This window comes from Leuresthes tenuis, unplaced genomic scaffold (assembly GCF_036924035.1).
Source record: "Leuresthes tenuis unplaced genomic scaffold, fLeuTen1.0.hap1 SCAF_10, whole genome shotgun sequence".
Taxonomy (NCBI): domain Eukaryota; kingdom Metazoa; phylum Chordata; class Actinopteri; order Atheriniformes; family Atherinopsidae; genus Leuresthes; species Leuresthes tenuis.
In genome coordinates this window covers 3,751,450-4,039,807 of record NW_027325364.1, presented here as the reverse complement: position 1 = coordinate 4,039,807, position 288,358 = coordinate 3,751,450, and the positions used below count along the sequence as shown (strand labels likewise).

General features: G+C 41.6%; 3 protein-coding genes across 8 annotated transcripts; 1 reads left to right on the top strand and 2 right to left on the bottom strand.

Moving 5' to 3' along the window:
* Window positions 1–111,235: 111,235 nt before the first annotated feature.
* Window positions 111,236–146,072, bottom strand: LOC140315971 (inactive phospholipase C-like protein 2). 4 transcript variants are annotated; one of them, XM_072393590.1, is made up of 7 exons: window positions 145,987–146,072; window positions 144,757–145,220; window positions 128,520–131,000; window positions 125,887–126,090; window positions 119,430–119,505; window positions 114,210–114,319; window positions 111,236–112,062 (listed from the first exon to the last, which is right to left on the bottom strand). In XM_072393590.1, the coding sequence occupies exons 2-7, from the start codon at window positions 145,006–145,008 to the stop codon at window positions 111,856–111,858; spliced, it is 3,330 nt and encodes a 1,109-aa protein (XP_072249691.1). In that variant the 5' UTR covers window positions 145,009–145,220; window positions 145,987–146,072; the 3' UTR covers window positions 111,236–111,855. The 4 variants fall into 4 exon arrangements, with proteins under 4 accessions (XP_072249691.1, XP_072249690.1, XP_072249692.1 ...); XM_072393589.1 differs by having other exon boundaries at window positions 145,636–146,038; XM_072393591.1 differs by having other exon boundaries at window positions 145,916–146,038.
* A 4,843-nt stretch (window positions 146,073–150,915) lies between these two features.
* On the bottom strand, window positions 150,916–157,783 carry LOC140315972 (cysteine-rich venom protein pseudecin). Of its 2 annotated transcripts, none has more exons than XM_072393594.1 (8): window positions 157,772–157,783; window positions 157,428–157,516; window positions 155,700–155,800; window positions 153,624–153,714; window positions 153,182–153,324; window positions 151,662–151,750; window positions 151,446–151,528; window positions 150,916–151,366 (listed from the first exon to the last, which is right to left on the bottom strand). In XM_072393594.1, the coding sequence occupies exons 2-8, from the start codon at window positions 157,489–157,491 to the stop codon at window positions 151,230–151,232; spliced, it is 708 nt and encodes a 235-aa protein (XP_072249695.1). In that variant the 5' UTR covers window positions 157,492–157,516; window positions 157,772–157,783; the 3' UTR covers window positions 150,916–151,229. The 2 variants fall into 2 exon arrangements, with proteins under 2 accessions (XP_072249695.1, XP_072249694.1); XM_072393593.1 differs by lacking the exon at window positions 157,772–157,783 and adding an exon at window positions 157,667–157,760.
* An 8,475-nt stretch (window positions 157,784–166,258) lies between these two features.
* LOC140315983 (raftlin) lies at window positions 166,259–286,336 on the top strand. 2 transcript variants are annotated; one of them, XM_072393621.1, is made up of 10 exons: window positions 166,259–166,850; window positions 183,995–184,177; window positions 220,375–220,552; window positions 232,011–232,119; window positions 238,618–239,089; window positions 248,347–248,544; window positions 262,827–262,945; window positions 276,756–276,859; window positions 280,881–280,956; window positions 281,648–286,336. In XM_072393621.1, exons 2-10 carry the CDS (start codon window positions 184,030–184,032, stop codon window positions 282,278–282,280), a joined length of 2,037 nt encoding a protein of 678 aa, XP_072249722.1. In that variant the 5' UTR covers window positions 166,259–166,850; window positions 183,995–184,029; the 3' UTR covers window positions 282,281–286,336. The 2 variants fall into 2 exon arrangements, with proteins under 2 accessions (XP_072249722.1, XP_072249721.1); XM_072393620.1 differs by having other exon boundaries at window positions 248,347–248,550.
* Window positions 286,337–288,358: the final 2,022 nt, after the last annotated feature.

Sequence of the window (288,358 nt, the reverse complement as noted above, 5' to 3'; positions counted from 1 at the left end):
GCCTTATGTGCCTAAACCTAATCAAACCATTTGACCATTCAGTTGTATTTAGCATTTCTAAGACACAAATGCCTTGCTGATGCAACACATTACAGCATTTGCAGATGCTGCTAATGTCCAGGCCTAAAGACATGAACCCCTTTCTCAAATTAGTGTCTGTACATGATTTGTAGGCAAAGAAAATTGAATAAAGAGTACAAAAAGCACCAAAAGAGATGAGCGAGCATCCTCTAGCTGACAGTCAAATGCAGAACTCCATCTCCAGCCCCCTGACGTGGCATTTATTTCTCTGTTAAAACGGTAAATCTGCCTTTTTTCACAGGTTGTTGTGTCCAAAGACATGCAGAGATTCTGTTTTTCGAGTCTGTTTTCCATAAATATATCTCCAGCTTTTCTAAAGATTAAAATGAAATATATAAAGAAGTTATAAAAAATGATAATTAAGCTAAACTCTTATATATATAAAATGTAACTTGAGCAGCATTTATAGTGATTACGCAAAGGAGAAACACATTGAACTTCACTAATTTAATCACTTCTCTCATCATATTAGTCTCTTTGTTAAAAAAAAAAAAAATAAGCCTAATACATTATTTACATTTGTCAAACAATCACATGACAGAACAATAGATTAGAACTCCACCAACATCTTTACTAATGACAGTGAATGACAGGCTGAAAATACTGAGCTGAACCCACAGAAAATCATCTCTAAGCAGCTCTTTGTCTTTCTCAGGCTTTTACACAAGCTGTATGTCTGAATGTCAATGCTCTTACTATCCACTTACATAAAAGCACACAGTGGGTGCACAGTGTGGGACCCTTTTAGGCATTTTTTATGCAAATAATTTTGGTATTTTGATTGTTTGGCACATGAAGGTCGGAAACCAGCAACTAAAACTTTGTTTCTTGGATCCCCCAAAACCACTTTGAGCCCTCAGTAGGTGGTGTTGAGTGGCCCGGTATGATTACAAAAGAGTGAAGTCAGTGCCCACGATCTTTAGAAAACAACTCCTCAGGATGATCTTATGATACTGTCCCGAACAGACTCCCCTCAATTGTAAGATCAAGATTTTGAGTATTTGCTGAAATACATTGAAATAAAAAAAATGATAAGACGCCAAAAGCCTAAAAATACCCCAAAACACAAATAAGTCCCTCAGACAAATTAAGGACTCATGTATATTTAACATTCATCTTTGGTATAGTTTAACCACTTACATCGCTCACAATTGTGAAGACGAAAGAAGCCTCTAAGAGCATCATGAATGCAGTTATCAATAAACAACACGTTTGAAAAGGCTACAAGGCAGTCAGCAAAAATCTTCCAACCCGAGTGCCAACGTTTTATAGTGCTGTCAAGCTTTTCTGCAGTTAGAAACTGTTCAGGAAGTAATTAAATGAGAGAGGTTTGTAAATGCTGGCAGGAAAAACTACACGGATGAAAGAGATTGTGCCTGAAATGAACTAAAGGGGCCGTTTCAGCACGCTGAACAAAGCAGGGCTCCAATGCACGAAGGCCAAAGAAGACGCCACTGATGAAAGACACAAAGGCAAGACTGATGTTTATAGATAAACCAAGGCCAAGGGCAGAGCTCTTTGGATTTTAAATCATTCTCTGTATTTATAGTCCATGAGAAAATGACCAACTTAGCTGCAGTAAAACATGGATCTATCGTGTTGCCTGAGTTTAACAGAGCGATGATAAAATCAGAATATAACCAAGACATTTCATAACTTCAGTGACTTGAAGGATCTTTGATAATTCAGGAGGAAAGCAAATCACAACCAGGAACATATTACCCATTTTAAAGTAGCCAGCAATTAACACACGTGATTCCCTTTAAAAACCTCTGCAGTCAGACTTTAAGTAAGTTGTTTCCGTGTAAATGGAAGTGCGCCAAAAACTACCAATAAACAGGTGAGAGAAGCTTTTAAATGACCACCGGAAAAACTTCAGCTTCCAAAAGCTTCTGCTGCAAACTTTAACCAAGCTTATGAGACAGGCTTTGTCTAAAATCATCTGTTCTGACTGAACAGAAACCTTTTTATTCTTAATTTGTACCACTTTCGTGTGTTTACCAAAGAGCTTTTCAGTTTTCAGGATACCTTGACTTTCCATTGCACAATGTGCACCTGCATAGTGCTTTATATTTCTCTGCAGTGTGACATAACGGTTTCACCAATGAAAATAGGGACAGAAAAATGCTGTTCACTGGTGATAGATTGTCAATAATGAACACATACCTCCTTAGATGTAAAATGTTGGAGGAAATCAGGAGGATAGATATCACACATCAAAGCACGAGAATCCTTTATCACTGTTTCTTTACCTGTTAAGTTCGAGACTCCTTTTTACTACCCAGTGCAACAGAAAGTGTTACAGTTTGAGTATTTTGAGGTATTTTGGGTTTCTATTCTGTTCTTTGGTTGAATGTTATGTAATGTTTCTGTCTCGGCTTCTCTAAAGCTCCTGTTTCAAGTTCAGTGTGTGTTTGCTCAGTTTCCTGTTTTATTTTGAAAGATCTCTTGTGCTTTCTGTTTATTTCTGCTTCCTGTCTGTGTCACACCTGCACAGCTGTAGTCATTACTGCCCAACATATACAATAAGGCTGGGCATATTAGCACGTTATTTTTGCGTTAACTAATGAATTAATTATCGCCGACAATTATTTATCTCCCATTAACGCAGTTTTTATTATTTATTATTTTTTATTGTAAACGTCTGTTGCTCGTCGGCTTTTATTTTGAAAAAGTCCATCGTGAGCGAGCCTAGAGTGTTGCTTACTGCTGCGGCGCTCACAGGAAACAGTCAGAAAAGAAAAGAATGGCGGATTAAGCGGGCTAAACAAACTTTTTCACGGCCATTTTCACTTCAAAGTTCTTCCAGACGGTGCAGTCGACAGAGCCAAAGTTATTTGTTAGCTCTGCAATGTTGAATTGTCCTATCAGCGGAGTAATTCGATCATATGACTGTGAAGTTCCGATAAAAGTGCGTCATATGCTACTCTTGAATTCAGTATTGGATTTTGCGTATAACAATGCGATTAATCGTGATTAATCACAGGAAATCATGCGATTAAAGAATTTAATATTTGCCTATATATATACTCCTGGACTTTTTTTCTTTGTCAGATCCTTTCTTAATCACTGTCCTGTTGCTGCTACTTCTGTGATTTTTTGGAGGGGTTTTCTTTTGTTTATGCCATGTTGAGATTGCTGTATTCCCTGCTGCTGGAGCATCTTTTCTCTGATTTAATTAGAGGTTTTCTGGTTTACTTACCTGTCTGACCCCTGCTTGTGCTCTATGAGAGCTTCTTTGATCACATGTCACGGTTCACAGCAACAGAATATAGAGCTGGCTTTTACCCCTCAACTGATGAAGAAATATTGCTGAGAAAAGCTCAAAGAGCTTTAATGAAAGCTAGCCATATTCATCAGATGACTGTTACCGTCTCATAGATGGTACAGAAAAATCATATCAAGAGCAGCAGCATTTGATTCATATCACCACGCTAAAGCTCTCCCTCCATATTTAATCCGCGTGTCTTCAGGCAGGACGGTGGGGCGCAGGCAGCTGAGGGATGGCGTGCAGAAAGTTTGACCACAGCACCAAGAAACAGTTTCCGACTGCTGGGTAGTTTCAGTGATCACAGCAGCGTGAGCGGAATAACAGCCAGTGAGTCGTGCATCCTTTCCATAACGATGCTCTGTCTCCTAACATGGCGACTGCGAGGCTGTAAGCAGCAAAATAAAAAAAACATCTATTAGGGTAGTAATTGCTGCACGATTAGCAGACGTGCTGTTTGGCATGGCTTTAGGTTTTTCAGCAGAGTTTGGAAGAAATACACCTACTGGAGCCTCCTGATACAATAGAACTGCCTGGGTGGCCATACATCCTGCATGTCTTTCTCCCTTTTCCCCTCTCTTTCCCTCTCTCCTCCCACCCCTGTGGGTCTCTCCCTCTATCAATCCTTCCCCCTCCTCTGTCTGTCTGGACTGGGACCAGCTGGCTTCATTAGAGGCCTCCTCCATTCCACATTGCCTGGTTTTGTCTGTTGCACATTTTTTGACTGTTTTATCTTAAGCACTGTCCATCCCCGGACCCTCATGCATATTTTCTTGGCATTTCTGCAGCCACACAACTGGCTTCTAATGAAACAATCCATGTGTCCATTGTACAGCTTTTCTTTTTTTAATTAATCTTTGTGTCTGCCACCTCCTTTTCTGCTTTTTTGGATCCTCATTGTTTGCAATCGCGAAGAGTGGATGAATTTTAATGGTCTGAGAGAGCTGCTGTTGGACTTTTGGGCAGCAGTTTGAAAGAACATCTAAAGTCAAACGCTACCTGTGCAGTTTTTCATCAACAAAGGATGGCGTTCTAATTCATTTTCACATTGTAATTATTTAAAAGACAATAAAAACTGTTTACAGTGGCCTTCTTTATCCACTAAGTTTTTTTTTAAATCCCCTCTAAATCCACATAATCTTTTAAAAGCCTCCATTATAACTGAAAAGTCAAACAGTATTTTCTGTCACTGTGTCTCTGTTTGATTGAGCTCTCTTGTTGGATGACATCCTTCCTTGATAGATGCACCAGTGACTTACTCACCCTGCTTTTTCCAGTTTGTCATTATTTGGTTTGGAGGGATAACAGGACTGGTGGCTAGACCGCAGATGGTTGTGTTGATTGTTTCTTGATAGGGTAAGGTTGATACACAGATGGCACAGTGAAAACTGATGTCTTCGATGGGCAGAAAGCTACTCAGGCTAAGAAGTCTTCACCATATAAGCTTTTTGTGTAATTTCACAGCATTTCTCACCGAGCTCCAGTTGACAAAGTAACAGACGTTAAGACCTTAGATGAACGCAGTTTTGCCCTTGTGCCCAAATAAGCTAAACACACTTTTCTGCAATATTACTGACAAGTAGAAGCTCTTATGACATCATTTAGTCCGCACTGTTGATATCGATGCAGCAAGGAGAGTAAAATGATAGACCTGACCGGGGACAAAGGCAGAGGAGCCCATCGGCACAGACGGCAGCCTCTGAGTATCTTATATTAAAGCAGTCTGCACTGGGTCTAATAGCTGCTATAATCAGCATTATCAATCACATGGTAGTTTGTGTATTAAAGGTGTTGCTAAAACATTATAACTAAACTCAAATTATCTTTCAGCTCTCTGGTTTCTCTCCAACATTTTGTCATTTTGATTCAAAGCTAGTGATTAACTATTGAATATAATAGATCATTTGGTACCAAAAAAACTCAAATACTTCTTTGAAGTCGATGGCAACAAGGGATGAAGGGATGTATTGGCCCGTATTCAGCTTGTTGACATCAATTAGCCCATCTGCAAATAGGACAACATCAACCACTGGCAGTGGCCGATATTTATCTGATGCGTCGTAGTTGGAGGTTTTTTTTGGGCACGTCCAACTGGGACTCTGGGGCTGACCCAAAATACTGGAGGGGTTGTGGTTATATACCCCAAAATGAACGGGTCGTCCTCAACCTTCTGCAGAGCTTAAAGACCTGACCCGTTCATTTGAATCAGGTGAGCTGGAGCAGGGAAACATGGAAATAATTTAGAGGTGGGGTGCCTTGAGGAACAGGGTTGGGAAGCACTGATATACTCCTTCTGGCTTGTAAGCACCGCCCCCAGGAGGAGATAGAGAGAGGGATGTCTGGGTTTCCTTTCTGGACCTTTTTTAGGATTGACTCGACCCTGAACAAGGGAGGAAAACGGATGGATGGATGGAAAACCTTTATTTTTAGGGTTCATCTACCTCCTTGCATTTCTAAGCAGCAGCTGTAGGTTCTGCAGCATCAACCGTTACTAACTCTTCCTCCACCTCACCACCACCCTCTTAAACGGGTAATATACGATCTTAGGAAACTTCTGTGTATGGTCTTTGAGCGGCGGAAACAAATAAAGCCAAAACTGATATGGAAACTTAGCTTCATCCTTTCAAAGAGCTCATAAGTCTCTCAATCTAAAATTAAAAACACCAATTTAGAGTCTGGTTTTATTCGTCTCTTTGTGGAGTGGAAGTGGAGGAAAAGCTGAAACTCTGGTCACCCTGATAAAGGCTTCTATGTCCCGTGTAAGTCCAGCTGAAATGGCCCAATTTTTCACCACACTTTCTTCACATTGGAAATAGCTCTCGTCTTCTGTAGCAGTGCATCGGTACATTTAGGCAACAGTTCGACATATTCATGAGATTAATGTTTGACAGAACTGGTGAAAATTTAACAAGTATTTCACAACACAGAGGATTTTATTTGTGATGTAAAATCAGTAAACAGCATGTAAAAGCAGAATATTTGTTGTGTATAAAAATTATTGAGGTTTGTTTTTAAAAAATCACAGTTTTGACATTAAGAGTCAACTTTTGCTAACTCATTCCAAACCTCAACCTCCTCCACTTCCTGTAGATTATTTATCACAAAATATAAAGAGAATTCTGCACAATTTTCCTAAAACCACAACCTTGTTGTGTGTCTTTAAACCTTTGTACTGTTTTTCCTTTAAAAAAAATCCTTTTAATGTCACTAAAGTGTGTAATGTTAGCATAAATACCAGAAGAAACCCCTCAGAATATCCCTGAGTTCTTTAGATCAAACAATCCTAAATGAAACATTTAAAATATACCTTGAAGACCAGCTTATTGTAGTCTTTGTTTGTGCTTCTCGCATGTGGCACCCTGGTGGAAGGATTTAATCTGATGCTTTATTTATGGTGCATCATTATTTATTTATTTGATTATTTTGTAAATTATTTATCTATTGAATTATTAATTCTTCTTCATGACTTTTCCCTACATTATTCATGACTTAATTTGAGATTATTGCATCAAGATGCTGCATTGTTGCAGTGTTGGATCGCCTTTTCACATCAAGTCAGACAAGGATATTAAATCTCCCTCTCAGGCTATTTTTCGTTGATGTGAAGGAAGTAGAAAAATGATTCTGAAAGCTTGCTATTAACATACAAACTGTCGTCACGCCAGAGAGGGGAAGGATGATTAGTCGCATGACAAACACTGAATTAGCCTTTGATTGATCGTCTTAAGACAAGAGTCGTATTAGAAATCGTCACTGAGTTTATGGGGGTTACAGTAATGGGCGAGCATTGAGAAAGATGCTCATTTTATTACAGGTTTGCTTATCCGGAGTCATAGTTCTTCACAAACTGCTGTTCTAATGTCACAATGTGGAGGAAAGTATTTAGTAGATCTTAATTTCTATAGTTATGCTCATTTCTACCTTCTGGGAATCTACTCTGCTGGAGATAAATTCTTTATTTTATGCCCTTTATGCACCAACCAAGTCACCAGCTGAGGACATTTCCATGTTATGTTTAGGACATCAAACATATATGCACTTTGTATGTTCTACATGTTATTTTATGTATGATATCTCATACTGTCGTATGACATATCAACTGATTTTCTTGGGTCACATGAGTAAAAGACTCTGTGCTTATATGCAAACATCAGCTTGATCTACCAACAAACAAGCAGATATTTTTGAGTTGGTTGAGGTGGCAGATGGCAACAAAACTCTCACCTGGCAGGAGTCAAGTTGAAGTCCAGCAGGGAACTGCTCTTGCTCTCGTTTTATCCTCATTATCAGTGTTTCACTTTGTGGTAAGTCCTGTCGTTGGCATTTCTTTCTTTCTTTTTTTCGTTGTGGTTCACTTTTACTTTTCTCTAGTTTCAGATGTGCACCAAAGCCACTTTGTTGCCATCACAAAATAAAAATACCCACTCAGGGAATGGAAATTAAGTACCCGGTTAAGGGTGGGTTGACATTTGAACAAAAGACACATGCTTAGGTTTTAGGGAAATTACACGGCATGGCAGTAAATGCCAGCTCTGTCGCCAGGAGATAAGACACGTACACACCATTCACATGCATTTTAAAAACATAAAATATGTAGATATGGAATGTTCCCAAATGTTTTAACGTTTGATAGCATGGTCTTTTCCTGCAGACTGGGCTGCATGCAGCCAGTATGAGATTCAGACTGTGGTGTTTGTGACCAGGCTAAATGTCCGGTTTTATTTTCAGGGACTGATCAGGTGCATCACACATGGTGGGGATGCATGATTGAATAAGCCACTAGTTCAACCTTTTGAGATAAAACTATCTAAAGAGCTTTTATTAGCAATGCTATAAGTAAAACGGTTAGTATAAAAAAATAATGTGTTGGCTTGAATGTTAATTTAGGTGGTGCTCATTTCTTTTTTTATCCGTCCTACAAAATAAATAAATAAATAAAAGGCTTTTTGAAGGTATTATAATCTCTATAACTAGGGGTGGACATAACTGGTGCACGTGAAAAACACACTCTTTTGTGCACCGATCATTTCACGCAGTTAATGTTCCTTAGTGAAAACTTTGGATTTTCATACATCACTGTTGAGATGCCATTAAAGCAAATGTGTTCATGTTAAAAGTTGTTAATCACCTAATATTAAGCTAACTTTTGGCCTTAGTTAAGTGGGTGCGTTAGCGGGTTACTAAGGTTAAATCTGCCAGCAAATACATTAGCTTAAGTTATGCTGCAGTGTCTTAAACTAACATTAGCTTAACGTAACGTTTGTTCTTTTTTTAAACCTTCGCCACATGTCAATATAATAAAAAGCAAGTACAGATCAAGCAGAGACAACAGATGACAACAGAGATTTTGGACCCAAAGTCAGCTGTTGACTAGTTGATCAACAGCTAAAGAGTTAATCACAGACTCAATAAAGGAGAAGGAAGTGGGCCTGCATCATCGCTGTTGTTTGAAAGAGAGAAAGATGTTGAAGAGAGCAGTGACGATGGCGGCTTATAAAATAATCACGCTGTTTAATGGTGCGCACCAAACAACACTTTCAGGTGCTCCCTCGAGACCCAGACCAAAAAAATGATGTGCACCCCGTCTAGCATTTCAAAATGTATGCAACCTCTGCTGGACATGGCAAGAAGTGCATGTGAAACGTCACCAGGGCAACCTCCAAAGTAACGTGGTTTAAGTGCCAAAACTTTGTGTGAAGGCCAAAACTGAGCAAAAAACAAAGAAAACAATGAGTGAAACCTGAAGAAAAGTGGAAAACACCTGCAGCATGGTGGCTTTACGTCACTCCGTCTTTTACTTGGCTGTTTCAGGCAGAATAGGAGGATGCTACTGATAAGTCAAGTTTATTTGTAGCACATTTCATGTACAAAACAATTCAAAGGGCTTCACATAAAATAAAAGCATTGCAGCAGGGAGCGGAAGAAGCATTAAAAATACATAAAAGAATATAACGAGAAAGAAATAAAATTATTAAAATAATAAAAAAAACAAGCAACAGTTTAGATAAATTAAAAGATATCCTGCAGATTTCATGCATACACACATGTGAAAAGAAACGTTTTTAACCTGGATTTAAAAATGTCTACATTTGGTGACAGTTTAATCTCCTCTGGCAGTTTGTTCCACTTGTTTGCAGCATTACAGCTAAATGCTGCTTCTCCATGTTTAGTCCTTGGATTTAAGGACTCGGGTCCTTAGATCACAAAGCTCTGTCACCATGCTGAACGCGGCACTCATGCAGGACCTGCCAAGCTTTCGATGCACTGAAAAATTGCAGCACGTTGTGACAAACATTCATAAATAACAACACGAGATTCATATTATTTGTGTTCACAAAACTGAATCTGATTTTTTTTATATATATATATATGTATTTGGCACTAATTATTGAGTAATTTTCCAAACCATCATCAACTTATCGAAGGTTGCAGGGAGGCCAGAGCCTATCCCAGCAGTGAGAGGCAGGTCTATCACAGGCCCAACACAGAGCCAGCAAACATGCCTGCTTCTAAAGTCCATTTAGAATCACAAATCAGCCCAACATGCATGTCTTCAGACTGTGAGAGAAAGCCAGAGTTCCCGCAGAGAACCCACACATGCAAACTCAACTCCAGCTTTCAATCAAATCAGGAACCTTGTTGCTGTGAGGCAACAGTGCTAACAGCCCCAGCACCACGCAGTCGGTGCTCATTTCACATAACTATATCAAGCTCCAGGCCTCAGTCATGATTTGAGACACTCTTGACTGTGGATTGAGACCAAATATATCATAAGTATGATGATTTTATCAGAAAGCCCCTGCAGTTATTTACTCTGAAATGTACATCCATTAATAGTTTGCTTCATGTGATTTAAATAAAACTCTAATCTGCATCCACCACAACAAAACAGCTGCAGTGTGGAGTCAATGCAGCAGATTTTTAATCCTAAACTGAATGATGAAGTAATCTGAATACATTATGTACGGTCCCGTTGGAGCACTATTATTACAGAAATTTGGAAACTTCTCATACCTGTCTCTTTTAGTTGCTTTTAATCCCAAGAATATAAAAGATTAATTCAGCGTTGCATCCACTGTAAGTCCCTGTCGATGAGAGCATCAGCTAAAGGACTTTGAATGTAAATCGGAGAATGTGTGCTGTTTAGAAAGCAAATCAATTTGCTTGCTTCTTATGTAAATGTAAATAATCAAACGTTGCAGGCTCTGCTTTATTATCAATCAGTTCTTGAATGCTCCGCTGTGTAGAAACCCTGAACACTGATAACATAATCTCTGTATCAAAGAATATATATAAATTCTGTGAGACTTTGCACATTTTAAAAGCCTGTTGTTCTCCAGTCTGCATTATTGACAGTTCAATTCATATCAGCCGACATCTCCTAAGCACTTCATGCCGGATCAGGACTGCAGTGTTATCTGAAATGGAAGTGGGAAACTAAAGGAACCTGTCATGTTGCATTCAGAGGGAAGAGGTGTGTGCAGCGGTGTCTGATGTATGTGCTGCAGAGATAACAGTCCCACGGCGGCACACTGGGGCAACAGGAATATTCCTCTTCATCACTCCGGCGCTGCCACTACTACTTTGACACAGATAATAACTATTTATATGCAGCACATCTCAAGCTCTCAAGAAGAGATCTGTTCTCTTGCTCTACAGAGCGAAGGGTGTTAACATGTCAGATATTGGCAAATATCGTCAACTTTTCTGAACACCGAAGTTTATGTTTAGTCATTTATAAACTATATAAAACAAACTATAATCCCAGAAAAACACAGTTTATAAATACCCTTCAAGCTTTATTCCCTCTTTGTAAAAGACTAAAACAAAGAAAGAAAAGAAAGCATCAGGTAGCATTTTCAGTTATAGTCCTACATACAGTACTATGAAAAAGTCTTGAGACACGACTAATTTCTTTATTTGTTGACAGGAAAGTAGAAAATAAGTGCAGCAATTTATTAAAACATGTTAAAAGATATAAGGCATGACAGTAGAGACATGTAAGTATTAAATTCACTTCACAGATGCTGCCTTTAAGTTACTTCAAACACCATTTAAGTCTAGATGAGCAAGACAAGTTCAAGTGCTTTACAGCTACAAAAAATCACAAGAAGGCAAATAAAACATAAAAATAATCATTGATTAAATAAAATAAAGGCGAAGGGTGCAGATGGATACTTTCAGTTGTCATATGCACAGCTAAATAAACTGTTTTCAGCCTGGATTTAAACAGAGTTGAGGCCTGTCTCACATCTTCTGGAGGACTGTTCCAGATTTTAGGAGCATAAACCTGAAAGGCAGCCTCACCTTGTTTAGTCCTGACTCTGGGCACCAGCAGGAGACCCCCCCCTGAGGTTCTCAGAGTCCCAGCTGGTTCATATGACTCTAACATGTCAGAGATGTGCACGAGCAGAACTGTTTTAAAGTCTATCCTCTGAGCGACAGGAAGCCAGCGCAGAGACCTGAGCGCTGGACTAATACGGTCGTATTTCCTGGCTCTAGTCAGGACTCGAGCAGCAGCGTTCTGGATGTCCTGCAGCTGTCTTACGGCCCGTTTAGAGCCCAGTGAGCAGCCGTTACAGTAGTCTGACCTGCTGGAGACAAACGCATGGATTAGTCTTTCTAAGTCTGGTTTAGACACTTTTCCTTTGATTCTGGCCATGTTTTTTAGACGGTAAAAAGCTGCTGCTGTTATTGATTTAATGTGGCTGTTAAAGTTCAGGTCTGAGTCCAATGTTACCCCCAGATTTCTAACTTCTTAGTTTTTAGAGAGAGAGTCTCAAGGTGACTGATGACACTTTCTCTTTGTTTCTTTGGGCCACAGACAATGATTTCAGTTTGGTCTGAGTTTAGCTGGAGAAAATTGTTTTGCATCCACACTCTGATCTGTTCGATGCAGCGACGCAGTGTATCTACAGGCCCGTGTTCTCCTGCCGTCGGTGACACGTAGATCTGAGTGTCATCTGCATAGTTGTGGTAGGACACATTATAGCTGCGTATTAGCTGGCCTAATGGAAGCATCTCTGAGCAGATACATGCAGGAGTTGTTTGATCCCCAGCTGCATTATCTGGGTTACAGTTATGAGAAGCTTATTTATTACTTTTGTATGATATAAACTAACATGCATTTTAAAAGTCTGGTTTTGGTCGACTTACACGATTTTTCTTTTTTTTCTAATGTCACGTAAATGGGCTGATTTTCAGTCCACTTCTTGTGTCATCTGGCATAGCTCAGCCTTTTCTCCCTGTTTCCCTTCCTGAAGAACGGCTTCTTGACAGCCACCCTTCCATGGAGACCATTTCTGATGAGGCTTGGGCCAACAGTAGATGGATCAACTAAAGGTCTTGTCTGTATTATTTATTTTGTCCCACTTTCTTAGGACACAAATTTCTGTTCTGATCTGCGGTTGAAAGAGTTTTTAGGCCTCCCATTTCTTAATTTGTTCCCTATTTTTCCAGTTTCTTCCACGTTTGATTGGATTTTTAAGGACATACTGCACACCATGCTGGAGATCTTAGCTAATAGCTCTTTGGGAATCTTCCTTTTGAAAAAAGAAACAACTCGCAAAGGTAAACTTGAAAGACTTTTGATGAATGCAAAGTTGTAGAGTCCAGCTGTTGTTACCACAGGGCCAGTCCAGCCCACACGTTTTATCTCTCTATTTTCTAAAACCTCCTGATAAATGCAACAGATGAAGGTTCCCTTATTGAGCTCTTTATGAGTGACAGGGGACTCTGCCTCTGAGGTCCAACCATCCCTCACACCCACTTCACACTGAAGCCTCATGTGCTTTGTATAAAAATCGTGTGATTTCACAAACATCTGCCTTAATGACTCTTCCCCGACAAGTCTCCCTCAAACTTGTGATTGACTTGACTATAAAAAGTAGATGAAACTGTAAATCATGAGACGTATTGTAAAATGTACTTCTGTCTCCCCCGTGCTCCGTAATGAAGCAGTCATTATGATTATTTTATAGGCCTGAAGTTTTTAAAAACTACAAGAATGCATTACTCTGCATAATGAACAGATGTTGTGGCAACAAGCACATACATTATGCATAAAAAATTATTTCAATTTTGATTGTAGACGCTGATTTATTGAGACAAGCCTAGCTTACAACAGTAATGGATTTAGGATGTGCTTTTGTTGTGTTATTTCCATAATTAATAATAGGAAGGCAGAGCATTATATATGCTTTGTATTCATAAAGATAAGAGGGTTTGAGTTATAACAGATAAAATACCGTTTGCTGAACTTTCAAACCATGCAGGATTAATTATACATAAAACTTAAACTCGTCTGAATGACAAATAAGACACAAATTCTTCTAATGCCTTATTGCTTGTTGTCTGCATTTTAATACACTGAAGAGAAGGAGTATAACAGATAAGATGAGATAAAATGAAGCAAAGGGAAGATAATTATCACAGCATGATGTACTATACAATAACAGGAAGTCTTCCTGATCCATTCACAACATTTATCTCTGTGATGCAGAAAGAAGACAAGCAGAGATACATTCAATCGAAAGGGAACAAGTTCTGTGATGGTCAAATTGAGTTTAATTTAGTCTTGTTTATATGGCAAATTGGAGATAAAGCACAACATATCACATCCTTGAAGCACATCTTTTCCTATGCTCAGCTGGTACATTTCAGACAAAAAGCTGTATGTTTATTCATCAGATGTTGCACCAATTAATTTTCTCAACTGTACATGGCAGCTGATTTAGCATTTTTAATGCAAGTGCTTTGCAATAAAGGATAATGTTAGAGATATTCTATGCTTATGTTTAATAAAAGAAAAATATAATATCATCTGTGTCCAAACCAAGGAAGGAAATTCTGCATAACCTGACCTGCGGCACTAAAATAACAGTTTTAATGCACAGCTTCAAAAGGTCTCTAACAAATGTACAATTATTATTCTGCATTAAAACAGAAAGAGGGCATTTTATGCCCCTAATATTGATCTTGTTTGAGTTTACCACCAGATATGAACTTTATCCTGTTCTAGTTTTTGGTTGCAACAAGTTGTAAAAACAAGATATTTCCCTATGTGGAAATATTTTGAAAAAGGATTAACTAATGAAGTTGCATTTGTACAATAAAAAAGGATGTGAGGCAGGCGGCTCAGATAATTACAGATAATTAATTTTGGGGTCTTGAATAACAGCTGAAACTTTATCTAATACTTTAGACGTTAAAATAAAAAGTGTAAACACTGGTGCACGACAGGTTAACCTACTCGAAACTCAAAGCTAATCAGCAGGTGGCGCTACAGAGCACTCAGCGCCCTGACAGATCAACCACTTTTCAACACAACTGGCTGAAAAGCTTCAGGAAGCTTCATCCAACTGTGACGCCGTTTAAAAAACACAGTTAACACTCATGGGTTGCGGCTCCTGTCACATGACGTGACAGGAGCTGTTAAAGTTGACCGGCTTCATATTTCTATCTAATTTTGTGTTTACGGTTTTTATCTGATTTGATATTTTATTGTTCTCAAAAGCTTTGAAATGTTTTTGTATGAGACTATGCTCCTCAAATAAACCCAAGATGCTTGATAGCAGACTAATATGAATATAAAAATGATTAAAAATATATGAAAACCCCTTCACAATCATAATTTAAATCACAGAATTAGCTGGTGCATCCATCACACCTGAGGAGACAACACCGACTGGCTATAAATCCAATTTTTAATGAAAGTATTGTTAATCTGATTAATTAATACTTGGCTGAATGTGATTATATGTTTTGTTTTGAAGCTTTTACTTTGAGCTGCACAAGTGTAGCATTTAAATAACCTGAATATTAAAGCTAAGGGCTTCTAATGGTGATGTGAATTTAAACGACAGAGCTGTTTCCTTTTCAAGCATTTCTAAACATCGTTGTCTGGCTCTTTGTCCTCGAAGGGCCGCAAGCAACCCAGTGTGACCCTGTTCGGGACAGACACATGTGACTGTGTCTCTGCTGGACGCCCCCATGCAGATGTCTGCCCGACAGAGTAGAACCTGGTGGAACAAGTCCAAGCTCTGGTACACGAGGAGCTACATGAAGTGGGACGGCGTTTGGCTCCACACAGTAGAATTAATGATTTGAAGACACATAGTTGGTGAATAATTGATTCCAGCCCCGAGGATGGTTAGGAGCTGAGTAAAAGACTAATAAATCATTTGTGGTGCTGCCAGTTGTCACTTTCAATTATTTCTGGGTTTGTGATAAACTGCTGCACCTGCCAGCTGCTGGTCCCACGATTCCTTGGAGCAGAAAGTGACAACTTTACCCAAACTTTGCTCTTGGCCATGCCAGGTACACACAGCTGCCCTCCAGCAGGTACAGAAAAGAAAAAACTCCATCATGAAATAAACTGTTTTACTCATCAGAACAGTTTTCACTTTACTGAAGCATTTTATTTATTATTTCTGGAAGATAAAAAAAAAATATGGTCAATTTATCCACAATAGCTTGACCTTAGGCTAAATTAGTGAACCCCAAATGATGGATCACTCCTCACTGCTTGCTGCATTGGAGCAACCTTCAGGAGTTCATTGGCCAATCACCGAATGTGTGCTCTGGAAAAGTAAAGCTCTCATTACTTTTATTTCGGTCACATCATCATTCCTGTTTTTCTCATTTCATCTGTCTTGACTGATTGACTACCTGACAAATGGATGCAGCTTGATTGATTGAGATGTTTTAAGAGGCTTCTAATAATAATGTGCAAAATAAATCCGCATAACTCCCACATCTGTCAAGTATAAATCAAACTGATTAATGCATTCTTATTTTTACTTCCTGATTATCTGAATATGACATCTTGCATATTGTGAGATTATGTGACTGTGTCTGTAGGTGTGAAGATGACTTTTTAATGCAGCAACACACTACAAGGACACACTGCAGTCGTTAACATATGTGAGACTTGTCAAAAATGCTTGTGTTTTGTCACGTGTTTAAATGAGCTTAATGCAACATGTACTAAAGAAAGACCTTGTCAAGTGAATAAGTACAGAGTTACGTATCACATGTTTCTGCAGGTCTTCTCTTGGGGGAAGCTTGTCGGGGTAAACTAGATGTGCTGTTCAACACAGTTCAGGGTGTTTTTTTTAAGGTTAATTCAATCAGTTCTGGTCCTTCTGGCTATTTTTCATCACTTCCAATAGTAATAGTGAAATCTGATTTATGAATCATTGTTTTTAAACGCATACAGTACGATATTCTGTCATTAAGGTTATTTAAACACGCCTAAAATGCTTGGTTGTGTTATTGTTGTAGAGGTTGAATTAAAGTCTGAGTAAAAGAGAAATAAACACAGAAAAAAGTAATTAACACTGCAAAATATATCAAATTAGATGTTGAAATAAGGAGAAAATTAGCTTTGTTATCTGCTCTGAGATGCTGTTGACATATCTGAAACCAGCTTAAGCACATAGCAGATTAGCTTTAACATAAACTGCATTCCAGGTCGTACATTTTTCAGGCAAGTTACCAACATTAGTACATTAGCTTCTTGCTCTTTCATGGTGGCCATGTCCAAACATGAAGACCGCAGAGGGAGAAAATTAATTAATCCTCAGCTCTTATTAATCAATACACAGAGTGTCCACTGACTGTATTTAGTCCTATAACTTTGTTTCACTGTGAACCAACTGAACTGTGCTGCCGGGGGTTTGCTGGTCGCTCAATCTGAAAAGCTCTGGCAGGGCTTGAAGTAACCGGAGCTGTCAAGAGGGGAGCCAATACGTTCCATCACTGAAGCCTCAGAAAAAGCCACACGATGGCTTTGGATGAAGAGGGCGAGCTGCTGCGATGCAATCCGGGACTTGATCAACCCTGGATGGGGCACCTGTGTGTGAGGGGGTCTGATGCTGAAAGACCCGAACCCCCGATGACCCCAGGAACATCACTGATGATGCATCCCAGCACATCCTAGAGATGTATCTAAATTCCTTAATACACTGTGTCTGACCCATGTAATGGTACATTTAATGTCTCATAACTAACTAACTCTCTAATCCACATTAACCATTTGCTTCACCCAGACACACTAATGATTTTAAACCATTTGTCTCTTGATTAACACCCAGACAAGATAATTGTTTTAACTACTTATCTCTTAATTATCAACAAGACCACATCCTGGATCTTGCTCCAAGGTGTGAGACATTCCCCCGGGGGGTATATTCAGGTATAAATGCTCTAGTTTCCTTTTCTTTGAGTCTTTTCCATACCATAACCGCTGAATGGTGTGGGCTGACCTTTTCCTTGCAACGAAAATAAAACTTAGCCGGCCGGCAGAAAAAGAAAAGTTGTCTATTTCATTTCTCATCAGAGGTATTAGGAAGGGATACTTCCATTACACCCATTAAGTATGTGCACATCGTTCCCGTGATGCCAGCAGTACTAGATTGTTTTCTCTTAGTTTGCCCTTGACTCCAGTTCAGTGTTATATTTTCTGCCTGGTAGGGTGAGAATCTCGGGATCTGATTCAGGATGAGATGTGATCGTGAGACAATTATCTTTGCATCTTGTATCGTTTTCCTTCACAGGGTCTGACTACATGGTATTTGTTTTAAATTAACACACATATCAGCATGTTCTGAATCATCGGCTCTTGTTCTCAGATGGCATCTGTACTCAAATCCTGGAGGTTATGGCGTCATAATATTCTGTGCAAGAGAGATTATCGACATGTAAGCGCTGTCCTACCTGCTTACTTCACTTATTCTGTATCGTTTTGGTCTTCTTGTAGACTGTGGGCATCACACAGTAAAACGTATTTGAGATGGGACGTTTTATCTCTGCTCCAAAGTGCACAAAATCGCTATTTTTTTACATTAAGCTGCGATAGTTTGTAATTTGTTTTGCCATTTCCGAGTTTTTTTACATGGCCAGCTTGATGGTCCCCCAGTTGGCAGCAGCTACTGTGTAACCAGGTGATTTTCTTCCTCCCTGTGGTGGAAAAATGTAAGATGGTGTCTCATATGTGTTGTGTTTCCAAGATATTTCTGTTCACTTATGCTTTAACAATCTAGCAAATGTTTTATCATAACTTCTAAGTGCACCCCTAAGGTTTAAGCAACAAAAGCAGCAGGATTTGGTGTAAAAAACACCCATTTTTTCACTAAGCATCATGTCAGGAGTTTGGATAGACAACAGGCTCTTTTGGCCCAGACATGCTATCAGTATAAATATTGGAAATGCAAAGTGACAATAGTTTTCCCAACTTTCAGCAGTAACTATCTTGCAAGTGGTAGCCATTTTTTTACACCCATGTAATGACCTTTGTGCAAAAAAGTCTTGGAATGGAAATTTTCTTAAATTTCACTCGTCTCTGCCAAACAAGGAGATTTTATCGAATTAGATTTAAAGTCACTGACTGTATCTTTTGTTTCTCACTGAACTCAAGTGTGCCTCTCTTGTGGTTTCCTCTTCTTTGACAAAAAAAAAGCCTACTTAAAGTATCACCTGTGTGTCAAAAGCCTGACATATTTCATTTCTTTGTGCCATAAAACCACATCATTGCACATTCCTTCATTACAATGAACACAGGCACCATTTATTTAAAGTCAATGCCGGCGCTGTTTTGCAGCTGAAATATTCTCTAGAGCATCAAAAGTGAGTTAATTCACAGATAGAAATAGTTCTCAAATTTACTAAGTGCTAATTTTTAAGAACATTTGTTAAAAATAAAACTGCAGTGCCCAGTTTTTGCCTTTATAAGATCCATTCAACTTCATCTTCAGAAGGAATGAATAGGCAGCATTGAGATTAGTTCATTTTAGAACTTTTTATTGATTTATTGACAGTAAGAAAATTACAGAGCAACTGAAACCTCCGTTTTAGTTTGCCTCTGAGAGCATTCGTTTGTAGGTTAGATATGTTTAGTGCTCGCTGTTTCTGTCAACAACAAAATGTTCTGTGTCATCAACATGTGGCAACAATAAGAGTGAAAACTGCCTAATCAGAAAGCAATCCTGTGCTGTGGCACATTCACACTGTTGCAAATAAGCCCCTTTCAGCTGTTTTGGCAAAGCCCATGCTAAGTAATAGCTATTTTGGTCGTACAGCAGAGTGATAACATTGAATTTGACAGCTGATAGAGAGCACGGGAACATTAAGTAGACAGCGGTGGAGTGTGGTCCATCTGTGAGGGGGAAGGCAGAGTGTGAGGCAGCCCCACAGGACCTCCAGGCAACTCAAACAGCATTAGCGAGAGGTGTCCCTGCCTTTACCGCAGCTTTCACGCCTCACTCCTCTTCCAACGCAGATCTGAGGCAACACAAGTTATCCATTTGAGATATTGAGTCGATATGGAGATAAAGTCTGCTCTTATGTGTCATGGTCATGAAAAGGATTAGCGAGGGACAAGTGGCCTATTTGTCTCCCACATTAGCGTGAAGCTGGCACTCCCTGCAGGTGGCATGAAATATTGAAATGATAACCTTGTTTTGCTCACTGACCCAGGCAAAGTTGTCCTACGTGTCCTCAGATCAGGTGAGGTTTCGCTGATCGCTTTGCTTTCTCCTGACCAGCTAAACACAGAACTGTAACTGTGCTGAAAGAGGTTCACAGAATGATGCATTAGAGGCTTGCAGTCCTCTCCTGAGTTGTGTAAGTTGAATTATAACTGGGACTTCAGCCTGAGGCATGACAGAGTCGACTCTATAAAGGTTTGCCACACTTCAAGTTTAGCAACACATTTATCTCAAGCATAAACTGAGGTCTAAAAATGACTCATTTTCTGCTGTTTTCTGGCAAGAACATGATGACGACAAAAGAGCTTTTTGAGTCGCTGTGAAGTCTCTGCCAAGCTGCCGTCATAGCAGTAGCAGCTTATAATAAAAGGGTGGAAATCATATGCTTAAATAATGCTTTACTAATGCATGACTCACGAGGATTTAATGCATGACATAAAGGATGTATCATGAAATCCTGTTGCTCCTCATTAGCTAATTATCAAGTCGGTATGAATGTGTGCGATTAGCTTTTATTTGATCAGAAATGTTAGTTCAGCTGAGGACAAACTGGGGTCAGGACTGGTCTGAAATAGTGAATTAATTCAAGTCATCCATTCACACCTTTAACTCTTATTAAGTGTGACTGTCATTTGGCTTCTTTTAAAAGAATTACAAAGCTGTTTTACAGAAATCTAGGTATTCATTTGAGTTACACCATTTTTTCAGTGGCTCCATCACAGCCAAAAGACGATTTTATTATATATTCATATAAATGTGTGCATTTTAACACAAATATCTGAACTATCTGTTCTTACATGTTCTTGTGAGGCTTTTTACTTGCTTTCATGTGTTTGATGACAGAGGTGTTCACAAGTCCAAGTCAAGTCTCAAGTCTTTGGTCAAGAGTCCAAGTCAAGTCTCAAGTCTCTCACCAACAATAAATCAAATTCAAATATTGACCTTCGAGCTGCAAAAGCCTCCATAAAGGACACTATAAAAATGTATCAATTATAGGTTCAGTAAACAGAATCTACTGCAATGTGATTTGAAGAAACACATATGCCTACAAAAAATTATTTCAATTTCATAACTGTATTTTCTTCAAATACAATAACTGTATTATCATTATTATTATTATAATCAGCTTGTCAATCAACTTGCTGTAAACCACTTTGAACCACACTGCTGTATGACAGGTGCTATATAAATAAAGCTTGATTATCACGTAGCTATGCTTTTACTAGTCTACATAGGCAATCTTTTTACAGATTGGGCAACACTATGGAGGCTGTAACTTAAGACAATTTCATAGACTAATCTTCTGAGGCATCCTAGATCTGGTGAAATGTTAAACCAAAGCAATCTGCCTGTTCACAGCATTAGCACACACAGTTCGTTGTGGCTAGTTTGATGGCTAATTGCTCATTTTAACATCTTTCACGTTAGCAAGTGACTAACTGGTTTGGGTGGGTTTTAAGATGCCAGATGAAGTTTGATGTAGTTGAACCACAATCTTTTTTTTGCCGCACTCTTTGCACACTGCTGTCTGTGTGAAGGCACTGTATCCATGCGTTATGATTCAAAGCACTCCTGGCGAACTTTTCGCACTCGCCATTGTCTGATACTGAAGATGTGTGCTTCACGCATCGCGCATGCGCGTGATGTTGGCGTTTACGTCCAGCTCAGAGCCAGAGATCATGCAAAAAGATGAATGGCAACAAATAATGAGACTAATAATAACAACATGAAATAAAGGTTGTTCGCGAGCCTCGAGTCCAAGTCATGTCTGAAGTCACAGTTTAGTGAGACTTAAGTGCAACTTGAGTCCGAGTCCCCAGCTCTGTCTGACGGGAATTATTGATTATTTCATCATTTGTCGCCAACATTGAGATAGATTTCAGCCTGTGAATATGGGTCAGGTACCTTTAAAGTATGCATATGTTTGTGTATCCATTGGCACATGACAGATGTAATAACATTACATAACAGACTACAGGAAGCTTAATTGTAATGCTGCATTTGATAAGAATTGGACACTTCAAATAAGAAAAATCCACTAGAAGTTGCATTCCTTGATTGGGTAAAGTTTGTCAACCTATTTCTGTATTTTATGTGATTCCCCAAAAACATTTTTAATTTGTTATTCTTGATCTAATAAAACATTTAACATATAACTGGTAGAAATGTATTGAATTATTTCTTTAAGTGAACCATAGCAGTGATTTGTTCTTGACAGGAAAAAGAAAAAAATGGAGACAGCCATGTTTCTTTTCCCAATTTGTACATCAAATGTGCCGAAATAGAAAATGGCTTCCCACTTCTGACGTACTTTGAATGCAGCATGATGTCCGTGACAAGAAAGGCCAGCAACCGCTGACATGGATGAAAGGAAACCGGACAGCATGGCAAACTGAGCAGAGTCAGAGCAGCAAGATATCACTAACTGAGGGTGATGTGCTGCCTTTATTGACCAGTTTGACTCGGTATCAAAGTTTTTCTGAGCAACTGAAGGATTCAGCGGGGAAAACATCTTTTAAGATTGTTTATTCGTTGACCTGGCTTAGAGTTGATGGTCCTGTAACATTAGGCTGACAGTGAATGTAGCATTTTTAACTGCCAGTCAGGCTTTTCGAAGGGCACTTTTTACTCTCCACAGAAGTTGGAGGCACATGATCTGATCCACAGCGTTCACTGTTGGCAGGAGATCAGCAGCACTGCGAGCTGCCAAAGCCGCCTGTGCCTCGTGATTGGCTGGGAAGAGTTGACAGAGCTGATGGTTTTGGAGTGAGTGGCAGCTGAGGTGGAGGGGTTGGTTAGGGCTGTGAGTGGAGGAAATATAGTGGAGGGTGGGGAGGGCTTTGGGATCTGTGAGGAACAACAGCGTTGCTCCTGTGCGTCTGCTCCCTGACACTTCCCTAATCTGATAACGGATGAGGACAGGTTGCCTTCGCTGTACCTGGCAAGGGCCTTCCCCAACCTGCACAGGCGGATTTCAGCGGATAAGGCCAGGCTTGGCAAATACTGGCATCCTCTGGAGAATAGTTAAAGGGTGATTAATCATTGTTTAGGCACAGAATGCTGCGGGAAGAATGGGAAAGCGGCGTTCCACACCTCTGAAGCAATTAATCCCTGTGATCTCCACCAGGTTTGTCTTGTAGATAAGTCAGGGTACAAAACTGTTCCTAATTTATCAACCCACTCATGCCATCCAGCATAAAACACACAATTTATTTCCAATCATTTATAGTCAAATTTTAAAAAGAGTGACTTTGCCACATCCAAGTGTGCCTTATATTAGCTTCATATAAACTAAGTACCCCAGATTACAATGGGAATCTTGTTTTATTGTGCACATCTGGTGGAGTCACAAAGCATTTTCACATTCGCTGTCTGAATTTTTGAGTGATTGTGGCATAAATCATTTTGCTAATCAGAAACATAAGTGACATGACTGCATCTCCCCTCTTGGAACAAAGAAGCAACATATGGCTCTAAAAACACTCAGGTCTTTTATTTCCAAGGTATATAACCTGTGCATAAACCAATATTGTTGGGCTCATTTGCATTTTTCCTTCATTCTGGGCTCTTTTTCAGATTTCATATCTTGCAGATGACTTCAATAATGGATAAAACAAGCATTTCTCCCTCGTTATATATTTGATTCCCAACTTGAGTGCAGTTAAGCAAAACATAAGAATCGGCTCAATGGTTTTGTTGCAAGGTGAATTATGCCGCTGTACTTTGCGTTTTGAAGAGAACACAGACAAGCACATGCATGTTAGATTTATGTAAATATGAGAGCCACCACAAAAAGTGTGCCCCCCCCCCCTTCTCTCCCATAATAAACTGCATGAACGGATCAACCAAAAGGGCATTGATATGACAAGATAAATTCCTTTATTACTAGTGGGTTCTCTCCGGATCTCGCTGTATTGCTTCCAAATCATATTTGCCTCCTAAAATGGGTGGGGGGGGGGGAAGGAACACACTTTCTTGCCAATAATAGTAAAATGGCTCCTGTTTTAATTGCATCATTACATACCCAATATCAGCATTGTGCCTGCCAATATCAATATTGCCATAACATGGGTGGAATATAGATGACCCAGGGTATGTGTGGGTCTTCCACGAGTGCTTCCATGCCAGACACATCCCACTGCCTGCTGTGCAGGGAGTGGGAATGTAGGCCGGATACCAGATCGTCTTTCTAATGTCCCCCCGTATTCCCTTAATTGCTGATGGATCTTGTTTGGGTTTTGATAGCGGCTTGGAATCTGTGTTTGCTCCACGTAGGAATTGATAGGTCTTTGGGGAAACATCATCCTACCCTCTATGTATGCATGTTTGTGAGTGTGCTCCTCTGTCTCTGTGTTCCACGAAAAACACCAGCTCTATTATAAAACCAAAAGAAAAGGCTCTGCTTAATGCATCCATACATTGATATGACATAACTAGTATGAATGAGGTCACAGGGGTCATGTAAGCAACACGGAGAAGCTGCTCAGCTGAGGCCAACACTCGGGTTACCCTCAATGTGGTTTTCAGAAACTAAAAAATACCAGAGAAACGCAAAAGTCTGGTTAAGGTAAAAGGCTGCTTTGCATTTTTCATCCAGAGAGGCTGCACATATGGCATGGCAACAAACTTAACAATTAGTTACTGCTTTGATGAAGGAAAATTACATCTTGTTGGTCCCACTTCGAATGCACTTCACATATTCATATTAATGCATTCAAGACTGCAGAGTGAAAGATAATTTTCCTGCTTAAATATTTCATTCTAGCTTAAAATTTTGCCCGTAATTATAGCTCCCTAATGGCAGGAGCATCTAGTTTGTCCGCTTTAATTAGATTGTTGTTTGAGTATTAATTATGTATCTTGGTGTCATATAGTTTTGATGCTAACAGATGGTGTAAGGGTTGGTGATGGGGTAAGATTGGGTTATGATTTATTTACCTGCACTCTGTTGGAAAGATCTATATACGACCACACTTACAATTCCTCTGCAGTCCTGGAATTATCGGGTTAACTTCATTGCGAACTACTGCAGCAATATAGCACAATTCAGGGAAATATGTGCAATATGCTGTTATATGTTATATGTTTGTAGCCATGATCTGGTTATTTACTGTGAATTAAAAAACTATTTCACTTGCATGAGAACAATTCTAAGATCTGGTATTGGTATCAAAACAACATTAGATGCATTTTAGACGTGTTGACAGTGTTGTTTCCAAGGTACATGGTGTTCAGTGTGGTTGAAATTGGCGACATGCTCTAAGTGCATCAAAGAGCTGTACGGCTGCACAGACCTAACAGTTGTGTACAATAAAGGATTAGATGCATGAAAGATAAGAACCAGACTGGAGAGTTCAAGTAAATTATGCAAGTGAATGCAATATGAATCAGTAGTAGATGGTTTTCTTCCTCTGTTTTAGTCTTTTTCAATTTAAATTAATTGGTATTGAAAAAGCAACGGTTCCCTTTAAACTTAAAATGTAAGTATCATACATTACAAGAAATAAGAAGCTATAATAAAGATAAACAAGAGCAGGAGCAGAAATGGTCAAAGGAGACACCATCTTTAGTTCTCCTCCAAACAAATACCTATATTATTTCCCACCAAAACACACTAAACAGCCAGAAATGCATCAGCAATCATGTTGGATGTGCTTTCTTCCTCATAAATCACTTGCGGAGGCAGTTCTTTATAGTTAAATCCCCCATTGTTGATATCCACACTTCGCAGTCTTGCTTTTTTGCCTGTTCCTTTGCTGGTTTTTGTTGCATGTTACCACAGTAACTGTATATCAGTGGAGTAACAGAAAACTGGGAGCAGAAAAGTGTATTTGATTACTCAGAAGTGCTCACATGAGTATTTGCCCACTCAGAATTTGGGGATTTCAGCCCAGAGACTTTTGCATTTCCACTCCGGTCGAAGGTTCGGGGTACATTGGGAACTTAAGTTCCCCGAGTGTGTCGCTCGCCAGAGTCTCTGCACTGCTGAGCCTACACAAAACCCAGGAAGTCCGCTTCGAAATGAGTGTCTGGGTTTGTAGTAACAAACATTCCTGTGGAGCAACAGATATATAAGCTAGCTGAGCCATCCAGCATGTTGAGAAACAAAGAGACAAAGTAATTAACTGATGCAAAAGTGGCCTGGTGTAAAATTCACTATTTTTCCCTATTTTTCACCCCACTGCTATGAAATTTTTGAGTTTTTCAGACTCTTCTGTGGCCCTGTTCTGGGTATCTGTTTGCTTACCTCCCCCTTATACCCCAGACTGAGAGCACTTTGCTGTATACTGCAGGTAAGATACTAAAATAAGAAAACTATCCCTGAGGCTGTTTTGCACTGCCGCTTATCTCAAACAAAAAATAAACACGAATAAACAAATAAATAATATCTTATTTGTGGAAGAAGAATTTGGGTCACACTTTTTTCATGGTTTACAGTTGCAGTATGAAAGGGCAAATGTGACTGAATGTCACATCCTGTTTACAATACCACACTTGTTCAACCAACCACTAACCTCAGCTTTTGTCACCATGATCTGTATGGCTGAACGAAAGCGTGACTCCATCGTTAAAACCCAAGTAAATCTCGGCTTCCACCATCAAGGAAACACCAAACCTGGGAACACCTGGAATGGTAAATGGACTGCATTTGTAACACACTTGTTTTGGTCTTCTTGACCACTCAAAGTCACATTCATCCATTCACACACAGTCATGCAGGAGTTCATGTCCATACATTTTCACAGGCTACGCAGGGCTTTTTCTCCTTTTAGCACACACACACTCACATGCCTACGAGTGCTTCCTCCTGAGCTACATCCGCCCCAAGAAGAGCTGCATCCTGAGAAACTCTTGTTGTTTGTTTTTCCTACAATTTGTCGGTATGTTCCGTATCCTGTATATAGAAGGGAAATATTGGCCAAGAAATCATTATTGGAATTGTTTGTCCCTACACATCGGTGTGGATTCTGGCCCCAAACATCCAGCCTCCATCTGGCTGTAACAGTAACCGATCCTCTGCAGGCTTTACGAGCAGTGACTACAGTTATTGTTGGTTTTCAGCACGGCTGACTTGAGTGAGTGTCGAACTCACAGCGTGGCAGTGTTGCTGTCACACTCTGCAGTGACCAGCACATAAACTTTATGCACTGCTGAACTTTTGACCTTTTCAGGAGTTAAAGACCCCTGTTTTCCCTCTGAAAATGAGTCATGCTTGCATTTGCATTTGGGCGTTTTGTTGCACCTGGTTTGAGTCTGGGCTGTACATTTGGCTGACTGTTATTTGTTTTGTCTCCTGATGATGGGGGCCTCTGATTGATGGACGGGTTCCAGGACATCTCCGATCGACAGCTGTTGATAGCTCTGAAATCGAGAGCAGCAGTCGGAGCGTAACAATGAGCTCATTGCGCTCTTGGCTTGGTCGCCAGCCCAGCAAACCTCGGCTCTGGGGGGATTTCATGAATTTCAACTGGGGCCACAAATGTGAGAGCACATGGAAATTGTGCCGGGGTGGAGGGAAAGGAACTAAACTCTGAATATAGCTCCAATAATATCAATAATTACAGCAAAAAGAAAGAAAGAAAGTGGGCAACAAACACTTTTCCTGGAGGGAAAAATTCAACAAATCTTTCCTGTTTCAATTTTAAGTGAACGATTTGCACTTAACCAGAACTTAGTGCTGTCAGGAAAGTGTCCAACTTAGAAACACATGCACTGATGTGTTGCATCCTCGTCATTTTCATCATCTTTCAGTGATAACTTTCTCCACGTGTGGGTGCAGCTTCCAGTTTATCATCGAGATATGGTCCCAAGACCAAGAAGGAAGAAGTTTTATTAAAAAAATCATTCAAGAACAGCCTCCTTCTCAGTCACCTGAAAACACTTGTTTTTATCTCCCAGCAGTAAGCAAGAAGACCTGGCATACAACCATTTATTAACCTGCTGCTTTTAAGATGAATAGTCACCCAGAGAACAGCTGCTAATGACGGAGTCACCGGACAGTTAACCCTTGGGCCGCTCACAGTGAAGTGTCGTGTGCTCTGCCGGTTAAAAAGTCAGAATTAAATATGTCTCCATATTGTTTTTAGTCCTAAAACGGTCCTTATTTCAGCTTTAATTGGACAGCATCATGCTGTAATAAGCTGTGGTTGCACGGCTTTGATGCCCGAACCCTCCGAGGTTACCAAAGCACCGGCACCACATCTGAGCTCAAATTAGCATTCTGGGCAAGCACAACTCCCCAAGCTTAATTAAGGTAAATTCAACATTCTAGTTCATCACTGGGTTTTATATAATCTTAAAACCAGTAGCGCTTGTTTGGCAGCTGTTTATTTCTTATATTAAAAAAGAAAACATTACGCTGTAGATGATTTGGCATCCCTGGATTTTGAATTTGAGCCCCCTATTATGGGAAATCTGGATTTTGCGCAATGATTAAATGCTTAATAAAAAATTCATTGTTGTTGCCAACATCTGTATTGTACAGGCTAACGGCTCACTGGAGTGTGTGAGACTTGTAAAGTTTCCAAACGTGGCGCTAAGAACCCTGGAAAGTTCGCCTAAGAGTTTGCCCTCCTCATTACCAAGCTACTTCTGTGTGTGCGATTAGACTGAGAACATCTTTAATTGCTTTAAAATCTGAATGCATGATAAGAATGGATTAATTTGATTTTTCTGTTCCTACAAGTAGCAGATGGTTTATGTCTTCAGAATGCTCATGTTGTAAAATGAGATCCCCAGCTTGTCTCTGATTGGTCACTGTTAATGAAGCATGCTGGGCTGATTATTGATTTAGAAAATGAGGACAACACAAGTATTGTGTGCTGCTGTGATGAATTAAAGACAAGCTTTGTCTCATAGTTGACAGAATCTAACTCAAATAACACAAAAAAAAAATCATTTTCCATTCAGGTGGCCCGTCAAAGTAATTTTATTGTTTATTTAAAAACAGGCACTTTTATAGTTGCCTCTAACAAGCAGATGGTCGACTTGACTTATTTGTGTTTTGTGTTTCTGAATGACCGATCAGATGCATGATGGGAAAAGCAATGAGCTGCTTGTCAGGGAAGAGACAATTCACGGGAGAGGGCCCGCGAAAGCTGCATACATTCCCAATTTACTCCCATCTCTGCTTTTTAAGGTTAGTAATTTTTTTTTTTTTTGCATTATTATTGGCTGTTGCGAGAGCAGCTGTTCCCCAGCCTCCTTCTCTTCTGAATTACCATCCTCACACTGACAGACAGGCAGCTGATGGGGAAACTCGCTGCGTGCAAGAAGAGATCCAATTCGGCGATGAAACTAATGTGCTGCATCGACGGGGGGTGTGTGGGGGGGGCAGGTGGAGGTCCAGGTTCACACAGAGTCTGGGAGCAGTTCTGGCTCAGTCTGGCAGAGAATGGCCGCCAGTTTGTCTGTGACGGGGAGTCAGATCCTTCTTGTATTTATTTATTTATTTACCTAATTATTTATTCATTTATTTATTCAGTTCCCCAGATATTCCAGTCTTGCTTTTGGCTGCAGATTCCAAACTGGCAGCTCTCCACTCCATGAAATGAAAGCACTCACAAACCACAGATACATTTTTCATATCTGAAGCCGAGTACCGGGGGTGGACACAATAATAGAAACACCTGTGCGATATAATATATTCCACAGTGAACATCATAACCACAAATACTCCCTGGAACTGACTATCTTTCTAAAAGTACAGATAGCAAAGTAAATATTTATCATTTTATACGTTTTATTTAGAGCTTTTGCCTTGGAAAAAGGTTTCTGCACAAATATCATTTTAGTATTTGAGTATTTATTTTGAATTGCTGCTTCGGAGGTAGTGATTATATTCATCGGTTCAACGACTTATCATATGAATAATAATAATAATAATAATAAACCTTTTCTTTTCATTTTTCCTATTTCCTTGAACCAGAAGCTAAGTAATGTGATAACAGACTTTATTTCAGTATTAATTTGTTCTAAACTTTTGCTCTAAAAATTAAATGAAAATTAATATTGGTCTATTTTACCATCATATAGACAAAATATTGGTAAACTCGTCCTGTCTTTGTTTGTATCTTAATCTCATGTATGACAGGCTAATATCTTTTGTGCCGTACTTTGCGCACTATAAGGCTCACCTGATTATAAGGCGCACGTATTACATAATGTTCTCTGATTGGTTTATCGCTGCCAGCGCACATAGTGCATGTATTACCTCCTTGTGTCATCGGGAAATGGTCGAACGGTCAAGGACAACATCATCACTTATAAACTTACAAACTGCACATCGGTCTGCATTACCCATCTCAGACTGAATCTCATCTCAGACACGGAGGGGGAATAATGCCCCGATGAATGCTCGGTGCTCCCCGCGGTAAATTCAAAATGGCGGTATCAGTGAGAGATTTTGGAATCTGGTACACACATAAAGCGCACCGGATTATATGGCGCACAGCGTTTTTTTTTTTAAATGTAAGGCTTTTAGGTGCGTCTAATGGTGCGGAAAATATGGTACTTTATGGAAACCCCTTCAAAGAAGGAAGTAATCAAAGTGATCATCATGATGCTTCAGTTTCTTGTTTTCTCTTTGTAATCAGTAACTATGCAGAAGAAAAGACGTCATCATTATTTCTGTGTTTTAGTCACAGACAGCTGTCGAGCCAGGTGCAGGAAAATATATTCCTTAATGTCTTCATAAAGGGGAACTCCGGTATTTTTAAACATAGACTTTATTTCTGGCATGAAATACGTTCAACTACTCACCAAGAACAGTTTGGCGAAAGTCGGCATCCTTTGGAAGATATTTAGAAAACTCGCGATCGGCGTATATCCATATAACGGAGTTAATGGGGCAGGGACGATGCAGCCTCTAAATAAGGCATTATCTGTCTTTATTTCACCAATACTTCAAGAAGAATGAATGAACGAGTGCTATAGCTCTGTTAGCTCATAGCTGCTGTTATGTGGCTACTTGCAGCTATAGGAGAGCTAACGGAGGGAATTCTACACAGGCACTCTACTGGGACCACTTCATCCACACACCCCCCTGCAGCACAGCTCATTCACTCCTAGTAGTTAGCTCATCTTTTTCTAAGGTTTACTGTATAAGTGCTGATGGGAGTTTCCAGTTCATAGCAAAGTAAAAAAAAAAAAAAAGGTGGGCTAAAGTGTTTTGATCTCCCACTTTTGGGGTAAAGTGAATGCGGCATGATTTGAACTTGAAGTTGGGTAAAGGTAAGGATGAAAACGCTGCATCTGTTATTTTTTAGGTGGTAGTGACCTCAGATACCCAAATATATCTTCCCAATGACTTTTTTCATAATATGTCGCCTTTAAAAGTTGCTGAATCTGCAGTTATTGTTATATTTCCACTGTTACAGGCCAGTTCCTATATTAACATGACAGTGAATATTTTCACATTTAGGCTTCTACACCTTCTTAAAGAAGAAGCGAGGACCTCTTATGTTTGATTTGGAACTTAACATGCACACACTGACATGAATTACACGACTGATCAGAATCGTGCATGATACTGATCAAAGAGGTAATTTAAAAGCTTAGTTGAACTGAGGACTGTGGATGATTTTAGCACTTGCATTATTCAAAGAGTAGCGGTGGTGGACTCCATTCAAAGTCCCCCACTGTGCTCCATTTGCAGACATTCAGGCTTGCAGTGTCCAACGCAGTGAGCGCCTTTGAGCATAACAACAAAGTACTCACTGCTTATTTGCTTTCCCGAGGTCTTATGTTCATGTCTACTTATATTGACATGCAGTGCAAACATTTATAATTACCTTTAGCTCTGTGGTATCAGCCTCCCTTGAATAACCTGCTGTGGCGTTTTACCACCTGTTACTAATCGCTCTGTGAATTTGTCACGACACCAGCAATGATTCAAAGTAACACTGGGTGCCCCACAAGACCCTCCAGGAAACGCAGGAACCGGCAGCAGCACGGTGATCAGAGAGCCAAGGGAGCGACTTCATGGATTTTTTGCATCATTAACTATTTATAAGTTGCCACTTCATGTTATTTACACTGGACTGATGGTTATGCTGTTCAGAGCTCAAACGCCATGCAGGGACCCGCTGGGATGGCGGGGCGGGGGGAGACGAAGGCATGTGTGAATCTGTTAAATATTGTAAGGAAACGCCACCTGCAGCTGCGAACGTGTTGCGGGGTAAAAGGGACGAGTGGGGAGCAACTCTGAGGGGACGAGGAAATGCAGCAGACTGTAGTGCATGCAGACAGGGGCTTGCATTGTAGGCAGGGCACACTGTGACTATTTAATGTATAAGACAAAGCCTAACCACAAGCCACAAGAAATATTCAGTTGACCTGGTTTATCTTTAGCTTAAACCACAAGAGCCGATTGCGTCACCATTTGCAGTAAATGTGTCAAAGTGCTGTGCATCGACTTCTTCTGCTCTTAAGATTAAAGTGTCTATCTATCTATCTATCTATCTATCTATCTATCTATCTATCTATCTATCTATCTATCTATCTATCATCTATCTATCTATCTATCTATCTATCTATCTATCTATCTATCTATCTATCTATCTATCTATCTATCTATCTATCTATCTATCTATCTATCTATCTATCTATCTATCTATCTATCTATCTATCTATCTGTCTATCTATCTATCTATCTATCTATCTATCCATCTGTCTGTCTGTCTGTCTGTCTGTCTGTCTGTCTGTCTATCTATCTATCTATCTATCTGTCTATCTATCTATCTGTCTGTCTGTCTGTCTGTCTGTCTGTCTGTCTGTCTGTCTGTCTGTCTATCTATCTATCTATCTATCTATCTGTCTATCTATCTGGTCACACAGAAAGTATGTGATTTAGCTAATTTAACTGAGCAATGTTAATATTGATGCTAACAACAGATCTCTCATTTTTGTCTGAGTCACCAGCTCTTTTCCCTAAAACTGGAAAGTAAATAAACAATATGTGCACTTAACTATAAATGTATCAACACGGAGAGGTGTCAAAATTCATTTCAAAACATGGCATGCAAACTGTAAATGAAACACTTGAAATGTCCAATCAAACAAACAGCTGTCACACACTTTCTCAGTGCAGATGCTCTGAGAAACCGGAGGACCTGTCAACAATAAACGCTGGAAGTGAAGCAGAGTTATTCTCGAAATGCCTCAAAGAAAAGTCAAGCTGCAGAGATAAGCAAAAAAAAACCCAAATTTTTGCTTGATATGACGACCAAAAGCATCCTTGAAGTTCCTCCACACACTTGCTTTTGAACACCAGGGGACTTCTTGTTGCCAAGAAACATTCGATATGAGTTTTTATTTTGGTGAGAACTGCTGGGAGCGTTGCCCGTCCGCACTGTTTCAGTTTATCAGCACCTCAGGGCTTCCGGATATGTTTGCCAGGAGGGACGGCAACTTTTTGATATTCCCTGTTTGCTGTTGCCTGACACGGTCCAGTTTTTGTTCAGTGGAACTTAGGGGATACCTGCTCATATTGCTACACATGAGAAGCATTTCTCTAATTATCAGTCTGTGTGTTTTTTTTTGTTATTTCTTGTTGATGGTTTGATTGAAGCTACTCATAGCATTTGCTAATGTTTAGTTTCTGCAGCTGTGACTGGTGAGTTTTCCATGTTTTATTTGGGTGTTTCTCTGGTCATTGATTTTCAGACATTCAGCAGATGATTTTTAGCATTTAAGAACAATAATTGTTGTGATTTAACACAAATATAGAGCCGACACCAACCATCACAAATGATAATCTCATTGTAATCTGTTTTGTTTGTCTGATTTTTGTCTTTTGAGCTTTGGAAATTAAAGTTTCCTGAACCCTGCAGATAAATCCCACATGACACAACTTAGTATGTTGTATATATATCTTCATGGACAGGAAGAGATTGAAGGATTCTTGCACAGGCTGTTATTTTTCCTCTTTTTAACATCCTAAATAGTTTCCAAATAGCAGAGAATATATTTATGATGTACTGCATTTTAACTGGTAAAAGTGCTAATTTTAATCTAGCAACTATTCTTCATGTGTGGATGTATGACTGTTCTTCAATTCAGTTTTATTTATATAGCGCCAAATTACAGCAAATTCCATCTCAAAGCACTTCAATAATATAGTCAAATTCAAGCCAAGTGGAGTTCAATTCATTGCAATTATAATCCAATTAATTAATTTCAAAATTAATCCAATTTATTAATAATAAACCAATTCAAAAACAATATCCTAGCTAAGGAAACCAACAGATTGCACCGAAACTTGTCTTCAGTCCGATCTCCCGTCCTGAGCCTGAGGGACTGTGGAAAGAAACGACTCCCTTTTAACAGGAAGAATCCTCTGGCAGAACCAGAACCAGGAAGGGTGGCCATCTGTCTCGACCAACCGGAGTTTAAGAGGACAGAAAAGAGGGGACAACAAACAGCGTAACACCATTCAAAGGACACCTGTTGGAACAGGGAAACACAAGTTAATAACCACAATAATGTCACATGTACATAATATCCTTTGAGGAATTAAACGGGAAAAAGAGAGCAAAGTAAGCAAAGGTGTGACAGATGAGGTCCCCCAGCAGTTTAAGCCTATAGCAGCTTAACTATGGGATGTTTCAGGATCACCTGAGCCATCCCTAACTCTGAGCTTTATCAAAAAGGAAAGTTTTAAGCCTAATCTTACAGGTAGAGAGGGCGTCTGCTTCCCCAACATTTACTGTCAGCTTGTTCCACAAGAGAGGAGTCTGATAACTGAAGGCCCTTCCTCCCATTCTACTTTTAGAATATGTACCCTTTTTATTCAGACACACGTCAAATCGTCCTATAGAAGAGGGACAAATACTGAAAGAATACCAACAGTTAACTCACTTTACTGAAAATAAACCCAGCAAAAATATAGAGAATAGACCAAAACATTCAAGATAGAAATAACACACAGAGAGCAACAACGCGCAGCCGTAGTTTGCTCAAATCGTGGATGCAAAGTTCTTGTGTGTAATATTAAAGCGGTTGATGATATAACCATATAATAATATAACTGTGCAGCAATGCGTGATATAGAGGAGGGACAAATACTGAAAGAATACCAACAGTTTACTCACTTTACTGAAAATCAACCCACCAACTTTGTGTAGCAATGCGTGATTCTAAGAATTGTTGAGTTTTGGTTGCTTTGCCTCCAAAGACTCGGCAGAAAGCACCTCTTAGCGCTCCATCGTGTCATCACAGGAGCTCAGAGGGGACAGTCCAAACAACAGCTGTAAAGTGGATCTTTATTTTCACCTTGGTGCACCCACACACAGAGTGTGAGCTGTGTGGAATTCACTCTATATTTTAACGTGTTGCAGAGGAATTTACGTCACCAGTCAATGTTTTTTCTGGTTCAGCTAAGAGAGGAATTTGCACCCAACATACATTTACTGCTTAATACCAGCATTGCAATGATAGGTCTGAGTCATTTCTCATCAAATATGTAGAGAAACATGTGGAAGATGGCGTTTTCTATCTTGAGCTTGCATCCACTTGCACTCACCTGCATCCTCTTGATAATGCTGACTTCACTGCCTGTGAGGGCCTCGATGTTGGCTCACTGAATCCTCCTTGTTGCCAGTTATTTTGGCTCTGTTACCTCACAGTTTTAAGCCACGCATTTCGCCTCAGATTTGTTCATGATCCCCTAATTTCTCCATTACGTCAATCTAAATGACATGAAGACCGCTGGGATCTGTTACTTTGCAGCATGAGTTCAGCCCTCGTTCTGTAATGTGAACAGTCCAATCCACTGCCTGGAATTCCCTTTCAACTTGCCTGATTGGGCGACTAATTTTATTTTTAAGGGCACACATTATTTGTGGTTGTCACGAGGCTTCAAAGTGCTGTTGTGACAATCTGATCCAATGAGCTTAAACTCTCTCCATAAACACAGCTATTACATGCCAAAAATGAGCAAGAAATGTTAACAATAATTAAAATTTCAATGCATTTGTTGTGCTTGTCAAGGTTGAATTAAGCATTTAGTCTTTTTCTCACTGACTGCAGATACAGGGTGATCATGAAATCCATCATTACTGATTATTAGACGGCTTAGATCAATGATTTTGCTGACCAGCGTCTACAAATGTTCAATGAGAGATGTTTGAAAAGAAAAGTAGATTGTTGATGGAACATCTGTGGTGTATGAAGGATGGTCGCCTTCAAACAGCCGATGTGGAGATGGTGCAGGAAGAACTCTGCTGACAACCAGGTCAAATCAATGCATCATTAGCCGGCTTGTGCAGAACTTAATAATCTTTTGAAGAGCTCCATTTAATCTGAATCAGGTGTGTTGAAGCAGGGGATCTAAAACCTGCAGGACAGCGGCCCTCGAGGACCGGCTTTGGACATCCCTGCCTTAACACTTAAGCCAGAGGCTGAAAGGTAATTTGGGGTTTTGCTGAGCGTGAAAGGGGCTGAAGATGACAAAATTATACAATCCCAGTTCCAAAAAAGTTGGGAAAATGTGTAGAATGTGAATTAAAAACAGAATTCAATGATTAACAAACACATAAACCAGCATTTTACTCAAAATAAAACATAGAAAACATTTTTTTTCTATGTTTTCCAGGAAAAATGTGTGAAAAGTAAGTGATACCATGAAAAAAGCAGCTCGGGGAACATGTTGCAACTACATAGGTTAATTGACAACAGCTCAGTAACATTGCTGGGTACGAAGAGAGCACCTTTGAGAGACAGAGTCTCTCAGAAGTAAAGATGGGCATAGATCAGCAATAGTTCCTTAATGTGATGTTGCAAACACTGATCATTCCTTAAAAGGTGAAAAATTAACACTGGATGCTCACGGTATTTGGGCCAGAGACATGATTCTGTCATGAAAATCACTGCATGGGCTCAGGAGCACTTAAAGAATTCACTGTCTGTGAACCCAGTTCATCCACAAATGCAGGTTAAAGCTCTATAATGCATAGAAGAAGCCACATGTGAACATGATCCAGAAACACAGCCGTCCTCTCTGGATTAAAGCTCATTTAAGATGGACTGAGGCAAACTGGAAAGCTGGTCAGATGAATCTAAGTCATGGACAATCATGTGCCCTCTGAATTAAAGAGAAGAGGAACCTGCTCAGTCCAAAACCCGTCATCGCTGATGGTATTGGGGTGCATTGGTGCATGTGGAACTGGCAACCAGCACATTTGGAGAGGAACCATGAAAAATGAACGAGTTTTAGAGCTACATATGCTCCCATTATTCCAACAGCATGTCTTTGTAATAGAAGATTCTGCCTGCAGATATACGTCTATATGAGACGAGAACGGGACAACATTCCTCTCCCAAAGGTCCAGCAGCTGGTCTCCTCAGTTCCCAGATGTTTACAGATGTTGTTAAAAGGAGAGGGGATGCTACACAGAGGTAAACATGGACCCGTCCCAACTTCTTTGAGCTGGGTTGCTGCCATCAAATTTATGAATAGCTAATATTTCTCATGAAATAGGGAAATTTCTCACTTCTATATTCTATTCTGATTTGCAAACCATTGGTATCTGTTCAAATTATTACAAAAAGGCCTCAAAAAGATCAAGTTATTCGGCTAGTTTGATTATCATCAACCTGCAAAACGAGTTCACAGAGAGAGAAACAGCGACTGAGATTAGTGCCGTCACACATCAAGAGCAGCAGTGCAGTGAGCTAACAGACAAATGCACTCCACAGTGGAACAGTCGTGGTTTTCTGCTGGTTTTTTGTTGTTGTTTATGGCAAAAATGATTCACGATGAGTAATACGAGCAAACTGTGAAAGCCAAAAGTATTGATAGCAGATGAATTAATCAAAGATGACACCATTTTGGAGCCTCACCATTTATTAACACAGTATTGACCTGAGGCAATGAGGTAATCTGTTGTTGTTTTTTTTTTGCACTAAATTCAGACTCTGTGTTAAATCCATTTTTTTTTAAAAACACGAGGAGGGGGAGAAAACAGCGCCGGGGATTCTAATGCGGCTAGATTGACGTACAGATAAAGAGGATACAGTAACACAATGACAGCATGACAATCTCGCCACGCATTTTATGGTGACGAATAATCAAAAATCCTTTTATCAGTGACACATCAAGGAGCATTTAGTTTATGCTTCCGTTAATCCTATTGACTATTTTGTGATTTTTTTCTTCCCTACTTGTTCCATCGTGCTATATTTGTCTCATAAATACTGGTTATTTTGGCTTGACAAATTGCTCTGCAGGCACAATCCTATTAAGGGTTACAGTTTTGTGTTCCCTGCCAGTGACATTCTGTTTGGGTGTTGCATTATAGACTATGACTACTGCACTGTGTTGTCATTAATGGATAATGAGAGTATTTTGTATTTTTAGACACTTCCTATAGCCCTTAACAATCCAGACTTACCACTTTTGTTATTCTAATGTACCAGAAGATCCCTTTCATCTATCAATCAATTAATTAATCCTTCTTCATCCAACACTTTATGGAAATGCCATTTAAGACAAGGCAAAGCTCTTTAAAGGAGACAAGTAAGCTGCTAAAAATGCACATTTGAAATCGCGGTCGATTCAAACAATCAGTCTCGCAGAATGAAGGTTTTAATTTATTAACTTATTTTGAATTGTACAGAAATACAGTCAGCTAGACATTACATTTATATCCAACACTGGGTTTGCCTGTTTTCTAATACGTAATTTTATTAAATCTGGAAATTAAAGGGTAACTCCAGTATTTTTAAACCTAGACCTTATATCTGGCATGAAATACGTTCATCTGCTCACTGAGAACAGTTTGGTGAAAGTCGACGTCCTTCGGAAGATATTTAGATAACTCGAGATCCATATAACGGAGAGAACGGGGCTTAGAGGATGCAGCCTCTAAATAAGGCATTATCTGTCTTTATTTCACCAATACTTTAAGAAGAATGAATGAATGAACGTGTGCTATAGCTCTGTTAGCTCATAGCTCTGTTAGCTCATAGCTGCTGTGTTGTTGTTATTGGCGGCTATCGGGGGGGCTTATAGAGGGCTTTCTACACACTTGTTTACTGGGATGACCATCGTTCTCAAAGTTGTCGTCAAAATCTGATAAATATCCTGCCATGTTTCACAAAACTATCATCAGCAAACTATGTGTGAAGTTAGCCGACTGTCACAGAGCACGGAGTGAATAAACTGTGCTGCAGCAGCGCGGATCTCGAGTTATCTAAATATCTTCTGAAGGACGCCGACTTTCACCAAACTGTTCTCGATGAGTAGATTAACGTATTTAATGCCAGAAATAAGGTTTAAAAATACCGGAGTTCCCCTTTAAGGATAAAAGTTCGTCTGACTTGACTCAGAATTGGTTAAATGTTAAAGGATATCTCTCAAATATGGGGCAGTTTGCTGTGTGAGCCAGGCACACAATGCCTCTTTAAGTTTCTTCTTGTCAGACTTTTAAACAATCTAAATAATATGGGAAGGAAAGTGTTGTGTAGCATATGCACAATAACCCCAGAAGAAGAGAGCACAGAGACACACACAGAGTCTGGAGCCAAAGTGACATCAGCCACTGTGTGATTTGAACTGCTATCTTTTAAGCCTCAAGTTTGGTATTTGGCCATCCTCATCTTGGGCTTTTTGGAGCCAGAAGTGAATTCCACATCAGCTTCACTTTTGACAGCGAGTCTATCTTTTATAATGTCACATGATGTAGTTAGCAAAGAGAGAGACAACAGCCAAAATGGCAAATGAAAACTTCCTGTGTATAGTATGGATGTCGCAGCCGAGTCTTCATAAGTTCATAAGTTTTCTTATTTGTAGCAACAAATGAGGCTTATTAGGGGAAAGTAGCTGGAGTGACGACTGAATATAACAAATGAGCTTCAGTTCAACTCCAACAAGGAACTGTGCTTCTCCTATTTTATCATCTATTTCACTTTTTCTATTTATGGTAACTGTCAAATAAACTATAAAGCTACTTTCTTGAATTCAGAAAATAAAATACCTGATAGATTTAACATATAAAACACCTGGTTAAGGTTGGGAAACAAAATACTTCTTGCGCAGTTGCCGATATATAAGTGACGTAGATGCTTGAAAAATAAAATCCATCACTTAAAAGTAAGATGGTGCCATATATTCCTGCAGGCTGCATTAAAATGAAGCCTCACAGCTCACACTGCAGCGTAGCCTATTGGCTGCTCCATCAGACATGCTCCTCCACAGTAATAAAACCAGGATGGCACAGCTTTTATTGATGATCCACCTGACCTGACATATTCTCACATGCCAAATGTTATTTATGGGATCCAGAGAAAGTGCCTTGTCTCACACATAACAATACAGTCAGTGAGATCCCCTTGAATTTCTAAAAATTTGAGCACAAGTGGCCAAAAATCTGAATTATCAGCAGTTTTTATGCAAATAATGTAAGTACCAAAGATGAAGAATTGAATAGTATATGTGGACCTAACAGAATACTCAGAGCATTAAGGCCATTTGTCTATTATAAGGCCTGCTTCTCCAACAAAATACAAGAATATATCGAATCAAAAACTCAGTAAAAAACAGTGAAATTAGGATGAAATCATTTACAAAGAGGGGAGTCTCTGCAGAGAAATAACGTGCATTCATCTCGTGTTTTATGAGATTTAATTGAGGGAAATTACTTTAATATTTTTTGTCTTTAAGATTACTCAGTTTTACTCACTTTTAATATGTTCCTCTGCTTCTCTCCATCAAGTTTTAATGAAATTTTCGTGTTTTTTTGTCATGTTAAAGGACAAACAGACAGCTGTCACACACCTTAATCTTTTCTCTCACGGATAAAAGAAAAACATATGCTTGGTTCTGCATTGTAGCTTTAATTCTGATGCTTCTATGCAAATAATTATTGTGAGTGTGACAGTTGTGTGAATATAGAGGCTGTAGAAAATACAATTTAACTGTCCAGGACACATTTTCTGCGTGGAAATCAAGCCTAAACTTAAATAATGTAGCATTACTTTCATTATAAGCCTTGCTTTTGTTAATTAGTCTATTATTTTGTATTTCCTGGCTTTGTACAAGTGAGACAACACCTTTGAAAAAACCTCTTTAAATTGATTCCTGAAGAATAAATGACCGAAAGCTGTGGTGATGTGGCCTCAAATAAAAGGGCTGAAAGCACATCACAGACTGTAAAAACTACATCAGCCCACTTTGCCACCTGCATTTCACTTCGAGCTCTCATATCACATCCGTCACAGAAAGTGAAAGGATGCAGGTGCAGGTGGTTTTTAAGCTGTGGTGGGTAGAAATAAACATCTTGACAGCTTGAAAACCACCCTTGTTGTCTTTGTTATCGTGAATCTGCTCTTTTAAAAGACTTTTTGGACTCGTGTCTTCGTCGTGTTTAAATATGGATTTCTCTGGATAGGCTTTTCTTTGAGAGTGAAAAGAAATATTCTTAATTACGTTGGGTTTGTTTTGTCTGATGCCAGTTTGTCTGTGCTGTGTGCACAATTTAAATGAGATATTCTGCAACACGGTATGCATTTTACGTCGACCCGTGTCGTCTTTATGAGGACGCTGACCTTCTCATCACTTTGACAGAACAAAATGTCTGTCTGGGTCACCAGCAGGATGGGTCCCGATGTCCTGGAGAGCGTTATTGAGTTTTCAGTGACATGAATTATGATAAATTATTGGTCAATAATTCAACATGTGTGTCAAATAGAGTATATTTACGGGACCACCTGGTGTAGCCTGAATAGTGGTTACACTATAGGGAGTAAATGAATAATACAGCTTTTTTTTTTACGCTGCGCTTTTAATTCCATTAAGTATTCAGCTATTTGGGTGATCAAATTTGCTGTGAAATTACAGCTTCCCTGTTGATAGGCCTGGGAGGAGAGGTGGCCAACGGGTGCTGCGGTGGGAGCTCAGCCAGGAAGAGAAACAACACGGACACACATATACTACACTATCGGATACGCAGAGGCACGTCTGCACGAGCTATAATGACACAGAGAGGCACACAAATACATAAGAAAGCTGCATATACACACACTCACACCCTTGTACACAGAGTTATACATAAACAGACACAACAAGCCCAGGTGGCACATGCTGGCATACACTGCCTCACCTGATAATGTATGTTTCAATGAGCACATCCAAAATAATATTTACTAGAAGAGGGCTGGTTGGAGTTCTCTCTGAATAACACATAGGAAAACAGAGGATTGCTAGATGAATATTATATGTGTGAAAATGTCTTGAGCCATGCCCTTATTTCTTTATCCATGTCCAGAAAAACCATTACCACTGAAACATGTGCCAGCATAGTTTAAATTAGGGTTTATTAGGCAAAAACAGAGTTTGTTCAGTTCTAAGCAGCTTTAAAGTGAATATCTGGTCTGAGCTCCTTTATTCTCCAACACAGCCTGAACCCTCTGAGACAAGCTTTCTGTCATTTCTTTAAGGAGTCTTCAGGAATAGTTCTCCAGGCTTCTTGAAGGACATCCCAAAGCTCTTCTTTGGATGTGGGCTGCCTTTTGTTCCGTTCTCTGTCAGATGATCCCACACTGCTTCAATAATGTTGAGGTCCGGGCTCTGGGGAGGATTCATCCCTCCATAAGACCTGTTGCCACTGATTTTCAGTCCACTTCTTGTGTCATTTGGCACAGCTCAGCCTTTTCTCCCTGTTTCCCTTCCTTAAGAAGGGCTTCTTGACAGCCACCCTTCCACGGAGACCATTTCTGATGAGGCTTGGGCCAACAGTAGATGGATCAGCTGAAGGTCCAGATGCATCTCTCAGGTCCTGTCAGGTCACAGCTGGATTTTTTCCTCTTTCTTAAGGACATCACTTTCAGATCCTGTTCATCTGCTGTAGATAGTTTTTTAGGCCTGACACTTCTTCTTTTGTCCTCCACTTGTCCAGTTTCCTCAAATGTTTTAAGGACACACTGCACACCATGCTGAGATATGCCAAGTTTTCAGCTAATAGCTCTTTGGGAATCACCTTGTTGCTACAGAAATCCTATTTTCTGTCTGTCAAACTGTGTTTTCTTTGCTGTTTTTCATAGATGCAGCTAAAGAAATGGGAACAAATGATGTGTCTCTGATCCATCCCTTGAGTTTGGTGCTTTCTTATGCTTTAAAGATATATACGTCACTGATAAGCAGCTTAGCAAAAACCAAATGAAAATGGTCAGGTACAAGGACTGGACTGAAAATGAGTGAAAAAGCAGCTGATGCCCCCCAACAAACTTTGAGAGCCTGAAGAACTACCTTTGAATATTACAAGAAAGTCTGGCCTCTTTAAAATGAAATATAAATCAGTGGTGGGGGGCTCAAGACTTTTGCCCATTGCTCTAAATTCTTTCCTCTATTGTACAAAATAACACAATGCCTCAAGAAGCTTAATTTTCTCAGAATCTAGCCTTTAACAGACTGGTGCAGTTATTACTATTAAACAGAGTTTGAATCATGAAGAGGGAAAAAAGAAAAAAAATTGGCATCCCTGACTATGATATGAGAATTGGTAAGCAAAATGAGAAATGAAGCAATTAGAGAGGTTCACATACATTATTTAGCTCTCATTAGCTTCCTGTGACACTGCAGGCTCCAGACCAATGAAAAGTGTTGGCCACGCTCAGACAATTAGTAACATTAGTGGCAGAGGATTTGGCTGAGATTCAGGCCACATGGCCCAGAAGATACCAGACTGTTGTCAGTCGTGTAATATATAACTTCGCACATGAAATAATAGGTTTGAAAAATCACTGGAGCTACCAGTGTGTCAACCTGTGTTATCCAGGCGGTATCCAGGGTTGTCCGTTGGACGGAGGGAACGGCGGCGGGTTGCTCTGATTTTGTGCACGGTGCTGTGCGGTCGGCCATTTTGTGTCTCTCTCTCTGTGAGAGAAGCAGGGGACAGAGGTCCAAGCGGATGGTAATTAGCAGTCTGGGTTGTGTTTGTTTTCATTTTGCGCATGTTTGTGCTGATAAAGTTTGACTTGCCAAAAATCCCAGTCCCGTGCTGGATTCCGCTCAAGCTGTTCTCCGGCATCCTTCAGGAATGATGGGAAATCTTGTACACTGCCACTGGTCACAGCACAAACAGACGGTGGTAATCAGTGATTAGTGGACATGTTACAGTATACAGAGATAAGCCCTCCCCCCTCAACCCGTCAATGTTAGGCAATATCAGTGCATTGAATTATATATAAAGATGTACTTGTTAGTAGCAGATATCCTACAATACAAAGGGCTGGTAGAAATCTGTTTGTGCAACTCACATTTTTAGAGAAGAATTAACATAAACTTCAAAAGGAATATAAAAGAAACACAAAGCTGTTTGTCAAAACTGGCACAGTTTTGATCCCTTTTGGTTTTGAGCTTAAGGGTCTGTGGCCAGCTGCAAATGACTGTAGGTCCACATCCAACAGCAAGCGGAGCTAAACAACATTTTTCAGCCTCTTTATCATTACAGAGGAAAAAAATAAATAAAAGGAAGGCAGAGAACAAGCAAACCAAATAAACAGGTGTTGTGTGCTTTAGAAAAAGCTAATGCTAACGTGTTCTGGAATAGAGAGGCATAATTATACTGTGCTGGATTATGGAAAACATTGTGCATGTTAATTACACCAGGTATGCTCATTGATTTTCTGTTATAATACTTAAATGTGTCATTAATAATTCATTTTCCTGCCAGCTCGTTCCATTTTTCATGCACCTGTGTTGTTGATGTGAATGACGCTGTGTCATTGCTGATGATGTCTACGTAGTTCATCATAGAAAGTAATTTCTGCAGTGACACCTACTTATTTGTCTTTTATGAGCCACTGACAATGTCCACAGAGAAAGGAGCGACTCTGCACGCGCAGGCTGACCGAGAGCTGACAGAAAAAGCTTTTATTTGCTGCATTTACGGTGCACCTAAAGCTTTAATAGGGTAGCTGTCACAAATGAGACGGTTAGTGTGTGAGTGGGCTGGTTTAACTCACTGTCACAATGCCTAAAAAATTCACTTTTTTAGGCCAAAAGCTATTAATGATGCATTTGATTCTCCTAAGCTGCTGCTTCCCCAACTCAGCTGAAATCAGATCAACACACGATGAAGACTAAGTTTCTTCCTTCGAGGGAACTCGTCCCTCATTTTAAAGGACCTCATTCCTGAAGGAGAGAATCTGTCAAACAATGGTGCGGTGACAAGCAAACAACCCCCAGAAACAACGAGAGCCGCCGGGGGCGCAATCAAGTTTGTCCTTGAGTTTCCACACCTGCGAGCAGTGAACGTGGCAGGGCCATTTGTGAATTGGAGGGAACGCAACATCTTTGTCCAGCATCAACTCGGCAGCATGTTTATCCCGTCCTTTTTCCAGCATTGTTTGTCTTTTCTTTGAGGCTCTGAAATGCTCAAATTGCATTTCTCAGATGCTGGTTCCCTGGAGGAGTGCGCTTGGCGGCAGGTGTCTGTGGAAAAAGCGACGGGGGAGTGGAAGAGGGACTGGAAGAAAGATAAAGAGAAAAAAGACAGAAAGGGTGGAGAGATCTCCCTCTCATTTTCTGACGTGGTACTGAATTTGTGCCATCCTGCGTATATGCTCTTTAGCAATGTAAATGCATGCTGATGAACCTGAATCTTGCAACAATATGGCACATGCGTCTCACACCGCAGAAACTTTTTCACAGTTAATTGTTTGGCAGAGGATGATAAACTCCGGAGAACTCCTGTGAGCAGCATCCAAGTTATGGAAGTTTACAACAAACATTTATTTCTCCCTGCGGTGGGACAACCCGACGAGCGAAATCCTGCTGAAAAGCATGAACTATGGCGCTGCTTCCTTGCAATAATAATTCAGCCCTCCTTATTTTATTTCTAAATCAATTAACTAACCTTGAGATGAGCTTTGCTGCTGGTAAGTGCTTCACAGTGCAGCTCAATCCCCTCTCTGCTTTGAAAAAAGCTTCCTCTCCAGGCGCCGAACAGCATATAATAGATATTGAACTGTAAATTTGAATTGAAAGCTTGGGTCATTGTGCCTCATTGACTTTCGACCACAAAAACCAAATGATGTCTTAGTTGAGAGAAATATATCAAAGGATATCAACAATTACGAGTCATAAACACGCCTGGAGACGTGCCTGGCGGGCGTATAGCAGCGGGAATTAGCATGTTGAGCTGATAAATATGCATGTAAAGACGCTCCCAGGGGAATAACACGCTTGTGATTGATAGCTTTGGAATTGAAGGATGTGTAAATTCCTTTTATTCTGGGGGTTGTGCTGTTGTACCAGTGAAATACATAGCACTTGTTAAAAGTTTTACCAACTTTATAATCCTTAATGCCACATCTGTTTGCTGTCTTTATAGCGCCTGTAAAACGTCATTAAATTATTACCACCAGCTGGCCTCATTGCACAATAACCTCACTTATCTGTTATTCTCTGGGAATACTTTTGATTTATAGACCCTCTTAGAATAAATGATATTTTATACATATGTATATATAAATAAACAAGGGGAAATGTGTTCCTGTAAATAATTCATGAGTTGTACTTTGAATAAGTTACTTAGTAGAAGTTTAATTTCTTTTTTCAAGCAAATGTGAAAGAGTTGTTTGTGGTAGATAGAGACTGAAAGACATTTGATTCCAGTTTGGACGAGTTTTTCTGCTGGAATTCTTCCAAAACCCAAATATGAAGCATGTTATTTCCTTTTTTACCAATAAAACCTCACGGCATCACTGGGTCTCAACACATAGGAATGATAGATGTGGTTTGAAGGTTTTAAAAGTTTGGTTTCTCATCATCGCCTAACATCAACTCAATGTAAAAACAGTTTGAAAAATTCAATTAAACAGCCTGTTTTAAGTTGTTGAATCTATATAAAACTCGAGGCGTTTCAAAGAGTGTCGTTTACTGTAGTCAGTTATCAGCTGCTTCATGTTCCAGACCTCATCCCTCAACGCCAAAGAATTCCAGCACCCCCTAATGCCAGCGTGGAGGTATTGAAATGAAACAGCAGAGATGGACACACCGACAGACGTCATTTCAGCACTTTGAGAAAAGGAGAAAAAAGTAAAATAACCTGCAAATAAAAAAAAAAAAAGAAACTCATGCAGCTCAGGTAGGGGAGGCTATGCTGGTGCTTATAAATAACACTCACCCTGGAGTGGTAATAAAAGCTGTTTGCATAGCTGCTATATGTTTAGTATGTAATGATATATTATTGCTCTAGGTAGTGGGAGCATGTCCTATGTGCTCAGTCCTCTTGGGTATAATTGCTTCAGAGGAGATAAAGTGGAGAGGGAGAAAAGGCAAGAGAGGTGGAAAGAAGGAGAGAGAAAGCAAAGATATTAAAGATTAATAAGGTGTGTGTGTGTGTGTGTGTGTAAAGCTGTAACTCTCAAGAGTGATTCTTTTCATTTAGCTATAATCTTTTATTTCCCATTGAGCTTATTTTTTGCTCACTTTGAAATTCAGACTATTTGGAGAGACCCTCAAAGGCCTCAGTGGCGCCGCTCTGTACTGCAGAACGGAGCATTTTCAAGCTGTTTTAAACCTATTAATCACTGACACAATGTCACACACAGAGTTGCCTTTTTGTTCCTTATTTGTTCAGTTATTTAATATGATATTAGACTAATTTGAAGAAACTCCCGAAATTATTTTCACAAACTTTAATGTCTCAGCTCCTGTGGCAAACTGTGACTTTCTCTGTTTAGATGTAAAATTAATGATCCAGAACCACAATAAAAGAAATACTCCCATAACCTAATGTGGACGAGCTGCAGTGTTTATTTTCTAAAGCAGATTTAAGTCTGACTTTTAAAAAGCGGGATGTACATATTTACAAATTTGACTGTTTTTAAGGCAAGCAAAATGGATGAATGTGTGGATGGGTATTATGGTAGATTACTGCTTTAAATTCCAATTAAAAAAAGTAAAGAATGTGCACCGCAAATTCACACACACACACAGACGCAGACACACAAACAGCTACAATATCAGTGTGAAGCTGAGAATAAAGCAGCCTGTGAATTTGGCCAGGTTTCCGTGTCAGAAGCAGCCTGTATGTACGTTTGCATTTGCAGGCTTTAGAAGGCTCTTTTTTCACACCCTGCTGTTTTCCCCTGATAATTTAATGTCCATATTCTTCTCTTCAGGCATTAAAACCCTCTGAACTTCATTTTCTGCCTTTGTACTCTATGAGGCTGCACAGTGGGGCTGGGAAACACACACCACACTCCGTAGTTTCTCTGTTGTAATGCCTACAGTGTCCAACCAATTACCAAGTTCAAATACACAGCTATCACACTGTTTCTGCTGCTATCCTTTGATTTGGTCAGTGTTTGGAATGGGCTTTTTTTTCTCCCCGTTCAAACTGAGCCTCTAATAGTGATGGATGTTGATCACGGCGTGTTAAGCGTCCTCACATGACGACGCAGATATGTTAAATTAAACATGCAGAATGTGATGCCACCTGCGGCTGAGAAGTTTGGTAAAAACAGGCTGTTTGTGCCGGGTCAGCTGACAAGTTAACGAAGCACCTGAACTCACGGCATCTCTAGATGTTAGAAGTTTTAAACACACTAAAAGAAAACGTAAAGGTGTACTATAACATCAACGTTTTAATGGATTCCTATAATAGTAATAGTTAAGATACACTGTAGAATACATCTTAAGTCTTCTCTGGTGGTTTCACTAAGATCTATCAATCATTTTGTGAAGCTGGTTGAAATGACAACATAATTGGGTTTAATGTGTAAATTAATTGCTTGTTTCTTTAACTAACTGTCTTATCATTTAAATTTAAAACACCTGCTCTGCTGACAATAACTTATAATTATCTGTCAGCATGGATTGTGCAGTATCTCATGAGGAAAATTAAATTTGGGGGTCAGTTTTTCAACCTCAGCATCGAAGTCGGAGTTTATCGTAGGTAGAAAGAAGCTGAAAGCAGAGTGGACTCAGAGTGGACTTAGTATTAATCAGATTCTGCATCACGTTTGTGTCCAAGTGACTTCGCTTCCAGAAAACCTGCTGAAATCTGTAGATCGGCATCTTGGAACATAGATTTCTCTTATGTTTGTGGACATAAAATAGCTGTATAAAGGACCTTAATTTTAAGGATTATTTACCAGTTTTAACAGGTGAAAAAGTCTTTCTTTTTCCGTTTTCTCTCCCAGTTTGGTTGGATCAAAGTACCGAGGATGGCTGCAGCTGAGGTAGAAGAGCAGCCATTCTTCCATCAGAAAGTGATCCCCACTTTGGGTGAAACCATCTGCAAAATCAATGCAATATTACTAAATGTAAACCTCAGGTTAGGGTTTATGCATCGATCGGTTATGGTTTGGAAAGTTTTAGGAGTTGCCTTGATACAGAGTCTCCCACAACATGTTAGATGTTATAAATCTGCTTTTTCAAACGTACTAACGCAGAGATTCAAAATATACAAACATGGTTCAGAGTCGAAAGACTGAAATACAACAATTTTAAAGTCGTGTTGGGTGTCACAAACAAAAAATGCTCAATTTATCTGTGTGCTGTGCTATTTCAAGGTACCACCAGGTGATTTAGCTGCCTAAATGTTCGGTTGATCCCATTAAATACAATCCACAGGGACATCCCCTAAACTAGTGCCCCCCACAGGCAGCAGGAGGTATTACACACCTCAGAATTAAACGACCACAGGAGCAATGTCTTCTGTGGGGAGACAATATCCGTTTGATATGGAGTTTGGCCAACTGCAGGCCTTAAACATGCACAGGAAAGCTCCATCGCCCAAAACCCAGAAACGGCCAACTGCTCAACAGAAAGTAGAGCCTCAGATAAGCCCCTCCATTGTCCTCCATCAGCATGCTCCAGGTAACAGGCCTCATCAGCGGGTTTTTTTTAATTCTTCCTCTGCAGTAAACACGTTGATTTTGTGAGGAAGGCGGCTCATGATTTCCCCCGAGAGGCTCATATGGCCTGCAGAGATCTACCTGTCAGCACACCTGAGCACCTCGGCACAGCCTGGCCTTTATCGCTGACTCTCCCATCCCTGTTTGCAAAGGTGAGACGTGAAAAAGTAACGGAGGTTCTCATCATTTGGCGTCTTTGGGTCCAGGGAAATCACCTGAGCCAAGATGGTGTGGTGCCAGCATTTATGAAACGCCGTAAAACTTTTCACTGCGTCTGCAGTACAAGAGCTTTGTCAGCAAAAACTGTGGGATTTTTACTGTTTTTGTGGAGGATTTTCAACAGTATTAGTTTATGTTATATAATCATTGTGACACTGCCCTTGAATTTCACTTCTCTCTAATCTAAAGTAACTGTTAATACCAACTAATAACAGCATTTTACTGTAGTTTAATAGCATAAAACTGTATTTTATGGCAAAGAAACATGACCCACTCTGACTCACCAACGCACTTTCATGGCAGGAAAACACAGAAGTCACGTAAATCTTTTTCACCTCCCAACTTCAGCTTCTAATCACGCTGCATTTAATGCACCTATGAGCTCGGAAGTTCAAACTTTTGCTTTAGCTTTTGCTTTAGCTTAGTTCAGGGCTGTGGTGGTTTGCACCGTCGCCTCACAGCAACAGGGATCCAGGTTTAATTCCCGGCTGCGGCCTTTCTATGGGGAGTTTGCATGTTCTCCCCGGGTTCCTCCCAAAAGCATGCAATTTGGTTAATTGGTGACTCTAAATTGTTCCTAGGAGTGAGTGTGTGCTCGTTTGTCTCTATATGGCGCTGTGATGGACTGGCGACCTGTCCAGGGTGCACCCCGCCTCTCGCCCAATGATGGCTGGGATGGGCTCCAGCCCCCCAACAGTTGGACTAAGCCGGTATAGAAAATGGACGGATGGATGGATGCTCTACCAGTGCTTCGTTTAATGTTCTATATCCAGACTAGAAAGTCCGACTTCTGAAATGTGTTCATTGATTATTGTTTTCAGTCAGAAATTTGTCACTAAGTGCATCGTCCTCCACCTGTAGAAACTGTTAAAAAGAGTCCTTATAAGCAACATTTCTAAACATTAATTATATTACAGAATGCTGGTGAGAGTGAAAGTTTATGAGGCTGATGTGTGGCGAAGGATTTATGGCATTACTTTATTAACCTGCCTGACAGTCCTTCCTTCCTAAGCTTTAACGACGTGGGCCGGTTCAACACCGACTGTGTCTAAAAGTGAGATAAGCGGACTTACCTCTTTATGCCATGATGCTGTGCATCTATTTAGTTATTTTAGTGTGCAGTAGCACATAAAGATTGCAAAGATCATGTATGTAATGTAAAATAAAATGCTGGTATCTTGGTAGATTACAGATATGCTGCAGTGTAACTCCAGTATGAAATACTCTGATCTCTGCTGCAATATTGTACCGTTAAGTTACAGTGGAATTATCTACAGTATGTCTCTTGTATTCAGTGATTATTAAAGAATGTAGCAATAGATTTAAATAAAAAAAAATAAAACAACAAACTGCAAATGCAAACGTTTCCCAGAAAATACAAAAAGCTCAGTTTGAGCTTCTTTTCTTTCCAAAAAGCCAAACTGTTTTCCGTAAAGTTGACAAAAGATGTCTGTAAATGGTAAATTTCTCTTCAAGAGCGCTGGAGTTTGCCGTCATCATGTGACAGAAACGCAGCAGAATACGGTTCAGAAAGCGCAAAAGATGGATTACGGGAGAATCAGGCAGCACTGAACAGACCATTAATTTGATCAAGCCAAGTTTGAACGCTTATAAAACTATGTTGACAGCCTCAGGGAGTGCGACAGCTTCTTCAATTAACAATTGATGCTTATATAAGACAATCCGTCGGTGGGTTATTCATGATTCCTTATGCCAGTTGTTGTCATAAATCCATATGTATGCAGGTGTATAGGTTTCTGCTGAATGTAGACTTTCCTCCTCCGTCTGACCCTGCCATATGCCATACGACGTCTCTTTTGTCCGTATTTACTGTCTAATTAAAGACAGCTTGTTTTGTTTGTTGTTTTTTAAATACACCTTAAAGAAAAATGGCCAGAATGTAAACTGAATTATTAATGCTCAGCTTTAGCTTTTACTTTAATGATAACAATGTCTTTCGTGCATCTGAAGTGTTGTTATTTTATGAAGCCTTTTTAATATCTGCTGCATGCTGAAGACTTTCATTTAGCATCAACAGCTGGGATATATTTATACTTTATACGTCCTTTTTTTCCAGTTATCTTTCCTCGCTGGGCGTGTTTTTGTCATTAATGTGAATTGCAGAGGAGCAGTGTGTAATTGGCCATAAAGCTTTCAATCAGATTTCTGCCGAAGTTTGTCTCGAATAATCAGAATTTAAAATAGGATGGATTCAGATTCTCTTGTCATCCTCCATAATGAGCATCTATCATGTATAACGCACTGTTTGTTGTTCAGTTGTGACTTAAAAGTTACCAGGTGACTGAGTAACATAGAAGATGAGATCAAATATCTATTTATGTGAATTATATGTCCTCAGAGTTTACTTTGCTTCTGTGAACTGAGTTAAATACTCAGATCAGGATAATTGAAATCAATTAAGGTTTTGTTTACAGTGTGGAAAACATAATATTTCTCTCAGAAGGCTTCAGAAAACATCCATAGCCTTGCTTTAGTTGTTTTTATGTGTGAGTTTTTGCACAAAAATACCAAATAGTGAATTTGTGAGTGACAGCACATCCCGGTCTTATCTTTTTCTTTTCCTTTTAGTTTTGGATGTTTAATTTATAGATTGTCCCTTCAACATGTGTTCCTGCTGGCTGCGAGACCTTTAAGTGGCTTAAACACACGTCTTAAATGATATAAAACAGCTTATTTTCGCTGCCATGCTGAACATACCCTGTTGGACTCTGAGGAGAGAAAAGAGCTGAACAAAGTGAGACCCAACTGTTGTATTTAGCAGGTTCATGCGATGACAGAAGGGTGGATGCCTTCGATACCTCTACACCCACCCAGCCTTATACTGAAGATACTTCCTTCTACTGCCAACATATAGATTTTCCATCCACCCCCAACCCCTACCTCTTTTCTCTATTCTTAGGGATATAATGTCACAACACAAGCATTTTACTGTTTGGTGTGACAGAACTGCGATGTCACCTCAAACCTTATTAAAGCATCAACCTCACTAATTGCTGGTTACACCAGAAAACTGTCAATGAACTTTATTAACTTGAAATGTGAGGCTGAGGAGTGCGATAAGTGGTGGACAGGTGAGAAAATTTAAAATAGAGGGAGGGAGGGAGGGCAAAGTAGTCGGATGTGTTGCTTTGTTGTCATACATTACTGAATGCTAATAAGCCATTAACCCATGAAGCAGAAGCACAATAAAACTAAAGATATGACGGATCAGTCACCAGAGGCAAACTCCGGCCTGACCAATAGTTACACCTTGTCAGGATTTAAAGGGCGTTTCTTATGCCAAACAAATGTCTTTTACAAACCCAAAGCAACTTTACCAATTTGATCTCATTCTTATTCTTATATTATACGACCAGACTTACGTTGTTCAGTATATTTCTGTTGTATTTCTAGCTTTTTATTTCTTCTTGTTTTATTGTTAAAACCCATTTTTAATCTATTTTTATCTAAGGAGTGACTCAGGGTTACATTTCACACATTTGCATCTATCTCTTTGTATTCATTTGTATCTTTAAACCAAGGAGTTTGTTGCCTAAACCTAAATTGTGAGTAAGAATGAATAAAAAAAAGACTAATTTAACAACCTGTTCTCACTCCTAGCTCATCACTTACTGACACGTGTTAGGAGCCTGAAACATCTTTTTTTTTACATGCAGGTTACCCCAGAGATGCATGATGGTGTGTTGGTGCGCGCTGAAACCTCACGGCAACAGGGTTTGTGGTTAAAATCAGAGCTGGGACCCCTCATGGTCTCCCTGTGCCTGCACTGGTTCTGTCCAGCTTCGTCCTACTATCAAAAACAGGGAATTTTTCTGATTCAAAGCTGACACAAGGAGTGTTAATGGGTGTTTTAGTTTGGACTGGCGACCTGCTCAGGGTGCTAATGGCAGCTGGGATAGGTTCTGGTAATCTCATAGCCATAGCAGTGTCACCATGGTAACATGGAAAATATCAGCAAAGCTTTCCCCTTTGAAATGTTGTTTCTGTTACGCTTTTTAACTTCTAACGAGAATCTTTAGCCAACAAAGTTGTTTTACTGTGTAATGCTCTGTTTATGGCAGCATGGAGATAAGCACCTGCGTCACTCACAGCGCACGTGAAGGATGGAGAGAAGGATTTCAGATATTCACCCACTGCAGACTAATCCTAAAACCTCACAGCGGGAAGCCTGGAGAACTGGGTCTTTGTCCACCCTGACCTCCTGTGTTTCCCACAGCAGAGCAAAGCTAAAGGATGAACACCAAAATGCTTTAGCTTGTAGATGTGCATTTATAACGCATCGACGAGAGGTTTAGGAATCATGTTCAGGCCCCAATCTTAATCAAGTGCTTTTAATGATTTACGAAGCAGCACAGAGGGATAATAGGAGGTCAAAATAAAGACCGGAAGTCCAAATATAGGTTTGAAGAAAGAAAATGACTCGTAAATTAGTTAGTTTTTGTGACACGTTGGTAAACCAGCATGAAGTTTTTCAGTTTCTGTTTGCTTTTGGTGCAGCTGGTGTGTCTCAAACCACCACAGAGGGATAACTGGCGATATGCAGCTGTGGAGTTGTTCGTCTCCAGTCAGAAAATGATGGGAATGAGAATGTGTTGAGCCTCAACTTCCAGGACAAAAGCTTAGCGCCTTTACCGCCCATTACGTGCCACATGGACACATGTTCGAATCCAGAAGAGGAAGGAGGATGCAACGCTTAATAACAGTTACTGAGACTGGCGGCAAAGCTTGAAGAGTTACTAAAAGGTTGAAGCTTATTGAAAGGTGACTTTTAAGGGAAAAAGTTCCTCAGAGAGACAGTTTGTTCATCTTAAAATAATGCGTGGGTTGAGTTTCACTTTGAAAGCCTCGCAGCATGCAGCTGGCATTAGATGACAGGTCGATGCCGTTTGGTTACTTCCATCGGATCATATAGACCTCAGACACTTAAGAGCTTTTTCTTTCTTACATCAACAACCACCTCAGCTGCATTCATCCTCTGAAATTTATATATCACAGTGATTGTGACATGCCATTGTCACAATAGAGTCAAGTATTTGGAGCAAATTAGTTTCCAGAGTGACTTATTATCAGAAAAAGATTCAACCGACTGAGATAATTTCACAGTTAAGTCATTTCATAGTATTCATTTGGGAGTTGTCTGGTGGTTTTACTGCACTAAAACAGATGCTTTTTTTGTCCCTAAAAGAAGCACCACCAACTTTCCAAACCAAGACTGAAAAGTAGAGCGTGACAGCTGCATTTGAATATGAAATGGCTGCAGATTTGGTTTCAGACACCTTGTACTGTGTGCAAACAAAGCCAGCGTTTCCACCAGAGAAAAGAGAATGCATTTAAAGCGCCTCTTTGTCGTTGTTCAGAACTGTGTTTCCTTTGTTTCCGTTTGTCTCTTTTTTTAGGGGGAAAGAATAGGATGAAATATTTTTAAACGGTAATTACCTGGCTGGGATCCTACATGTGCAGGGATTAATGGGTGACTGTGGAGCACCAGGTTCGGCAGTGTGTTGGAAGGTAAGGGAGTGTGTGGGTGTGTGTGATGGAGTGGTGGTGGGGGGTGGAGACGTCGAACACAGAGAACCAAAGACTGGCAGAATTCTGCTGCAAATGTCTTTTCTTTATCCAAGCTCAAGTCACTGCTTCACGCCAAGTCCGTCACAAATGAACAAGACAGATTTAGCCCTCTCGCCTCATCCCACTCGTTCCAAATCCATTTGCAAAATGTCTGTTTTCATGCCTCCTGAAACAATATTGTTACATGTTTGGGGTTATTTTTACCTTCTTCGCTCTGGCCTGCTCTCTCCCAGAAGTTTAGTTCTTACCGCAGAGTTAAGCAAATCTGTAATTGTGCTTTGTTCAGAACCCTGTTTTGCATGTAATTGAAAATCACAAGCAACTTCCGATGAATCCAAATCTCAAAAGCGCATGCTCGACCAAGCTCGCGTCAGTGCAGCCGAAGAATGCTGCAGTGCACTTTGAGCTCAGAACTCAATTAACCACGTCCTTGGAGTACAATATCTCTGGATTCTTGAAGTCGTTTGGATAGTGCAGGGAGGTGAGCTGCATTTACAGATGGCGTCTGACTCTGACTGTAATTAGAGAGATCAGTTTCTAATACACAGTCTTATATCCAGCAGGCGTGAAGCTGAATCTCTGTGGGAAGAACTTCCTGAGCTTCTACAGTTTTTGCTGCTGATGATGATATAAAATGTTCTGACTTTGCTGTTTCTAGTGTTTTTCTCTGTTTTCAGGGCCTTTGTTACTACAGCGGTGAATTGTGCTGAAGGTTTGTGTTTCTGACCGCTCAAATAGAAAAAAAACTCATGTATGTTTGATTAGTCAAGAATAAGATTCGTCTTGTTAGACAAGAAGCTTCTTTTTCAGTTCCTGTCTTAACAAATAACTTATGATACCAAACCACACAGGTTTGAGAAATACAACATTCCTTGAAAACAGGATTTTGCCTCCTTGCCTCCTTAACTTATGATTGTATTGTTATGTCTGTTGAGCCTCTCTCTCTATATATAAAACATACCTTAAGATTACATATTTGGTGTGAACATGCCGGTTCAGTGGAGAGGAGAGAGAGGAGAGTTTTAGGATTTTCTGAAATAAATAAGTCCAGGGACTTTGTTTGACAAGCTAGCTTATCAGCAGTACTGCTGAGGTTATCTTCTGTGAACCTTTAAGCAGAAATACATGAATAAAATGTGGAATAACCACCCGCTCATACATAATTTCCCTTTAAACAGCAGTACACTAGTGCCTAAAGTCACTGAAATCAAAGGGAAATTTCAGCAAAGGGGTTGTCACACTTTATATACTCTGCTGGATTCCTCAGCCCGTTCAAAGACCCTTGAATACACTTCAAGCTGCACCTAAAACTTTCACTGTGTCTGAAATTCCACACAGACACATGTCTGTTGGACACATTTTAAAGTGAACAGTAGTGTGCCGCTGTAGATGTGCTGTTACTTTATCAGTTCCTGAGAGCCTCATATAGCAGGTGTCGGATGGTCAATTGTGTCAACATACAAGTACACTGATTTGACGAAAATGTTAAACACATTCAAGAGTCCAGCTCATCGGACGTGGCGACATCGAACTACTCGAACCGCAAACTATTATAATACCATGACAGACAACGTAATCTTACAGTAAATCCAGTGAAAGTACTGATTTGTTGCTTTTCTATTGCTCAAATTACACGAGGAGCATTCCCACTGCAGGAACCTTTTGCAGTTCCTAGAACCTTTTCAGGAATAGTTTTTCATGCATTCGGACATACAGGAACTAGGGACCACGGCCCTCAGTTCCTAGAACCATTTTAGCTCCTTCTCCGAGGTCTTTTCTGGGTTCCATAGCAACACATGATGTAGGTGTTTGGTGGCTGGTAGCTCCGCCCCTTGTCTGAAATGTTTACTCATACGACACGGACACAACCGGCGCCTGTTTAATAAGTTAAACTCAGACGTCGTCTCCTTTGTCTGCGGCGCTCTGCTCTCCTTCTTTCCTCCATGAAACGAAGAAGTATCGCCCGCTGCTGGATTCTCCGTCTCCTGACTCTCGCTGTGCGCTCTTCCAGCCTCCATCTTAGACGCCTGATGTGATCGTCCATGATTAATATCACCGCCATGCAGACCATGAACACGGTGGCCTCCTCGCTCTCCATGTTAGCTTCTTGGTGCTGTTGTTTTCTTCTCTCCTTACTTTTCGCGGGTTTTGTTCTGTTGCTGAGTGGCACTAAAGTAACACGTCTGTCGCAGACGGCTGCGTCACATCAGTCCCTGTCCAGGTCCCCGACTCATGTGCGAATGCAAAATGAAACGGTTCCCCTGGGGAAGGGCAGGTCTTAGAACGTCTTCTTATGGCTCACATATTTCCAATACTCATGGGTCTCAGTTCCCATCACTTGATGCTGACACTGTGCTGTACAAAACAACAGCCTGGCTTCACATAGCTTCATGTCACACAGTTTTTAACCCTAATTACGGTTCCATTTATGCCAAAAAGCTGTTCACATGAGCAATGCTTCTGTCCACTGAACATGTGACAAAACATTTGATCACGTAACTCTGAACAGAACCTCAGCGGTGGTTTCAGCGCTTTGTCTATGCAGATTGTGTTTAATACATATACTTAACCGAGTACTTTGCAATGTGTGAAACAGCAAAGGAAAACTGAAAAAATACAAATACAAACATGACATTTCAATGTAGTTTCTTGAAGGCAATCGTGGTCTGAATGGATCCTCCAGCCTCTGTGACCTTTGACCTCACGATGTGGACTTTTGCATCACCTTTAACGAGTGAAACAGTCAATATGTGACAATTTCATGAAATGCTGCAACTCTATGAACACAAATCTATGACTAGATTGATGTGATTATTTAATGTTTTGCCGGGAGAGTGGGTTGAACGTATGTATCTCAAGACACGGCACTAAGAAAGGTCAAAACCTTGTAGCATTAAAAAGATGAACCCGACAATTTCCCCTTGTGCAAGCACTTGGCAACAGCTTTACAATAACTCTTGAAACAAAGACTGACAAACACCTTGAGGTGTCTGAATTCAATTAGTGACATAAAAAGCTTTACCTGTCATGTTTCTGATGTAGGGTGCAACAAAACAGTTGAAAGCATCCTTTCTTCGCTCGTGGAGTATACCCACGAGTGAAGCATTTAGAAAATTCAAGGTTAAAACTTAATGTCTTTTTCATCGGTAATTCAAAGCTAATGAATCACAGTCATTAATCATTTTAGGGTGTGAGATTTGATGTGTTACATTTTTATCAGGTTTTACCGTCTTGGCAGGGTTTGAGAAGACGAACAGAGAAAAATCAAAGCACATATGCTTGGACCGCTCAGGCTTATGAAACTGTCTCGTCTGTCATTTGAACAGAACCAAGGAAGGAGATTCAAGGCTGCTGAATGCAGCAGCTCAATAGAAGTTGCTCTCCACTCCAGAAGAAACTCACATGATTATTTTGATTAAAGAAATGTCAGATGACATTTAGCATGTCGAGCACCTTTTCCTTTAGAGTTTGGCATTACAGAAAGTCCCTTTTCAGTGTATTATCACCATCAGCAGGAAAAGCCAGGCTGTAGTTGTTAAAAGTACTTTGGTTCAAAGTTTTCTTTTATGATCCCCGTCAATAAAAACTACACTTGTTCACCACAGAAGCAGCATAAATATTCTGCATTTACATCAGGTGATAAAACAGCAAGTCTCATAACATGCTCCAATAATCTACCTGCTCTAATTACTACACCAATCATAAAGCGTCAGAATAAAAGGCAATATAAACAAAGCATAACATTCAAGATGACAATATTGCACTGATTAATATAGCAATAATGATTCTCCTAGACTAAAAATAACAAACAGCAATGCCAAAACTTGCACATCGAGACTCAGTAGTGATTTTACATCTTGTGTCAATTGATAATCCTTTAAAAGAGACTCTTTGTTAACGACAGTAAACAAAAAGTGACAAAGTGGTTTATTAAGACAATGTAGATGTTCGTGTCTGATCACAAAAGAGGAGGCAGATATTTCTGTGGGCTGTTATCTGACGATGTTTCTGTTAAGATCAGAGGGAAGCCTTAAGAAATAACCCATCTTAGATATCAAAATGAGCCTTAATGTGATCTGTATGTGCACCGTATGCCAGAGTGAATCTAATAGACTGATAATCTCGCATGTCTCTGCTGGCAGAACCAATCTGCGCGTGATAAGGAGCCGATCAGCGTCACATCGGACCCGAACGTGAAAATATCTCCCATTAAGATCTGAAAACAACCAGGAGACGCCGGCAAAGCGGAGCGAACACAGAAGATGAGCAGATAGGCTGCGGAGCGATAGCATCTACGTCTGCTTTGAGCTGTAGACTTACCTTCTTCACGTCTCAGTGTCAACATGATATTTTCTTCTTCATCTACTTCATCTACTTTTAAAAAAGATGTTCTGGGTAAAAGTAGTTTACTCAAAAATCCTGTGAAATAAACGATTTGCATCCAGTAAACAATCAGGTTTTCTCCATTTATTAAAACCCTCAGGTTTGCTGCCATCTTCGGTGTGTTTACATTGCTGACCCTTATTTGACATTTTCTTTGATATGATTAGAGCAGTTTCCTCCTTCCCTCTCTCCTTCTCCATTATGGAAAAATTATTAACATCTGCTACACAGACATCAGGAGAAGTCATGCATGCCTTAATGGCTCCTTGTTTAGTCATTTATGGGTAAGCATGTCATTATTTCAGGATTTATGATCAGCCAGACAGAGAATGTCTTCTCCCTGAGTTTCACCTAGCAATTATTTATTTTGATTTTTATAGCAACAAAGTTTCCTATCCTCCCTCACTTTCCAATTAATGCTGATGATCAAGCATGTCTCAGTGCGTCATCCTTCTTCTGTTTTTTAAACTGCGTTTATGTCCTTTGTTGGAATTTGAAACCTTTTGTGATCAGCCTATTTTAGAAAGACAGAGAGTGAACTGTTCATTATTACCAAGGACAGACAAAAGACCAAAGCTTCCTAATGGCAGTTTAAGTCGAGATATTTAACAGAACTCTATCTGCAGCATATGAGGCATTGTTGTCTCTCCTCCTTTTAAAGTTTTCTCATGTTTCTGATAAAAACACAGAGAATCCATAATGATCAGAAGGTCAAAAAGACTGAAAACAGAAGAAATCCAGTTCACCTGCACTGGATTTTGGTGGAAGCACAAAAGTTGTGTCTCTCAACACTTAAAAGTGAACTTGCAGATTTTTGTATTGATTCCAAAGACCCGGTGAGGACAGAAGTGTTCCTCCGAGCTTCATTTCGGGTGAAAAACTGACACCTGAACTGAAAAGATGCAGAGCTTTGTCCCTTCAAAGCTGTGCTTCAAATCAAACTGGAACAGAAACAACATTAACCATCTTTCTGAAATACTACCCTCTGAAAGATTATTTGAAAGAATAGTGTTTTAAGACACTTAAACTTCTTATTGTCATGAGGACAAAGGCTGGACACAACCTGGTAAAATCTGAGAGCGTGAGGTTGAGCTCAGGTAATCAGTCCACGCAGCAGACAAAAGATAGGCTGCAAAAGCAGAGCAAGTGTCGTAAAATCTAAGAGAGAACACTACAGGCAAAGACCAGGAACAGGCTGAGGTTATACAAAGAAACAATCAGGATTAACGGCCAGAAGCTTGTCGAGATGGAGCTCGGGCAATCTCAGGAGGGGAAGAGAAACTGGGGAGTATAAATACAAAGTGAGTAATGCCTAAGTACAACTGAGGGTGGATGGCAGGATCAGAACGGTGGGGTTATCCGCAGGTGAAGAGCAAAAGCTGCAAACACAGGAGGCAAAAGTAACAGAAATGAACAGTAAAATAGGACACTTATTCCATTTCTTGTAATAACTAACCTATAAAGTATGATTTCCTTATTGGGAGTCCAGGCAGCCATGCTCCTGGACTCCTTATGTGTTTGGTCCCATTCGTCTCCCCTGAAACAACATGACCCCAAATCCCTCTCACCTCCAAAAGCCACTGCTCGACCCACATGTTGCTCGGACTACAGTGAGACTTCTTTCATGAAGTTTCACTCGTCTTTATTCTGACATCTTGGTAAAAACCGTTGGACCTACAGTAAATATCGTGGTATATATCCGCAGTGCCGTCCAGCGTCTGGCTCTGATTAATATGGATGCATTTTGTTTGGCCAAATGTTTGATCAAACTTCTGTGAAGGAATTCAACAACACATGCAGAACAGCCTAAATGATGCGTGATATTTCTCCAAAGATTTAAACACACTGACCAAACATTGTGAAATCGGTGCGACGGAATCTGAGAAGTGAGCAGCATTTTCATCCATAACCTGCTCCCAGTAGCCATAGATAGTGATTTGGCTCTGTGGAAGTACATGAACTTTTCCCCTTTAATGTAACTTACAGACTAAACAATGAGGTTCTACAAAGGTTTTTCCCCCTTGTCAGTTCTACTTATTAACAATAACTGGGCGCTAAAAGTGACTTGAGCGACCGCGGCGACCAGCTGCCATTCATTTTCAATGTATGCCGGCGACGATGAACGACCAGAGCGACCGACAGGGTGAGCAACACGACCAGAAGTTAACAGAGAGGCTCGACTTTATGCAAATGATCGGTGGCGACAGCCAATTGTGGGCCAATCTGGATTCTGAAGGCAGAAAAGAGGCAGAAAAGACAAGAAAAAGGCAGAAAAGAAAGGAAAACAATGGAGGAGTGTCAGGGAACGTGGTTTATTATTATTAATATTAAAACTTTATTTACAAAAACAAAAGGCAAGAACAAAAAGCGCGGCTGAGCCGGATATCATTCATTCTAAAACTATGGAATAAATAAACAAGACAAGACTATGACTGTGACAACAGGTTTCTGAGGCAAAAACCTGAACAAACGTGAGCTTGAACCATGGGGAAAGGTGAGGTAAGGATTCTGCATTGTACTGAGGGAAACCTGGAGACTAAATACTGTGGGGAGGTGATGACGTGCCGCTGTGAAACAAGAACATGTGACTTGAGCGAACCTAACGCGACAAGAAATGAACCTAAAACCTGAAAACAAGACAAAAACAAAACTCAAAGCGTGACACGACAAGGAGAAATTAATTATTGCAGTCTCCAGTTTCCCAGAGCTTTATGATGCAAGCCTGTTTGTCCACAGAGACGACCAAAAAAAAAAGAAAAAACGATGCTTGGAGGAAGGTTTCAGACCTTGTTGGAGTATCTGGTGAGTTGCAGGTTACTATGGCTACATGTAAATACATGCAAACCATAGGCCCTGCGTTTCCATCGCAAATATGCAGATGCAGCACAAAGCAGGCAGCTCAGAGTGTGAGCCATGATGAAGGGGGGAACCGATGTATAGATGGATTATTATATATGCCTGCTGTTTGAGAGACCCGCTGCCTGCCAGGCCAGTAAAGCTTAGAGCTTTGCTCTGTGCGTTCATATGAAGTCGACCAATGTTTGTGGCTCAAATGCTCATAATTTGCTTGGACCCTTATTACTTCAGGAAGAAATATTGATTACAACAACAAAATGACATATTGCACGATTAAAAATGTTTATATGGAGTCTGTTCATACCCAGTTACTAGTTTATAAATGTACAAAGTGCCCAGTTTAGTCACATTGGAGTATTTGTGGGTTTTGTTGCTATAATTCAGTCAAATCCTTCTGCCCTCTTCAGCCAATAATGTTCAAAGGTGCCGAGCACATCTCTGAAAGTGATTAAATATACAACATGAAGACAGGTCCACGAGGAGGTGACACGAGCAAGCAAGAGCCATGCAGTTCAGGTTATTAATATGTACCTTTCCTCTGGCACGCACAAACATTTATGTACACATGTGCTCTCAGAGACCGGTGCACATTCTTGCAGTAAGGGCGTCTTGCACAAACCTTTCGTGACATTCTGTCCCTCCGCCCTGGAGCTGCCCTGAGGACGCTGCCTCAGATCAAGGCCATCACATCACATCGCTCAGTCCCTGAAGCTGCAGCTTCAACAGACGATGAATTTTGTAGGGCCTGACAACAGCAGTCGCATCTAAAGATGATGAGATTTGCAACAAAATGAGATTTGACATGAAGTGCACCTGCTGCTCCAAAATGACTAATAGCGCAAAAGATGAGACAAATGACTCTCTTGATGGTCTCAGCTCGCAAGATGAGCCCGTTTTCACATAGTCTGCCTAGAGTGCAGTAAGATGAGAGGTGATGGGTTTTACTCTTTGAAATGAACAGAGAATTAATTCCTCAAATCACCTTTGGCAAGTTGAGGAGGAGAGACGAGGCCTCTCGTCGACTTGAACCAAAATCAAGATGCACAGAGGGTGTGTGGGGGGTTTCATCGCAACAGCCACCATCTGTTGTCAGCACGTGGTGATGCTCACCATGACCAATTGTGTCATTAGATTATTGAATAATTAGAGGAGGGATCATGTCTACTCAGAGAACATGCCTTTCAAATGTATTAGAGTGTGTGACTAATTTCTTCATCACAGAGAGTTGCATGATGTCTGCAGGAGGATTGTTGGCAGAAAAGCCTGAAAATCACAACTGAGAAAAGTTTGAGACAAACAAGCCCTGCTTTTATTCACTCAAACTCACGATGAAATTGTTGGTTTGAGTGTGAAAATATATGTTTAGAGTATTCCTAATATGAACATAGAGCCTCTGCAATCAGATGCTCCCTGTTGAGTAGAAGTAGGACTTTAAATGAGCCTTATGTTGCTCTAGGCAGTAAAGAATCTTTTATTTATGAACATTGCACTTTGTCTTAGGTAAAACTGTCTCTAAAACGACGAGGGATGTCACCAACTGCTACCACAGCAAGCTGAGTGGGGTCTCTTCTACTGTCGAGGACTCCAGGAAACTGAGAGTAAGGAGCTTTCCTTGGAGCCTGGTGCAAAAATGACAATAATAATACGTTTAGTGTGATATTTCAGATTTTTAAAGAAAAGAAAATTAGAAAAAGGAAGTGAAAATCAAATGTGAGTCTAAAATAACCCAAAATCTTTCATGAAAGATTCTGAAATGTTTTAGAGTCATCATCAAGTCATCTTCTGGCTATTAATTCCCACATACAGCCTAGATACATTGATCTTTATTGATCCCATCAGGAGAATCAAGTGAAAAGAAAGTACACCCTCTTACAGCTCTTGTGTTTTATGTAGTGTGCTGCTGGTTAGTCGCCTCACAGCAAGAAGGTTCCCACTTTGAATATTAGGTTGATTGGTGATTCATTGTGTGCCTGTATGATTTTTTGTCTCTGTTTTGGCGCCACGATGCAATGCTAACCAGTTCAGGATGTAGCTCGCCTCTCGCTCTGTGGCAGCTGGGATAGATCCAGCCCTCTGCGACCCTGAATATGATGAAGTCAGTGCAGAAAATAGTAAAAGGACGTGATAAAAATCCTTTTTTGTTGGTAGATACAACCGCAGATTAACAACAACACATAATATATGTCAGTTTTAGCTTAACTAAAAGCTAAAAGTTTTACTAAAACTAAGCGGTAAGTAGCAGCCATGTGCTGCTAATAAAATGCAGTTGATTCATTGATCATCAGTAAGTGTGAGCATCTCTACAAAAGCAGAAGTTTTGGCAGTTTCAGGTGTGATCCTGAGGCCTAAATGTGTCAAGTTCGATGGAGCAGAGGGAGGACCCAGATGCAGACTTCAAAAACAAGGTTTATTAACAAAAAGGCACAAGGCAAGAACCAAAGTAAATAAATAAGGGTAAATAACAAGACTTAACTGTGGACACGCGACAAGGCAAGAACCTGACCTGACCTGACTGTGAGACACGTTCTTCTGTGAAAGGTAAGGTGAGGATTTCGCCATGACTGATGGAAACTAAATACTGTGGGGAGGTGCAGCTGTGGAACAGCAACAGGTGACTTGAGTGAAACTCAACGTGACGGGAAAAAACTTGACAGAAATTAACCTAAAACCTGAAAACATAACAAAACAAAAACTCAAAACGTGACAAAATGTCACTTATCCAAATCACTTGTTTGTATGTGTCGTACTTTATTGAGGGATGTTGCACAGGGATGTTTATTTATACCCTCAGTCAACACCTACCTACAAAACTGTAATTTTGTTAATTTGTTGTATTCTGTTATTTATTTTAGCTGTATTTTATTTTTTATTTCATCACTTTCCCACTTTGTATTGTAAGTGTTTCACAGCAGTTTCCCTGGGGATAAATAAAGCTTCTTGAATCTAATCTTCCCAGGAGTGGACGTCCCAGCAAGTTCACCCCAAGGTCAAAAACCCAAGAGCTACATCTCAGACTCTACAGGCCTCAGTTAGCATGTTAAAGGTTAAAGGTCATGACAGCACAGTTGGAAAACGACTGAACAAGGATGGCTTGTTTGGAAGGGCTGCAGGAGAAAGAGTTAAAGTTGTGCATAAACCAGCAGTCAGTGCGGTTACATGAGCGCCATCGGATCAGATTAATGGCTAAATTACAATAAGTAACAAGCTTAATCTGACAAGAAATCGGATTAAGACCCTGAGATAACTCGATCCAAATGTGCACTGAACGTGCACGTAGACGACAGTGGATAGGATCGAGCGTTCTGCGAATTCTCGAGATTTTTTCCCGCGATCGTCACCTAGAAGTGGAAGGAGACGATATTACTGTTGTTGTCACCGCCGTCAGAAAGAAAGAAACAACGCGATGGAGAATGCGCCGTTGTGCATCTCTGTGCCATAACCAGCTCATCACAGATGGAGAGGGACGCAGCTTCATCTCGCTCTGCGTTCGCCATCTTTCTGAATGCCTGAGTTTGTTGTTGTTGGTGGTGAAGACGTCAACAGGAAGTGGCTCTGTTAGCGATAGCTGAAATGGGGACAGCGCCACCTATCGTACCGGGGTATGACATGCTTTGTGCCAGTGATTCCATTCATTCACCGCCATATATCCAAGGATAATTACCCTCAGATAAGGACCCAACTATAGCTATAATCCAGTTAATCTCACCATGTAGACCCACTGAGTGCAAACCTCAATGAACTGAAGCACCGCTGTGAAGGAGAGTGGCACAAAACTGCTCCACAATTATGTGAGAGATTGATGACGTCATACAGAAAACTCTGAAGTTATTGCTGCTGAAAGTGGCTCTACAAGCTGTTGAATCTTTGAATGAACTTTATCGCTCAACCCCAAACGCACAGTCTCACAATTTAGATTCTGTTTTCCCTCCTTTTTCTTTTTCAACTGTGTTTCAGTTAAAGAAAAGTCCTGGCAAACTCTGCTGACCTAAAGAAATCATCAGTCCTCACAAGTTTTTAATCATGTTTGTCTTGCTGTGAATAGAACAAAAGCAGATCTGTCACATGCAAAACTCAGATTCAGGAAAGTAAACCGAGTTAAGGTTGGTGTCTCATCTAAATATCACATATTCAATTTGGACAATTGACAAAGAGGGGGGTGCAAAAAGAGACAAAGCTGTCAGCTAATTCAATTAAGAGAGTGTAAAAAAAAAACAATACTGCGCCAGCGCATATTAAAGTCTAATCCCATCACAGTATATTTAACACAGTTAACCCCAGGCCCTGTTTACACTTGGTTGACTGAGCACATCGAGCTAAAATAATGCAATATATGGCAATGAGCAATTCATATCTCCATGCCACTTTGTGTCAGTCATTTAGTTTCTTCTTCATGATTATAATGAAACTGTATCATAAAATATGCTGCTCTGCAAGAACTGTTTCTGCTTCATACTGAATATTAAGTACTTTGAATATTCTCAACTGATGTAAATGAGGTGGATATAATATTAGCAACATCACTTAGCATTTGTTGATTGAATGCTAAACGCAAATGTTGGTTTTTCAGCTATTTAACCACCACTTTATCGTTCATTTTAACACGGCAGCTCTAAACATTTGTTACTAAAATCAGTATAAGGTCAAATATTTGATGTCAGAGATCATGTCTGCATGGAGTGGGAACATAACAGATCTGTTACTAGCTCCAGGTTTGCTTTGACCCTGACAATTTGCTGCACACGTCGTCCATCTTTGTAGAGCTCTTGAACAAAAAAGAGAAACTTAAACTAAAGGAGAGAAAGAAAGTTGAACAAAAGGAGAAAAATCTAAGAAGAAGTCTGCAAATTGGCTACATGATTAACAGGAAAGCATCATCAACAGTGTTTGTCTCATCAACAAAGGCAGAGGCAATGATAGGGAACTCTAAGAACAATAGAATAATGCAAACACTGTTTCCATCCTGGCTCTAAATAGCCCCGAGGAGTGAGTGTGAGCGTGGATGGTGGGAGTTGTATGGATTTACACCCATGTTTTTTACTGAAATACAACTTTCTATGAGTGCAGAGACATGGCGATGTGAAGAAGAGGTGAAGCTGACTGGCTAGCTAGCAGATGTTTGGATGCATTCAAGGCACACAGGTATGTATCTACAACAGTTCAACATCTGTCAGCAGTCATTTTCACCAGATATTTTTGGGTGGGCTTTAATAGCAAAAGGTAAAAGAAACACTGTGAGCAGAAAAAAATAAGTTACCAATATCTCAAAAGCATCTATACAATGCTACTTGTGCTACAGGTGTTATTATCAGGAAAGATGCTGAGTGATTAAGTGATGTATGCATCTGTTAATGTTGGTACTGCGACAGATTACACCAAAATGTGATGTCAGCTTTGGTCTGTGTGAGGGTTTTCTAGGGTTTGAAGTGCACTGTAATGTCATGTTTGGAGAAGATCCTTCTCAGTTTCTCTGAGACTCCTGCCACATATTGAATTACAGCGTGTTTGCGGCTGTTCTGACGGCTGATTTGACAAAGGCCCAGTTTGGGTATCCACAGGTTCGAAGAGCTTTCTTGGAGTGCTGATGTTCCTTTTGTTCTCCCTCAGCCTTGTTGGGTACAATCTCCGCCGGGTGGCGTAGCGTTCTGATGGCAGTCAGTTTGTGTTCTAGTGGATGATGTGAGTTGAAAAGCAGGTACTGGTCTGTATGTGTGGGCTTCCTGTAAACCTCAGTGTTAAGACTTCCGTCTTCTTCAATGTGCAGAGCACAGTCCAAATAAGGCAGCTTGTGGTCTTTTACATCCTGCCTCTGAACCTGATGTTGCTGTCCACTAAGCTGATGTGAAATCCTCCACTTCTTGACCCAGGTGTCGTCCACATATCTATTTATATTTGTATGAGCTCAGTGCTTTGCTTTCCACTTCCTCCATATAAAGATTAGCCACACTGTGGCACACTGGAGATCCCACGTTACAGCCGTGCTTCTGCCTGTGGAAGCGGTCGTTGTATTTGAAATAGGTGGTGGGGAGGCAAAGGTTCAATGGGACACAGATCTGATCAGGAGTGAGGTTGGTTCTCCACTGCAGCTGGAGTCGGTATGCAGGTAAAAAGTGAGCTCACATCAAAGGACACAATGGTTTCACTTGGGGACATTTTCAGATGTTGGATCTTCTTCACAAAGTCTGTGGAGTTCTGTTTGTGTGATAGTGTTTCCCACTTGGAGTGCTAAGATGAAGACGAGGGCCGTTTCTCAATATGAGTGCTTGTCTGTACTTGTGAAATGTCATCACTCAAGGACCTAGTACTGTTCCAATTCAAAGTACGTAATACACGGATGTGTACTTGCTCTGCCCATTTTATTGAGGATGTTTCTGTGGTGACTTGTGTGGACTCCAGACAGTTTGCTATCCCAGAAAGCAGTGCGGCACAAGCGAAGATGGCAGAGGAGAAAGCACATGACTAAGTTCTGTTTGGAAAAAAACTTACCGAAAGTTGACAGGTATGCTATTAGCCTCCTGCTCCTCCTCATCCTGGCTCTTCGCTCCCGTATCTCCCTCCTCAGCCTCACCGCTTCCTCTTCAGCTTTAAAATAAAGCATTCCAACTGCAAATGCAATCACAGCTCGGTCCATTTTTGATTTTGATTTTACTTTGCTGTACAAGTACAAGTACACTTCCGTTCCAAATGCACAATGAGCGTACTTGCATACTCACGTCCTCAGAAGTCTGTACCTCCGACAAGTCCATACTAGCAAGTACACGAGTCCGTACTTGGTGTACTTGGTGTACTTGGTGTACTTGGTATTGAGAAACGGCCAAGCTGTTTGGGAATGCTACAGGTAATGAGTGGGACTCCCTCCATGTTTATTTTGAGGACTCATATTTGCACGGTGTGGCCTCCCCTGGATGAAGTCTGTGGTAGAAATTGCGGTCAATGACTTGGTCCTTTTTCAGGTCCTTTGACTTTCCTCTGACAGCTGTTTTTTGGGGTCCCTCTTCAGGGCCTCGGAGGCGGTGTTTTCACTCAGCAATGCTGTAATTTTCCTGTGAAATCATAAGCATTTCTCTGGTCTGCTGGCACAGTGGTGATGTTTTGGTCCCTGCTGAGGGATGTCTCTGCCTTCCTTTCCTGTGGCGTGAGATTGGAGGGAGGATTTTTAGCTGCTGTTAGCTTCATACGTAGCTTTTCTGCTTCTGCCTCAGGGATTTTGTTATTCCTTACTGCAGATTCAGTCGCTGTTATGAGGTCCACCACTGGCAGTTGTTGTGGGGAAATGGCAAAGTTTGGCTCACACATCCTTTTCTGGTTGGGTGATAAGTTCTTCACCCAGTGAACGTCCATGAAGCACCAGAAGCTTTGTTCTGAGAAGCATTGGCTCTTCGCTGTATGGTTTGAAATTTCCGCCTTTTGCTCTTGTGCTGACTGGTTTTGGCCAGTCAGATCCATCCTGTGACTAAGTGCGTCAGTGGTAAAATGGACCCGTCTTATTCTGTCGTTAAGAAGCTGGTTTTGAGCCTCGGACAGCATCTGTTCTGCTCTGTGACCTCTGATATCAGAGCTAAGCCGTCACCGAAGGGGATCACTCTGTTGTCTGAATCTTAAATTAAGAAGATATGAGGAGTGGCTCAAGACTGCTGTCGTGTCGGCCCTTTATGTTGCTAAACAATGTCCATGTAATAAAAGTGTTTTGAATAAATTAAATCCCAAAAAAGGAGAAGAAGCCGTTTCATTGAGTTTTAATCTGACAGTTCAGAGCACTGTCCCTTAATAGCAGAGATGCTCCAGCTCACTCTGCTGCTTTAAAACTTTTCCACACTGTCTGCTTTCACTCTTGACTCAGATTTGACAGTTTGTGGTTTATGTTGTAATCACTGGTGTTTTGTTGCACCTGCAAACAAGGAAATAATGCAGACAGAACAGTGACCTTTGCGCTTTCTTTTGATTTGGTTTTGGTGGAGGCAGACTACGTGACACTGTTGATGCTTTGATGCAGGATTTTAGCCACCTGCTTTTCACTGGCTACTAAGTCTCACAGGAGATCATCTGCTTTTGTTTCCTTTTGTTCCAGTTAAAAGTCGTGACCTTTTCAATGTGTGTCCCTCAAGCTGTGACACGTACAACAGCATTCATTGCAAATTACTCCCCGAGGGTGTAAAATATAACAAAACTGACTTTTGACACATGTACTGGATTTCATTTAGCTCTGAAAGCCCCGTACAGACACATTCTGGTCATGTCTTCTTTATCCCAATTCATATAAAATGGCGAATTAAAGTGTCAGTCCTAATGCCTCTTATCTTGTCATCCCTGCTGCCCTGAGATGCATTTGACAGGCTCTCCTAGTCGCACAGGTTTTACAACATTTCAAGCCCCTTGTTGAAATGATTTATGTGGTTGGCACAGATGTTGCTCAGATCCTGATTTTTCATTCAATTACCGAATCTATCTTGCTGTTTTAATTATGGCTATGAAAGGTGGCGTATCCCTCTTCTTCAGCTGTGCTCCTCAGCCCACATTAAGGCCCTGAGATAATGTGGCCATCCATGCTGCTGTCTCCTTCCTCATTCTCCTTTCTTCTGTCTCTTGTTGAGTAAGCAGTTTCAAGTTTTAGGTTCGTGTTGCATCTCAGAAAAGACACCAAGCAGTTTTAGAGTTAGACCCAGAATGACTTTTCTTGAACTTTTCTTGCTTGACCAGCAGTCGCAATTTAAGGCAAGGTAAGTTTATTTGTGTAGAACAATTCAACGACAAGGTGATTCAAAGTGCTTTACAGAGACATTAAAACAGAAGAAATAAAAAGCATGATTTAAAATTTAAACAAAAGAAAGAAATAAGAACAATAGATAAACTCAGAAAAGATTATATATATGAAAGATAAAATCAATAGTTAAAATATGATTCCGTTTTGAAACTCAAGCTTATTCAATTTAAAGCAAATAAGCGACCAAAGAGCAAAGTTGATGTCATCAGTCGTTGTTTTTCGGATGCCATGTTGTATTCTCACTTGTTTTCAGGCTGTTTTCTCCCTTAGAGATGATGTTTCTACACTTAAACGACAGAATCGGCCCCTAAAATTGCATCTAAATCCATTCTGAAATCCTCATTTCCTCAGTTTTTAAGTGTAAATAATATATACATACATCTAGTTTTTGTCAGCTGTTCACCTTGCTTTCTCAGCTCCAACTGCAGCTGATCTGTTTGTGTACACTTTCACAATTACTCATATGCTTTGAACACCAGCCCATTCATGTAAAGTGCTCGTACTCGGATAAGAAACTTTTTAATGACTGTTTAACAGGATTGCATTCGTTTGACTTAGTGAATCCAAACCCTGGGCGTCCAAGCCTCTGAGCAATCCACAAGTAGATATTCAAACAAATTACTGTCAGTTTTATGTCTAAACTTTATATAGTTTAGAGTTTTTTTCTCTCATTTTGTTTCAATTAAAGATGCCGCTGTGTACAAGCAGAGGCTAACTTGTTTAGAGGCAGATCTCATTCACTTCCTTCCAAAGTTTGTAACACCGCACCCTGCTCATCTGTCACTGCTTTGAAATGTAAGTCAACATGCACAGAGCGTTACTCTTCACAGCCAAATGGCAGCTTGTGCGGCATGAGAAAATGACACATTTTTAGTTGATCAGGTAGATAACAAGATGCACATCCTCGGTTCTCAGAAGTGCACGCCAGCAGCCGTAGTGGCGCTGCACACATCTGAAGCCCCCTCCTCAGTCCTTGGAGTATCATTTTAGCCCCGCTCACTACCTGCTTTTCTCTCTCTGAGGTTTTGTTTTTTTGCCCTTAAGAAGATGAGTTTTTCTCCCTGCTTCCAGCAGACCTCATGCATTTTTATTTCCATCTGGAGAATTCTGACAGGTTGCAAGAGGGGGGCTTTCATGGTACAAACCGCTAACTGTGAAGACTCCCTCGGAGTCAACTTTGACTGACCATGACCTGGCGAGCGTTTTCAGCCTTGATGGGCTTGTGCACGTGTTTCTGTTTGAGGGAAGTGTACAGACACAGCAGATGGGAAGAGAAGATAAATGCATCGCTACATTTTGTGTATGTTTGAATAACGCACGAGCACAAAATAAGTCTTCTTGTCTTGTACCTCCTCCCTGCCCCTCTTCTCTCCCTCTCCCAGGAGCAGCAGAGTTTGATGGGCCATCCCAGACGCCAGTTGACATTTTGTCCCCAGTCCAACCGGATGCCACATAAAATATTCACCCAGGCGAGAAACCGGGAGGAATACCCGGCTCCCCCCCCTCCCCCAGCGTGCACCTCTCAGTGGGGAGTGCAAGGTGAGCAGAACTCGAGCTTGTCATGGCTGCACGCCTCTGACAAACATAAGTAGATGCTAATGGCAAAATCGTGACAGAGCAGAGTCCCACCACCATATGGCTAATTGCCACAACAATATCCTCTGTGTTATTAATCACGTTTTCATAGTGTGCCATGATAATTGGAATAATTAGGAGGGGAGCAGGCTCTGGGATGCCTCTGCTGCAGCCCTGGCTTGGAAAAAATAGATGTCACTTTCTCTTCCCCGTCTCCACATGCTTGGTTCCCCGTTCAGCCCAAAAAGAGTTCCCATTCCTTTCTTTCTTCTGCCTCATTCTTCTTATTCCTCTGTCCCTCAGTCTCCTTTGCTTTGCTAATCGCTCTCTCGCTCCTCATTTACCCATCTTGTTGATATTTTTGCAGTGGAAAATGGAGCTGATAATTACCGAGCATGTCGGGGAGACGTGGGCTGGGAGTTGTCCCGGGGCGTGGTCGGGGCATTTCAGGTAGCTGAATGAGGCTAAATGCCCCGCTGAGTCTGAACAATGAGAGTCCGTCAGGTTATAAAGCAGTTTGTTATAATGTGGTGGCAGAACTGCTTCTAAACAAAAGGAGAGGGCAAATAAGCAGCTTGAAGCACTTCTGTTTATAGCGTCCTGGCTATGACTTAATATTCAGCAATCTGCTCTGCTGTTTGTCCAGAAGCAACGTTTATGTCTGTGTGATATTGAAAAACTAGACTTCATTGATTCCAAGAGTGCATCAGTCAATCTGACATCTATAGCATTACAACATCATTCCATTTGTTCTGGCTCACGCTGCCAAAACGGTACCAAAGACGTACAACTTTCACGGTCAAGGCCTAATGAAGACGTCTTTCTTTGAGCTACGTGACCTCCATAAAAATAATGAGTGGATTCAGGGAGATACATGGCTGGAGAGCATCTCTTAGATGAGTAAAGAGGATAAATAGGCTGGACATACACATTGCTAGTTATAGCGGTGATATATGAGAAGAGGAAGCCCCTGTTTCAGATTAATGGAAAAGCATGGCTCAGGTCCTCGAGGCCGGCTTTCCATCCCCATTTTTATTGTAATTTCTTTTAATGACTTCCTCTGGCTCCTGAACTCTTCTTCTTCCACGTGGAGGATGAACACGTCAGTTTATTAATGCAGTTAAAAGGACATGAAATCGATACATACACCTATGAAAAAGCCATCACTTACATGTCATCTGTGAGTATTTTTGACACTCAGAGGGGATTCTTACGTCCTACTTTCTGCCGGTTTCTTTATTTTTCTGTGAATGCTGCTGAGCAGCGTCTTGAGGAATTCTTTTGAAAAGTTGAATGAGGTTCGCAGAATCACTTGTTGTAGCATTTCACTGTTTTCTCTAATTGCTCAGAGGGTCTCCATAATGACTAAACTCTCTATTTAAGCAATTAGCCTCTCTTGGACACCCTGTTAACACCATTCACACCTCCCTCAGTATGGCTTATCAACACTTCGGATGACACAACCAAAGACCAAGCTATTTTTTTTTCCTCCCCACTTCCCACTCATTCACTTCACTTTTTCACAACTCTCTCTCTCTCCGTCATCCTCTCACTCTGTCATCCGCAGACATGTAGCCTACACAGATCCCCACACCTCACCACACTTAGAGTTTTAACAAAAAGCCGATAAGCTGAGTTCAATCTGAAGATGCTCGCTAGCTTTGTTGCATGGCTGGATGTTTGCTTAACCCTCCACATCGATCATTATCCATTAACTTTAATCCAGGTGTTTAGTCACGACTCTGCTGCTGCTCTGCTGGGCAAAGCAGATGAGATATGGACAGCTTTGCAGTGATAAAATGCATGTTCAGCTTCCATATGAACCAAGAAGTAATGAAGTAATGAAGTTACTTTGCCCCGATGTCATGATTAAGTTTCCATGTTTTGTTGGGCAGTAATTTGGCTCCGATCTCACAGCTCAGGATCTGTGGGCTTATCTGGTTTTAGAGATCTAAACTCTGGGTTTCAGCAGCTGTTTACACCTTCCTGCAGCCTTATAGAAACAGTGAAGCTCGTCAGGTAGCCTTTGCATATGGACTTCTGTAGTGTGACATACAACATTGCTCATACATGCTGGGGTGGGCTTCACTTCAGGGCCTTAAACTCCAAGCTGACAATTAACCGTCTGCCTTTTTCAGCCGATTCAACTTTATTTTAGGGGGAGGATGGTTATGACTCAGAGTTAATGAGTTGCTTAACATGTCACACAATCTATTCTCATTTGTCTGGTTAATTTCCCCCAAAACGAGCAACACTCGTGTGTTTTTGAATAAATCAGGTTATTTTCAAAAGAGCCACATTTGCCTCCTCTCCCACCAAATAAAAGAAGTTAGTAGATTTTTACACATAATTACAGTCTGTATACAACAGCTATTGTTTGTGATGACACAATACAGGCCTTCTTTGAAGTGAGTTAAACACACAGGCCTTCCCATAGTTGAGGAATACGAATAAAATGAAAAGTTGTCCACTTTGCTGACTAATAAAAAGAATAAACATGAAAATAGTCCGGTTTGTAAGACATTTAATGAACTATTCAGTGTGATGTCATCCCAGTTCAGCTTTTTGAAAAACAATAGATGAATAAATGAAAGTATTCTTCCGTGTTTATTGTGTTTTTTTTATTGCTGAACTTAGCTGGAGAGTCTCTTCCCGCCTCTTCTGCCAGGCCGGAGCGATACTTGCATTTTATGCAGTTCATGCTTGAGAAAACCTGCTCGCAGACTCCAAATGTGCACTTCTTTATGTTTAAATGTGTGTCAGGAATGGCGCTTCTTGTTTCAGGTTTGGTGAAGTTTTTCAGACACCCATCAGGCCATTCATCATATTCATTCATCTTATCTGTCCACGCAGAATTAAACGCTGTATTTTCCTGACCTGCGGGGAAAAGCGCGCCTTCACAGGATGTGACACGCGCTACAATGGATGAAACATTCAGACATTTCCGTTTCTGAAGAAATTCGGACGTGTTCCTTCATGAAAAGATTAAACTCTGCACAACAACAATGAATAAATGTTTCCGTGTTGTCTTTGGTCAAAGCCACAGAGAGCTGTCGAAGATGAACAAATGTAAGCCAAACACATGCATTTGTCCTAAAATTTGCTGAGTATGGTAATGTGCACGGTGAGCTCGGGCCAAAATGCAGTGTACCAGCTGCAGACTTTGTAATCCTGGCTTTTGTAGTGTGGATAATTCAGGAAAACGATCAGGCTTCTCACACATGAGCCACCAACCACTTGTCTCTTTGGGCTTTATTGTGGCTTTACCTGGTTCTCTGTGTCTTTTCATTTGTTTGAACCTGTTGCCTCTCCTCTGGACCGTGGTCTGTTAGAAGGAATTATGGCTCCTCAGCGCCACCCACTCAGGTTAACTGAACCATCCTAATTATTTGGTCCTGCTCAGCATCTGCCTGCAAGAAATGTTTATGGCCCTCCTTCAGCTCCAGTCTGTCACAGAGACATCAAATACTCTGATGTTGGGTGTTTATAGTTGTCTTAGAGACGTGTGTGATATATGCTGAATAGACTGAAAAGAATTATGGTTCCTGCATAAAATTAGGAGGGGCCCATGATGCTTTTCTACCCCCAATGTTGTCATTTCAGACAGTTATGGACCCAGGAATGGCAAAAAGCAGCTGCTCCTCTGACCATAAAGCCCTGTGCCGAGCCCTTAATTGTTGCTCTGAAGAGGGGGAATTATTTCCACCCAGGCCCACTCTGGGGGCTAGAATATGAGGAAAGAGGAGGCGGTAAGAAGGGGCAGGAGGGGATGTGCGGATGGACAGAATGGCAGTATGGATGGCAAGGTGTGGGCAGATTTTGGCACCGCTATCTGAGAACGTGGGTGGCAGGTTGAGAAGTCTCCCTCGTTCACAGCTCCTGTGAAAGCTTAAGACTTGAGACTGAAACTGGGTCACGACTGAAATTAGGGTGCCGTGCATGGATGTTGACTGCGGCTCTTTACAGGTTTATGTTTTAAAAACGTAGTTTATTTATGATAGTGTCGTTCGGATTAAGATTATCCACGTTAACTGGAAGTATTCCACGCATGCCATAGAAATGACGAGCTCTCATTGGGCTGCAGGCGGCATAACGTCTGCAAGCTTTGGTTAAAAGGTTGATCAGTTTACTTTCAAAGGTGTAGCCGATCTTGTTTGAGTTTTTTCTTTCCAGGTTTGTCTTGATACAGGACGAAACTGCTGTTTTTATGTCCAAATCATCATCCCTGCTCTCTGTACTGACTGTGATGAAGCAACACATTTTACTCAATAGCACCCAGATATCAGAATTATTTGATATTTAGTTTTAAAATGTTGAAACATCTTCTCACTACCAACCCATATGTTCATAGTCTCTGAGGGGTGAGTCAGAGCTGGTCTCCGACAGGATTTTTAATGTATTTGTAATTCAGAGCAGTAAATTTCAGTATAGCGTGAATTCAAACTGGAGAGGTTCGGTTCACTTTTGCTTGACCTGATTCTGAAAAAACCCTGAAGGACGCACTGGTTGCTGTTAGGAGAGATGCTTGTGCTTTTCTGACATTAAATAGCAGCTTTGACACCGTTAAAATGGAGTAATAATTGTTGGAAAGCTCTGGTCTTCCCGCAGAACGTGCATGCAGCAAGTTCAGTGCTGCAGCAACCACTGCTCCGTCATCTTTATCAACAAGGTTCAAGCTCTTTCCTCAAAAGCCTCCTCCAGACTCCCAGTCTGAGTGTGTGCGTCTGTGTGCTCATCTCTTTCGGTGCCTGCCCTCCCTCACTCATCTCTAGAGGTGAGCTCTAGGTTGCTCCCCATATTAGTTTGCTTTCCACTTAATGAAGCGTTGGAGCATGAAGGTCCAAGCACTCCTAAACACCGCGTTCATTAAACCAATGGTGCTTAATGATGACTGCAAAGGCACCGGCGACCCGCCGGCTCCAACTGAGGGCGGCCATTAGCGTCAGAGCCAGCCAGCTGGGGGAGAGACGGAGGGAGGGAGCTGTCAACTGTCAACAACACCGTCACAAGGACGTGTAGCCCTCTGTAAATGACTGCGGCTGAGCCACAGAGATAACAGGTTTTTATATGAAACTACATAAAATCAGATGCAGTGATGTGCACAGCCAGAGAGCTCAAAGTGTGCCGTACAGTGTTCTTAACTCGAATCTGTAGCAACAGTGTCCCACAGGCTGCCAGTAACACTCGGTTTGATGAGGGCATGATGTGTTTGACACGAGTAACGACCCTGGACCAGTAAAAACATCCCAGGCAAGTTGGAGTTTGTTGTGCCTTGAATTGGCTCCAGAAATATTTATCAATTGAGTGATGATCAGTATTTTTCCCAGCTGTCGGGTTGAAGATGTTCTGCACATAGGCCGTATTCAACCGGCCTACAAACACTCATCGAGCTGCGAAAAGGGTTTTATTGATTCATTTCTTCTCAGTTTTGACTGTTTTTGGCATGTTATTTTATTTTTAGACCCTTCAATTTGATTGAATTCTCAGCAGGCCCATCTTACTATGTGACAATAACTTCAAAGCTGCATATGTTAACTGTTCTTTATGCATATTTTCGTCTCTGGGGTTGTTTCAAGAAGCTCAGAAGAAACTGAAAGTTCACCAAATTCTAAGTAAGATGAAAATGAATGTTTTAGGCGCTCTGCTTTGGGGAAAAATGAATCATTAAAAGCTAAGTAGTGCCCTAACATTCACGTTGGGACATTATTTTGCTGCCTTTACAGTTATCATGCTGACAAACCACTGAAACAGTGATTGGACTAGATTAGAGGTCAATAATTCAGCATTTCAGAGGTTTTTAATTCATAATATCCCTTCATTTTTACAGTGAAACAGTGAAGTTTGTGGCTGAGACCTTGTTTTAATTGACAGATTAGTTTAAATGTGTTGAGCTCGTGTATTTACATGTTCTGGGAACCGGTGAATCCTCCGTTAACTCGCATCCTCTTGTTTTGGTTCATTATAGCATTTGCCCTCTTTTTATTTCCCAGATAGAAGTTTGCAGCTAAGCGTCTGCGTCCTGTATTCAACGTGTCCGCTCTGCTGCTCTGAATTGTGCTGGAATCTGTTTCCTGGCCACTTCAGAGCATTAAAGAGACGAGCAGGCGCACACAAACGTGCGCGCATTCTTCCAAACACGCACACACGGCCTGTGATTTCCATGTGGCCCTCAGAGGACACACTAATGTATCCAAATATATTTACAACAGATGTTGCATTTTATTTTTCATGATAAAAACCCATTTCAGAAAATTTACTTCATAATGGGAACAGCAAGTTTTTCCTCCCTTGTTTGTCTTCTCTTGGCGTCCCTCCTTCATACAGTGTGAGAAGTGCACCACCTAATGGCTGCAAACGTCTCCTTTGCTGAACTTCTATTTTGCTGCGTATAGACTGTAATGATTAATTGATCATGGAAATGTTTTCATTTGCAGAACAGAACTAATTTTATATTTCCACGAGGCAGTTACAGGAATTAAAGAACAGTATGCGTTAATGTGAACAGACGGTTCTTGTTGAGCTCTAAAAAGTTTGATTTCCTTGTTTTTTAACGCTCAAAGTGATTATATTTTCCCCTGTTGAATACATTTCTATTAATCAATTCAAAGTTTAGTTTCTGCGCCTACACTTTTTGCATTAAATGTTCTGTGCGTCCTTCCGATTACAGTGAATTGAAAGCTCGTAAGATTGGACTCTTGCCGTCAGCTGCGCCACTTCACAGCTTGTTTATCTTGCATTAGAGTGGGAGGGTGATGGGAGACGACAGAGGTCTAGAGGAAGAGCAAAGGGTGCAACTGCTAGGTTCTCTTTGGAAAAAAATCTAAAGGAGCCTGATTAGAAGAAGGGGAGGATTAGGTGAGGAAGAGGACAAGAGGCGATCTCCCTCAGCCAGCCGGATGGGTGTAAGAAGAGGAGATGAGGGCGTAGCAAAAGAGCTGAAGAGACAGTAAGTGTGTGTGTGAGGGCTAAGTGAGGCCTTTATAAATGAAAGCAGATGCCTGGCATTATGAACTTGTCGGGTCGCAGATGGGGATGGTGGTGATGGAGCACTTGACTCCCCGGATGGTTATCACTCACTCTCCTCCTCTTGCCTCTCGACTGCTGAGGGTAGGGGGGGGGGGAGAAAAGTGGAGAAACGGAGCCGATATACAGGAAAAGATGCAGCACATAATATCCAGAGTGCAAAAAATATAATGGCAAGAATGTGGACTTTTGATTGAGCGATTAGCAGCCCAGTTTGGATTAACACCATGCAAAAGAGAGAAACTCCAACCCTTTTTCTTCCTTTTCCTATTTCCTCGTTTGATTGATCTTCGTGTCGGTGTGCGGTGATTGATTGGATTGCCTGCGGAACATCATCCCGCTAACTAGTCTCTCTGAGAAGGGTGTTTGTCACTGCCATTGATCTTCTTGTAAATGAAATGTTCCATTTCCAGTGCATTTTATTGTTAAATGCAGTTCATTAGCTACTCTGAGATTTATGGCCTCGTCTCTCCTCTTGGGCTCAAAAAAAAGAAGAGAGGAGCTTTGAAGAGACGGAAGTAGAAGGGGAGCAGGGTAGTAGAGGCAAGTGTTGGTGCTATAGAGCTGCTGCAGACTTGATAGATACAGCTCAAGTTTGCCAAGAGATAATGATAGTGAAGAAGAAAGGAAGTGAGTGTGGTTACACTTGTTGTCGTCGCTGTGGGAACTTCCACGCTAGCCTTCAAGAATAGTTTTAGCCTTAACTCATTAACTTTGATGGTTTTTGGGGGACATGCTACACATTTCCTGATATCTTCACATTGTTTGGCTGTATGCATGAAAGAAAGATGGGAAAGAATGTGAGAAAGTGGGCTCTGGTGCTTTGCTTTAACCCCTTTGCTGGACTGCCGATGAGGCATGATTTGCCATTATAAGTCACACGATGATGTACCAAAGCAAGAGAAAAGGCAACTGTGTTCTTCTCTTGAGTAATTATCGCACATGTGTGCTTGATCAAGGCAGTTACTGAAAGGTTTGAGCCTGAGGAGTCGAGTGGCCTGCAGCAGAGGACTGAGGTTGCGCCTCCCGTGTAAGAAACGCATCATCAAGCCTTAGCTGATGCATACTGGTCCAAAAATGGTAAATGTGCTAAAAGAAACCCGCCCAATTCCATACAGCAAATCAAAAGTCACAGTCAAGTCATTTTAAATCATTTCAGGCTCATTTAAAGTTTAAACTTGAGTTGAATATTGATTAATTTCAAATCCATGTTGTAAAGGAGTAAAACAAACACCTGTTTGACTACTTTTAAATCAAATGTGTTACCAGCAGCCTCTGAAAATAATTGTATTTATTTAAGAAAATGTTTTCTGTCACAGCTCGGTGCTTGTGGACTTATTTTGAATAAGTCAAACAGCTGCCCTGAATCATTGATAATGATGAGTCCAGGACAAAAAAGTGACAAAAAGATAAATAAGAGAATACATAAAGATGTTCTCACAACAATAATGAACCTCTGCACGTTCTGAACTAACAACATAAACATCTGCCCTCATTCAGAAGTGAATAATAAAGACTCTAAGGTCTCTCACTTCAGCAAAATGAGTAAATTAAAGAGAAAACTCTGTACCAACAGACTTCTGCGCACTCTGAACAACTAACGAAACAAGCAGCTGTCCTTATTCACACTTAAATCAACAGCGAACACTTCAAACTAGACCAGGAGCGTTGGAATCGCAGTGAAACATCTCAGAGATGGGATGGGTTGTATCTTGGCTCCAAAGCCTGAATACGGTCGCAAATCCTTCGCACTAAAAGTTGAAGCTGACATTGCTCGCTCCGCGGTCATCTGGTTGGCCATGACGGGTACCATCGGCTGGTTTCTAATGTCTCCAAGAAAATTTTAGTCCAAAGTATTTGGCTCTTTATAGGAGTCATTTTTCCCTTTAAATTCATCGAAGCCAAAGTCCAAAACGCTGGCCTTTAGTGCAGAGGGTGCTGGTCGTCTCTGGTATGTGTTCGCCATCAGCTGTCCACGTTCCTCATAATTAGGTTATGAATTAACATTAAGAAAGTCGAGTTTTACAGTCCTGATCCCTTCAGCCGTCCATATCCGCATTGTGATGCATCTAAAAATGGATTTTACCCCCCTGACCCCTAAAAAACCCTGTTTGTGGACTAAAACCTGACTAAATCTGCATTTCAAGCTAAAGTAGCCTATACTTCCAACCCAGGAACTAAAGGTAATTAGTCACTGTACGATCTATGGTGTGCAGGTGAGTAAAAGTGAGTATTTTTGTTTGTTCTTTAAAATTTATTAAATGACCAGAATCATCGCTCCCTCTCATTAAGACCAGCTGACCACTGGAGCTTGTGTTGCTCTCCTTGAATGTTACAGCAAAGATGAGCCATGATATGATGGGAATAAGCAGGAAAACATGCCTTCTTGTGTCCATACCGGTAACTTTATATGGACAAAACAGCCAGGTGTTGGATCGGAGAGGATTCATTCTTCTGCATTTAGGCTCGAAAAAAACCACGAGGATCACAGTCAGTCCAATCCTGTGTTGTTTTTTCCAGTTTTTTAATATATAGTTTACTGGTATTTACAAGATATTTTGCCATTGCAGATCAGAGTTTTACTTTATTTCAAACTTACTCCAGCAGTCATAACTTATGGGTGTCAAAAATGTTCCTTATAATGTTGCACAGCATGTTTACTACTTGAGAAATAAAAACAGTTTGTGTGTTAGTTTTAAAATGCATGTGAGTCGGACCGAAAACAAACCCAGATTTTGCTGTTAAATGGGCCGAGGTGCTCCTTAGTGCTCCGCTCTCCTCACAGCTTTTTATAATTACTGTATATATTAACACAGCCAAATCCCCAATAAGGCTGCTCTTTGACAAATGTGCTTATTGTGTAAAAGATATCCAGGTCAGGGCCAGTTTTAGCAGTGGACTTCTATACAAACATTAATCAAAAATGTCCGATTACAGCGATACTGGTAGCAAAAGCAGCTTTTTTTTTTCAATCTTTTAACTGTTTGTTGGAGTCAGAAAAACGGCCAAAAAAAAAACAGTACAGGAGAATTTCTTCAGGAAAAAGGAATAAACCCGAGCACTTTACAGAAAAAGACTGATTTTACAGTCTCACCGGACGGCTTTTATTCACTCAATTTAACTCTTCTGCCCGGCAACAATTAGATCACACCCAGTGCTTCTCCCCTATTGGTTTAGCTTCCCGCCTGAAGTAACGGTGTTTCCTCAGCCGGACCAAACCGGTTCCAACCTGTACAGGGTTGTTCTAAAACTTGTTCTTCACCATTATTTTTTTTTAGCTAAAACCTACTGTATTTTTAAAAGGTTTACTTCCTATGTGTATATTTTTATAATCCACTCTGTGACGTACATTTCTATAATGCCTGAGTTAGTTAAATGCAGTGCTTCACTTCATAAAAACAATGAAACAAGTTACTTACGTCAGAAAGTTGTGGTGTACATTAGCTACATCTTTCAGGCTAGTATTGAGTACACGATAATAACGACTTATCAAGTGATCTCATTATTTTTTCAGATGGATAACGTTGTGGAAATCAGCTCATTAAGGCCACATGTTATCTCTTGGTCACTTAAACCATTTTCAGGCTGTCGCTCTGCTCTAATAAAATCCTGATTTATATATCTACATATATATATATATATACATAATAACAACTTCTCTCCTCTCCGTGCATGTCACATTTGACTGTAACCATAGCTCGAGTAAACTGGAGCTTGGTGGACCTCCTGCTGTCCTGCCTTTTGCATTCGTGCTTTCTTTAATCCACAGTGCATGGCATATTTTCCATCTGCTCTAAATGCACACAGCTGGATTAAAGTTGTTTTCTATCTACCTGTCGCATGTAAGAGAGCTGTTGACAAATACTTTCCATGAGGGATGTCAAACTCCGGTCCTCGAGGGCCGCTGCCCCGCAGCTTTTAGATGTTTCCTGATTCAGATTAAATGGATCTCTTCTAAAGATGGTTAAATTCTGCAACGAGAACTTTCACATCCTAATAACCCTCAGCAAGCCCTTAAGAACAGTTTGGTTCAGAGGCCTCAAGTGAAACACTGCTGGGTAGTGTCACTAATGCACAGAATCTGGTCACATTTTGGTGCACTTTGGGTTTTTGAACTGTATAAGATCAAAATGCCGCTGTGTCACCTGTTCTTAATAGACTCCAAACGAATGTTAAACATGTTGTTTTTCTGTCTTTAGATGGGTTCTTCGCACAGCTTCTTACCGTAAACCAATACCTTTAAGGTAGACCTGTTATTTTCACTTGAGTTTGTGGATTTTTGATGGTTGCTGAGAAAAAACAGCTGGAGCAAGAGATCCAAATAGCAACAACATCTGAGGAAATAGTTTCTACAAATGGAGGGAAACTCCCTTAAAAGGGCGACATACTACATACGATACTTGCATTATGCAGATTAGTTTAAGTACTCCGTATAAAACAATGTCTTAGGAATTGCCATTAAACCCGGGGGACATTTTAGTTCATATGCTTACATTTTCTAAAGCATTACTGCCAACAAGCCCATGAATTAATGCCTTAATTAATACCTTTTTGTATTACCTGAGGAAAAGGAAACACTATCTACATCTGCTGGAGAAGGTCTTTATCTTGTCATAGTAGGTTTTTACTGCCTATCTTAATTCATCTGTCCTCCTGTTAACTATAATTAACGTATCCTGGGACTGCCTTCATGATTCACTGTCTGTAAAACAAAGAGAACACTGAATATTAGAAAAAATGTTGTTACACCTTGTTAACACCTCGTTATAAACTTGAAGTTGTAACTCGCTGGAGTCGTGTTTTGTTTTGGCGTGTACGGCAACATGTTTGGTGCTGGGTGTTGATTGCTATCATATGTCTGCACGCCGCCTCCCCAGAGATAACTTGTCAATCAGATAGTGAGCCGTGCTTTTTGACTTGTGCTGCTGTGCTCTGGTATCTTTTTTACTCTGATTATGCTTCAAGAATGTTTAAAAACTGCAACAAAAAAAAAGCTCACATGGTGTGACTTCAGCACTGAGCAACAGAAGAAAAATGTATGTCATAATGCGGCCTCCTTAGAGCAGTAGAGGTGCATGTAACCCAGTTTTTCCACTATTACACAGCTGTATGCAGCTAAATCTGGATCCAGCTCACCTGTCTGTCTCATATCTACTGATCAATACGCTTTTCCTGAGGCGTTTTGATCAAGCGTTTTTGTAGCTAAATATCACCCTCTATAGCCATGCTAACTGAAGTTAACAAACTGTCATAGTTTCTTATATCTGAGTCCAGCTTCTGGCCTTTATTTCTTTATTGACAATTCTGGAAAGCAACTTTACCAGCAGGATTTTCTGCCTTCAGTCAGGTTTGTCCTCCATAAAAGCAGCTCAGGCCAGATGTTCTAAAACCCCGAAAAGATGCAAAGTGGAGGTACAGAAATCTGTCATTTCTAAAAGCGTAGTTATTTATTTATAAAGTTATTTGGGTTCCCTTTAGTTAGCCCGATTAACCCCCAGTCCTTATCCGTCTATGTTGCCCGTTTGCCTCAGGCAACTAAAATCTGTGTTTTGGGAGGTGAAAAGACTAATGTGATGCCATCATCTTTTTCCCAAATTTAAAATGTTTTAAAGGTTGCTGTTGTTGTTCGCTGTCTGCTTGCCCTCTATGAAGCTTCACTTTTAGTCTCTACCAATCACAGGCCGCATTTACCGTTCTCCAATCAATCTCCAACTTTTCTCCAGTCTTTCTCCAACTTTTCTCCAACTTTTCTCCAGTCGTTCTCCAGTCTTTCTCCAACTTTTCTCCAACTGTTCTCCAGTCTTTCTCCAACTTTTCTCCAATCGTTCTCCAGTCGTTCTCCAATCGTTCTCCAGTCTTTCTCCAGTCTTTCTCCAACTTTTCTCCAATAGTTCTCCAGTATTTCTCCAACTTTTCTCCAACTGTTCTCCAATCTTTCTCCAACTTTTCTCCAATCGTTCTCCAGTCGTTCTCCAATCGTTCTCCAGTCTTTCTCCAGTCTTTCTCCAACTTTTCTCCTACTGTTCTCCAGTCACTCTCTAATCATTCTCCAGTCGTTCTTCAATCGTTCTTCAATTGTTCTCCAACTGTCTCCAGCCGTTCTCCAACTTTTCTTCAACCGTTCTCCAGTCGATATTCAATCGTTCCTCAATTGTTCTCCAACCGTTCTCCAGTCATTTTCTAATTGTTCTCCAGTCGTTCTCCAACTGTTCTCCACCCTTTCTCTTATTAATGGAGACTGCCAGCCTACCTGTTGGCTGCCTTAACCTGTAACTACAAATCAAGACTCACCTGACTAACGAACGCAGTTTTATCTCATGGAACCATGTGAAATATGAACATCTTAATGCATTATCTGATGGTGTCGTGTCATTTGTTGATGCTGCGTATTACCACCGTGGAAACTATGCTAATGAACAATCAATTAAGACATTTGCTGTGGTGGACACACTAATTCCAAATTGAGGAAGTATAAAGACCCTTAAAAAATCAATTTTATGGAAGGAGGGGATGATTATGCAGAAAACTTTGATTTGATTTATTTAATTGATGTATCTGAGTTCTGGGAGGCGAGATGGACCGCCCCGAGTGGTCACGCTTCGGCTTTAATACGCCCCAAACAGCACAGAAGGAGGTTTGATGTAAATACTGCCAGAGAAACTGAACTTTGTTGGAGAATCTTCCAGAGTGCGCGTCCCAAGAAAAGTGGTCCGGAGTGTGTGTTGTTCGTATGTTTAGCAATAAAATTATGTGTTTTATTTGTGATTTTGTTGGTGTAACAGAAGAGGTGAGACAACCATGTTTGTTTTCATTTCAGTAAATGGATGTAAACCTGCAAATGGCAAAGATTTTATCTCCAGGTGCACATTTTGATACAGAACAAAAAGAACTAAATCCAGTTTTTCCTAATTTTTCTTGCAGATTTATCCTTTTTGTTGATATTATCCACTACACCTGCCTGTACTACGCTGGGTGAAACATGAGGCTCAGTTTTATCTTCATTTCAGGAGATCTTTTTTGCAGCTCGTGTCCACAGCTCCACTTCCTGCCTGATACAAACCCCATCAGAGTGTAAACCTGCTACCACTGGTGACGCCAGGACCCCGTGTTGTTTCTCATCCATATTCAATCCCTCTGAATTGGGGATGGTACCATATGGTTGGTACTCGCGCTACATCTCCCCCTCCTCTGTACAAGAGAAACAAATTCAGAATTGGATTTAACACTTCAATTCCCCACTGACCAACAAGCCTGACACAATTACTATGCTGGAGATGCCACACACACAGACAGACACACATTTGGTGTAATCCAATTAGAACACAGCCAGTGTTCATGCTGATGTATGTGCTGCAGGATGTGCTTCAGAGAGGCAGTTTACTGGAAATTCATAATGCAAAAGTTTTCCGGATGTCTTTGTTTGGAATAGAATATCATTCAAATGAGACTTGATAATAATGAATTGAATTCTTGAAAGCTGTAGATTTCAGGGGCTGCTTGGTTGTGTGGTGATTAGCTTTGTTGCCTCACAGTAAGAAGGTTCCTGGTTTGAATCTCGGCCGATGTTTTTCTGTGTGGTGTTTGCATGTTCTCTGGGGAAACTCCAGCTTCCACCTCAAAAGCATGCATGTTAGGTTTATATGGGGATTATAATGCGAGTGTGCATGTTTGTTTGCCGTGTGACAGACTGGCGACCTGTGCAGGGTGTTCCCTGCCTCTCGCCCAATGACTGCTGAGATAGGTCCAGGCCTCCCCTGTGACCCTGAATTAGATGAGGTGTGTATGGAAAAAAAATGTATGGATTTACGTCGATTTTAGCTTTTGATCTGGCGACCATCTGCCTTGCTGAAGTGTCACCGAATGAGAGTCTGTCGGCTCCAGATTCAGTTATCGGTAGTCATTAAACTGTGAGGCAAAGATAAAAAACTAAAGTTATGTAGCATTTACTCTTGCCTTTTGTTATCCTAGTTTGATGAAATCCATTAAAGTTGCAGGAGATTTTTCTCCTTCAGCATTCTTAAAGAGAAGACTACCGGACTTTAACGGCTCAACAGCCAAGTTTCCAAAGGTTTTAAGAGATGTCAATAAGACGAGGTGAATGGAAATGTTAAAAATCTAAGTAAACACTTTCTACAAGGTGGCTTTTGGCCATTTCAAACAGGATGTGTCAATTGCATCTGACCTAAACATAGAATTGTATCGATATAACTCACCTGCTGTTTCTAAAATAATTCTTATAGAATAGCGTTCTCCATTTTCTTCTTGTGGATGTCCACCACAGATGTTGTTGTTTAATTCCTCCTTTAAGGTTTATTTCCGCTTAGAACAAGCTCTCCTTGTACTTAATAACAACCCCGGCTCATTTATGCACTTCAATCCAAATGAAAACCCCTGATTCACATTTCTTCTTCTTAAAGGATTGCTTCAGATTTGCTTTACTCGAGAACAGAAACCCAACAAACGTGTAATTTAACGTCTGAAACTCACCAGCAGTGAGTTTTTTGATCTGCATTAGAAAAGTTTTGATGGAAAACACCAAGATCTGAAGAAACTGATGAGACACACCGTTTGGCAACGAGTTTCTGTGAAGCAACACTAAGCTTTTGCTTTAGAGACGACTCCCAAGAACAAGCCTTTAAATCTAAGGTGATAATATGAGATACTTTTACACTAAGATGTGCATGTCTTAGCTTTTAATGATGCACACAGTTTAATTTATTAAGGGACTTTAGGGAAAACCCACAAATGGTGTCCAGAGATGGCATAGAAGTCTAAGAGTCAGTAGGAGAGTTGATGTCCATTAGGTCATTTTAAACAGTCTCCTTGGAAACGTTATTGCCCGTGCTGTTTATATATTAGCTGATCTTCTGTTAATCCTCACAGTGGCAGTTGTTATATGAAGGCATAGAGCACCAAATCTTGCATTAAAGTTCGTATTCCCACTGCACACACTGTTAAATAGCTGCTGCTGTTTGATCAGTGTGCTGCTCATTCAACCACAGAGTTCAGTTCCCTGCTGGGTGATAAAAATCCCTCCTAATTCCTGCCCTAAAAGTCACTGTTGAGCAGCGGGAAGGACTTTGTTAGGAAAATTTGCCACCGAGTCATCAGCTTAGGTTTCACAACATTACATCACCTGTCTAATTGATCCGCTTGTTTGGGCTCATTTCATACCTGCATGGAAGTGCTGATGAAAGGGTTCTGGTTTCCTCCCCCCTGGCTGTGTGTGTGCGCAGGGAGGCAGGTATTAGCCCTGACAGATCGCACTGTTAATTGCTAATTGTGTTTCTCATTAGGTGCAGGGGTGACAGGTGTTGTTAGAGTGTTGTGAGTTCTTTCGGCGCTCTCCCATGAATTGCGCTTGCTCCCTGCGCACCGCATTGACGATCCGTTCACTAATGGTTCCCTGGAGAACTCCCATCAGCCCCTGGGCTCGGTGCAGCGAGGGTTCGGCTTTAGATACTGTGTAGCAGCAACTGCCGCATTGGGAGGTCTCCTAACAGAGAGCTTTGTCAAATAACACTTCTTTTTTAATCAGTCCGTGCAGCACCGCGTCTGTATAGTATATTCAGCGTATTTGTTCTGAATTGAACAAAGCTTTGAATTAAATAAACACCCAGAAAGAGTCTCAATTCTTGACATTTTACAGATGCTAATGCGGACATCTTTGTTTGGTTTGAGGCGAGGCCAAAAAGCTCAGATGAATTGCAGAATGTTCTCTGGCACCAAAACATAACCATTTAAGGCCTCCAAATGTACTTAGGAATAAGATTTATCTTTGATTTCCGTTTCTCCTCGCTCGCTTCTTCGATGTAACGTGTACTCGATGATGTCATTTACATTAATCTCAGCATGGGGGGTGAAATCAGAGCTTTAAAGCTTCTTTTCTGGGTTAAACCACATCACACTTGATTCCTCACCCTGTTTATGTAAGTTTAAGGAGTGTTCGATGTCCCTACGTTTATATTTGCCTCCATGTTACAAGACAGAGAATATTCCAATGTGATGCTCCTAAATGTGTGGCATTTATATTTAAAAGTACACTCAGCCAGTAGAGCTTAGCGGGTCAGAAACGCCACAACTTGGTTGCTTTTTCCCTCGAGACGATGAAATCTCCGTGTTGAAGACCTGATATGCATTTTCAGAAAGGATAATGGGCTTCTGCCTCATTTTTGCTTCGATTTCCCTGACTAATTTTTATTTTTTACACTCATTACTAGGTGTTGTTGTAAAATGAACCATTTTTTTTTTGTAATTCTGTTTTGTTTTGTTTTTTATTTCAGCATTTTTATCACAGTTGGCAGATTTCTGCGTCTCTTTCTCCCTCTTCATACAAAGCATTATTGTAGGGACAAGTGATTCATTGCTATTGTGAATATAGTCATAAGAAATAAGGAAAGCAGAGTATTAGAGCTTCCAAACCACATCATTTCTACCTCAAACATCAGCTGCTGCTGCTCTGAACTCCCATAAAACGACAGACAATGCAAAAATTGTAATATACTTATTTAATTTGGGCATGTTTGGGAGTATGCATGTTTAACTTATTAGGTTACTTGATGTGTTTAGAGGTACATGTAGTACAAGATGATACATTTTCAAACAGAGCAATGATTGATTTGATGTAATTGGCTGAAGTTCTTCACATTTCTTTAACATATTGACTTATTAAAACCAGCTATTCTACTAAAGGGGATCAGGAGTATTCTTTGTACTTCAAAGCACAAAAGAAGGACTTTGCTGGTTCTTGTTTGACTTTGTTCCTTGTTTAGATAAACAAATCTTGCACACAGATGTTGGTGATATAATCAATCTGGTGTCTTTTAACTCGATTGGAATCCTTACATATGAAATCGGACAGTAGATGCTGACCTTCTGCTTTGTGGTTAACTTGTAGAGAAAAGTCTTCAGTGTCTTTATCTTTTTCTTTGTGTTATTAACTGTTATAGCTGTGTTAGCATCCAGGAATTCATCGTGATGCTTTTTTGTAAAATACAAAGTATTTCCAGACATTTCAAGACTTCAGTCTTACGAACGTCGAGGTCTGCTGGGCTTAGAAGATCAAAAGCTTAAACACTTGGATTTGCATGACTCTCTACATCATGTTCACAAACTTCCCGGAAACTGTGGATTTTCTAAAACCAAAAATGGAAATATATCTTTCCCCAAAGTCTGAAAGTCAAACGTTTCGTGGTAAAGCCATGAACCGATGAGCCAAAGCTGTCAACGCCGTAGGAACAGCAAAGGCTGAAGGCTAAACCCTGTGAAGGGGTCAGAAAGGTCCCTCAATGTACCAACAAGCTTGCTAATTGAATAGAATAAAAGTATATTGTTAGGGATGTAATGTATAGATAAAGTTACAACCTACCCAACAAATGAATATCTGGTCAGTAGAGTATTTGAATCCAGGCCTATGAGGTTTATATTATGAGACTTTTGAATTACGGACGAGACGGTTAACTATGTATCCCGAAACACAGTTTACTGTCCCTACCAGGAGTAGGGATGGTGCATCGCCTCGTTGTTTGGGGCAGGAGGAGACTCGAGTTTCACTACGCAGAGACCTGGAACTAATGTTTACGAGGCTGTTTCTGTCGGCAACAGACCGAAGGGAAGCACGGCAGCATTTCACTCAACTGGGCAACAAAGCAGAATGCACATTATACGGGATGAAGCTGGCTCACCGCGGCTCTACCAGCATGATGAGGACTCAAAAACAACGAGAAATAACTAATATCGTTGTAGCTAGACGCTCATGTGACCGAAAACGAGCGATTAATATTAGCTTAATGATGACGTCGCGACCAATCAACTGTGATCGGCTTGATTAGTCTACGTCAAACTTAAAATGCGTCCGTGCTGCACACGGCGTTTCTTAGAGTAACAAGTTCAACTTTCGAGTGTTGTTCCAATATCACGTATGATCACGTGAGCTTTTTTGTGTCACATTTAGTTGTTTTTAACATCACTAACAAACTTAAGACAGCCTGAATGTAATAGAATATTGAGCGCTGGGGGTTGATTGTTTTGGTGACTGGTAATTATTACTACACACACCCTTGTGTACCTGCTTGGCATGCTTTGTCTCCTTTGTTGTCACCGGCTACTAATTACAGCCTGAGGACTAGGCCTCTGGATGGCCAAGTGTGAGTGACACGTGTCCCCGTGGTTTGAAGCGCCTGTCCCCCATCGCTGTGATTAGCTCGGCGTTGGCTCCACTTGGCAGCCGTTATTAGCCTGGGTATTAACGTCAGGCTGACTCACTGTGATACCCAGATAAGTGCCTGTCGTAGCACCCATGTGGATGTTCATTGTTGGAAGCCTCATGGGATTTACTGCAGCTCAGAGTGCTAATAATAATAATTACCCCTCGATGGGCGGCTGGGTCCCTGTTGATGCAGCCATGTTTACAGTCAACGCCGCCTGGGTCCCAAGGCGCTGATGGGGCTTCGCTCAAGGGAAGGTTGACATTTAGTGTGGAGTCAGATCCAGATGGTTGTACCATTTTTATATGACTACGTTTTAGTACTTTGCAAAAGTTTAAGGCACTTTAGTGCTGCGATGTACCATCCGGGGGGTGTCCAGTGCTTCCCAAATTCAGTGCATGAGAGCAGCCCAGCTGGTGCGACTGGATGGAGTTTTGGTAAGATTGCTGCCCTTCATGTGGTGATTGGAGTTCAAATCCTGCATTAAAGGTACCACCTCCTGTAGAGGTCCATCGGCAAGACCCCCTTATGCTAGCTGCCTGAGATATGAGTCGCTTTGGATAAAATCCATCTGCCAAATGCAGTTTTAGCCAAAGTAAGTGTTTTTATGTAGAGTGCAGTTCAAAAACCTTTAGAAAAACCATAAAATGTACTTAAAAAGCATAAGACAAAGTAAAAGGTTAAGCTGTTGATCAAAGTCCTTCCTTTTAATTCTAGTAGTTTAACACAGTGAAAGGCGGCAAAGTCTCAAGAGTTTATGTAAAAGTAGCAGATCTGCAGTTCTTTAGGCTTTAACTTCAGGGGTAGAAAATAATTTCTGTGTAATTTCATGACAAAAACACCTGGTTGAATTAACTTTTACTCAAAATTTGGAACCTCTGAAACACATTAAAATGACAAAAAAGACTCAAATAGGAAACAAATTCAAGTTTAATGTTGTTTTTTCCATTTTTTTGTGAGAAAGATTTTAGTAATATGAGATAAAGCGACTGAATATGAGCGACTGACGGTGTCAGTCCCACATTCTCCTTCGGCTCGAAGCCTCACACATTAACTCGATATCTTCCTCTCACTTCTTCAACATTCACCCTTCCCTTTGACTGTTGTTAATAACGTGTTTGTTCCATGTTTCCTCCGTTACATTAGCTACAACACCACTGAGAGCGCATCACACACACACGCCGTCGACCAACTCCCAGCTGGAGGCGAGTTGGTGTCTCCGGGGATCTTTTTATTTTCCAGCACACACAGCAGAACTGTCCGGTGCCAATTAGCTGATTATCTATGCTAACAGCTTCACTAACAACCTTTACTCTGGATGAGTGACTGAGTGACACAACACCAGCCTCTGGTTTTACTCTGAATCCAAGCTGAAGACGAGGGAAACCTCCCAGAGGACTAAGTGGCTTCTTTTGTCCTTGGCTTTATTAATGATTACCTGCCAGCCCTCCGTCCTTTTGCTCATATCAGCCAATTAATTTGTCGGCCCAACTGCTATATAAGCCTTTCAGTTCCACATTGAGTTATGAGGCACTGAGTTAAATAAAATCCTGTGGAGTAGGGTTGTAAAGGTTAAAAGATGGATTTTGGAAAGTTCGTATGTGTTTGTTTTACGCTGTTTTCTGCTGGAGAGAGTTAGCAGATGCACCATATTTATACCTGGTTGGCAGGCTGGTGACCGGTTAGAAATGTGCTCAGCAACACAGAAAGTCTTTGAGGTGGAAGTTTATCAACGTGAGTAAAGGAAGCCAAAAGTTTAACTCTGAAAACAACAATCCTGCTGAACGTGCTTCAATTTGAAGAAGCTAAATAACTCAAAACCTTCATAGATGAAGGATGTCCCTGATACTGATCCGGGCCCTTTAAAAGTAGACTGTTAACCAACACAGAGTCGAAATCCAGTACCTGGAAGCGTGTTAAAGAGATTAAAATCAGTGGCGTGTATACGCAGTGCACAAAGAAAAACCTTTGGTCAGGTTCAAGGTACAAAAAAGTGGTGCGTTATTCTTTTTTTTATCAGCAAATCCACATCACTGGTAGTCATTTTATTCTTAAAGGAAAAGAATTATAGCTTAAATAAACTAATCTTTATCATCATCATCAACATTAACGCTACCCAAGGCTTCCCCCTGTGCTTTGGCTGAGTTCAAAGTCTCAAAGTGGTGTCTTCTTCTATATTTCCATGTAGAAAACTTTATCAAAGTTGTTAGCTGTCCCTGATACTTTAGCTGAGTCCGTCCACCAATTACAGACAAAATTCACAAGTCGTGCACCAATCAGATGCTTTTCTCCTCGTTTAGTGAGTTTTTTAAACAAAAGAAGAAGAAATCCTCACCCAGTTGGTTGGAAATGTTTCCCTCAGTTTGCTTCAACCACGATAAAAACACAACATTGTCCACATGTTATCAGAAGTTTAACTATCAGCTAAATGATGAATGTTAAAGTTACGTTAAAATACAAAGTTAGCCCTGGAAACCATGAGATCAGAGGCGCCCATCGTGCAACATTAACATGATATTCATCCAGGTTGAGTTTATTAGTGTGGTTAACTTTTAACTGAAGAAGAATGTACATATTGTGTAAAAATCCTCTCCATGTAGCTGAAATTCTGTGTAGATGGAACCAAATTACCATAATTTTCTTTTTATAGTATAGAACAGGTGAAATAGAAGTTAATATATGTTTAGTTTATATACAAATAGATTATAAAGGAAGTGGTGCTAGCATGAAATAACACAAATAAGTCTATGATCTGACCCGTCTTTTACATTTATTTTTATTTATTGGTGTCAAAGTTCTGAAAATGATGATGAAAGTACCTCCTCAGCTGCTCTCTGCCTGCCTGTGAATAAGCAAACAGTTTTAATTCTCAGGCTGGTAGAAGATGCTGTATTTTTCATCTTTTTTTTTACTTTAGCAGAGCCTGTAGCAGTGACTCTGACACTGATCTTTACATGATCTCCACTGTCGAACCGTAGAAGATTCACCACCCACTTAGTGAGCCGTCCTGGAGCAGCGGCTGGTGTGGATGCACCGCTCAGATGATGGGATGTGACAGCGAGTCCCTGAGCAAAGCTGAAATGTCCACACACATCTTTGTCTCTGTCACACACACCACAGTTCAGTCACACCGTGCACCTTCAGTCAGCCGGGCTTCAGCTTTTAAATCAAAGCAGCTTGACAAACATATTAAACACACTAATTCCACATTAATCCAGAAATGGGACACGAGGCAACTTTCCAAGTTTGTTAATCATTTACTGGATGTGATTGTAATTTTTTTGTGTTGCATTAGTAGAAAAGCAGTTTGAAGATGTTTTGTTGGCATCTATTACTGTGGGTTTATCAGGGGACTCAGGCCACAGATGCAGGGTCGTGTGGGTTCCAAGAGGGTTTTTATTATTTAAAGGCAGCGCAAAAGAAAAAGGCTGTGAAAAAAAACCTAAGCGCTCTCCTCAGTAACTAAGCGGAGGAAGAGCGCAGCTATGAAAGTTACAAACATAAAACTCTCCAACTGGGAGGAAAACAGAAAAGCTATGAACATTAAATACAACAAAAGACTCACTCTTAACCAAACAGAGGCTCTATGAACTTTAACGATAACTCAAAACTCTCCTTTAACGGAGGTGACGATGAAAAGTTACAACAAAATCACTCCTTGCAAACGGAGGAAAAACAAAGCTATGAAACTTACCGTGTTAATAAGTAAACTAAGACTATGGGTAAGAATAACTTACAACACAGGATAGCACTGCAGGAGGATCGCTCACTGCAGGCTGGTGGAAACTATGGCTCAAAGAACTGGAGGAAGGGCTGGTAATGATGCTCATGGACAGAGACAACATACTGGCACAAGACAAGAGAAACGCAGACTATTTGAACACATGGGGGACCAAGGGGAACAGGGGAGGAAGGGCAAGATGCCTGAAACGAGAGGAGACAGTCAGTCCTTTCAAAATAAAACAGGAAACGACGACACGGGACATGGAACAGAACATAAACCGTGACAATTACCAATCGCTCCTTATTATTTGGTCATTTTTCAGGCGAACCAGATTCACTGAATCAGTATTTATGGCAACATTTTAAACGGCGAGGCTTGTGCTTTGCTGACCTGCGGCTGCATGTTTGGATTCGCACCGACAACCTTTGGTGAAGACCATGAATGCAGAGTTTTGTGCCATCAGTGGTTTATGTGATTAAATGAAAGCTGAGCAGCTTCAGCCGTGTGCAGCTGCTGGAATTAACAGAAAATAGTTCATTATCGTCACAGATCAGCTGAGTTTTAACGTCTCTGAATGAAACTGAGAACTGCTTCCCTGACGCTGACTTGAAAAACAGGCAGCAATCTGGAGCTTTAGAAAACTTAAAGCAGCCGGTGTGGACACCGGACATCTATTTCCATGCTGAGCCCTGCCACCCTCCGAAGGAAACCCATTTGAGCCGCTTGGATCCACGGTCTCCTTCTTTCGGTCATGTGATCATAGGTGAGGATTTGAATGAAGATGGAGCAGTAAACTGAAAGCTCCACCTTCCGGCTCAGCTCCTTCTTCACCACGACAGACCGGCGCTGATCCGTCTGTCCGTGTTTTTCTCCAACCTGCCATCACTCCAGAACAACATCCTGAGATACTTCAGCTCCTCCACCTGAGGCAGGGACTCCTCCCCAACCTGGAGAGAGCACTCCAGCTGCAGGTCTGCACAGAAGAAGCCAACAGAACCACATCATCTGCAAAAAGCAGAGATTGGAACCCCCAAAGCGCCACTTTTGGATGTTCTCGGTCTCCTGAGCTGAGTTCTTCCAACTCATAGGAGGAACGTCCAGAGGAACCGACCTCCTTACTTGGTCCATGTTTCTCGCTGATAAGCCAACACGACTGCAGACGTTTTCCTGTCTGCAAACATAAATGGACTTCAGCTTCACTCACAGCCATGTGCTGAACATGAAGCACCTGTGATGGTGTCGGTTTCCTTCTTCTTTGAAGACCCCACAGCTGCTTGGACCTTGTTGTATGTAACACTTCTACATGGGCCTGAAATCCCTGCCAGCCATTTTAAAGCCTGGAACAATTCCACGAAATACCCACAAAATTACGGCTTGACGTGGTGGAGTAGATTTGGTTTCTAATGTATCCCCTGCCTGGTTTTTACCTGGCTTCATGCGCCATTTATCACACCGTCTGCACCTAGCTGAGGACTCCCTCCTCCTCATTCTGCCAACAAACGGCAGTCCATCTCGCTTCCACCCTCTTTCCTTGCAGCTAACACTGTTTAAACAACCTGGTAAACATGTCTGTCTTCATTCATTACCCTGCTTCTCATCATGATCAAGCCTCCCGATTTAATGAGGCAAATAGATATTTCTGCGGTGATTGTCTCGCTCTCCCACAAAGTATTAAGACTATTAAATGGACACATCTGTTTTTAATTAGGAGCTAAAGTCACCTCGACGCTGCCTTCCATGTTAATGGACTTTGATTCCATCAAGGCTTCTTCAGCCTGACAAACAATGCAGTGCAGCAGTAAACAAAGGAAAATAAGCAAGGAAAGACAGGGGACGGATACTCTCTTCAGTCCAAACAAAGATAATCTGCGCCTCCTTAAAGGATGCCATTACTTAGAGTATCTGTAAGTAATATTTATCACAATGAAGCATAGTTAGGATGGTTGTCACCTCTCAGTGTGTTGAATATAAAGTGGAGCTGTCGCCTCACAGTTCAGAGTTGTTGCCTTCCTACCTGTTTATGAAGGCTTTGCTTTGTTCGTTTCATGCATGTAGCTGAGACACAGTTGTCTGGGGAAACATCTCTTATTTCCTGCTTTAATCAGATGAATTCTGATTATAAACAAGTTTTAATGAATTTGGAGTTATATCGATGGACCTCGGAGGACTTTTACTTTTGTTGCCGTTGCAGCGGAAAGTTTCCAGTCCCAGTTGATGCCTCTTTGCATATGAAAACAAGCTCCATCAATATCCTCAAACGGGAAACTTTTAAAGGATTAAAAAAATGTGTCACGAATGTGTCGCTGACTTCGACATCCCTCACTCCCCGTCTGCATTTACATACAACATGTCGTAGCAAAGGCTCATTTCTGAGTCATTTTGTTGTTTTTAAGGAAGCGCCATATGCTCACAGTGCCACACCAGTGTCTCCTAAAGGAGGGGAGCTGCAGTGCATTGTGGGAGCAGGTTACTGCACTCCCCTGGCACGGAGGCAGAAAAGGAAGAGGGCAGGTGTGATACTCTGGGAAGCCGTCCCCAACAGAGCAGGACGTGAATAGATGGAAACTCAGGGAAGAGCTGGAGGCAGATTGTGTCTGAGCTTAACCTGCCATCTGGTGGATGTCGCATTCATGTGCACCTTTAGATTTCAGTTATTTTCTGTTCGTTATCGCAGCAAAAATACACAACATAGCATCTGTGAACAGGATGCTAAGCCACCTCTTTCCTGTAGCTGAAATCTGCCCTCGCTGGACTTTGCTCCCCTGGAAACAGCAAATATGAAGCATTATGTAGAATAGAAAGTGCCGTGTGGACAGGGTGCAGGAGATATGAGCAGCTGTGTGTGAGGGTTTTATTCCCCTGTCTGTGCTGCTATTGCAGTACTCCTCTTTATCCACCAGATGGCAGCAAAATACCATTTAACAGTCTTTTCCCTCCAAAATCTCACTATTCCCTTAAAGCTTGCAACACGGGAGGCATTTCATGCAGTTTATTGATTGTTTTACACTAAATCTTAAGTTTATTTTTATTTCTAATTTAACTTACTGTATAAAAAAATGTGTCTGAAGCTCATTTAGACTGAAGTAACATGTTCCAGCTATAAGATAGAACTCAGATCAGTATTTTATTTTATATTATGTCAGTTTCCCTGATAATATAAAATAAAATTCTGATCTGACAAAGTGGTTTAGTAACTCTAAATGTTTCACTGTATTTTTCATAAAGAATAACTCAAGAAATGTTTACTTGTTCAGTGCTTCACTTGATTTAGTTACATTTAAAGGGGAACTCCGGTATTTTTAAACCTTATTTCTGGCATGAAATACGTTAATCTACTCACTGAGAACAGTTTGGTGAAAGTCGGCGTCCTTCTGAAGCTATTTAGATAACTCGAGATCCATATAACGGAGTGAACGGGGCTTAGACGATGCAGCCTCTAAATAAGGCATTATCTGTCTTTATTTCACCAATACTTTAAGAAGAATGAATGAATGAACGTGTGCTATAGCTCTGTTAGCTCATAGCTCTGTTAGCTCATAGCTCTGTTAGCTCATAGCTCTGTTAGCTCATAGCTGCTGTTATGTGGCTACTTGCAGCTATAGGAGAGCTAACGGAGGGATCTCTACACAGGCACTCTACTGGGACCACTTCATCGACACGCCCCCCTGCAGCACAGTTTATTCACTCCGTGCTCTGTGACAGTCGGCTAACTTCACACAGAGTTTGCTGCTGATAGTTTTGTGCAACATGGCAGGATATTTATCAGATTTTGACAACATGAACAACGACTTTGAGTAAGATGGACGTTCTTACCGGAGTGAATGAGCTGAGCTGCAGGGGGGCGTGTGGATGAAGTGGTCCCAGTAGAGTGCCTGTGTAGAAATCCCTCCGTTAGCTCTCCTATAGCTGCAAGTAGCCACATAACAGCAGCTATGAGCTAACAGAGCTATAGCACACGTTCATTCATTCATTCTTCTTAGAGTATTGGTGAAATAAAGACAGATAATGCCTTATTTAGAGGCTGCATCCTCTAAGCCCCGTTCACTCCGTTATATGGATCTCCAGTTATCTAAATATCTTCCGAAGGACGTCGACTTTCACCAAACTGTTCTCTGTGAGTAGATGAACGTATTTCATGCCAGAAATAAGGTCCAGGTTTAAAAAAAATAAATACCGGAGTTCCCCTTTAAGAGGCCACGAAGACGCTTTCAAAGATCCACGAAAACGACAAACCAGCACAAAACAAAGGGGTGTCGTGCGGAACTGTAAACTCAGTTAAAAATGAGCCAGAAGCTCATAGTTTTGTTAAACTGTTGTTTAATGACTTCATTCTTTTGAGCATTTAGGAAAGGCTCAAAAAAGGTCTGCTTACTGTCCAAAGTTCAAGAAGGCAGCAGGTGGGTACCGACAGCTTCTGTTCCAGGTGTCTGATCTGCAGGATATGAATTAATCAGTTTCTAAAGTAGTGTTAGAGTTATCAAACATTGTGTAAAGTCATGGATTTCCTGCTGTTACCATAATGTAGAGACAGCATAAACCCTTTGTCCAGGACACACTTCCTGTGACCTAGTTGTGTTAAATGTAATCGGTCACGTTTCCCTCTCGGGTTCGGGGAACTTTTTTTAAGTTATGCCACAAGTTAAGACTGTTGGCTGTCTGACAGGGATTGGTTGTTTGTTGGAGGCAGCTCCAGAGCATTAACTGGCTGACTGCCCGTGTGACTGAATCAATTTATTGAATATTCTTTATTTGGGTCACTTACAAAGTCATAATGTTGACTAATCCATTGGTTGTATGAACTGCTCAGCTCAACTGTTACATTTAAGTTTCTGGACATGATTTTTCAGGCTGATTAGCGGCCATATGGTGTATTTGAAGCCTTTGATGAATAATGTAGCATTTTTTACTAAAATATGTGCTGTTTTGAATAACATTTTTCTAATAAGGGATGAGGAGGTGTCATGATTTGACAGCAGCTAATTTATCAGTTGGTAAAAGTCAGATTTTTAAACCACAGCAGCCAGTTCCAGGTCATTGGGAACAGTTTAGGGCTTAAAAACACGGTTTTCTTCTGTTAAAAGTCAGATTTTTAAACCACAGCAGCCAGTTCCAGGTCATTGGGAACAGCTTATGGCTTAAAAACACGGTTTTCTTCTGTTAAAAGTCAGATTTTTAAACCACAGCAGCCTGTTCCAGGTCATTGGGAATAGTTTACGGCTTAAAAACATGGTTTCCTTCTGTTAAAAGTCAGATTTTTAAACCACAGCAGCCAGTTCCAAGTCATTGGGAACAGTTTAGGGCTTAAAAACACGGTTTTCTTCTGTTAAAAGTCAGATTTTTAAACCACAGCAACCAGTTCCAGGTCATTGGGAACAGCTTATGGCTTAAAAACATGGTTTTCTTCTGGTAAAAGTCAGATTTTTTAACCACAGCAGCCAGTTCCAGGTCATTGGGAACAGTTTAGGGCTTAAAAACATGGTTTTCTTCTGGTAAAAGTCAGATTTTTAAACCACGGCAGCCAGTTCCAGGTCATTGGGAACAGTTTAAGGCTTAAAAACATGGTTTTCTTCTGGTAAAAGTCAGATTTTTAAACCACAGCAGCCTGTTCCAGGTCATTGGGAAATAGTTTAAGGCTTAAAAACACGGTTTTCTTCTGGTAAAAGTCAGATTTTTAAACCACGGCAGCCTGTTCCAGGCTTTCGGAAACAGTTTAAGGCTTAAAAACATGGTTTTCTTCTGTTAAAAGTCAGATTTTTAAACCACAGCAGCCAGTTCCAGGTCATTGGGAACAGCTTAGTGCTTAAAAACATGGTTTTCTTCTGGTAAAAGTCAGATTTTTAAACCACAGCAGCCAGTTCCAGGTCATTGGGAACAGCTTAGGGCTTAAAAACATGGTTTTCTTCTGGTAAAAGTCATATTTTCTGAGATATAAATTAGAGAACCTGAGGATCTGATATCCAGGGATAATAATACTCATAGTTAGTCGGTTCCTTTTCGTACTGAGATGTTATCGCTCACAGTTTTTAGCATCGCAGCTTGAACAAAATGCTTTTACTTGTACGAGTCTGAGCTTTGGTGTCAATTGATTTCTGTGAGCTACAACACCTCAGGCTGCGGTATTCTGACAATTACTCTGAAAAATAATGACCTCCTTAGTCAGAGTGGAACACAAGTGTTGCTAATTAGATTTCAAAGCTATAAAAGCATTTAAATCGTATATTTAAGCGGCAGCTGTGGCTCTGGAGGTGGTGTGTTGTCGATTCGATTCTCGATGTTGAACCAAAACGCTGTGAAATGATAATTAAACAAAGCAAGACGCAGTGAAACCCAGCCGGTGAAAAAGAAGTAAAACAACGATCTGAAACGGATGAATGAGACTGGATGGAAGCCTCAGAACCAACCGAAGACAGTTTCATGAAAAAGTCGTGTCACTTCCAGAGGATCAGTGCACGGACAGTTGTTCAAGGCTCGGCTTTGAGGGGGCTGAGGTATGATGTGGTCTCACTGATGGCCAGACAGCCGTATTTATGGAGCCATGAAAGCAGTTTTAGAATAAGCTTGATGGGCCTTCACTCTGGGCTCTCTGTTTATGTCTGCTGTGCAAACACAGTTCTCTGGACTTCCTCTTTTGCTCTGTCGTAACAAATGCTTATTGTACCGCACTGTTTCCCCTCTCTCGCCGATTTTCTCTCCTATCTGGTTTTCCCCCTCAAACAATGGATCATAACTCAGACAGGAACCATCTGCCTCTGCAATTGCATTAATATCTGTCCCAGAGTTTATTGGCTCGCCTGCCCCTCTAATCAAGTCAAAGGAAGCGAAGCCGTCCCTCTTCCTAACAGAGAGCTCAGGCTCAATCTGCTTTGATTGAGAATGGATGTCATTCCTCCACCATTAGTGCTGCAGCGTGCATTGTCCTTCTTAATCACTACATACAGGCAGACGAGCGTGAGTTATGGTGGCCTCGGAGGAGAAGCCACGTGCTCGCCTCTGTCCCTGCCAGTGTGCCTCTGAGCCAATCAGACGAAACGCAGATCTCCACTGACCGCAGCGTGACTTCAGCCGCTGTCACTCCGCATGCTTTGGTTCCTGCATTGTGCGAGAAGAAGGCGCCATTATGCGGCGGAGTATAGGCAGAGTTTGTTTGGAGAGCTGGCGAGAGGAAGCGGCATTCTGACAGCGCCGTTAGGGCATCGGTCCAAGCAGAGCCACAATGTTCAATGGCGAGAACAAGTCGTTATTGTGTCACACTCTGAGAAATGCTGCGGGCTGCAGCGCGACATTGTCCCGAACAGCAGGTCATTCAACTCCACTTCCTTCCCCAAACCTCTGCCAGTTCGACAGCTTTCCCCTAAAAGTCACGAGAGGAGTCGACTGGAGGTGAGGATACAGTTAGGGAAGCTTTGATAACTTCCTCCAGCTTTTACCACCTTTAAACCACAAAGTAAACGATAGGAGCTGATCAGAATGTATTGATTCCAGTGCTATTACAGATGCTTCGGTTCTTTAAATGAGGAAACCAGCGCACCACAAAGATCTTCAGTCCATTATCTGTTGGCTATATGTTTAAATGTGCGTTTCACAGTCACATTTAGTTTTAAGTCAGGGTTTTTAGCTCCGTGTGACTGAATAATCAGCACCGAACTGAGGCTTTACTTTGGATTAAAAGGCCGTTGTTGGCCTTTGTGTTAGCCGCTGTTCATAAACGTGAAAGCGCACTTTGTTGATTTGATTTTTTGTCATTTTTCGCTCAGACGGATTCTGTTCAGTGTCAGAAATAAACAGGACTCTCTGTGTCTCTGTGTAAGGACATAAAACACTTCATGGTTTTACAAGGCAACTTGTGGAGCAGAGTGCCCTGATGGCTCATGGTGATAAATTAAACATCTGCAGAGATAAGCGTGCACCAAATCTCATCGTTCCGGCTGAGGAAGATGAGGATGTTGGCTCCAGGTTGCAGGATGTTTCCATGAAGAAAAAGCCTGTCCATGAGCGCTGAGACTCTGCATTTAACGCGGCTTGGAACTGCCTCTCAGATGGTCCTTTAACTGCGCCGTGGGGCTCATGCTGGATCTGTGGCACTAAGTGCTGCTGAAGACCAACCACTTGCTTCTCACAAAGAGAAACAAGCCGGCGCTCCGGGGCTGCTGCCTGCGTCTCAAGCAGAGCGTGAAATCCAAAGAAAAGATAAGATCCGATAAAAGGTGGCCGCGGTGCGCATTGTTCATGTGTGCCGGGCCGAAATGCCTCGAGGTGGGGAGATGCGCCGGCTGAAGAGCACGTGGTGATAGTGAGGATAAATCTGCTTCAGACTTCAGTCGTTATTAATACTGTATCTATTTAATTTAGATATTTATCTGAAGCTCCTTTAAAAGTGTTGATGGAGCTCTTCAGAAGAGCTGAATAAACGGAGGTTGATCAGTTTATTGATTATTCAAGAGAAGAAGCCTCACAGGGTGTTTGATGAGGAAACATTTTACCCGCTTTCATCAGTATTTGAAGGTCAAAGGTCTTCTTTCTCCAGGCAGTTGATATCACACACGTGGAGTGTTTGTGACATTTCCAGGAACCCCAAACTTTATTGGATTCACTCCACTTTTTCGCCTTATTTGGTGTTTTTGGATCTGATAATGGACAGATTTACTCTCTGCACCAATTGATTCTTTTTTTCCTGGACGCGGCAGAAAATGACTCGTTGTGAGCTCGGCTAAGGATGATAAGTGATTTTCCATCGGATCGAAGGGAGGATCGTGATCTTTTTTTCAAATGCCGATCTTTAAGGCGATCTTGACTTAATTTAATGCCATAAGATGTTAAAGAAAAAAGTCTCTCGAACCTGCGCTTTACTGTGTTAAAGATGTTTCTCATGGAGCAAACAGGACATCTTCCCACAGCTGTTGTACTCTGGGCCCATCTTTCGCCGCTTGTATTTGGTTTATTTAGCTAAAGCTGCGCTGCTGAGATGCATTTGTGCTCAATCCGGCCGCAGCACCTGATCTGCGGCGGAGGTTGGGGGGGGGGTATTTGCGGCCTCGAATAAATTTGTAGCACTTTTTTTTTTTGCATATTGTGCAAATAGGTTGCGTTTGGTCTTTAGGCTCATCGGGAAAAACCTGAAATATGCCCAAATAGCCGATTTCGTGCTGCACGATTCTGCTGAGAATGTTGTCTGTCGAAGACTTTCTACAATGAAACAAAAGTAGATAACTTAAAATATGTAGAGCATAAGTAATAAAATGTTGATTAAATTCAGTTCAGTTCAGTGACAAAGTGTCAAAACACAAGAAATGTCATCTTAAGGCACTTAAGGCACAATCCAATTAAAAGCAGTTCCAACTGGAGGAAACAGATTGCTTCTGAGCTTGTTTTCGATGCAATTTGTCCTGAACGTGCACGAGGCGACTGTGGAGAGAAAAAACTCCCCTTTAACAGGAAGTGGCGTAACTATGGGATGTTTCAGGGTCACGCGAGCCATCCCCAACTATTAGCTTTATCAGAAAGGAAAGTTTCAGCCTGATCTTAAAGGTAGAGGGTGTCTGCTTCCTGAAGCCAAACTGGCAGCTGGTTCCACAGAGAGGGGCCTGATAACTGAAGGCTCTGCCTCCCATTCTGCTTTTAGGGGCCTGATAACTGAAGGCTCTGCCTCCCATTCAGCTTTTAGGGGCCTGATAACTGAAGGCTCTGCCTCCCATTCTGCTTTTAGGGGCCTGATAACTGAAGGCTCTGCCTCCCATTCTGCTTTTAGGGGCCTGATAACTGAAGGCTCTGCCTCCCATTCTGCTTTTAGGGGCCTGATAACTGAAGGCTCTGCCTCCCATTCTGCTTTTAGGGGCCTGATAACTGAAGGCTCTGCCTCCCATTCTGCTTTTAGGGGCCTGATAACTGAAGGCTCTGCCTCCCATTCTGCTTTTAGGGGCCTGATAACTGAAGGCTCTGCCTCCCATTCTGCTTTTAGAAACTCTGGGAACAACAAGGAAACCTGCAGCCTGAGAGCAAAGTGCTCTGTTAGGAAAATATCCAACTGTGAGATCTTTAAGATATGATGGAGCTCGGTCATTAACAGCTTTATATGTGAGGAGAAGAATCTTAAATTCTATTCTGAATCTAACATGGAGCCAATGAAGAGAAGCTAAAACTGGAGAAACATGATCTCTGCTGTTAGATCTCATCAGAACTCTGGCTGCAGCATTTTTGGATCAGCTGGAGGCTTTTCAGAGAGTTTATTCTGCCCAATAATAAAGAATCGCAGGACGTTCCTAATTTTAGCAATATTACAGTGAAAGAAGGCAGTCCTAGAAACCTGTTTTAAGTACAGATACTGGTCAAAATAACTCCAAAGTTCCTCTCCGTAGTACTAGAAGCCAAGGAAATACCATCTAAGGCAGGGATGTCAAACTAGGGCCGCTGTCCTGCAGGTTTTAGACGTTTCCCTGCTTCACCTGAATCAGTTCAATGCATCATTAGCAGGCTTGTGCAGAACTAAACAATCTTTTGAAGAGATCTTTTAATCTGAATCAGGTGTGTTGAAGCAGGGAAGCATCTAAAACCTGCAGGACGGCGGCCCTCGAGGGCCGGAGTTTAGTATACCATCAAAGGTGGCAGATGTACCGTTGTTCCGACCCTCATCGGTGGTCACGGATCTGGGTAGTGACCAAAGAAAGAGGTCATGGATACAAGTGGCTGAAATGAGTTTCCTTCAGAGGGGGGCGGGGCTTAGAGATAGGGGAGGAGCTCGGAGTAGAGCCGCTGCTCATCGAAAGGCGTGAGCTGAGGTGGTTTTCGGGGCATATCCAAGTGGGAGGAGACTCTGGGGCGGACCCAGAACTCTCCGGGGGGATTATATGTCCCTTCTAGCTTGGGAGCGCCTCAGGATCCCCCAGAAGGAGCTGGAGAGTGTCACTGGGGAAGGGGATGTCTGGGTTTATCTCCTGGGCCTGTTACCCTGGCGACCCGACCTCAGATAAGCCAATGCACATATTTAAGATATCCAAAGATATCCATTTCCCCTCTGAATGTAACACCAAATCTTCCAGTAACCGGTGAGTTTGAGTCTGACATCTGAGCTACATGAAGTGTGGAGTCTACAGATGATATCCAGCAGGAGTGATGTATCTGGCTCAAACCTGATGAAACATCACTCCCACCCCAGATGCTTTTTCTTCCGTTGCCCCCCCCCCCCCCCCCCCCCCCCCCCCCCTCCTTCTGAAGTATTCCAGTAGCTCCACAACCTTCTCACCATGGGGCAGCAAAGCCAGTGTTCTCACACCACAGACCCAGAGCATCGCTGAGCACTTTCTCACTTTCTCACAAACCTGCAGCTGGGCTTAAATGTCACCCCCCCCCCCCCCCCCCCGAATATCGAGGCCAAATGCATCTGAGATGAGAACTGTGCTCTGATGTGGGGATCGTGGACGGATCAGTGACTTGAGGGAGTGACTAAGGCAGAAAACGATGAGTGAGAAGGTGGCGGTGTCTGAGTCTGGATGAGTCGACTGACCTTTACCCCCGTGTGAGTCGTCACCCGGAGGCTGCCGTGTCACGGCTGCAGAGGCCTCCTCCATCTCCATCAGTGATGATACACAGTAATCTGCCGAAGGCCACTGGGTCCACTGAAGTCTACTCGGGTTATCTCAGCAGATTATCTGAACTGAGCCTTGTTCTTTCGCACCAGACCCATCCATCCTTTCATCTTAACCACTGTTGTTTACATGCCTCGTGATGGTAACCAGGCATCATCTTATTCCAGATGTTTGTTTACTGTCAAAACCCTCAGCAGTGACTCTGGTGTTGTTTGATAGCTCATCTCGACCTCAAACCTTTTAGATGTCGACGATGCTTTGGACTCATTGATTCATGTCAAACGTCAGGGGATGCAGTTGTGAAACAAACACCTTTCACAGAAGGTTTGCTGAAGGAAACCTGCGCTTATTTTTGCAGAAAGAACCAGGAGATTAAGTCAAAATCATAGCTTGAAAAGTGCAAACATGTACCCATAATTTGATCTCTTATGGCTAATAAAACCCATTTCATGGTATGAACATTCACCGACACGCTAAGTATTGTTAAAAGCTCTTTAAAGAGCGCATTAGAAGCCCATTCTGCTCAGTTTATGTTCTTTACACACATTTAGCTGATTGTGGATGCATGGATGGAGGCAGTGGAGCAGCAGCAACAGACCCGTGTGCAGTCATTTACTGGTCTTATTGGTCAGAGATGCGACAGCTGGGCTTTAAAGTCCAGATAAGAGGCGAGATCATTAAGTTTAACTCACATTTACGGAGAATTTCCAGACTGCACGCTGTCATGTGAGAAAGGCTTTTAAATCCAAGCTTTTCTGTAACAGGACTCGACAAACAAAAACCTGACCTGATCCTGGTGTGTCTGACACACGGAGGCTGGAGGTCCAGGTCTGAGCGGCGCCACTGAAACTGCGTTTCTGAACAAAAACGAAGCCAAAATTCTGCATCTGTGTGAAAACTAATCCCACAGGAATTAAGTCAAATTAACCTGAAGTTGTTCAACACGGCAGCGGTTTACAGGCAGTCTGAGCTCGACATGCGGGACATGGCGAGGGAACCCTGCTTAGAGCAAACTGGAGAAGTTTATGCACCTTAAAACGGTGCTTCGGACTGGTTTTGAAGTGTGCCTGAAACTCCCCTGGAGCGCCTGAGATACAGCAGCTCATGGCTTTGGTCTCCAGCCTCGCACCCAGCTGTTTCACTCTACAGTCACCTGGCGTGTTTGTGGGCTTTTGGTGACGACTTTGCGGCTTCCTCAACATGACGACAAATTCATGCAGCTCTGCTTTTATGACACAGCTGTAGGGGGAGCCAAAGAGAAGAAGAAAGGGAGCCGAAATTCCTCCACAAAGATGTGAGAGACTGTTAACGTCAATCACCTCAACTTACTGCTGAAGGTGCCCCAGCGATGATGAACAATGGCATGATGTAACATGTCCTGTTGCATGTACCTCGTTTTAAGAGCCAGAACTATCCTTGAAAGAGGGGGGAACTCTCTTTTTCCTCATGATTTTAGAATAAAAGATGCCTGAATTAGGTCATAAAAAGATGGTTGTTACAGTTTTAATGCACCCACAGAGGAATCCCAAACTGTTGAAAGATGATGTGATATCTGCAGTCTGGGGCCTTTAACGCGGTGTTACGACACGTCTGGTGTGTGGGTGAAACGGCTGCCTCTGCATGTGTGTGCATGCTGGCAGAGGTCCATCTGAAACGAGCTGTAGCTCTGCTTCCCCGGGCCCTAATCGATACGATGTGATGTGCTTTTGAGCGCTGGAGAGAGTCTGGACCGGGCGTTTCTGTCCTCTCGTGTGCGGCTGTGCACAGAAACATGAAAAAAAACAGTATTTTTGCATTAAATGAGACAAAGTTTAGTGTTTTTCCTGCATTTTCAGTGAGCGTGATGGAAACGGGGAAATACTCCTTTAAATCAGAGCAAGTAGAGAGGAGTGAGACGATGTGGAATGAATTATTGTCCTTTGGATGGTTGCCCGCTGTGGTGGAATATGTTGCAATAGCATCGGAGCAGAAGGGTCAGCTCGACATGACAGGATGAGAGGTGAAAGGTCGAGGTCGGCTGAAGCATCGACTGGTTGTTCCCAGCCGGGGAGAAAGGATGAAAACCCACAACAGATCAGACCAACGCACTTTATTCACATGTCGTCTTTTTTAATTTGACAGATGAAATACAGTTGAAACGCTTCTTTTTGTCATCTTCAACAACATTTATTAATATGTTGACTGGCACAGCACTGAAAGTCGGAGACGGCTCGTTGTGAAGTGCCGACAGCTGTTTGAAAGCAAAGAGCACGACACTGTAGCACGGAGGAGGAAAACAAAGCTACTGCCAACAAAACAGACATTTGGGGGCTTCCCTCTGCCGATTGCACCGAGATGAGGACACGTTTCCCTCATCTGAAGCCTAAATGTTTACCCCGAAGTCGGCTCAGAAAGCCGAGCAGCACTTAAAATGTGGAATAAATCTGAAGTGGCGCTTATATGCTGAAGTAAGGTTGATGCAGTTCAATAAGGAACTGGATGCTTGTGTTTGCTATAAATGAGAGACGTTGCAGACGTTGTTGCCGGCGTTTTCGCTTTGGTTTCTGATCTCAGCAACTCGTCTCTTGCCGCAGAATTGGAGCGGCGGCATCCGTGTGACCCACTTAAACTCGACACCCGTTGCTCAGGACGACGGCCTGATAAAATGCAATTTACTCAGTGGTTCTGGGCTTTTTTTAAGGGGGAAATGCAGGAGAGGTGAGGTTCTGACCCGCCTCCTCCGGCTTATTTAAGAGGATGCTGCTGTTTAGCTGTGAGGCTCCACCTCTCAGCGATGTTGGGTCAGGTGCACGTTAAAGTATGAAGTAAAAGATTTCTGCAGGTGCACCACCTTAAAAATCCCTGTTCTTTTCTTTTTAAACGCGTTAAACTCACAGCTTCTTCCAGGATCCTTCAGCGCTTTCGGTTTATTGAACCACATCAACACCATCAGGTGTTTATTTCGTGTTGGCTGAACTCAAACTGGAAATCCTTTAAACAGTCTCATAAGTAGCTCAGCGACAGTCACACTTTAAAATTTCATTTTTTCCTTTTGACCTGAGCGGCTGCCTGTCTTGGATTATTGTAATGATCGGTTTTATTTCCTGGTTAAACCAATTAGATTTAACAGAGGAAACAAATAAAAATGTTAATACCGACCTGCTTTCATTGCTCCGACATTAAAGTGAATTTAATGTTGGTAAATTGGGTTTTATTGAGCAGCAGCAGCCCTAACTGCTCATTTCAGGTGTCTGGTTATGACATGAAGCCAACCGCGGGCCCATGGCAGCACCAGGAGTGGTTCTGAAGCCCAGATCGTTCTGCACTTTGCATCGAACTGCAGCTGAAAGGTGGAGAACAGGAGGGAGCGTTGCCTGTGGGCCGCTCCACCCGCTCAAAGGAAGAAGGTCTTTTTAAAGAACTGCTTCTGAAAAGAAACCTGAAGACGAACAGCTTGAACACAGTATGGACTTTGGTAGAACGGCGCCGTGCCCACAGATGAGCGCAGATTCGTGCAGATGCCGGTTCGGAGCGAATACATTCTCTCGCTCGGGTCCTTCGGTGTCGACGGGTCGGAGATCGCTGCTGGAACGAACCTCGTTGGCAGATATTCACACAAATAAAACTTTGTATCCCCACAGACGTGTTCATATATCTTTTATAAAATAAATCTTATATTTATAGAAGTATATAATAAAATGATTCACTCTGCAGAAAAGGTAACAGGAAACTCCATATATACACATAGTTTTCTACTATTTTGGCAGACAAGAACATGGACGAGTTCAGTATTGTAAACAGCTCTTTACTCTCTTTCATCCTCTTTATTCCTGCTTTTCCTTCCAACTTCTCCTCAGTCCCGTTACATTCAGAGCTCCAGAAAATTGTGCTTTAAAAATGGATTTCAACAGTCCACGGCGGCCTTTTTGGATCCTCTGCTAACGCCCGGTCAGCTCGGCGAGCTGCGCTCATCCCGGAGACACGGATCCGAGTTGTGTGATTGCAAAAGTTGCAAATGTGGAATATTTCTGAACAGTATCAGGAGCTTTTCTTCTGAGCTGAGCTGGTGGCGTTTTAGTGGCGGTGGCGGAGTCTGAGAGGCTCGAACTGTGCTTTGCGTACAGGATGGAATGTGTGGCGCGGCGTCGGGGTGAAGACGGACTGGTGATGGACTACGTGAGCGACAGCTTTGGGTTTTGAGGTCAGCAGGCAGGAACAGAGTGACGATCTGTGCCAGGAGAGCACCGGGAGCTGGACTCTTTAGTTCTCCTCGTCGGTGAGCTCCTCCTCCCCGGTGGCCTTCTCTGGGATGGCCTCCAGGCTTCGTCGACCTTTGGAGTCCGTGGAGCCGGCCGAACCGCCAGCTGCTGCGCCTTTACTCAGGTTGCAGGTGAGCGCGGCGTAGTGGATCTGCTTGAGGTTTTCCTGAACTTCACTTCGGGCGTGTTTAAGTAGGTCCGCCTGGCCCTGGGGAGTAAAGACAAATCAAAGGGTTAGTGATGGCGCCGCAGTTTGGAGGACGAGGAGGTAAAATGCTTCCATCTGCTTCCACAATGGATGGGGAGGGGCAGATATGCTGCCTGAATCTGACATTTCTGTTCCTGCTACACCCTCATAGAGGGCTTAACACTGTTCCCTGAGGGACTCTGGTAGATGGGGTGCCGGACTCGCTGTAGTGAGCCGTTTGGTCCCTGTATGACATAATGGAGGGACTCCTCCAGTGATTTTATGGACAGGATCTGGAGGCGTAGCCGTAAAGAGGCGAAAGGTGTCGATGCTTTGTCAGTAAACGTGTTTCTATAAAGAAAAAGTCCTCAGTGGAAATCTACAAAACAAACCTTCAGGTTCCAGTAAACAGTCGTTTGTTTTCGATGGAAACTTTATTCACTTTAAAAAGTCTTAAAAGCGTCCAGATTTTCATCCAAAGTCTTAAAGTCTTATTCTTTTTTTAAATTCTAACTTTTGTTCATTCCTGAGAAGCGTCGGCCACATAAAATACAGTAAAACGCTGCAATCAGAAGTTGATTCTGTGGCGTCTGTCTTTCCGAGCGGCTCTGACAGATGCTGGCATCGGTTAAACTACAAATCCTGATAACTGCAGGCAACAAATGGCTCGGTTTGTGGCGGTCCCCATTAATCGATACGAAGCTCGCAGTAAACTTTGTCAGAGGAACATCCCGTTAGGGCTGGAGTCTCACTCAAAGGTGGAGGAACACCAGCTTGCCACAAAAAGCCTTCAGCGGGCTCAAGCCATCACCCAGTTTTGTTCGCCGCCCCCGACGTCTTCGCCAGCGCCCGGTCCCTCCGGCGCAGTGTCACCACCGCTTTGGACTGAGATTGGTGCTAAAAGGGATGAGCTCAGACAGGTTGTATAGAGAGACATTAGTGTTGTTTTGGGAAGGTTACTTGGGTTAAGAAAGGAACTGTTTTTAGGGATATATCGATACGGTTATCGATAACCGTATCGATGTCGATACAATGTGCGTTAACTCGTACCCATTAAAGTGTTCCGATACTACAGAACCGGTACCAGTGTGACAGGAGCTTAATTTTCCTGCAATGTGTTTGTAAAAGTTAAAATGTTAAAACAATATGTTGCACTAAGAGCAGTTTTATATTAGTAAAAGTGCAGTTGTATTTGGGCCTAAAGAACAAAAATGTGTTTAACTGTAATGGCCTTGGTTTTAAAAAAATGTGGTATCAGTGCATTTTGACTGTTTTGATTATTTGTTTTAATACTAATTTAATTTAAAATATATATATATATTTTTTTTTTATTTAATAAAATGTAATCTTCAATAATTAAATGGATAAAAATAAAATGTTTTGAATTTCTGGGATCATTTGAATGTTTCTGGTCATGAGTCGTGTTGCTCTAAAATTTCATTCATAATATTCTTTAAAAAGGTCTTAAATTTAACCTGCTGGAACCTGAAAGAACCCTGTTTATTGTTCGAGAGGCTGGCCTCATCCCCAGAAAGCCAGTCTGCTCTGCCCGGTGAGCTCCTGTGGCCTCACGATGCATCACAAGCTTTAGAAAAGCTGCAAAACCCACTGGACTACTTTTTTGTTCTTATTGCCGGACCACACTCTGAGTTTTTGAGCAGCTTTGAAAAGAGGCAGAACGAGTTGAGGTGGTTTGGTTACGCTTCTTGCACTCAGGACCTGGCTTTAGATGGCTGCATATCTCACATACTGAACAGGAACTAGTTTCACTGTAAACTGAAACTGTATCAGGTGATTTATTCAAGGAACATTCTGCCTGCTGACTGTGATAACTCAGGACTGACAGCAGAATAAGTCTTAAAAACCTCCTGATGTGTCAGTGAGATGAATTCCTTCGAGCTCTGTGATTCAGTTTCTCTTTTGTTGATTAATATGCTAAATATCATGCGAGTCGAACAGTTACTCAGTGGATACTTTTGTCTGAATGCCAGAATTACATGCAAGCATCCTTGAGCAGCTACTGGAAAAAGACCCAGCAGCCTGACTGGTTTGGATTGTGGGTTTATGAGAAATAGCATTTTAAATGATAGTTTAACAAGACAACTGCAGCTCCTCAAAGACCACATGGAAAGCTGAACAGTCCCAGGTGTACAGCCTGAGCATCTCACCTTCAGTATGGTGATGTTCCACGTGAAGCTCTCCACCGCCTTGTGCAGCTTTCTTCCCTTTAGCCCTTCCTTCACAGCCAGGTCATGCAGGTTCTCATGAAATTCCATCGCTGAGAGAGGGAAGAATGAGTGTCAAGTCAGGCTTTGTGGCTGGAATTCATGGTGGTTTGTTAAACAGCAGAGCGGCTGCTAGGTGACTGGAGTCTGGGATCTGTGACTGGGTGCTAGACTTGTCACTGTGAGGAAACGTCTTAGAGCAAAGCTCCTGGCATGTTCTGTCAACATTTCACATTGTCCTGCAGCAGAGGAGGGGAGTGCTGTGGGAAGTATTCACATGCTGAAAACAGGTTGTCATGCATGTCAGAAGGTGTAAGAACCTCTTCTCTTTTTCATTTTTCTTTGTTAGTGGCATTATTTTTTCACCCCTCTGGATCTTAACTAGCAAAGCTGCAAACATCTCGATGTGTAAACGCCTGCTCTGAAAGGACCCTGAAAGTCTGTCACACCACCAGACTCCAAACTGGTCAGAGACAAAGCTGTGGAGAGGGCAGTTCACCAAAACTGAACCCCGAAGGAGCTGCAAAGCCCCACAGAGCAGCCTGGTGTATCTGTCCATCGGATGGAAAAGCTTCGAAGCCAACGCCTCCCATCACGCTGTGGGGATGCTTTTCATCAGCAGCGACTGGGAAACTGGTCAGAGTCGAGGTTTGAGCAGGACAATGACCCTCAGCTAGGGCTGCAACTAACGACTATTTCAACAGTCGACTAGTCACCGACTATTGAAACGATTCGTCAACTAATCGGATAATTATTAATTCTTTCTTAAATTTAGCATGAAGTTGCTTTAATTATGTGGCAAATGATAAAAAGCACAAGAAAGATGGGTACTTCGATGAAAAATGCATCTTTTATTCAACTTTGCTGCAGATTCATACAAAAAGTAAATAAAAATGTCCGATCTAAAACCAGTTATTACACTGACTCAGTGGGGGTGCACATCTGCTTCTTCTGCAGAAAGGGTCCATGCTGGCTCTCTTCTTCAGACTGCATGCATTTAATTAGAAAATATTTGTCAGGCGTGACGTTAAAGCTCTCTTTTAAAGCGAAAAAACGCTAATAAAATGTACAATGTGCATCAAAACAAAACGTATTGGCTTGAATGTTGCTTGAATCTTGAGTCTGCTTTACAAACCTTGTAAGTCATCTTTTTATTCTTTAATAAAGTATAGAATAAAGTAATCTTTTTATTCGCCGTATCCAGGCTGAAATGCTCCCGAACTGTAGAAGTATGCGTAGCTAATGTGTTGGACGCCGACATTTCTGTGTACGTTACTGCGAGACGCTATTTTGCATGTGCGACTCTCGGCAGAGATTGTAATTAAATGAGATGCCTCACTCTGTTGGAAAAACACGAAAAACAGTAGTCGACAATGGAATTCATTGTTGACTTCCAACAATGAACAATCACTGTCCAGATTGAAGGAGCTGGAGTAGTTTTACTTTGAAGAAAGAGAAAAAAATCCCAGTGGCCAGATGTGTAACTGCAGCTGCTGCAAAAGGCCTGACTTTGAGGCCGGGAGTCGTTATTGATTGCTTAAGATTGCTTAAGTTAAGCAATCTTCAAGGTTGTTCATGTTGCGTTAAATGAAGAAAAAAAACCCCCACCAAGGGTGCTGAACACGTTTGTGAGGCGCCGTATGCGCCTTCCTTCCGTTTCATCAACTGGAAATCTACCTCCTGGAGTGAAATGGAAGTAAATGCTGTTAAACCACAGGAGCACATCCCAGCGAGGTGTTGATGGGAGACGGCACAGAGGCTATATAAAGAAAACTGAGGAGCAGAAACATGAAGCAGAGCTGAGGGCAGCTGTGAAGCTGTGAGGGGGGGGAGAGAGGAGTCCCGGAAAAAAGCGGCGTAGGCAGACAGACATGACGCTCTGTCACTGTGGATTAGCATCAAGGCATGGAACAGAAGAGGGATTTGTCTCCTGAGGAGCTTTCCCACCTCCTCTCCTCTCTTCCCTCCCCGGCCTTTTTTCCCTTTGCATGACCGAGTTTGACGGAGGACGTGTTTAATGTGGAGTTTTCCTTACAGTGCACCAGGAGCCCGGCCTCTGAGCAGAGAACGCAGGGTCCACGCCACGCACAAATCACACAGCCCTCTGCCCGGAAACGCCTTCGGAGAGCACGCACAGTTCCGCTTGAAGCGCTTGATATCTGCCAGAGCGGGTCAAAGCCCCTGTCAAAGCCGTTGCCATGGAAACATGCATGCACACACATATGGCAAAGAGGGAGAGAGACGGACCCCCTTTCTCTTTAGCCGTCAAGGTGTGGGGGTTTCGGCTGTTTTACACTGAAACACGACCCGCGACATCTCAAAGAAACTTGAGGCTGCGGCTCCCTTGTCCCGCGGCCATTTCCTGTTCCAACCACGTTCTGTCTTCTGTTCCTACTCTGACTGCAGAGCCGCCGCCGCGCACTGTGCCGAGGAAGGTGCACAGCTTCCTCTACCTCTCTTTCACTTCACTCACACTGGGGGTTGCCTAGCAACACTGTACGGAGTCTGGCAGGCAAGAAAGGGGAAGCTCTGTGTTAGTGAAGCGTTTCTGTGAAGTAATGCTGCCAGATGACAGCAGTACAGTAAAGGCTTCCCTCTGCTACAGTACGAGCGTGTTTTTAGTTTAAGGAATGAGGAAAATGCTGCTGCCAAATAAAAGCAATAAATAAAGATCAACTGAGGATTCTCACAGTCCAACAATGAAATTTACTATCAGATAACAGCAAGAAAGTCAGGACCTCCTGGCATGTTTGGCACTTTGTTGGGCGTGGAGCGACTGAATCTAACCACAAATTCAGTGACGAGACGTTTCCTCCTGCAGTTAACTGCTTAATGCGAGTTTCACTTCAGCATACGGTGGCAGAGGAGCTGACAGAACGATCACACACTCCACGATCAAACCTCTGGATCTCTGAGCTGCTTTCACTCGTTTCCTCCCAGTGTGTGTGTGCAGAGTGCAGCACACACTCATTTTGCACATTGCATTAAAGGACAGCTTCTTGGGACCTGAGCTGCCCCCCCCCCCGTCAGGGCTGCCCACACCTGTGTGTGTTCTCCTGTGAGGAAGGTGGGACGGCTGGTGAGCTGACATCATGGTTTAATAGTTGGTGCTGAAACGGCGCATCAGGTTGGACTGACCCAGCTTTTAAGGAAGCACAGACTAGAACACACGGACGTGCACGAGTACGTGCACGAGCACAGATGCATGCAATCAACACTGTGCTGGGATGGAAATGATCAGCGTTTAGGTGCAGCAGCTGTTGTGTCCCACTTTGCATCTTCTCAGGCTGATCATCACGTTGAATCCAAAAAGGTTCGGTTTGCTTTTCTGGGGATTTGCCGCCGTCTCCACTTCACTTCCGGCGTTTATCCACAACGAAATGTGCTCCATCAAAGACGGTCTTATCAGATCGTCCGAAACCCGTGAAATGAGTTTGGTCTGCCCAGGAACACAACCTCACATAACTGATAATGACAGGTCATTTTGTTAAGATGACTACGTAATGGAGCAGAAAAAGATCTGGCATATCATCGCCGGGAGTGATTTATAGCCTCAGAAGTCCTTTGGAGGATGAGAAACACTGACTTTACTCTGAGTATATAAACCACGGGCAAAACGACAGACAGTTTGCACAAATAAGGGCACAAATAAGGGCATTTTGACCAAAGAACACAGAAAAGTCATTCAAAAGACATCTGAACACAACAGAAAATGGCCTGAAAAACATAACAGCAAGTTAAAGCCCAACAGACGGGCAACTTCAGCACCAGAACCTGTGGTTGGCAACCTTAGAACTACGAGCATTAGATTCACTCTGAAGTAGCCTCTGCTATCCACAACTTTGCTTCACAGTCGGATGTAACGCTGCAGCAAGTCGACACTTTCCCTAAAAAAACCTTCAAACGGCCCCAGCTTCGATCTGCAGTAACCACGGTGAGGAGAAGCTGACGGTCACCCCTTCAGGGAGAGGGGAGCCTCCCCCACTCCTCACCCCTGAAACGGGCTGAGGAGCAGCGTCTCAATAGGTGTGAAAAGATAAAGCATGTCCCGTACATTTCAAGAAATTCTGCCAACCTCATTACGCCTCCTTTAAATATGTGAATGACAGCAGCCTTACTGAGAATCCATCTGTATTAATATGACAAAAAAAGCAAAGTTTGGAGCAGGTGCAGAGCGCCTCGGCACTTCTGAGTCCAGCCAATAAAGGCAGGAATCCACAGCTGGATTATCTGGCTGCTTTAGTCCAGGTTTCTCTAACGTGTTGGACTTTAATGTGAAGGTCAAAGGGATTACTGAGAGACGTGCATGAAGCTACGAACCAGCACTTTCTGTGCTGCAGGCACATTTTACACCTGAAATGATCAGGAATGCACTCCAAATTTAGGAGCTAATTAAACCTGATGTGGCGACTGACTCCGTCTGTTCCGTTCGTGCTAAAGAGGACACTGAGGATCATTCAGCGGCATCCAGTTAAAGAACATATAATATAAATATGAATCCAGACGGAGGTTAGCATTTAACTGGGCTCTGCTATCTGTTGCATCAGTATCAGCACATCTCCAGTTGCACTTTTCCTCCTCTTGGAAAGACAACAGAATGAATATTTTACAGTTCATCCATCAGGAAACCAATAAAGCTGAGCTGTGGTAGGGATCGTCCATCTTTACCCTCCTCCACGCTCACTGAGCTCTTCAAACAGGCTCATTCAGGGACAAATTAACCTTTTATGCCAGAAAGTTCTGCATTATGAATCAAATTAATGTCGGAATTAAGAGCTTTTATCCACATTTCTGTTAGACAGCAACACTTCTAAAGACCGACTTTTCCAACCATGATTACTGACTGTACTCCATCCAACAATCTCCCTCGCGCACGTCTGTGTGCACGTACTTGAACCCGGCGACCTTCGCTGACATGCTGCCATTTAAACTGAGAAAAACTGAATTAAATAACTTCGCCACAGCCTCACCAAGTCGGTGCGTTTTCACAGGCTGAAACACACATCTCTCAGTTGTGAAACACTGCTTGATTTGAGGAAACGGCGACTGGATCACATTCATGAAAATCAGTCCACTAAACTCTTCGTTTTGTGGCTGACTAATGGTGTCAGGAACCGAAGCCTCGAACAGCTCTTCCTCCTTTGCCGTCTGACCGCGTCTTACCTGCTTTTTGGGTTTGGAGAATCCTCTCTGACGCAACATCGGAGTTCTCCAGCAGTGTCTTGCTGGTCTGGATCACCTGAAAAGACCCAAAAAAATATGTAAATATGGGATTTTGTGTTCAGAAACATTAAAACTTGCATTTCACAATAAAACAGGAAGTGGTGTCCATCTGGTGACGGGGTGTTTTTATCCGGGGAGAGCTAAGAAAAACATGCCGTTATTGCAGGGATGTCCGTGGGCGCGGTCCCTGAATTGCATTTTTGAAAACCAAAATTAGAGGGAAGCAGCCAGAAGCAATTAGGGGGTTTATTAGAGGTTCTGTTCTTCTTCTTCTGGCAGTGTCTCTGCCTCCTGAGGAGGAGAAAAGTATAAATGGCAATCCCTCCATTTGGCTGAGAAGAAACCAGTGACAACCAAGGTCACCTGATGAAACCACAGTGATAGATGTGATCCATTTCCATATTAAACACATATCACACCCCCCTATAAAGAAAAGCCTCTCCTTACTGCAAGAATAAGACTTCAGGAGGTTAATGATGCGCATGTGGGCTGCGACAGAGAGGTAAACAAACAGACCTCTCCTATAAATGTCTCACACATGGCATGTGAGATGATATTTAAACCCAAATGTAGCTCTGCTCTGGTGCGGGGGGGCAGGGGTCCTCGTGTTTAAAGCAGTTAGAAATGACTCCTGAAGTGATCCTGGCACATTAAAGCCAGGCTGATGCTGGTCTTGGATAGCAGAAAGAGGAGGAAAAGACTCCCAAAAACAATACTGTGGCCCCATGATTGTTGGAGGAGGAGAGGAGCAGGGCAGGGTGGCATGGAGGGACATTTCACATGTGCATCCAAAACAGGTTCTAATTAAAAACCTGATTTACATCAGAAATAATCCCTATTTCTCCAAACAGGGAAACACTAAATGCACAATTTCCTCCTGACTGAGTAACACTGAAGATGCATAAACATTAATGCATTTATAAAGGAAGAATGTGCTTCCTCAGGCTCATTTTCAGAGCAATCTAACCCTGATCTGAGCTGGAAATAAGAAGGCGACGTATTATTTAGCATAAAACAAACGGTTTCACGGAGCTCGTCCAGTGTGATGGGGATTCTTTTCCTGATTCAGTTTCTCCTCGTCAGTTCTCAGGGTATAATCTTATTTATGGTAAGTGTGGGTGCTGTTGGTGTCAGAGGCTTCCTCGGGGCAGACATCATGATCCATCTGCGTCTCCTCCACACAGCGAGCTGTCCAACCTCCGCTGTGGCCCTGCCATGACGTGCCAGCTGATCTGCGTTTTGGCTGCTGGTTTATAATCGACTGTTTCTTCATACCTCGGCAGGTCTGTTTGATTACAGATCTGAGATCAGTCTCTGTTATTCTGTGCTGTACGGTAGTTATGGTGCAAACCAACATGTCCATTGGAAATTAGGCGTGTGCAGTTTCACAGCGATTACATTTTATAGAAGAGAACATGGCTTTACAAATCTGGCTTTAATAGTGCACATGCACATCTCTGCCTTCATGTGCACAGTTTTAGCCGCGAATCTCCAGTTTTATGCCTCTGGCTGCGGATGTGTAAAGACATGTTTAACAAGCCCTGATGACTCGGGCTTATGAGTTTATATCACAGACAGGTTTAAAAGAGGCCATATTGTGCTTTATGATTTTTTTTACAGTGCGTTATACAATTTTTTGTGCATAAAGATACAAAGTCCACGGCAAGTGGAGTTATTGCTGCTCCTCAGCTCATGACATCAACATAAAACTCATTTGATAATGTCCGTTTAGTAGCTTCTTCGGCACAATAATCCCATCAAGCTGAAAAAAAAACTCAAACTGGGAATTTCTTGTGTTTGAGCAGAATAAAAAAAAAAAGACGCGAATGCACTGAAAATAGTTCTGTGTGCAAAACTGAACAGACGGCAGAAATCATGAATTATAAAACTTATTTCCAGGCTTTTCAAATGAATGTTAAAGACAAAAGACTTAAACTGACAGACGGGTAAAGATGGGTAAGTTCAGAGGAAAAAATATATAATTCAATAAAAGAGAGAAAACAAACCAGGATGCAGGAACAACAGCTGGAAAATATGGAATCTGCACACGTGGCTGAATAAAATAAAATAAATTATATATTTATTGTTTTAACTGATTGTTTTAAATCTGCTATTTTTTTTTTTAGATGAAGTAGAGGAAAAAACTATAGAATTAGCTTTAAATTTGTAAAACAAATACCTTCCTAAGTCTAAATATGCACATAAGTGCAGTTCAAAGATGCTTTCTAATGAGCTGTTGCAGCTCTCTGATTGACAGGAAACAGCGCCCCAGTTAAAGAGCTGTCAGTGGAAACAATGGGATGGATTATAAAACTCCTCTAACTCAGATGTGTTACTTCAACCCAGCAGCAAAACATGTTGGCTGTTCCCAGTCAGCCGTGTCTCAAATGTGGAGCGAGTGCAAAGAAAATGGGAAGGTTGTAACAGGGGAAACATGCAGGTCCACCAAAGGAAATGTGAAAATAATAATAATAACAAATGGGCAGAGACAATGTTTTGTGAGTGAGCTGTAAGAAACCAGCTGAAAGAAGGGAGATATGTCCAGAAAAGTAAACCATCACTAACACCTGAGGAGAAGAAAACCAGGTTACAGGCTGAAGAGAAAGTCGTGGACTGAGGAGAAGTCGTGGACTGAGGAGCATTTACCAGTAAACACTCAGTTGGACACTGAAACGTTGGAGACTGAAACGTTGGAGACTGAAACGTTGGAGACTGAAACGTTGGAGACTGAAACGTTGGACACTGAAACGTTGGAGACTGAAACGTTGGACACTGATCTTACTCCACCAATCACAAGGTGGAGGCTGATAATCCATCTTTCTGAGAGCAAAGATTGTTCCAACTTTTCTGCAGGAAAGACAATAACTCAGCGAACGATCTGGATCTAAATCCGGTTCATTTTTTATTATTATTTTCTTTAAAGGTTCATGTCGAGGCTCTCAGCTGAAATATCACCTGCTTTACACTTAAGCTGGAACCTGCCTCAAAGAGCTGAACCCGTCATAAAAGCAGAGGAGGTGCTGCTTTTTATCTTTATTTTAATGCCATTACTCCCTCTGTTTCATCTGGTTTCACAAAGCCAGACTGATAAATACGACTGTTAGTGTCATATCTGTGTTTTTCTTCACTAAATAAAGCTGAATGAATATCTGTGGGATGATTTCATCCTTCCTGTCAGGTGCTGAACATGAAGCTTCTCCACTTTTAAAAATATTCTAAAATCTATTGTTTTTATATTATTATTATTTATATTATATTTCTGGCTTTTCAGTGAAATGGGAAATGTTTAATCTGCATCCAGCCCTGCTTCAAATCTTTATCAGGCTCAGCTGCAGTCAGTAGTTACCCGTCTATAAATTACCCAGCAGCCCACTCTCTGTTTCTGACATCCACGGTCCAGTCAAAAATAAAAACAGCACATTTATCTCAAAGTTTTTGGGTTTGTGGAGGGTAGTTTCTGGAGCGGTTCTGAATACATTGTAGCCCCCGTTAAATCCCCCTTATATGAAGTGGGTAACGGTTTTGAATAAAATAATATGGGATCCGAACAGTGAGGACCCTTAATTACATTATGAACCTTTTAATGAACACGATGTGGGTACTTTCAGATAATTAACTGAAACACTGCAAATAAAAACTTTTTTAATCATATTTCTACAGCCCTTTGGCTGATGTTGTGCACTGTATGCAGGAGGGACAGTTGCACAAACCCTGTTATTGTGAAAGCAGTAATGACTAAGTTGTTTGGCTGTTTGTGCTACTCTGCAGCTGCAGTTGCAGCACTTAAAGCCGTCTCACACGCTGTGATTACCTTCCTGATGGCTGAAGAAATTACTGTCTTGGCAGCAGACGCATTTCAGATTCCCATTTAAAGGAGCAGACGTGGCCCTGTCTGCACTCTAAGAACTACCTCCCAAAATGCCACGGTTAGTTGTATCATCATAATTACCTGCATATGATAAAAAGTCAAATGCTGTTATTTTCTGGTGGACGTTTGATTAGTGATGGGATTCTGTGTGTAAACAGTGAAGAAAGATGGATGCCACACTTCAGTCTGTTCGACTGGCACAATCAGAGTTATTTCCAAATGAATAAATCACTAACATACTGGATGTGAAGTCTTTTCCAGCTACAGATAATCTGAAAATCAGACCACTTTATCGAAGACATGAGCTGGTATCACACTGAGCCTCTCCACCCATTTTATTTCCCTTTTTCCTCGTCAGCACATAAATGGGCAGGGACCGAGACCCAGATTCTATTTTTGCCATTTGGGAGTGAAAGCCTGCCTACTCCCTGTGGTGGATTTTGACGTAGCGCCTAAATTTCCGATCGTACTTACATTTCCTTAAGGTTGCCCTTGCTTGCTTCCTTTATGTGTGTGCAGTGGCCGGCTTCGTGCCTCCCCGCTCTCTGCTGATGGCCTGCAGCTTCGCACCAGTTAAACTCTTATTCTTGTCGTTTCTTCCCCTCTAACTTAATTTTCCAGGAGCTCCCTTCACCGGAGACAATTACCTCATCCTCCACTCAAGCAGAAGGGTCACCTTAATCAGTCCGCACCAAAGTTTTTATTTTATTTTCCTTCTCTAACATCATCACCCTTAATAGTGCCGTAAAAATACAAGTTACATTACACATGAGATTCCTGACCACACACCTTGTATCTAACAGCTGGAGGAAAACCACGGTAAAGCCAACCTGATGACCTCACAGCGTGGTCTCCCTCTACAGGTGATGCTCTGCAGCAAGGCTCAGACACTGATGCTTAACAAGGAACATCTTTGGCCACAAAGATTGCTTTTTAAACGGCTCCATCATTGGGTTCTGATCTGATTTAGATACCTGAATATAGATAATAAAAGAAGCATTTGGCTGCATAGACTTGGTGGTACGAGGCTGCAGTGAAGAGCACATCACGGTTTTCTCCTATAGTTGTATTGTTATATTAATATTTCCTCTCTAGCATCCTTCTCGGTGCCAGAGCCCCCCGTCCTGCCTCCTCCTCTAACAGACAGAGATCACATCAAATGCTCCATCATTTAGCTACTCTCAGCCAGAATGCAGCCATTTCATCTCCATTCTTGATGTGAAGCTCATTCGGATACAACGGTCTGTGTCTATTTCCTGGATGTTAAGTGAAGCCTGCACATTGGCTCAGATTTTTTGTTGGATTTTCAGTGACTAACACTGGTTGATCATTCAGTTCCTTTGAAAAGGATCGTTGAGTTTCTGCTGCATGCAGCTGCTTCATTTTTTATTATCATTTTCTTTAAAGGTTCATGTCGAGGCTCTCAGCTGAAATATCACCTGCTTTACACTAAAGCTGGAACCTGCCTCAAAGAGCTGAACCCGTCATAAAAGCAGAGGAGGTGCTGCTTTTTATCTTTATTTTAATGCCATTACTCCCTCTGTTTCATCTGGTTTCACAAAGCCAGGCTGATAAATACGACTGTTAGTGTCATATCTGTGTTTTTCTTCACTAAATAAAGCTGAAAGAACATCTGTGGGATGATTTCATCCTTCCTGTCAGGTGTTGAACATGAAGCTTCTCCACTTTTAAAAATATTCTAAAATCTATTGTTTCATTTCCAAATAAATAAAAGATAAAGACAAATCAAAAAGGGGTGCAGTTTTCTTCCTGGTTGTTAAACACACAACTTCCAACCCTTGGCATATTTTTCTTGCACAAGTTCTCTGGTTCTGCACTGAAACATCTGCAAAGAAGGACAAGTCTGGCGTGTTGACTGCTGACTGGCTGCGGGTTTATGGTAGCAGCCTCCTGTACAGCGTCTGAACTCAAATCAAAGTATGCCTGAAGACAAATGTGTGTTTAAATGTGACTGAAGTTCAGTTCGGGGCCTCGGTCCATTATCTGATCTGTGAATGATGTCAGTATCAGAGCCTGGGTCAGATTCGGTAAAATAAGCTCTCCTTTCTGGATCCAAAAACCCGCTTCACACGTTTGCTGCACTTCCTGCCTGAAATAAAGATGGAAAGCCTGTCCTCTGGGTTCATAAAGATGAACCCAGAGGACAGGATGCACCAGCAGTAATGGTGCTGCTGTGGAATAGCGTCTGTGGCATGTTGCATAACTTGTGAACATTGATTTTATTACTTAACACAGTTCCGGCACGATTACCCAACCACCTCTGCATGTTCTCATTATATTAAGCAAAGTCAAGGTATTGATCGGACTGGACTTTGAGCCCGTTTGCTGGGGGTGAATATGGTCTATTGATTGGTAAATTCATGCATGAATGAACAGCAGCTCTAATGAGATTTTCTTCTGTGCACCCATGAACCATGAAATTGGACAAAAGCACAGAGAAGTTCAATCAGATCTGATGCTTAGTTTTTCAGTAGATTTTCTTTTTCTTTGATGTTGTGCACAACTCACCATGTCGTATGTGCTGATGACTTTCTTGAGGACCTCTGGCAGCAGGCCTTGGAGTTCCAAGTTAGGGTACTGATCATTGAGGTTGAACACCAGAAGGGGGCTGTTGTCAGGCCCCGTTAGCCGAGGGGCAAGAGCCAAGATGCACTGCTTCAGGTTAGCCACTGCTGAAAGGCCACACAGCTCTTTAAAGGACACTATGGCATTCTGCAGAGGAGAGAAAAGGGACGTGAACTCGAGGTGATTCATCGAATATCAGGCAAAATGGTGTGGAAGCAACTTAGTGGCAGATTAGTCGGGTATATGGACAGTACAGCGCACAGGAGTCTCCTCATTCACAGCTGTTACAGAGGAAAAAAAGGGTAAATGTTTCAGTCACAGTTGGGCTGGTTTCTGTGATCATTTACCTGCACAGGTGTGAGTTACAGTTATTGGCTGAAGTTCGTCTGAAGCTGCTGCTGCTAACGCTCTCTGTGGGAGATCATCACACGTAAGTATAGCTGTGTTGTCTTTAAGCCAACTGAACAGGGATTTTGTCAGATGATGCGGCAGCTATAAACTCAGGATTTTCGGGAAAAAACGTGACGATCTGGAAATGCTTAAAGCGACGGAAAGTCGGCGCAATCTTAGCCTGCTGAAGATCGGTCACAGACGAATGTTTCTGTCAGACAAAAGAAGCTGAAAAATGTGTGAATCGGGGCAACTTTGCTGGAAATTTGGCTGCTTTGGTAGATGTTAGACGTTAGGAAACAACCGGAGGGACGATCATCTTACTTTAACAAAGTAATTAGTTACAGTTACAAATGACTTCTCCCAAAAAGTAATTGAGTTAGTAACTCAGTTACCTCATTGTAAGAGTAATTAGTTACTCAGCAAAGCAACTCGTGGCGTTATTTTTCATGTTCTATAACATCTTTAACATCAAAGATGATTGAAGAATAAAAACACTAAATACAGTATTTTAGAACATTTGGTGTTTATTTGAACTCAATAGACTGCAGACTGCCGTGTGACACGCATAAATAAAAATATACAAAAAATTCATATTAAAACATTAAAATTCAAGTGCAAAATGAAGAACCAAAGGAAAATCTGCCCATTAACTACTGAAAATCTCTGTAACTGTATTTTAGGCCAACGCTATATTCATATATTTGGGCTCGGGTCGGGTTAGCAGCAGCAGCAAGTGTCATGTTAGCATGTGTTGCTGCTCCATAAGATTGGAGATGCTTGAGGCAGACGTGGATAAAGTCTTTTTTCCCGGGCGTAGCTGCATGTCACAGAAACATTCTTGCCTTTAATTAAAATGAGCGATAAGTACCGCCGGTCCTTTCAGTTTGAGGACGCTACCTTTGAGTTTCCCTGGCTCGGCGCCATTGTCCTGTCTCGCTGTGTTTGGCAGTCAGAGCTGCAGTGAGACACAGCGAGCAGGGCGTGATCCGCCCACCCAGCCAATCATCAACGGCGTCATCAGCCCCACGCCTGCTCTCTCCAGGCAGCTGATGTGCAGCCAAAAACTGACACTTTGCGCTTCATTCAGCCAACTTGTAGTAACGCTCCACTTCACATTCTCAGTACCGGTGGGAAAAGTACTTAATTAGATTACTCGTTACTGGAAAAAGTAACGCCGTTATTACCAACACTGGAGCTGTGTCACAGTCAAGGCCGGCGGCTTGTTATCTATGCCAAATCTCACCACGACTGCTATATAAACAGGGCGACCAAAATAAAACCCGATACAATGCCTGAGGAGTGTTGTGACCTCTGTGCCGCTTTTCTCACACTTTTCATTCATTTCTGCATAGATTTCAAACAGGAAAATCCTCAGTTTCGCTGTGATGGTTACAACGGAGCAAACTGGAAGGAAATTCACACATCAGAGCTTCATTTAACCGGAGTCTCATCGTAATGTTCCTCAGACTGTCCAACACATACGGATAAGATCAAATAAATTCAGCCACGGCTGGTGGTCTCTTTCCACAGAGGAGTTATTTCAGATGCTTGTGTTTCTTTGAAGCAAATCTGGTTAAAATCTGCTTGAATTGGGTACGAGAGGTTTTTCTTTTTTTTTAAAAGATAAAAGACAAGAAAGATGTCTTGTACTCTGTGGTAGGAGCACCGTGTAAAGGAGACATTTTACTTTTACTGTAGCTCCAAACAAGGGACTTTGCTTTAAAAAATATTAAATCTGTGTTGATTTGAATGTCAAACAGGAAAATTAAGGAAAAAAAGCAACGATCGTTGTTCATTAATGTTGAGAAAAAGCATTTGATCACTACTTTTTGACTAATTCTATCTGTTTTAATGGTTTAACTCAACACCAACGTCGACATTTCGAGTTTGCTTCAAATTTTCTTTGCTAGACAGTTTTTTGTTGTTTTTTTTTTAAAATCAGAATTCAAAGCCACTCCACTGAAAAAAGTATGTGAAACCATTAAATTAAGTCCTTTCTTTTCTATTAAGTCTTTAGAGCTCGATAGCGAGCTCTAAAGGGACTCGTGAGCTCCAGCTTGGTCAGCAAGTCCCCAAATCCCCTAACTGTAGGAGTCAAGTGTCCACACATCTGTATCCGTGACAGCATTACTGACTCAACGGTTCACACACATCAGAGCTGGAGAAGTAGTTTAATGTCTTACCTGCATGTTTTCTCTGAGGTCTGTTGCCTCCCTCAGCGGCTGCAGGGCCGTTTTAAAGACATCGTCCACAGCCTTGATCAGCAGCACTCTCATGCTGGCGTACTCTCGACTCCTCTTGCCCTTTCGCACGGACAGTCCCCGTTTGTGTGGTTTGCCACCTCCTCTCCGATTAGTTATGGCCACATGGACAAACAAGAAGGTGTGCGACAGAACTTCCCCCGTCAGAGACTGAAGGGGAACGTGGCGGAAGCCCGGCTGCAGACACTCGAAGGGGATCGTATACTGGCCGATGAACTCATCACCAATGTAGTCATCGTCCAGTACCACAAAGCGCACCATGGCAAGCTCCGGGAGGTTTATCTGGAACTCAAAGCTCTCGTCAAACAGAGGATTGTCCCCATTCTGGTTGACCGTTTTAGTCCTTTGCTCAGCACAGTCAGCAGGGATGCCGTGTATTTCCACATATACATAAGGATCTACCACATCTCCTTTGGCACCTGAACCTTTGGGTTTGGGAAAGTTCTGTCCACTGATTATCTTGATGTGCAAGAGCTGTGGAGAAACTCCAGGCACTGAATCTTTTGTGTTGGCACTGAAATAAGAAACCTGCTCCCTCATGATGGCTGGACGGAGCACATAGCCACAGTTCCCATTCTGGCGGAACCAGCCAATGTTTAAATCCATCATCAGGCCAGGAGTCTGGTAGTTCATCGCTACAATCTGGCAGCCACACTTCCAAAAATCCTGCGGATTCATGTTGCTGGAGTCGATCCGCATAGGGCTTGGGTAAACTCTTGCTAGGAACTTCTTGTTGTAGTTAACAAAGTCCCCCGGGAAGTCACAGGCACAGCGACTGGCAAAGACCTCGTTGAAGGAGCAAAGCTCCCAGTGCCTCTGGTTCTGGAAAGACGTCGGGAAGTCTTTGAACTCCGTAGACTTGCACAATGTTACCAGATCTGAGAGGTCCTTAGACAGCTGGAACTTTTTGGGTGCGATAGTCTGCTGTTCTGCAGACTCTATGCTCATCCTTTGGGACATCTCTGCACCCTCGTCCTCGTCGGTCACCTCGCCTTCGGAAGCGGTGCAGTTTGTGCCCAGTTTCTTACCCTTCAGCAGGAACTTTCCCTTCAGTTCAGAGGGAGAGGGAAGGTAACAGTCCTCGGGCTTTGGAGGATCCATGTGCATCTTGTCTCCAAGGATCTTCTTCAGGTGCTGAAACATGACTCTCTGCTGCTTTAAGGAGCAATGGTTTTCTAAACACAGTATCAGTGGAAACTCAGAGGCAACAAAGGCATACTTGTTGATGACGTCGATGACGCTTCGAAAAACGATCTGCGAGGTCATTGTGTGACCAGTGTAAATAACGGGTTCGTTATCAGACCCGTCCCACACATCCAGCTCCACACAGCGGCAGCCCATCTTCAGGGCGCGGATGTATCCCGTCACATCCGAGGGACCTCTGAACTGATCCTCTATCAGGTATGTGTTGTGGGATGCATTAATGTAGTAGTGAGATAAAGGCTGGTTCATGTCTTGGCAAACGGATTTGTGCTCAGGGTCAAATATGTGGCACTCAGAAGACATTAGATAGTTGGAGAATCCATCGATGGAAAGCCAACCCTTGAGCCGGCCCTCTTTGGACGGCTCGTATTTCTGAATGACCTCCACGCTGGTCTCTTCACTGACTTGAGCCATTCCCTGCTCTGCCTCCAGAAATATCATCAAGTCCTTGGTATCAAGAAATTCTTTGTTACTGGAGAACTGAACGAAGAGAAAATAAATTTCTGGTCTGGTGCAAAGATCATGAAACACTTCAATGAACTCATCTTTTGTCACATCAGAACCGGTTTTGTCCTTGGCTTTGTGAAGCTCCTTGAACTTAAGTTCTATTTTCACATTTTTAACTCCCGGATTCAGCTTTTTGATTAGCTGCACAGCAGCACATATTGTTATTTGTTTGCCTTTGATAATGTCTTCCTCATCAAAGAGGTCACTTAGCCATGATGAGCGCATGTTGTTCTGACTGCTCTCAATCATGTTTAAGGTATGTTTCCCATAGGAGATCAGATACCTCAGCCCAGTTACCCATATGTTGGCTACATCTGCTGTGTTTGCTACCAGGTCCAGGGACTCATAATTCTCCCCAAAGATGATTGAGAAAGCACAGTCCTCTGATATCTGATCATAGGTGCCGTTAGTTCTAAAAGTGTCTGTATTTTTGCCCGTCCGAACCTCCTTGATGGACTTGACGTCGATTTTGGCTTTTTCAGATTCCTTCTTTGTGGGTTCCCATCTCAGAGACTGCATGTCAGCATCCAGGAGGAAGTACCGGTGGTAAATACGTGAATTGGATCGAACTTTCTTCAGCTCTGAGCCATCAACCATTGCGCTGATGCAGTCGCTGGCGCTGCTTATCTTCTTCTCAGTGGGCATGCTGCTGAACGATACAGTCTTCTTCCTTTCTTTACGCTGTCTTCCATCCTGCAAACAAACACAATAACATTGTGCATAAATAAAAATCCTGACATGCATAGTAACCGATAAAGTCATGGTACAGTTCCCACTTTAAAGGGCTTCACTTTGTGTTTTAACAAGCTGAGCAGAGCAGCCTGACTGAACCTTTCATATGATCTTTCTTTTAAATTTTCTGAAACACTGGGACTGGATAGTGTAGTGGTAAGATTGCCACCTTTCATGTGGGTGACAATAGTTCAAATCCCCTGCATGATAGGTACTACCTCCAGTAGGAGTCCTTAGGCAAGACCCTCTTACCTTAACTGCCTCCATGTGTAAGTCGCTTTGGATAAAAGCGTCTGCTAAATACTTAAAAAACTAAACAAACCTGAGCGTAAGAACACACACGTTTTATACGCTGGTTAAAGAAAAACATAATCCTGGTGTACAAGAACTCATTTTTAATAAATTATGGTTTGTTTTCACCCAATTTTAATCAGAATTAGGGCACTTCTCATAAATACTGCATCTCTCTTCTCGATGGCTCTCAGTAGGATTGAAGATTAAATAAATCTTCTCGCCTTGAAGCAGTCAGAACAGAACAACCAAATGAAGGCAGATCTCTTCCAGAACAATCAAACGCAACATGCCCGATGGACAGCTCTGCGTGTTGCATCTTCCTCCCTCATCCCTTTCGGTTGTTGCTGAACATTTTCTGGGCAGAATCGCAGCAGAAACTCTGTTGGGTGACTTAAGCTAGCTGTCGCTGCTTATTATGGAGACGCAACAGGGAACATCCCCGAGGAGAGGATCGCCCACACAAATCCAGTAATCAACAGCAGCCACATTCTGACATTTACAATGAACCCCCGTCCCTCCACTGCAGCAGGTTCACACCGACACAGCCGGCTGTTAAAGCTTACTTACCAATCATCACGAGGCAGGACCACATCGTGGCTTTACTCTAAAGGAATTCATCATCTAGGAGTAAGAATACCTCGAGCTGAACTCCTGCATAATGCAAGAACATTATCCAGTTAAGGTTGCGTGATATTTTTCTGCTGACAATATCTGGAATGATAAATTTGACTACTCTGCTAACCGCCCCCCCCCCCCCCCGGTCACAGCACACTAACCCTTACTCAGCAGTTCCTGTTGGAGGCCCACAGCGACGCTGTGTCATGTCATGAGTGTTCTCGTTTGTTAAATACTAAGAAAAATAAGGCTTAAACAAAGTCTTTGCCTAAAATACACAAATAATACAGATGAAAGAGGGAAACTGTTGAAAATAAACAGCCCAAAACAGTTATGTAACGTTTTCACCGGTTTAATTCATGGCTGGAGACATCTCGGCCCCTCGGAGCCAGTGAGGAGGATGTCAGAACAAATGTTAACATGTTAATCTCATTCTTTTACGCCGTCTGCTGCTGAAGGTTAGTGCGTTACATAAAAGAGGAGCTTAGACCTAAATGCATGACTAAAGATAATCCTTATTATGTCAAAAAGAATGTGCACATTTTGTTCTTCATGTTAGCGCTGAATTATGGTCACTACTTAAAGACGGCATGTCTGGTTCCTGCTATATTCCCAGGCTGCCGTACCAGGATTTCCGTCCTTGAACAAACCTGGAAAACAATGCCGCACACACCCAGCTCTGTCTTAGCATTTAATGTCTGTTGTTATGCAACAGCCTCCTTTTGGTCAGGAGTGTTTTGATTTGCAAGTGGAGTTTCTTCTGTCCTTAAATGGTGTTTAAAATAAAAGACTGGCTCAATTAGATGGTCCATTTATAGTTCTAACAGATATTCCCTCCAGACACGCATCACTTATCTCACATCCACTCCATTTCTTGAGTTGTACTAGTAACTATCTCCAAAGTAAACTGGAGATTTTATTTATTTGTCACAGCACTACGCCAATGCAAGCTTTAAATGGGAAAGTCAGCACACCGTTCCAATAAAGACTTTGATCTATCCTCAGACTGATCCTCAGACTCTCAGAGCAAACTGTGCAATTAGCTGGTGTCATTTTATTGGGCTGTATGAGTGCAGTTTGTCATGAGTTTGAGCTGAACAGAACATTTCAGAAGCCAGAAACGGGCTTCGTCACCAGCCGTGTTTTCAGAGGTAAACAACCAAGCATGCGGTTACTGATCAAACTATTTTTACATCAGTCTTTCACCATCTATACTCATTATCCTTCAGAGAAGAAACCCAGAAACAGATGTTTTGTTAATGCAGAGATGATAACAAAGGCAATCCCATCAGGCTCACCCCGACAGAAATGACTTTTATGGCTTTACATACTCTTTCACTGTATGTCTGGAGTACGTCTTTGTCGAGTGAGAGAGAGAGGAGGCGAAGAAACTGACATTAGATAGCAACACAGAAGGAGAGCGTCCAACTGCTCACAGATCCTACAGGACTCTCAATTCCCAAATGGAGCAAAAACCACACTTTTTCTGGCTCAGTGAGCAGTTATGAACCGTCTGTGCGACTGGGAACATCACATGAGACCCATTACTCTTTGTTCTGGTGTTCTACCTATGATGTCGACAAGGAGAATCGACTGAATCGCACTGCAGTATAAATCAGCTTTCCACTGCAGGCCTGGCTTTAATATAAAGCAACTTAAATCAAAGGATAAAAATTCAAGCAGAAAAATAAGTTAAAGCTCTTTCTAATGCTTTTGTAGTGAGCTCTAAATGAGATTAATAAGGCTGTTGGAAGAGTCACGTTCCAGCTCCAGCTAACCCGGGCAGCAACACATTCTCCTGCTTTATCGACTGACCGAGCAGGCCGAGGCAACAAAGTGGTTACTTAAGAAGCTTGCATGCATCCCACAGCTTTAACAGTGGGATATGCAGCCATTTTAATAATGCAACCTGACAGGGAACAAGAAGGAGGACTAATGAAGCTGCCCAGCGCTAAATATCACACAGCAGAAGGGATTGTGTTGGAAGTCTTAAAAGATGACCTGAAGCAACATAAAATGACAACATATCTGTGTGCTGTAGTCTAAAATATGTAGGCGAGGCGTAAAATGTAAAATAAGTTGGGTCTTTCTTTTGTAAAAGGCTCAACTAGTTCATGGCCTTGATGTTTTCGTCTGTTGTACAGTGGTGTGATGTGACACCCGTTTCCACAAATCACTGGTTCAAGTGTCATTATATAACAGTCTTCTTATTGCACTACGTCACTGCTGAAAAACACGAGGAAAGGTGGAGGCAGACGGGCCAAACAAAAGGTTTTGGGCCAAGCATAGACGACAAATCACAGAGTTATTTGATAGGGAGTAAAACGCAGCCAGAATCTTTCTGTAGGCTTAAAGAAAAATGTACCATCAAACATGCTGGTGTAGACTCATTTGCAATAGATTTACTCATGTTGTGCATTCAAATAATGGCTTTTGTGAGATCAGTGTGACCTTTGACCACTAATATTCTGATGAGTTGGTCCAAATTTGAAGAAACTCCCTTAATATCGCACAAGAATATGACACTTGGCCATAAAATCACGAATTGCACGTGTGAAATTAAGGAAAAGAGAAGGAAACTAATCCAAGAGCCAGTGCGGTTAAATCATAGTGACGCCAACTTCATTACACAGATAATAAATAATCACAATACCATCAAGCCACGAGACCATGATGGCTCTCCTCAACCACATCTGACCATTAAGAGTCTGTGGGTGTGTCTCAATGGTAAATGAACAACATTTATATGGAGCTTTTCTCGTTTTATCGACCACTAAAAGCTCCATGTCACATGAGGCCATTCACACACTCTCATACGGAGCTTTATTCACACGTGCACATGGCTGTACCAAATAAAAATGTCTTTACAGAAACTATAAATGCTGAAAACGTGCGATTTAACCTGAACTTCAACAGAAAAATTCAGTGTGGCCAATCATTTTTATCTAACACAACATGCGAGTACAGCGCCGTCAGAGCAGCTTCTCCTCTATTTTTCTGGTTACCAGGGCGACGAGGTGTGCTCACGTGATTGGTTTCCTGGTAATGAGCAACAGAGAGGACGACAGAGGGTATGTATATAAAAATGTTATGATTTTAATCAAGAGAGTAGAAGTTTATTAGACATGAACTGACGTTAAAGTGCGACACATGCAAACAGCCTCCCAGAAAAGAGCTCCTTGTTTGATTAAAATGAACATATGAAGACTTTTTCCCCTCCAGCTGCACTGCAGTCAAAGCCCACAGGAGTTTGGACCCAGTAAAGGCCCAGCTGCTGCTCTGTGCCATGTTAGAAGAGTCTTGGGTCGAATCAAGTGTGAAAAAGGGTAAATACCATGAAAGCTCCACCATTTCCTGAAGAAGTATAAATGAAAACACTCGGCCGTTGCAGGATGTATGATTTGCACTGATTTTAACAGTTTAACTGTGGCTGCAGCATCAAATTAATTGCAACCTTGGGTCACTTTGCTGTCTGAGTCTATTGCATAAACTTGGGTGGATACACATGAGTGAGCAAGCTGTGGCACAAAATCAGCACAATTCTTTAAATAAGTTATTCTAGGACAACAATGTCAGCGCTGAAAAAGAAAAACCATTAGCAGCAAGGTAAATTCTCCTTACGAGGTGCGAGTTAATTGCTCGCCCCCAGTTTTCACCAGATTGCTCTCTGTGGAGCTGTTCCAGGTCTAACATCATCAGCTCTTAATATTTCTGGCTAAGCTTTGGGACGCAGCCTCTCATGGTCTCAAATATTGAGAGCAGTAATCACAGTAACAATGATGCATGTGTTCGTTCCTGAATGTGTACTCCTACAGAGGATTGTCACTTTTTACATGAAATGTGGGGGATTAGGAAAATAACTCAACTGTAATGGCCGGTTAAAATTCAATATTTATGGTCTATAAACACATTTTATCTCTCCAGCGCAGTCCGTTGCACATAAACTCAGTGTACTTTACTGTCTCTTCTCCTCTAAGTGTTAACTGCAGCATAAGCAGGGTTTTAACAACATACAGACTGCACTGGACATCAGTGGCAGACTGTTTATATTACATGGGGAGAGATGTATATTTCTTCCTCCTGTTTGGCATCCCATCAGCTGAAGGATGTGTACCACAGTAAACGTTGTGCAGACTGAAGAAGAAGAACGTATGCACCGACATCTGTACGCCGCACTGCACCGATGAGAAGCTGATCGAGGATGAAGCTGCTTCACATGCAGCATGATTACGGATCCTTAAACTCAGTGTTTGAACATGGATTTTCTGTTGTTTATTACAGTAAAACAGGGTAATCACTAGTATTCCTTCTGAGCTACTGCTGAAATAACCACGTGAGGCGTGCAGCATTGTAGGTCAGTCACCCCTGAGCTGAGGAATGAATCGTCGTCCTAAACGTGAACCTTTAGTGAATATGAAGCTGTCAGAAAAACTCTGGATCAAACATCGAGCTTTATCTGAATTAAATGAGACGGCAGCGTCGTCTCCTACGGTGTCATGAACTGAGGCTGCTGTCCAAGACATAAACCGACACCATCAGGATCAACCGAAGTCACCGAGGAAAAAGCCTTCAGTTGCTCCTCTTCATCGCCTCTGACAAACGTAAACAGCAGCACAATGAAAACTCCAATAAGAGAAGATTTATGAGGCGCTCGGCTGAGCTGGAATTTGTATGCAAAGGCTTGAATGTGTCCCTCACTTCAGCTTTAAAACCACCACAGCTTAATGTCACCACAGTACAGCAGGAGTAGGACCGTTTTGAAGTTTGTGGTCTCACGACGAACCGAAGCAGTAAACAGAAGGAGCAGCTTGCTGCTGCATGCTGTGTACAAGCAGACTCATTCTCTGCATGCAGCTTCTGCCTTTTATTCGCTCAGTGAAGAACACAAAGTCGTTTCAATGACAGTGTTTCATGCTTCAGAACTGGATGTTGCTGCCGAGGAGCTAAAACATGGACGCTTCACACACATCTTCAACCCAGCAGCACAGAAATTAGTCACAATCAACGTTCTTCGGTTTCTGAAAGAGCTGCTGACACACCAAAATATCCTCCGACCTTTCGGATGTAAAATGTCATCACTTTATCACTTCATCCCGTTTCTGTGAGTCGGCTCATTTCAGAGCTCTGAACATCAACTTCTCAGCAGTTCAAAGAATGTTTGAGAGCTGACAAAAATCCCTCAAAGGCATTGGAAAGACGTGGTGTTGATGAGAGCAGGAGAGGCAGCGGGACCATCTGAAAACAACATGCTCCGGCTACAGGATTTTAATTTCACGTTTAGCATTCTTTGACGTGCCCTGACCTGAGTGAGTAATTATACACAATATGCTTGGGCCTGTGAGGACTCTAAGCACTGCAGATCCACCATAATTAGCAACACGTTGTTATCACAGCCCGTTTACATCCCAACCAGAGCTGGGAAAAATTCATTAATACAGTTCTGGAACGAGCAATGCAGGGATCCAGTTTATTTGACAGGATCTGAGGTGTGAAGAAAACTGTAACCACTGGATCATCACTGCTCCTTTCACTGGACACCCACAGGGTTAAAACTCATCGATCAGCAGGCTTTTATAGTCACAAAGCTGTGGTTGAGCGCCTCAGAGTAAGCAAAGCAAGAACATTCATAGATCTAATTTGCAGTAGGTTTAAGTGTGATTTGATTATTTTCTTTGTTAGATTTGTAGACACTGTGCGAACCTTAAACCTGGGGAGGGGTTCAGTGGTTTGGGCGATGCAGCAGCCCCTCAAGGTTTCATTTCTCTTAACTGTAGCTGCACAACTTCAAAGCCTCGAGCCTCTGCCGGCTTCAAACCGACCGAGTGACAGGACACGAGCTCACAATACACACACAAGCAAGCAGTTCCCAGTACCAGCAGGCAGTCAACCAGTCAACACATGTATGAGAAGATAAATATGAATAATAGTCTGAATACTTTCCGAGGTCTGACTTAGGCCGGACATTTAAAGTGCATGTGAACATGTTAGTTTCATGAACACACCCAGAAAATACTTGAACTCAATCTGGCCTCAGCAGCCTGTGCACGCTCATCATTTTTCAGCTGTAAACCAAAGGTAACAGAGGAAGTCCCTGGAAAGAAGAACAAGAAGCTGATAGCAACAGCATAGAAACGAAGGAGCTCATCTGTACAATAAGTTAAATGCACTGCACTGGAAATCACTCTTTTACGTAATATCAACCGATGATACCGGTCCAAATACAGTCCAGTTAAAGGGCATAGCTGAGCTATAAGCATGTAAATGTACTTAGTCCTTCCCCTGACAGCATCCGTGCTCGCGTCAACACGCTCATCAATAAGACCACTTAATCAATAGACCGTTTGATCTCTGCAATGCACTAATAGCTAAATAGATTGTTTGTTTCATGAGTGTGCAGACAGGGAGAAAACCAGGGAAGAAGAAACTACTATGAACAACCACAGAAGCCAGAATCTGCAACAAATGCAAATGCAAATGAAAGATTGATATTTTGACATGTAAAGTCATGTCAGAGTCTAACTACCAAAGAAGTGTAATTTAAAAGATAACCAAAGGCGCTATTTTGTCAGCCAAGAACTGAGGCAGTGATTTTTGATATTTAGAATAGTCTTTCAATCATGGGAAGTCGAACAGTTTGCACGACTATCTTGTATTTAAGTGGCAGTGCACATAATACCACCACACAGTGGCAGTAATGCCAACTGCCATGATGTAGCCTATTACTGGATAAATGGTCAAATCCCCCCCCCCCCTCGTACATTTATTTGAATCCTACCAAGAACCACTGGCTGGACATTCGAGTGAGCTTGTGCTTCCTTAGCAAACAAATGAACGCACACCAACAGAAACGTTGACAATACTCGGGTCGTCGTTAACTGGAACAGCTGTTACTATGAGAGTGTGGTTGGTGTCGTCCCAACCACATCCTCCCATCAGTTCAGAGAAGAAGTTTAACAAGAACTCAGAGCTCTGACACAGTGCAGCACATTGGTAACACTGGTCCACCACCTCAGCGCTTTATGCAATCACACGTAGGTGTCAGGAACGGAAAAAAAAGCTGTCGTCAAGAAAAATAAATAAATCTGAATGCGGACGAGGGCATGGACGCCATGTTTGATTTGCTTCATGAGATTCTCAGTTCCACAGGTGTGAAAAATCACTGACTTATTCGTCCTACTTATTGACTTCTGCTTTAGCATTAGCTTTAGCATTTTGTGATCAAATAACGAGGTCAGTCCATTCATAAAATGTATTTCTCTTTTTAGGTTTGTTGGTGTACCAGTGGCATTTGTTATGGATGATATTTATTGATGCTTCAATCCTCATACTTTAGTGTGTGTACTTTCAATTAAAATTGTTTTTGTGTAATTACTTAAAAAGGCAGAGAAAATAAGATCCCTTCAACTTCTTTCAGCTGTGCTGAACACACCAACTTTGTTTGGTGCAGTGAGAACTACTAAAAAAAGAAGTTATGTAGTTGTCTCTTGTGCTAACAAACAGGCTAACTAGTTAGATTAAATCAGATAATCAGTGATAAGAAATGTAGTAATCGCCAAATCGCTGAGAAGCCTTTTGCACACCCACAGGTTCTTCAAAGAGTGATAAGACGAGAACAATGTCAGCTGCAAAGGCTTTGGAGATGCTTTAGATCCTTGACAGCGATGATTCTGATGTAGGGGAACTGTCTGGGGTGGAAAGCAACAGCAGCCATTACTGAGAGGATGAAACCATTTTATCCTCATCAAAGAGTGAATAAGAGTCCAAGCAAAAGGGAAAAGAAGCATCTAATTCAATCAGAGAGTCCTCCAGATGTCCTCCAAGGATTGTGAAAAAGGGGTAAAGATGGGATGGGATGGACTGACCCTCAGCTAATGGAGCACCCAGACCCGACCAAAGCCACAAAGCAGAACACCGAAGATGTCCTCATGGCCTTGACTGGCCAATGACTGCATTTGATAACTTTTTTGACCTGGCTGGGATCAATGCAGACGATTAGCACACCAGCAGCACAATCTCCCAGACAAAGTTCATGCTACCGCTGGCAAAAGAGCTCAGATGCAACAAAGCAGTTTGCAGCAGGTCACAGACAGCCACAGAAGCCACAGAAATGCATCCAAAGGAAGGCTGAGTCTATCAAAAATGCCCGACAGCTGCTGCAGGCGCCGTGGACTGCGAGTGGAAACTGTGTAACGGTGACGTTCAAATGATTCTTTATTTGCTCCTTTTTTGTTCAGTTTGTTAAATCCTTTTTGTTGTTGTTGTTATGCATATTTAATGACTGTGAAATATGTTCAATTATCAACTACAACCTTTTTAGTTTATTAATAACACTGAATGCAAAAAGTATTGCATATAAAACCAGTTGGAGTAAAACACTCTGGAAATCTGGCACTTCTAGTGTTAAAAACCCTGCCTGTACATCAGCTTCTATTAACGGTGACTTAATGTGACATGCATTTTAGCTTCAAGTTATTCCAAGTCATCTCCGCCGTGACTCACTGGACACTCACCCATCTGTGTGCTGCGTTGCTAAGCAAATGCCTTGAAAATCATTCAAAGTGACCTACGTAAGCTTCGGTTATTCCTTATTCCTCATCGTGATGTCTTTCGTCACGTCGCTTCACATGACAGTTGAGCATTTTTTTAGTGATTCCTCTTTCGCACTGATTCCTCTGAACACTGAACAGCAATGATAGGTTTTTATCTAAGAAACGCTTACTCTGCCTCTCCTTTAAGTTTGACATCCCACTAACATAAAGCACACTCAAACAGCCTGAGAACTGAGGTAAGTCCTTGTGTGGTGAGAGATTGCTCGGAGCTTTACGAGGCAGAAAGGTCAATAATGGGCCCATCAATATCCAGACAGAGGTTACGGCAAAGTTCAACCTGCATATTGTGTCAAGAATGTCGTCCTTGTAAAACCTGCCGGCAAAAAATGTGAGCAATCGAACGCGGTCCGCTGCCAAAGAATGTAAACAAAGCTGAGAAAAGTCACCAAGGTGTCAGAACCGTCAGCTCAAACAATTACACTAAAATTCACTCAAACATACCAGACACTTTCATCTTCCCATAGATTTACCAGCGATAGTAAGATTTACTTTAAAGCTCACTGAGCACAGACAGAATTAAATCTGTGGCTCCAACTAATTCACCAATCTCTACAAGTCAAATATAAAATCCTGTGTCAGGAGTCATTATGCTTTGGCTATGCTCTGCAGACAAAGAGAGCAAAGACTGAAAAGAAAAATGACAGCAGTAATATTTGCTGACAACACACTGAATAAAATGCACCGGTGTGTGTTTGATAGGAGCGTAGCTGAGACCAGTTCACGTTAAATGAGTTGATGAAAAACTGCAAATACAATAAAAAGCTCCCCAATGCGCATTAATCTGTTAGAAACCCGAGAAACCCGGAGTCCAAATGCCTGAAGGTGAGGCCGAACCTACCCTACGGTCCCTAAGTGTTGAGAACTTCCAGTGTGAATAAGACATGTGGGCAGCTGCTGATCTTGGTTTGAAAAGGACCCCCCCCACACACACACACACACACATGCACACTCCTCCAGATGTGCAACAGTTGCACAGTGTACAAGGTAAAAAATATTCAGCTCAGGCTCACCAGAAGATGTGTTGTGCACATGTTTTTCCACTTTCCACAACGCACAGTAGCTGTAGCACTTTAGGTAGCAGCCCTGCCACTAAAGAAACGCCGTGCACGCCATCCGCCAGTGTTGTGGCCCAATATTTGTTGGAAATGGCAAACTTAGCCACAAACATTTACCATGAACCACTCAACAAGTGTGATGCAGCAACTATGATGGGACAGATGCAACTGCAGCACATCTGCCAGAAGCTTTTTAAATGCAGGATGCTGCTAATCAATAAAACTTAGTGCATCCAACCACACTGTAGGCCTAAAAGAAGAGCTAAAAGCTGCCATGCTTTACATTCTAAAGTCGTATTGATTGAAAAGGGATTGTTCAACTGAATCCGATTCTCAGAAACGACATGTTTGCAGCCCATCGGATGTGACACAGTTCATTAGTTTAAATACATCTCAGCACATGGATTGACATTAAGTGACTGACTTCTGGCAAAAAGGAGTTTACCACCTCATCTCACACACTTTTACTTTGAAATGAAACAAACGGCAGGTGTTTTCCGTTTATTACCTAATCATTTATTTATCAGTAATGCAGTGAAGATGGAAGGCATCAGACAGTCTTCCAGTGAAGTCGATATAAGCAGTGCTCCTGAATGCTGTGCTGGTGCTCGTTACATTTTCAGTCAGGAGCATCAGTGCTTTGAGAGGAAACAGCTACTCTGGAGCCCTGGAAACTATTTAACCACGAGACTCAATCAGTACACACATGCTGTCGTCTAAACAGACAGTTAAGCCGAGTATTTTCACCACAAAGCACTCGTAACTTATCATCAAATGGGGAGTTATAAAAAGTAAAACAAATGATCTCAAAATGCCGCCACATGTGTCCAGCTCTTCCCGATGCTGCTTTGAGTCTGTGCCTGAAAATATTTCCTTAAAAGACTGAAGACTTTGGTTAATGCACACAGCTACCGCCTGCTTAGCATTCTCTAATTCGCCTTTATAATCCGATGCTGCGACAGCCACAGCAGCGCTGGAAGCTTTACTGAACAGACTGCTGACATTAGCAGCAGAAAGTGTTTGCAACAAACTGCTAACTTATGCACTGTGAGGAAGTGTCCTCATCTTAGATACCCTTGAGCAATTCTCTGAGTGTCTACACTTATGAAATAAGTCAACTAAAATGCAAAGCTTTGGGCTGGAGGCTAAATATCACACGTGCACAGTGGAGCAGTTTGGAAACCTTTGGACAGAAGTTCACATCTCCTTAAAACATGTATGAATTACAGCAGCGAGCCTAGTTAAGGTTGAGTGTCCTTACCACAGGTTTTCTGTGATTAAACATGTTTTTATTGTAATAATATCATTTGCTAACAGCCAATGGACTGCTGTTAGCAAATGTCTGCAACAACCGCTCTGGACCGCTCGTCAAATCTCTGAAACATCAGCGGCAGAGACCATGTCTGAATGTTTCAGCAGATATTTCAGAGCATTTGCAGCAGCTGTGCGTAAGACAGACAAATTCAACATTTCTACAGCATCCTTTTTGCATCTCCAGGAGAAAGCCTCCCGCTGCGATGTGCTAACGTGGACAGCAGCGCCGGACAAAGTCCAGACCAAACTGTCTGCACTTTCTCCAGAAAATCTCCGGTGTTCATGTGTGAAAAGGCCTGATTCAGTGGTGGGAGCACATGTGAATAATGCTCCTTTAGCCCTGCATACTTGTCATTTAAGTCTTTACCATATCAAATGTCTGCAATTATACACACAGATGGGTGACAAATCAAAGGAATCTAATTTAGAGGCAGAGTTAGAGGCACCGACTGTGTTCACGAGCACACGTGTAGATTTTTTAATATCCCAGAATGCTCTGCACACATATATATATACATACATGGGATACATGCTACCTGGAGAGTTCTGATGGAAACCAGGATACTGTGGCATGTAAACACCTCATCCAGGTTTCTGAACATTGTCTGCTGGTGAAAATCCGGCTGAAAGGATACGAATTTACACGCAACTGAACAAATATCATCAGAAGCCTGGACACTGAGATAACAGATTGTCCCATTCAGTGTAAACACCACATCATGAATAGGTTTGACACCTGGATAAGACACGGGGATATGCACATCCATAAAAATGAGCGGTTTGTCTTTCATTTAGGGATCTTAAATAACATTTACAGCTCCAACTGTTTATGCTATAATCTTAACATCAATCTCAGTGTCCCAAAGGTTTAACCTTTTTAACTTTGACCCGTCGTGTTCTACGGATGGGAGCCAGGAGACCACTTCCATCAGGATGGAAAGGTTTCATCGCAGGAGAACAGACAACTTCTGTGTTGTCACCTTGGTCTCTAAGAGTCACGACACACGAAACCAACATCAAGAACCAGCTGTGATAGGTGACCCCCCGCTGGGCCTCATTGAAAGCACAAAGAAGAGGAAGAAAAGTGTTGGACAGTAAAAAGTGAACCGACGATGATCTGACTTTGTACAAACGAAGCTTTGTTTACATTTTTCACCACACTGAGTAATGTACTGACTAATGCTCCTTTCTGCACGGCAAAGTTATGTCCTCTGGCACGGATCGTACATCCTGGCTGGCAGTATCATGTTGTCTTTGCGGTGTGTTCAAGAGCTGTATTTTTTTGTCCAGATGTTGCTGACACGAGGAAAAACAGCGTGGGCTCCTTCATCACATAGGTTTTCGAAAAAGTAGCATGTGAGCATAAACTACAGCTGCAGACCGCCCTCACCAGCACTCACTGGATCCCTGAGGTGTCGGGGTTCAGGGGGTGAGCCTCTTCTTTTCATTTGTCATACATCTGCCTAAGCTTCTGTATCAACACAAACCCCATTGTACATTCAGTCACACGCCTCTCGTGAACATCCGTTTTCCACACTTGGATTCATATCCTGCCTCTTCAGACATACATATTATGGCCACATTACAAGCCCAGATCTGCTGTTCGAATGCTATTAGAAAACATAGTACAGGATGTGCTTCTGGTGACCTCATTAGCAGCCTGTGTTGTAGGAAACACCTGTCTCAGGATGAGCACGAGCTACACAACCTTATAGGACGTGTGTAGGAGACACAGCTTCAGAGGTTTAGGCTCAGGCTTTGCGTTGTGACTTCAAACCCCCTGTTTTCAGTGGAAATGTGCAGAATGTATGTCATAACTTCAATGATTACCTTAATAATGCTGCTCCTGCGTGGTATTTCTGATTTGGCATCCTCTCCGACGGGGCTGTTGGTGTTTTCCACCTCGGTTTGGCTGCCAGGTGAGACGAGGGATCTAGAACCGACCATTTTTTCTAATATCCCACAGTCTCCATTCAGAACCGACACTTCGCAATGCGTCTTCCCCGCTGCCTGGTCGCCGGGCACGGCCGTATCCCCGAGATTCAATGGAGGCAGACTGCCGTCCTCCCCAAACTCCGCCATAGGCACTTCGAGCACACAAACACACTCTCTCTCTCTCTCTGTTTCTCACATACACACAAGCCGCTGGGTAGCAAAGCCTTATGTTTCAGCTTTACTCCAATTTCCTGCCTGGTCTATTGCCTCGTTGCCTCAAATCTGCCATATCACCTCTTGGCGCACATATCCAGCAGGTTCCTACAGAATGAGGGGCTTCTTCCTCTGCGCATTGTGCTCTGTGAAGAGATACCACAGCCATTAGCATAATTGAGCAACCTGACAGTATTAGGAGCAGTGGTGTTAAATAGAAAACTGAACGTACAGCCCTGAAAAGAAAGCGTGACGCCGGGGCGTTCAGCGCACTCATAAAGCGGATGTTAACTGAATCCGTATCGGCTGTTAACGTTAAAGCAGCACAAGGAAACGCATACCGAGTGTTTCCCCGTGTGCGGGGTTCGCAGTATTCATCCCACAGACCACCCCAGATTCCCCCTCCACACTGTCCCCATCCTAATAAACCAGCCGCTTTATTACGCCAACGGTCGTTTGGAACGTTAAAAAAAACGTTAAGAACGCGTCAACGGATCAATTAACCCTCTCTCAAAAGTCCTCATTAGCTTCATGTGTCGCATGCTGGCTTTGTGTACTTGCCTTCAAAGCCGCCTGCTCTCTTCATGGGTTCTCCTTTTAAGTTGTTGCAGCGACAGACGGAGAGCCAGACTGCCTCTGTGCTACTGCGAGCTCAGCTCAGCTCGGCTCAGCTCAGCTCAGCTAGTTAGCTTGCTAGCAAAGCTCAGTCACTCGCTAGCTGGTAGAAGTTAGTTTTCACAGCCAACAGAGTCAAAGTCCAACCAGCAACCGCAAACTCTGGTTGCTTAATTAACAAATCTGTTCCCCTCCACGGCCACAAATCAAGGCAATAAGCGCTTACTCTGTTATGTTCTGAAACTAAAGAAACCGGGATTTGCTGTTAAACGAACGTCTTGATAACCCGTCACTCACTGAAGTCGTTTCCAAGGAACGAAGTTGTATATGTCTCGTGAGCGCGCAAAAGGCAAAACAAGACGTGCTGTCAGTCAAAACCAAATCATTCTGTTCACCCACACAAGGACCGCCCCGTTTTCACTCATCAGACCTGCAGACACGCAGGTCGAAACCTTTTCATGAAACATGCACACTGAAGTACTCAAGTACTGCGAAAACAAAATAAAAGTGAAATGTTTACGAGTTAGAAAGAAACTACAGAAAAATAACAGATTAAACATGAACGCGCGCAAACGTCACGACACTTTAAACAGCAAGACTACATGTAAAAAGGCAGAAGAATAAGAAAGAAAGCGCACAGAAAACAGCACAGAAGTCAACAATAAATTACAGACAGATTTACTCAAAAACAACATAAAAACCACAGATGACAACAAATGTAATACTTACAAATTAGGAATGAAAGAGAGTACTACATGCTAAAGTAGGCAAAAAATCATCAAGATGACGCACATTATCTAAAACAGAGTAAAGTTTCACAAGAAAATCCACAAAACAACACAAAAGCCACTGAAGAATATTAACAAATTGGTATAAAACTCAGCAGAAAAAAAAAATCTTGCAGAAACCACACAAGGAGCACAAGACTAAGACAAATAGCACAAAACTCAAGAAAACACATGCTAACACCACAAGATCCATTAGAAAAATACACGGAAATCAGTGTGAATTTGAAAAACAGAACAACAATTAAAGGGAGGTCAGAGAAAATATGAAAAATAGAAAATATATCTACAAAATATCTAGAAAACTTAAATAACAAAATGAAAAAACATCACAAAGTCAATAAAAATACACAAAATGGAGCAAATATTCACCATTTCACTATTTCTGTTAGACAGAAACAGAGAAATCAATAAGAAAGAATCAAAAAGTTATCAAGATTTATTCAACAATGTAAATATTCCACATTTCTAAAGCAGCCAGTTGAAAATACAACACAATATCATGAGGGAAATACAACAGAAAGGTCAAAGAGGAACTGTATAAGATACAGAAAAAAGAAAGAAAGAAGGAAAGTCAGCAGAAATACACAAATTAGAACAAACATCAGAAAATAGAAGACATACATCACAGAGGAATAAAACACAGACATTTTTGAGTCAGTTTCAGTTAGTCTACAAAACCTCAGGCACTCATAAAGACATAAGACTCTGACCACGGAAACACAAGGGACTTTTCAGGCGATTTTAGCAAGAAGACCAGTTTTATTCAGTCTGTCATGAGTGGGAGATCGTATTTTCCAACAGTGTCTTCAGCTGGTGGGAAAAGAAAGGCTGGAAATCAGTGTAGCAGTGGAACATCTTCCACAGTTTTACTGATGAACCTAAATGACATTATATTCCAGAGAAAGGCTCACGTGACACTTGTTTATCTGTTGGTGTCACATTGTGTGCCCGATCTTCCTCCTTATGTGGTCAGTGAATGCAGACAAACTGACTAATGACAGTGGCTGCAGTAACAGCTTTGACTTGGTAACGGCGTTTTGTGCTGTTGTGTTAGGCTTCTTGTGAAAAGACACTTAAAAGTTGTTATGAATTGTTGTCGATGAGTCACGGTCATGCAGTATTAGTCAGATATAGTACCACCGAAACCTTATATCTAATTCATAAATTCAAACCTCTGAGCCTCCCATAAAACAGACACAGACAGCCAGAGATGAGGCATACCAGTGTTTAGTCCTTTTTAATCATTGGCAAGCGGGTCAAAGAAGGCAGGTGCAACAGCGCCATCTGCTGGTCAGCGTCGGGCATATCGCTGTGTCCACTTGTGTCTTGAGTTGAGCACCTTTCTTAGCCATCAGGGATAAAGATATCCAATGATATTATTGGGGGAAAAGGGGTATTATTCTTCACCAGATCTAGAGAGATAAACAGTTTTTTAAAGTCAAGTGAAGTTCACAGATCAGACCACTCATTTAAATATTTTAATGTGTGAACATGTTGGTGTTTTCTTGGCTTGTGAAAGTCTTGGTTAATCTTTTGTTGTTGCAGAGGAGTTGGCACAGACGTTCTTGTTGCAAATGTTATGCAAGTTCTTGCACTATAACAGCCTCCATCTAAATTTGTACTCTGGAGGATGGTTTGACACACACACACACATACTTTGTGTTGCACTATGCGCCTTGCGAGAGAGAAATAGAGATGACAGCTTATGTGAGGGTGCCTTTTGTTGAGATTATGTTAGATGTCTCTGTGTTTGATCACAACTCTCTGTGGGTCCCGCAGCACCACAGTCATGCTTAGTCATTCTGCACATTCAAATGAGAGAGAGTTTAACAATAAAAACAGAATTCAGCAGCCTTTTTGCCTCACATCTGCCTGTGCAATGAGCTTAAAGTGTTGTTTAAAGGCAGATTTTATAGAAAGCCTGTGACAGCTCCTCTGCTGAGCCAGTCATCCACGCCTCATAATTCTAAATATCAGTTTGTCAGAGGTAGATTAAAGGTACAAATACAACACTGTACAAATAATGCTTTACAAGTAAAAGTCGTGCAAAGAAAGCAGTACTTAAGAATATACCTTCAATCTAATTAAAGCTTTTTAAGGAACGTTGAGAGCTGAAAAGAGCTCCTCTTGTTGTATTAATATCACTGCATAATGCTCATCCGTTCATCCCTCCATCATCCATCCATCCGTACTACATCCATCCATCCATCCATCCATCCATCCATCATCCATCCATCCATCCATCCATCCATCCATCCATCCATCCATCCTTCCACCCATCCATTCTTCCATCCATCCACCCTTACTACATCCATCCATCCATCCATCCATTTTTATCTGCTTATTCAAGGTCAGGTTGCAGACAGCAGGTCCAGAAGGGAAACCCTGACTTCCCTCTCCACAGTGACACTCTCCAGCTCCTCCTGGGGGATCCTGAAGTGTTCTGGCTTGGTGTTCTCAGCCTCCTCCCAGCTGGAAGTGCCTGAAACACTTCCAAAAGGAGGTGACCAGGAGGCTTCCTAATCAGATGCCCGGACCACCTCAGCAGACTCATTTCGACGAGGAGAAGCAGCGGCTGTGCTCTCCTCTGAGCTCCACACCTGGTCTCTAAGGTTGAGCCCAGCCACCATCCAAAGGAAGCTCAGCTGTTAGTCTCATTCTTTAGGTGAGGACCACAACAGACCAGAGCAATGCCCTCATTACAGCTGACAAAGACTTGGGTGTCATGATTGATGACCAACTAACCTTCAAAGATCACGTTACCTCGGTTGCTCGTTCGTGCCGCTTTGCATTACTAAACATAAGAAAGATCAGACCATACCTAACCCAACATAAGAAAGATCAGACCATACCTAACCCAACATAAGAAAGATCAGACCATACCAAACCCAACATAAGAAAGATCAGACCATACCTAACCCAACATAAGAAAGATCAGACCATCTCTAACCCAACATGCCCCCCAGCTCCTGGTGCAGGCCATGGTCATCTCCCACCTTGACTACTGCAACGCCCTCCTAACCTGTGCTGTGAAACCTCTGCAGATGCTCCAGAACGCGGCGGCGCGTCTGGTCTTGGATCAGCCTAAAAGAACACGTCCCCCCCTCTGTTCATTGAGCTCCTCTGGCTGCCCTTAGCCGCCCGCATCAGATCCAAGTCCCTGATGTTAGCTACAAAGAGCTTAATGGAACGGCTCCATCTACTTGAATGCTCTTGCAAAGGCTTCTGTCCCAACTGGGTCCCTCCGTTGGTCCCAGGATTGTCGTCTAGCAGCTCCTACACCACGCCTAAGACAATCCAAACTCTGTTCATGTGTCGTCCCACGATGGTGGAATGACCTACCGAGCGCTACCAGAACAGGGGCGTCCCTGAATATCTCCAAGAAGCTCCTGAAAACCCAGCTCTTCAGAGAGCATCTCCTATCCCAGCACTTACCTTGTACTTCCCTACCCCCTCTATCTCTGCACTTTATCTTTCTGCACTTCCTTCTATGCCTGCACCCTATCTCTACTCTGTCACCTCTGACAGAGTCGGACTCCTGGGTTCCTTCTATGTAGCTTATTGTTAGCTTTTTTTATAGCTTGTTTTATCTTCATTTGTAAGTCGCTTTGGATAAAAGCGTCTGATAAATGCAGAAACACAAACAAAGCTATGATCAATCTGTCTATTTCTAATGTTATCTTACAGTCACTCATGGACAAGATCCCAAGATTTCGACTCCTCTGCTTGAGACAATGACCCACCCATGGCCTCAGACTTGAAGTTGCTGTGAAGCCATTGAGCACTGAAGGTCATGACTTGAAGAGACCAACAGAGCCACATCAGAGCAGAGATGGAAGAAAAAAATAAAATTCCTTGAGTGATACAGTCACAAGCCTTCCACAAAGCACATGTGGACTGGATGGTCACACTCCCATGACCTCCTCAGTAACTCTGCGAGGGTAAGATCTGGTCCTCTGTTCCACGGCCTGAACAAAACCACACAGCTCCCCCCGAACATGAGGTTCAACAATCAGTCGAAGCCTCCTTTCCAACAGCTTGGAGGCTGAGTAGCATGATCCCCGATCTCTGGTGCACCTTTTTAGAAGCATATCATGCTGTGAAATCAGTATTTTATTGTTGTAATGAATGACTCTGGCTCAATTTGATGTTTATTTTATCAAATACTTTATTTATTACAGGTAAACCATGCAAAAGAAGTCCCTTTATTCCACTGTCCAAGCAGAAAGTCATTAAAAAGAGAAGCATCACATTCAAAATTATCTTTTACATGTAAAAAATACTATAAGGGTTACCAAAAAGATCATTTCAACTCCTCTTTTAAGTCTTCGTCCACTTTGTGTGTTCACATGTGCATTCCCAGATAAAACAAATAGAGGAGAATATGCAATAATCCTCCGAAATGAGGAGGATTATCCAAAACTGGAAACACTGGGTGCAAAAGCAGTTAGTTTACATTCCACCTCTGTAGTTTGTAGATTTGGTTTCCCATGAGTCACTATAAGTCTCAGTGTAAAGGCTTTGTGTAAACTCCATGAAGAGTAAGCTTAACTTTGATAAACATCCTCAAAGGGCTTAGAAAAGAGGTCCCAGAACACCCGTCAACATAAGACAAACCAGACTTTTATTATTGTCTTTCATGGTATTTTCATGTGTCACCACAAGTATCTTGTCATAAGCTCATGTGTCTTTCAGCACAGCTTACTCTGCAGACAGAGAAGTACACGTGTGAAAACGTAGCAGTACTTCAGTCTAATAGATTGGGATGATTTCAGTGGTGCATTTGCATGAAGCAGGGCACCATTCAGACACCAGAGAGTTTCTGCATCCAAACATGGCTTTTAAGGATGGACAGTTGATGAAGCTGTTTATGTACGGACATGGGTTGGCTGGAAAAAAAGAAAAGTAATGAGGAGAGATTATGTCATCCGCTCAAATGTCTCCGCTTCATGTGAGTTTGTTACTTACTGCAGAGTTTGTCCACACAGTCGTTGGGACAGGAAGCACACGGGGTCCCACGCTTGTAAGGTGGCCATCCCTTAAAGTTTCCACTATTAGAAGAAAACGAGAGTTAATTGTCTCATTAAATGATTGATTTTCTTTGCTCTTCTCATCTTTTCTTGTTGCACTTTCATGAATCACATGCAAAACAAAAGGTATTGTGGGTGTGAGGTGGTCACGTACGCTCGATAATAATGGCAGGCGTAGAGATAGATGTTGTTGGGGCACAGTGCGACTCCGCAGCCGACCTTGTATGAGCTGTTCCACACCACCTGACAACAAAAGCAAAAATATGTTATTTGGTGGTTTCCTGATTAGAAAGAGTTGTGTTTGTATCATTTCATGTTATTTCCACACCATTTTCTACATATGCATTCACTGAGCACTGTATCAGGAACACTGTGCGCTCCGTTAATCAAACTTTCCCTGTTCAGATACAGCTCAGGAGCATCGTGCAGCAGGATCATTGGTGCCAGATGAGACGCTTTGAATGTCTCTAACATTGCATATCTCTTGGATTAATATCACAACATCTGTGGTTCACTCACAATGATACAAGAAGACATAGAACTAGAAAATCCCTGTTTATATCCTTTTGTAATGGCTTCTTGACAATGCACAAGGTGTTATTTAGCGTTATAATGAACAGATTCACTGCTTTTCGGAAGCAGTAGAATCGGAGAGCTATGAACAAAAAAACCCAGAAATCATCTGATATTGTCTCCTTATTGTGGACCAGAATGTTAAAGTAGTGTTTACAGCATGAACAGATACAAGCACCTATCACACACGTAATGTTTTTGGTTTAATCAACCTGTTAAAGTGATGGCATTCAGTCATTCAGACACTTTTATGTTGATGCTCCTCACCGCTTGATTCAGACATGCCTGGAAAAGTGACAGAGAGCCACAGTGTGTAGGCAATATTTGCTGTTCGCACAAGATTAGACGGTAAATCGAGTGAGGTATATCGAGTCCCCGTTGAATCCGTTTTCTCACAACATGGCACATCGTCATAACAGTTCATATTCTCATACCAAATGGTGTAAAATGCACCAGTGGTGGAGGGAAGCTGTTCGAGCTGTGAGGGCTAGATTGCATTATATTAACAGTACGTCACCCGAGGTCACTTCTTTGTGAGATGAAAAGCCGCAGAAGCACAAAAAAGACCATAAAAATGTTAATGAAGCTAACAAAGACATTGAGAAATCCATCAATTCATTTTCTATAACTTCTTAAACCAGTTCAGGGTTGTGGGACAGCTGAAAAAATGTTTATACTCCTGGGATAGCAGAGGCTTAAGCTTTGTGTGTCTAAGTATGACTCAGTAATTAGTATGTGCAAAACCACAGAAGAGGAGAGTTAACAGAGCTTTTATTTATCTAATTTAACTTATCAGTTTAGTCAGAGCGGTTCTGAAACTTTAAAACAGGCAAACAGAAAGAGGAATACGTTTGAAAGAGTATTTCACATGTTGTTCCTAATAAAGAGCTCAGCGAAGAAATCCTGCAAATAGTCACGTGTTAACTTGGAGTTAAAGCTACGAAAGCTCCGGAAATCCCACAACAGTGAGGTTACAGGATGGAAAATGAAAAATCAGCTGAAAGGCACTAAAACAGCAGACTCAGGTGCACCCTGCTGTTTTAGTTTGAAAAAGAGACCTTCGTCGTAGCCTGGCAACAATGCAGTATGGGCTGTTGTTACCTGCGTGTAGTGGCCGGTGGGTTTTCCATTAGTGGATCCGTTGGGATAAAAGTATTGTGACACCTCACTGTGCCAGGCATCGACAACGGTCGTCCACGGGAACGGAGAGGATGAATAGAACAGATTCTCACCTAAGTCATAACCTGGTTTAATGGAGAGAAACACGTGTCAGCTCTGTTTTGGAGAAATCTCCTGTTGATGGTTCTGTTTAGACGAAACAGGGTTTTGATGATAATCTCCTTTATGATAATGCATTTTGCTCCGTGAGTTTTTGTTATTAGAGTAAAGCATTAGGACTGACGATAAGATAATGTTCATGGTGATCATCAATCAAAGGGAAAAGTTGGAAGGGAAGTGAGGTGATGTTTGAGCTCGAGGCAGATGCAGCACAAAGCAAAGAGGAGATGGAGAAACAACAGGAATAAAGAAAAGACTAATGTACCATTGAGCAGGCGGGAGGCGGGTGGTCCATGAGCAAGAATGCATTTGTCAACCCAGGCTTGAGCAGTGACGGCTAACTCCTCACTATAAATCTGAGACAGAAACAGAAACAAACAATGGTTTAATTTCAGACTGACGTTCATATTTCAGAAAAACCAAACCCATCAAAGGATCTTTTATCCAAAAAATTATCAAAGCTTATTCTAAAAGGCCTTTTCTTTTCACTTTAACCCTTAAAAGATGACGTGGCTTTTGTACAGTGAAAGCAGCTCAAAGTGAAATTGAGTTTTCATTGTAATGGTGTTTAACATCTAACTTCTGCAGGCATTCATCCTTCCATTTACTGACAGATTTCACAGTGCATCCGTGGTGGAGGGCTTCGTTCAGTGCACGCCACACAGAGAACGCCACAGCTTGGTGTAAGGGAAGATCATGATTTAACTAAAAGAACTGACAGCTCTCAGCTGCGATAAATATAGATATCATTATATTTGTGAGACTAATTTCAGACGGCATTCATGCAGTTCTGGTTGTTTCTGGAGATTTAGATTCACCCATTATGGACACTAATGTCATGCAAAATTAGGCCTTCCATAATTTCTTTGAAGTGTTCTTTTTCTGGGGCAGAACAATTGTACGACATTCATCTTTAATGCACCCACTGAGATTATTAATTCAAAAGTCCTCTTTCCTTCCTGTTGGAGATCATGATGGACTGCGGCCGGCGGCTTCTCTGTGGGTTTGGGGATGTCAGTGCAGATTGTAGCTTTACACAACACAGGAGCATCTTAGAGTTTATGTAAGTACAGGTTACAACATTTGGAAGAACTGTGACCCTAAACTGTAAAGAAATTGGTTCACGGGCACCAAGATCAACTCAGGAAACACCAAGGAACAAATCTGCCGTGAAATGAAAGAAGATAGAAAAAATTAATCCAATAACCAACTAAATTAACTGGATTAAACATGGATGTAAACCTGCTAATCTGACCGAAAACTTTAAAAAAAAGCTTCTCAAAACCAGATTAGGGTGATACTGTAGTTGCTCAGCTGATCTTAAACTGAGCGATTTGAGTGTATATCAGAGCAGCCGATTTCCCACTAAAGTTGCTCTCATTCATTGGTTTCTTTTGTCTGAGAAACTCGTGGTCACTTTTTGACAAAAGAAACAGAGAAATATGTGAATAACAGCAGCTTTACTGATAATTCAGCTGTAAAAATACACTTTTGGAGCATTTACATCAGGTTGAGTGGATACATGGAGAGTGATTTGATCCACAACTGATAAACCTTTTATTTTAGTTGGATTAACATGTTTCCATGCATCTTTTTTCTAGCATCACATAAACATAAATGTGCTGTCAAATGAGAGAAAAATTTGTCCGTTTTTGCCACAATGACAGCGTGAGTCATTCAACTCCAAGAACTCTGTACCACCTAATAATTATGGAGGCAGTATCATCTTCTGTAGCTGCTTTGCTGCTGGCTGAACTGGTAGACTCCATAAAAAATGGATGGAATAACATATGAGGAAGTCTTTGGCAGAGTTCAAACCATCAGCTGAAACGAGGTTATTTTGGGTGCTTCGACAGTAACGTTAAACAAAAACCAGGGATAAGTAAAGCAGACCAGCAAAAAGCTTTTGGAATAGTCGAAGACGGAAATATGAAGACAGAGGAATGGTCAAATATCCAGGATATCAGGAAACTTGCTAACTTTCTTTCAACCTGTGTTTATTTCAGAAAACCCAAAGCAAATGAAAACTTCTTGGGTTGGTTTTTCCATGATTAGTGTGCGTTTATTCCAAATGTTTTACTCACTTTTATACGTATAATTTACCATCGAGCCCGTCTGTCCTTGTAGAACAGTTAATTTGTAAGATGTTTACATGAATTAGCATAAGTTTAAAGCATCAGAACTTTTAATTAGTTTAAAGGTGGAATCAGTTCATTTTCACCAAACTATACATCCCTGATTTTGGAAAAACTGCCACCTTTAGGGGGAAGCCAGGTGCAGGATACCTCGTTCGCTTTGTTTAAGAGAAAAGTGAAGAGAATGTTAAGGAAGCAGGACTGACCATCATCAACATGTCTGCAGCAGAAGGCTCAACGGCTCTCCTGAAGGCGTTGTGCACGTCTACGATCTCAGCCTGCACTGATGTGTTCTGCGGACAAATGTCTGCAGAAACACAGACGAATGCACACATTAAAAACCGATGCTTCAATACCAGATTAAAGAAATAACAACAGATGAAATGAATTCTGCTGCTTACGACATGACTCACAAACACATCCTGGTTTAATTGCTCTGAAATGACTTCACATAACAAAAGAACCCACAGACGGGACTGAGTCTGATCCCACAGGTTTAATGGGAACCTCGCTGGCATGGCTTCAGCTATACTGAAGCTATGCTATAAATAAAAGACTCCTGTGGAGTTAAACATGTCGGATGCATTTGACACGGTGCTTACCTCGCTGTGGACACATCATGGCGTGCAGAGTTGTGCATGTGAGAATAACAGAGAAATTCAGGTTAATTTTCGATTTACTGTACACGGTTTATTCAGAATTATGGGATTTTAGTTCTACTTTAATCCAGGTGAGAGTATGACACTTGTTTAACTTTCTCTTACAACAGAGTCGTGTGACTAAAGTCAACAACATCTGTTTCCAATCATACAATTTTCCATGATACAGCAAATATTATGATACCATTAAATCAGAGCAAGGCTCAACCATAAAGAATCAATGAGAAATAAGGCTGAAGTGCAATATTAGTGCATCCAAATTGTCAGTGCAAAGCACTTTCAGCTAATAAACAGCAGATTCCAGCCTTCAGAATAACTCCCTGAGAGTAAATGCTAACTCAGTTTGGCTACATGTGTGTGAGCACTGATCGTACTGTGAGTCAGAGTCTAAAAAACTCTGTTTTTTCTGTCTTTGGACACAAATGAATCACATGTGAAGGTACGGCGCGCCAGGTTGGAAGTCAGGGCGGGATGCCATCCTGCGAGGAATATTCCTCTGTTATCTGCACCTTCCATTGATGTTTCCCTTTGGCTTAGTTTGGCTAAAATGTTGCTCACGTTTAGTGGAGAAGGGGAATGATGGAGATGTGCAAAGACAGGAAATCGAGCTTTCAAAGAGAAATTGAACAAAACAAACACTGGACTGAATTACTGATGCTTTCCTTTTACTCTGATTTATTATAAACTACGGTTTTTCACACATCCAGAGAAGTCCAATTACAGCTGACTGTGTGTAAAATCTGCAAATTAACAAGTTGTTGTGCCGAAAAGCTGATTTTGTGCAAAAATAGACCCTTTTTTTTGGTCTATTAAACTAAATTAACCAGTTCTATCACCTTTAAATACATTAATTTCAGGAAGTAATTATACTGATATTAAATATTTAGCAGAATTTTACTTTTAGTGGACAGATATGATCATTTTGTTATAATGAGAAGAAATAAGAGTGTTTGTTCAAGTGAACTGACACACCTACTCAGGATGCCACTTTATTGCTTTACAGTTACCAAAAAACACACCACTTGTTCCCCTTGTTTTAGATTTAAGTGCAGGCAGCTACATTTTCGGATAATCGAGGACCGGTTTGAAAGTCATCAACTTCAGGAGTTAAGAGTTTGGAAAATCCACTCCTTGAACTCCGAAAACATCATTCAGTCCAGGTGAATTTATGAACACAAACTGTGGTTAAAGGTGAAAAATCTAATCTTTTTTACTCTCCTAAATGTTTAAAACCCAGAAATTTACAGTGTAACATGTATGAATTACAACAATTACTCACCACAACACAGGAAGTGTGCACGCTGTGCAGTGCCAGGGCGCAAATCAGGACTCCAAGCATTTTCCCAACAACAAGGGAGCTTCCTCTGCAGATGAAGCAGCATCAGATGTTTTTAGTGCATGGTTGCAGTCTTATTACCAGAATAAAGCTCATTTGAGGTATAACTACTAATCTTAAATGTATTTCCCTTTGAATGGAGAAGAAGAAAATAAGTAGTAAATAAAAGATTACGTACATTTTTATGTTACAGTGAAAATCACACGGGGTTCTCGCTCCTGACTGCTGGATATTCTCTTCAGATAAATCTTTTTGCTTCATCAAAACACTCACATTAACATACCTACTCAAGTCTTCTGGGGGACTCGGAGGTGACCTGGATCTTTCCTCTTCTCCCTTTTATAGATCCAGCTCAGGCGCTCACTGTTCTCACAAATAGAGCGCAATCACCTGATAATGATGCAGCGTAATCCATGGCTTTGCACAGTGAATACTGGACAAAAATAAATCTATCAATTGCACAAAAGAGTCTTTGTCTTCTGCAAAGTGCTTCTGACAGGGAGTAAATAGGAAATTGCTAAGCTCTAGGGTGTAGTGACAACCTGATATATTAACCCGTGTTTATACAGTATAGAATGAAAAGGCTATTGAGTTCAAGGTAAATAAAAGAAAATAAGAAAATGTAGAAAACGTTATTGTACTGAATGTCATGTGTGTAGATGGATACAGCTCTTGTAGACTGAAGACTTTCACTCATTATTCACTAGAAGCTATAAGATTCAGTGGAAGTTTGATAACTCTGGATCATTTAACCCTGTGCGGTCTTTTATCATGAAAAAAGGGATATTTTTGCAGCTGCAGTCTGTTGCTTTGATAAAACAATAAAGGTTTGTGATGCAAAAGTAGAATATTTCATGTTTTTAACTTTGGGAAAATATTAGAAAGAGATAATAAAAATTACACAATATGCCTCTTGCATCATTTACAGACAATTAATGTCTGAATATGTGAGTAAAGTTTGCACATTTTAGTCATAAGCATTATGCTTTTTTATCAAAAATGCCAAATAAGGGAACAAGATTTAATTTAGTTATTTAGATGAAAGAGAAAACGCAGTAACATACACGTACAAACACATATATTCTATAATCTTTTATTGTGCAGTTTATACTATGGATCAACTGCCCTGTGATGCAAAATGCTGCATGTTACAATATTTAAAGGCAGATGTAAGTAATAATTCTGGAGCCCAGAAATTGAAGTCATTTAAAGATTTTCTAATTTTTTATGGTGTTCCTCAAGGTTCTGTTCTGGGCCCATTGCTGTTTGCACTATACATGCTTCGTTTTGGTCTTCTAAGTTAATTTAAAGGCGTATCCCATCACTGTAATGCAGATAATATTCAGTTATATATTTATTTTAAGCTTGGTGATGTTTCAAAGATCATCCTGGCTAACAACTTTCTTCAGCTAAACATAGAAAAATCTACTTGTTTCTGCTGGTTTTAGGTCAAAGGTGATAAAGAATCTTTATTTTCTGTTATCTTTAGTAAAAACCATCTTTGTGTTTCTATGAGCCTGGGTTTGAGCCTTAATTACTTTAGTTCGCTCCTGTTTTTACCATTTTAGGAAAATGGCTAAAATCAGACCTGCTGTATCCTTCGTGGATGGAAAACGATTCAACCTGCTTCTGTTTAATCTCGTCTCGATTACTGTAATTCCCTTTTCTCTTGCCTCAGCAATCCACTGCAGCACCGCCTACAGTTTGTCCAGAATGCAGCAGCCAGGCTGCTGACAAACATCCAGAAGGTCCCATATGAGACCGATCTCCCCACCAGGTTATTTCATCACTGTGAAGCATTTCGTTATTACCTCTGCTCTCCTTTTACTTTTTGCCTTTGTAAAGCCCTTCATTGCAAGTGTAATATAAATAAATTTGATTTACTTACACATTGAGGTGTTTGACCTGTAGAACAGTCTACCAACCAGATGTTGACAATAATAGAGTATAAGTATATAAGAGGCATGTTAACTGAAAAAGGATGTGTAATATAATCTAAGATACCATGATATAGTGAGATTATTTATACAATGTGCTCTTAGTTGGCAAAACTGCTGTTTTTGATGACTAAAACATAAACTTTTTGTCATCAATTCTTAAACGACTGCAATTCTGCTTCCTTTGAGATAAACATCTAACATACTAATGTGCTTTAATGGACTTTATATCTGAAGCAGCTTTCATTGGAATTTATCAAACAGTTGCCAAGATGTTTCACTGGAAATTAATGTTGCTTCCCGAAGCTCAAGTAGTGCACCTTAAATCAAAAATCTTCATCATCCGGGAACATTTTTTGAATAAGTCACTCTTTTGTTTACATGCCACATGCTCTCAGGTTGTCTTTTGTACGGGGACCAGGGAAGTCACGTTTTTTCTTTGAACTTTGAACATTTTGCCTCATAACGTCTCTCTAACGTCAGCTTAACCTAATGCATTCCCAGGAAACTGCAGTTAAAATAATGTTTTCTGATTTGCTGCAAAATTGGAGGAAACTGGTGAGCAAAGCTGTCCAAAGAGGGAAATAACAACACCAAATTTTCTGAGATGTGCGTCAGAAATATATTGGATCTTAGATAGTAAATGATATCAAAACAAACAAAAGTCATTTGTCTTGGAAGGCTAGAATGGTAACAACAATGTGGACTGGATTACTACCTAAATGAGGCAGTCTTAGATGCTTCTTCAACAATGTTATTAATGAAGAAACTGTCAGACACATGACTTTTTGTGCTTAGCTTTGAGTTAAAATGAAAAAACAAACAACAAACTGTTAGATTGGCAGCTAATCAAACCCACTGCCAACGACTGAAAGAAAGAAAAGAACAAGTTGCTGGATTTTTTCAGTCATTTTATGTTTATCAGCAGATCTATAATTAAACCATTGAGATTTGGGGGATTTGGATCTTTTACACTGACATGAAGTTGGTCTAAAACATATTTCACAATGTGCAGGAACGGGAGAAGAGCTACTGCATTGGTCTTAGTTATTCAATACATTGTAGGGACCTGTTTGTTTACTCTCTCCTTTGGTGTTCATATATCCCTTCTCGATAAGATCTGACAGGGCGTGACTTATCTTCACATCAGTCCAGCAGTTTGATGGAAGTCCAAGCAGCATCATTCTGAATTATGAGGTATCTGATGAGTGGAAACGTAACTGTAAAGTGTTGCTCTGAAAAGAAATGCAAACTTAAGTTAGTGCTGTCAGTGGTAATAAATACGAAATGCAATGAAGCATATCATGGGTGCAGCTCTTTATGTACTGATGGCGTTTTTTTACAGCAGTGTGCTTCTCTCTGCACAGAAACTTTTTCCATGGAGTCACAATGAAGGCACATGAATCAAAGTAATACCATCCAAGGAAGAACAGAATGCAAATCAGCTCTGAGTGCAGCCGCAGGCGTAAAACCCAGGGCAGAAAACTGACAGCTTAATGAGGTGTTTTTCTCTGAATATTATGCAAGAAAGGTCTGAACTGTGTGAAAAAAAACCGTTGCTGAAATCACACATTTCAAATGGAGAGAAGAGAAATGCTACCTACTACATGTGCAATGGAAAAAAGTTGTCAAGAAACTACACTGAGTGAGTGTGAGCGTGCATGGCTGTTTGTCTTATTGGACTCTTCATTAGATTAGCAGCCAGAGTGTTTGGAAAATGGACGGCTGGATGAATGACGACATACACCAATCAGACGTAACATTATGACCACCTGCCTCATATTGTGTTGCTTCCTCTGTTGCTACCAAAGCCCTGATCTGTCGAGGCTCCGCTCCACGACTGAAGGTGTGCTGTAGTATCTGGCACCGAGGCGTTAGCAGCAGATACTTTAAGTCCTGTAAGTTACGAGATGGGCCTCCAAGGATCGGGTTTGTTTGTCCTGCACATCCCACAGATGCTCGATTGGATTGAGATCTGGGATATTTGGAGGCCAAGTTGCTGTTCTCCTCAAACCAATTCCTGAGCCATTTTTGCTGTGTGGCAGGGTGCATTATCCTGCTGAAAGAAGCCACGACCATGAGGGAATACTTTTTCATGAAAGGGTGTTCCTCGTATGTTTAAAAGTAACATATTCTTGTGTCTTTCTGATGATACCAAAGGGCTTTGTCTGTTGTAATAAAAGATAATTTCCACCCCACAATTCTTTGGTAATGGAAACATTCCTCACTGCAGAAATTAAGAAAAGCCTTAGATGGTGCTAGACTTTTATTTTTAGCTAGCAGAAACCTTCAGCTAAGACCGGAAATGTAATGTTATGATAGCAAGGCCAATCATATGACATATGGTTGACGATCAGTAAATATAAAATTTCGTTTGACATGAAGAATAATGAACTAGATTATCAATATCAGGCTCAATAACAGACTCTTATATACTTCTGGAAGTGATGAGTATAATATCATAGTGTTCGCAGCTTCCTGTTGTCAACAATGAAAACTCCTGTGCATTAACTTTAAAGGTGAACAGGCGGTTTATCTGGATCTAAAGAGTAAATGAAAACGGCTCCTGTGCATTAACTTTAAAGGTGAACAGGCGGTTTATCTGGATCTAAAGAGTAAATATCCTTGTCAGGTGTTTATGGAGTGTTTGCCAAGGCCATAGAATGAATATGAGTCATTTTATTATAGAACTGAAAGAAAATAAACCGAAAGCAGTCACTGAAACTCTATGAAAGCACAGGAAGCAATACAGATATGTTATGAATAATTAGCAGTATTCTGTTAAAAATCTACCTACTTAATTGAAATGTTCAGCGTAGGTGAAATGTTTCATACGCTGAAAAAGAGTCTATAGCAGTTTAATAAAGGCCAGTTTGTTACTTTGAACACTTGGGGGCGCTGTAACATCTTCAGTCACAGAGAAGCTGGTAGGGAAGCTGAGGTCCAAAGGAAGAACACAACTGAATGAAACCTTGAATAATAAAAATGATAATAACAGACCCGGTGACTGAACACTCTTATTATTCTTCTGAAAATTACACATTCAGAGATATGTTTTGTTCCACTCATTCTCAGGTCCAATCATCTGTCTGTCATGTAAGAGGGAGGCTTCAACAAACACAGCCTGCATAAACACCATGCCTGGCTGCACATCTTTATAACCTGTTTCACTCCATTTGTCACATTTCACTTCTCCGGTGGGAAATGCCATTCGAGAGCATGACCTGTGAGGCGGTTTCAGGCAGCAAGGTGGGCTTTTTCACCAGGTTACACAACATTAAACACACCTCATTTGCACATCAACAATAAACCCACCAAAGTGTAAGAACTGAGAATGACATTCTGTGAATATTATCTCACTCACTGTGTTGGTTTTCTTTTCCGAGTAAGTTAAATGACGTTGACAGGTACACTGTGGGTGGTCATTAATGCCTTTCCATTCTCAGTGCCAGCAGCATCTTTTTGACTTTATTCACTTTATACAAATAGAAGACTAATCACCCAACTTTAACAGTTTAATTTCAGCTGCAGCGTTCCAACTATACGATTTGCCGGAATGACCCTTTAACCTTTTACACGTGAAGGTTGGCTAATGATTAGGAGTGTCCTTCCAAATTTGGACTCACACCACCCAAATCCAGATATGTGTTGGCAGTTTCTGCTTATAAGAAGGGTGATTAAAGTCTAATGGGGCTCCAGATGTAGGAAATATCCATCTTTAAAAGAGATTTATCGTTAATTTGAACCTTTCAGCAAGACTGTTCTAGCTCTCCTGTAGGGTAGACTCTGAGAGGAGCCCGGAGTCACTTGACTGGTACGTCTAATCACAGTGTGTCCAGCTCATCATTAGTAATTATGGCAACTACTCAAAGAGCAAGTGATTGTGTTTGATTTTCCTCTCTACTTGTACAGAAGTCACTTCCACTGAATATCCTTTTGCCATTGACTGATTTACACTTTACAATGGCTTGAAAGTCTGAGAGCCAGTCGTCATTTGAACAGATTATGAGCAATAACATCATGTAATTCAGAGCTCTAAGTCCTCCTGTAGTTGACCCCAGCTTCTAGTTGATGCTAAGTTTGCATTATTGACGAGCTGCTGTTCAGGCACATTTTTGATCGCTTATTCAGTTTTTATGGTGCAGCAGGCTTCAGCCACCTCCTTGTTGAACTGAAGCCAGTCACAACAATTGAAAAATGTCAATAGTGACTTTGATGAGGTCTGCACAGGTCGATGTAGCGGAGGATAAAGGACAGGTTAGTACTTAGAAAGCTTTTCATCCAACACACACTGATATTACGGGGGAAAACGAATGGTGTCAAGGAGGGATTACCGGCTTCACTGAGAGCCGTATGTCTCATGACTGAGGAAAGGAAATGGCTAAATGTACCGCGATATCTGTAGGAATGCAAACATGAGCAATGGGTTTGTTCGAAGGTGTGTGCCGATGCAAAATAAGGCAATAAAACAAGTGAAATCAGTGCAAAACAAATCAATAAATGAAATAAAGTGAATTAAAATGATGAATACTTATAAATACTGATTATATTTTTATAAGCCTGACAGGAAGAATCAAGTGTAACCTCCTGCTGAAAGAATTTTAGTTTATCAGACAGAAAGGGAAGTATTGTAAGATATAAAAAAAAGCTGTGCTCTGCAAAGTAAAAAGCATTCTTTCTGCATAACCTTCTCAGCATCCTTGAGCAAACCGTGCAAAAACTTCATGAAAAAGAAAATGTCCTCGTGAAAGATCCCAATTCAATGCAAAACCAGTAAGGAAAAGCTAAAAAATGTGGACCTTTTCTCGTAGTTGCTGCCTGAAACCTGAACAAGGTGAACAAACAACGGCCAATTTTCAGATTATGCTTCACTTTGCTCACTTTATTACTGTAAGACAAGTAAGCAGCAATGATAAAAACTAAAATATCTTATATGCTTTACACCCAATTAGTAGAACAGCATCCACATGATATGCTATGAGATTCAAATAAAATGTGCACCATAAAGATTCATTTTGCACCTAGAATTTGAGATATTTCTGCATAATTATGACCTAAAAACGGACAAGTTTAAAACCATTAGACAAAATATTCAACATGTGTCACTTATGTGGTTAAGAGTTGTTGCTTTGCCGTATGATCCACTGTCCCTTGAGATAAAGGTCACAGTAAATCAGGCCCAAACTATGATGGAGCCACGGCCGGTCGGTATCGGCCAAAATCAGAATTGGCAGATCGGGCTTTTTAAAGATCGGTGATCGGCCAAAAAACTGCCACTGGTGCCCCCCAACATATATATCTATATATATCTATATCTATATTATCTCTTTTGTCTTTCTGGGTTCTCTAAGTTTTCCTAAGTTCTTTTTTAGGTGATATTGATAGAAAAATACTTAGTAACCAGATATTTAGGAACCAGATGTTGAACAACGCTTATATTAAAAACAAAGACAAGAAGAAGCTGATGATATTTGATCTTTTAAAAATGAAATCCTACTTTCTGCTGTGCTTCATTCACCCACCTGGGCTGAATCTAATTTTCCTTCCTCTTTTGAAACAGGGAGGTCAATGTGAGACATCTAATCTCTTTGTTTTTATCAGACATGAAAGAGTGAATAATCAAACGCTGCCTGCTGATATCTCATTACTATCTCGCTGTTATGCGTGTCCATTTGCATTGAACATGAAACCTGCAATAACAGATTCTTTGTGGTCCAATTGGGGGCAGCAGAAACAAGCTGTGAACACAACACTGACATAAGATCTGACACTATCATAACTACTTTGTCTATTTGCACTTCCAGCAGATAAGGGGAGACCTCAGGGCTTGTTTGAAGTTGTCTTTCCATCCGTTTGATGTATTAAACCTTCTTGTCACTGTTTCAGCCTCCCCTTGAAGGGATTATCTGTCTGTTTAGCAATTAAATGCTCCTCCAAAGTGTTTTTATCACTCTGTCAGGTGCTGAGAAGTTACTCTGGATGGGTTTGTTAGAGCTGATGCTTGCAGCAGTGCTGTGAGAGCAGTGAGAGGGAACCAAGTCGTTAAAGCTGCCGTCCAGAAAACAGTTACCGAAATTACATTACGATGGTAAATAGGCTTTTAAAGAAACCGCAGTTATTTAATCATCCAAGTCTGAGAAATCTCAAATACATCACAATAAGATGTTCAAGTAGTGGGAAAACACTCAGTTGCTGTGTACGACGGTGCAGTTTAATCTCCCTCCTTCGGCAGTGATGCAGATTTTGTGTTGAGCTACAGCGAGGACGCTCCGTACCCCTCATGACTTCATGCTGCTGCTGCTGAAGTATCGAAGCAATCGTCCTCTTGGAAATGACAGTTTATGTATCAGAGAGCTGCTGCCTCTCCAGTTCAGTGGTCCCCGGCACAATCTGGCTTAAATAATAAATATTGAGCCATAGGGGGTCCTGACCCCGACAGATTAAATATGCATACCCAGTGCAGAGGAGAGAAATGCTGAGAATCACACATGCGCACTCATTTACATCCATATTCAGTGAACTAATCTTTTCAGTCAAACTTATCGCCAGCTTCAGCCACAGAGCTCGAGCGGAGGCATCTATCAGCTATGTGGCGCTGCATTCAGCCTTCTTCTCTCTTCCTGTCTGCCCATCTTTAAGTCTTTAGTCACCCTAAACAACACCCGCTGCCCCAACTCCTCTTCCTCCACCCTCTCTTCCCTTCCTCTAACTCTGGTATTTCCCAATAAAGCCCCCACTCCCTCCGGCCACCCTCCTCCTCCTCCTCCTTCTCCTTTCCTCTCCCTCCCCTCGTCTCTTCCCCCCGTCCTCTCCTCAGATGGATTCTTCAGTCAGTCGTGTGGAACTGGTGCGGCTGCCGGAGAGACAGACACAGAGGAAGAGAGGCTGTTCTGAGCAGACGCTGGGTCAGAGCGCTCAGTTGCTTCAGACAATCAAAGGGCAGCGAGAGAAAGACACAGGAAAAGAGGCATTTACAGAGAGAGAAAAAACCCCACACAGAAAGATAGGTTCAAAAAGGAGGGAGAGACAGGGGCGGGAGGTAAATATGTGACAGGATGTGGTTTCCCTGAGCTTGCAGAACATACTTTGAGCATGACCTAAACGCATCGAGCGTACAAGTGTGTTTGAGCTCCGTTAGGTGGTGAGGGGAAAGACGAAGCAAACCGCTGGAGCTGCTGCTGAGCCAACAGACTTGTTTCTCTGCTGCCTGCCTGCCTGTCTGCCTGAGAGAGGATTTTGTTTCCTTTAAGGAAGCCAGCTCCTCTGTAACCTGAATCAGCTTGTCAAAAAGGATTTGAGCCGGTCCTCCATCCCCTCTTTCCGCTCTTCTCCCTCCATCTAGAATGCGATTTTCTGCAGGAAGCTCTGGTCCAGTTGCTGGATTCGTCTCCAAGCAGTGAACTTTTCAACCAAATTCTGAAACAAGTAAGTTTGCTTCCTGTTTCTGTGAAAGCTTCTCAGCATGTGGATTTCTTGAACTTCCAAACAGATGTGTTACTTACTGCACTCACGCCTACTTTGGATGGCAGCCACTGTAAACTTGGGCTGCGTGGTGGTAAATGTTTACCACAGAGAGTTGATTCATTAGACGATGCCGCAAGCCATACGCTGAGCTTTTGAGAAGCATATTCGACAACAAGCTTTAAACCCACTTCTACCGCACACAGATATTCGTTCATTCACGCGGCTGATGAACACACACTCATTGGTCACCGCTCAGTGTGATGGATGGTGCAGATTTGGGCTGAGATGGCTAATCATTTCTAACTGGATCCACTCTAAAACCAGAGCCAGACGAAGAGATGCAAGGTGATTTGTGAGCTGTGCTGTGTGCATGAAGGGTACAAACGCTGGTTTTCCTGCTATCGTAGGCAGCATGCGTGCTGGAATATCGGTGTCTGTCTGTGGATGTTTACACCATGTTCCCAGAGACTCGAGTTCATCCAAGTGTGCGTGCTTGAATGAGAGGAGACGGTTTAAAGGGAAAACAAGTTGAAGGATGGTGGGAGGTGGAGAAGGGGGAGATGTCAGGGAGATGAGGGCACGAGAGGGAGAGGAAAAGCTGAGGGGGGAAGAAGAAAAATGAGTGTGTGTGTGAGAGAAAGTGAGTTGGAGAGCTCAATCTCACTGAACTGCTGTTAATTAGTTCCAGCTGGTGAGATGTGGAGCACCGGGCAGAGTTAACTCTGCAGTGTTGGAGGGTCAGGAGTTCTTTCTGTCTCATACAGATGCACACATCTGTAGTTTGGCTGCTCCTTGACTTAAACGGCCCTTGTTGTTCTCATTTACAGTCCACTGCTGCTGCACTTCTCGTCACCTTTTGATTGAAACGCTTCAGTTTAGCTCCTGTCTCTTTAAGCCCCTCCTCCACGGAGGCTCAGCTTTCTCAGACTGATCAGCTGATTACGCCCAAAATAGCAAGATGAAAAACAAGCGTTATGCAAATGTGTTTCAATGTTAAGTCATTAAGTAAAGGAAGAGAAGCCGGGACATTGAATAAGGTGTTTCAGGTGTATTCTGTCTAAAAAACGTTACTTTCTTGGGTGTCAGCTTTAGGTTTTGTAACTATGCAGATTTTATAAAGCTGTGAAACTCACCAAAGGAACTGAAAAGCAAAGGAAAACAAAACAATATATGTGCAATCTTCCCCCAGAGGGTCATATTAAGTAATCAGTTAAAGCCACAGTTGGAAAATTAACTAAAACATGGCCACAGTAAGCATTTAAAATCATAGGAAATAATTAAAAATCATGAAAAGGAAAAATAGCTTACATGGCAATCCATGGATGGTTGACTTCTTTGTTAAAGTAAATAATGCCTGGTAATTAACTTGGACAAATTAATCAATTCATCTCCAGGCTTTTTTTCCTCTTTTCCCAACATGACAAAAGCTTAAAAGTTTAAAAAAGCTTTATCTTTACACGGTTCTGTATGGTAGGGCCCCTTTGTTGGTACCATCTCAGCTGAGGTTTGAAACAAACTGAACTGATACTCTATGATGGCGAGGGAACACAGCCGACTGGGCAGAGATAATCATCACCTATGGGTGTAGCAGCATCTTTACAGCAGCCCAGCCACACACACTCATGCACACACTGTTCAGTGAAGCTGTTGGAAAGTTTAGTGCAGAACTTACAACATAAATCACAGACTAAAGAAAAGACAAGCATGTTTATTAATCATGAGTATGGATATACTTTTGTTTATCCCCCCCACAAGATATTCCCAGCTAAAAGCCTGTTGCAAAATCTTTCAGTAACCACTCTCTTCTCGTTGGAAGTCGCTTTAGATTGAAGCCTCTGATAAATCAGAGTAACGTTTAGGACACAAAGCAACGTTGTGCGTCTCGTTTGTGTCGCCGCAGCTTCATACGTGCTGTGATGATGTTTTATCTGGAATGGAAAACAAACTAAGGGCCGTACTGTACCGAAAACTGTTGAAATCAGCCATATTCACAGCAAACCTACTGCCTTTCAACCATCACCTGTGGCACAATATTCAGAATACTTGGTTAAAATGCTGACATTTGGAGTCAACTCTTCTCCTTTTTAAGTATTTATCTGTCTGGTTCTGCCGTCACTTATATACGAGCAGCGTGTTTTCAGGCAAGCTCAGGGAATAGTGACCGATCCGTCACATATAATCCACAAAGATGATATGTGAGATCCGCCCTCCGGCAGACGGTTTAGATTCCCCCACTGCAAACCGAACCCCTTCCAAACTCATTTGTGCCCTCTTCCATCAGACCTAAACAGGCCACTTGAGGTCATAGAGCTGAATAATGTCTTATGGTGGTGGTGGTGGGATGTATGTGCAAAACATAGGGTGTGTGCAATATGTGTGATGTGCATTTTCATAGTGCAGCACTTTGAATCCAAGACAAATTTACCCAAAAGGGCAAAAAAGTAAATAGTGATCTCGATCACAACTGCAAGACATCATCGGACCTATTAATCAAATCTATATGTGGCCATGGTGTCATGCTCGGCAGGACACCAAAGTTCTTAGGTGTGGTTAGTGTACTTAAAAAGAGGGTCATATTAACTTAAAGTAATCTTAAAGTAATCAAAGAGCCACAGTTTACTGTTTAGGACCGACAGCAAAGTTGAAAAGTGAAAATCGCTGGATAATATTGGATGGAGCTCAAACAGACTCCTCTGTCAGATCACACCATCTTTCATTCACTTTCTACTTCCCTCTAAATGTTTTAGTTGTGCAACTTTGCTGTGTGCTGCAATAAGAAACAGGCCTGCTACAGTCTGCAGAGGAAAAATAGCATTTTTAAAGGCTTGAAAATGATGCATTAATAAAATGTAACGCAGAATGCAGGCATGCAACATTTCTTAAACCATCATTTTACAATTTATGAGCCTTTATTGTGAATCTGCAACAGTTTGCGCTGTTGACTAATGCTGTACATCCATTTTTATATTCCATTATTCTAATGGTATGTGCCCCAAATTCAGTGACCCTTCACCCTCAAGCAGCTCTGTGAAACCACCTTCATACAGTAAAACCATGAACACATTAGATATCATCCAACAGGACACATTACTGAGAAAGATCGTGCAGACACTGAAACACATGAGGAAAAACACACGTGCAAACACAAAAAGACCCAAACGTGTTTCCACTTACCGCAGCTTCAATGTAAAAACCAAGACAACATTAAATATACATCAAAAATGACATTTTCTACATGTGTACAACACATGCCCATATCTAAGCATGCATAAATGCAGCATATGCACATGCCATGAGCATGTAAACACAGCAGCACACACACTAAGACACACACATGCACACGAGGGAACATCTACCCATAGAAACCTCATATGGCCGCCTCAGTGGCCGCCTCAGTCCTGCTGTTGGAAATGTGGCAGTGATTGTGGTTTGGGCTTCACTCTGCTTCAGTGTCACACTGAAAATAGAATCATTACTCAAGGCAAAGGTAAAATTCTGGTAATCCCAAAACTGCAAAGATAATCTCTCACATACCAGCAATGACACAACGGACATGCAGACACAGCTTAGGTTTTATTGGTAGAGCTTCTGATATCTGCCACTAAAGTAAAAAGTTTTACTCTGTGGATGTCTGAAAAGACACCAATTAAAAGGGCTTATGACTGATTACTTATTCATGAGCAGAATAATATACATAGTAGATCAGCTGCTATCTTATGTTTTTTAACAAGAACAATGCAAATATATCATGTTTATGACTTCATAAAGGAAACAATGTGGATAAAAGGAATAATTACTGTGGCCAATGAACTTCGGAAGGTTTCTAACTATTAGCAACTTCTTGATTAATCTCTATAGGTGCAGAATCATTACCTTTAAAGATGATTTAATATGACTTAAACATTGGGCACGTTGTTCTTAATCTAACAGCTCAGTACCAGTAGGTGTAATGAGAAATTTGGGGTAGTTTGACCAAACAAATGCTTTAAAAATCACATTAAGTTTCATCATATACACATTAGGGATGTAACGATAAGGAAATTCTGATATCTCGATTATAGTGACCAATATTCTGACCGCAATATTCTCAATTGCTTTACAAATGTCCAAAAAACACATATATTGAAATAATTTCACAAAATCTTGTGATTTTCTTGTCACACTAAAAACATTAGAAGCCAAAATCTTATCAAGTTTTGTCAGCTCCGCTCAGTGGAGCTGACAGTAGACTGGGTGCCTTCAGTTCCGTTTCATTTGGAGACACTTAGCTGCTAACACAGCTAGTAGCTGCTAACACGGCTAGTAGCTGCTCAGCTTGTAGCTGCTAACACGGCAAGTAGCTCCTCAGCTAGTAGCTGCTCAGCTAGTAGCTGCTGACAAGGCTAGTAGCTCCTCAGCTAGTAGCTGCTAACATGGCTAGTAGCTGCTCAGCTTGTAGCTGCTAACACGGCTAGTAGCTGCTAAGTGTCTCAAAACGAAAATGGAAAACGTCATTGCATTTCAGGTGGATATATACCGCTCGAAACTATACATCACTGAGAAGTTATCAACAAGTTACACAACCTTCCTAAAGCCAATGTCCCTCACATGACGTATTTGAACTGACGTTCGCTTACCTTGCATTGGCTGTAAAGCTGTGGATGATGCTCACGGAGATGGGCCGGTAGATTTGTAGCGTTGCTGCCTTTCGCAGCAACTTTTTTCTTGCATGTTCTGCAGACAGGATAATTGTCCTCCACCAGTTGTCCCTCTGCATTCTTAAAAAACCCAAAACATGCCCAGACCTCGGATTTTGTCCTTTTTGGTGGGGTGGAAAATGTCCCTGTCAGCGCTTTCCACCATGCTTTTATAACATATCCCAATAATCCACCGAGATAATGAGATTAATTCAAACATAAACGGTAATCTTTATCGCGATTTACTGTAATACCGGTAACCGTTACATCCCTACTACACATGTGTTACACACACATCTATGGATGTTTCTCATCTGTTTTCTAGTTTGTGTATTTTCTGAAACTGTATTGACTTTCTTCTGCTTCAGCAAACATGTATTTTAATCACCTTATGTTTGCTATCTGATCTGGGCTCGGTGAATTCCTCTGTGGGGTGTTAAATTTGATTAAGGTAATTCTCCCGCATGGCTTGACGTAAACCATAATGTGTCCTCGTCTTTACTCAGTAAATAAAGACACAAAAGACAGACACAACCAAACATCCTAATTATTCAATCACAGAAATATTCAGGGTGGATTTAATTGAAAGGTAGATGTTTTTACTCAATCTTAAATGAACTCTTCTTTAATTTTATGCTGCACTTGACTGACACCAAAGAAACGAAAGCGAGCTTCATATTCTTAACATATATTCATATTAGAAGTTTAGTTCCAGCTGGTGCCAACCTGTCCAGGTGGTGCACCAATCTCAGCTCCAGCCCTCTGTGACCCTTTAGGATAAAATAGGTTTTGCTAATGGATGGCTGGATGGATTTGATCCCCAAGAGGATGACTTCTACCCATAAAAACATCAAGGAGGGAGCAGCAATTAGATAACTGGTCTGGAAAAATATCTATATTAGCCAGATATTGGATGTCACGGGTTTCACTTCAGCTCTAAGCTGTAAACATAGCTGAAGACTCACATATTTCCTTTATGAAATGTTTGATTACAGATTTAATTTTTCACTTCACGGCTTTTTAAAAGATATAAAAGTCATTCAAGCCTGTAGGTTTGACACGATCAATATAAGCACATTTGAATTAACCCAAGAGCAAAATGAGAAGCACAAGAGCCAATATTCAGCCACTTGTGTAGCTCAGCCTCAGACCAAAAGGGTGAAAAAAGAGAAAAGAAACGATCCCTTGATATTTCTATAAGGCAAATTGACTCTGTTGTAATGGGTGGTCCAGAAAATTGCAGTTGTATTGATTGGATAATGTCCAACATGGACATGTCGATAGGGTGCATGAAAATCTAAGAACTTTGCTCTGGCTGGCTTTAATAAAAAATGACCTGCCTGGAGCAGCTTCACAGAAAGCAAAGAGTCACTCACGGGAAATCTCCTCAAACCCCTTTGTGTTCTGGGGGGATCATAGAAAAGAGGGGCAACAAAAGAAATTTCTATTTTTATCAGGTATTTTTCTCTCTTCGTTCTTGAAATGACAAACCAATCCTTCTTTCTTTGGCTTCAGCTCGAAAACAACCTTTTGGTGCAGGCTGAGCTGAGATAATGTTTTGCTTTTTACTTGTGAGGAATGTACAAATCCCGGCGTGGATAGATAATGCATAACAAATCAACCCCGTGACTGTCAAAGACTTGCAGGGAGGAGAGGAGGAGAACAGGAGGAGTGTTTGTTACTGGCACACGGTGGAAAGAGGAAGGGGGAAAACAAGGAACTAGCCCTGGAGATGAGGAGGGATGAGAGCTTATGGTGCTCAGGAAAAGACAAGAAAGGGAGAATCTGACAATGAAAGAGGGACAGGTTGAGAAGGATTGGAGCCTATTCTTCTCCAGAAAGGGGAACAGTCATAGAGGGGATGGTTCCCATGGCAATAGCTTCCTCGATCAGGGAGTATATGTGGGTATTTTTGTGTGTGTGTGTGTGTGTGAGGACGGACCGGGCCTTGAGACTGTTAGGAGACGAGGTGGACCAAGGCTGTCGCACACCATAGAGACACTCCTCAAATAGACACTATTGTTTATTCACCTGTTCTCTCTGCCTCACTCATCATCCTTCATTCTTTTTCACCATCATCCTCTGCAATATGCATCGTCCTTGAACATTCAAAGCAAAAATAACTGATTCTCTGAGCTGAAAAAGCAATTCCACCTTTGGCACCGATGGCCTTCTTTTTGGTAGCTGGTAGAGGTTCAGGGTGGAGAAGGCTCCATTTTAAAGGTTTTTTGGAATCATTATGCAGCACAAAAAGACTTTTCATCATACAGGCGCTCACTAAAGTTCAATTAGCGTTTTACACAATAACTTATTAATTGATTTTTTTGCTTTTAATCAGTGTGCAGTGAAGCGCTGAAGTCATGATGTCAAAGCTAGGTTAGCCTTTGTTCCTCCAGCTTCTCTAACTCGAGTGCAATCTTTCATTTAGGCATTCCTTTCATCATCTCTCTGAAAAAATTAAGCAAGTCATTTTCCATTTTTTTTTGGCTACAGTCTCTGATTCCTAAAAAGTTACATTTAAAAAAAACTCAGTCTCATCCCGATTCTTCTTAACTACAAACTCTCGACTACAAAAGTCTTGCCCCTCAATAGAAAAGTCTTTCCTGTAAACTTAAAACTCTTAAAATCAGTGTTTGTCACTCTTAATATGTTTTTCAAGTCATCATACATGCGAGCGAGTCAACAGCTGTCGGTATATTTATCACTTTAGGAGAGATTATTCACCAAACACTGTATTTTGAATGTCAGCTTTTGACCCGTCACCTGCATAAACAGCACAGTCTCTCCAGATTTAATGTAATATGGACATTTGTCCACGCTGTCCAACACATAGGAATGTCACCGTCCATGGCTGCAATCTGTGGGGGGGGTCATGTAACCAGCCTTCATGTGACATATAAAACCAGCTGTAACCTCATAGTTTTTCTGCTGTTCTAACCGTGTATGCTGTAGCATTTGGACCAAACCAATGAGAGTTTAGGAGAAAAGGGAAGTAAGAAATTGATCTTGGCTGACGAATGGAAACCAAATCTGTGCAGGGAACAGTGAGGAAAACACAGTTTTGCTGCGGAGCAGTCATAGCACAATCTGTGGTGAAATCTGGTTGGTTGTTGTGAACATTTTGTTATCACTCAGTGGGTTTACATGATGAGATTAACTGGATTATAGCTACAGTTGGGTCCTTGTCTGAGGGTAATTATCCTTGGATATATGGCGGTGAATGAATGGAATCACTGGCACAAAGCATGTCATACCCCGGTACGATAGGTGGCGCTGTCCCCATTTCAGCTATCGCTAATAGAGCCACTTCCTGTTGACGTCTTCACCACCAACAACAACAAACTCAGGCATTCAGAAAGATGGCGAACGCAGAGCGAGATGAAGCTGCGTCCCTCTCCATCTGTGATGAGCTGGTTATGGCACAGACGATGCACAACGGAGCATTCTCCATCGCGCTGTTTCTTTCTTTCTGACGGCGGCGACAACAACAGTAATATCGTCTCCTTCGGCTTCCGGGTGACGATCGCGGGAACAAATCTGGAGCAGAACGCTCGATCCGATCCACTGTCGTCTACATGCACGTTAAGTGTGTTTGGATCGAGTTATCTTGGGGTCTTAATCCGATTTGATCCGTTTATTGTCAGATTAAGGTGTCTACATGAGCTGAATAACTCAGTCTTATTGTAATTTAGCCATTAATCCGATCCGATGGCCCGGATCTAACTGTACTGAATGAACACAACCACCTCGTATTTGGTCATCAAAATGGATTCCAGTGAGCACCGACTGGGTAAAAACCGTGAGTTTGGAGCATTCATAGGACCACTTCCACCTTTTTTCAACCAGCCAAAACAAGCTTACACAAAACATAAATGTGTAAAAGCATGTTTAATACTGTGATGAACATCGACTTCTCCTGTGATACAAGGATATATGTAGTGTTGTTCAGTCGACTAAGTTAAAGGGAATGCTCATACGAATACGTTAATAGGTTCAGAAATGGGTTCATTATTTTTCCAACAAGCTGATCATATGAAATGTTTTCAGGAAGACATTCTCAAAATGCCTTTTCACTGACTATCTGCTCAGTTTTGCAGTGAAAACGAGTCTAATCGATCAGCAGAAATACTCACTGTCTTTTCTGGTTATTCACTGGTTCTGGTGCCTGTGGTGCAGTGATAATCACAATCCCAGAGAGCACAACAACTGCCTGAAAATGATTCACGGTTCGTTTGAAAGTTTCCATCAGCTTTTCGAGGACGTTGATTAAATGTTTACGTCCCTTATCTAAACGGGGTTTGATGTAACGGAGGAGCAGCTGGGACTCAAATCTAAAACACTCACAGCGGTCCACCTCAGCGATATGTTGCTGATGCTGACGCTCTGCTGTTGCTCTTTATGTGCAGTTTCTTATACAACCATCACCATACAATGTCTTGGTGTTTCCACGCTCCTCCATCCATCCATTTTCTACACCCGCTTAATCCATCGGTCGGGTCGCTGGAGCCTTTCCCAGCAGTCTTTCCATATTCCTGACATTATTTTAAACATTAAATGCATTTATACCATGTAAACACATGGACCACATTTGACCTTCTTGTTCAATTAGGATAAACAAAGCCACACCTGAATAAATCATAAAGACGTTAACTCAAAGGACCCCTGGAGCTTATCTTAGAGTACAGCACAACAGCACAATTTGACGCCTTGGGAAAGAATAAGCCAATGATATCCCTGTGCAGTTCGTTACTGGAGAGCTAAATGGATGTTTTTATCTGTGACGCTCAAGACGAGCGTGAGCTGGTGCTCTCTTTGTAATCAGCTAACCATGAGAAACCTTTCAAGCTTTTGTGTTTTATGTTATGGGAACAGTTTGAATTAAAAGGACAGTTTAACAGCATCTATGAAGTAACTGTACGTTTACGACATTCACACTTTCACTTGAATTCTGAGGTTAAAGTTGGCTTTTTCCTGTGGGAGGATTTCTTAACTGGTGTGAACAGGACACATGGTTTGTGTCTGCATATTTTCTCCGTTATACACACTCATGTCTTGTTAGATCAAAGGTGAGGGACAAGGAAAGAGTGGGTGGACGGATGGAAAGATCATGACTCAGTGTGATCTACTCATAATCTTAAATCAGCTGGCCACCTTTCAAAGGAGCCTCAAAGTCGTAATAAGTTATTTACTGCTGAACATTTGAGGTTTGGTCTGTTTGTCCTTCTGTCTTCCTGTTTCTTACCTCACATGTTTCAACACTGACACACAGAAAAAAACAACCAGCTTCTTCAGCGCATGTGCGTTTTGACGACCCACGTCACCTGATCTCTCCGTCCAACTTGAAGTGCATGTAAATGGACTCACTGACTGTGACTTCACCAAAGGTCAGAGCATTAATATCCTGCCTGAGTGTCCATTGTCTTTTTTTCTCTTTTCTTTTCCATCCTCTCGGTTGAGAATTCAAGATGGCAAGACTGGAAGGAAGAAAGGGAAGACCGGGTGGGGGGGTTTCCATGTGTAGTATGGCAACCTTTTCAGTTATTCAGAAGCACAGAGGATTAGAGTTTTTTCAAAACTTGCTCGGTTCAGTTCATTTAAACTGGCGTCTAAACGCAGACCAAAAAAACTCGACCCATACCACTTACAAACAGCAGACCTGGTCTAAGCTGCCGTCATTTGGAGGGTCATGGCGGTGTGAAAGTTACGAATAACCTAAACCAGTCTTTGTGGTTGTTGTTTACGGTCAAGCCGGTTAAACTGTAAACAAATAAATTTACATAGTATTTTATAGCATTCCAATAAACACATCCTTTAAACCATACATCTTAAAACTTCACAGTAAACATATGAGCATATCAACATACATACATATATATACAACATTATAAGACGCGTATAATTTACTCTGAACACATCATTGTACAATCTGTTTGGTGCAATAAACAGTGCTAGCATATGGCTAACTAGCCGCTAATGTACAGAACTCATGGAAACTGCTGGTATGTTTCAGTAGCTTAATGCTAATCTGCCAAACAACCTATGTAGGAAAAACACATTTCCCGAATGTTTACAATGTTCAAAATAAACTTACCACGGGCAATATCTCAGAAGGTAAGTGAACGTATTCTTTAGTTTTATGTAGCCGGTATGCTTCTTTTAATGACGGCGAACAAGTTCCCGTTTTTTCCCGTTTTTTCCCGTTTCTTCTCGTTTTTTTCCTAACAAAATCACTTCCGGTTTTCGTCAAAACCCAAATCGACGTCATATAAACAAAATATATAGACCCTCCCTGAAGGAGTGGAAAGAGTGAACGCAACAGTGAAAGAAGTGCAGACTGACTCCAGGTAAAATGGTTTCAAAACTGCTGATGGTCGTACGGTTCATTTTCAGGGATTTTCCCTCATACATCATAAACCAAACCAAAAATGGTTTGAACCAGAAGTGGTTCTACATCAGCTCCCCGGTACAAAAAACATCCTGTACTATAAGAACCTTTCTTTATGATACTTTTTACATAGATTATCATGCACATACTTTCAAAGCCCAGTCGTAATCTGAGCTAAAAATGCACAAACAGAAGCTCTTTGTATGTAAAAGGTGTAAACTGGAAACCTCAATTAAAGAGTTTTTCTCCCCTAATTTAACGTTAATGAACCTGTCTACAGGTGAAAAAGCACTCCAAAACCACCTGTCGGCATGAGAAAAACTTCAGGAATCCAAGAGGTCATACTATAAGTGGACTTTTTGGACTTTCTGCTGTTGTTGGTCTTCTTTTCGTGACGTTCTCTTCTTTACGGAGCCATTGGCTGTACTTGTCCCTATCAATCCTGGATGATATCTGAACCAGAAGTGTCCAGAAGTGTCTCCACTTTTCTTGTGAGATTAAAAAAAGAGCACAAGTCATAACAAGACAAAAAGCATGAAGAAGATAAAGCATATGAAAGAGAGAGGGAGTGAGCAGGATTAAAAAGGAGACTATATGGAGAAGAACACAAGAACAGTGTGTCCTAATTAATGTCTTTCTACATTAATCCACTCTGAAGCTTGCCAAGCTGCTGGGTTTGATCTCTGAAATGTTACTATCAAAGCCTTGTAACAAGGTCCTGTAATGTGGGGAAGATCTCAGTCAGAAAGTATTAAGTTCTGTCGCAAATGCTGAAACATCTGTATGCTTAAGATGGGACTTTTGTTTGATCATCCATACTGATGTACAGTTTACTAATTAGAATAAGAGCAGTTTAAAGCCCCAGCAGCCAATATTTTCACATGAATAGTGGATCGAATGACATAATCTGAAGGCTGTCGCTTCCTCTAAAAGATTCACAAAGACTGGCCATGAAAGTCTGCAGTTCTGCGAGGCTTCAAGCCAAATTTAACCCATTGTTTCATTGTTTTAGTTTTGCAGCCTGAAGACTTTGCTGTCATCCAAAAATGGTATTATTTGTCAAACGTTTTGCAGTCTGCCGAGTACCAAACGCAACACAAGGTTGGCGACAAAAAGGGGATATTCACAAGGGGAATGAAAAACTAAGATGGAGACCAATTAAGAAAAGAATGGGACTAAAACTCCAACTTTATGGGGTCACCCTTGCAGCACCACTAAGCTGGAGCCCCAACTGCAGAGTGATTTGACCCAACACTCAATGGGGATTGTACCCTTTCCCACTGAAGACAAGAGCCAGATGTTAGTTTTTGTTTGTGTTTTCATTTTATACTTTTGGTTAAACAATCTAAACGGCAAAAAAATCTATCCACTAAAGGTTTAGTCTGTCCAGGCAAGGAACAGCTCACAACTCTTTGGTCACACTTTGGTCTTTCAGCATCAACAGAGCAGAATATTGTGAAAAGATTCAGGAAGTCTGGGGAAATCTCAGTGTGGAAAGGCCAAGGACGGAAACCTCTGTTGGATGACCCTGTAGCCCTCAGGCAGCACTGCGTGAGAAACCGTCAGGCCACCATGATCAATACAGCCACATGGGCTCAGGAGGAGCTCAGAAACAACACAGTCCTGCATCCAGAAATGTGAGCTGAAGCTGGATCACACAAGCAGGAAGCCATATATCAGCTCTGAGCAGAACCACGGCCCAGTTCTCTGGACTCCAGCTCATCTCAGATGGACAGAAAGACAGTGGACACGTGTTCTGTGGGCAGATGAGTCCACGTTTCAGCGGCTTCTGGGAAAAACTGCTGAGAAAGAGCATCCAGGCTGTTATCAGAGAAAGGTTTAAAGCCAGCGTCTGTGATGGTCTGGGGCTGCATCAGAGTCCATGGCATGGAGGGCTTCATCTGGGTGAAGGTACCACTGATGCACAGCTGGATGTTGGAGTTCTGGAGAGACAGATGCTGCCATCAAGGTGACGTCTTTTCCCGGGAGGTCCGTGGTTATTTCAGCAGGACGATGCCAGACCTCATTCTGCAGGACTTCCAGCAGCTTCATACACACAGAGTGTGTGAGCTCGGCTGCCTGCCTGCAGTCCACATCTGTCTCCTGCTGCTGATGTTGGAGCATCATGAAGAGGAGAACCAGACAACAACAACCAACGACCTGTTGAGCAGCTGAAATCAGCAGGAATGGACAGATTCCTCTGAAAAACTGCAACAATCAGTATCCTCAGTTCCCAAAGCATTAAAACGTATCAATAAAAGGAAGATGATGAAACAAAATGGGAAACATGTTACTATCTCAAATATTTTATCAATTAATTTCTTCTCGTTAGTCAGCAGAGACATGTAAAATCCCTTCTTTGGACTTGTGTCTGTTAATCAAATCTTCATCTTCATGACTGACTAACAAGCAATTATTTAAGATTAGAGCAATATCAGATGCGTGAGGTGATAATGGCAGTAGGGTTCTTTTAAGTATCTGTAAAAAAATCAATCAATTCAGCTTTAATAGTGTGCCAACTCCTCCGGAGAAGTAACCGTCTTTGACTCCAGTGATCAATGTGAGCACAGAAAGCAAAGCAAAGCTCAGACTGATGTTGACGCACTCACAGCAGAGATGTTGTCTGTCACATTCAGCACAATGCATGAGATGTTTTGATTTAAAAAAAGCAAAATCTATGTCCATGAAAGCAACTTTGCATCAATTTCAGCTGTGAGATGGGATTCTTATCGAATAAAACCTCAAAATGCCATTAGCAGGAGACTAAAGATGGAAAACGATGGCAAGAGGATCGTTGCTAATTCAGCAAAAGAAATCAATGGCCTTCTTTACTTTTCTTTTTCTTTTTTTTCTTTATCTACACAGCGTCTGTCTTCCATGAAAAGCTTCCCTAAGTCCCCGCCTGTCAATCTCCAGAAGCGCTGCTGCGAGGAGGAGGTGAGGCGGGGCGGGTGGAGGCTGTCACTGCCCGGAGCTCCAACCTCAGAGGAGTGGTTCAGGGCAAGAAAGTGTCTCAGAAACATCTCACATTTCCTCTGTCGCTACAACTAAAAATACTCCTGTGCGCCTTCACTTCACATCACCTCCTTGCTGATCTGAAGAAGCTATTCAAATATGAGCCTCTCCATTTTTTCCCCATCCACTTTGTTTTCCTTTCACACCACTCCCACGACCCCCTCTTCCTCCCAATCCTATTGTTCTGACGAGCTCCTCTGCACCTCTGGTAGACTACATGACAGAGCCTCACCCTCCCTGTTGTTGTGCCCTCTGTCCCCTGGGTTGGGGGAGAAATGATAAAAGCTATTTACAAGTAACTGTTGGCAACAAAGGAAACCGAAGACCTGGAAAAATTCAAGCTCTTTCTGTTCTGTGCTCTTTGATGGCAGATTGTTTGTGATGCTGCGCGGTGAACTGCAGCACAGCGTTCTGAGTATTAATTTGGGTAAAGAGCTTTCAAGGACTACGACTATGCCAGCTTCTACAGGCTATCTTTTTGTTCTTGAAACAGATTCAAAACACCTTCCCTGGTTGGCAAGTGCTGAGAGGCAACACCTCTGAGTATCTCCAACACGGGGAAAGCATTTAACACTGCCGAAGCTTTGTTCACACAAACCGAGCGGCTGGCTGCGTGCACGTGTTCTGTCACAGTCCACCAGCCTGCAGTCCATTTATGAAGCTTGCAGAGATATGATTGTGATTAATACAGCCCAACAAAGACATTCGTGTTAGTGCCACAGGAAACACTGCCTTTCATGACAACCATAATGAATCTCCTGCTTCATCTCTCCCTCTTTTTCTTCTCCCGGCACCTTTATATGCTGATCGCCCATTTTCTATTCAAACTCTAATTACACGGCCTTTTTTCCTCTGGACTCTACTTACCATGCATTACCTGCTGCCCACACCCCCATTTTCAGTAGAACAATCTCCAACCCCCATTTCCTCTCCCTCCTTTGATTGAATCTCACCTTTTCCATTCTTGCAGTTCACCTCATTAACAGAGCCCCGTCTGCTCGTTTCCTCTTTCGCCTCCCACTCCTTCCTACATCTGACCCACGCCCCTCCTCACTTCCTGTCCTGCCGTCTCTCGAGCGACGGCCCACTCTGAATCTGCCAAGACCCCGCAACATTCTGTAATTAGAAGGGAGCATAATAAAGTAACAAAGGGTTGCTCATCAGCCGAGGTGGAGGGAGAGGGCATCGCTGCCACCCATCCATCCATCCCTGGGTTTAATCAGCAGCACACAATAGGATGTCCATGCAGCCTCCAGAAAGAGGCAGTCATGCTGTCGCAAACCATTTGAGCGAGGCCGCGTTCACGGTACCCGCTCTTTAAGGTCTCCTCTTCCTCCACGGTTGTCTCTGTTAATTTGGTCTGTGAGGGAACAAACAAGGGAGAAAGAACACACGCTTCTTTACCTGTTTGTGACTTTATCCACAGACATCCATCTAGGAACTTCTTCTTGATTGGTTTTCCTTCTGAAATCCTGGAGGAATCGTATCAAATCCAAGTGTTTGCTTTTATGTGGGTGAGTGTACATATGTTGCTATGTCACAAAACATCAGTTATAGTGAGTTATGAGTCTGCTTATGTTGCTTGAAGTACTTCAGAATGACCATTTCAGGCAGTTTTCTTCTTCCATTCCTCATCACAAGTGGACATATTACACTTCTTCTTTTATTTGCTGTTTGTTATGACACTGCGACTCATTTATTTTGAGTGATATGTTTTTTTTAACACATGCATTCAGATAATCATCCAAAAATGAATGACCTAAAGGAGCATAACGCATTTTATTACTCAGTCTGTGCACATAATAAAACCAGCATTCAAAACCATGAAAAGAGTTCTGATCTATAGCTGATGTAAAGTACTTTTTCATGTGAGTTATTTAGTTTTCTGCTTCACTGATTGCTGTGTAATTTTATGGATTCAATCAATTTGAAAATTGCACTTTGTCCTGTAGGATAAACTCAAATAATTTTGCTTGTTTTCAACCAAAGCGACCAATACGAGTTTTTTTTTTTCTGTGTATACCATCAGGTCGACTTTTGTAACTTTGTACAATACCTGATGTCTCCTCTCCTTTGTTCGGTCGGTGTAAACTCAAGCTGATATTATGCATCATTAAAAAATACCTCCCAGTGAAGCTACAGGTTCCCTTTAGCCATGTTTGGCAAAACCTGGGGACATCAATGCAGTCTCAAGCACAGGACACAAAAGCAGGAAGCAGTAACACGAAGGACATAAAAATAAACCTTCATAACATGTAGAATCCAAAAACAGAAACCCCAATGCCCAAAAAGCGAGGGACAAGGGTCTGGCAAAGAACAAAGCAAACCAATGAGAATAAATGCAGAGGGAAGGGATGACTAATAAAAGGCAGAGGCAGCAATCAGTAACCAAAACCAGGTGTGAAACAAAGTCTGGCAGCAGAACAAGAAAGAAAACACAACGAGGTACGCTGCACAAAATAAAACAGGAAGTAATGCTGGGGTGCAAATGGAAAACTGGTAACAAAATAAAGCTGAACACAATGAAAAACATCCATTGTCTATACTCGCTTTGTCCAGTTCAGGGTGGCGGTGGAGCTGGAGCCTATCCCAGCTGCATCTGAGCATAAAGCAGGGTTCACCCCATCACAGGGCCAGCACAGAGATAAACAAGTAGAGATGCTCATTCAGTCCCAGGGTTCATTTTGAATCAGCAGTTAGCCTGATGTGCATGTTTTTGTACTGTGGGAGGAAGCCGGAATACCCTGAGAGAACCCAAGCATGCACGAGAACATGCAAACTCCACACAGAAACCACACTGGGGCCCAATGCAAAACACGAAAATCCAGAAAAGGAGCTCAGCATAAAGACAGAAGAACAAGGAATGCACTGAAATACAGAAAATCTTAGAAGATGGAGATTTCTTTGTGTTAGTTGCAGATAGGGTGGGAATTGTCGACTGCATAAACTCCACAAAGACATGTTTGTTTCACCTGTTTCATCCGTATACCATGAAAACCTTATTTCTGTTCTGTTTCGCTCTGTTCCAGGGTCTGTGCTCCAGTGTCTGGCGAGCTGTGGAGCCATGGGCTGCGGTCTGCGTAAGATGAAGCCGGTATCGGAGGAGAACAGTCCGGGGAAGATTTACTCCACCCTAAAGAGACCACAGGTGGAGACCAAGATGGGCTTGGCCTACACATACCGCTACTTAGACTTCCTGATTGGAAAAGATGGTAAGATGGACTCTTATCTATTTTTTTGTCATTGTGTGCATAATGCAGTCCTTTTTTAACATTCCTCCTTTTATTTTTAGTACAGTATCTGCATAGCTATCGCTGCTATAGATCCCCACAACCTCGTTTAACAGCTATGTCATGGACATTTTCTTCCACTGGCTCATAAAATGTGAATCACTGCCCCTTTCACATGCACAGCTGAGATGATGTGCATAGCTCAAGGCTTTTGCTGCACTGGGTTTCTGCATGATACGGCGTCAGCAAGCCTCACAAGTTTAACGGGCTGATTTCCAGCACAATATACGTCTCTGTGCTACGTGTAGTCGCCTATTTTTCTGAATAACGCTACCTCCAGTGCGATCAATCTGCCCGCCCCCCCCTCTGAAAACGCCATTGCACTTTATTTATCCCCAGGAAAAGAACGTTAAGGACTGGGAAGCTGAAGAGATCTATCAGTGATGGAATAAGAGCACGCTGGCTGTAATTTTCATCACAATTTTCTCTTAATGACAGAGTGTTAATTAGTGCTTGTTGTCTGTAAAGCGGCATCTATTATAATTTATTTTCTGACAGTCAGTCAAGCTTTGTGCTAATGATACAGAACTTTCAGACCGATCCATGTCAAACATCCTGCTGGCGGTCATAAATTATGTATGGCCGAGTCCATCCAATGAGCAGGAGATGCAAACTAAGTAAAAGGGTTCTTAAAAGGGGTAGAGAGTCTGTTTTCTCCAAGGTTACAAGTCTGATCCTGGTTGGTTTCGGTCTGTTTCAGCTGTTGAGACACCGGCTGCGTGCACTGACCCACCTGGTGAGCTGTTAACGAGTGTTAACTATGGATGGAGATGCTGCTGACAGACAAAGAGAGTCTGAGGCTGTCTTTGCTGTGCATGGAAATATGGAAATTAATCAGTTCCCTTTACAAAGATAGCACCCGCCCACATTAAGACACACAGAACAGGCCGGTGGAGTCTCCTCCACTCCTTCCTCTCCTCTATCTGTGGTGTTTATGAGACGGAAGGTGGGCGTTGCTTCCTGAGAAGCAAAGACCTGACTGTGTGGCTCTGGGACGCCTCTGTGTCTTTGTTATTGTCTAAAGAGGAGCGTTCATGTGTTTGTGATGCACTCTAAACTTAAAATGAGCTCAGCTTCCCAAAATATAATCTGGCCAGAAAGCTCTGGGGTTTTAAGGTAAATGTTGTGTCATTTTAGACCGCATAAAGTTTGATTATATCACATTAAGTTATCCTTAAGAGATTTTCTGGCTGCAGCATTCAGCTGTTTTCAGTGAAAAGTTGTTTTTCTCAGAAGTTGGTAGAGACAAAAAACTAAAGATGCTAAAAGAATGATTAGAATTGTCCAGACATGGAAGAAGTGAGTTCATAGAGATTTAAAACTAAAACTATAGGATATTTATTGGATTTTATCTGGACATACCCTGCTAAACACATACAACAGAAACCAAAGAATTGAATGATTTGCAAGCATTTACGACCTATAATTTTGAAATAGTTTTAATTATGCACATTTGTGCATCTCTTCCTGTTTTTTGTACAGTTCTTATCGCCGCTAAACTATAAAAAATTGTTGCCATCTGCCCAAAACAATCCACTGACAAAAAATGACCACAAATATTTCGACCCGCAGTCGCACATTTGTGATAGCTGGTTGGACTTCTGTCTTTTCTAGCACCCTGCTCTGTGAAAAGGATCCCACCTAAAGCTACCATCAGTCCATATATATATACAACAAATGGACCATATTTATAAAGCAGTGAATCCTAAAACTTCCAAAATGCAGTATTTGTGCACATAAAGCATTTGAGCTGTTTTGCTCATCTGATGAGATGAGACAAAATATATTTAAATGCACACAAATAATCTTTTTGTGCTCTAAATCTAAAAAAGATCCACAAATTCATCCTGATAGTCATGTGGTCACTGCCCTCCTCTCATTTGTCAGACATACTGCTTTGCTTCCACTTCACTCCTGTGACATTTTGCAGACCGCCCACAGAATCCAAACAAAGATAGAAAGACTAGAGCCATTTTAAGTCCTCTGCTTCATCTCAAAATGACACAGAACCTGGAGGATGTGTTCAAATCACAGGTGAAACGTCAGATTATCAGACGGTATGCAAACACGCTGACATCCTCTCTCTGTCTGATCGATTCAGAAAGTAGGAAGTAATCTCCTAATGATGGGCACTGCCGGGGTAAAGGTGTAAGTTAATTTAAGATTAGGATGAGATTAGGGTTAAACAGTAATGGGTGTCATTAAGACTAAGGTGAGTTAATGGGAAACTAATTTGGGAATGTGTATTAACCAGCAAGGGAGGGGCAAGAGTGCTATATGAAACCATCACTCAGTTATTTCTGCCTCTGACAATTACAGCTGAAATGGCGGAGGGAGGAGGGTAGCTGATAGTTGTGGGGGTGTTGCAGGGGAGGAGGGGGGATGCTACGGGAAGCAGGGAGATGTAGTGGGCACCGTGTTCACTCTGACAGTTGATTAGTCTCCATTAGTTTGTCAGGCAGACTGGGCTGGATGGATGAAGCAGCCGAGCGGCGTCAAGGGACCGCGCAGGCTTCTCTGCCCACCATCCTCTGGGGCCTGACAGGAGGGTGGGGCAGGGAGGGAGGTGGGAGGTGGCACCTCCCTTTTGAACTGTGTGTGTTTGGCCCATCGCCATATTTCTATCATTATCTTTGAGTATGCCTTATATTGGTGGGGGTTGGTACTTACTGTAATCATTTTCCTCTTGCCTTGTCTCTCCATCACTGTCAGGAAGCCTCTGGTTTATGCTTCTTTTCTTAAAATGTGTGCGCCCTGGTCTGTTTCCCATAGGAACACATTAAGTGTGAGGATTCAGTTTGTATGTGTGGCCCCAGAATATGAATTATTTCCCTGCATCAGCACATTTTCAGGTTGAAGGGGTTAGTGTGTTACTCATGGCTGTAATTACCTTGTACCAAGTATGTAAGTGAAGGTAATGATTCATGCGCCTGGTCCTTTTCTACAGGAAACTTGTAAAATATTCAAACGGAGTCAAAGATTATTAATAAGAAAACAGTCTGTGGTACTGTAGAGCTGTAGGGCACGGTCATAAATACGGACACTTAGCACTGTTAGCTTCAACAGAAATCTGTGATCATTTTTGATTCAACATTTTGGGTAATTACATGCAATTTTCGAAGGTTATGAGTTGTGTTACGTGACAAATAACTCTGTAGAGTTTTCTAGCGTTTATATTCAGAGCTGTTTGCTTTGTGGTCACAGATTTGAGACTCTTACTTTTTGAATGCCAGTCCTCCATCATAAAACCTTTACGGTTTACAAACAATACAGTTAAATATTTCAAACTTTCTTTGTTTCTGTGCCGGTAGCCTTGCTCTGACATTCCAACCCAATAAAAAACCAAAATAAAAGTTACTGAATTTGTGCCGATGGACACAAATTTAGCTTTTTCTTGTTCTTCCATCATGTTTGCAGAAGACGAGGCACTGATCAGCAAGCTATCCAGAAAAAGGAGATTTGTAGCAGGTTTTTATTTTCTTTAGGCGAGCCATGATGGTTTCCTAAACCTAACCATTTAGTTTTTAATGCCTAAACTCAACCTGAAGAAAACTGAAGTGTAAAACTAACACAAGTCTGATCTGTGACGCTTTTAACTCCAGCTCACCAGTGGAAAAAGGGGCCATAATGCATTCATTATACAATAAGGAAAACCAGAAGCAAAAAGGAAAACATATAATCATAATAAATGTTAAACAGAGCTGGTCTCGCTTGAGTCACGATGATCGATGATCCCTTAGTTTCTTCACCTCCTGACATGTTCTAGTGAAAGTGTTGCTTCTGGAAATTAGCCAGCTCTCTTCTCCTGCACTCATTCACCACGAAAGACGTCAACAGAGTCCGACAAAGGCGACAAGGCGCGCTCGCCAAAATATAAAGCAAGAGAGACAGATGTTCACCAATTCTCCAGTTGTGTCTGAGGCCCCTTTGAGCAAAGAAGTACCATATTTTTCGGGCTATAAAGTGCATTAAATTAAACAAAACTCAGATAAGTCAAACTTTATTCAACTTACTTCTTGTACTGTGAATGATTGCGTTGAGTTTGAAATCCGCTTCTAAAGGAATGAATGAATGCACCTTAATGTTGAAGCACAGATCGTATTACTCCGCGAGGTTCGTGACTACGGTGGCCCGTAATGCTCAATCCATAAAGCAGTGCAGCTTCGTAGCTTTCCAAGGCCGTGCTAAAACATTTTGACAGATTTTTGAGCACCATGTACCACATAAAATCGGTTCTAGGTCAGAAAGCACAACCAGAATTAATTCATACATTAGGCGCACTGTCAGTTTTTGAGAAAATTAAAGGATTTTAAGTGCGCCTTGTGGTCCGAAAAATACGGTATGTGTCAAAGCACACGATTCTCAATCCAACAGAGCACCTTTGGGATGTGGTGGAACGGGAGATTCGCATCATAGATGTGCAGCAGCTGCGTGATGCTCATATCAATAAGGACCAAAATCTCTGAGGAATGTTTCCAACACCTTGTTGAAAGTATGCCACGAGGAATTAAGGCGGTTCTGAAGGTGTCCAAGGTGTCCCTAATCAAGTGGCCGGTGGGTGTACATCTCGTTCTGTTAGTGTTAGGATTACATAAATGAATTACTTTGTTGTTCTTTTTGCCAACAGGCAACATTAAATAACCTACTGCACAGTGAAAATCAACTTACTGTATCACTGGTTTTGTTTTGTAACAAATTTCTGCTTAATAAGAGAAAAAACGAAACAGCAGAATTCTGCCTCAGCATATTTATTTAGCATATTGGGGGGGAAATGAAAGGCTGACTGTTTCCTCCTCACTTTTCTCTTCTGAGGCGATACAGCATGCTCCCGTAATGCTGAGTTCCCTTCACTGCTGCACCGTGAATAATGTTTGCAATAATTTCGAGCCACAGTGTTAGATCATAGCTCTGCGGCGGCTGCTGCTGTCGCCTCAATGTCCCTGCAGGTTACTCACCAGCCACACAACTCCTTTCAATGCAGAAACACTGATAAAAGGAGGAGTAAATAAGCGGAAAGCTTTATGTAGAAGACCCCCTCTAACTATCAGCCTGAGCCCACCAATGAGTTGCTGATGCATCGTGTTTCTCCATCACATTTGGAGCCATTTGGCTGACATTTATTTACCTTTAATGGGAGGAAAAACAAGAGAAACTTTGCTATTGAGATCATGACCCCACAGGGATCTGAGAAAGTGCTCGGCTGTTGTTGCTGTCAGAAAGAAATCGTTTTGTTGTAAATACAAGCACAGCAAACTGAGGAATGTTCAGATCCAAAATCTGATTTTGAAATGTTAAAGAAGCCAGGAGGACTGAAACATCGCAGACTTGTTCAAGATGTTGTGTCTCAGCAGCATGTGAGCAGGGAGCTGGAAAATAAAGTTGTCCCCCTTGACATCAAAGCCGGTTAGCAGGCATGTGAGGCCCACACACACACACATGGGGGGGGGGGGGGGGGCAGGATCACACTGTCTGATATGATCTAAGGTACCAGGCACATCATTTATATGCAAAGCCCCCAGAGCCTCAAGTCCCCTTGTTAATATGAGCTGTAGAAGTGACGGCAGGTGAGTGACACACAGGAGAAGCCTCCCACTGTCATTCCTCTCAGATATAAGACGGAGCTGCAGGAGAGGTCAGAGATTAGTCCATGGATGGCAAGGGAGCTGGGATTCATCCCCTGGCTCCTCAGCTTCAGAGGTGGAATCGAATCGCAATTATTGAGGAGGAGAATGACATTGAAGACTGAATTCATGGTCATCTGGTTTTTACATTATATTTCCATCGAACCCATGATGCCCAAGATGAAAGATCAAAATATGATTTGTAAGTTAGATGCTATGCAAAGAGAGGAGAGGGATAAAGGTGTGTCTGCTGGTCTGAGGAATCAAACCAGGCAAGCGATGGTTATGTATTGGAAAATGCTGAACTAATAGTTCAGACCTCTCCTGGAACCGGCCCGTCGCTGCTCCCTGAGATCGCCTTGATAAAGGTATTCAAAGTGATAACAGTTAGATTGTGGAATCCTCCAGACACGTGCATGAAATATGCATGAACTGCTGTCGAAGCCGACAGTGCAAATTCAAACTGGTGTCACTGCTTTTTGTTACTGCCTCCATCCGAACTAAGCGGCCTGCTAAGAGATGCGTTTTGTTTCGAATCACTCAGGCAGCAAAATGCCAAGTCGCTGTTAGCTGAGACAGAGATGTCAGAGCAACGCTTTAGGTGTGAGACAGAGTCGGAGCTCAGCAGCTTCCATTCGTTACGCTTAAAACGGCTGCAACTGCTGACAAAGTTTTCAGCAACAGGAAGCGCAGATGTCTGCCTGGTTCCTTCCTCTTTCTCCCCCCTCCCTCCCTCCCTGCTCGGTAATAGGTTTAAGATTAGCTTTCCTCATGAAGCTACGCTTTCTGTGCAGAACTCACTCTCAGGTATGTGGTGTGTGCATCAAATGGAGTTTGATTCAGGTTGTTCAGGTCTGAGTGTGTTACTGCTTTCTGAGCTGGGTGGCAGTTCTTATCAGAAACAAGATGAAGGGTCAGAGGAGCAGGGAATAAAAGTGGGACAGCAGGGCAGTGGAGAGATGGGGATTTTCACAAAAATCCTTCAAGATTTTCGAGATTCCAGTCATAGCTGTGATTTATCAATGGCCTTGTTTTCAATCACCAACAGCACATCTTGAGGTGCACTTCTGCACATGGTGGGGAACCTGCGTCATTAGATGAGTCTGTAAGTGACTATCTTGAAGAGAGAGGAAATGAGCGGAGAGCTAGAAACCGAGATAGGGAGTGAGGTGTTTGTGTACACATGTTATCGTGGCGACAGCCGCAGAGCCTCCTTGTCTGGGCCCATGTTGGTTTGTCTTGTGCTTAGGTTTATTTGCACGCTGCTGCGTTTCATCCAGCCTTTCTGCTTATTGCATCTTCTAACGTGGCCACTGCTGTTTTCCTGACTGCCCGACAGACAATACGCCTGAGCGCCCCCTCAAAGCTTTATTGGCTCTTATTGCCCTCTCACTCAGATCCAATATGCCAGTATTGATTGTGTTGAAATGCAATCAGGGTCTCCACAGCAGAGAAGCAAACAATCTAAATTTAAGAAAACACCTCCGCTGGTCGTCAGCTTTCCCCTGGTAGCACCGACCACAGAGGAACAAATGTATTTATGTGTGTGTGGTGAGAAAAAGAGGATCTCTCACAGCTATTGTTAGACGCTAAGAAGCCTGTGAGGCAGAATGTACAGGAAGTGACCTCAGCCTTCACCTCACTTCCTGCCTAGTGGGCAAACCAAAATATGCTTTTGGGTTCAACATGGGATCCCAGATGTCAGTTTATGGGCAAATCTTTAAGTATATTTAGAGGAACTGACAGCTGACTTCATCTGAGGAAAGCAATTATGTTGCCAGTGGTTGGTGACCTGAAATATAAAGAGGCTTGATTCAGGAAAATGCATGCTTGACATTCCTCCAGGGTTTGGGAAATCATTTTATGAGCTCAAGAGGTTGGACAATTTTCTCATCTTATAAAGGAGCCATGTGGCGTCTCAGCTGAAGTGAAAACAAACAGTCATCAAAACCTAACTTATTAGATTTCTCCCAACATCCAGTGTTTGCACAGTGACATTACAGAGCACACTCTGCCTTTCCGTAAAATGTCTCGAGAAGAGAAAACTACGTGAACGCTGACTAGCTATGACTCGTCAGGTTAATAATGAAATTCTCAGACGTCTCCCTGCTGAGACCAGAGCAGTTTCCATACTGGTTGCATGACTTCATGTTGGGAAACAAGTTGAAAACAGCACTGATGAAGACTGAAATCTTTCTTCTTAAAGATGACTTACAGCTCTTAGACTAGTTTCTTTTTCAGTCATTTCATGATAAAATGTGTCATCTGAATGAGAAATGAGAACCTTCAGTTTCAGTTGTTTAGGTCAGTTTAGTGCTCCACGGGGGCTTTTCCATTAAGACTGTCGATAGCACATCGCGGCGTATGTCATGGGACGTAATGTGTTGAAACGGTCATATTTTCGGCCATCATCTATGGCATAATTCCAAAGACTTTTGTCCTTCATCAGGGATTTTTCCATCTTGGAAAAACTACTCGAGTGTTTCTTGTCTTCTGTCTTTAACTATCCCAAATTCATTGTGCCTACTCATGTTTTCCCTCTCTTTGATGTTGTCTCTTCTTGCATTATGCAAAAAGTATAACCCTCCATTTCTCAGGTTTTTCATGCACAGCCACCCATCGCTCTGACTTCTTCTTCATCACCCTCTGAAGTACTCTCTCTCTTCGTGCCTTTCATGGCCAAAACATGGCCGATCTCCCATGTGGAAGGACCTGCTGCACAAACATAATCTAATCTTTTCTTCTTATATATAAGACATCCACACGGGTAAAGCTGCAGCACTCGTGTCATGACTTCATGTTGGGAAACAAGTTGAAAACAGCACCGATGAAAGATGACTTACAGCTCTTTGACTAGTTTCTTTTTCAGTCATTTCATTATAAAATGTGTAATCTGAATGAGAAATGAGAGCCTTCAGTTTCACACTGACCACAAAGCAAATGCTTGTTTAGGTCAGTTTAGTGCTCCACGGGGCCTTTTCCATTAAGACTGTCGATAGCACAACACGGCGTATGTGTGGTATTGGATTTGCATGCTGTGTCCTCAGTGGAGACAAAACTACGGCAATTAAGAGACAAAGGCTTTCGTCTCTACATCTTCAAAAGATACACTGAATTACAAATACAACCAACAAAAGATCCTTGCATTGCTCACTTTAGCTAAATCTAGAACACACAACATTTAAAACGTTTGGTAAATTCAAGATTTTACAGCAGAGGAGTTCACACAGTGCTGATGTCATGTGTGGTTTGACATTTCCACACCAGCTGTTAGTCATTTGTCACCCAGAAATTAGCGTAGAGGTCAAGAGGGAAGCTGCACTCATGTGCAGACAAATGCCCAAATCCCCTTCATTTCAATTGTCCCTTTGCCCCTTGAACCAGAGTTACTAGAACTAGTAACTAGTTACTTACTAACTAGAGTTACCTGAGATTTAAGAGGACAGTTATCTAATGTAAACAGACTGTTGGGATCTTTGATATGTACCAAAAAGAGTATTTAAATGCATGTTTTTAACGTGTCTGTTCCCTGCTGCTCATTGGCAGATTGAATCCTATCCCACGTCTTTGTCTTCTTAGATTTCCTTGACTTGACTTAAAAGTGTATCTGTGTCAACAGATGACGTAGATGTTCAGTTTTATTGGGGAATATTTTAAAAATAAGAAATGGAATTGGGCCTTATTCTACTTAAATATTGGGGAGCTTATCATCTGGTAACCATGGACCCCTCCAGTGTCGGTGTAATGTAGAAACAAACATCTCTGAAGTCTTAATTTGTAAATTAATAAATAACTTTGACTGTCTGGCTGACCGTTTGCTTCTTTTCATCAATCACTTGGTTATAAATTGGTATGTAACTAGGTCTGTTGGCGTCAAACTTTTTTAGTGGAGAAAAACATGAATAATTACTGCATCTGATGACATGATTGATGATGATGATGAAAAACTCTCATGGGACGCATTAACATGCATCAACTTTACACGTCTGTAATTATTTTTACTACCAAAGAAGGCAGACAAAGGTTAGAATGAAGGATTTTCTTTTAACACCTCGGCTCAGTCAGTTTCTGTGAGTCTCTTGGCGAGAGAGATTTAAGGATATCCAAACAGTTCCGGAGAAGATGTTTGCCTTTCTCCTTGAGCCAAAGTCTATTCCCACTCCCATTAACCTGTTCCAGCTCAGACTTCCAGACCTTCTGAAGTTATCTGAACCCTCCCAGTGGAGATGTTAGGAGTTGGAAGCCAAACATTTATCAAAAGCATATTTGAAGTTCTTTCTAGTCAGAATGATTTGACGTGCACCGTTCCTCTTACTGCAGCACAAGCTCTCAGCTCTTTGGCGTGACCTTTAGGATTTACAGCATCAATAAGTGACAAATGCAGCTGTTTTATTGAAGTGTGTTTTACAAATAGATTGGGAGAATTAAAAGAAGCCGGTCTGAGTCTTTATGAACCTACGAGAGCTGCATCTGCAGACAGTACTGTGTGTCACGCTGCTCCGATCTACGTCTGCAGTGGCCTCGCAGACCTTTCATGTGATTTCATTCTCTTCAATGTGGACTCACAATTTGCCTGAAGCCACTGTCAAATGGAACAAGAGGCGCCTCAGATCTGCTTGTGTTTTCAACCCATCGCATCAAGGGGTGGCATTCAAAAACAGGGTGCTGATTGGGGTCGATTAGCGTGCACGTTACAGTTTGATTGCACCGACACCCATGTGGGATACAGAAAGCGATTTGTCAGTGTGATGAATTTGCAGTGATGGAAGAGAGACGAGGGAAAAGCAATCAGAGTTCATCATCCCCAGCTGCAGCATGGATGTATAATTCTCTATTCTTCTGTGACGAAGGGCAATGCCACCATGATTAGGTAGAGTTTGTACAGTATGATGATGTGTGCATACACTGTGCAGAAGCAATCACCAGCAGGGCAACAGCCTTCTTTGTTGCCTTGTCTGCAGTGCGATTAAGACGTCTGTAGTTTTAATATTTAAGCACTGAATTAAAAGACATTTCATCAAGAACAACTAAAAAGTTCCTGCCAGCTGAGATGAAAGTAAGTGTTAATTATGTCCCCCGTCAAGTGGCAGAATTTTGTCTATTCAACGAGAAAAGCTGAAGTATTGTACAGGCTTGTGCTCTTTGCAGGTGTTGTTTTTGCTTTGTTTTGCTCCTAAAAACAGAACATGACAACTTGAACTGTGAAAATGTGAGGCAGCCATCTGAATACAGAGACTGCTTGCATCTCATTTGCAGCCTTTTGTTATAATAATAGAAAAAAGACAAAGACAGGTGTCACGGAGGCACAGTAGGTGCTTAATTATGAAATAGATATCGCACACGTACACTCGCTCTATCATAATTACACATGCAGCTCATATTTCACTCGGATGTCTGGCTCCTCTGGTCCACCATTGTTTTCGAGGATTCAAATGACAGTGGTGGGATGAAGGTTCATATGAGGAGAGGCCACCTGTTGATCAGCAGGGTCCCCATCTGGAGGGAGATTAAAGTGCTGTCTATAATTTGACTTAATTATTTCTGAAGAGACTGGGTGATGGATTAGCGCTGTGTTTCTATTAGCATACGCTCCCTCTTTGTTTCCCAGTGGCCCTCCAGTGGAGCCCTTTGGAAATCTCAATTTTCCAAAACCATCCACCCATATTCCTCCACCTCAAAGTGTGAATTTGGATTCACTGATTTATTGCTTTGTTGAGACGCTGAAATGAACTTCCTTTGTCCTTGCTAGCAGTGCGGCTTCGGTTGAGACAGAAACAGCAGTTGAATTGATTGTTATTGAACTTGGTGCAGACATTAATGATCCCCAAGAGATGTCTTGCAATAACTTGGGCTTCACATTACAGGGCTTAATGCTCAGTTGTGATTTTTCTGGACAGATCCAATATTTTTGAGTTGGTGGTTCCCAGTCATGTTGTTGTGTGATATTTATGGAGCTCTTATAGTAATGAGCTACACATGCAGGGATTTAACTGAAATGTGAGCCGTGCACATGAAACACTGAATCTGTGTGGCCGTCAGATCAATAACATGTATGACTCAGTCAGCCTGAGGTCCTCCCAGCTTCAATGGAAACCCAACAAGTCACAGAAATTGTGTTGAAACGGTCATATTGTCGGCCATCATCTATGGCATTTAATTCCAAAGACTTTTGTCCTTCATCAGGGATTTTTCCATCTTGGAAAAACTACTCGAGTGTTTCTTGTCTTCTGTCTTTAACTATCCCTTTAACTATGTTTTCCCTCTCTTTGATGATGTCAGTTCTTGCTGTGTTGTCTCTTCTTGCATTATGCAAAAAGTATAACCCTCCATTTCTCAGGTTTTTCATGCACAGCCACCCATCGCTCTGACTTCTTCTTCATCACCCTCTGAAGTACTCTCTCTCTTCGTGCCTTTCATGGCCAAAACATGGCCGATCTCCCATGTGGAAGGACCTGCTGCACAAACATAATCTAATCTTTTCTTCTTATATATAAGACATCCACTTATAAAACATTATTTCTGGGTAATTGTACTGTCATTTGGTTAGATTTAGGCAAAAAAAAAGAAAAAAAAGATATATTGATGTTAGAGTAGCCAAGCATTTTCTGGAAAATTACATATTATCTCAATTCCTGTCGCTCTCTGAATGGATTTATTTCCAGCGTTTTTACAGAGGCTGTGGTGTTGTGACTAATCCTTCTGGTCTGACAGGCAGATGTAAAATGACTTATTCCTTCTGTGCATGCAACGGAAAGTGGAGGAGAAGCTTTGTCACCGACAGTGTTCATTTCACATGTTTCTGTGAGACCAGCCTGGATCTTTTCTATAAATGGAAAACAAACACACACATGCACTCATGTAAGTGGCCTACATGAGCAAGAACCTACGCATGTAGTTCAAATTACAGCAGAAAATGTGTAATACTGTAATATGTTTGTCCACTTCCCCAAAATAGAACAATGTTACAGTCCATGTGGTTCGTGTGAAATGAAGAGAAATATGACACAGGAATACAAAACTACGTAAGCTGTAACCAAACAGATTTGTATATCTGTTGTATATCTAATTCTCAGGATAGAGCAAAGTTGAAAAACACCATGTGCAGGACAAGTCTCCACCCAGCTATCTCTTGTCACAAAGATTCTCCTATCTTGGTATAAACATTTATGGCCAAGTAAGGACAAGTGAGAGGTGGAGAGTTGATGGAGACCCAGGACGTGGAGGTGTTATCAAATCAAAACGCAGGCTATAGGATCAGTGAAATGAGTAATAAGAATGTAGAAATTGTTTTGAACCTTAGATTTTAGAACCTTTATTGTGAAAATGCAAGGCTTTGCGCCGTGGATCAGTGCCACGAGATAAAGTTGACAATTTACATCTCAACAGAAGCATCAGTGTCTGTCAAACTGTCTTATGAACTTATAAGAGTTAGATACTGATGAGGGATTTCATCCACACTCAGATTGATAGATTGCTTGCTTGGATATTTAATTAATTCTCTTCTCTTTTGGGAGTTTATTCTTTAGAGTTAAAAACTAACAGAACTGCATTTGAAGCCAAGAAAATCTCTGAAATGCTTTAAACAGGTAAAGAATTCATTTGACTTACACGATCCTGTTGTTTATGATGGCAACTTTACGAAGACATTCTTTATTTTTGACTGAAACACTGTCTAATCTCACCACATAATGTAAATAATTAGGGCTGTCATAATTAACGCGTTTATCGCGATGCGATTAATTAAAAAAATAACGCATTAATTTTTTTTATCGCGGTTAATCGCGGTCTTAGCAATTGGCTTAATAAATAGGAGAAAAGTCACTAAGAGTTCTGAATCTGATGTGTCAGTTTTTAATTAATTTAACTGTCATTAGGCCCTGTTCTGTTTGTCGTTAGTTGGCTGCTACCTTTTCAGTTTTAAGACCACATTGTTGTGGCATTTTATGTGCTGTGTTTTTTAAATAGACATGCCTACAGTGGGTCTACAGTGCACTTTTTTATTTGAAAGAAGAAATAAAAGATAAAAGACTTTTTTTTTTGTTTATTTGATTCTAACTCTATGTTTTTAATATAGAGATTAATCGCGAGTTAACTATGGAAAAAATGCGATTAATCGCGATTAAACAAATAATCGTTTGACAGCCCTATAAATAATCTGTCTCAGACAAAGCCAAAACCACTTAATCTTTGAGTTTCAGTCGCAGTTTCTGAAAGACGAGTTGAACGTGCTGCTGACACAGCATGACTGTTAAACAATTCAGTTTTCCTTCAGATGACAACCAAATACTTTCCAGAAATGAGCAACACTGTATCATATGTTGCTGCTGTGCAGCTGCACGCTGTTAAACACACACACCCACTGCTGCACACATGTGAGCTTCTGGCTTGTATTATTGAAACAAAAAGATTACCACGGATTAGTTGTGATGGTGTAGCTCAAATGACAGAAATAACCAGAATATTCAACAAATAATCCCTTTTCTGAAGTCAGATATGGAATGAAAAATACCAATTTCAAACAAACAGGTTACCAGAGCCTTAAAAAAGCAATTTTCAAGCCTGAAACTATTTCACACGTTGCTTTTATTTTTAGATTGCCAGAAGTGTGGAACAAATTGGCTAACAAAAGAGACACATTTTTAGTGTTACATCGATGGTCATTGGTGGTTTTGATCTGGTTTTCAGTGGCATTTTTGTCCTTATTTAGGAGCATTTTTTACACCGACAAGTAAATACCTTTCTATTTCCTCCAGCACTCCCCCAGGAGATGATTTAAGTGGTGTAAAAGTATAGCTGCCTTGTCAGAAGAGACACAAGAGTTTCTATGTCCCAGATTCCCACATGTTTCCTTGAGTCTCGATCACAACACAGCCAGCAGCAAGTTATGATGCCACAAAGCAACTTTCGACACTCCTGCTCACACAAACAACCACACTGACACTGAAACTCACCCTTCCCAGGTAGATTGGACAGGCTTTCTGCTTGCAGAGTGTCTGATTTGACATGTTGGGCTCGTCTCCCGTCAACAACTTTGGTCATAATCCAGACGAGCAGAGTTCTCACTGCAAACATGTCGAGGTTTTGGAGGAGTAAGAGCTTCTTTAGGTTAGATACTTTGAATTAATATGAATCTGTTTACCTAAATGGTTCTCTTTACTTCTTCTCTACAACATTTATTTGTCAGCTATAGCTTCTTGTTACTTTATAGCAGCCTAACATCTAAAAGCAACAATATGAAAATGCTGCATAAACAGTAATGCATTTATCTATTTAAAATATAACTGTTATCAGTGACATTTGGCACAGAAAGGGAACTGCAGGAAAACAGCAACAATGTGAAACATGAAAAGCTGCAAAACGGTTAAAAAAATCACATTAATTCTGGTTGAAATCAATTAAAGAAAGAGCGACGGTCAGATGGATCACGATGAGCATTTAAGCTAATAATCTAACCTGGTTAGTTTGTTCCTTCATGTTTAGTTTTCATTCTCTGAGAAGTGATAAAAAACAAAGGCTGAGGCTGCGGTAGCAGAAACAGGGACATGATCTTTAACAGTAAACGGGCTGCATCGTCTGTGGGGCTTTACAATATTCATGACATTTATTATCTGTGATGAGGGTCATGGCTCCTGGTATGTATGGAAAATGGAGTCAGAGGGCTGTTTAACTGATACTGTATAGCCCCACTTCCATGATAGTATTTTCTGTGACAGTGCATGTTTGTTTTCATAGGTACACACATGTGAGTCTGTTTGATGACCAGCTATCAAAGCCCACTTGGACTTGGTGACATCTTGCATTGTCAAATTGAATTCTGGATCTGCTTATTGGGTTTGCGGGGAAAGCTGAGAACGAGCAGCGGAGGCACCAGCCAATCAAATTGCCTGATTTATGGTGTGTCAGATGCTGTGGCTGATTGTCCCTACAGTTCCAAGTGTTAGACCGGCCCACAGTTGAGCATTGAAGCGTCACGTACGATTACTCGTTTGTGTGAGCGACACGTTGAGGGGTTACAGTTTTTAAAAAGCTTAATTAAGTAGTTCATATTGTGTAAAACAGCGATGAAACAGTGAGTGAAAGTGTAAGGAAACAGTGCCTGAATGCAAAAAGATGATATCTTAAAGCAAAGTGGTTTGAGAAGATAAACACTCAGACCAGGATCTTGGCTCTTTGCTTTGAATATGGAGTTTTCTGCCTGCTAAATGTGATGAAACAGACGATTTGGAACAATTCGTCTGTTATTCTTATGTCCAGTAGCATGAAAATAAAGCAAAAATCATGCCAGTGGGCATGAATCTTCTTATCGAATGTCTCTTAGAGCTAAAATATTCAACCATAAACAGTGGTTTCACAAGCATGTACAAAGGTTTTTGACTGAAACCTCTAACCTCTGGCCCATTTATATTCCCCTCTGAACTATACACTGAATTTCTAAATAAAGCTGCTCTCACTTCTGTTCTTTCGTCACGTGGCTAAACATGTTTGAGACAACTCATGGTCACTGAAAGCATTTCCAGACCGTCGCTCTGCTCTGATAAAATCCTCATCGGATGAAATCACCATTCAAGCAACTGCAGTGAACTCGATTATACTTAAATACATGATGATATCCCACAGAGAAAGTTAGAATGATAGAATGACAGATAACGCACAGAATGATATGTAAATTAATGACTGTACAGATATGTTCAGACGGTGAGCTGCAGCTTCTGCTGTATTATAGATAAATAAAGGTGCAGCTGTTCCACAGAGGGAGGTGGCAGCTTTAAGGAGAAAGAAGGCAGCTGCTTTTGAACAGTTTACATCTGATTGTCATTCCCTGCAGCTGGTGATGGTTAAAGTTGTTACTGCAACTGTCCATGGTTAAATTTAGTGCTAACGTATTGGCAGAAACATCAGATTTAGTATTTGATAACGTGGACTAAGTCAAAGGAGAGTTTATGATCTTAGTTATTTTAAGTCAAATTGAAAAGTCTTTTTAATCAAGCTAAAAACAAAGGGTAGGGCCTGGTGATGACGTTTTAAGAGGACAACAGGGACTTGTTGCTTAGCTTATTAGTAGAAGTAATGATAGTTGGTAGCAGCAATACTGTACAGACCCCGCAGGGATGCAGATTCAGTGGCGAGGGCTCTTTGTTTCAATGCATATTTATCCAGTAGTTAAAGATTTTCACTGTATAGTAACCTGAGTGTGTCTTTCCTCCTCCATTACAGCCACTATCTGAAGCAATTCTTATAGTCACGTCAGGTTTTTTCACTTGGAAGGTGAAAACAGCAGCACTGGCTGTTTGCCCTGCATGGTTGCAGCCTTCAGAGTACACCGTAAATTATGCACCACAATCAGCGGCACGAAGCATCTAATAGCAGACCTGTGGTGCCACCAAAACATCCAAAGCCTATCAGACAGCTTAATCATCGCAGAACCCCATGTTTTAAAATTCAGATTTGCACTCTTTTGCATTGCTAATGACTGGAAACCCCCCAATCAAGCAGACACATCTCAGCCGAACATTACCCTGATAGTAATGTCAGGGTGTACTGCATGGAAAAAGCCTACAGGTTGCTGTTAGCAGAGAACAGGAAGTGAGAGTGGTGGGTGGCGGCTGAGCAGCACACCGTTTAGAACGCAGTAGTGGAGCCGTCATAGGCTTTGATCAACAACCTGCTTATTTACCACAGCTTGTCTCCAAGCAACTGAAGGCTGTCAGCAGAGGAGGTGGCGTCGAGCGGACAAAACGCACTCTGGAGGCCTCCTGTCAGCCAGAAGACTGTTGATGGAGGCACTCTGGAATTCCTGAGAGAAAGGGATAGATGGAGAATGAACTGGGGGGAAAAGACGGAGACCTTTTATTCTCTCTATATATAAACCTTTTTACTGGCTGAACAAATTACAGGTAGTTTTCCCTCATCAAGACATCCTGCGCCTTTTCATTTTCCCATGCGGCTTTAAAATACAGTGTTCCAGTCATTTAGTGAAGCGAACGGCAGATGAAACTGGCTCGCTTTTCTGCCCATCTCCAGTAAAAGCTTCCACCGGAACGCTCGACACAGATTGAGAGATGTGTATGTGTCTCAAATTTGTCCAAGCAGCTTTAAATACCTTCTCTAGACAAAGAGAGAGCAATTGAATAAGCATTTAGCAGGCCATATAGGCCGTTTATTTTTTATTTTATTAATCTCTATTTACCCAGAAAAGCTCAGCTCTTTGCTTTCATACAGCATAAACCTTCACGCTCACTCAGTTACAGACATTAAAACCTTGGGGCTGCCCAATACAACCACAGTCTGGTGCCAGTCAGCACCAGAATGTCTCACGGTGCAGCCAGCCATTAAGCACCTTGCTCAAGGGCATCTTAACAAGAGTTCCTAAAGAAGCAGAGAAGCATGTCTCATTTGTTTCCTGCGTCAGGTTTCCACACTCCTCTGGTCAAGAGTTTGAATTTTCCCCGAGAGCAGACCCTCCACCAGTTTTTCTAGTTACCATTTCTTCACAGAGGTTATTCCACACTGCTGCATCCCTTTGAAACTTGTGCTTAAGATTAGCTGAATTCAATTATTCAGATCTCAACTTGAAAATGATAAAACCTCAGATTTGTCATACTTGCCACATTGTAAATGTGTTGCACACGAAAACTCAAATAGCGAAGTGGAGTCAACAGCTTCCAAATGTTTTGAGAATCTTCAAGACATGACGTCTTCATCTATTTGCAGAGGACAGCAACATCTTTTGTCCTAAAATAAAGACTTAATAATTATTCTTAACAGCAATGAAGGCACATCAGTCTTGACTTGAAAGTCATGTATGAAAAGGCCTTTAGACTGTTTAAATATTGGACAAAGTCCTCTACTGTTGGACGTGAAGCCACGCTGAAGTGCCTTTAAGTGCAATACCATTAATAACCACCAGGTGCTAGCTCCACAACATCCTTCCATTCATCACTACGTTTCCATAAGAAAGATTCACTCACTCTCATTAGTGTTTTGTGACAATTTAATCAATAATACAGTTTTTAATTAATCCTCAAAGAAGCACAATTTCATCCAATCAGCTTTCAGGGATCAATTAACTCCACCTCTTTGTCCAAATATGGTCACTTCTGGGTCCAATATGACCAATATGGCAACAGCCAAATGCCGAACGTGAGGATTCAAAGCTGCACTTCACAAACCAATGGTTGACATTACAGAGAGTTTGTTCATAATTCATATATACTATAATTGGAACAAACTTATATCTATATTTTTGCATCTTGTGCCCTGCCACCATATTTCTGCCTACATGCTTGGAAGAAGAGGGTAGTGGAAGTGGGAGTTGAGCCACTATACAGGACTACACTCGAACTTTATTTTCATTTTTCCAATAATTCAGCTATAACAGAAGTTAATATATTGATTACTGCTACAGTGAAAATCAATACAGCTCTGAAAAATGATTTTTTTATCTGTTTTTAGTGTAACTTTGTGGTTTAATAAAGCAGTTCATGGATTGGGATATGACCCCCTGGAGCAGTTCGGTCTTGCATTACAAGCATCATCATGTCCACTGGCAGCAGCTTGGAAGTAAACAAGAGCAGGCTGTTCTGCTCTGCATGCAGGTGTGATCCTATCGGTGTTACCGTGAGAATGAGAGGCGGGAGAGCGCAGAAGGTGTGAAGGCAAAGGCAGAGTGTGTGTCTGCGGTCTGTGTGACTGCAGAAGATTCCACTGAGTCATTTTATTATGAATTATTCCTTTCAAATCTGCAGAATTCGGTGGATTTGGTGCTTCTGATGTCTTTTCTACTCAAGTGGAAGCAGAGAAGTATACGAGAGATTGATTAAGCAAGATTTAAAGACACCGAGAAAGATTTAGTTGCTGAATGAGTAAATAAATAAAAGTGAGTAAGACAGTAACTCTTTCCAGAAACTCTGCTGTTGGGGTGTGTAGCTTCAGATATCAGTCAGATCACAGTCCACAAAGTCTGCTTTTGGTAACTAATCCATGACTTTGAATGTGACAAAGCACCAAGCAGAAGTTTATAATAATGAGAGGAAAGATTGTACAAGTGATAAATAATATCACTTTCTTCTGGTTTCACCCCTAACTTAATGCAGGCTTCACTGAAATGATAAAGTTTTTATCTGACCTGTGTGCTTATATCTAGAAGCACTCCCTCTCCACTTAGTTTAGAACTTACAGCTTCATTAAAACATTTTCACACCCAGAAATAAAGATGTCTGGATGACAGGAAACATCACGAGGCTTTTCAAAGCAGTGAGCCTGCTGAGAGTTGGGGCTAAAGACGATAACCAGGCTTCACTCTAATCGTCTGCAGTTTGTCGTTTGTGATGTTAAAAAGAGAAAAAACCCTCAAGGATAAAACTGAAAAAAATCCTCTGATCCTTACCAGGCCTTAGAATGAGGTAAATGCCCCCTCAGAACAACATGTGACATGTTACACCATGTAATGTTAACATTGTGGAGGAATCTCGGCCCACTCTTCTTCCAGCGTTGCTTCAGCTCATTGAGGTTTGCAGCATTGGTTTCTGCACAGCTCTCTTAAGGTCCCACCACAGCATTTCAGTCAGGCTGAGGTCTGGACTCTGACTGGACCATTGCAACACCTTGATTCTTTTCTTTTTCACACATTCTGCTGTAGATCTGCTGCTGTGTTTGGGATCTTTGTCCTGTTGATGAGCCAGTTTCAGCCCAGCTTTAGCTGTGGGACAGATGGCCTCACATCTGACTCTAGAATACTTTGGTATCCAGAGGAGTTCATGATGGACTCAATGACTGCAAGGTGCCCAGGTCCTGTGGCTGCAGAACCAGCCCAGATCATCAGCCCTCCACCACCGTGCTTGACAGCTGCTATGAGGTGTTTGTGCTGATATGCTGTGTTTGGTTTCCTCCAAACGTGCTGCTGTGCATTATGACCAAACATCTCCACTTTGCTCTGGTCTGTCCAAAGGACATTGTTCCAGAAGTCTTGTGCTTTGTTCAGATGCAGCTTTGCAAACCTAAGCTGTGCTGCCATGTTCTTTTTAGAGAGAAGAGGCTTTCTCCTGCAGCCCTTCCAAACAAGCCATCCTTGTTCAGTCTTTTTCTAATTGTGCTGTCATGACCTTTAACCTTTAACATGCTAACTGAGGCCTGCAGAGTCTGAGATGTAGCTCTTGGGTTTTTGAGCTTGGGGTGAACTTGCTGGGATGTGATTTTGATGTTTTTTTTGTTGTTTTGTAGCATTGTGGAAGTTACTTTGTGATCTGTGAGCTGCAAATAAATGACAATTTTACGCTTCTTCCAAACAGAAGAAACATAAAATGTGTCCAAAAGAACAGCTGCATTATGAATCGTCTGTATTTAAACAAAGTGCAGGTGATAACAGGGAGAGCAGGAAGGGATAGAGCGGAGGTTTGTTTAGATTCAGCTGTACTGCTGAGTAAGTCCAGCTCTGATCCATATGTTGGCTCTGATGCACATTTCGTTGTTGCTGTAACTGAAGTCTAATATACGAACTATACTGTCAGCTGTGTAGAGTTACGTAGAGCACAGTGTGAGGAACTAAACCAGCAACAGACTGAATGAATACACAGTTTAAATCAGGGGAAGGGTGAGAAGATTGTGACTGCAACTGCAGTCATTAGGTAGCTGGTGCGAGTACAAGTGTATAACTGTGTGTGTGTCAATGAGCGAATGAGTGATTAAGTCTATAAGTCAGAGGGGAATGAGGTGAATACAGTAAGTGTGTATGTGTCAGAGAAAGAAGGGGGAGGCACCAGCAGGCCCGGTGACTTTCCCACCGACTCATTAGGTGGATAATTAAGGCACAAAGCTTTGGCCCCAGGGCTCCACCGAGCTGCACTCTGAGCTGCAACTGCTAATGACGGCATCCTGGACCTCAGAGAGTCGGAGACAGAGAAACATAGATTAGTACTCGCAGTAGGAGCTCCGACTGCTCCTCACACAAACAGAGGCGAAAAGACAGAGCGGTCGATACCGTTCACAGCGAAGTGTCTGTTTTTCATAAAAATGTTCAATTTACTCGCTTTTTTTTACCCTAAGCAGTGAAATGCAACACAAATCTTTGCTCAATCCATTTCATGCTCTTATAAAAAAATCTATGGAGCAATTGAATGAATGAATTAATTAATTAATTTAAGACAATTACCACAAAAAGTTGGTAAACAGTAGTTACAAAAAGAGCAATCCCACACAACATGTACATATTCGTCAGTATTAGCTCAACATCGCATTACATATTCATGTATAAACATATTGAACATAAATAGAAACTAATATAAACAAAATTTCCAATTGAATAAACTTGTAAGTACATATACCTTCAGATATGACATTAATTAATGCAAATTGCCTGAAAAGGAGTATGTTGTTGCCTTTTAGAAGTGCAGCTGTTAGCATTTTAAGCTAAATCTGAGCACTGATGAGAATTCATATCTTCTTGTTGGTGACTCAAGTTGACAGAACTGTGAAATATGTTTTAAAAATCCAAATTCCTCTCTTTCTACATTCCTGTGTTGGAGATTTTTGTTGCTGCTCATTCAAGGCTGGAAATTCCTCCTGCGAGGCAGACAAGCTTATTCACAAGTTTTAACACAATGTAGTTCAAAGTGACTCATTCTACCAACAATACATGACTTCATTCAAAGTGTCACACATATCTTAGTCTGCCATTACGCTGGAAGGCTTCAGACTCCATGAAATGCACAAATATTGATTGACAACATGCAATAAAATGGATTGAAGGGTCAGTTTTCCTTCACTTTATATTCTCCTGCTGGTTATAGCGCTAAGCTTTCAGCTACTGTATGCTAACATGTCAGAGACCATCGGCTAAACTGCCATGAATTAGGATATGTCCTGATGACTTTGTCAATGCCTCCTCCGTTATTAAAGCTTATCAGGAGATCGTTGCAAAGAAGTTTCACACTACTGTAGCATGCCAACACTGCTACTCTGACAGTGTTCAAATTATGAGGCAGTCAGAGGAGTTTAGATCCCAAAGACGACCTGAGCCCCACAAAGGGACACAATCTGAGCTAAAAGAGTATTTTATGTTGTGAATTAAGGTTAATAACATCTGATCAAACCCCAGGGGAAATGATACTGCAGCAATATGCACAGACAGAAAGCCATTGTAGAGGAATGACCTGCACTAGTCCTTATTGCAGTGGACTGGAAGGAACCTTTTCACTGAGCTACTTTGCTGTTTAATCACCATATCCTGTGGAAGATGTGCAGCATTGTCCGTTACCTTCGGCAGTTTGTGCAGCACTCAGTTGCAGAGCAGCACCCAGCTCAAAGCAAGCTTTCGTCATTGTTTTTTTCAGTTTCTTTGAGTCACTGGCTCCGATTCTGCTGCCCCAACAGACAGATATGCAGCATCTTGCTGCAAACTTTAAAGGAGCTAAACTTTCTCAGCACATAAAGTCTGTCTCTCTTCTTGTAGACAGCCCCAGTTTTTCATTTTCAGTCCAATCTGTTGTCCAGATGAACACAGACGTGCTCCTTAAACACTTCCACTTCCTCTTTCAGGATAGAAATAGTGTTCAGCTTTTTCCTGGTACTTATAAAATCCACAGTCGCCTCATTTTCTTGTTGACCATTTCGCTGCACTTAGCTTCTTGTCAGTCGCTGATACACCCAACAACTGCAGGGTCCTTGGCGTATGTCTGCAGATGATTACAGGACTCTGAGTTGTGCCGGAAGTGAAACATAGCATAAAGTCCGCTGTAGTGATTCTGTGCTGCTAACCATAATCATGTGCCTTCATGTGATTATTGTTTCAGTATTTGGTGTCACATTGGCCAGTCTGAAATACGTTTACAGGGCATTTCCTTCCACTGAATTCAGTTCAGCATGAAATCTGAGAGTCCCTTCTGTTCATCTGCATATTGTGAAGGTCAATCTGTCTCAGATCTCAATGAAGCAGGTGCTTATTAGTCTTGAAAGCTTATCTTTAGAATAGAATAATATAGCACATATAGCTCACCCAAAATAAATCTTAAATCAACTTAAACACCCTGCAAACATCGAGTTAAATGTGTTTTTATGTGAAATGTTTAGCGTGTGGCCCAATGATGACAAAAATGTGATGACTGATTAACCTTTATTCTGCATTTGCAGATTTGTGTTAAATTCTCTGTGTGCTGCTAAAATGGCTAAAAGCTACATTATAAATGCAATGTTTATTGGAGGAATCCACGATCTCTCAATAGCACAAGAGTTGGTGCTTTTATATAATGACAGAAACGTCAAGTGAATTAAAACCGAGCTGTGAATTATTTGGTCTTTGGCCATATTGATCAAAATGGAGGTCTTATCTCACTCAGGTTTTCCATTTCAGATGCACTGGCCTTGCTTGCACCTTTGTCTTGACATCAAGGGCAGAAGATGAAAGAAAAATACAGAAAATAGACTCACTTATAAAGGCAGAGGACGAGGTTAAGAGCAGAAGAGACCCTTCAAAGATTTTCCTCTTCTAAACACAGTGGGGAATAGATGGAGGGTTTTTTCCCCTTGTTTTCGGGGGGGAGGAAGGGTGCCAAAGCAAGACAAGCAAAAGATATGGAGAATGGGGCAGATTCCCTGCTGAGAGCAGAGACAGTAAAAAAGGCTAAATGTGCAGAAGAACCAAGCAGAGAAACTCCTGTGGCAGAGGGGTGAGAACAATCTGAGATGAGGGAGAGCGGAGGAAAAAATAAAGGAACAGAGGAGTTACTGGCATTTCCATTTTGAGACTGTGTGAAGGCTAATGACTGAAGGCGGGCTGCTGAGACCGAGCGAGGGTTCTGCAGGTGGTCCTCACAGGAGTGGAGAGCTCCTGAGGAGTCGAAGGCCATTTTAATTGGACACTGAATAACGATATGACTGCTTCACAGAGAGAATAGCAGGGTGGTGGTTTCAGCTCCAAAGGGCCAATTATAGCATATTCATGTCAAATAGCTTTTATTAAGATTTTTTGAAGGAGCGCAGATCAGCATCAGGTTTACTTCTGATGAATTTTAGTTTCCTTCGGTTTTTGAGTCCCTGCTTTGTTTGGATCTTGCACAAAAGATCTGTCACAAAGCATCAACCGATTCGTGTTCTTGGATCAGATTTAATAACAATTACAGTCTTGTGTGGAGAATTTACTACAAATGACTGGAAAAATATTTAAATCCACTGAGATATCCACTAATTTTACATGTTGTTGAGTCATTAAAGTTGTCAACAAACATCCATCAGACATCCAGAGCCACTAATTTTCAGTCATGTACTGTATCTGGCCACTTGTTGATTATAAATCAATGAAAGATTGGGAAATTAAGTATTCCACAGACCTTGTAGAGTTGTTTTCATCTCAACCATCGTCTGAGGTCTTTTTGCCTCCAGTATGTCCACAAGCTTGACTCTGACTGCGTCTGCACTTTGGTTCAGTGAAAGCAGAGTAATTTAAGAGCTGTTTCTTGTGAAAACAACTTATCAAAAATCAAAAATATGAATATTATATATAGAAGTTTAATCAAAGGCACATGAAGTGAAGTCAAACACATACTTCAGTCTTCAGTCTGGAGTACAGGACTTAATGAAATCTATGTGGACAGGTATGAGAGGGTCACATCAGATCAAATTTACTCATTTACTCCCAACCCGAGTGACACGGCAACATTTTCATCAACTTCTTCTCATCTGAAAGAAAGTGTAAAACACTCTGTCCTCCACAACAGCTGCTAATTGAGCCGTTGGTATTATCAGAAACAAACAATTCGCTAATCACGATGAGGCGCGGCAATATAACCAAGTGAGAGAGGTGGCAGATAGGAGCAGCAGGATCAGAAATCAGGTGCGGTGGGTGGATAATATATGCGAGACTATTTTCTCCCCCATGCAAATGCGGTCGAACCATTTCTCCCGGAGGCGGTGCATGGTGCGTGTGTGCACAGAGCCTCAACACTCCAATCTTTCAGCTTATTAATTTCATATTTACTCATTTATTTTTAAATGTGGTGAGTGATGGAAATGCGGCAGGCTGCAGCTCAGAGGTGCTTACATGGCAGATGGGTTTATGAGGGGAAGGGAGCCAGTGTCAGAGTCGCAGATTCAATTCAAAGTTGGGGTTTTTTGTCCTTTTATTATTCATGGGGATCGAGAGTCCTCCACAGAAAGCATGAATAAGTCTGTCTTCCTGTGCTCCTCACTAAATACAGAAGCTTCACTTGCTCAGTACGGGGTTGGTTAAATATACAATGTATTGCCTTTATTTTCACTGTCTTGTGTTTACTGAAAAAATGACAAATGTTAATACAACTCACAACTCGTTATTTAGTTCATGTCCCTTTACTGAGTAGGAGGCCACTATTGTGTAATTACCCTGTTCATATTTAATTATTCATACCGAGATGCGGTCATGGTGAATCGAGGGTTTGCTGTGTAAGCGCTTTCCAAGATGTAGGATTCAATTTATTCCCATGGAAGTCCCAAGCACAGCCCACCCACTGAGTTGTGGTGGAATCAGGTCTTTGCAGAGATGTTTGCACAATAATAAGAGTCCCAACTCATTAACTCCCTTCTCTTGGGACCGAATATCTAATATGAGAAGGCTGCTTAGAGGAATAACCATAAGTCAGAGCAGTCTTAGTTTAACTCATATGCTGGCTCACTCCACTGCTTTGGCGGCCTTTGGAAGATGTATTTATCCTCCGGAGTCAGTTGCAAAACCACCTCAAGTTAAAAATGTCCTTTTAGTTTGAGTTAAGGATTTCTTAATGTAAAATCGATTCATAAAAAGAGACTTCCATTAGAATTATATGTGGTTTTCTCCGTACTTTGACCTCATACTTAATGGATTTCTCTGGTATAAACTGGTTCACCCAAAAGATCTTAGCTTTCAGCTTAAAGAAGATACTGAAAGGTACCTGTAACTGCAGTGTTAATGACAGAAATGATGCCAGTAAATCAGATTAATGCACCCAGAGAACAGTGTTGAACAGGGTTACATGACCTCCTGGATACATTCATCAATAAGCCATTGATTTTGCTTTATACCATATTTGATCACCGCAGGAACAATTTAGGTTGGAAAACTGCTGAAAAATCAGTGGAAAATGTGGAGTCAGGAGACAAACTGAGGCTGCATTTATTCAGCCAATATCAAAAAGTGAGATAACCCCAGGGTTGACTGACCGGCTCCCTCGAGGCTTCGCCTTCACGAGCAGGGCTCCTCCCAATCTCCACCCTTTTCATTATTTTTCTTTATTACTTTCCTTCATCTTACACGGCATTATAAAGCAACCTTAAGATTTATCTGTATTTATCTGATTTACTATCATTTTTTAAGGGTATAAGTTCGAGTGTCCACCCATTGCCTTCATATTTCTTAATTACCACCATCTTTGATCGTTACTTTAATCTTCCCAAGGCGATCTGAGGGTGGACACTTGTCCATAAGGTACCTGTGTTGTCCTTCTCAGTGTAACATAAAGAATATACATGACATACAAAGCACTGAAGGTGACACACACACAGATGTAGAAACACAGGCGTCTCTTTATGAGTTCATTCTCAACACTGTGGCCACTGGATCGCTCTACAGGTTTATGCTGCAAGATCTTTCCACTCAGAGGATGGCAGGCAGTGTCATGTCCACAAATCAGCCTGCTGAGACGATGTCGCCCTGTCTGCTGAACACTGCAGTGAACAAGAAGAAGAGACAGCGGCACTTCTGCACAGTGACTGACAGGATTCAGGCTTTCGTACAGCACAAAGATCACTTCAGTAACAAGTTGTTGTGAAAGCTTTAACAACTTTCCTCTGTTAGAGACAGATTTTTAAGAGATTCTGTGTAACAAACACCCTCAAGTTAATCCCTCAGCACAGAAAAAACTCAACTTTTTGTAATTCATTCCAGTTTTACTGTAGTTCCAGTTCATCTCGTCATCATTTTTCATCTCCATCACTGCTGAGTCCTTGAGGTGACATTACATGTTTATATCGCTGTGCATCAGCTCCACAAAGCATATAGACTAACGTGAGAGCCTGTGTGCACAGTACAAAAAAGCATAAATCCAGAAGTGTCGGTTAGTTTACTGAGATTTGCATCTTTGCAGATCTTAGCCACAGGGGAAGCTAACTGTAAGGGAGCTTTGTTGAGATTATCAGATATGCACAAGGACTCCTTCCCTGAAACCATTGCTTTGGAACACGAACAGCGTTTTTCCCCTTTACCTTAAAACTGGGGCCACGAAAGGTTGATGATAACTTTCCACAGCTGTAAAATCTTCTGGCATCTGATAAGCCCTCAGAAGCCTCTGACTGGCTTGTTCTTGGCTTAGTTTAAAAGCAAATTCATTTTCAGTCTGAATTAGTTTTATATGCCACAAAGAAACAATGAAGAGGCATTGCTATCCAACAGCTCAAAGCACGTTAAGTAGACTCTTTTTCCTAAGAGGTTCATGATGAATAATTGGCGGATATTAAGAGCATTTAAATCCATCGCAGTAAGTGGTGCAGAGGTAGCTACTTTCAGGTTATTGACACTGCGGTAATGGCACTCAAATAATGAAAACACTCACAATTGCATATGCATTCAAGTCTATAAGTTATTAGAGATAGATTTTTTAGGCATAAATACTGATGTGTGTTGAGGTTATTTAACGTGAACTTAATATAAAAATATATATTAAATATTTGACTGTTACATGCAGCCTAGATGGGATTGTTTACTGTTTTTTTATGATAAAAGTGTGACCTGGATTTGGATGTTTGGTTGCACAATAACTCCCAAACAGTCAGGAGAGGGTTCTGGTCAGTATTTTTGGACCTTTTTCCTTTCCCCTTGGTGATTGGCTGCATTTAGACACCCATACCACCTTGTCAGGGTTTTAAATTGATCATTCTTAGATCATTCACATGCCAGATAATTTCAGAAAGCTCCATTTTAAAGGTTGCTTTGGTGACATGTCGGCCTGAGATTTCACATGCACTCATTCTTACCAACAATATAGGCTGTTATAGCAGCTTATACTAAAGGTGTGCTGTCTCAGTGGTCATTCCATAGCAGGGAAACCACTGATAATCACGCTTTAAGTGGCTGATATTGCCTGAAAACGTTTGTTTTTCATGTTACTGTCAAGCAGCTTCTGTTGTGTTTTTATCTGTTGTGGACTGTAGAGCGTCGCAGTCTTGCAGGGCAGATAAAGCGAGGCAGATGTGATTGGTTTTGTTTATGTAAACAGAAATCTATTAAATCCTATCTGGAGTTAATCCACAGACAGATGAAATGATTACTGCTGTCTCTACTTTCAAGTGATGAGGCAGCTCAATAACCAGCGGTCATGACTGCAAGATAAGCATCAGAGAAGCAAACTGAGCAGGTTTTTTTATCCTTATGTTCTGGAGATGAACTCTCTCCTGCAGACATATTCAAACAGCACATTTACTTCTTTATTCTGAACCGTTGCACATCAGGGCTCAATCAGACTTTTTTAGATTTGAGTTTCCCTGCTATTCCCTCATTTCAGCATTTCAATTAGCAAATAGATTGAGCTTTTTCACTTTAAATGGTGTAAGTTTTGCCTTCCCCTGTCTGTAATGATCAGGTGATCACCGCATATCTACAGGCCTCTTGTTCTCATTCAGCATCTTCTCTCTGATCTGTCATCTGCAGAAAACTGTGAGAAAATGATTGTGCATCAACCCATCAGCCAGAGGACATGACCATCACTCCCTCCTCATACATTCATACATGCATTCAGCGTGATTCGTCTCCTCGTCTGTGTTTAATGACAGTGTCTGTTTGACACAATTCTCCAGAAAACCAATTTGTTGGTTGTCAGCCAGAAGCCCCTTTTTTTTTCTCATTATTTTCCACGAAGCGATTTGTTCCTGCGAGTTTAGGGCTCTTCTCCATTGATATGTGTGAGAATTTTCTTCCAGGCGGGGTGGAGTAATTGGCTGCCAGTTTGCCATGTAAGATATACCAGATTGGCAGTCTGATCGAACAGAGACCTCTTCAGAAAGCCTGAATGTTTGCTGTACAAAACAACGGCGACACTTGCACAGAACAGTTATACGGCAGCTAATTTAGTCTCATCTGGGCAAACAAAGCAATTCTCCTTGGATAACATGATTTTAGGGCACAGTAAACATCGTTACAGCACCAGGAGATTTAGACAAACTCAGAACCGGGCAACACTATGCTCTGGGGATGGCATGATAAATAAAATTTGGTATGATAAATAAATGTAGAGCCAGTGTATTTAAGGGCCTCTGGATGAGATTATTAGCAGCTCACACAGTGATTAAACTTAAGAAGCTGCCAGCGGCTGTGTTCCCACTGCCTAATTGAAACCATTCCTTATTTACTCATCTCAATGAAGGAGATCAGAGAGCAAGCAAAGTCAGTTTCTGTTTCCACATATCTACCACCTCATGAACCTTGTGCGCATGCAGTAACATCCCTCCAGGGAGAGGACAGGGTGTTCGTGTTGCACCAAAATGAAAGGGGAAGGAAAGGAAAAACAAATTCACAGATCACAGAAGAATTTATTCCATTTCTGAAGGCAGGCAGTGGTGAAGGAAGGCAAGGAAAGAGGAGGGAGGATGAGCAAGGAAGGGAAGACGAATACATTTCAGCGGCGGCCTATTTCTTTGTTTAATTCTTCCACGCTTTTTAACTTCTAAAGCTCCTGCATTGTGGCGCAGCAGGACAGAGTGTGATTGAGAAATTTGGAGGAGTATTTTTAGCCAAAGCACTCACTTGCCTGTAGGGAACAGCATATGATTTTTCTCTTCTTCCACTTTAGCAGTTTCACAATGAACCTCTGGATTTGTACCCAAAGGGAAGCATTTGGACTGAATCAGCTCTGTATCCGCTGAGCAGGAGCTACCTCCTGATTGGCACAAGTACAGTTGCTTTAGATATCCTTTTTTGCCTGTTGCAGACCCGATGACGTAGAGTGGCGTGCTTAAAACACACCATTTCATTATGTTACAGACTGCAGTGTCACGCGCTTGAGGTTCAGTTGAAAACGCCAGCCAGAGAAGATGAAAGGTGTCAAGAGAAAGAGAGAGATTCCATGCAAAGGAAATAAAACGAGCTGATTTCTAAAGATCTGCAGCTGTTATCAATAATGAGTTTTAATTACGGAAATCAAGTTGGAGATCATCCAAGAAACTTTAGCACATGGTAAATATGTCACATCTGGCGGTGAACCCATCGATGTTACCTCACCAGGTAATCCAAAACTTCCCAGATGTCAGTACTTTCCACACAAACCTTTTGTTCTGCGTTTGCAGAATGAGGTTTTGAAGTTTTCCAGGTTGTTCCAATAAACATCCTGGTCTCCATACGGATTTCGCAATCGCTCAGTTTGTTTGTCTGTTGTTGTTTTGAGATGAGACCGGCAGAACCGGGTATGAGTCACACCTGATCAGCGTGCACACAGTGGACAGAACAACAAGGATGCTGCTAAACAGTCTAATGAAAAAGTGATGTGCTGTAAAAAGATGGAGCATTCGCTGAACTACGATGGGGATATTGAGCTCTTCTTTTGTCCCTGCTCTCAGTGGCTCTGAGCTCGGCTCCTCCATTAGAACTCCTCCCTGCTTCTGACACTGACACTGTGGAGAAGACACACTGTGTCCCTGCACTGGGATCTACAGAGGTTCAGGTTATACTAGAGCAGGGATGTCAAACTCCGGTCCTCGAGGGCCGCTGTCCTGCAGGTTTTAGACGTTTCCCTGCTTCAACACACCTGATTCAGATGAAATGGATCCCTTCAAAAGATTGTTAAGTTCTGCACAAACAAGCTGATGAGGCATCAATCTGAATCAGGTGTGTTGGAGCAGGGAAACACCTAAAACCTGCAGGACAGCGGCCCTCAAGGACCAGAGTTTGACATCCCTGTACTAGAGGGAGGTTCAAACGATATATTAAAACAGGGATGAGTGCATTTGGTCATGGGAAAAGTAAACCAGTTCTTAGAAAGTTCAAAACTTTAACCAGCTACGAACAATCTGGAGCGCTAGCATGTGGCTGAAGATGGTCAAGATGTTTTATTAGAGGGCTCCTGGAGGAACCCAAACAAGTCTCAAGCCCCTCTGCATCCCTAAAGACCTGAAACTGAACGTGTGAGAGTCAGTGAGTCGATCGTGGACCCAGCTGTCTTGATTGGCCTCACCTGGGAGGTTGTGGATTAAAGGCCCGCTTGGTGAGGCCGAGGTGGGTTTCCCCGATGAGCTTGTTGCATCTTATTCTTACTTTTGCATTTTTAACACTTTTATTAAAACTCTAAACCATATTTTACACTCAGCAGCAAGAAAAATCACTCATGAAAGGTACAATAATCCACATATCAAAGGAGTTTGTAAGGCAGAAAATTCAGTTTGCTCCTTGCCAAATTGAATTAACTCCACACACGGACATCAAATGTGTGATTTTTGTCAGGAGGTACCGTGGGAAAAGAAACTGCACAGACTGAGAATGGAAATTAATCATTTTACAATATTTGTTCATATACTGTACCCTAACAACGCCTTTTCTCAATGAGAGGCTCGAGAATGTTGAAAAAGTTTTACTCTGGATACTTAAAGGCAGGTATTGGCAGAAATACAATATAACATTCATAATTGCCATATAAATGTGTGGAAATCACAGTTCTCGTGTTATCTTTGACTTGTAATAAGCAGTTTATGTATGAAAGCCTCGATAGTTACCTGACGCTGGCGTAGAGCGCCTGCTCCACCCTGACCTCCCCCTGAACTCCGGCAGATTGACTTTTCCCATGCATCTGAATCTCAGCCTCATTGACTCTAATTAGCCGTTGCGGCATTTCCCACGTCTTGTGACAGCTTGTGGAGAAGACCAGACCTTCTCCTCCTCCTCCCTCCACTCCTCTCCTCTCCACGTCTCTCTCGCTCCGCGTCCGGTTCCACGTCTTGGCGCTCTCCCACGCGCCCCAGCTGTTTGGCCTGCAGTAAATGTTACCACATACAGCGATCTGCTGGGATCTGCTCAGCCATCACGCATCTGGGCCCAAGTGTTAGATTTTCGCCCTTTTCTTCTCTGTTTTGACCTCCATGATGGTTCCTCCTCTATCTTTCCTGTCCAGCCTCGTCTCTCTCCAAACACCGGGCGCCGTTTTCTGATCTAATTGCTTCCATCTCTGAACTTGAAGCACTCTCCCTTCCTGCGCTCATTACCATACATCGTGATTGGCTGATGTTGGCTGACAGAAGCTGTGTGTGCTTTGCTCTAACACAGCTGGCTGCTCCCTAAACGAGGCCATCGTCAGCGGGCTGTCTGCTGCAGGTTTTCATCCCCGGAGCGATGGGGGGTTGCTCTGCTACAAGTGAATAATGCTGAGGAGGAGCTTTTAGCAGCAACTCTGTACCTCGCTTTCATTTTTCATTTTTTTCAGAACTGCTAGCCATTCACTGCAGCTCATTACTTCAAAGCTCTGTCCGCTTTGTTTAGACATTCAAGGTGAGCTGAGAGGGAATCAAAGCAAGTGTAAGAATATGGAGAGCTGCTGGAATACAGAGCCTTTGCTATCAACTCTGATTTGATTTTGATTCACTCAATCTAACGCTCAGATTGAGGGGATGGAGCGAAGAACTAATTGCCACAACTAACTGGGAATGACACTTAAATCAGTCTTAGTTTCTGAGCTCCATCTCTGTTATGCCGCTGAGTGTCATCGTGGATGAATGATTGATGTTGGGAAGGTTTGGCTGAACTGGAAGGTTTTGACAGTGAAATAAAATGATGAAATCGTTCTGCTACCGCTGCAAAAGGACCATTCAGTCATTTTCCGATAAGACAGATGTGCGCTGTGTCTCTTTCTTTATGATTCACCCAAAGTTTAATACTGCTCTCACCTCTGAACTACGTTAAAGTTTACCTTAAAATGAGTGCTTCTGTGAAAGACTTTTATCCTGTTCATGTGAAAGTTGTTGTATATTTTGTGGATTCCAGCTGTGGGGGGTGGATTAAAAATATGCATTATAATATAATATATGCAGAGATAAGAAGTGTTAGTAGAATCTTCTACTCTGTTATAAGAGGCAACATCAGTTTGATGTTATCCTGACAGTCGTTAGGGGAGATCAGAGCAGAACAAACTTTTGCTTGGCTGTGTGTCACAAGTGATTAGATGTTTTTAATTAGTAATTTTCTGCGTCGTAAACATGTTAATTGATCTTTAAATGAGTGGTAGCCTATTGCCACGACCAGGTGATTTCTGAGGAAAGGGTTTTCCACGCCACGCCTTAGCTCACATATAAGAGGTCGTCAGAAACAGCAAACACGGCGTTAATAGAATACAATAATTAGCTGTTATCTGTACTTACACAGAGGAAAGAGAAGGGAAACAGTGTGAAGCACAGCTCTGGAGTCCTGGAGGAGAGGGTGGGATCCAGGCTAGATTTTGATTAACTGTCAGTTTTCTTTATCTTTCATCAAGTTGCTCTGAAAGAGATCCCAACAGAATAATTAAGCAGTATTGTTGTGGTTATACACAGCCTGGCTTTAATAAAAGCACGCCTTCATCATGGCATCATTTAGATAAGCTTCTGCAGTGTCACAGCCTTTTTTCTATCCAGGGTTGCATTGACTCGTGAGGTCTGGACACTGTGGTGGCCAACACTTTCATTCATACTCATCAGGAAGAAAGATGTGATGGAAAAACCAAGTCATTCAGTATATTCCGTCTCTTTTTTTGGGAACATAACTTCGCTGAACCTCGACCTGACCAACTGAAGCGAGACCCCGGTTCATAGGACTGCCCCCACATGCTTGTCCATCGGTACTTTGTCCCGATGTCTTGAGTTCTTTCGCTACCAAACATTTAAGTGATGCCCTGTGATGGACCTGTCCAGGGTTAACCCCGCCTCTCGCCCAGTGACCGCTGGGATTGGCTCCACCCCCCCGCGACCCGACAGTTGGATTAAGCGGGTATAGAAGATGGATGGATGGCATTTAACTGATCTCAGATCACAACCATTCAAGACTTTCTATTGGCCCCATTTATTCCTCCAAGATGATGTTCACTGCCATTCTTCCAGGCCTGAAAGACAGTTCTTAACACGCTTTTGGTAGGTTCAGCAACATCAGTTGCTGTTGTTGTGTTTGCGTGATGCAGACTATTAATCTGAGGCTTCAGAAACACAGTAACATATTTTCCACAACCACAGGAGTCTCCTGACTTGCTTGTTAAAGGCAGTGTTTCCCAACCCTGTTCCTCAAGGCACAGTACTCTGCGTGTTTTCCATGTTCCCCGGCTCCAGCACACCTGATTCAAATGAATGGGTCTGGCTTAAGGTTTTAACACCGGTTTAAGGAATGAGAAGCTTCTCACTGCATCTGAAACGCATTAAGCACTGCAGTACTTTTCCAATGGGAGCCTCTTACCTGTTTCCTTTGCTAAATGTTGGTGGTGACTTATCTTTTGGCCTGTCAGAGCCTGTTTTTGAGCGTTTGGACTCACTGACTTCAGTGTCCTGCTCTTGGATTTCCTGCCATGCAGTGCTGTTCTTTTAGGAAATTCCTTTGCTGTCCTGCTTCCATCAGTGTTTGGGTCTCGCTTTGAACTAACCTGTGAAAGAGCCTGAACCTAACCAAACAGCAAGTGAAATTTACAATTTCCCCCAAATGTGGACTTTTTCAATGCTGCATTATTCTTATATAAGTTTGTTTTCTGTCCTAAGGTAAGAAAAAAGTGAGAAAATTGTGTCCAAGAACAAAAATTTATTCATAAAAGGATTTTCTTCTAGTTTCCATGTTTTCTGAGACTATAAACTATAATTTTCTAGTTTAAAAAACGAAGTTTTACAGAGAAGCAGAATCAATCAGGATATGACAAGAGAGTCTGAGGGCATCTGGTAAGCAGGTGGAGCATGAAAATGTCTGGAAAGACTCTTCAGAATTCAAGGGGAAGAAGCTACCCTGAGGACAGTATATTTCTACAACCTTCCTCCTTTTAACAATTAATGATGACTCATGCAAACCGCCATCAGCTGCATTTAAAGCTAAAAACTAAATTCTCCATCTAAAATCTGCAGGTTGTTTTTGGCATTTTAGTTTAAACCCTCACAGTTCTGTGGCAGAACACACTGCATTTAAAAAAAACAAAATAAACAAAATGGAATTAGTGTGTGCTCCAGGAAATTAAGTTAAACTTTGTTATTATAAAAGGGATTGTTTTGTCTCTCTTCCTGGGAAACTTCTCTGTTGCAACAGCAGTGATTGCTTCGGTGAGTCATAATTTGTTCAGAATAAACAGAACAACTGCATAATGAACCTCGGCAGTGACCACCACTATCGCTGACTTACAAGCAGCACAAAACAAAACATTTCTGATTATTCTGTTTGACAGCCAAATCACGCCGTACTTGTTTATTAGCATTCATCCTGAAGGTTTTATCCAGAAAAACAGCAGAATTATCAATAAGCAGTAAATTGAGTCCAGTAAAACTCATCCCAAACGTTTTGTTTTTCTTTCCCCTTCTGGTTTGAATCAGGTGGAACTTCAACACTGCGTCTCTCATCAGTGCGAGAGCTGCCCGGTCAGCTACAGGAGCTTTACCAGCAGGGCTTCGTCCTGGCAGCCGTTCACCCCTTCATCCACCCATGTGGTCCAGAGTCCAACAGCCTGCAGCACCAGCTCTACCGTGCCATACTGGTCCGACTCAATGATGGGTAAGAGCCACAGAAAGCAGTTTTGACAATCAAACGTGTTACTCTTTGAACCAAGAAGGCATTCACAAAGCAGAGAGGAGTGAAAATCCTCATCCACCATGGAAACTATCTACGGAAAAGTAGTTTTCAAAGGTAAATTTAAACAAAAATGAACAGCCACAAGTCAACACAAAGAGTCTGTGTTGTGAGACAGGCAAAAGGTGACAACCGAGAGGAGAGGGGCCTCATTAAGAAAATGTATTTCACTGAACAAAGGCAGGGGCCTGGCCCTGAGGCAAACATCTTTCAGGGGCCTCAGACGTCTTAGCTGCACCCCTGGGAATGAGACCTTTACCAGCCAAAATAATGAAGTCATTATAGTCACTTAGAGCATGTTGAGATTACTAATGCTCCTAAATTGGTGTCATTATGCAGAAAAAGACTTAGTGGGAATCAGATTGTAAAAGGTAGAGAAATGTTTTGCTGCCTGGTTGGTGTCTGACATTAAGGTCTGCATAATAATCAGAGCTTTTTCATCAAACATCAGAAATTAGAGATTTATTTGGGATTCATGCAAACAGAGAGATCTTCATTAACCCCCTGAAACAGCAGTGGAGGTCAGACAGCCTTTCGGTGTCACTTCATCACCACAGTGTCATCACAACATCTGTTTGCAGCTCAGCAAGCTGTTCCAGCCAAAACCGGCTGCATGGACCAAAGTCACCGCCGCCCCTACATCTGCCCTCAAGCCCTGTGCCCAAGCCCCCTTTTTTCCTGGGAACCATGGGGGTGGGCACACACTTCAGTCAGGGCAGGTCGCCAGGGAGATGCCCCAGTGGTAGTGTTGAAGGGCATGAAGGTTGCGTTTTTGCCTGGCCACAATCCCTCTAAATATCACTTTCTCTGGATGTGAAGAGAAAATCCCAGCATGCATTTTGAGCGGGTTTGACAGCCCAAAAGTTCATGAAACCTTGGCAGGACTTCCAGGACCTTAAACTGTAAAGTCTGTTCAAATGAAAACATGACAATCAAAAAATATGCAGCTTTGAGGAGAAGCTTTTCCTTTCTGGCAGCTGCCGTGATCTGCAGACAGGCAGAGTCCAGCAGCTGAAGCCCCAGTGGAGGCTGCTCTGTCAGATTCTGAAGCACTGGCAGAAAAAAGACCAAAACACTGCTTTAAATGCTATGAGCAAGGGTGTATCAGCTGCCTCTCGAAGCTTTTACGTCAACTTTGGATTGTTTAATCAGCCTCACAAACCAGTCATAGCTACAGTGTGTGTTTATTTCGTGACTTTGTGTGAACATGTGTGTGACGTTGTTCTGGAGGAACCCAACTCTGATGTTCCTCGGCATAATCGAATTCAGCGCAATCAGAGTCCTCACAGCTGAAACCACATTCTTGATTGCTGTAAAACCATTCCTGCAGCTTCTCGACTGCTGAGCGAAAACACAACACCACTGTCACCAATCTACATTGACATTTCAGTCATTTAGCTAACTCTTTTCACCCACAGCGACAGCATAAGAACTGTAGAAAACCAATACCCAATATTACAAGCAACCAAGAGTAAGGAGAGCAATAATCAGAGCATCTGTGCCCTGACAGTTCTGCTGCAACCACAGGGATCATGTTAGGAAAACCTAAGAAAGAGGCTTACTGTGGAAGAAATTTATTGCTTTTCTTTGAAAAAAATAATGGAAACAGGATGAGGGGTGTGCTTCAGGGGGGAGATGCAACTGCCATATGATAAAATAAGCCAAAACACTGTTGATCCCTGCAGAAGAGTTAAGACTCAACAGAAAGTCGTAGGGTTTAACATAGAAGAAGAGAGCTGTAGTAAAAGACAAAAAAACAATCAGAGAGTGGTGATAAAAGTACAGACAAACTTTAGGAAAGCAATTATTTTGTTTCAGCAAATGTATGCTAATGGAAATTTGAAGGTGGAACGAGAGAATGTGCAGAAGAAAACAAGTTGGTGCCAGCTAAACAGTTTCAGTCCTGCGGGTGTTTTTGCAGATATCGGAGCTGGTTTTCATCCCTTCAGCAGAAACAATCCACTGATTTTCCTACAGTAGTCGTACAGTATGAGAAACAACCTCCGCAGTGTGAGATTCTTCATCACAGCAAATGACAACTTAATTTGGGTTTGTCACCCTCTCTGTTTTATTGTTATTTTGTGTAATTTTTCCCAGAGATTGGCAGCTGAGGGCGTTATGATACGCCGTGCTTACTGTCAGTCACCTGACAGACGGGATTAAACAGTGAGTCAGTGTCTGTGCAGTCTTCAAGTCCAAATCTGGGGCATCTTTGTTCTTTTAGGAGAGCTTTAGTGTTCAAATGATGTTCATAATGAAACTGAAGGATTTTGTCAGAGACTCTCAAAGCAAAGCAAAGAATGTAGCTGTTTTGAACATAATTAAATGTTTTCTGACGTGTTGAATACATGTGAATATGTTCTGAATCTGTTTGCCGTCCGTCTCTTTCTGAAATCCACATGTAAGTGTAGCTCTTCTTTGTTTCCTTACCCTTGTTCATAAGCATCTGGAAATGTCCAGATAAGTCAGTCTGCAGGGCTGCTAATTCAAAGAATGCTTCTACAGGCTAAAATTAACAGTATGAACAAATGACTTTTGGTTGATGGGCTGGATAACCCGTTCCCTAATTAATACAAGTGTGAACGGTGCACCTGTTGCTAATATAGATTTATAATCCACGAGTGAACTGTATGAGGCTCCAGTCATTACTTGATTTCAAACTTTAATTTTCACACCTTCCATGAGATGCAGACACCTTATTTCCCCTCTTAGTTTCATTCCAACACATTCCTGCACATTTTCCTTTTCCATTAAAAAAAAACAACCAGATATTGCATTTTCGCCGGTCATCTTTCATGATTCAGTTTGATGAGTAAGGTCCATCCATGTTATCCAACAGCCACTCACCACTGTCCACGCAGAAAATGATGATGGCGCTTCTAACCCTGGATGTTGAAAATAAGTCAGGCCTTTAAAAACAGGGTGTAAAAACAGACAAGTGCTTCTATCATGAGGTGAAACGAAGACAGTCTGCCACGTTTCAGAGGGTCATGGAGTTGAAATGGTACCTGTCGTCAGTTCCTGCGCTCTTGCATCAGTTAGTAATCACCTTCCATCCACTTCACTTTCACCGTTCGCAGATACAAGAACTGGCAGTCTAAATGTCTCTCAGCCCTGCAAAACCGAACAACAAATACAGATTCTGTGTGAAAAAGCGACAACAGAAAGGACTGCATGTTTATTTACTTTACTTCTGTGGAAAAGACTCTATGGGAAGGGAAGGAGCAAGAGAATCCGAGCTGGACACAGAGAAGAAGACAGGGAGAGTAAATGCAACAGTGAAAAAAAGAGAGACAGATTGAGTAAAAAGGGCAGAGGAGCCTACCCCGCTGAATGTGGGGCCAAGGCTTTATCTCCAGTGTCTGTCACAGTGGGGACAGCTGCTCACATCAGCTCCAGCACATGGGAGTCCAAATCACCTCCTGGGAATGAGGGAGCAGAAAAAGCTAAATCAGCCTGTTCCCTGACTGTGAGGAGGTTTGAGGATGTTCACCGGTTGCCCCACAATGAGCATCTTTCTCAGACTATACAGAGAACAAACCTAAAGTGACAGTAGAGGAGCTGATGGGTGTACAGAAGCTGTGTCAGAGAACAGGCTCCCCAGCAGCACTCTCATGTGAAAGGCTCAGTCAAGAAGACGTTTTATCTGAAGAGTGTGATGCCACAGGAGGTCACGCACAGTAGGTTCTGTAAATACAGCGTACCAGTGTCACCTGCAACTGTCGCCACAAGGATATGTCTGGTTAAGCAGTTCATAACTTCAGAAACCTTTGATGCTAATCCATGGCCTGCCAGGGTTCCAGCCTGCTGTGGAGAAGAAGAAGAGAGAAATAAACCAACCCCGCAATGTAGATAGAATGGATTGGACTGCATGAAAATTTAAAATGTCAACTGTCAAATTTCCTAGAGTTCAATTTGGCTGCGATGGAATGGGGTTACAGTTCAGCAGGCAATGTCTGATGGGATATATTCATCATTATTGGGTAATTGCAAGGAGCTCCTGTGTGCTCGGCTAGAGAGAAAGTGATGAAGAAGATAGATGGGTTTGGGGGAGATGGAAGACGAGGAAAATAAAAAACTACAACCTAAAAACCATTAGAGTGGATTCGCTTGGTTGAAATTATTCTCGAAAGTGTGAAAATGTGGCATTCGAATAGGTGTTCTGTATTATTAAAGTGCCACAATGGCAGGGTGCTAAATGTGAGTTCAGATGCTCCCTGACTGTGTCGTCATAGCAATAGATGAACGGCGGGTGAGGGAGCTGACATGATTTTTGTTTCTGACGCAAAAGGCCAGGAGAAAATTCACATTTTGATTAATTCACCGTGCAGAAAGGTTTTATACAGCCTTGATTTTCTTTCTGCAGCATGGCAGAAAAGCTTTTGTTGTATACAAAAAGTGCAATTAAACTCTACTCAAGCAATTTCCTGAGACAGGTAACATTAAGGTAATGGTCTGAAGCATTTTACTGAATGTCTCCTCTGGAAATGACTGCTTCATACAATAAAAAAAACTAGAAATGAATTACATTTTAGAGAGGAGATAGATGAGATGTGTTCCATAAGATTCAAAAACTGATATGTTGTTTCCAAGGTGATGCACCCCCGTACATCCCTCTTCTTCTCTACCTTTTACCATATAGACGATTAATCTTATTTTGTGATATTTACTGTGGTTGTGGGGCTATTTGCATTTGCTTTTCTCACTTTATTTGGACTGTCTGTGTTTGGGAGTCTTTGCATTTTGCTTTTGAACGTAGTGTATATAAAGTCGACCAGGTTTGTGTGTCCTCTGTTGTTTTATCTAGTCTCTTAGCTTTTGTCAAATCAAGTGGCGGCTGTGTTGTTCCCAGCTTATATTGAAATGTTCTAAATTCACGTGGGATAAGTACAAAAACAGTTATTGTGTCCACAATGAATTCAGTTGTCCCACTTCTGTCTAAGACAGAACTTCAGTTACACTCTTACCTTTCGAAAACATTGAGGAGCTTATAAGAGACTATAAGCACGTTTGCATGTGGATCAAAAGCATCTTATCAGACGCCTCAGAAACCGTGAATGAAACCTGTCTTCTGTAGTCTATGACCTTTGCTTTGGTTCTGGTTCTGGTTCGGTGTTCCTTTTAGTTTCCAGTCTCTTTTATGATTTGCCTTTCTTTCTGTTCTTGCTTTTGCTTGATATTTATCTGTGGTCTTAATTTGGTCTTGACTCATTTCTTTTGGCCCTGATCTCGGTTCAGTTTGCTGTTTATTCTGTCTTAGTTCACCACACTCAGCAGCAGTTGTCCTCAGTCCCCCCTGTTTGGTTTCCTCAGCTCTTATAGTTAATTGGTCTCAGCTGCTGTCCCTTCAGCACATTATCTCCATGGTTTTTCCCAGGCTTTGTCCTGTGGTTAGTTTGGTTACTTTTTGGCTGTCCAGCCTGGTTTAATAAACCTTCAGGTACGTTTCCATCTGCCTCCGATCTGCTGTTCTCCCCCATGAACTCCACAACCCACCAAACTTTGACAGTCGCAGCACTGAACACACTTCACTCAACAACATGGCTCTTCTTCTGTAAACTGCATTTAAACCGTTACAACAGTGGAGGTCCAGTTGTAACCATGTGATAAATCTCAAACAGACAATGGTTACTGTTTGCAGTGTTTCGACAGCCTCTTTGAGCCCGAAAGACTTCAAAACCTCCTCACCATTTAGGAAAATAGTTGTAGGGACATGAGCATATAAATCTTATGGACCATGAAACCCATTGACTTGTCATTGCTGCCATATCAGCTTTATTTTGAAGGGATCACGTTAAACGTTAGAGGTAAAAACCTGCTGGTTTTCTATCTATCTAGCAGACTAACAACCCCCCCGCCCTTCCATGATTGTAAGATTGTGTTTCTTTTGTGAATTGATTTTAAAAACACACAAAAACCTAAGCTTGACGCTATATGACAGATTAATCTATAATTGTGTGAAATGCTGACTGGTTTCAGAGCCGTATTAATCATTTGAATCACTAATAATGGATGGCAGGTGGTCTGCCATCGAACCGCAGACAACTAATGGATGAAGTGCTTTAAGAATGACTTCAGTTATTCAAAGTTCCCCAGCAGTTGTTTCACATCCAAATTTCAAGTCATTTCTTTGGAAAATCAAGCTGAAATCAAAGAAGATTTGAAGTTTTTGGTGTCCAAACGGTGATATATCAGCAGAATCCCTATTTATACTAGAGCAAGGACAGTGTAACCAAAGATTTACTAATGATGTTGCCACCTAACTGCTGAAACAAATCCCACAGCAGGCCATTAACAGGCAATACCCAATTAGCTTCCATGTGAGTGTTCAGCTCCTGCGTGAGCGATTAGTCCAACGCAAGGTGCTGGACAGCGAAACAAAGCACGCGACCAGTCTGTGGCAGGAGAAAGAGGGTAAGAGCAGGTGTACTCACCCAGGAGGGAGCTCCAGGTAGGTGGGCAGGCAGGCAGGCATTTGACACCCGTCTAACCACACGAGGCCTCGGAGGCTGACAGCTGGTGCTGCAGGCTGCATGAAAAGTCATCGTTTCACACCGAGAAGATGGACTGCAGGTGATGCAGCTGCTATTTTTAACCCGAGGCCTCCCCGCAGGACCGACTGCTCCGTTTGAATTGTTTTTCTCTCCCACCTCCTTCCTGTTTCCCTCTCTGATGTTCGGCCTGCCGGCGCTCTCCTTCCATTCAGAGATTTAGTCAACGATCAGTTTTCACTTTTTCAAAAAGCAAAATAACGTTTGGAATAAAAAGAAATCGAATGATAGTGATTAAGTTTCAAAGAGAGACTGTTCGTTTTTCCTTTATTGTTAGAGAATGATAGATAGATAGATAGATAGATAGATAGATAGATAGATAGATAGATAGATAGATAGATAGATAGATAGATAGATAGATAGATAGATAGATAGATAGATAGATAGATAGATAGATAGATAGATAGATAGATAGATAGATAGATAGATAGATAGATAGATAGATAGATAGATAGATAGATAGATAGATAGATAGATAGATAGATAGCACAGAAAAGTGCACCAGCCACAACAGACTTCCAGTCCAGTCTGTTGTTGATGGCGACTCCTGTGTTTTTACAGTCCTACACCAGCTCCACTTCCTCTCCCAGAATGCACAACGGTTAGGAAGCCGTCCTCATCTTCCGGAAGTCGATCACAATCTCTCTGGTCTTATTGATGCTCGGGTGCAGATGACAGAAATCTGTCCACCAGTGCGCTGTTCTCCTCCTCCTGTCCCTCACTTATACACCCGACGACAGCTGAGTCATCGGAAAGTGTCTGAAGGTGGCATGACCCAGCTGTCATGTATAAGGTCAACAAGAAAGGAGACAGCGCAGTCCCCTGTGGTGCTCCTGAACCACATCAGACAGAACACTGCCCAGATGGGCAAACTGTGGCCTGCCTGTCCGGCAGTAAGCCATCCAGGAGACGATGGAGGTGTCGACACCCCTCATCCGCGGCTTCTTAATCAGCGGCATTGGCTGAATGGTGTTAAAAGCACTCGAGAAATTAAAGAATGTGATTCTCACAGTGAGCTCCCTGCAGCAGGTAGATGACAGCATCATCAACTCCCAAATGGGGCAGATAGGCAAACTGTAGAGGGTCCAATAGTGCTTTCATCGCAGCCTTAGACCAGCCTTTCCAGCACCTTCATCTCCTGAGATAAAGTCCATTGTTTTTCATTTTTTTCTGGAAGAAACAAACTATCCCTTCCGCACAACCTCGGCAGGTGGTTGTGATTTATCTCGTGACCAACGGGGGATAACAGAGCCATCGGGCTTCTTGTGGTGTTTGTTTGAATGTTACAACACTGCAAAAAAAAAGGGTCATAATAAATGTGACAACAAGGCAGTGAGTTTTTAGCTCCATTTTCTTAAAGGATGGAGTGATAAGAGTCAGGTCCATCACTTCAGGTGTTGTGAGGTTTAAGATTAAAAAAATCAAGGCTTTGACAGTTGGTATGGTCTCTCTATCCAATACCCAAGAGACCAAAAATGCCTTTAGATGCTGCTGTATGCAACTAATCAGAGGAACACATGTGCTGAATGATGGGTAAAAATCCTCTGAAAGCATGTAAAAGGTTTGTCATTGAATGGTTAGAAATGATGAGATGGGAACATATCCACAGTAGAAAGAACCTTTAGTGTTAGTTTAACACTAACTGCATTTATCCTCTAACCCTAACCAGAGACTGTGAGCAAAGTGGAAACATTATGTCGGATGGCTCTTTAACTGGGCTCTCCAGCATGGCCGATATCATCCCCACACCTCTGATCACCCACCCAGCAGATAATCGACTGTGTCAAACGTGTGCATTATTATAACTATATAATAACTAAATAAATAAATAATTATTATAACGGGACAGACAGCGAAGATGTAAGCTGCAAAACTCTAGAAAAACGAGTTAAGGAAGCACGGGGAACGTATAATCTGTGCTTCAGATGAAATGTGCCTATAGTTGGTCGAGTAAAACAGAAAAGTCTCAGATAAATCTGGTTGGCTCCTGATACAGCAACGATTTTTTTTTTTGCACAATAGTGTTTTTACTCTGGAGAATAAAATCAGAGAGTAGAATTACACGCAGGTGTAACGTTTGTCTTTTTAAAAGGAGGAGGCAGAGGCTCATCAAGTGAACATTTGAAAAGAGACTGAAAGAGGGAAAAATGGAAGAAAAATAAGGTCGTTGTGCTCTCCAGCTTCCTTTGAATAGAAAAGTGCCTTTTGTGCCTGAAAACTCCAGCACTTTGGACTTGAAAGGGCAATTTACCTGTAAGAAGCTGAAAAAGCAGTGAAGGAAAAGATGAACAACTTACCAAAAGTTTATATTATATTCCTGCTTCTGCTGCCCATGTCTCTGATTATCACCAGAACTTTTATATTTCACGTGAAGATTAAAGAAAATGTGGATTAAATGCAATGACTTCAAAGGAATATTTGGCTATTTTAGGCAATAAAGTTCTTTTCGTATGTTTATTTACATTCATTATGGAAAAATGTGCTTTTAATGACTACTTTGAACCATTTTTGTGTGGCAGAACGGTTATTCAACCCGTCTTAAACGTAAAAAACAATCATTGTGGGGTTTTTTTTTAAATCAGCACAGAGTCAGGATTATCTGTGCAGAATAAAAACATTAAGTCACACAACTGATGTTGTGTTGAATGTCCCTTACTGAGTTGCATCTGCAATTCAACAAGCCTCTGGCACAAGTCCAGCTGAATATTTGACCACAAAATTCAATGTGTTACTTTCCTGGCATCTACCTGACTTTTCTTTTCGTTTCTTTTAAACATTTTTCCATATAAAGTTCACAGCATCAATAACAGCATTAGAACTTCAAATTCTACCCCGACCCACCCCCCTCGCGAGCCACACCCCATAGGCCAACTCTTGCCTACATCCCAAAAGAAAATAGATGAATAATAATAAAAAAATGAAGAAAAAAATGATAATAAATAGATAAAAAGCAATAGCAACAATAATAATCAATTAAATCATAAATAAATACATTAGTGAAATGATTATTAAAGAAAATACATCATAAAAAGATAAAGAAAATACAAATCACAGCAGATTACATCCAGCACAGGTCATGACATTGGCTATGGAGCAGCACAGCTATTCCCAGGTGTGCCACAGCATTGATGTACCTGACTTTTAAGCACATTTCTCTCGTTTTTAGATCCAGCTGAAGCAAAGACTTGGATAGCATGCATCATCCAGCTGATGAGACTATGCAGAACTCTGCTGACAGAGAACAAATCCCTGAAAATGATGCTTCCACCACCCTTTTTCCATCACAGTTCGGTGTTTATAGGGTCGAATGCTTCACTATTTCTCATCGTGGCTCAGTTCTCAGCTCCATCTTTGCCAAAGTGGACCGAAAACCTTTCCTCCAGAAAACTGTCTGGCTTCAAAACATAACCCGGATTTCTTATTATCTATCAATCTTTTCTCTCAGCGCTGGACTTTGTTGGAATTTCCTTATTGTTTGTTTGGCTGTAGACTGATTTAAAAAAAGCCATTTTTATGTTGGCACAGAGAAACCACCACCTGCAGTCAGTTATGAAAACTAACAGGACATTAACTTTGGACGTTTCAGCACCGATGAAGAGGCCACATTTACATTTAAGCTAATATATATGTTTAATTTAGCTCCTGTGATGATGTCTTTAAACCCACAACTAACCGAACCTGTTGTCTTGACCATTTCTCAAGCTTTTCTATTTAGAAAACATCTATTAAGAGATATGATAAAAAGCCATGACATTGAATTGTACATAAACGTAAACTTCCCATAAACATTAAAGATTAGATTAGTTTAGACTAAACATTGTGAAACGGGCAAAGCGGCTTGCATGGCCTTGCCTTAAATCAAAATAATTATTTTATTATCATAGCTGAATTTTACAGATAAAGACACTCAATATTCTTTATGTAAGCAGTAAAAACGAAGCTATTTAGGTTTTATGGGGAGTTGCTTATGTCCTGAAATATTTCTTGGCTGTGTGAAAGACAGAAATGAAGAATTATGATATATTAAGCTGTGTCAAGTGGGGGTGAGACAGAGAAATTGCTGCGACGAAGCGTTTGAAAAACATACGTGGACACACTCAAAGAGGGATGGACACATTCTCTCAGGGGGGAGTCTTTGCGTGCACTCGGAGGCTTCAAGTGCAACCTTTAACAGTCACAGCAGCTTGCACGCATGCATCTTTTACCCTCCGGCACATCAGGGGTCTGTGTAAAGTCAGAGGTTATGCTGAGCACACACACACTCAGACAACTACTGTGTAAGCACACGGGCTCTGCTGCACACTGAGGAAAAGGGTGTGTGGGGCTTCTTCGCCTTGTCAACAGGATGAGAAGCAGCGAGATAGAAGCTGGGGCATTAGTCTCCTCTGGGCTGGCTTTGGGATTTCCTCCAGAGGACAGAAAAGGAAAATACAGCAATATATAAATAGATTCTCCCCGCTCAAAATACTGATATGGCCTCAGTGGGGGAGGCTGGGGAGGAAGAAGGCAGACTGGATTTGCATTGAATTTCCTGCTTTCTGTGTGTGTTTTCTTTCATCCATGCAGATATTTGTTCACTTAAGGTGGTATTGTATTTCCTTTTTTACCCCCCACAGATCAACGATAACATTAGCAAAGCTTCTCCGTGCGGTGTAATTTGTTACTACGTGTTCTTTGTGTGTTTTATCTGTCAATGGCACCCTGTTATTGCTGCAATTGAATAATTCTAGGCTGGATGTGAATATGTGTTTGTCATAATCATTCGTCCAGCAGCTTGGTTGACTCAGCGGGTGAAACTCACTGTTCTCTCTCCCCTACTGTGGTGCCTGCAGGGTGGAAAGGAGCCAGCCAGTCTGCCCACAGTACAAGCTGCAGCTGGAGGAGTGTCTGTCTGCTGAGCAGGTGCCCACCCCAGAGCTAATCCGGGGCTACGTCAAGAAGGTAGGGCTTCAAATATGCCAGGCTGAAGGTTTTGTCAGTTTGTGCCCACCTTAAAGGAGGGATGCAAGGAGGATGGATACAGAGAAACTGGAAAGGCTGTTAGCTTTTCTCCAAACGTGTCTAAAAGGCAGAGTGTTAAACAATAGTTGCTCAAGGCTAAACTATGCTTTGTTCAGCATGTCAACCTTTCTGAAGAATACAGCATTCGTGTGTTTAAACTGTGTTTCAGTGGCTCAACCAAACTGCAAAGCTGCTGCACTCATGCTGAACCCTCATAACAGCAGCTTGTCAGCAGCTTGGGGTGTAGATGCTAATTAACTACACTGTTTTAGAGGGCTGATGATTAAATTATTATTCTATATAATTGCCACCTTAAAACACAACAAAACACGAGGGTGGTAGCAAAATCTGTGCACTTCAAGATACGTCAGTTATAGATTTATGGTAACCCGAAAGCTTTAATTTAGTTGCCAATCTGCAGCTTCACGTCCACTTGTTAAAAAGTCCACTTGTCAGCTGGGAAAGACAAAGCAAAACATGTAAATCACTGTTTGATTATGCCAGAGATCTTGCATTTGAGTTGCAGATTTGTCAAATTAACCCACAACAGTTTATCAATGATAGCGAAGGAGAATCAGACCTCTTCATGTGTATTCATCAAATGCAAAACAGGGAAACATGCCCAAACCCAATGAACAGGAATGACTATTTGAAAAGAGAGACCCGATCCAAAGATTAACTGAGACATGAGCCAAAGGCACTGATATAAAAGAGCGAGAAGCCACTAAAAATAGCTGCAGCAGCTACCAGTTGTTGGAAAAAAAACAGGTAATTTAATCTGCTCTTCAAAGTTCAGACTCTCCATCAAACGTCTAAAGAACACATTTTTCTTCTGTTAAGATCAAAATGCACCGTGAGCTGGAAGCAGTTCCACTCTGATTCACTTCAGCACATAAAAACGACATGAATCCAGAACCTAGTGACGCGAATGGACTCAGTCTGTGCCTGGATTTTAATTATTTTGGGGGGTTTTTTAGATAAAGAGGACTTTTGGGAACCAATATTCAGATAATTGATAAATATAAGGTGAAAATAGCAACTTAAAACATTCTATGTAGAGTAAATCTGAAAAGGAGAGATACTGGATCTGATTGCTTAGACCACGTTCAGGTGGATCAGGACTGATCCACATGCCTGCCTGCCACACCTCCTCAGAAGAGCCGAGGTGTCTGCTGAGATTTGTTTCCTGTTTTTCCTGTGAACCAGAGTCTGGTCGCATCGAATGTATGAAACACAGAAAACCTTTTGCAACTCATATTTAGTTAATTTCTGCTGCTGTGAGCGCAGGGCCAAAGCTTCACATGAAAGGGGTTCTGTGTTGTTGGGCTTAACAAGGCCCACACAGTCAACTCATTCTCATTCCCAGGGAGCCGTTCTGTCAAAACTTGGCTTCTCTGAGATGCACACAGGGTGTCTTTTTGGCATCAGTGCACTAACAACCTGAACAGTAAACTCAGAAAATGTCATTCTGGAGAGTTTACTTATGAACAGCCAACAGGGTCCTCAGACAGCCGGAGAGGAAAGTAGAGAAAAGTCACAGGATCCACAAACATGACTCAGGTGATGTGCATTTTTAAATTTTAGATGCTTTTTTTATTAGTTGGAACACTTGTATTACTTGCTATTTCGTTAGCTTAAATCATCACAATTACCCTGTTAAGAGGAAAAAAACTAAAAAATCTAATTCCATCAGTCCAGGAGACTGAATATTGGCTTTTTTTATTATGTTTACCCTGTAAGTTATAAAGCTGATGTGTTGTGATTCTGATAAAATGGAGGAACATGGCGCTGTGCACCTGTGAGGATGTATTACAGGCAGTAAAGTTGCTTTTAAATGATGACTTTACATTTCTGCACAGGATCTGGTTCAGAAAACAAGTCATCCAAGCAAAAAAAACACCCAAAAATATGCCCAAAAGTCACATCCTCTACAGTACCGGCCCAACAAGCTACAGGAGAGAAATACAACTTATCCAACGCCTATTTTCAAGTGGGTGTTTTTAACAAGCCACAGAAACCTCATCATAAGGAAGGATGGGGAGTGGATGGCGTGATAACATGCTTTCAAAGTGGGAAGCAAGTTCAACACCCAGATATGACAGCTGTTTTTCACTTCCAGTTAAGTGCAGTCAGTAATATGACAACACGTTCTTCACTTATATGCAATAACATCACCAGGTTGGGGTTAGAAAACAGAACTACTTGGTATTTGGGTTGAATAAAATCATGGCTGAGGCTAAAATGAACACGTTCTGCTGCCATCCCCATTTTTTGGTGTCACTGACACCAATTTGATTATTCACAAGCAGTTGCACTCATGACAACCTGAGGCCGCACATTCTTTGAATGTAATTATAGGTTGCTTTTTTAATGCCAGCATGACCAAAAAAAAACCCACCCATGGGGTCATTTTTGAGAGGAGGACAGTCTCTTTCGGATAAAAACGGCAGAAGATTTAAAAGCCTCAGTGTGTATGTCTTCCATGCTGATTCTGAGCTATGCAATATTACACTTTTACTTCACTGCACCACAGCTGACACTGTGTGACTTATGCTTTTATACATAAGGAGCATAGAAGTGAGGTGCATCACAAGTGGGACTGAAGTGAAAACTCAAGTACTTAGAGCTGTCTTCAAATCACCAAAGATGCATGTTAATAGCAGATATAAATGGGCTCTGTGGCTGTGAAGCAGCTTTATTGTTGTTAACTAAACTTTGAGATACCTCATATTGTTCAGCTGCAGTGCTTTCAATTAATCTGAATACATTAAAAGCTGCTTTTGATCCCATTATACTAAATAGGATGATATATCTGTATTTTCCGTACTGTAGATGGAATGAAAACAGGAAACACCAGTCTGAGATATGAAATGATATCCACTGATTTAATAATGATTCAGCGCCGTGGAGTTGCCTTTATGAACACATTTCAGAAAGCTTGTTTGAAGTGGAACTCCAGATGATATATATATGTATATATATACATATAAATAAATAAAACACTCTCTTTTGCAAGCTGGTAATGCTGCATCATCATCATTTAACCCTCCTGCCTGATCTAGATATTACCAACCGTGATGTGGGTCTTTCAGACCTCGCTCCTGAACCTTTCTGCACATTTTGCCCTTCGATTAGTCATGCAACTGCTGTCCTGTAGGACCTCATTACTGTTGGTTATCATTTTAATCTAAGCTGCTGGAGGAACAGGAGGCCATCCTAGAAATCTATTAAAATGGAAGTGGACATGGCTGACTGATCAAAGAAAAAAGTCTGTTTTCCTCACCCATTCACTCTCTTGGATTCAGTTTTTTCCAGCGGTTTTCTTTCTTCCTCTCAATTCTCTTTCCTTTCACCTCCTCATTGTCTCAGTCTCTGTCATTATCCTTTCAGCTTCTCTTTCTGTCATCTCCACGCTCTCTCTACCCGCTCTATCTCTCTCTGGGGTTTTCATCTTGACCTTCAGACGCCTCCTCCTGGTGCCACTTTAATAACTTACAGGAGAAATAGGAAATGCGGTTTCAAGTCAAAATTGAAATGGGTTTTTCACTACTGGCTGTTGACATTCTGGTGGCCACAGAGAGGAAGTTACTCCCAGAATATTTTTCATCAAGTTTGTGCTCGGCATCGTTTCGGTTAATGAAGAGAAATGATGCAATTTTGACCTCGAAACCTCATTTTCATGACCTGAGGGTGGTTCCTTTTGAGCCAGAGCACTGTGTCTGTTCATTTATACTCTGAGGTTTAAAGAAATGTTAATTTAAAATTTTGTCCTTCACTCTTTTTTCCCCAGGAGGATACACTCTATATAGGACATGACTCTAGAACGAGCTGATTTTTAGCAAACCTCATAATGCCCAGTTCATCCCTTTTACCTCTCTTTTAATGTGGTTATTAATGTCCATACTGTCCATAGAAAACATGGTACACAAATACACCCTCATGAGGTTATCAACTGCAGTTCTTCCAGTAGTCTTGGGTTAGGGTGCTTGCTTGCTTCTTTTCCTTTACTTTGCTCTTCAGCTTGTCCCAAACCATTTCACCTGGGTTTGCACATATAAATAAGAGCTCCAAACATTAGCTTCTAAAACCCAGAGGAGAAGTACCAACAGGGTTCAACAGGGGACACGGAAGTAACAACGTGATCTTGACTCAGCTTAAATCCCTTAAGCTTTCCTATCTGTGGTGAATCCAACCAGAGAAGAAGCCCTTAAAGGTATGCTTTCCTTCTGTTCTTAGGCCTGTAGCGTTACAACTGCAGCGTGATTGACTTCCATTTCTTTAATACACACTGGGAGTTCCCTTTATCTAGTGTTAGGGTGTTTTTGCTTTAATATAGATCATTTCAGTAGTTTACTCTTGGCTATTTGCTGCCTTCCAACATTACGTTAACAGAATAGAACTGATGGACAAAGATACATTGAGAAGACAAGAAAATCCACCTTTTAACCGTAAACTAGCCTCATAAAGTGACTGAAAATCATCCCAGGTGGTGACTTCACTGCACTAATTATCACAGTCTAAAAAACTGTTATCAAGGAAACTTTGATGAGTCGTTCTTGGCTTCTTTCTGTCTTTTTTGGCTTAAATGTTACCTCGTCTGTAACCATAGAAATCCATCCACAAGTAGCAAAGCAATACAGCAGAAAGCAACACACCAAAAAACGCAGGTCACAAAAAGAGGAATACTTTTGGAAACACCAGACAGGTGTTTACAGGTTAGTCTCACCAGAAAACATGTAAACCAAGAGCTTCACAGTCCATGGTTGTAAATTGGGAGAAGTCTCTGGAAGTTGTTCATGTGATATGACAGGAACTGCGATGCATAAATATGAGTGTAAACTGTAACCGTGTACATTATAAATATGAAATTTATAATGTCATCTATAATATGAACCATCAACTATCAACCATCCTCCTCCTTCCTTCTTATGTGGACTTTGTGGCTTCTTAAAAGAAAGACTTGAAAATGATTTTTGCTCTAATGAGGAAGCTCATTTGAGTCGGAGGTACTTTCTGACAGTTGTGGGGGTGGTACTTCACAAGATGCCATTATGAGCCATTTTCAAGGGTATGAACAAACTATCTATATGGTCATATCAATTGGAGAACTTTCTGTCACTCTTTTTTGAGTAATCTGTAGCTGGAACAGCAAATCTTTTAGCTTTTTCTGTGTTTAGCTGCTGGATTGACAACCCCATTATTCATCTCTTATGTCCAGCCACTTAATAATGTTAGTTTCCTTTGAAAGACACACACTATTCACTGTTTAAACAGAGGGCTGATCCTAATTTACAATGACGCCGGGTATATAAATCACAACACCAATGTGATAAAGGCAACATTCAGTAATAGCTTAAAAAAAAAAAATAGATGTTAAAATAATAAAAACTGCTGAAATATCTGAGAACAAGGAGCTTTTGGTCTATTGTTAAACATTTACTCATTTTGAGCGTCATTTTTTAGGTAATCTGCCATCTTGACAGCATCCGCTGCTTGCTTTTGTTGCAAATATGAAAAATAAATCTATTCAGAATGGTGTTGGATTTAATGAAATGGTGATGGCAATAACAATAATGACACAGAAAATAAATTCAATCATTAGAGCCCATCATTTGAATCTATTGTTCTATCAACTGCACCAACATTAGACAGTCAGAACCATTCATTTCTCCGTCTCTGACTGCCTGCATTACCATTAAATGAGATACAGCAGTTGCTCTCTTTTATGTCCGCAATTCCATTCCAGCATATTGATATGGGGAATGTGATGTGGAAGCACCAGAGAGCATTCAAATGATATTAAACAATGTGGCTGGAAACAGTGTGACTGTTTTCCAATTTAATTTCATAGTGAATAACCTGCAATTTGATTTGATTTTTTTATTCTATTTTATTTTCCTTCAGTGTGGCTCAAGATAGAGTCGGGAGCCGCCTTGACTTGGAGGAAAGGGACACAAATGGAGGCTGGCATCATTAACAGTCCCTGACAGTTAACATTTCAATTTCGCTCTGTAGCAGAACCCCAATACTGACACAAAAATCCAGATGAGTGCTGATTTGGGATCAGGCCCAGGTCTAACGATGGGTTGTGGTCACTCTGATCTAATTAACAACTGTGTGAGCGGAGGGTGAAGAAATGTAAAAATGTAATATCAGAGAAGAAAAATAGAGTAGAGAACTAAAGATTTCAGTCAAAGTCTGAAAGTTTTGATGAGTTTAAGACAACTTTGTTCTTGCTTTGGCTCATTATTGATCCCTTAAACCCATAAAGACAGCCTCACATTCAAGATATTCTGGGCAGCAGAAAAATCTCTCTCAGAAAGACTGAATTATTCTAGCTTTTAATTCTCTCTCAGATCAGAAAAACTGAATGCAACTTTGCCTTTTTCACAGCTACTCTAGCTTTTAATTCTCTTTTATTGTTCTTGTTCCCAACAGCAGATACAGGATGCTGCTGACCAGGGCGTGATGTTTGTTGGATTTGTCCAGGAACCATATGGGGCCCCATGCACCCGGATCAGAGAACCAGAAACCCCATCCCTCTCTCTGCACTCCAGCCCCAGTTCTGTGCTTGGTTCCCTGAGCAGCTTTAGCCCCTCAAACCCTTCAAGCCCCATAAACCATTCAGGACCTGGAGCTCAAGCTGACACAGTGGACAAAGATAAGAACGAGGAGGCTTCACGACCAGGTGGTGAGAAGAAACAAAGTGGGAACAACAGTGAAAGCCACTCAGGATGTGGGGTGGGAGGCAACCGGAGCGAGGTCTCACCCGCTGCCTCTCCATTGTCGGAGGGAGATCTGGAGCACAGCGAGGAGCTGACAGAGGAGGACTCACCGCATCACAATAACAACAAAGACAGCGACACAGACACAAAGGAGAGGCCCAGATACCGGCCACGGAGAGGTGATGGTGAGTGGTCTCCATGGTTACAGTCATACACCAGAACTAAGAGGAAAGGGATGTGTTAAGCAAAGATCAAATAAGCACTTAAACGCTGTGATAAATGAAAGAACCACAAACATGTGATTGTTTGCTGCTAACATCTGGATTCCCTAAAACCAAAACCAGACACAGCATACATTCTACCTGCCGTTTTACACGATACTGAATGATGGATATATGACTGTGAAGAGTCACTTTAAATAGTTTCTATCAAACATAAGTTGTTTTCCCACATGCACTGCTCAGTGAAATATTCCAGACATGTTGTGCAGGGGAAATACGTGTCCAAAGAGGACTATTTTCTGGCCAACTCTGGTAATATCTGAAGAGGTTTGCAGAGGGAGAGAGTGTGTGAATGTAGGAGGTAGGAGTTAATGCTCGTAAGAGTCTCTCCATCAAACTCTTTTGTGCTGAGCGCTGCGTTGTTCTCCACCAGCTTGGAAATATTGTGGATGCGTCCAAATACATGTGTTATTGATAAGCAACACAAAAACATTCATCAAGCATCTCATTCACAGTTGTGCACATGCTGTAAATGAATAATGGAGATTCCTGCATTCTGATTCCCGCTCATTGTAAACCAATAGTGAGCTGTGCCTCCCAAACCTTGGCTCTCTGAGCCCAGGGATGGACTGGGACCAAGAAACGGCCCTGGACTTTACCCCCAAATAGGCCCACCATTCAACCAATCACCCTTCAAACAACATTTGAAGGCTATTCCATGAAAGAGAAGACAAAGATGAATAGTGCCAGAATGGAAAACACTTCTCCCCCTCAAACTTTTGGTTCTCTTGAACATAAAGAGCCTAATCTGCATGAATTATGCAGAGGTGAATATGAAATCTATTTATAATTGACATCCTTGGTAGTTACGTGTTTGTTTGACAGCAACAAACCACAAATTTCTCATCATCACATCGCAAATCCAACCTGAACCTCCTGCTCTGATGAAATTCCCTCAGCTGCCTGCCCCTCAGCATGACTACCGTCAGCATGTGGTTGGTCAGGTTGGATGTCCACCTGGTTTTCAGATAAAATGCAACATAACTGCAGCTGCTTGCAGTTGCACTGCAGCCAAAAAGCTGTGAGATTTCTACATTTTAAAGCATCTTCTTCAGGTGACTTGGCTTTCTTTTGTTTTAACTTTTCCCATCAACCTTTCTCCTTATGTTTTCCATCTTTCTGTCGATAGACACTGAAATTTGTCTTCTTTGTTGGCTTTTAGGCCTATGGAATAACGATTGTCCTATAATCGCCACCTAGCGCCACCTGTTGGTAGTTGATAGACTGAAAATTTTGGTTATTGAACAGGCCTGACGGCCATAGACCGGACAGCCGTTCTGGACTTTTCCAGAAAGCACAGTTGATTTCCAGTCCTGAGCACTAGCCTGGAAAAAAAAAGTAAAGAAACATTCTGTGAGTGCCGCTAATAAACAATAAAGCTTAAATGCATCACAAAAACTAAATGTCAAATCCTGAAAACGAGTGCAAAACGCAACAAGACACCAAACAAAACCACCTTAATTGCATACATGCTGCCACAGAACGAGAACGCACACATATAATTAAAAAATAATACTGAGAACAACACAGCTGATAAATTAGCAACAATATCCTCCTCACTATCCCTTTACATATTATTTATTAGCTGCTAAAATTCAATTTTAACCAGATCTTTCACAGAATCACTACACCGATACTCTCTGTAATTCCACAGGTGATTCATTAAATCTCTACATAGTTTAATTATTTGTATGAACAGACCCTTTAAAGGAAATGGGTATAATTGGTCCACTTGGGCCACTATAATTAAAGGTCAGAATTTCAAAACTTTACAAAGTTTTCACATGGACTCTTAAATCCAAATGGCACCAGACTTCCCACACAGCCATCCTCACAAATTACACTGAAAGGCCTAATGAGGGATGATAATTAAGATAGTTCAAGGTCAAAACTTCAAGGTCACCATTACTGAGTCACTATTGATGCAATTTAGACTGTTTACTGGATGGATCTCATAATAATGTAAACTTTGGGACTTCGGGTCCGTTTAAACCCATTAACTCTGTGATGTGGTGCTGGTCCCAGAGCAGCTAAACTAACTGTTCAACTAGACTGATGTTTCTCGAGTCACTCATTCAAAGAGAATCCATGTTCATCTTCGTATTTGTGCAACTTTGTGTTTTTGTTCCAACTGCAGCCTTAGCTGTTTGATGAAAAGCGTGGTATCACAGATTCCTCCTGAAACATTTGGCATCTGCGGAGGTGTCATTTCCTGCGATTGCCTCTATGTTACACAACAATGTGCCGCCTTGGGTATAATCCTCTCTATCTGTTACACAAAAAAAAAATCATCTTTTTCTGTGGCTGCTGTGCACACAAATTCACACTTAGCTGATGAAGCAGGGAGTCTGTTTTCGGAAAGCTGCACATTTCAAGGCCTGTTTTGTCTTCTCAGAAAGCGAGCCATCCGTACCTGCTTTGAGTTATTTATGACAAACCCCTTTTCTGTGTTAAAATCTGCACATTTATACTTTCAGCTTTATTTGAGCACTTCAGATGAACAGATGGAGACTCACAACTATCCCCCCTCTTGCAGAACCTATTAGTGATATGAGTCAGTGAAATGTCCTCAGTGGGAGTGTTTTAGGTGCATACTTAATACCTGTATGCAATGTGATTGGAAAAATATTACGTATATAGATGTTGCATAATGGATGTGCGCTATGGTGTGCATGCATTTTGCTTTTGTCTGCATGTGGATATTTGCATGTGCTCCAACACAAACTTGGCATCACAGCACACCGCCGCCCATTGGTCCATCTGGGCCTTTTGCAGCAAGATAATCCCCCACTGACTCGTCCTCTACCTCCCTCAGCTTCACAGCTCTCTCCACCCCCACCTACATCCCCTGAATCTCTTTGACAATGCCAGCAGTGCCTCTGTCTCAGCCAGCCAGGGTGGTGGAGGATGCTGCCAAACTCCCATGTCTCTCTCTACTAATGCCCAGTCTGCCGGGGAGGCCCAAAAGGCTCTGCTGCTGCTGGCTTGTCCTCGCTAATCCTCAGATCTTGAGGTGAACATTGTGCAAGTGTTGGCAGTGAAGCTGGCAGAAGTCCTTGGATTACAGCTGAAAAAGAAACACCATCCCTGAGACTGCAAATCTGACTGGAGTCTTTAAGTATAGAGACTTGAGTGCTTTGATGGTTTGAGAAAAATGAAAATTCTGCCACCCGATAAAGCTAATTTGCGTGAGTAAAAACAGTTGGTAAGAAATTAAATGCCACCTGCATTATTTATTATGAGCATGCTGAGGAAACATTTCTTTCTAGTGCATCCACTTCCAGCAAATACAGCGTGCTGTGCTTATGTTTCGACAATTCAAAAACACTTATAAGACGAGGAAAAATGATAAATTTCTGCATAAGACAGTTCTGACTTGCAGTAGGATGTGTTTAGTGATTTATTTTCATACTATTTAAGTAAAACCACTATTTTTCTAATATATATATGGGGTTTGTTTCTCCTGCACCTACCATCCTGACCCAAATGACTTAAGAATGTAGGATTTCCTTGTTCAAAGGAAACACATCTTGACATATCAGTCTGATATCTCGAGAAAAGGTCCATGTGCAGGAGTCCTTCCAGAGGCTCTTTGATCAATCAGACCTCTGTTATTTCTGGTCTGAAGTGCTCAGCGTTCATCACCTCAGATTATAGAAACAGATGTTTAAATGATGACATGTCATGCTGGCAAGTCGCACCGCTGAGATAAGGTTACCTGGTCATTTGGACACCTGAGCTGCCATCAGATAAGCAACAAGTTTCCAAAACCAGAGCTACATTCATAAGCTCAGCTGCACAAACTCTAAGTTGCTGTAATAGATTCATGCAATTAGGTTTGAAGGATACTTTTGTGTGTCTGCATTTATGTGTCGTTCTCCCACAAAGACTATAATGATTTATTGCCGTAAATATTATCTAATTGGAGTGTTAAGTAATAAAGTTCTGGCCTAAAACGAAAAAACTACAATAATCATCTGGAACATTGTTAAAATAATGCCCCAGGATCAATCTTCTCTCCATATGCTGACACTTACGGTTTTCAAGTCTTATTCTTGGCATAAACCCAGAAACCAAATGAAATGTTGTTTTTATTAAGTGGTACAGTGTCATTTACAGGCCTCTGTAGCACAAGAGGTCCCGCTGGCTCTGGGAGGAACTTGGCAAGAGACTCGTTTTAGAGATTTATGTTAGTTATTTTTGTAGTTTCTCAAAGATCAAAGATTACTTAACCCTGTGTTCCTCTTATGAATAAAATAACGGCTGCAGTTTGCACCAGAAACAAGTTTGAGATGCTCTTAAAGTACGTGAAGTTTTTAACTGATTTTACTCCAGGGAAAGTAATAACATTGGTGACTTGTTCTATTGTCTTTTCATTCAGTAAAATCTGAACCACTGCATTTAATAGAATAGTTCTAGCAAAGCTAATACATGATCCTGAAACACACAGCACACTACAAGTAAGAATATCAGTAGCGTTTCATTTGAAAAAGAGCTTTAGTCTTGCAAAGATCAGCAACTTCGATATATATTTTCCTCATGATGTTCTGCAGCATTGCAACGAGGTAAAAGAACATAAAAGAACATAATGTGTAGGCAGTGTAAGGCAGACCTTAAGTTGCACAAAGGGAAGAAGAGAATCAAAACTTTATTAATTTAACAAAATAAGGCTCCACCAAAGAGGAAGAAAAATGGTACCAAAAAAAAACAAAAACTTGAAGACAAGCAGAGAAACGAACTGGTGGTGAAGACAAGGTTCTCATGAAGGGAAAGAGATCCGTGAGGTAAATATGCAGAGAGATAATCGTAAATGAACAGCAGGTGATGGCAGTCAACAACGACCAGGTGTGAAGCAAACGAGGCAGAGAGCAAAGTTTACAGAAATGAATTAAGGAAAACTATTTCAAAATAAAAGAGGCAGGAAAACAAATACTAACTTAATGCAATACAGGAGCTTTACAAACGCAACCAAGAACAAGAAAACTGAGACCAAAACTTTACCAAAACTAGAAACTTTAAACGAAACAAGAGCAGTAACAAAACCCCCAAAACCAAAGATCCGACACCATGACAGATTCAAGTAAACCCTGTGATGCTTTAGATGCTTTGCATCCAATGCAATCCACTCTTCAGCTGCCCGTTGTCTCTCTGCACAGATTTCTGAAGAGTAGCAGTTGAAAGCCTGCCGTCAGTTTGACCTGCTATTATCTCACTGTCCAGCATGACGGACATCAGGAGGCAGCCTTCTTATCGTATATTTTGCTATTTTTCCTCCTACACCATCCTGCTAAAATCGCCCTTCGGCAAGGTGCTTAATCCCCCTCCTGTGGTTTCTCTGTATTTCCTGTGAACAGAGCACTGCTGACGAGACTCTCACAGATCCAGAACATAAGCTACCTACTCCTCAGTTTGATGTACAGCTGCACTGCTGCAGTGTAATTGGACTGTAATGGAAAAAAATGCATAGAAAACAGCTAGTGTGGTGAGGCAGACAGCGTGTTTCTAACTTCTGGATTTTATTTTGTGTATTAAATGGCACCTCGAACCACTGCTATAATGGTTGTATCAGAAGCAATGAAGTAATCTGTGTTAAATGTGGTTTTAATGTTACTTATCTAATTATAATGGGGTTAGAGAAATTTAGAGCTGTTGCCTGCAGCGTTTTCATATCAGTTTGTGACGCGGTGTAATTTTTTTTTAAATGCTCTTCATGACCTGCCTGAAGCTCACCCAGATACGGAGAATTTTCATGGAACAGACTGCAGTGATACATCATAAACTGTTTACCAGCTAATATGAAACAACTCCTTCAAAAGCATTCACGCTGAGCAAATGTGAGCGTTGTGCGGAGACGCTAAATGGGAAATAATTTTGTGGGCGTCCAAGATTTATTTCCCATATTGTCTCGATTGTAACATGTGCAACTCAACGGGAATGAGGCGAGGGGTTGTGAGTTTTCTCCCGCTGATACAAAATGACAAGATTTGAAGAATTTGGTGGCCAGCTGTCACATCAGTCGGTTGAGCCAAACAAGAAATGGTTATAAATGTTTCATTCTTCCTGGGAGGCTTCTGGACGGATGGACAGACAGAGGAACCAAAGTGACTGAGCCATGATTCCCACCCCCCCATGTGAGAGTGTGTGTGTGTGCGAGTGGGTGAGGATGTGGGTGGGTGGCAGCACTGCACATTCTGCTCATCCATCTGGTTCACTTGGGGAATGACAGTCTGACATTTGCATTGGAAGGAAAAGAGGAAAATGTTACCAGGCTCGATTTGAATTGTTTTCTCTCCGATTCAAACCCTGCTCACATCTCACGTTTCGTGTTTTTCAAAGCTTAGCAGAGCAAATATTTCACTCACTCACATCACAACAAATAAAACTCTTTCCACTTTGATTTAGTGTGATGCGAGCGAGGAGCGGGTGACATACGTACTGTGGGCAGATTTCCAAGCCTGTGTCTCTCAGAGGCCCAGCGCATTATGCATATTTCTGCTTGATGTAAACAACAGCGAGATGCAGAGCTTTTAATGCATTATTCAAGGTTCCACGATGAATTAACTCAGTTACAATGAAATTGTACCTTTTAAGTTCCGCATCAGTGGAATTACATGACTTTTGGAAGGTATTAAACTGTATGAGAGGATGATTTGTAGCATCAATATCATCAAATTGCGTTCGATCTAATTTATGTTTGTTTGTGAAGAATCAAACTCCTCGGAAAAAAGTTCCAGCATGTTTTGTGAATCCAGCTCAGGGCATCTTAAATCTCATCTTGTATTACTTTTTTCATTTCTCCTGTATTTCACACCTCCCAGTTTCTTTTTGTTTTGTTATTCTAGTGTTTTGCATACAGATTGAGTCTTTCTGCATAGGTTTGCAAGGCAAAAGTTTAATGTAATACGATGCAAAAAAGAGCACAAACAGTTATTATTACATAATTAGGCATTTTATAATTAGCGCACATAAGACAAGATAAAAAATTCAATCTCAGATCTTCACTTTTGACACAAAGAGAGAAGAAACATTCAAAGTTATGCTCAGAATACTTTTATCTCAAGATCACAAGTTGGTTATGTTGTTACCTTTACATAACAAAATTTGTGGATAATATATCTTATTATGCTGAGAAACTGACCTTCTTTTTATGACGACTGAGCATGTGGTGTATATGATCGCAGCTGATTCCAGCTCGACTCTTGGGGAGGATTCATATCTGAACACTGAAGTCTGTGTCTGTTGTTTTGTTTGCTGCAGTTTAGTTATAATAGCAAAGGACATCTACTTGTGGTATGCAAAGATGAGAGTTTTCAGCCATTTGCTCCTCAGATGCAGCCTAACGGCAGCTATAACTGTTGAAGACATCCTGCCATCGTGTTTGCTATCTGACATTTTCGGCTTAACTCAGTTGCTGGAGCTGGCAACGAGTCACTGCATTCCTGATGTCTAATAACAATAACTCTTTTGTTTGGCTGTGATTACAAAATAATTAACTCATCATTACAAAAAGGGCTTTATTATACTGATATAATGAGATCTTGGGGTAATGACACTAACAAATGATTTCAAGCGTACTTGTGCTCGACTCCTGGCAAGTCAATAAAACTTTACCGTGAAGTTTCTCATTTTTTGAGCTTTTTCAGCCTTTTATCTAATGGACTCAATCTCAGTGTCCCTTTTTTTCCATAACCAATTTCGTGAATTTATCTTTTCATGGGCAAGTTTATTTCCTTCCCTCAGACATATGCAAACTGTTTGCTGATTTGATCATATCCAGTGTTTTATGCAGATGCGTCACATTCCTCTCATGATAAGAGAAAGAAGCTGACTGGAAAATGTAAAAGCAAACAAACTGTTATTTCCTGTTGATGGCTAAAGACCACGAACACTGCAGCCAACTTTTCTTGGCCAAGATACTTGTTGACCGTTTGCATATTGGCTGAGATTCATCTTGTAGGAAAGCAATGTACAACCCCAATTCCACAACAAGCTTGGATGCTGTCTAAAGTGTGAATAAAATCAAAATGCAATGATTTAAAAACCTCATAAAATAATATTTTATTCAGAAAAGAAAATGGAAAACGTCAAATGTTGAAAGTGAGAAATTTTACTATTTCAAAACAGCAAATTTTAAAATTAACTCTGTTCACAGACAGTGATTTCTGTAAGTGTTCCTCAGCCCATGCAGTGATTTCTGTTAGTGTTCCTGAACCCATGCAGTGATTTCTGTTAGTGTTCCCGAGCCCAAGCAGTGATTTCTGTTAGTGTTCATGAGCCCATGCAGTGATTTCTGTTAGTGTTCCTCAGCCCATGCAGTGATTTCTGTAAGTGTTCCTGAGCCCATGCAGTGATTTCTGTTAGTGTTCCCGAGCCCAAGCAGTGATTTCTGTTAGTGTTCATGAGCCCATGCAGTGATTTCTGTAAGTGTTCCTCAGCCCATGCAGTGATTTCTGAGACAGAGTCTTGTCTGTCTTTAGTGGCAGATTCTTCTCTTTTTTCTGAAAGTGCTCCAAAATTTGTCAGCTCTTTTTCTTCCCCCTCTTTTTATGCCCAATCATGTCACTGACCTGCTGCCAATCAAACCACTCAGTATCACCATGTTCCTCCAGCTGTTTCTTTGTATTTTTCTCGGCTTTTGTTGCCATCTTCACAACCACCTGCATGTGTATATTTTATATATTTGATGGCATTTTGCAGCCATCAATTTCAATTACTCTATTTTGAGTAAAATAATTTACAAATAGTTGCATTCTGCATAATTGCATAAGTGTTCCAACGTTTTATGGAATTGGGGTTGCACATCCAATAGAATATTACAGTTTAGTGTTGAAACGAGTGAAAGATTGTGGAGAACTTGTTTTTTGCTGCTGTTGTTTAATTTGACTGGAAACTGGAGATACCTCTTTGCATTACAGCAAAACTGAAACTCTGTTGTCTCTGAGCCAATCATTTACTGAGCTATTACGGAAATCGTCTGGCAGCTCAGAGTCCTCCCTCAGAGGTAGCCAAATTACATGCTGGAATGTAGCCAAGGTGCAGCAGAAGTTCAATTATTGTAGAGAAAAAAACGTGAGACAACCATAGAGACAACATCTGTATTGTCATGACTCTCGCTGAGTTAAATCAATGACCGGGCTTTGCTTTCTGTTTCACCACAACAGGCGTGGAACTGCTGGCTTTGTACAACCACCCGCCGGTCCGAGAGGGGCAGGTGAAGTACTACACGGTCAAGGTGCCCCTGCGGGTTCAAAACTACGAGGAGGGCGTCAAAGGAGTGGAGGCCAACTGGTTGGATCACATGACTCAGCACTTCAACAACGGAGCCTCGCTGGTCGATGGATACTTCCACCTGGGCAATGGTAATGGTTCGAAAGCTCTAATTAGTTGAATGTCTCTCAGGAAAACAAATGTGGGGATTAGAAATCAGTCTGAGCCTTTTTTAAATCCACGTGCTGTGATTTTGGGTTCCAACTCTCACACAATCAAAAAACATTTGGAAGGAGAGGAAAATTGCAGTAATAACCAATTACATACTACTTAAATCTGAAAAGAGCCTTCACCTTTGATTGGCTCTGCAGTTACTCACAAAGTTCACAGTGCGACTGTTATTTCATGTTCTTCTCTTTTCACCGTGTTACCAGAATAAATGTCAAAGCTGATTCTAAACACATAAGAATAACATTCTGTGGCAGGTGACAATGCACCTTGCTCTTTGTGGTATTAATTATGTATTAGCTGACATTCATATATATTTCCCACCAGAAGATAATCAGAAATTTGACGTTTGAATAACATTCGACATGTGAATCACGTTGATGGTACTTCTTTTATACCAGGAAGTGGTTTAATCTCTCTGTAAGGATACGTCACATCATCACTTGACGACTGACGACAGAAAAGGATTATTCTTTATGTGGTACATCGTTTTTCTGCCTTTTAGGCGAGTCAGTCAAATGAATGTTGGGAAGGATGAGCTCTCACACGTCTTACAGAGCTTTTCACCAATTTTATTACATTATTTTCCTTCTCTGGTTGTTGCACAGCATGAACAGCAAAATGTAATTTTGTAGAAAGATTTTCTCATAAGATATCAGTGATGGCTAAGCATGTGCTAAAAGCTCTAACTGCTTCTATTACAGTATATGAACGACAGAGTTTAATCAAGTAACTACCAGCGTACAACCCAACTGATATATACACGTGTATCTGTGCATGTGCATACATCAGTAAATCTGTTGTTGTATGTGGTCAAAGTCAGATGTTTGCTTGATGTTCCGCCTGCAGACAAGTGTGGGACCCAAGATTTAAATTAAATTAAATTCAGTTAAGTTTTAATTATATAGCGCCAAATTACAACAAATGTCATCTCAAGGCACTTCAATAATACTGTCCAATTCAAGCCAATTGGAGTTCAATTAATTTGAATCACAATCCAATTAATTAAATTTAAAGTTAATCCAATTCTTTCATATAGAGCCAATTCAAAAACAACATCCTAGCTAAGGAAACCAACAGATTGCACCGAAATTTGTCTTCGGTCCAATCTCCGGTCCTGAGCCTGAGGCGACTGTGGAAAGGAACGACTTCCTTTTAACAGGAAGAAACCTCTGGCAGAACCAGAACCAGGAAGAAACCTCTGGCAGAACCAGAACCAGGAAGAAACCTCTGGCAGAACCAGACAGGGAGAAACCTCTGGCAGAACCAGGAAGAAACCTCCATCAGAACCAACTCAGGAAGGGTGGCCATCCGCCTCGACCAGCTGGGGTTAGAGAAGACAGAAAAGAGGGGACAACAAACAGCGTAACACCATTCAAAGGACACCTGTTGGAACAGGGAAACAAGTTAATAACCACAATAATGTCACATGTAAATAAAATCATTAAGAAATTAAACGGGGGAAAAAGAGAGCAAAGTGACCCCCAGCAGTCTGGGCCTATAGCAGCGTAACTATGGGATGTTTCAGGATCACCTGAGCCATCCCTAACTATAAGCTTTATGAGAAAGGAAAGTTTTAAGCCTGATCTTAAAGGTAGAGAGGGCGTCTGCTTCCTGAACCCAAACTGACAGCTGGTTCCACAGAGAGGGGCCTGATAACTGGGGATTTGATTTGTGTCCACATCCATGAGCCAGCAAAACAAAAATCAGTGAAGAAATATGTGCAAAATATGTTCAACAAGGACACTCGTGCTTTGTTCAGATTCAGCTTTCAGGCACACAACAAACACTTTATTGAAAATGTGAAATGAACAGAAAATATGCGCCAGGAATGTTTTCGTTACCTGGTTTGTAACAAAGGCCACTTGCTAAGCTATGCTGCACCGGTGGTCCTCTTTGAGGAAGAGGACAAAACAAAACTACACGACTTGGCAGTGGAGAAAGATTAAGAAAGTATAATTTTCTAAAAGCAGAGCCAGAACTCAGGACCTCACAAGGCAAAAGACAAAAAAGAAGAAGAAAAAAAAAACCTCTCAAATAAACACTGGAAAAATCTCAGGCAACATTAAACATTTTTGCCAACAGATTTTATTCCATTCTAAACAACCAGTAGAAGAGCTCCTCTTCCTGCTCCTAAAGTTGACTTTTCCTTCTAAATGTGCGTGTCGGCAGATTTATGCTGACATCACCGAACCTCATCTGTACAGTTTCTGTCAATAATCACACATGGAGCCCAAATCCTCAAACTGGCCACTAACTAGCATACTTTCATATACTTTGGAGCTCTCTATTTGTGGGTTTATTTGCCTTGAAAGATGTGACCTATTACAGTTTTATCTTTACCAGCTTTAGGAGATAAAACCCAAAGGTCTCCCATATGGGCAGTGAAGGCAACTGTCAACAATGATGGGCCCTATGTGCTGACTGGCTCTGCTTATAGCACCTTGTTCATATGATTGGTTGCTGTGGTTTTGGTACATTTCCTGCCTTTTTCAAAATTAGACGAATTTAACAACCAATAACCAATGTAGTTCTGTGTAATAAACCATCTTATGCCTCAGGTTAGTGAGATATCCCAATATGGAGTGGGTTTTTTGTACCTGAAGTTGCTTGGTTGAAAAATGACTTAACAGTAGACGTTATGAGTTTCCAGCGGTTTCACAGAAAAATGAGACTCTGCATCTTTTAATTCCATCAGTGAGCTCTGTGGCGGGTGATTCTTTCGAAGCTTTGGATCATAGAGCCGTTTGGTATCCTCTTTTAAACTATTTCTTGTTTCAGTTTTCCTCTTCCATCAGACCCCAGCGGCACTGTGCCTTACACTGACTCTGAAGAAAAAAAGCCATCCAGAGTAAATAAGAGTCATAATTAATTAATCTGGGAACGTGAACGCCTCAGCAGCTCTGAAACACAGATAATTAACCTGATAACAAATTAATGCATCCTTGCATATTTTATGTCCTGAGAATGGAGTAATGAAGTGTATTATCATGATTTAATTTTATTTTGCATATTAGGGTCCTCTAACACATTTTGCATCTTTTATGCACTGCTAAAACATGCATCTCTTGAAGAGGAAAATTACTGGTTAGGATAGCGTGCGAATCAGCTGCAAAATGACTCTCTTGGCCTTCACTCACTTACAGGACTGAAAAACCTCATTCAGCCTGCAGCTTCAGTTCAGCTCCTCTGCAAAACAGATGACTCTGCAGAGGTGAATTGTGTACTGTTTTGGATTGTGGTCTCTTGAGAGCAGCTGCCAGTATGACATCAAAGCGCAGTAGCTAATTACATCAAACAGCCAAAGCAGATCAGTGCTTCAGAATTAGTATCCATTGGCGCTGTCTCCATATTTAGCAGTGTCTTTGAGACGAGTTTCCGAATTCACGATGAGACGCTCGACATGGTGCAGGGGACCATTTCAACCTCATGAACATCAAGGGCATGTTTGACAGCAAAACAACACTCTAAAGGACATTACTGGCAGCCTTGCATTTGGATGTGAGATGGCAGTGACAGTGACAGCCTCGATTTGTGATACAGAGCAAACAGCTCGTCATGTGCTGACAGATACATGAGCTGTCTAATGAATGTCATTTTGCCCTTTTTAATCCTTGGTTTTTTTAGTTTAATGTGTGGTACTTCTGTCATTTTTCCAATATTTGCCATTCAGTCATGGGGGGTTGCTGAACCAGCTGGATTTTCATCATCTATGCCTGAATTCTGATTTCTTTAGCAATACCTCAACTTTCCCTGTAGCTCAATCACAAGATTTACATTTATTTTTTCTTGAAATCTTTCATCTTAATGTATAGCCTTGAGGTTTTAAATAGATAACCAACTCACCCTTGAGAGGATCAAAACTTTCACTTTGCATGTAGCACAACTGGTTTATGATCTGAAACTTACAAAACAAAATATTCCCATAAAGAATGTGAACGTGCAGCATGCCATGTTGGATGTTGGGACATGAGCGACATCAAACTCTACCAACTCCCTATAAATCCTTACAAATCTTGCAGAGCAAGGAAGATGTGGAGAAAGGAAAAGGTGGGAGAAGATGGGCATTACAGGAAGTCACTGAATCCCATCACTGAGGGCAAGATCTGGTAATTAATAAGCCTGTTTTGTGCCAAAATCTGATTTTCTGTTCCTTGTTAACGTGAAGGAATTACAAGGAATACCATCCATTTACGTTCTCATTCACAGGGCATCAAATGCTGCTGTTCTGTCAGAGAGGGTCTATGAAATAAGCTTAAGGTGTCTTTTGGCATCAGCGCTCTGATGCACCAGTTTCTGCAGCATTAGATGCCAAAAGCAAACACAGCAGATGTCACTCTGGAGTGTTAACTTGTTGAATAAAAACACGGTCCTCATAAATCAGCTGGACTCAGAGTGGGATAGAGTTATAGAAATATCCCAGACATGAGACTCAGATTTTTAAAATCCTTTTAAAATTAAGTTTCTCTTTTCCTCCTTCTCTGTTATTCGCTCTTCACTTCCTGTTTCACTCAGTTAATTTTGTGTTTCAGCATTATAATTACTTGGTTAGGTTCAGGAGAAGATGATCGTCAAGTGTAAAATACCCTGCTTCATCACATGAATGCATCTGTATCTGGAGGGCTTGATTAATGTGGATTAACACTGAATTTTTGATGCTGTGTTGGTTTGTTTTACACCAGGGGTTCAGTTTAACATGAAGCAGTCAGACTGTGAAAGTGAACCCAGGAATTTATTTAAAAACTGGTTATCAGCACATAATGTCTCTGTTCTCAGAAGCAAGTGGGTTTTTGTTCAATAACTCCCCTCCTCTGGCTAACTGTGTTTCTCTGTTAAATAGCAGCTTGTGTTTATTATATTTTCACAGCAACAAATTACCTGCATGTCAAGTTAAGAGCATCTATGACTTATAGCGGCAGAAAATAACCTGGGTAATATTCTCCCTGAGTGGGACCTGCACTACTTCATTTAAAGCCACCACTGAGCCCACATATTGTACATCAATAACACTTTAGGCATTGCTTCATATTGCACAGGTCATGACAAATATTCCTAGTTTTTTATGTCAAGCTTTAATAGGTTCATCTTGGGTTTCATGCCCTGTTATTTGGTTTCCAATTAGTCTTGCTTTCTGATTCCCCCACACAGCAGGCCCTGGTTTCCTAATTACCATACCTGCCCTTCGTTTGCTCCCTCCGCATAATTACGCCAGGGTTTCCTTTGTTTAGGGCCAGATGCTCTGCTGATGTCACTGTCACTTTCAAATGTCAGTTCAGTCTTGTGGTCCTTTGTTTTGTTTTCCTCGCTTTTCAGCAGCTCTGCAGGTTATGTTTTGATAAAGTTTATTTTTGTTTGCCTTCCTCGCCATGGGAATGTGAAGCTTATCATTTATTTGGTTTTAGCATTTCAGAATTTGAAAGCCATACTAATAAGCCTATGTAGGGTTCATGAAATGCTTTGGGAGTGTTCTTATAGGCTGCAGTTGTTCATGTGAACAGGCTGAAACGACGAATGAATGCTAATTAGGTAAACCAGCCTCACAGTAATGATCTCACAATATTTCGGTTTTAAAAAGTCTTATTGTTGTCCTGTCTGTTGCAGTTTATTGTAATTAATGACAAACAACTGATCTGTAACCAACAGGCATGACTACTGATGCACATAATCAGTGCTTTTTTTGCCACAAGAACACTTAAAAACACACAAAGGAATTATCAAAGGTGTCAGTTAGTGGAGTTTGATTTCCCTCCCCTGAGCCCTGGTGATGCAGACAGTACATCAGTCAGAGGGTGACCTGTCAGTCTGTTAAAAACACATTTGTTTGTTGAAAGCCAGCGTCAGTATGAAGCAGATCAGAGAGACAACACAACCTGCTTCGCCTTCGACTTCCAGCTGCTTGAGAGATTTTTTTACAATGTGATCTGAGGTACGACATAAAATAGAGGTCTTCCATCAAGATTTATCTCAGTATTTACACTGCTGGGCTAAGAGCCAGCCAAACCACACAGTCACCATTTAAAATCAGTGTACTATTGTTATACAAAGGCACTAATTTAGCAGATGATTGATATTAATCATCCTTTCACCTCCAAGCTTTTTAAGCCCTAATTCTAAACCATAATTTTTAATCAACTTGAAAGCTCCCAAGGAGACGCAGATCTAAATCATGATGAGGCGTAATGCTAAATGTGACTGGCCGATATTCAATGTTAATATGGTGTCCTCAACTTTGATTTAGTACGTTTTAAGACCTTTATAATGGCACATACAAAGTCATTAAGTACCAACATATGTGAAAGATTGTCGCTGTAGAGTCAGAGAGTGATGGACTCCCTGTATGGGTGAAAAGGTTGACATTTGCTGTAAAACTAATGTGTGTCTTGGCTGTAACATTCGTAATATAATTAATCAGTTAGCATGACCTTTCTGTGAGGAGCCTTCTTGTTCTCCCTGTGCCGGAATTTGCTTTCTGCAAGTGTTTTGGCGCAGTTGTTTCTAAACTGGACATGGATGTGAGTGTTAACATGGGTACCTGTCTGTGTTTCTGAGTCAGCTGTGCAAAGGTGACCCCCCCCCAAAACAAATGTACATACTTTAATAAGAAAAAAAGTCAAATGTTAGTGTATTAATTCAGTATATTAGCCTACATCATCACACATTCATAAATCTCTTAATTGCTCCTGTTTGCCCAGTTTAAATGGTTTCCTCAGGCTGATCTTAATGGTTTCACCACTCTTAAATTCATCTGAACTAAAGTATTCATATTAAGAAATTAGCATGATTAAGAGAATATTTTTCAAGTTCTCAAGCCTTTCTTATGTTAAATTTCCCATTGAATTTTTCAAGGAACTAATAAGCTTCACGTTTAAACTTAGAGTGATGAGAAGAAGAAAAAAGTACACCCACTTTCAGTTTTAAGGTTTAATGTATTTGGACATAATAAGGATTCATCTGATTCCTCCATTTAAATTCTGGTTTTAAATTAGGTAAACACAACCTTGGATGAACAAAGCACATCATATTGCACTTTGTCATTATCTAGTGAACAAAAACTAAGCCCAAATGCAGAAGTAGTATGTAAAAAATATCTAAGTGAACCCTTACTGCTAATCAAATAAACCTGATTAATTAATCAGTAAGTGTGAGCACCCCTATAAAAGCAGAAGTTTTGTCAGTTTGCTGGTCTGCAGCATTCAGGTGTGTGTTAACACGATGCCAAGGAGGAAAGACATCATCAATGATCTTAGAGAAGCAACTGTTGCTGCTTATCGATTAATCGTCAATCTAAGAGTGGACATCCCAGCAAATTCACCCCAATATTAGACAGTACAATGCTCAGAGAAACTGAAAAAAAACCCAAGAGCTACATCTCAGACTCTACAGGCCTCAGTTAGCATGTTAAAGGTTAAAGTTCATGACAGCACAGTTAGAAAAAGACTGAACAAGGATGGCTTGTTTGGAAGGGCTGCAGGAGAAAGCCTCTTCTCTCTAAAAAGAACATGGCAGCACAGCTTAGGTTTGCAAAGCTGCATCTGAACAAAGCTCAAGACTTCTGGAACAATGTCCTTTGGACAGACCAGAACAAAGTGGAGATGTTTGGTCATAATGCACAGCAGCACGTTTGGAGGAAACCAAACACAGCAGATCAGCACAAACACCTCATACCAGCTGTCAAGCACGGTGGTGGAGGGCTGATGATCTGGGCTGGTTCTGCAGCCACAGGACCTGGGCACCTTGCAGTCATTGAGTCCACCATGAACTCCTCTGGATACCAAAGTATTCTAGAGTCAGATGTGAGGCCATCTGTCCCACAGCTAAAGCTGGGCTGAAACTGGCTCATCAACAGGACAAAGATCCCAAACACAGCAGCAGATCCACAGCAGAATGTGTGAAAAAGAAAAGAATCAAGGTGTTGCAATGGTCCAGTCAGAGTCCAGACCTCAGCCTGACTGAAATGCTGTGGTGGGACCTTAAGAGAGCTGTGCAGAAACCAATGCTGCAAACCTCAATGAGCTGAAGCAACTCTGGAGAGAAGAGTGGCCAAGATTCCTCCAGAACCATGAGAGAGACTGATAACGTCCCACAGGAAACATTTAACTCGAGTTATTACTGCTAAAGGTGCTTCTACAAGCTGTTGGATCACGGGGTTCACTTACAAACCAGTCAAATGCTTCTGATACAAAATAAAGTTTGTGTGTGTGTCTCCTGATAAGTAAAACCTTTAAAGAGAGTATTTTGTTTTTGACGGTACATTAGGCACTTAAATACAGCAGCTTTGTTTGAAATGCATAAACAAATGCATATGTTTGTTATTACGGTTCGTATTTCTGATCACGTCATGGATTATTTGCCTTTTGTTATTGTAAGGACGTCACTATTCATGCTACATTTATCCAGTTCCTGACAGTCAGCTGTTTGGCATCCTCCAGAGGGACACACACTTTCAAAAACACACAGACAAAAACACTCCCCACGCTGCTTCCAAAGATGGGTTTCCATGGTGAGACTGTATTGAGGCCTATTGTTTGCGTACACATGTGAATGTTTATGTGAGAGGAATCACTTAAATGGCGAAAGTCTTGTCTGGTGTTATCAGTGCTTACAGTGTGGAGACCTCACCTGAGCCACAGCATTATTGAATTTCTGAATCCTGAGCTGCTCACAGACACACCTGTCACAACACATACATTCAGTCACACTGTGGAACCGCCTGCAACCACCCAGCGGGCCAACTCAGACATAGCAAAGCTGCATTTATGAGAGGTATACCAGGATATAAACCAATTACTAAAGTGTTGCTGATGGACAATAATGAAGGATGAGCTTAAAACCCAAAATCCTGACGATTGTGCACATTTGCACAGGATACATATATGTCTTTGGGTGGTTCTAGCTGGATGTGTATATTACAGAGGCCGAGAGTATTCTGCAATACTGGAAAACCATACATCCAAAATGCTTTGCATATTTTGAAGAAAACAAGTGCAACAAAAGAACAGAAATGCTAAATTGATACTCGCTTCCTTTGTGAGCTCACCTGTGCTCTTGCACTTTCTTGGCCTTGTAAATGCAGCGTGATTTCGATTTCTTGGTCATTTTTCTTGTCTTGTTTACAATGAGCTCTCCCGGCTGCTGTAATATGGGGTGTGACAGCACTGCATGTGTCTTCTTCACCTCTAAATTGCAGTCAGATAACAGAGTCTATAGTTGTTTTGTCTTTGCAAATACCCAGTTAAGAGCATGCCGTCGAGCGTGTTTGGGCATTGAAGTAAATGCAAATTCACTGAGGTGGTTAAAAGCGAAACCTCTCGAAAAGCTCAAGCATGGAGTGAGAACATCACTGGGCTTTAGCTGAGCTAAACACAAGAATTCACTAGCAGGCATGTTTGATAAATAGAAGTGTAGCTTTTCAGTGTCACCCCTGTTCTCAGTGAACCAAAACCAAAGGAAAAAATGGAAAAAGTGACATCTACTGAGAATTACATGAGCGGAGTGATAATCCCTCTGTCATGCGTCAGCACCTCAGCAGGCACATATATATTACTGTGGGGAACATTTCCGTCCCACATATGCTTTATTCAGGAAAATGTTATTTTAAACTTGTGAGGCTGTAAAAGATGCGCATAATTTCCAGCAGTAACACATCTAAGTGTGGATCGACGAGGGTAAACACCTTCCAAGGTAGCAAATTTGACACTCTTTGTGCTTGCAAACTCCAAAGTGTACTGAATGAATTGTGTAATACTTCAGCTGAGCAGAAAATAGAAATTCGAATGGAATATACGTTTCTAAAATGCTAAAATTATAGATTAGGATGTTTATAAAAACACTTTTTCTCTCATAGTTTGCACCTATTTAGTATCCAAAGTCTAACAAAAGCAAATAGACGACACTTTGGCAAAAATCCCGTTATTTAGTCACCTCCCTTTGTTCCTTCCCTACCAGCTGAAGTCTGCCTGGCAACCCACAGGTACCTGCCCGCCAGCTGCCAAACATCTGGCTCCAAAGAGAGGAGCCACATCCACTCGACACTCATTAGACTCCCTCACCTCTTCCTCTCTGGGTCCCTCTCTGTGCATGTCTCGTCCACTCATCCTGTTTGAAATTTAGATAAGCTGTCAGCGGCCGGTCTCCATCTGTCTGAGGCAGCGCCTGGCATGCATGTTTAAATCATGTCACCAGGCATGACCAGAGGCAGGGTCGCTTTCCAGGTCACTAGCGGTCAACTGGGCTTAAACATGCAGTTGTTGATCTGTGTAAAAGCATGAAAACATGTGCCTATTGGTGAATACAATACAGAGATTGTTGACAGTCGTATGAACACATAAATCGTCTGTTTCTTAGGAGAAGACACAGATATTATAATTGATTATATAAAAAAAAAAGTCTAAGCTTAAGATAAAATCCTTTATTTAAATGGAGTGAAAATAAGAAATCTTTTGCAACCATTTCAGCTGATCAAAGCCCAACATGTGCGCTGCGAGAGGTTCAAAGACAGCTGGTGTCGTGGTCATGTGACCAAACAAAGCCTGGAATAATGTTCTGAAAGTGTTAGAGCTTTAGCATGATCCTTCTACAGTCTGTATGTTGCTGCGACCTACGTCTACTGATCAGTGAAATAGGAGGGCAGAAGTGATGCTGCTGCTGCTGCTGCATGACAAGTAAAACAAAGCCGAACAATGTAGATGGAAGAAAGAAAAATGAGATGAACTTGAGCTCAGGCCATGACCGCGCGAATACCGGCTCAGAAGGAAATAAAGGAGGAATTACAGCTTCTGTGAAGCAAACCACTAAACACGTTAATACACAGTAGTGAATAAGGCAGTTATTTATCTTATTCTCAGAGTTGCAGCCTGCTGTGGTCAGTAGGAATCATCATCGTACAGTTTGCTCACATCCAACATGATTTCGTAGCCAAAACCATCAGCTACTCGTCGCATATTGCTTGCAGTGATCTGATCTGTGTGTTGCTGCCTTGAAGTTCTGCGCGCACCCTTTTTCATTCATCTAATAACAGCCTTATTGAGGTGCTTTTCCTTAACATATTGCTACAAAAATACCTCCAGGTCACACATAACATTTTTGTGTGACTTTGAATAGCACATTAGCATTAATTTGACGTAGATCATATGTCAAATTAATGCTAATTTCCATACATTCCTTTCAGCTGGTAGAGCAACAACGTGTGCCAAAGAACAGATGGATAAATCATTTAAAGAAACATGAAATGAAATTAAACTGGTTATTTGTCATATTTTTACCTCTGTTTGCTTTCATCTGTTCTGTGTTTAGTTGATTTTCCCATTGTTCTGTCCAAACCAGCCACTCCCAGATGTAATCAATCATTTCATGAGACTTGCTTTTTTAGATTTTTATCCTTTTGGTTTCCTCGTCAGCGTTTGTTCTCTTTTACTTTGGCACCCTGTTTTTTGTCTGTTCCCTCAGCTTTAAACCTTGTCTTTTTCCAGTTGACCTCTCTGTGTTCCCTGTTTGGATCCTCCGCTACATGAACTCATCACACTGTATTTGGGGCTGAGCACATATCCACATTTCCTCCTCTTTCACAGACAGTGTCAAGCCAAGAGGTGGCAAACCTGGGCAAAGTGAAAGACTTTCTGGAGCTGATAGTTACTTTCATTACTTTAAATGCATGAAAAACCTTGCGAGTGAGAAGCCGGTCCTTCTTCAACAAGCTGGAAAATGAAGCAATCTGTCAGTATGGCAGCGTGCTGTAAGAAAAATTGGACTGAATTTAGATTTTGGTGTCACTTTTGTCCAGTCTTGAGTTAATGACAAATATCTCATGTGCACTGCTGCTCTCTCCAGCTGGGTTTCCGTTGTTATTTTGGTTCTTATGTGAATAAGAAAAGCTGAATTGAAACAAAATCATAAAAATCTGTGGTGGTTTCAGTCTGTTTCAAAGACGACTTGTTGGACATTAGAGTGAATGGAAACAGCCTGGTGAATTGTGTGAAATGTGTCTGATATGGCAAAAAATTGAAATTACAGGACACATCAGCTGTTTCCAGTTGGAGACAGCAAACAGTTAAGTCTCATGACTTACTGACGTGTTCCCAGATATATATATACGTTATCTAAGATATTCACAGAGATTTAAGAGTTATTACTTGTCTGATTGAAGCCATAAGGAACATAAGGACTGTTACAGGAAAAGTCACCCATGTCTGTAAGACAAAATGCTGTTTCTGTAACAGATTCATCAGTCGTTAATGCTACCTCATGTGTAATTATGCAGCAGTAATGCACAGGACCTGTATGAATCAACTCCCAAAGCATTCATTAAACTGATGTTTACCTGAAACCAATGTACAACCCCAGCTTTGCTTTCATGCCAATGATTATTTGGGCCAACAGCTTCCAAGCTGGCTTGACATCCGCATCCAAAGATCCGACATTGACACGTAATGCCCACACATGGAAGTTTCAGTCTGTGTGTGTCAGTGCTGTCTTCACACACTGGATGCTTGTTGTTGATCCCCTCCTCTGTTGTTCGGGTGCTGATTTCAGCTGCTACGTATCACTTTCTGTCACCCAGCTCTTGCCGCCACTTGCCTCTGCGCCTCTCAGGTCCCAACAGCGTCGCTCCCTGTTTTCTGAGCGTCTATATTTGCATGCTTCGCCCTGCGACCTTGAGTATCTGAGTCACAAGGGATGGAGAACAATTTTACCGAGGGCACACAGTAGTTTTTGCAAGTGTAAACAACTTATTCTCAGTCGGCCTGCTGGCTGCACAGCTCAGCTCACAGTCAATAGGCACAAGATAATGTTTATTCGTGCACGTAACCAGTGCATTCCCCTGACAGACTCAACGCCCCCAGCAACCCGCTCCCTCTCTCCCACTTCCCTGGTTCTCGTTCTTTCTCTTCTCTGCTGCGAGTCTGTCTGTGTTATCAGCTGAGACAGGTGGATCCATGTAGAGCAACGAGACAGAAACCCTGATTTCACCTGAGTGATCCCTGTTGCACTGGCAGGAAACTAACACCGGGCCTCAGCACCAGACGCTTCCCAGAATGGGTTCTTCCCCATCTGGCAAGCAGGGAAGGTTGACAAATGAAACAGAGAAGTGCTTGAATGGGGGAAAGGGGGGTGGAGAAGGGGCGGAGGTGAAGGGGCAGGATGAGGGGAGCAATGGGAATGTCTGTATTTGAGGGAGCGAGTGGCTGTCTGAGAGATGTCTTCAATTGAGCGTGCATGGGTCCTAAATGGGTTTTGAGGGAGGGGGTAAATAATAGACCCTGTCATCCTCCCCTCTGCCTCTGTCTTGCTGTCTCCCTCCCTTTCTTCACCGGCTCTCCAGCCACCTCTCATCCCTCTATTATTAGGCCTAGTAATGAAATGTGGAGTGTCTTGTATTGGTGCCTGGGCCCCGGCAAACTGTATTAGTGTGTAAATGGTTTGGGAGTAATGAGAAAGCACTCAGGCCAGCTGGGAAGACTGGACCATAGGGTGCACATTGTGTCTGTGTGCACGCCTGCATGCAACGTGCATGTGCACCAAATGAATAACAAGAGACATTGGGTGGACAGCTTGTGAGGGCCGCAGTGGTGTATCTGCATTTGCTGCCAATCCCGCAATTGTTAGTCTCCAACAGAAGAGAAGCTTAGAAAATCTCTTTGGTCAGCAGCACACAATCTCACTAGTGGCCCAAAGCATCAACATCAATGTCTCTATGTGGCTCCCTTAATTTGTGTCTTTTTAAGGTGAATAATGCAGGCTTAGCAAAAGGATTTATGTTTTATCCCCTACGGACTGACTTTATTAAATCAGTAGCTACATGTTGCCATCACTTAAATCTGTCCATCTTCTTTTAAATCCAATCTGCTATTGCCCTCACCTTGATCCCGAGCTGTAATTATCCTCTTTTTTGCTGTCAAGCATAAAAACCAGCTGGCCTATTATACGTTAAACCACTGATGTACCTCATATGTCTTCTTTTCAGTTTTAACATCCCCAAAAACAGATACCTGCTCCTTTCCTTGATGCTGTCTCCTTGCATAATGCCTAAGTGCCCACTGCTCATACAAGTGGCAAACACCATTAGCTATGTAATAAAGGCTTGTGTGAGAATATGACGGAGAAATATTATTCCATTTCCCCTGGCCTGGGGGTCCAAGAAGGAGCTGGAGAGACGAGCTCTGTCCAGTAAATACTCTTTTCATGACTGAGCTTTTTTTCTCCTCTGCAGATTTGCTGCCTAAGTCGGTGGAAAGTGTGTTCATCTTCCAGGAAGCGAACGAGGGCGAGCCAAACGTGGCCACACCAACATATGATGCCATCGTGGTGGAGCAGTGGACAACCATTGATGTGAGTGGAGTGACTCGGGTTTTGTGCTATCTGCCCAACGTGTGATTAATGAGGAATAATAATAATAATAATAATAATAATGAGGAACAACACATTTTCATTTTGAAAGACTAACAGCAGCACATTTAATACCAGAGCGAGACGCCGGTCCTTTAGCACTGAATCCAGTTCTCACTCAGTTCTTCCAATCTCTGCCCCAACACCCCCAAAGGCAAATCTGGCAAACCGTTCTTTATGGGACATGTGTTGTGGTCGCTTGTCTTATCAGGAACAAACAAGCGCTCATCTGCCTGCCGATTAGTGTCTCTCCTCAACAAGTTCCAAGTTGGAAACTGATTTTTTTTTTTCTTTTTGGAGGGAAGGAAGGCTCAGAAGCCATTTTATGGCCCCTCATCTGTATGTAAGTGTGTGTGTGTGTCTGTGTGTGTCCATGTTTGCGCTTGAAGCTCAATGTGCATGTGTTTGGTTGTGTGTGTGAAGAGATGCTATCACTGTAATTGAATTTAGACTTTTTGCAGCTTGTGCTTGTCCAAGTGTGAAAGGGGACTTTTGTCCCCTCAAATGTCTCTCTGTCTGACCAGCCCGGTGCTGATGGCCTCATGTGCAATAAAAACACTCCTGCGGTTGTCTGCTGGGGAGCAGTGCAGCCTGAATAGCAATGCTGTTACAGTTTAATGGATTTCAAGGCTTTTCCCAAACACCAAGAACGATGTCAGACCATCATCGGTGTTCCTAAAGATCCAATCAACTCTTCAATTGAAGTTTTATCAAGACCGGTTTCACGGGAGTGATGTGCACAATGTCAAATCAGATTGACACACACACACGTTCACAAAGGGTGCACAGCATCCTCGCTATTTGTAATAACTGCTTAAAATGAACGTGCAAAGCATCTCGCTATTGTTTCAGTGCCAGGTTCATCATATTAAAAGAAAAGAGGAATATTAATCACAATAATTTTTTGTTTTATTTGTCTCTTCTCCCCCAATGCACTGTACTTTCATCTCTAAGAGTCTGACAGGTGGTTGGATGTATAAAGCGGGAGGAAGAGGAGGATAAAAAGCTGTTTCTCTGAGGGCATGCAATCATTTATATTGTTGTCAAGTGGGAGTGTGTCATCTCCCAATTGGTGACTGTTCATCAGGGAAGGAAAAAGCTGTGATTTATTCGTTTCACTCATAAACTGGGAAGAACTTAGAGAAACATTTCCATTTGAAAAGGGCTGATCTTTTTATAGCACCAAAACCACAGGTGTTTTAATGTAGCAGAATGGGTGGCTCTAATAGTATTTAAATCAGTTTGATTATTATTATTCAACCATTACATATTTGTTACCTGTACAACACAGACAACTGCTTTAAGTTAAAGACTTATAATAGTTTATAATAAAATGATGCCAAACACGTTTAGTTTAGACTATTTGAGCTGTAATAAATCATAAAATAACAACCTAAACTGAAGTCTTTCTGTCGCCATCAGATAAAACACTGATAGAAAGAATCCACAATGAGTCAATACATGTAGTTAATCAACTCGTTGCATATATTCATGATACAAATATATCACGAAGGATGCGGCATTCGCTCCTCTATTTCTGTGCTGTTCCTGACATTTGCTGCAAATACATTTGTCAGATCACGCCACATTCAAACAAAACGCAGAGAAGAAAAAGACATAAAAAGCATTTGGTTAGCTTTCGAGAACAAAAATCATTTGTCTTGTGATCGGTGGCCTCCTTTTCATTTCCAGTTCCAAGCTGTTCGGCAGTGGTCTTTAAATGCCACATCCCTGTTTTCTTCTTCTTCTGATCTGAAAAAACACCTGAAATCTTTCCAAAACCTTTAATGGCGGACAAAAGCTTTGTAGTCAGCATTGAAATATGATTTTACATAATGTGACATCATACAGATTTTGGTATGGAAAGGCCCTAAAGTTCTCCAACCTTCTTTTTTCCCTCAGCAGTTGACAGCGATATGTGGCATTCAGTGCAGCAAATGAAAGTGAGCAGAGGACACAGCATTGGTAATTTTATTGTCATTGTCATTTCAATGACAAGTGCCCCATGATGTAGTCATTCAAATGGCCCCAAAGCCCTGGCTGAGGGGCTATATGACCACTATTAATTAATATCCTCACAAAAATGGTCATCTTGTCCATGCAAAATGGTCAAGGGTGCATACTGGCCTAATATTCGGCCTAATATTGTAAATGTCAAACTCACAAACTAAAACGAAAGCGTAATGTTGCACCGAAACAACACGTATCCAGTAATAATGAGGGAATATGAATAAAAAACATACAGGTATTCAGCTTCTAGACGGTTCCATTATTTCTCAGCATCAGCACTAAAGAGCTTATAGACTTTGTCTTAAAGGGAAACTCCGGTATTTTTAAACCTGGACCTTATTTCTGGCATGAAATACGTTCATCTACTCACTGAGAACAGTTTGGTGAAAGCCGGCGTCCTTCGGAAGATATTTAGATGACTCGAGATCCATATAACGGAGTGAACGGGGCTTAGAGGATGCAGCCTCTAAATAAGGCATTATCTGTCTTTATTTCACCAATACTTTAAGAAGAATGAATGAATGAACGTGTGCTATAGCTCTGTTAGCTCATAGCTGCTGTTATGTGGCTACTTGCAGCTATAGGAGAGCTAACGGAGGGATTTCTACACAGGCACTCTACTGGGACCACTTCATCCACACGCCCCCCTGCAGCACAGCTTATTCACTCCGTGCTCTGTGACAGTCGGCTAACTTCACACAGAGTTTGCTGCTGATAGTTTTGTGCAACATGGCAGGATATTTATCAGATTTTGACAACGTGAACAACGACTTTGAGTAAGATGGACGTTCTTACCGGAGTGAATGAGCTGTGCTGCAGGGGGGGGTGTGGATGAAGTCGTTCCAGTAGAGTGCCTGTGTAGAATTCCCTCCGTTAGCTCTCCTAGATGAACGTATTTCATACAGAAATAAGGTCTAGGTTTAAAAATACCAGAGTTCCCCTTTAAGGTAAAACACAGAGGCAGATTTTCTAAAACCATAACAAGATGCAGCACCTGCCTGAACACGTCTGTTTCCTGAGCAAAAATGACCTGAATAAGAACCACAGAGTATAAATGGTGAAGTGTCTGAAAATGAATAACTCATCAAGAGTCTCTGCTATGAAACTCCAATTAGGACCGGCTTCTCATCTCTTGTGTCCTGTGGGAAAAATCAATACAGGAATGCAGGAGCTGCCTTGACACTGATGTACTGAAAATCCTCTTCCTATCGCTGAGCTTTACGGTACCCAAACAAAATGTCTTCGCCATCAGACTTCAGCCAGGGTAGACTGGTCTCAGTAAGCCTGTTCGCTGTCAACCGCGACAGGAAAATGTATTACCAAATATGAGTGAAGTACATGAGCAGGAAGGTGTTTCTGAATCCAGACGTGGAGGAGCAGTAGAGTTATAAAACACCCATGTAGGTGTTTTTCTTTTTCTTTTATTCAAAGATGAAGCCATCTTCAGCTTAATAAAACTGATGCACATGAGGAGTCTGATGTTTTCAAGATACAGAGACGCTTCTCTTTTAGTTTTAGTTTTTAAAAGCACCATTATCCACTTCAGCTCTGCAGCTCCATTATTGTAAAAACATGTTTTGCAACCAGCCGTATTCTGAAATCTGACAGAAAAACTTCACATATTGATCTAAAACGTGCTAAAGATTGTACAAAATGTATCTGCGGCAGAGATAAGTTCTTCCATCTCTGGTGGAAATATGTCGCATTACGAAAGCATCTTATGAGCTTAAAGCAGCGCTGCATTTGAAGGTTAAAATGTTTTGCAAATGGGATGTGAATTGGAACATTTAAAGAGAACTGCAAAACATATTTAAGTTAGTGCCGGTGTGATGGGATGGATTCTTTTTTGTGGGTGACCCTCTTGTATGTATTTATGATATTTCCCCTTTCAGAGCACAGCGGAAGAGGATTATTCAAATTAATCAAGTGATTTACAAAAGGTTTGCATCAGGCAATTTATTGGTGATTGTGCAAGATGTTATAACAGCATTGCGTATAAATAGCAGACCATTTCTTGCACAATTTCTGTGTTATTTCAAATGCATATTACACTTGATACGGAAACTCACAGCCAGCATTTCAATATCCAGGAAGCAGAGACACTTTTTCTGCTCTGTCGGCTCATATAGTCCGAAAGCTGGATACAGAGGAATCGGCATCTAGAATATGTTCATGCAGTCATGTCTCAATCAGACACATCCTTGACCTTTCCCAATATTCCAGCTGTGCCTCGTCAGTGCTTCAAACCGTTTTATTTCCCAGTGATCTCACCTTCCACGTGATGATAGAGGGAAGAAAGTCCCTATTGTTTACTCAAAGTGTTGCTCCCACTCTATAACTGCGACATCTCCTCTTCAGCTAGTGTGTGGTTTGAGGTCTTCCTCCAGCGGTTAAGCTTTGACAAACTCAACCGTTGCTTCTGCCTTGAAGGCCCTTTCCTGTTTTCATGGGTCCTCAACATGACTGAATCACACGAGTCAGCAGTACAAGCAGAGATCATTCAGGCAGTGCAGCATTTGCTTCCTTTTATTTTTGTTCCCACGGACACAGCCTGCAATTTCAACACATTACATGCCAGCATCATGTGGCTCACTTCATATATGTCTTTGACATCAGGGGCCGGATGCATGACACTCTTGAGTGGTTTTAACACAATGGCTGAAAGTGCATAAATCAGTGTGTGCATTTTGGTTCTCTGTTATAAATCCCAGTGACTGGAGAACAATTTGGGTATGCAGCTATGTCACTGTCCCATCTGGACAATATAGACAACTCACCTAAGTGGCAAAACATTCAATTAAAGGCAGCAGGTCTTGACGGGGATCTTTGCAATCTACCAAAGAATTTGTTGATATTTATACGTATGAAGAAACAAAGCTTGTAAGCACCACTGTCTGGATGCTTGGTGCTACCCAACAGAGGGATTTATCAATAATATGAAGGCGATGAAGACTCTAATCCAGTGATTCTCACTCCTGGTCCTGAAGGCACCCCACCCTGCAGGTTCTCCATGTTTCCCTGCTCCAGCACACCTGATTCACATGAATGGGTCGTCCTCAGCCTTCTGCAGAGCTTAAAGACCCGACTTAAAACACTTAAAACTCTAATCAACTTTCTGGTTGTAAACGGACATGTTTGTAACATATTACAAATAGTCTCAGAAGCTTTTTCCTGTCACCTCTTCGATTTATAACATTGGGAAAATATTTGACTTGGGATTATAAAGCCTTAAAAACATCACATGTTCAGTCAAATGCAAAAACATTGCAGTGGCAACAATAACTATTGGGAGATGTTAAATAGCCCACCCAAGTATATCGAAATATTGCACAATACCATATTTATGATGAATCTAACATGCTGGACACAAGTGCTCACTTCATTTCCATGTTTCACAGCCGTGGTCCCAGTTGTCTCCCTCGTCTTTACTTTTTGTAAGTTCATCCATTAAGTACATCCATGAAACAGCAGCTTTTCCCCATTTTGGACTTGTTTTCTGTGTGTTCAAGCCAGTTAAACAGTCCATTACCATTCAGACTGCTGTATTATTGCCTCTCTGTGGGCCAAAACCTGAGTACAGTCACATCACGTGTGTTCTCTCTATACACATGGGCAAAAACCTTATTTCCACTCCTATTCTTAGCCAAAAATGGAAGCAGACAACCCCCCTAATTTGTCATTTTCATATTAAGACAGTGCTTGCATCACAATAGGATGAAGAAACGCTGTTTTACCGCATCTGAAACTGAGGCAGTAACTGAAACTGTACAGTATGCAGCTTTGATCACAAGTACAGGTGTTAGCTGCTTTTCTAAAACAGCCATTGTAAGCTTATACCAATATATGAGCTAATATTGTACCAGAAATGAATACTTTTTCTCTTCTGAAGCCACTTTATCATGGTCTACCACAGACATTAAGAGCATGACGCACAACTGCAGGTATTTATAGCTCCTTCAGCTAAATACAGTATATGATCAAAAATGTATGATAAGAAACTAAATCTGAAGAGTATCGTGTTGTGGATGGTTAGCACGCTCTCAGTTTGCTGTGCAGATAAGAACATTTGTCAGACCTGGTCTTTAATTGGCAAACATCCACAGTCATGAAGGGCCTGTTGACCTCAGAGGTTCTACAATGTGTCGCTCAATCACCCACTCAGACAAACACTGAGCTCCTCATTATGATATATTTGCACTCTATCAATGCAGTGCTCTTTTTCTCTATAGTCACACAACAGTGAGCATATCCGGGGACAATGTGAGGGGTCAGCGTTGTGCCCAAAGACACTTTGAACCTGAGCCACCAATCTGCCAATTCAAAGACAGCCACTTGAGCTGCCAAATTAATATTAACACAGCAAAGAACCTGCTATTGTTGAGAGAAAATGTTTTAGAAGCTAAAAATCAACACTACAGCAACTGACCGTGTTTGTTTCCATGATTATCCTTAAAGGGTCAGTTGAACCAAGTCCTAAAGAAGCACATTGACTCTTAGCCCTGTTATCCAGTCATGCATTTAATCTTGATTTTATGCGATTTCTACGTAAAAAATGAACAAAAGTGACATCATAAAGCAAAAGAAACCCCCCAAACATCAACACATAAAATGGAAATTACTTTGCACATAGTCACACACACGGAGCTATGTAGGAAAAAGTTGTTCATCTGTTTTGTTAGCTCCTTTAAAATACCTCTACCGTGAGTAATAACAGTAGCATGGATGTTTTTTTGCTTTAATTAAGCTCAGCAGAGATTAATTTCTCTCTGTAGAACCACAGCACAGAAGTAAACATTTTGTGCTGTGAAAAAAATGTGAAGAGCTTCTTCTTTACCACAAGAAATGTTTTGTTTATGGATATTATGATATTATCAGGACAGCTGGAGCAAAAAAAACAAAAACGTATTTTCCATGGATTTGGTGTTTGTGCAAAATAATTCAAAGCTGAAAGAGCTGTTTTTTTCTGTGTCTGACTTACAGTAAGATGTAAAAGGATTTAAAGACAGATTTAGATATTAGCTATTTTGCTTCATTTCCCAAACAAAATAAAGCACTTATGAGCGTATATACAGTTAGTAGCTGTTGATATTCCATTTGAAGAGCGTTGATATCGTAGCGTGATTATCAGTAAATAAAATGTTCTCTTTACCACTTCAAGCACTGTGGTTTGACGGCGTTGCAGACGCGCTCACTCCTTGATGTAGCAACTCTGAACCCGAAAGACAAACCGGAAAATCTGCAGGGCGACTTTAGAGAAAGCGTCCATCACCACAGAGACATCCGCTCTTAAAAGTGGAGTTCAAATTTACGGAATGGCAGTCCAAAGTCAAAGCATGTGAAAGGAGCTTAACAGTGCCAACATTGTTGTCACTGATTCCAGGAATTCACATGCGTCTTCGGCTTTGAAGAGCAGCACTTCACGGACTCCAAACTAAATTATGTCTAAAATGGGATTAGGGCCCCACATCACAGCATCTGTGTGGCAGGGAAGGAATCTTTGAAGAAATGCCATTAAGATATAGACAAAGACACCTCAGACGCGCACACGCAAACATATTGTTGGTCCCGGTTATTTGCAAATCAGGTTCACTCAAAGTCTACTTGGTTCAGTAGATTCGCCTCAGTTTGTCCGTGCAAAAAGCACAACATGCAGTTCTGTCTTTCTTAATGTCAGACCTGAGGTGTTGCTCAGGATGTACAGTCATCTCGCTCGTGCCTTTGTATGACTGCGCTGCCTGCGTGTGCACGCGCTGTTCAGGGAGGCGATCGTTACCAGGAATCGCCTGTTCGTGATATCTCTATTCTCTCTGAGCGAGGTGAGAGAAGAGCTGACCTACATAGACGGAGAGCAATTTGCACTCTTCCTGCTGGTGTGAGATCACGTCCTTTCTCTCAGACAGTGTGTCGACGATGCTGCTGCTGCGGGACGGAGGCGCAGGCGTGGGCTTACAGGGTGCAGTTTGTACCAAACTGTATTTAACACGCGTCTTATTTTTACGTGCACCTAACAGAATTAATAAGCGTATGCATTCAGAATGTCTGAATCTATTTTTACTGATTCAACCACGAGCTCTAACTTCTGCGGTTCGTGACACCTGCAGTGAAAACGATTCTCATTTTAGATATCTGCAAACATCAGTGATATCAAAGAAACATTTCCCTCTATATATTCTCCGGCTGGCCCCAGCGGAAAAACATTTAATGGGTCACAGAGTTTCAGTTGAAATAAAATGACAGATTTGGTTGCAGAAAGGCTTGTTTCATCTCACAGCCACACTATGAGCAGCTCCGGTCCTGGGGCCTCATTAATAAAACAGATCTCAAGTTTAACTCCATCAGAAACCTTTTCTAATTGGTTATCTGGAAAGTTTTCACGTGGAATTGACCTGATCTCTATTTTCCAGCTGATTATGTATGAGTATTGCAGTTTGGGACGCACGTGTCCAAGTGTGCGCTTTACATGAGCCGCAGGAGCCATGTGAGAGGAATTATTGATCTAGGGTGTAGGTGATGTTTTTCTCTCCTTCAGTTGAAGGTGATGCTGTTTCTAAAATGATAAGAAACAGCCTGTCTGTCTTTGAGCCCCACTTTGTTCACAGCAGCAGGGACAAGCACACATCTATATGTTAGCTGCTTTAACTTGGTGTCCTCTTCCAGAGAAAGTCACAGTGCAGGTGCCATCTATTTAGGCTGATTTCAGATTAACTGCAGACCTCTTTACGAATACAGACTTATTGGAAATTATCTAAAAACTGAATTAAACGGATGAATCAGGACTTGAAACTTTACTTTTGACAATTTAGGTACATTTTCTCTTAGTAACTGCCCAGCTGCGGCATCATGGAGGATGTTTAGGACGAAGCACCATGCTAAAAACTAAACGTGCAAATTGGAGCCTTGTCGGATCTCAGAACAGACATTTGACTCATCAGCTCAAACCATTAAATGCTTACATTTTGATTCTTCCCACTAAAGTGCACAATAAAAGCTTTCACTGATGCCAGATGAACAGTAACAGCTCCTCCGGCTGATCCCGTGTTTATTTAACTGCCTCATCCTCTGTTATCAGGTTACAGTACATAGCAAAAGCAAGATAATGCCTTGTAAAAGTCAAAGACTGTATGCCCTCTGTAAGATTTGTTATTGCTGCAGTGATAGAGTTACAAGCTTGTAAAGGGCCCCTTGAGAGATTAGGTAAGAAAAAAATGACTGAATTGATGAATAAAATTATAAAAGTCATAATTAAAAAGTATCCTGTGCTGTTGGTGATTATTACGTCCAACTGGGTGATAAAGACCAAGAAAAAGGGGCCAGTCTTTACACACTTGAGGTTTATTGCTGTACTTTAAAAAGTAGATGCAGAATCTTCTGTTGCTGTGACAACGCTTCAGGTTGAGCGAGCCCGGCAGAATCAGTAACTGCATGTTCCTTTCTTTTTTAAAGCTGTTTGCTTCATCATTACTGGGCTCTGTCTGTGTCTGTAAACCTGTTGACCCCAAGTGTCTGCAAAAACACGGCTACATCCAGGAACAGTAAAACACAGAATTAAGGTTTGCTTTGCAGGGGGGTGTCTGCGGTGTGAACTTTGAACCCCAGTCTGACCTCCTCTGCTGTAAGTTAATTTTCCTAAAAACTCTGCAGAGTGCGTCTCTATAGCTTGTCTGGCTAAGGTAGAAGGAAGGTCTCTATAGCTTGTCTGGCTAAGGTAGAAGGAAGGTCTCTATAGCTTGTCTGGCTAAGGTAGAAGGAAGGTTTTGGGGTGAAAAACTAGGATTATTATGTGTTTTTGTGCTGTAAGATGCCGTGAAGTAAGAGCCTAAAGTTTCGAGCTTTGTGAGAAGACAATCTGAGGAAAAGCCTTTTTTAAAATAGCTTTGACCGAGGTGGTTAAACTGCAGCTTCTCCGTCCTCTCACTGTGTGGCCCTTCATTATAGTCACATTCAGATAATATCGACAGCAGAGATGGCGATGTGATTACTTTGTTTTTTCGGCTCGCAGTTCGGTGCTGGACTGCTGATACGGCGAGGTGGGCCTGCATAATAAGTCAGGGAGAGCTGGCTTTGGAGAACTCTCACCTTCTCCAAAGAACAGCAAGCCATTACAGAAAAATTATTTCTCAATTTACTGTCCAGTCAGGCTTTGCAATAATGCCCTTTTTCTGGGAGTGAGTCCAACATAAACCAAAGAAAAATGTGTTTGTGCTGCTCCTTGTAGGAACTTACAAAACTAATGCTCGGGTGCATAAGGTCTGGAGCAGTGTTTTACATCTTAACTATTTGCTCTTTGCAACCAAGAGCTAAATGTGTGGCTGCTTTTGGCTGTTTGTGCATGTTCTGAAGTCAGGTCTGTTTCTGGAAACAACGCTGCGTCCTGATCTCTTCTTCAGTTGTTAATACTGTTGACCTTAGCTGAGATATAACTGTAGTAGTTGTCATAATGATGTTACCAGTAAGTCCATTTGTAATTCATTAGTATGAGCTATAAACAGAGACTGCTTTAGTGGAGAAAAAGGAGTGATGGCGAAGGACCATTTTATACCAGTTATTAGTGAAAATGAAGACAACAATTGGGGCTGAATGGTGGCTTTTATGGTCTCTCCTGGTACTTTGGCTTCCTCCACAGTCCAAAAACATGCATGTTAGGTTGATTGGTGGTTCTGGATTCTGCGTTTATCTCGTTTGTCTCCATGTTGACCTTGTGGTTGAGTGGTGACCCATCCAGGGTGTGTCCTGCCTCTCGCCCAGTGGCAGCTCATATAGGTTTCAGCCTCCCCAGAGCCCTCAGTTGGATTAAGTGGGCATAGAAAATGGATGGATGGATGGATTCTCCTCCAGTATAACCAGTGTGGCTGCAGGTAATCGGTTCTTTATATTATCATCATGTATCTGCTTACTTAAGGAAAATGTATTGTTTCCGCCCACATGTAAGGCCTGTGTGACATACATTTTATCATCTTGACCAGTCTGTGAGATTCTGCTGGGTCCCTCTGTGGCTGATCAAAAACTCCAGGGACTGAGAGCGCTGACTGCAAATGTGTCTGATTAAAATCTCCCATTCAGAAAACGACGATCAAAAGGACAACGTGGACGCTCGTTTTTAGGAGAGACTCGCCATTACGCATACCTCTAGGGTGGATTACGTTGTAGACGGGTTAGATGGCCCCACATGGGAAGCTTTGGGAACACCATAATTCTACTATGAATGAAACCATATCGCATCAGTTATGTCAAAGTATGCACCTGTGCCTCTTTGCTCTTATTGAAGCTCTTCCAGAGCTTCTTTTGTTATTGTCTCTTTGGATCGCAGTGATGGGATTGCTCCTATGATGCCGCAGAGACAGTAATTTCTGTCTCATCTGAGAGAAAGGATGCGAGGGACAATAAAATGGCATAATTCAAGAAAGGAAAGGGTCAGAAATTGTTTAACCCATGAGGAACCACGGCGACAGATGATTTAAATAAATTTACCAAATATGGGCAATATTACCGCTTTTTCAAAACTATGGTCGGACATTCACACCTTTTTGCAGCAGAACACCTCCGCTCCCGCTTTTCAGGATGTATGGTCGGACATTCGCGCCTTTTCTGACTTAAGTTTTGGAAACTATGGTCGGACATTCACACCTTCTTGCAGCCGAACACCTCCGCTTCTGATCATATATGGTCGGACATTCGCGCCTTTTCTGACCCGTTTTGGAAACTATGGTCGGACATTCAAGCCTTCTTGCAGCAGAACACCTCTGCTCCCGCTTTTCAGGATGTAAGGTCGGGCTTTCGCGCCTTTTCTGACCCGCGTTTTGGAAACTATGAGCTTTATGTAACATTACAGATCTTTGACACTTGGTGGTGGGACTTACGCTGCATTTTATGGGTTTTTGTTGTGCAAATAAACTTTTATGGACACATTCTCATTTGTTAATCAAAGAATATTTAGCAGAATATTTAAAAAAGAATATATAAAAAAGAAAGAAGAAGAAAAATATCTAAGTGCCAAGTTTTATGGGTACAAAATCTGAGTGAATCTGAGAGTGAAACATCATTTATATCTCATATGCAGCCACTATCGAGCATCTTTATCAATCAGCCATAGCATTATGAACAACTGCCTCTTACAGAATCGCTCCTCCACATGCAACTAAAAGAGCTCCGACCAGTCAGGGTGTGGACAACGTGTCCCAGAGTGGGTTTTGCTTCCTGCAGATGCCATCAGATCCCATGTTATCTGATGAGTTTGGAGGTCAGATGGACACCTCAAACTCTGTTTTGTTCTTTTAGTCGTTCCTAAGCAGCTTTTTCTGGGTCTACTGCTGGGACGAGTGCCAGGATGCAGAACACTGGTTGATCAGTGTATAACAGAAGGACACGTGATGTTTTCGGTCATCACTTGCCCAGAATTCGTTTTGCCTCTTCGTGTTTTCACTTCTGTGACGAGATTCAGGAGATTCTGGTGCTATTACCTGCATTCCTGCCTTGTACAATAAGTATGATCTTCCATGTGTTGAATATATACCCTCCATAGATCTCTCATAGATCTTTAACTTACAACATATTTAGGAAAGCTGTAACCCAATATTATGTTTGCTGTTGGTTTGTTGCTCGACTTCCAGACGTCAGAGCATGAGAAGCCTCTGCAACACAGCACCAAACTCAGCTAAATGTGTTTGCAAACTAAAGCAAACTCCACATATCATGTCCATCACTATATTACTCGCCCAGCTGGTTAGTTACCAACTGATTTTCCTGAATGTAAGTCAGGACAAATGAACAAAGGCTGGTGAAGGCGGATGAAACGGTACACCCCTGTGAAAATCTTGGCTGGTGGAGCTTTAATTAGAGAAGATTTTCACACTTCGCAGTACAGTCATAGCTAATGTATGCTGCGTAGGTGTGATATATTCTCAAGTTTCTCTTCTCATACAGCTGATCAGTGCACTATGAATAGACTTGAAAGATTTGTGGAGTACTTTCCTCGTGTTCACTGCCTTCTTGACTCACATCAGCGCTTGTGCTGCAGAGAGTGTAACGGTCTTTATTTCATGCGATAGGGTGTATTGGCCTGAAAGCTCTTCCCTCGCTTGTATTTCAGATGATTATTATTTTGCATCATCTGTATCTTGAGGATTTCCGGGGCGAATAAGAGGTGTCTGAACATGTTGGCAGCTGCGTGTCTGTGTGGGTTTAAGAAATCTTACTGACACGCGCTGTGGTTTTCCATTTTCAGCAGATGCCAATCATAGCACGCTGACAAGCCACACGTTTCCTCTTTGAACAGAATGTGTGTGTGTTCTGAAATTTGCAGAACTAATCTTTTTCAGTTAAAGGTCAAAATAACCATTAAAATGTTTGTTCTTGGTTTGAATCCATCATTAAGGCTATGCAACTACGGCTCATTTAACTCCGTTTAATCGTGCAAACACGATTAAAATGTTTACTTTAACGTGAGCAGTTTCACATGAGCAGTCTTTTTGCTGAAGGACACTGAAGGCGCTGACAAACGCTTGTCATGAATAAATATGGTTGCTGTGTTGACTCGTGGCAGTCTGGGAGTTCGAGTCGCAGCATCTCAAAGCTCGATTTTCACGTCATGCTTTAGCGCCACGCAGCTCTGAATTCACAGAAATGAACCCTCCGCAGCATATGTTTGCATGCTCAACACTTTAAGGAGAGAGGAACAAGGATTGCGTTCAAGTTTTAAGTTGTTTTGGTTGATGGCAGATTGTAACGGACATCTTTTTTTCCGCAGGGTCTGCAGGTGAAGGCTGATTACGTTCCCCTGCTTCAGTCACTGGCCACATTTGGATGGAGACTCACCTGCGTGTTGCCAACTCCTGTGATAAAAACGAACAGGTGATCACTCTCATCTGACTGTGTCGAATAATGTTTGACTTCTAACGACCTCTGTTGGCAGCCTCGAGGAACTGCAAGAACAGTCACTACAAGTGTTTGTGATTCACTTTTATTTATCTGGGGAAAAAGTGCTCTGCACTTTCAACTTCTGATCAATTTAAATCTAATCTTGATGCACTCAGTGAGCTGTTTTGGCTTTTAAATTTCTGATGATTGGAGAAAGTCACTGATTACCCTTTTGCTCAGTTTTGAACACTCAAAAACTTCAAGAAGATGGAGATTTGTTATCGCACTAACAAGCAGAAGTCTCCTGAGAACAGAGCTAATCCACTGTGGTGTTCAGGTAACATGCTTGTTTGAGCTGAGGAAACAACAACAGCAAAAGTTACACTCAAGTCCACAAGTAACAAGAAAAATATGCTTCTGTGTTGAAAATAAAAGCTATCATTATGCAGAAGAGCCCATTGAAGTAGTATCTAATTATCCTTATTACAAATGATGTGATTATATTATGCATTATCATGCCAGCAGCTTTCTTATCTTGTGATTGGATTAAAACGGATAAGGACATTTCGATGAATAATACAATATGAGGATTAATATATGTCTAAAATGACATAATTAAGTAATTAGAAAGGAAAGTGAAGCTGAAAGTAAGATTGTACAGTGGGTCTTAAGATCTAAAGTTACTATCAACTGGCTTATTTTCCACAGTGTTCCTTTGAAAGTTCAAAATGTAATATGCATTAGTTATTTTTCAAAGAAATACGACAGCTTTCCCCGCAGAAATGAACCTAAATCTCTCCCAGTCTGAGCTGAGCTTTGTGCAGCACAGCTGCTGCAGCTGTTTGCTTCTACAGGCAGCAGCTCTGACTGTTTGGTGGAAAATCTCTTCACAGACATGCAACGGTTCCTCAACTAAGCCTGTGCTGACTCATTACTCCCAGCGTGCCGTATGAGTGTACATCCGCTTATGGTGGAAGGCGTCGTGGCTTCTCAGACACACTTTAAAACAGAATCCGTTCCTCAGCTTGTTGTTTGTTGCCCAGTGCAGTAAGATAGAGCATCAAAGTAAAAAAATAATGAGAAAATGAATATATGCATGTAAGTAATCAGTTAAGCTGTTGCTATAGCAACAGAAATCGTCTTCAGACCTGATAGAAACATCACGTATAGTTTGTGTGAGATGTGATCAGGGACAAAAGGCAGCCATTAAAGTGTTTATTTTATTCAGGGTGTTTCAGTTTCACAATCCTATTCATGAAATTTTATCTTATAATGAGCAATTAAACAATTCGCTATGATAGAACAATTTGAAAGATGAAGCCTAGAACTGCCTGTATTCTACATTTAAAGTGTCAAAGGACATGTTGACGCGTGCAACGTGGCCGAGGGGTCAGGAGAGCTAAATATGAATTGTTCTCCTCTATGAAAAACAGGGTTAGTGTCAAAGCAAAGCAAATTAAATCACTTAAGGTGCAGGTTAAACCCAGGATAAACCCACATTTATACAAATATACATACATCTGATCAGCTGTTTTGGCACAGCAGTGTTCCGGAGATCCTTAAAGATATTTAGAGTTGCATCGCTGCACAGTTACCATCAGCTTCCTCACATCTTTTTGGTCCAAAAGCCCCTCATGTGAAGCAGTGAGGGAACCAGTGGGCAGCAGAGGAAACACTGCTGAGTACATGCAGCGGGCTGCACACCAAACTGAGATTCAAAAACAGTTTTGGCTCACGTGGCAGTTGGGAAAATTGAATTCAAGTGAGCAGGGATGTCTTTTGAGTCCAGTTTTACTTGAATCCTTCTGTATATGGAACTAAACAGCAAGAGGAAGCCTAAAGGGAAACATGACATCGATAAGACTTTAACTCTTTACTATCCCCTCTTGATTTGTCACCTTCAGACTGCTAACCCCTCATTTATGCTCTGGCTAGACTTTAGAGAGCATTTTGTCGCAGACTATGAATCTCTTTAGAAAATTGATCTCAGAGGGGATTCCTTTGGTTGTAACTCTTTCAATGTGTTTGCAGGCATGAAGCCATACTGTAAGATCAGTTTTCCTTCAGCTACAAACTTCGATGTATTTTTTGACACATGCCGTGTTTCCATCAGCACACCGACAGATTATATGCTCTGCGCCCCACCTCAGCTGGTTTCTTCACAGCATAACTGATTAATTACCTCTCTACTTTCCTCCTCTGCCCCCCCAACACCCTGCGTCTCTGCTCTCTCTTTCAAAATGCCACAACACAACAGCTCAACATGGCTAATTAATCAGAGTCGGCCTAGATGCTCTACAAGACGGGGCTCGCTTCTCTTCGCGCCTCCAAAACATTTAACACGTTGAAATAATGGTTGATGATCTATTTCAGATTAGCAACTTGTTTTTGTGGCAACTTCATTTTTAACAAGAAATTTACAGATGCTCGCTGTTGGCAGTCTGAGGGTTTCCAGGCTGCGCTTCATGTGAAGGGGTCGGATAAGTGTCAGCCATCTCAGCGGCGTCTGAAATTAATGCGAACGGGTGCTCAGCAGCTTCTCCACACAACATTAATTCTTGTAGTTGTCTCAGAGCAGGCATTCATGTTCGCCACATTCAATTAATGTAGATGGTAATTACATTTTAGAGCCATTAACTACAGTAAATGTAAATTTCTCAGCATTAACCACGGAACAGTAAACAACAAAGAAGAGGGAAGGTTCAGACGAAGTTCTTATTGAAGGTATACGAGCCCAACATACACTCTTTGCTGTGTGGCTACCAGTTTGCATTCTGGGAGCTATTTGAAATGTCCAGCAGTAGCAGAGTTGTGTGGTCGCCTTACAGTCTTACAGGTACATTCACACACAAAATCCACATTCTGTACAGCTTCAAGTTATGATAGTGAGGCTGACAGTGACAGCCCAAAGCAGGTTCAGTAAAGGCCTGTAATTTTCTAAGACATCCACTCCTTTCTAGTTTAATGGGTTGGGGCTTTTTGCTGGTTAGTTATCAGCTTTGATTCACCAGGAAGCCGTCCAGCATTCTTGACAGCCTAGAAAATAGCTTATGGATAAATGGTGGAAGGAACGAGGTAATGGAAAAAGCGGTTGTGGTAGGCTTTGGATGGCTCAGATAGTGAGCCCTGTGCGAGTTCATTTAAAGCTGAGAAGGGGGAGATTTGTGGCAGGTTTTAAGGGCTCTGCAGTGATCGTAAACCTGCCATCTTTCCTCATGTGCAAGGCTGAGCGGGCAGCTCAGCTTTAGAAAGCATCCAACTTTTTTCTGTCTGTTACTGAGGAACATATCTTCTTTTCAGTCACCTCCAATAATAGCAACACAGAAGTAGAGAGGATAACAGAAAGGAACAATAAACCTGTCACAAATTAGACCGTCACAGCAGTTAAGAGTTTAAACCTGAGCTGGCAGCTATTTGGTGAGTGTGCATTTTGCTAAGAAACGGGCTGTGCGTAACAAAGATGAGCAGACGAAAGGGCGACTCAGAAAAGAATCTGTATTTCCTGCCACCATTAATCTGTCAGCGTGAGTACTTGTGCAGATTATCCCCCAGAGAACACAGGAGTGTGACATGTGCAGAGGAAGGAGGATTATATTTGGGGAGCAGAAAAGAGAAAAAACACACAGTCAGAGCAGCCGGGGAGGCTCAGTAGGTGCACCTTCTGTTTTCCAGCAAGATTTAAATGTAAAGTACAACAAAGGGAGAATATGACACTGACAGATGACAGGTTGTGCTGCAGGTCTAAGCCTTTAGCCTTAATGTGTCTGATAAAAGTGTGAAGCATGAGCCGTCGTTTGACTATCTTGATGGATGATCAAAAGGAGTGTGTGTGTGTTTCCACAGGATTGTACTCCTGCTAAATTCACCTTCGAGGTTTGCAGCACATTTTCCAGCACTGAAAAACAATAATTCATGATCATTTTGACAGGTTTTTTAAATTTATAGATAAATCTGCATAAAATATGTTTGATGAAAGACTTAAACTGATCATTTTTCTCTTGTTCTCATCCCTCAGTGATGGAAGTCTGTCCACCAAACAGATTGTTTTCCTGCAGAGACCCGTCTTAGGCCGAAAGAGGAGGGAAACCAAGGTACACCACCTCACATTTCTCCCTGTTTTTCTTAGCTATTGAAGGATCTCCCACCAGTCGTTCTTTCACCTCCTCATCATCTAAGACCAACATCACCTTATCCCAGCCCCAGCCCCGCAGCTGTTTTTGTTTTACGTAGACAAACAGACACAGCGTGGATGAATGTGAACCCTCAGCAGACACGAGGAATTCTCCTGCAGCAGACAAATGTGTTGTTTTGGAAACCAGGGGTGGTAATGCTTTCTTGACAACTCTAAGCTATGCTGATAACCTCTAAAGCTAACCTTTCTCTGAAGTGGAATGAATTCGTGTTGATGCTTTCTGTGACCTAAATTTAATCTCCCATCACAGCAGCATATCTAATAGGTCTTAAGACTCGTGGAAATGCTAGCATTAACAAGATTTTCATGCCCAATTCTGTAATGTTTACCTCAGTCTTTTCTATCCCTGCAGTGTGTAGAAACCTACAGAAGTTCTTCATGCAACTGAGGACACGTTCAATTCATTTTTTGCTTGCTTAGTCAGACTGAAGGCATCCAGGCCACCAATAATTCCCCTCACAATGGCCCCAATTTCCTTCTCAGCATCAATAATCCCATTGCAATATTAGATCCACTCTTAATTAAGTCTGTGCATTCTGCTTTCTGGTCAACAGAATTATTGAACTAACATGCAAATGTGAATGTTTCAGAAATTAATCTTCAAGCCTCGAAGCAAGTCCAACAAGAACGGCATCAAAGACACAACGAAGAACAAGAAGAAAAAGACAAAAACTGAGAAAGATGCCGAAGATTCGAAGATTCAGGACAGTGAAAAGGTTGAGAAGGAAGACGTGAAGAATGTGGCTGAAACCACGATTCCAGCAGAGGTAGAAACAGCAAGTGAAGGTGAGAAAGAAAAGGAGACGAGGTGTGAGAGAGAAAGAGAACTTGAAGAAGGGATTGAAATCAGCATAGAGAGCGTCATAAAGAAAGATGGAGCAGCGGAGGTGGAAGACAAAGGAGCAGAAAATGGCACTGAGGAAGAAAAAGACGAGATGGAAGTGGATGGAGAGGGATCGAAACAGAACGATGAGCCTTTAGAGAACGGAGAGGTCAAGGAAGTGACTGAAACTGTTGCGACTGTCGAAACACAAAGCGAGACCAAAGAGAAGGAGCTCGAGGGCGCTGCTGAAGTTGAAAGTGTGATAGAAAATGGGATAGAGACGGATGAAGAGAAAGACGAAGGTGAAGAAGTTAAAAGCAAGACAGAAGAGGTTATTGCCAAGGAAACTGTGGCAGATCCACAGGCCACAAATCAAAGCCCAGAGGAGGCTCAAGAGTAGCACCAAACTGCTCAAGTCGAGGTTTTCCCCCACCCTACCTCTTCGATTCCCCATAGTCTGAACTGGTTAACAGTGTTGTCCCTGATCCAAATTAATGGGGCTTTGTTCCTCATCGCTGCAGCATCCTCCAAATCCCAACCATCTCTCGTATACGATTCCCCAGAAACCTGCAACATTGTAGCTACAGAAGAATTTCATGAAACTTTGGACATCAGTCCTGCTGTATAACCACACATCCTGAATGTATCCAACACAGAAGACGCTGGTGTGGAGTCACTGCAGAAACGGGATGAGGATTAACCTTCAAGGCCTGGTCATGCCTCCACTGAAAATACAGAAATTTTGCTGTTCAAGCTCGATTCTTTGAAAACGCCATTTTGTGCAGTTGACCCCTGCCCCCCGAAGCTCCCTGTCAGGGCATGAACTGCTCAAGAAAGAGGAAAGGTTTCGTGCCAAGAATAACATCCTTTGAATCATATTGGGATGTTTTGTCCTTTTAGAGGACAAGCTGGATTTAATTTAGCTTGCTCGTCAGCTCTGGAAGCTTCATTTTTAAAAATCCTTATTAATCTTTCCCATTTTTCTTGAACTTCTTCTGTTGAGTAGTTTACAAAACTGAAATTAAATGTCAGGCAGAGTCAACAGCCCTGACGCTGATAAGATATTGTAATCAGTTGTCTCGCCACCTTCAACAACTCACTAAATAGCACTTCAACGATATGACCAATCTGCTCAGATTTCTAGATTAAGAGATCGATTTAGTTGTGCCACTTGCTGGATGATCAGGGCTTTAAGGAGGCGAGGGGAGCGGAATTATTCTTGCATGTAATGCAGAGTCAACTAGCAGTGTGTCTAAAAAAGGGTTGATAGTTGGAGCAGAGCACGGTGAGCTTTTCTCTTCTTGTCAGGGACTTCACAGATAAAGCACCAGCTCATTCCAGTTTAGGAAGCTGCTAAGAAGGCAAGTCAGCTCCAGAATCTTGACGAGACTCAGGCCTGCCTCGGCCACCCGACTGACAATATAAAAGGCGTGCAGACCCACCAAAAGGTCCTCCCAGACTGGATCACCTTTCCTTGTTCCTTTCCATGTCAGGATGTGGAGGGAATTCGGAGAAGAACGCTGGTAGAGGTGAGGGGAATGGCATTTGTTGCGACAGGCAATCCAAAGTAGGCTGAGTAGATAATTGTTTACGCTGAGCTGTAAGCCATCAAGTGCTTCGAAGAGAGTTGATAATCACTCTTTGGTTTGGTGCGCTACGCTCACCTTGCATACAGAATGTTCCATATTTACAGCCAAGTCAGATAAGAGGCGTTAAAGTCAGCTGAATGTTTGCATCTCAAGGGCAGAACCCATATTTAGATATCCCCAGTTAGCTTTACAAGCATATGTAAAGGTTTAATTAAAAAAAAACAGCAAATGTTCATGTGGAAACAATGTTAAGCTGCGTGTTCAGGACACGGCATCACTGTGTTGAACCCAGAACTGAGGATTGAGAGGGGAGACGCTGGTACAAAAAAGAGGTAACGAAAGAGAAAGACCACAGCGTCTAGGAGAGTTAAATCAAAGAAATAAGCAGGCTCATTTAAAGCAACAGCCATTTGCGTCCAACATACCCCACAAATCATTTCCCTCCAGCTCTGTAAGCACCTCTTACCAGACACCATTTCTGACAGTAACCAAGTCATAATGTGCCGTTTCATGGCATCGTGTAGCTTTCCATTTCAAAGGTGGAACAGGGGGGAGACGGTGACGTTCACGGTGCAAAGCGCTCCGTGGCTCGCTAATGGATTTTGTCAGTGGGGGATCTGTCAGTAATCATGCATTTATAATGGGGGTCACTTCTTGGGGGAGGCTCTGACAACAAAACACCTCAACATGTCAAGCCTCACATTCAACTGTGATGTCCTGAGGAATAATTTGCACTGAGGAGGACAAGTTTGTCAGAAATAGTCATTTTGCAAACACATTACTCATTAAATGTCTCAGAAGAAAAACATATTTATTTAGCATTTTGCATTTGGTTGTTATAAAACTACTTTCTGTCCTGCTTCATACAGGCTATAATTTGTCACAATTTGGCCATTTTGTTCTCTAAGCGTAAATGAAAATTGGCTCCTTTGTGGAGGAAAAACTCGAGAATTACACAGAAATGAGATCGATTATGCTGAATAAATGCTCTCCATTGTGGGGATTAATTCACCTGCCGCTGAGATTTCTTTCAATGTAAAATGGCAAATGTTTTTGTGTAGAGTAGAATATGAAACTGTGACCAGTTTAGCCTTATTACTATACTGTAAATGGCCCACAATCTGCTATTAGAGGTGTCTTTTAGAGGCATATTGGTGATTTAAGTGTTACATGTTTGTTATACTCAAACAAAAAGGTTTTGCTCCAGTCATTGTCGGTATTTTAAGGATGTTTCCTGTTTTACTTCTGGAGCTAGACACAGGAGGATAAAAGTGTTTGTCCATATGAAGGTGTTATGTTTGGGATTTATTTCTCACACGTTCTTTATTGTGAATGTTCTGTTTTCAAGTCAAGAGACTTCTGCTGTGGTCTTCGTGTTGCCTCTGCTGTTCCGCTAAAGCTTGCAAAAATGTACTGCTGACTGACGCTTTGAGCTACCTCCTGAGGACTGTTGTTGGTTTTGAGCTGAGGGGTCGCGGCACATGTGACCTCTCGAAGCATATGCTCCTTGTCCTCTCACCCTCCACTATCACGGAGACCAGAACTACGAGCATGAGGTCATCGCTAATGGCAGACGAGGTTAAGGGTCATTTTTGAGTCAGAATGGATTTTCCACAGCTGTACACACACACACACACACACACACACACACACGGCTAATAACTAACAACATTGCAACTTCGGTCTTTTAGTCTTCTGCTTCAATAAAAACACTTTATTTGATTCACTTTTGTCAAAATATGACAGACAAAAATTGATTATAAGACAAAATAAAGTATTCTAAGAATATTTGAGAAATTACTCTGGATCCATGTCAGCTTATTTCATTTAAATTGATCATTCTCACTAGTTTGAATATGAATTCACTCCAACCTTCCTCCCTCTGTGTGCGACTCTACATCTAAAAGCTGTGACACCTATTCCCCTCTGGCATGATGAAAGAAAAGTACAAAACAGACCGATCATATTCCTCTTCATCTGTGGAGGCAGATTCTGGAAAATCAAATAAGCAACGAGGTGATCTCAAGTGACACGACTATTTTTCAACTCCAGCCACAAACATGGCTGATTGTAACCTTGGCAGGAGTCAGCACAGGCTCTGCATCAGCTCATCCTGATGCCACGGCCTTCAGGACGCCAGCTCTCCCTGATAAGCTCTGATTGGTTGCTTTGCAGTCTAACCTCTGACATGAGTACACTCCAGAAACTGTGGGTAATTGGGATTTTTTTTTGTCTGGTATCATATTAACACAGACAGGGAGAGAATAGTGAGGCGGAATCTGCCGCTTAATCAGCTAAACGATGCCGAACCATGTTAACTTAGCCGTGCGTGAAAAGGAGGAGACCTTTGATTAATGTTAGACTTAAAATACATTTGCAGCTCTTTCATGTAAAAAAAAAAAAGAAAAAAAAAAAAGGATACGTACACCTCTCTGTCTTATATCAGCATTTATGTCTCTGAGCCTCAGTAGTGGCGCTGGTGCAATCATTCTTGGTAATGCTGTAAAAAAAGAAAATGTAATGGTTCATTTCCTGTGTGCTATTATGATGTGAAATGGACAGAGTAAAAATGACAGAACATGATACAATAGGAGTCTTTTTTTTTTCTTCCTGTGTTGTCACTTTAGCTTGCTCACAGCCTCTGGAAAATGTATTCTTAGATTTTTGTCTCTGATGTGAGTTTTTTTTATTCACCTCGGCTGCCATTTTGAATGTTGAGTGTCTTTGATCATGTGCCGTTGTCACTTGCATTGCTATTGAGGAACAAAAAGTATTCTTTATCTTTGCTAACCCGAGTATGTCTACATTCCTATTGTTCATGACATCTGTACAATTTGTATATTATAAAATGATTTATATTTAATGTGTACATGCCTCTTTTCTTCTTTTTCTTCGATGCTAAAGTACCAAGAAATGATCCTTCAGGGCTTGTAGTTACCCTTGTACTTGAACTACTTTCTGGTGCTTTCTGCTATCGGCATGCTCATCAAAACCTGGTTGACTAAAGTTTTTAGTACCGGTATAAAAGGCGCCGTTTTTGTCCGCCAGAGAGGGATTTTCACGGCATATTCTGCACATCTCTGTGCGTTCATCAATAGTTTGAAACCTCCTGCAACCACTTTTCTGAGAACACGCGCTTTCTTTGCGGTTCAGATTCAGCCTGACATTTCTTTGGAGGTGGAGGAAAGTAATCGCTTAGTGGAGCAAGTATCCATCCCCAAATCTTAGGTACGCAAATGCTTTTTTATTTCTAAAGAAGGACGAATAAAAGCTTTCATTCTAAAGTCAAAACACTTTAATTAGAATTAAGGATCTGGTATAAAACGTCACCCTTTCCATAGTCGACCCATTTTTTAATCACAGAATGGGCAGCAACTTGATTCTGATTGGTTGCTGGTGTTCTGTTGTAAGTAAATGTAAATGTAATTTATTTATACAGCCCTTTACAACAATCCATTTCGGTGTACCAAAGTGCTTTACAGCAGATAATAAATAAAGAAAAGAATAAGTACAAAACAATAAAATAACAGTAAACGCAATAAAATACAGCAAAATTTAATAAGATAATATAAAAGTGTCACCATACTACTGGGTATTAAAAGCCATCTGAAATAAGTATGTTTTTAGCCAAGATGTAAAGAGGCCCAGGTCAGAAATAAGTAGTCCCAGATAAACGCTTGCTCAGGGTTATGAGGTAATGCCCTGGATCAGTTTTAATCACTGATATCAGTCGTTTGAATACGTTAACATTAGCAAAGAATGGAAAAAGATCTCAACACGTAATTTACATTAACAGCGTCATGTTTTGGTCATGATTATCCTCTTAAAACCCAGTTCAGTAAAATGTAAAACAGGCATAAAGCAGCATAAATCAGTGTTTTTGTACTTATGGACATCAGTCAGTCCTTTGTGAAGCCACGAGAATCTCGTTAGAGTCATTATCATGAAAGAAGCCATTTTGTCTGCTCCAGGCTATCCCTTTTTGGCCAAAACACAAAAGTTCATCCTTCTGCTGGCAGCCATACGAGGGTTTCAGCTGTGATGACGAGCAACAATGCCAGAACACAAGAAAACCCACTGCCTCCCTAAACTTTTAACAACAGTCTCACATCCAGTTTTCCCTTCAGCTCGCTAATTCAGGCTGGAGCCAATGTCTGTAGATTTGGTGACAGTTTTACAGCTGGACAACAACAGCCGCTGGTCTTACCGTTAAACATACGCTTGAGTTATATTTACTTCATATGTACATGATTTTACTGGCTTTTTAATATAATGCAAGCTTTGGTTCTGTCAGCTGAGCGTAATATACAAGTCTACTGCTGCCAGCTCGCTTTTTGGGCTCCTCCTATTTACTGGAATAGGCACAATGTTTCCATTCCAATATTACAGGGTCAAACCTTCAGGTATTACCTGCGAAACCAAGTTATGGCTCATGAAAAACTTTACTGATCACCATGATTCCAAGCTCTGAGAGGCGCCAACTATCAATAATTAATGGACAACGTAGAGCCAGCCGCCCTCTTCTGCACTTCATCCATTCATTTTCGGCCATTATTAATTACAAATATGCCTTAAAGTAAAATTGTGATTCCAAGTCGGAGAAAAATATGTTTATATCTTCCTATTGAAGTATCCTCCAGACGTTGGTTTACAAATTTAAGATGATTAAATAAATCCGAGCTCAAGACTGGAGTTATTAACAGCGGCATTACCAGATATTTAGAGAGTGATAAGATACATTGGTTGTATTTCAAAACCTCCTCCAGCTCTGTAAGTTCTTTGAATGCTGAGTTATACTGCTGCACAAGGGCAATCCTTGATGGCCTTGGACGAATACAGAAAGATGAAGTAACCCTGAACACAATGAAAATATCAAACAGAAGCAGAAT

What these genes read in the sequence shown, in the direction of transcription:
- LOC140315971 (XM_072393590.1), bottom strand. Translation starts at nt 145,008, where the DNA reads ATGGCGGAGTTTGGGGAGGACGGCAGTCTGCCTCCATTGAATCTCGGG. An exon ending in ACCTCAGAGAAAACATGCAG is followed by an intron (nt 126,091 to 128,519) that starts GTAAGACATTAA and finishes TCTCCTCTGCAG; the next exon opens with AATGCCATAGTGTCCTTTAA. An exon ending in TCTCCAAACCCAAAAAGCAG is followed by an intron (nt 114,320 to 119,429) that starts GTAAGACGCGGT and finishes TCCCTCTCTCAG; the next exon opens with CGATGGAATTTCATGAGAAC.
- LOC140315972 (XM_072393593.1), bottom strand. Translation starts at nt 157,749, where the DNA reads ATGAAGCAAAAAGATTTATCTGAAGAGAATATCCAGCAGTCAGGAGCG. An exon ending in CACTTCCTGTGTTGTGGTGA is followed by an intron (nt 155,801 to 157,427) that starts GTAATTGTTGTA and finishes GTGTTTCTGCAG; the next exon opens with ACATTTGTCCGCAGAACACA. An exon ending in CTGCAGACATGTTGATGATG is followed by an intron (nt 153,715 to 155,699) that starts GTCAGTCCTGCT and finishes TTTCTGTCTCAG; the next exon opens with ATTTATAGTGAGGAGTTAGC.
- LOC140315983 (XM_072393620.1), top strand. Translation starts at nt 184,030, where the DNA reads ATGGGCTGCGGTCTGCGTAAGATGAAGCCGGTATCGGAGGAGAACAGT. An exon ending in CTTCCTGATTGGAAAAGATG is followed by an intron (nt 184,178 to 220,374) that starts GTAAGATGGACT and finishes GGTTTGAATCAG; the next exon opens with GTGGAACTTCAACACTGCGT. An exon ending in CCGGCCACGGAGAGGTGATG is followed by an intron (nt 239,090 to 248,346) that starts GTGAGTGGTCTC and finishes TCACCACAACAG; the next exon opens with GCGTGGAACTGCTGGCTTTG.